The following is a 288,358-nucleotide window of genomic DNA, read 5'->3' on the forward strand; positions in this document are numbered from 1 at the left end:
TTTCGTCAAGAGACCATACCACTTGCTAATGTGGGCTCTCTGGAGCTGCTAAAAGGAAATGTCTGGTATTACTTCTAATCATTTATGCCCTGTTGATGGAAATGGATCCAAGTACACAGGAAAGTGATATAAGAATATATATATGTATACGCACACATATGTACATGCATACGTATATACCTGTATACATATATGGTCTGAGCATACCTATATATACTGTTATTATTAAATGCAAATGTGCAATTGTATACACAAATTAGTTATACAAATTACAATTATTATATAATTCCTCAAGTTTTTCTGGATTTGGAAATAATAACAATATATGTAAAAATGTTTGAAACAGTGCCTGATGCATAAAAAAACAAAATGATTTTAGTGATCAGAACCACGTGTAGATAATCTTTGAAGCATTTTCAAGGTGGTCAGTTTTGAAGTTTGGCAAGGACCCAGGTAGTTGCCTGGGATGGGGTGGAAAGAAATAGAGGTGGAAAGAAAAGAAAGCAGAAAGAAACAAGCTATGCATTTATACAATGAAAGTTTGATTTCCTGTATAGAGTTTAGCACTCTGTGAAGTGAGAGATCACATTGCTTGGTGTATGATGGAGGCTTTGAAAGTTTAGCTATGATAGCAGTGACTGTGGAATCCCCCTGCAAGTTTACCATTCAAACAATGCTGTCCTGAATTTTTTTAACTTATTTATTTTATTTATGATTATGATTATGATTTTGAGAGAGAGAGCGCATAAGTGAGCGAGGGGCAGAGAGACATGGGGAGAGAGAGAGAGAGAGAGAGAATAAAGCGGGGCTCACCTGAAGTGGGGCTCAAGCTCACAAACCGTGAGATCATGACTTGAGCCAAAGTCATATGCTTAAGACTTAGCCACCCAGGTGCTCCTGATATACTGAATTTTGCTTGATTTTATCCCATTGATAACTTCCTGGGAAACGTAAGAGCCTGATAGATGTAGATAGGTATTGAGATGTCCCCTTTGAAAGCTACACCCCTAACATAGTATATCTGTCACCTTTTTGTTCTCCAGGATTAAAAGTTTTGGGGCAGAGTCTCATGGGGAGGTGAAATGGACATAATGATCATTATACCTTTTCTATGGTTCTTAGACTTTAGGCCTGAAAACTCAGAATACCTTTGCGTTCCCAGATATTGAGGAAAAAAGTGAGCTCAAATTACAACCAATCTGGGTTAAATAATTAACATAGAACATCTGCTAGTCATTTTAGAATTCAACATGTTTGGACATTTTATTAGAGCAATGCTTTTCCCAAATATTCTATTTTGATGGCTCAGAATGTTTTCTCCTGTATTTTTGCATCCTTGCCACCAGATGGCAGTAACAACCCATTTATTAATTTCTCCCCCTTTTCTTCTCCCTTGCTTTTCCTCCCTCTCCTACTCTTTCCTCCACCACCTCCTTTCTACTGATCACCATTCTTCTGACTAATGTTATTCGAGAAGTGAATCAATCAATGGCTCTAAGTTAAAAGTGATGGCTAAAATTTCCACTGTATTTCCTATGACAAATAAGCATGCTAGACTCATAGTTCCCTAGTGCCAAAAAGGTGGGAAGGGACACCTGGGTGGCTTGCTCGGTTAAGCATCTGACTCTTGGTTTTTAGCTCAGGACATGATCTCACAGTTCCTGAGTTTCAGCCCCGTGTCAGACTCTGCACTAATTGTGTGGGGCCTGATTGGGATTCTCTCTCTCCCTGCCCTGCACACATACTCTCTCTCAAAATAAATAAATTAAAAAAAAAGGGGGGGTGGGAAAATGTCCATTTGGCAAGCAATGGTAAATAACATGATCTTGTGTGGAAGTTGAAATGCCCTTAAATAATAAGTGCCTCTAGTAAGTAATAAAACACTACCTTGGATTGTATGTATGAGAAGTATATATAAAACTATGTGTGTGTGTGTGTGTGTGTGTGTGTGTGTGTGTATGTGTGTGTGAGTGAGCAAGTTCTTAAAGCGTGTGTGTGAGAGCATGAGCAAGTTCTTTTGGGGTTGCGGTGTAGGTTGTATATAAATGACTTCGAGAATCACTTGTCATAACAACCCTGTCACATCCTAGGCATGACTCCATTAAAGATGAGAAAGTGAGGTTATCCAGAGGTGAAGTGAGACCTTACATGACCCTGGTCTCTATTCCACTTAATCATCACTTCCCTTATTCAGTTTGCTTAAATATGACATATTTTCTCTCTCAGATATTTTCTCCAGGAAGAAGTTTCTTGTTCAACTATCTTGGTTTCATAAGTACATGTTTCAGTTTGGGAAGAAAAATTGTTGTGTGACTCTTTTTTTTTCCACTTCTTAAAAATAGCTATAAAAACCTTCTAAAGCTTGGAAGAAAGTAAAAAAAAAAAAAAACAACTAATAATTGTGCTGAACCAAAGGCTGCTTGGACATAGTTCTTTAGATTTGTCTTGAAGAGACTGTTTTTAATTCTTTGTTTTTTAAAGTTTATTTTATATATTTTGAGAGAGAGTGAGTGAGCAGGGGAGAAGCATAGAGACAGAAGGAGAGAGAAAATTCCAAGCAGGCTCCACACTGTCAGTGCAGAGCCCAACTCAGGGCTCTATCTCACAAACTGAGTTCATGACCTGAGCAGAAATCAAGAATTGGATGCTTAACTGACTGAGTCACCCAGGTGCCCCTTGATGAGACTGCTTTTAAACCAAACATGCACACTCAAAATTTAAAGGGAAATAGCTTGAAATGGATGTTTTTTTTTATCCATTGTATTTTTAGTTAGTGAGGTTTATCTGGACCCTTTTCAATAGCTTAAAATGATTAGCTGATATGATTTTAGCTGAAGCACAGAAAAGTAATTCTCAGGGTGTCTTTAGTGATTAAGGATGACAGATTATGGAACATAGGTTTTATTAGTGAGATACAATTATCTTTAACATTATAATCTATAGGTCTAGCTTTGATATGTGTATGTTCACATACCATATTCATAGATGTGGGCATGTTTTTTACCCTCATATATAAAATGAGGATAATAATGCCCATATGGGGATTCAGTGTGATAAAGCCCATGAAGTGTGGCTATGCATACAATATTCAACCAAGAAGTGTGCTCTCTCTTTCTCAATCTACCCCCAGGATAACTGTATACAGATTCTAGTTTACATTGTAAAGAGGCAAAGCTTTTACACATTTGTTGCTCCCAGAAGTTCACTCGGTAAACATTCACTTCCATGTCTCCCTTTGGTTTGGGAATTTTTTTAAGTTTATTTATTTATTTTGAGAGAGACAGAGACAGCACAAGTAGGGGGGTGGGCAGAGAGAGAAACTGAGAGACAGAGAATCCCAAGCAGCCTCGTGCTGCCAGCACAGAGATTGACTTGGGGCTTGAAGTCACAAAACTGAGAGATCATGACCTGAGGCGAAACCGAGAGCCAGAGGCTTAACCAACTGAGCCACACAGGTGTCCCTGGAATTTTTCTAATGGCAATCTAATGAGGAAAATAATTTTTTGTTCTTTTTTATTTTAGATTTTTAAAAAAGTGTTTTATTTATTTTTCAGAGAGAGAGAGAGAGAGAGAGAGAGAGAGAGGGGAGGGGCAGAGAGAGAGAATGAGACACAGAATCCTAAGCAGGCTCCAGGCTCTGAGCTGTCAGCACAGAGCCTGATGGGGGGCTTGAACTCACGGACCAAGAGACCATGACCTGACCCGAAGTTGGACACTTAACTGGCTGAAGCACCCAGGTGCCCCAAGAATGTTTTATTATTATGCCAATCACAGCACTTAAAGCATCCCTCGGCGTCTACCTCCTGAGCCCACCCTCAGCACTGGACTACATTTATGGAGGAAGGAAGAATAGAAGCAGATGGGACTAAAGAAATTAATTTTCTTTTCTTAACTAAACAAGGAACAATGCTACTAGTTAGAGTAAATTAGTGAAGATTAAATAAGGTAATTAACAGGTGCTTTGAAATGCTCTGTGTTGCTAGAACGTCAGAGGCACTTAAGAGTATACTTTAATACAGAAAGTTTTCTAAATGCCTATGTCTTAGAGGGGCCTACAATAGTTGTCTCTGCTGAAGAGCTTCAAACTCTATCACATATTTCCGTGAGCTGTGAATCTGGTTTCATAGCCCTTAGCTTCTGGAATGGCACAGACTTCTAAAGGCAGGCAAAGGCCTCAGTTCCTCCTACAGTTTCAGCACTGACTGATTGATATTTTATTTCTGAATAGCTTTAAACTTTATTTTTGAAATAGAAGATAATGTTCCCATGGAATCTTGGCATTTTAAAGAAATAATTTCTGTTTTAAAACCTTGCTCAGGGACATTTGAGGTATTAGGAACTCAAAAACCACATGGCAGTTTGGCAAACCTACATGACCAAATTGTATTTGTTTAATGAAAGCCTTGGGTTGCCTTATTCTAAAATGTTGAGTGCTTAATGCTTCTGGACCTTAACATGGTGAAGTTGGAAAACTTTCCATTTGGGGAGGAGTGATTATTCCTGATACAGGAATTTGCCTTTGTAGCAGGTCTTCCCTTTCACCCAGGAGTTTTCAATGTGAAGATAGAATGAATGATAACCTCCCATCGTTCTTAGAGAAGTGCTGAAATCCAGTGACGGAACCAAAGGGCAGTACCTTCGGATTGATGCATAAGCATTTTGTTTTACAATATAAATTGTATGTACTGGTTGAACTTTTGTCTTTGCAGAGCCAGAGATTTTTCCCCTCTAAATTTTATTTATTTATTTATTTGTTTGTTTGTTTGTTTAATAATCTCTACTCCCAGAGTGGGGCTTGAACTCATGACCTCAAGATCAAGAGTCACATGCTCTACCAACTGAGTCAGCCAGGCACCCGTTTTCTCCCTAAATTTAGATTTAGACTGCCTAAAGCCTGAAAAATACTGTTTCAGAGAGATGTACAGATGCTTCCTCTCCTCCATTTCCACACCCCCTCCACAAGAATTTCCTCCCAGAGATGGGAAGTTGAGACTGTGTTTTCATTGAGCAATGCAAAGCCTAAGTGTCACTTCGTTTGAGGAGGTAACTGGGCTCAGTGGAAAGGACCTGAATACACAAGACTGATATCAAGGAGCTTTACCACCTATGTTTTCTTCTAGTTTTATGCTTTCAGGTCTTATGTTCAAGTCTTTAATCCATTTTGAGTTGATATTTGTGTATGGTGTAAGCCAGTGATCTAGTCTGCCTTCCCTGCTGGCTGGTTTTTTTTTTTTTTTTTTTTTTTTTGCAAGTAGCTGTCTGGTTTTACCAAGACCATTTATTGAAGAGACTGCCTTTTCTCCATTGTGTATTCTTGGCTCCTTTGTTATAAATTAATTGACCAAAGAGGCATGCGCTATGTTTGTTTGTTTATACTTAAACTGCAACCACTTTCTCCTACTTTAAGAATCCTGGTTCTCATGAACACAGTAGATAAATAAATTAAAATTTTCCATAATTGCACTATTATTTTATTCCGTGTTACAAACATTAGTCTTGAAATAACCATACTAAAATCACTATGATTTAAAATAACGGAGAACTGTTGAAGTGTTTTTTTTTGAATATGTTCTACACATTATACCCAATTTTTTTTTATAACTTACTGCCTAGCTTAAATATAGAAGAATTATGCAGTACACTCTCTTCCCTCATTCCTCTCTTAGTGTCAGTTCTACAATTAATTAAGTATATGTTCAGTACTCATCATCAGTCTTCATGTTGATAATTCGTTACTCGTTTGGGTTGTATAAAATACATTTTGTATTTAAAAAAAATTTTTTTAAGTAGGCTTACATCCAGTGTGGAGCCCAACACAGGGCTTAAACTCATGACCTTAAGATCAAGGGGTGCCTGGGTGGCTCAGTTGGTTAGGTGTTCAACTTCTGCTCAGGTCATGATCTCACAGCTCATGAGTTCAAGCCCCACCTTGGGCTCTGCGCTGACAGCTCAGAGCCTGGAGACTGCTTTGGATTCTGGGTCTCCCTCTCTCTCTCTGTCCCTCCCGTACTTGTGCTCTCTCTCAAAAATAAATACTTTTTAAAAATTACACACACAAAAAAAGATCAAGACCTGAGCTGAGATCAAGAGTGGGATGCTCAGGGCACCTGGGTGGCTCAGTCAATTAAGTGTCTGACTTAACTGAGCTTCTGACTCTTGATTTTGGCTCAGTTCATGATCCCTGGGATGTGGGATCAGGTCCTGTGTTGGGCTCCTTGCTGAGTGTGGACCCTGCATGAGATTTTCTATCTCTCTCTCTCCCTCTGCCCCTCTCCCCAACTTGCACATACATGGGCTCTCTCTCTCTCTCTCTCTCTCTCTCTCAAATTAAAAAAAAAACTGATGATAATCTAATTTTCTTTCCCTTAGTCATTCCCTCTATCTCTCTTTTACATTGGTGGTTTCTGTTGACATAAAATAAACTATACACATTTAAAAGGTATATGCTAAGCAGAACTATTCTAGCTCCAAGATTCCCTCCCCTTATTGGTGTACATACCCTATAATCCCCTCTATGGATTGAATGTGTCCCCACAAAATTCATATGCTGATGTTCTAATCGCTCATGTGATATTTGAAGATGGGGCCTTCGGGAGTAATTAGGGTAGATTAGATCATAAGGATGAGGACCTCATGATGGGATTAGTAGTCTTGTAAGAAGAGGAAAAGAGAGAGACAAAAGACCAATGAGGACATAGCAAAAGACAGCCATCTGCAAGCCAGGAGAGAGCTCTCACCAAGAACCAAATCAGTCTATATCTTTTTCTGGAAATACTAAGCCTCCAGAAGTGTGAGAAAATAAATATTTGTTGTTTAAGCTTAGTCTATGGTATTTTATTATGAGAGCTAGTATACTTTCCTTTGAGTAAGGGCGGGATCTGTAAATACAATGGGACCATCACTCCTGTGATTAGGTTATCTTGAGTAAGATTCTGTCAGAGCACGCTGGAGAGAGGTTCTCCTGTTTGCTTTAATAACGTAAGTATGAAGTAAGCTTCCATGTTGTGAAAGGGCAACATAGCTGGAACCTGAGAGCAGCTTCTAGGAGCTGAGAGAACCCCTAGTTAACAGTCAGAAACAAAATGTAGACATTAGTTCTGCAACCACAAGACGAGAGTCCTGAGACTTGGAGTCTCGTATGAGAGACATCACGACCTTGGCAGACACCTTGATCTCAGCCTGGTGAGATACTGACCCAGTTAACCATACTTGGACTCCTGACCTACAGAAATGGTGAGATAATGAATTTGTATTGTTGTAGCTACTAGATTTGTGATAATTTATTATGCAGCAATAGAAAACTAATATAGAGTAAAATATAATAAATTTCAACATATACAAATGTGAGAAACCATAAGTAAAATAAAGATAATGAACATATTCATCACTCTCTTAAATTCCCTATGCACTTTTGTAACCCATCCTTCCAACCCTGTCCCAGACTGTCCTATTCCCAGGCAAGCACTGATCTGCTTTCTGTGACTGTAAATTAGTTTGTATTTTCTAAGCTTTTTAATAAATGGAATCATACAATATGTACTCCTTTTTCTTGGGACTGTTTCACTCAGTGTAATCACTAAAAATTTTTTTAATATTTATTTATTTATTTATTTATATTTTATTTTTAATTTTTTAAATGTTTATTTATTTTTGAGAGAAAGAGACAGAGCATGAGCAGGGGAGGAGCAGAGAGAGAGGGAGTCACAGTATCTGAAATAGGCTCTGAGCTGTCAGCACAGAGCCCGACGCAGGACTCGAACTCACAAACCGTGAGATCATGACCTGAGCTGAAGCTGGACTCTCAACCGACTGAGCCACACACGTGGCCCTAAAAAATTTTTTTTAATGTTTATTTATTTTTGAGAGAGACAGAGACAGAGTGTGAGCAGGGAAGGGGCAGAGAGAGAGGGAGACACAGAATCCGAAGCAGGCTCTGGGCTCTGAACTGTCAGCACAGAGCCGGACGTGGAGTTTTAACTCACAAGTTGTGAGATCATGTCCTGAGCTGAAGTTGGATACTTAACCGACTGAGCCACCCAGGCACCCCATCAGTGTAATCATTTTAAGATTTATACATGTCATGTAGTATAACAACAGTTCATACCATTTTATGGCCAAGTGGTATTCAGTCGTATAGTATTTACCACAATTTATTCATCCATTCAACTGCTAATGCACATTTAGGTTGTTAGTAGTTCTTCACTATTACACATAAAGTTGCTGTGAATATTTATGTATATGCTTTTGCTTGGATATATGCTTTTATTTCTTTTGGGTAAATACCTGGGAGTGGAATGCCTTGATTATATGAAAGATGTATGTTTAACTGAAAACGATTGTTAAACTTATTTTCCAAGGTAGATGTGCCACTTTACCTCCATAGCAGCAGTATATGAACATTCTAGTTGCTCCACATCCTTGCCAACATGTAACATGGTCAGTTTAACAACTTTTAGATAGTTTAATAGATGCGTATTAAGTATACACATCTCAAAAATAAGATGTGAGATGCATTGCATCTCATTGCAGTTTTAATATCCATGTCCCTAATGGACAGTAACGTTGAAAATCCTTTTATGTGCATCTGTATATCTTATTCGGTAAAGTCTGTTTAAATACTTTGTCCATATTTGAATTGGTTTTTTTATATTCTTATTATGGAGCTTTGAGAGTTGTTAATATCTGGATACAAATCTTTTATGTAATTTGCAAATATTTTCTTCTAGTCTGTGGCTTATCTTTTCATTCCATCAAGAGGATCTTTCAAAGAACGGAAGTTTTTAATTTTGATAAAGTACAATTTATTAATTTGTTCTGTGTAGTGTGCATTTGGTGTCAAATATTAATAAACTGTTGGCTAAGTTAAAGTCGCAAAAGTTTTTTTTTTTAATTTTTTTAACCTTTATTTATTTTTGAGACAGAGAGAGACAGAGCATGAATGGGGGAGGGTCAGAGAGAGGGAGACACAGAATCTGAAACAGGCTCCAGGCTCTGAGCTGTCAGTAGAGAGCTCGACGCGGGGCTCGAACTCACGGACCGTGAGATCATGACCTGAGCCGAAGTCGGGTGCTTAACCGACTGAGCCACCCAGGCTCCCCAAGTCACAAAAGTTTCTAAGAAATTTTTTTTAATGTTTATTTATTTTTGAGAGAGAGAGAGAGAGAGACAGAGTGCCAATAAGGGAGGAGCAGAGAGAGGGAGACACAGAACCTGAAGCAGGCTCCAGGCTCTGTGCCCTAAGGACAGAGCCTGATGTAGGGCTTGAACCCATGAACCGCGAGATCATGATGTGGTCTGAAGTTGGACGCCCAACCAACTGAGCCACCCAGGAGCCCCAAAGTCACAAAAGTTTTATCCTGCAATTTGTTTTATAAAAGATTTATAGTTTTAGGTTTTATATTTAGGTCTGTGATCCATTTTGAGTTAATTTTTGTATATAATGCAAAAATATGAATTGAAGTTTATTTCTTTTTTTGCATATGGATATCCAATTATTCTGTATCCTTTGTGTAAAAGACTGTTCTTTCTCTACCAAATTGCCTTTTCAGCTTTGTCAAAAATCAATTGACCATATTTGTGTGTGCATCTATTTCTGGACTCTGTTTTGTTCCATTGATCTATTTGTCTATCTCAATACCAATATAATGTATGGATATATACATATATACATATATATTTAATGTTTATTTATTTTTGAGACAGAGGGAGACAGAGTGTGAGTGGGGGAGGGGCAGAGAGAGAGGAAGACACAGAATCTGAAGCAGGCTCCAGGCTCTGAGCTGTCAGCACAGAGCCCGATGCGGGGCTCAAACCCACGAACCATGAGATCATGACCTGGGCAGAAGTCAGACACTCAGCCGACTGAGCCACTCAGGTGCCCCTCTAATGCTTTATTGTAGCTTTACGTAAGACTTGCAGCCTAATAGTGTAAGTCTTCTAACTTCACTTCTTTTACAGAGTAGTTTTGTCTATTCTAGGTCTTTTGGCTGTCATGAGTATTAATGATCCAAACTTATTGCCCTTTCCCCATTTGTTGAATATCTACCCTTTCTCCTCTGATACACAATCCCATTTTCTTTCTTTCTTTTTTTAAATGTTCATTTATTTTGAGAGAGAGGAAGAGAGAGTTGAGAGAGAGAGAGAGAGAGAGAGAGAGAGAGGTAGGCATGAATGGGGGAGTGGCAGAGAGAGAGACAGGGAGAGAGATAATCCCAAGCAGGCCCTATGCTGTCAGTGCAGAGCCCAATGCAGGGATTGAACCCATGAACCATGAGATCATGACCTGAGACAAAATCAAGAATCAGATACTCAACCAACTGAGCCACTCAGGTGCCCCCAATCCCATTTTCTGATAATTCATTTATATATGTGAGGTTTGTTTGGGACTTACTATATTATTCCATTGGACTATTTGTTTAGCAAGGCACCAATATTCAGTCTTAGTTACCATAGCTTTATAATATGTTTTATTTTCAGGTAGAATGGATCTATTTACCACGTTCATCTTATTCAAAAGTGAGTTGGCTATTTTTGGCCCATTTCTCTGCCATATAAATTTTAGAATCATTTTGTCAAGCAATTAAAGAAACCCCAAACTACTGGTATTTTTATTAAAAAGGTATCAATTCTTCAGATCAGTTTGGTGACATCTACCATTTTTATCATACTGAGTCTTCTGAATCATGTAGTATGTCTTTTTTTTTTAAATTTGTTTAATGTTTACTTACTTTTGAGAGAAAGAGACAGAGTGTGAGCAGGGGAGGGGCAGAGAGAGGGAAGGAGACACAGAATCTGAAGCAGGCTCCAGGCTCTGAGGGGTCAGCACAGAGCCTAATGCGGGGCTCAAACTCATAAACCTTGAGATCATGAGCTGAGTGGAAGTCAGACACTTAACTGAGCCACCCAGATGCCCCTAGTATAACTTTCCATTAATTTAGATATTCTCTGTCTTTCAAAAAAGATTTATTTTTTTTTCTCTAATGGGCTGGCTTCTTTTTTGTTATATTTATTTCAAGGCACTTGATATCTTTGTTGAAATTAGTAAGATTTTTTTTCCATTTTAATTTTTTAATTTATATACAGTAAATTTGAATTTTCTTTAGTGCATAGTTATATGAGTTTTTAACATATGCAGATTTGTGTAACTATCACCACAGTCATGACACAGAACCATATCCATTACCCAAAAAACTTCCTTCATGCTGCCCTTTGTAGTCAAACTGTCCCTGTATTCCTGACTCCTAATCAATCTATTCTCCATCCCTATAATTTTGCCTTCTCCAAAATGTCATATAAATGCAGTTGTAGTAAGTAACCTTTTGAGACTGGCTTTTTTTTCACCTAGCATAATGCATTTGAAGTTTATCTGTGTTGTGTGTTTGTTCCTTTTTATTACTGAAGAGTATTCCATTGCATATATATACCACAGTGTGTTTGTGCATTCACCCCTTGAGGTTGCTTCCAGTTTGGGGTGATTATGAATAATGATATAAGCATTTGTGTACAGGTTTTCATCTAAACATAAGTTTTTATTTCCTTAGCATATATACTCAGGGTTGGGATTGTTGGGTCATAATATGCATATGACTTTATAAGAAATTGTCTAACTATACTATTTTGTTTTCCCAGATGCAATGAATAACTTTCAGGTGCTTCACATCCTCATGTATGGTATGAGGTCATGATATGGTCATTTTTTAAATTAGCCTATCTAATAGAAGTGAATAATATCTTTTTAAAATCATATTTTCTGGGGCGCCTGGGTGGCGCAGTCGGTTAAGCGTCCGACTTCAGCCAGGTCACGATCTCGCGGTCCGTGAGTTCGAGCCCCGCGTCGGGCTCTGGGCTGATGGCTCAGAGCCTGGAGCCTGTTTCCGATTCTGTGTCTCCCTCTCTCTCTGATCCTCCCCCCATTCATGCTCTGTCTCTCTCTGTCCCAAAAATAAATAAAAAAAAACGTTGAAAAAAAATTAAAAAAAAATCATATTTTCTGATATTGCTGGGGCATAAGAATATAATTTTTTTAAGTTTATTTATTTACTTTGAGAGAGGGAGAGAGAGTGTGTGTGTGTGGGAAGGGCAGAGAGAGAGGGAGAGAGAAAGAATCCTAAGCAGGCTCCACACTGTCAGTGCAGAGCCTGACATGGGGCTCAAACTCACAAACTGTGAGATCATGACTTGAGCCGAAATCAAGAGTTGGGGACTTAACCGACTAAGCCACCCAGGTGACTCTAGAATCTAATGTGTTAATTTTTTTTTTTTAAATTAGGGGCACCTGGGTGGCTCAGTTGGTTGAGCATCCAACTCTTGATATCAGCTCAGGTCGTGATCTCTCGGTCATGGGATCAAGCCCTGCATCCAGCTCCATGCTAAACATGGAGCCTGTTTGGGATTCTCTCTTTCCCTCTCTCTCTGTCTCTCCCCTGCCCATGCATGCTCTCTCTCTCAAAATAAATAAATAAACGTTAAAAAATAAAAACTTTAAAATTAAAGTATAGCGTATATACCAAATATGTATTTATTATGACAATTTGGTTAATTAAACACACACAGTAATCAACAACCAGATCAAGAAAAAGAATATTATGAGAACCCTAGAAGCCTCTTCTATTCCCCCTTCCATTTTTTGCCATCCTTCTAAGCCAGATTCTGACTTCTAACAGTGCAGATTAATGTTGCATTTTTGTATGTCATGTAAATGGAATCACACTGTATGTGATTTTGAGCCCTCTGGTACCCTTACCCTCTTTGGAATGTCAGACAGAAGGAAATAATCCAGGAGAGTGAAAGCCTTATGACAAATCATAATTGGTACCATTTTTAAAAATATTTATTAGTAGTAATTGAAACACACACTGTTTGCATATTTTGCACATTCATTAAGATAATGATAGATGTTGTACTACTGAAATATCAAGAAAGAAAGCAGATTATTTGGACTTAGTATTGCTAAGGTTTTCTTTTTTATATTAATTTCTTTAATCATAAATTTTGTAGTTACGAACAGAGACCATGATCTATGTTTCATAGTTTATTTGGTTGATTGTGTGATTTTTATGTATTTTTCCCAGTATAAATGTTTTTCCCCTTTTGGAAATGGTGGAATGGAGACACATAACCCCTGTCATCACCAACTGAATTTTCATTAGTTCTGTCATTCATGGTCTCCATTCATCAGCAGCAGAATCATGACCCCCCACGGAGGTGGTGAAGAGAAATTAGCCAGCCCTTTAATTTTCTTGTGGAGTTTCCCCTCAAGGAAATATCATCATTCTTGTTCTTTCATATCACTGTGATGCTTTGTCATAATGGCAGAAGCCCATGTTGGCTGCTACATAGTAAGTTCACCACATGTTTTGACTTAATCTAAATTAGATCTTATGAACTTGCCTTATTACGTACATACAAGCTTATCAACATACATAGATACCTAAAACCTTACTGATTTATGTTTTTCCTTCTGGAATTGTTGAAAATAGGTCACAAGTTTATCTGAATTCTACTATCTTTAGTAATTCATATTTATGTACACCCATACACATACACAAGCATATAATACTTAAAGGCATACCTAACTTACCACTTGCACAAATTTTTCCTTCATCTATTACATATTTTATGATAGTCTTAGAACAATTGGTAATTACATTTTAAGAAACCAATACTTATATTTTTAACAACTGAATCTGCTAATGGTGTCTTCATAGATTTGGGATAGTTATATAGTGTTCATTTCTACATGTCTTAACACAAAGAAGAAAACACTGATATATCATAATTTTATTTATTTATTTATTTATTTATTTGTTTATTTATTTACAGATTTTATTTCTGGGATTCCTGGGTGACTCAGGTGGTTAAGCATCTGACTCTTGATTTTGGCTCAGGCCATGATCTCATGGTTTGTGAGACTGAGCCCTGAGGTGGGCTCTACACTGACGGTGTAGAGCCTGCTTGGGATTCTCTCTCTCTGCCCCTCCCCCTGCTCATGCACTCTCTCTCTCTCTCTCTCTCTCTCTCTCAAAATAAATACATAAACATTAAAAAAAAAGATTTTATTTTTAAATAATTTCTACACACAACATGGTGGCATGAACCTACAACCCCAATGTCAAGAGTTGCATGCTCTACTGATTGAGCCAGCCAGGCGCCCCATCAGAAGTACTTTTAAATGCCAGCAATCAGACCAGGTAATTTAAAAAACTAGAGAATACTAAAAAGGTAAGAGGAGTTAGGGGATATGTACATAATTCTCTTTTAGGGGGTGAGGGTCAATTTTAACTTTCAAAATACTAAAAACGTATTTGTAAGAAGACATGATATTCTGCACTAATAGAATCATTACCACCTGCTATGATGGCCAGTGATGGAGGCTTTCCCTTCTGGATCAGGACAAATATTTTGAAATCTGCACCAGCAGAATTTCAAAGTGCTTCAACACATGGGGTCTGAGCCTCATGGGCTGGGTTTGAATCCCAGGTACATTGCTTGCCCACTGACTTTGTGTTCACTGTGCTTTTGTTTTATCATTTATGAAATTGGAATAATAATGGTATTTTTGTCTCATGGGGATATTGGAAAGATTAAAAGTGTTTATGTATACATAAAGTGTTAGAAAAGTTCTTGACTCAATAAATACTGACCATTATTATTGAATAAATGAACTAAAAGTATAGCACAGTTCATCTTATATACCTCATTTTTGTTATTAACCTGATAATTCATAGTGTTTTACAGCTAAAAAGGGCTTTAGGAATTAACTATTCCAACAGCCTCAGTTAAACATGAGGAGAGTAAAATGGAGGAAGGTAAAATCATTTGTGCTAAATCATCTAGCTCATAGTAATAAAGCTAGGATATTAATCAAAGTTTCTTAGTCTGTATTGTTTAAGAGGAATTGAATAGTCTAATTATAACTGGGTTTACAATGAAAAGAAAATACAAATTTAAAGTAGGAAGTCAAAAGCCTTAAGGGTAATTCATGTTCCATGATATAGAACTTTCTGTTTCCTGTCTTCCGTATCTATGATCCCTACGGCATCATATTTGTTATGCATTTTGGTGGCTTTAGGTGCTTTGAAATATTTAGTAGCTTCTTGTATGATTTTTAATTTTTATTGAATGCTGTCATACTCATAAGAGCGGATATCAAAGCCCATTTAAGGAGCTTTGTGTTTCTTAGGTCATCTGAGATACCATCTAAATAGCTCCTCAACTTCTTTTGCTTCTTTTAGAAAAATACTAGCCAAAGACATTCTGATCAGACAGGTCCAAAGGGCACAAAGTGGACTGAAATATTTTATCTTTTGTGATCAAAGTAGACAAACTGGCTATTTTAGACTTCAAAATATGAATTCCTTATTTGTGCCCATTGAACCTATGGTTAAACTATTCACAACATATCTTTAATATTGTAGTTCTACAAATGTCACCATCCAAGGTTAAGTAGCTATTCTCAAAAATGAGCAAGAAAGAGAAAGAAAAAACAAACAAACCAGAAATGGTATGCTGCACTGTCTTCTAAAAAAAGTCTTTTTAAAAGAGTTTATTTTTTTGAGAGAGAGAAAGTGTGAGTGGGGGAGGAGCAGGGAGAGGGAGAGAGAGAATCCCAAGCAGGCCCCACGCTGTCAGTGCAGGGCCCAACCTATGCAGGGCTTGGACCCATGCGGGGCTCGTACCCATGAACCGTGAGATCACGACCTGAGCTGAAGTTGGATGCTTAACTGACGGAGCCACCCAGACACCCCCTAAAAAAAGTCTTGCTTGTGTCTACAGAAGTGTGTACCTATGTGTGTGTGTATGACAGAGAGAGAGACCAAGTCCCCATTTTCTGGAAAAATGAATTAAATGCTAAAAATTAAATAAACTTTTATTACCAGTTTATTAAGTGTGTCAGGCCCTTTGCTAGGCATTCACCATATAGCAGTGACTAAGACAACATATCACACAGGCAGTAAGTCACAGGACCAAGATTTAGCTCAGCCCAGCTAAGACCATCATGTGCTCTCTTAATCACTATTTCTTAAAAATCTTTGCTTATAAAAAACTATGATTTATTGTTTTCTTGTGAATGGTGAGTGAAAAAAACATGTCATTGCTTCCACACCAACATTTAGCATGAAAGTGACTCATGTTGATACCTTGAGGTTACATCTTCCATTCTACAAAACATCTCAGTGAAATTTTAAAATAATATTAAAATGTGGATTTTTCTAGTAAGTTGCTATTTAGTTAGTTTTAGTTTCTATACTGTATTTCCAATAGGCAATTCAGTATACTTATTTTTTTATTTTTTTGATTTTATATCTTTCTTAACACTTATTTGGGAGGTACTTAGACATTCTTAGCCCCAGCTGGGTCCCAGCTCCTCCGTCTTGGAGAAGGTAGAGCAAACTGCTTAAGAGTATGGCGTTGCCCAGTTCACACCCAGTTGTATGATAGAAATACTTGATACAGGTTTCCTCCCTGTGTGTGAAGTAATGAATCGTTGATTATGTGACTTTTTAGGTATTCTATTAAACACTAAAGAATAAAACATTCACTCCTTTACAAAAAAATAAGAGCATGGTCTGGAATGGTCAGCCCTACGTTCAACTCCTAGCTCTGCCACTTAGCTGTCTCATCTCTGACAAGGGACTTAATTTCTCTTGCACCTCAAGTTTTTTCATCTGTCGATCATTTCATATCTTATACATAGATCATTTACCTGTAATTATTATTTACCTTATAAATAAAGTACTGTTTACCTCAAGCCTGTCATTAGATTGCGTTCATCAATGAAGTATTGTTTCAGTAAAATGAAGGGGTCAGGCCTAGAGGTTTCTAGCTCTAATGTAGAATTTATGGCCTTGGGGATCCTAAGGCTTCTCCCTGGTGGTCTAGAGGGTGTTCTGCTTTTTTTAGACTTTCCTGAATTCAGCTGGAGTCTTCCGGTTGAATATTCTGACTAGCGCTACAGAACAGCAGCCATCTTCCCAGCCAAATTAGGACGTTTGTTAATTCACTTTCAGACATGATCTTCACATTGCAGATAGTGAAAGTGAAAATCCTGTGAAGTTAGGTTTGAGATGCCATTTCCCCAAGATGATGATCAAGGTATTCAGAGTTCTGATTACTAAGCATTTACTCAGTACTCTTTCTGGCACACTGCATTGCTTCTTTATAAAAAGGTCCAGTGAGAACAAACCATTTTGTTAGTACACTAAAAACATTTATGGGAGAGGCTCCCATAAATCTCTTTAGTGCTTAACATTGGGATAATAAAACTCAGGGATTTGGAACTCACTTTGGTTCTCATCTTCTCTCCGGACCTTTGTGATTTAGAAAGTCCATATGTTAAAATCTCAGAAAGGCTGATTCAGAGAGACCTTCTTTAATTTGGAGGCTGCTGGGGACCTCTTATTTATTTGTTTCCTCTTATTTTTTTTCCAAACTAAGATTTTTTTCACAGGACTTCATATAATTTTTCCAGCTTTTCTGGTATAAACCATCTGTGGTCATTTTGCAGAGTCTCTTTAGGTCATGGGAAAGTTCTGTCTTTCCTGCATAGCACATATATGAGTCCTGCTTACCACAGCCACTTTTTAGTAGTGGATAGTTGCATTTGTCTCCAAGGAATTTAGATGTAGTCACAATGCCAAACTTGTTGCCGATCTATAATTGTGAAGAAATTTGAGAATTCTCTTACATTTAAATAATTCATTCATCAGTTTATTTTAATGTTTACTTTTATTTTTGAGAGAGAGAAAGAGAGAGAGGGAGAGAGAGAGAGAGACAGAATCTGAAGTAGGCTCCAGGCTCTGAGCTGTTCGCGCAGAGCAGGGCTCAAACTCACGAACCATGAGATCATGACCTGAGCTGAAGTTGGACACTCAACCAACTGTGCCACTCAGGCACCGTCCTTTGTCAGTTTTTGAGATGCGTTTTGCCTCTTCCTCAAAGATATAGGTTATTACAGAAGATCTGTTAGAAAATGAAAGTTGTTAAATGCTGTATTTAGTATGTTAGTGGTATATTTATGTTGGTTTTCCAGATACCTTACAACTGTAAAATAACCATTGAGTGGATAGAAAATATGAGATGTATTGTCAGAGCCAGTTCTGACTGTTTCTTTTCAAGTCTTTATCACTTATCTTTTCTAATTACACAAATTTCTATCTTCCTTCAGGGCCCACCTCAGGTACCCTTCCTAGACTTTGTACTCCCCAGTGCCTCTGAATTTCAGAAGACAAATTATTGCCTATTTTGATATTTGAATATACCCTGTCCTATGTATTTGAATTTTTTTTATGTATGAGGCTATATGGAGTGAAACTATAAGCTTCTTGAGGACACAGACTACCTCATTTAATTATAGTCAAGTCCAGACATCATCTGCCTGGTGGCTGCAAATATGTTACTTTAAATAATATAATTTATAAAAACTACAATACATACCTCCCATGGATATTCTGGGAAAAGCCAAGATAGCAAAGCAAACCTGAAATCGTCAAAAAATTGCAACAAATACATTCTTCTATTTTTTGGGGATCTTATCCTTTGAAAATGTGTGTGTGTGTGTGTACAACCTGTGATCTGTGATCATATTAGATATGGTTTTGATGCTTTTTTTTAAATAGCTCATAATAATCTTTTTGCTATGAAATATTATCCAAATGCATAATCTTGCCAGCCATCATTTATTCAACTATTTACTTATTGTTGGACATTTAAATTGTTTCACTTTTCATTTTATTTTTAAGAATATTTTTAAAGATTTTTATTTAAAATAAAAACCTTTACCAATTTATCATTTCAACAGTCCATTATAGTGCCCTTTCCCTCCATTTTTGCAGCTGTCAGTATTATTGTTGAATATATATATGTTTTTAATTTTAGAAACACATTTTTATTATTTTAAATTACATTCTTTGCTTATTAAAGACATTATCTATTTCCTATTTATTATCTATTTCCATTTAAATTTTTTTCTTTTGTGAACTGTCCATTTGTCATTCTTTCTCAATTTAATTTGTTATGTCATGTGTTATTCTCAGGTTCATAAGAACTAATTGTATATTAAGGACAGTATCTGAGCCCATATTTGTTAGATTCATATTTATTTTTCCTTTAGTGTTTACCTTTAATTTTGATACAGCATTTCTTAATAGTTCTTGCAAAAAATTAAATTTAACAATTTTTTTCTTTGTGAGTTTTTGCATATAAAGCATTGAAAATATTTATTTACATTTTTCCTCACTTAGATTTTTCTGCTCTGAAGTTTTAATATTTAACTTTATAATGTACTTAGAATTACTTGTTTTTTCCCTCAATTAATTGATCAATTTCTTAGATCCATTTATTGAATTTTTTTTCCTACTCATTATATGTTTTCTTATTTATTGCATATTTTAATGCATACTACATAATTTCTTACTGGTAACACATGTATCATATGCCAGTTTCATGTGCATTTTTGGGCTCTCTATTCTATTTCATTGACCTGTTCATGCTTGTTCTAGCTCCACAGTGTTGATTATTATAGCTTTATAGTAAATTTTACTGTAAATTATACCATTAAATACAGTAAATTTTAACATCTGGAAAGAAATTCCTCATGTCACTATTTTTAGCCTTACAAAAATTCATTGGTTTTCTTGCCCATTTGATCTCCTTACAGAAATTTAAGATTATTTATTTGCCAAGTTAAAAGTATCTATTTGGGATTTTGCATAGCATTACACTAAGCCTTAATATTCCTTGAGATACACTGACAGAAAATATTATAGCACTCAGTATGTTCTTTCTTTCAAGTCAGACTACTACTCTTTTCATGCTGGAAGAGAAATAATTGCCAGCCTGCACCATAGTCCAAGTGCATAAGAAGCAGGGTGTTAACTGATGATAACTTACATCTGCAAAGAACGTTTCCTGAAGAGACTTTCCGAAGTAGCTCTCACAGCTGTTTTACTTATCTGATACTTTTCCTTAGAACACAGACGTGAATTTTCTCCATCAATAAATCTCAAGCAAAAATGTTAATCCTGAGAATTTTTAATGCATTGGTGTTTCCTATCGAAGCCAATGTTTATTAAAATATTGAAGTAAATACCTTGAACAACTTTCATACTCGAATGGAATTTAAAAAGTTATCACTGGAAAATTGCCCTAAAATCTAGTTGTAACACTGTAATACAAACAACAAAAAATAGTTTTCACTCATCTAAGCCTCCTTATCTGTCTATTGTTTTTGGGTTTCATTCAGTTTTTCATGGTCTCAAATGCATGTGTTCTTGTTTCTGGTGGGAATTCTTGCTAAGTGATATGTGTCTTTCTCTTCCTTTGGGATTTGAACTATCCCAGAACCATCTTTTCTCTTTTTTTTCCCATAAATTCTGCTCCTGGGATGACGGTGTTCGTGTTTGGTTTCACAAACATCTGAATAAAATGTGTTTATTTTCCTTTAGAAATCTGCATTGTAAACCAAGTGTACTTTCGTTTTTAGAAAAGTACAAGGTGGTAACTCAAGGCCTAGATAGACAGAGGATTTTTATATTCAGAGTAAGTCCAAGAAGAGTAGACTTATTTTCCAAAGATTTCTGTGCTGAACAGCATCTTGAGATGAGAAATAAATTTAATTAGTTTGGATAATTTTATCTGTCTAGCTATTTGGCTTTTGATCAACAATTTTGAAGCAAAGATTGCCTTTTATTACAGAAGATTTTTCTTAATTCTTATTTTATGTTCTTATCAGAACAGTAATCTAATAGCAGATCAAAAATCTCTAACTGATGGTGGCAGCAGAGTTGTTCTTGGGAGGTGTTGAGTGCAAAGCATTTGTGTTTGGGGAACTCATTACAGTCTCAAAACTTTCTTCATTTTCTAAGACAATTAGGAAAATAAGAAATCTTGACATCTTAGTACAACTTCTATTAGATACACCAGGAGGAAGCTTTTAAAGACATAATTTAGGAGCACACAAGAGATCAAGTAACTTCAGAAAAGAAACTTGCACTTTAGTTTCAGGACAAGCTATAAAGTTGAAAATTTTATGATAGTAAAATACTAAACTTGAGTAAATTATAGGCACTGATACTTTAGTCTGAGCATATGTTTAGAAGCAATCACCACCATCAGTGACTGTAGACACGTGCCAGTAGGTTGGATTGCTGAGAATCATATGTTTTCATTTATTTTTGAGCTAACAACTTGAGAGTTTCATGGCAGTGGGATTCTGATAGTATTTGGAGCAATCTGCCGCTATAACGTCTATATAAAGATTCATGTGGATTCCTAGGCCTGACATATATTTGAGAGCCTGAGCTCATGCGCATCTTCCATGATTTGTGAAACTGGAAGTAATGACCATTTTCTTTTTTTTTTTTTTTCTTTTTCAACGTTTTTTTTTTTTTTTTTTTTTTTTTTTTTTATTTTGGGACAGAGAGAGACAGAGCATGAACGGGGGAGGGGCAGAGAGAGAGGGAGACACAGAATCGGAAACAGGCTCCAGGCTCCGAGCCATCAGCCCAGAGCCCAATGCGGGGCTCGAACTCACGGACCGCGAGATCGTGACCTGGCTGAAGTCAGACGCTTAACCGACTGTGCCACCCAGGCGCCCCTATGACCATTTTCTTTATTTAGAGAGAAATATTTTTAAAAGGGTCATTAAAATATTTAATTTTAATTTTACCTTATTTTAAAACATCAAACATAGTTTAGATTATTATCCAATTTGATTCAGATTCAATTCAATTTTTGTTTTTTAAGAAAACATAATTTCGGGCACCTGGGTAGCTCAGTCGGTTAAGCATCCGACTCTTGATTTTGGCTCAAGTGATGATCTCATCCCACATTGGGTTCTGCGCTGATAGCGTGGAGCCTGCTTGGGATTCTCTCTCCCCCTTTCTCTGCCTCTACTCCACTCACACACTCTCTTACAAAACAAATAAATAATCATTAAAAATTTTTATTAAAAAAAAAGAAAATGCAATTCAAAGATGCCAAATAGCAAGAATAATGCCCATAACCACAAAACATGCAAAGGATTGATTTTATATTTTTTATGAAGAAACTCTACCAGTGACCACTAGATTTTCCTTTTTTCAACAATATAATTCTGTGGTAGAAACTGCTGAAATTTCTACCCAAACATGGACAACTACTTCTTGAAAATTATTGTCATCTAGTGCTGATCAACCTATGACAGAATAGAAACAGAAGCAACAATTATACAAAGAGAAATAGATTTATGTAATATTCCATATTTACTAAAAACTGTTAATTGACCATCTACTAAAATGAAACATTAAACATTAAACAGAAACGTCTTTGTCAATAGGAGTTTCTGTTCTAGGGGCACCTGGTGGCTCAGTTGGTTAAACATCCAACTCTTGGTTTCTGCTCAGGTCATGATTTCACAGTTGGTGGTTTCAAGCCTCGCATTGGGCTCCATGCTGACAGTGCAGAGCCTGCTTGGGATTCTTTCTCCCTCTCAAAATAAATAAAGAAATATATATATTTTAAAAAGGAGTTTCCATTCTAGAGGGTGAGTTTAGGAAAGTAACAGGTACTATATAATGCAGATATTGAGAAACTATCACTCAAAGACCAAATATGGCCCACCACATATTTGTGTAAATGTTATTTTATTAAAACACAGCCATGCCCATCCCTTTGCATGTTAACCAGTGGCTGCTTTTGCACTACAACAGTGGAGTTAAGTAGTCATGACTGAGACTTTGGCTCCCAAAGCCTAAAATATTCACTATCTGGCCCTTCACATCAAAATTTGGTTGACTTCTGGGAATAATGTGTTGATGGCAATAAAAGGTTTTAAAAGGCAGGGTGAATATTTGTGTAGAGTGATCAGGGAAGTGCTTTCTGAGAAGGTAACATGTGAGCAAACCCGAAGAAAGTGAGGAAGAAAGCAAGAAAGCTCTGCAGATTTGACAGAAAAGAATCCCGAGGAAGAGAACAGGAAGTACAAATGAAGTGGGAGTGAGCTTGTCATGTTTGAGTAACTGCAAGGAGGCCGATGAAGCTAGAGTGTATTGAGCAGGGGGACCATGATAAGAGGGCTGTCAGAGATAGCAGAAGGGCAGATAATGGAGGACCTTGTAATCCAAATAATGAACTTGTTTCTACTCTGAGACAGTAAATCACTGGGAGCTACAGAGTGTAAGAGGGACATGATATGCCTTATATTTTAAAAGGAAACCTCCAGCAATAGCTAGAGGGAAAACTGTAGGGGAATAGTGGTGGAAATAGTAAGCTCATTTGGAGTGCTAATTGCAACAGTCCAGGTGAGTGACCATGGTGGCTTGGACTAGGGTGGTGGTGGTCAAAATGGTAATAAGTACTTGGATTTAAGACACATATTGAGAATAACCAACAAGATTTGCTGACTGACTGGATGTGATGTGTGAGAGAAAGACAGCCACAAATGACTCTAAGGTTTTTTTTCCAAGCAATTGAGAGAAATAGGGTGAAATTTATGAGATGGGATCCACTAGAGGAATAGCAGGTTATTTTGGAAGCAATAAAAAATGAGTTCCCTTCCCTTCCCTTCCCTTTCCTTCCCTTCCCTTCCCTTCCCTCCCCTCCCCTCCCCTTCCACTCCCCCTCCCTCCTCTCCCCCTCCCTCCTCTCCCCTCCCCTCCCCTCCCCTCCCCTCTCCTCCTCTCCCCTCCCCTCCCTCTTGCTTTCTTGCTTTCTTTCTATCATATTTTCAGACCTTTTATTTTTAGGTCAACAAAATCAGATTGAGACTTGCAAAAAAGAAGGAAAGAAAACAAACTTCTTTAATAGACAATGTAAAGACATTGGAAGCACTTTCTAGAGCAGCAGGTGATGATTAACTCATAGCTCACTCTATGGGTTCTAATCAGCTTTAAGGCACTTTACTTGGACCCCTGCCTCATCTCCCTTCTCTTTCATTTCAGCCTAATGCATCTTCTTCTTCTCCCCTTCTCTTCATGAGTCCAGCTGCAGCAAGTAGGCCTCATGGACACATGCCCACAGCTGCTAAAGTCTGCTTTTGAACTTATAAATTTTGATATGACCATTAGCATCCAAGTGATCATGTTGAGTAGGTAAGTAGATACCTGAGATGAGTTCAGGGAAGCAGTCTTGGCTGAAGAAAAAAATTGGGGAATCATTTGGGCATAGAGATCATAGATCATGGCACTGTTGGAGACAACCTGGGAGTAAGTATATGAAGAGGAAAAAAAAAGTGTAAAAATACAAAGACTCCCAAGAACCATGTTTAGGATGATGAGGAAGAACCAATAAAGAGAATGAGAAATGTAGATGGGCAGGTAGAAAGGGAACCAAAAAAATTGGTGTCTTGGAAGCCAAGTGAAGAAGTTGATTGAAGATGGAAGGAATGGTGCGTTGTCTCCAAGGCTGCTGAGGTCCAGATGAGGAGTAGGAATTGACCTTCTGATGTGGAAGTGTGGCGGTCATATAGGACCATGTAAAAAGCTATTTCAGTAGAGGGACAATAGCCCAGTTAGAGTGGCCTCAAGAGAAAAAGGGGATATTCAGGGAAATAATGTATCTGTGGAGCAAATGGAGAGAATGAGAACAGGTAATCTTGTGAAAAGATTTTCAGTAAATTCAATCAGGGAAAGGAAGCAGTTGCTAGAGGGAGTTAATGGGTCAAGAGAGGATTTTTTTTTCCTTCAAACAGGAACTATTATAGTAAGTTTTTATATTAACAACGAGTTATAAAAAAATAGAACGTGGCCTGAATGAGGTCCTTAAGTAAGCGAGAGCAATAGAATTCAGTGTGCAAGTAGAAGAGATGGATTTACACAAGAGCCCAGGAGGTTCATCCCCAGAACGGGAGGAAAAATCAAGTGCAGAAGCATCCAGAAAAGACTGTGTGATAGGTTTTATAGTAGACCCATGTGGATTTTCTCTTGTAATTTGATTCATATTTTTCAGTAAGAATCTAGGTCATCAACTCAGAGTGCAGAGCTAGGAAAATGGGTAAGTGAATGAATTAGGGGAATGAGTAGAATTGTCTGGCAGCATTAAGGGTCTATTTTAAGTTAATAATCATCATTTTTTAAATTTTTTTAATGTTTATTTATTTTTGAGACAGAGAGAGACAGAGCATTGAATGGGGGAGGGTCAGAGAGAGAGGGAGACACAGAATCCGAAACAGGCTCCAGGCTCCGAGCTGTCAGCACAGAGCCCGACACGGGGCTTGAACTCACGGACTGTGAGATCATGACATGAGCCGAAGTCGGCTGCTCAACCGACTGAGCCACCCAGGCGCCCCAATAATCATCATTTTAAAGTGAGACCAGTCAACATGGTTGAATGCATTTTTTTTCCCAATTCTGTTCTCCTCCTTTGGTGCATAAGAAAACTAGACACAGGGTTGTATTTAACCAGGTGTGGAGTTTTGGCAGAGGACTACTATGGAGAGGAAAAAAGGTGAGAGGGCATGTGTATGGGAGTAATTGTACTGATAAATTGTAGAATCTAAGCTGGATAAGAAGGAAGTGAGAACATGAGATGGATAAGGGACAGTGAAGAGGTTGTAGAAAAATTGGAGGTCCAAAGACAGGTGGAAATAAAGTTGAGTACCTAATTGTTAGAGTCAGGGAGAAAAGTACACAATCTTAAAAGGTAGGATGTGGGGCTGGAGAGAGGTACATTTGAAACTGAACTTGGGGAATGGTGTAGTTATTGGTAAAGCATATGGAAGATATCATTGTGCCAAGGTGAGTTAGGCAGAATTAAGGACAGGCACAATTCAAGAAAAGAGGCATGAATCTGAAAGGACAAGATAAAGGAGGGCTTGTCTACCTGGATAGGAAAACCACCAAGAATTATGGCAGAAGTCCTTTTGGACTGACCATTGCTGACCTCCCAGGGGGGTGGTCCTGGATATCCACAAATGACTGGAATAAAGAGAGATAGTGAATGATAATTGTCTGATGGCATGAACTGAGAGTTTTAGATATCAGCCCAAGAAAAGACTAAAAAATGCATAGGCCAAGGTTCCCAAATTTTGCTGCATCCTGGAATCACCTGGGGAACTTTAAAATACCTGGATCCCCACATCACAGCCCATACTAATTAAATCAGAATATCTAGGAATAGGAACATAGCATGAGTATGTCTTTCCAGATTCCGAGGTGATTTTGGTGTCAGCATAGTTTGACGACCACCACCAGCGTCAACCCTACATTATATCATTTGGTGAGAATTAAAGTAGAACAAATTGATCTTGGCTGAAAGGCTGATTTTTTTTCTGAAAATATCTCTATGTAAATGGAGAGCAGGAAATGAAAATAACATCGAGAACAATAACAAAAACAGCTGTTGGAAATCAGCCGGAAATGGTGAGGTTGTTATGATAAGAAAGTTGACAGTTTGAGAATTGGAAGGAGTGTTTTAGTGTAGATAATTAGCCTTAATATCCATGTGGCCATGTGCCAGGTACTTAACTTTATCCTCAGGTTCCTCATTTATAAAATGGAATCAAAATATATACCTTTCAACTATTGACAGAATATGAATATCTTGGCAGAATTCCCTTACTGAATTCTTCCATTGAACATTTTTGTATCTTCTGCATAAATGCCTATGTACTATTTCTTTGCTACAGATATTTTTGTGTTTTATATATGTATATATAATTTATATATGTTATATGTAATTTGCAGTGTATGTGTATGTATGTATGCATCTGCCAAATAAAATCACGACAGCAAGCCCTATGTGTAAGAATTTCATCAGGCTGAAGCCAGGTTCAATTCTTTTCTCTCAAAGTCATTGTCTGATAAAATATGAGTGTACCAAGCTCCTCATCTTCTCTTGCTTTGTGAAAGGATTGTAAATAACATTTCTGGAAGTGAGAAAGGGGAAAGAGCTCATCATTTGCCTTCTAGCTTCACTCAGACCATGTTGTATGGTCAAGGGTTACAATCACAGTGTAAAGTCAGGCATGGGACTAAGTTTTAGTTGTATAGTTTTTAACTTAACCTTTCTGAATATTATTTTAGAGCTGTTGAGATAATATATGTGCCAATTGAATAAGTTAGTAATTGGCCCATAGTAAAGAGGAGTATATGTTTAATAAATGATCACTATTACTATTCACCATTTTTAGCCACTTTATTTACTAAATAATTTTTTTTAAATTTTAAAAGATATTTATTTTAGAGAGAGAGTGAGAGAGAGTACACAAGCAGGGGAGAGGACCAGAGGGAGACAGAGAGAGAGAGAGAGAGAGAGAGAGAGAGAGAGAGAGAATCCCAAGCAGCCTCTGTGCTGTCAGCATGGAGACCAATGCTGGGCTTGATCTCATGACCCTGGGATCATGACCTGAGCCAATATCGAGAGTAGAATGCTCAACTGACTGAGCCACCCAGGCAACCCTAGCCACTTTAATCAAGGCCATTTACAGTTTTAAAGTCAATGTTACCATTAGAAGAATTCAAAGCAATGTGTGAAAAATACAAAAATTCCTAGTGTTAGAAAAATTGGCATTTCGTGGGTTTTGAGAATTTTTCTGACACTTTGTTTACACAGGACATAAAGATTGCAAGGACAGGTATTTAATTTCCTCTGACACAGAGGCTGGCAGGAAGTTGAAAAAAATCAAGATGGATTGTTCCATAAGGGCTTGATGTTACTTAAGACATGAACGCCACCGGGATAGAGACCTATCTAGGGAAATGGTACTTTTTTTTTTTTTTTTTTTTTTTTTGTGAGCCAGTGACCTATTGTCCCTTCTTACAATTTGCTGAATGTGATCTTTGCTCAAGTTAATCACAGAGAGCCAGTTTTGCAGGATTCCAACAGCAGCCTTCCAGTGGTGAAGGGCCAATGGCAACATACTGCAATACTCGCAGGAAATCCACTGCTTTATGGGTGAAATAGGCTCTCCAAAAGAATCTTTAATAGCATGGTGTTGTTTCACATGAAGCTATTAAACTGTCTACATGAGAAAGAGACCTGCACTCCAAAGCTCTCTCTGGTCCCTTTCACTTTGATTTTTCTGGCTCTTATAAACATATATAAATTCAGTTTGAAATTTTCAAATCCTGTAAACGGCTCAGAAAATTTCAGATCAGTTAACAAAAACCCAGTTAAGCAGTCTCTTGGCACAATTCTGTAATACTTAACAGGTTTCTTTGGGCCGTAAATTAAACAGCCCCTCACAGGAGTTTAAATAGCTTATGGGGAGGTGGGGTGGGCTGGTGGTCTTTGACAAAAATAGCCAAGGAAGAGATATATTGATCTAAAAAAAGGTATGATTTAATGTCTTCTATTATTTTCTTCTTAGATTACCAAAACCTTGTATTCCACAAAATTACTTTATATGTACCAATAGTAGCAGTTCTTGGTAGATAACGTGTTGCCATCTTCAGAAAGTGATAATGTTTGATTGCAAAGGTCTTGTTCTGTTGACTGTATAAATCCTAAAGAGCGAGAAGGGATTGTTTTTCTCTGCAACTAACTGAGAGTTGGTAGGAGCTTCCAACATGGCTTTGAAAGGCAAACTTGGCAACAGTGGTTTCCATTTTAATCAGAGAGTATAAATCTTTTTAAAATCTGTATTAAAGAGTCATGCAAAAGAGAGGAACTTAAGTTAAATTTCTGCCTCTATTTTTAAGAGCTAAAAACTTATATCCACGTATCCTTCACAGAGGTCCAAGTCCTATTGTTTCTAACTAACTTATTAATGGTGTCATGTTTGGCAAACTACCTTAACTCTCTGGGTGTGTTGGCCTTTTTGGAGTAACCGTAAAGAGTGAATGAAATAATGTGTATAAAATGTCTAGAACTTAATAGTTGCTCAATAAATGTTTACCCCTCCGTACCAAATTTGGGCTTTATAGGATTTACCATGACTAGAAAAGTACAGGCACCTTGCTGAATCAGTTTGCTCTGCTTATTTAACATATGCTTTCTGCATCTCATTTCTTTTTCCAAAAAGCTAAAACAAAAGTGGGACCTGAGATCTTGTCTGCTGTAGGTGGGCTCTCTGTCTATATTCCTACTCCTTTAGTGGTGGGTACATTTTCTAATTCATTATGTGTGTTGCGGGTTGATGTCCCTGAGAAACAAACTCTAAGATGGACATCAGCATGCAGGAGGGATTTTACAGGGTGTCCTTAGGATCAATGCTTACGAAGAGAAGGTGAGATAGAGGAAAAAGTCTAGCTTCAAGGCACTCTCAACGACAGACTCAGTAAACTCTATGGGAAGTTCTGAAGGACATGCCACCTCCCTTAGTGGAGATGAAAGAGAGGGGCCTTTCTAGTCCCATGCCAAACACTGTTAGGGTTTGGGACAGCCTTGAAAAAAAACTTGACTTGGACAAGTTGACTCTCTGCAGTTGAGGAAATATTTGAAGGAAGCTGGTACTACGAACCATCTGGAGGCCGTACTCCCAGCAGCAGGGGGAATAAGTCTTTCATCATAGCAAGAGATCTAAGCATATACCACAGTGTTCACTAGTTCTTGGGCCCATGCCAGGAGCATTCTGAAAGCCTGTAATGCCTTCAAAAGCAAGCTCATGCCATGACTATGCTAAGGTGAGCAGATGTGCTTCCTTGTTCATAGAGGTTTATGCTGATGCAAGCAAACACAAGCAGATACTTATCCCTTGGAATAATGAATGGTTATGAAATAGACAAGATTAAATACTCATGTGTGAAAGGATAAAAGCGTTTATCGATAATGTATAGGGTACTACCACTGAATGTTTGTTGAATGAATAAGTACAAGTAAAGAAGATGTTGCTGAGGTCATACCATCTTTGAAGGTGCCATCAAGGAGTGAATGTAACCCAGGGAAGCTGTGTGGAGGAAACAGTAGTCACAGAAAAGGGCTGAACTTGGGTATGTTTTTGGATATACATTTGGCATAGAAGTCCAAAATAAGAAATGTGAAGTTGTTCAAGAGGACTGAGATTGAAAGGCTAGAGGATGATTTTCTGTGAATCTAAATCACAAAAGAAGGGAAGCAATGTACAGTCACTTGGTGAACACTTTGGTCATACAGTTTTAAGGAGTGTACCTGGGCATCATAGACCCAGTAAGGCACTAGAAGGTGGTGTGGACAGTTGCGTTCGTTTTACACACAGGGCATGAAGCAAGAAGTGCTGGAGATTGAGATTTGGAGAAGGGGGTGTTTCAGTAATTGCATGAACTGATTAAATTAGCTGGGGTAATAATGGTGAATGAAGCAGAAGTTATAGGCAGGAATAATTTAGAGAATTTGTCTGGAGGCAAGTTGAATTTTTCTTACTTGGAAAATAATGTACACAGGGCTTCAAATCATTTGGGGTTATATTCAGTTTGTATGTAGCTATGAAGACTGAGTTGTGAAAAGTCATGTACTATATTCCTTTTTTTTTTTTTCCTAATGACACCAGGATAAAAAACTGAAGATTTGGAAAGAGCTCTAGAGATTATTTATTTCAGCTCTTTCATTTTACAAGTGAGAATAGCAAGGTGGAGCAAAATTAATGACTCGTCCCTTGCAGTGGTGGAGTAGTACAAGTGGGGCCCTCTGTTGCCTGGGGTATTTTCTTACCTACAATTCCAGACTGTGGTACTACATTTACAAAACATTATTAAAAAATCTAACAGGTAAAAATATCTCGTACTAACCCTGTGCCATTATAATATATACTGGGCTCCCCTCCAGGTTCCAATCACAACCATCTGATGGGCTTTTTTTTTTCTTTTTTTTTCAACATATGAAGTTTATTGTCAAATTGGTTTCCATACAACACCCAGTGCTCATCCCAAAAGATGCCCTCCTCAATACCCATCACCCACCCTCCCCTCCCTCCCACCCCCCATCAACCCTCAGTTTGTTCTCAGTTTTTAAGAGTTGATGGGCTTTTAAAATTATGTATATTTCAAAGTATATATTTTGAAGTTCTATAAGTGGTTTTGTTTCTGAAAAGAAAGGTTTAAAATGTTAATATCCTAACAAACCAAAAAGCAAAAGTAATAAATCAAAGATATTACACCCACAGGAAAAATTGTATTATGCATGTGAAAACCAAATGGAATATGTTTTATATGTATATTTGTGCATTCTCTGAAATCTTTTGCTTGCATGAAGTTATTGGCAGGAATCCTGGCTCTTCTAGAGCATTTTACAGACAGACACAGATTGGCTCAGTGCCCTCTGCACTGTGTCTTCAGGAGACTAGGGAGGGTGTAAATTTTATGACTCCTCCAATGTAAAATATTATACTTATGAAATACTTAAAATAGCATATTTATGCAAAAACACCATATACTGAGAACAACCCGGTTGTTGGTGCATATTTAAAGATATGTAAGGTTTTCCAATATTTTTCTGTCTGGCAGTTACATGAATCAGTGTCCCAGAGTTGGGCAAATGGCACATTCAGATAAGAATCATTTGAGGATGGTTTAAAAATGGGTCTATTTACATGGGTGTGGGCAGGGTGTAGTGGAACTACAAAGGAAAATGCATCAACCTGGCTAGGGTCAGCAGAAACTTTACTAGTCTTTAATCCGAAGGAATGAGGGGAAGAAGAAGTTACTAGAAGGGTAGAAGAACATGGAGTGACCTTAAGCGAGTGACCTTAAGTCAGGGGACACAACCGATTCAAGGTGACTTTACAGGGAAGGAGGGAGTGGGGGATTATGTGCACTGGCTTCAGTGTCCTCTCTCCTTCCAGTCTCCTGTCACCGCTGTCCACTGGCCAAACCAGCAAGAAGTTGGAGTGCAAGGGAGTGGAGGTAGCGGAGAGTGGATTTGGGGAACAAAAGGAAGGTATCTAGCACAGGAGTTGAGGGGGAGCAGTGAGGCCTTGGAAAGGTTAGTATCTATTGATGACATCATCAACTTTGTTAACTTGTTCACCACACATGTACGGAGTATTCACTATGTGGTGGGCACTGTTACTTGTCACTGGGACACAAAGGTAAATAGTACCAAGTTCCTGTCATGAAGGAGCTCAACTCCTTCATGGAGAGAACCGCAAATCAATGCAAGAGTGAAAATACCTGTAAGTGCAAGGTTAAAATCCCATTTTGAAGAAGAATGGCAGCAACTGCTTTTGAAAGGATATTTTCCTCCCAAGATTCCTTAAAGATAACAGGAAATCCACTTCCAGGAAGAACCTGGAATCTCACGGGTGATCCAAGAGAAGAAACAATATCAGGATGTTACATCAAGACCTGATAGCAAGGAGTGACGTTGATAAAAGTCCAATTAGAGAAGTTCTGAAGAAATACGATATTCTTCTAAATCCGGGAAGGTTTGCGTGTGTCTGTGTATAGGGTGGCAGTGCACTTATACACGGGGTGTTAGGATGGAAAGACAGGAAGCAGATAAGTGTTTACAAGAACCTTAGATTCTGTGTCAAATGTCATCATGGAGAACTAATTTAGGGAGATTCCTTGTGTAATTCAGACACCAGTGGAGCCTTCCATGTTCCCTCCGTTTGCACAATTTCTCTTTCCCTCCTGTGTTAACCTGTACCCATGAACTCAGCCCCTTCACCAGTTTCTATATACGCACAGAACTTTGTCATGGTAGGGTGCGGGATATTTATGAAAAGTGTGCCACAGTCGACCATAATACTTGCCTTCTTTTCCCTTCTTCTCCTTCATTCCTTCTCTCTTTCTTCTTTCAGATTCTGCCCAGGCACTCAATTGTTTCCTTCTATCATTGTTAACCTAGTAAAAAGCAGGGGTTCCCAAACTAGCATTATCACAATCCCCTCAAGGGTTTGTTAAAACACAGATGTCTGGGGTTCTAGAATTTTAATTTCTAGCAGGTCCCCAGATGATGCTGATGCTGTTGATCTGGGGACCACACTGAGTACCATGGCCTTAAGTTCTAACACCACACATCTCTGGTAGCCATTTTAATCTTCAGGTGATTTCGTTTCTCTGCTGATGTCACAAGGATAGGTGTAGATAGAAGCCTTCAGAAAGACACCTCCGGTAACTTTGGGAAATGATGTCTCTTTTCACTAGACTGAACTGAGTCCTCTACCCTAGCCATCCTGAGCGTAATGTGTCAGGTCATGGTCCTTCTTCAGCTGGGACTTACCCAAAAGCCAAATTATAACACATTCCTTGATTTCGTTAGTTGCATGAGACTCAGAGGAAGACAGAGATAGACTGGAGATCATTACGTGATTTTTCCTATTAGTCTGCCACTCAATAGTACCAATATTTGATATAACTGTGTTTGTACTTTTATTGTTTAAAAAAATAGACCATCAGCCTGAAAGCAAGTGTTGAACACAAACGAGAGCTAAATCTACCTGAAACATGTCTCAGTGTTCAAGTTACCCTTTGATTTATTGTATCTTATTAAACCAGTATTTATCAATTCCTGGTATATGCATAGTGCTTCCCTGTCTTGGAATGAATATGAAATTTGGTGGAGAAAACAAACATACACACAGAAAAGGGAGCAAATAATGATAGAAAGGAAAAACATTGCATTATGTAAAGAGAGGAAATGGCTGACATCAAAGTACCTAGCCAAACCTTGGTTCTGTAACTTGTGAACATTTAAATCTTTGATTGATGGTGTTTGGGACACAAGAATAGATCACTGTCTCAGGATTAAGCTGGGCTCCAATGACCAGTGTCTATTGGCAATAGCATAAATAAATAAGGATTTATTTTCCTTTCATAAGTAGTTGTCTGGAAGTAGGTAGTTTGATGTGGGTTCAGGAGTTCAATTTCATTGCCGAGATTTGTTTTGCTTTGTTTTGCTTTGTTTTGATTTAGATTTCCCCTTATGGCTTTAAAGTGGCAGCTGCAAGTTCCACTATCCTCTTGGTCACATTTGGGGCAGGAAGAAAGGAGGAAGGAAGATTTGGGTCAGTCTTGTCCCTCGTTTCCTTCTGGGAAAGGTTAGAAACACAACCTTTCCCAGAACCGCCCTGCAGAATTTAATTTACATATTATTGGCCATGTGTCATGTGGCCAGCTGTGGCAGCAAAGAAAGATGAAAAAAGTTTTTAGGTAGGTATATTCCAACCCCAAACAAAATCTGGCTTCCATTGCGAGGGGAAAGGGAGACAAATAATGTCTATCCCAGCGAGGTATCTTGGGAAGCTGTTTGTAACTGTCAGGCTGACAGTACCTGCCATCTGCCTGATCTTGCTGTCCTATCAGGATTTACACTTGGGGACGTAGAGAATGTAGTTAAAATCTCCAGCTCTAGCATCCCATAGCTCTGTGGTTTAATCCAGGGTTAGACACAAATAAGCTGGGTGACCTTGAGAAAGTTACTTGCCTTATCTGAGTTTAAATTTTCATAGCTGTAAAACAGGGATAATAATATTAGTATCTTCATCCCCAGGGTAGAGGTGATTTTAAATGAGGCACTGTATGTAGCACCCTTCCTTCAGGGCCTGGCTTATAGTGGGTACTCAATAAATTAAAGACTTAGAGTTTTAGTTGCTGAGATCCTTCTCAGGGAAATGAAAGCATGGATGTCCCAGGACGGCTGTAGCAGAGGATCATGTTGGGATGCGAGAATAAATGATAGGCTAACCCATAGCTCATTACAGTCTCTCAAATTATTATAGTTGTCTACATAAGCAAATTCTTTCCAGTCTACTTTTAGCCTGGCACTGTTCACACTACTAACTTTTACAGACTTGAGTGTTTATGTGAGCCAATGAAAATGAACTGTAACTCAGGAAATGTAACTAGAAGAAGTTCAGTGCGCTATTGTAGTGTGCATGCAATAATCTGTCGGATTTTCTCTGAATTGTGTTCTCATCCTTGTGAAGCATAGAAGGTGAGTTCTTCGGTAGTTGTAAACAACTTCCTCCTCCTGATTCAGTTCACTTACTTGACTCTAGAATCTGCTTTATAGTTTTGCTTGGTATGATGAAAAAATGAGTGCCATATTTTTCCTGGTAGTATAGGAGACTGCTTCATGCCAATCACCATTATAAAACAACAGTTCCATTCTTGGGGACTTTGTAGAATGGTCATGTGAAGTAAGTAAGCTGAGGTCCCCACGGCTGAGATTGGAACGAAGCAGGAATGTGCCACATCAGAGCCCAGGGCCTCTTAGAGCTGTTGGGATGAGGGGAGGAATGGAGTTTCTCGTGGAGGCCAAGAATTTGGTACTGAAGAGGACAAAGTTAAAGCCATCCTGAGGGGGCAGGACAGGACCAAGTGCTCAGGGGGTCCATCTCAAGTAATGGCACAGCAGCCCCTGGTGCTGCAGAGTCATATAACCTCTACCGTAGAGGCATCAGCTCTTCTGCCCTTTGTTGCAGGACCCCCTTCCAGAAGGAAAACCAAATGGCTCTCCTTCCCATGTCACCTCCTAAAACTCATCTTGATCAGTCCAACCCACTTTTCCTTTTTATTGAATACATAGTGTTGAGCCCTTGCTGTGTGCCAGACCCTGCTCTGGGCAATTTGAACTTGCCGTTCCCACTTCCTGAAATTCTTGTTCCTCAGATATCCACATAGCTTGCTACTTTAAATCTTTCCTCCTTCAAGTATTTTATTCAAGTATCACATTCACAGTGAGGCCTTTCCTGGCCTAGATCTTTAAAATCATGCCCTCCCCTCTCCCCTTCCCTATTATATATTTCATGGCGCATAGCAAATGTGCTATGAGATTTACTGATTTGTGATGTGTGTGTGTGTGTGTGTGTGTGTGTGTGTGCTCTCTGAAGAGAAGGTAAGCATCACAAAGGTTTTTGCCTGCCCTGTTTGTTTTAAAATATGTTCCATCACTGTTGCAATTCATTGCCTAAAAAAATGCCCACCACATAGTAACCTCCCAAGGAGAATTTGTTAAATGAAATAATGAAATACACTCCAGACAAATCCCTTGGTAATCCAGTGTTAAACAGTCTATGTAGACATTATTTTGTATATTTGGACTGTGTACACTCTACTTCAACCTTGGTGTTGATATTGGGTTTTGGTGGTAAGCAGCACCTTTTATAGAATATGATCTTAACAGGATCTTACTCTAATAGTGTGTATGTATCCATGTTACATTCTCTGAACGTATAGATGGGGCTTCTTAGTTGCTGCAGTTTCCAAGGTAAATGAAATTTTATGTTAATTGACTTCCATAACTACTTTTCTTTTATTTTCTCCTCCTCCTCCTCCTCTTTCTTCTTCTTCTTCTTCTTCTTCTTCTCTTCTTCTTCTTCTTCTTTTTGAGACAGGGAGGGCTCAAGTGAGTGAGGGGCAGAGGGGCGGAGGGGAGAGAAGTGGGGCTTACCCGGGGCTCCTGTATTTTACCCAAAGAGGGCCTCTGGCTCACCCGACATGGTTCCTGAACTCAAACTGAGATCATGACCTGAACCGAAGTCAGATGCTTAACGACTGAGCCACCAAGGTGCCCTCCACAACTCCTTTTCAAAGTGCTAACACTAACCCTTATTTCTTATTTCTACCCTCCACTATTGGAAGGATATGAACCTCACCTTATCTCACTAGCAGGGACAGATCCACCATGAAGCTAATGAAGTTTAAGTTTCTGTGATCCTTATGTATATGGATCCCATCTATATCACAGTATTTAATTGTGTATTAAGTGTAATTTATATATTATATTATTATAATAATGTATATATAATAATTATGTATATTATCTTAAAGAGAACCTCAAGTTGTTATCAGCTTCAAGATGCACCAACCTATACCCACTCCTATTCAACAGCTATGGTCTTTTTATTGAATGGGTCCTATGTGAAAGAATTGTATCTCATGGAGTTCCCTCTAATTCTCATGCTCTATTTCCCTAAAACATAAAACAAATGCTTTCATTTCCTTGAGATTTCATTGTAGATAATTTAAAAATATATCTGTCCGCTCTCTTTTTCATTATTTTTTCTAGCATGATAAACTTGGACAGTGTGTAAACTTGAAGATTACATTATTTAAATAAATATGCTATTAGATTATATTATTTAATAAATATGGTATTCAATAATAACACTCACTGTTATTGAGTGTGTACTAAAGATCCCCTGTTGTTTTTGCATTTTACATACATTAACTAATTTAATTCTCATGAGAACTGTGCATTATCCCCATTTAACAGATGAGGAAACAAAGGTTCCAGAGGTGTTTGTTATATGTTAGTCAAAGCCTAAATACCACGTAATTTCCATACCAGGGTAAAGACTGAAAATTTGTGAATTGTATGATAGTGTAGGTGTCTAATCACAAAGCTGATTATTTGTCAAACTTTTAGCACCTTTTGGAAAAGTGACAAGAATAGTATTTGAGGTTTTTGGTTTTTCTGGTTTATTGAGACAGGGTGACATTTATATCCATATGATTGCATATACCATTTACTCTAAAAGGAAAAAGAAAAGGAAAAAATAATCTTACTGGCTCACTATCCTATGCATCAAATAAAGCCAGTGATCATGAAGGCAAGAAGAAATGGAAAGTGGAAATTAGGAAGTGAATGCACACAAAGAATTATGCTTAGGAATTAAGCTAAGCATCATTTGCTTTTCCTAATACCATGCAATAAAATGTTTTATATATACTGCTGCTAAAAAATGCATCCCCATGATTGCTAAATGTAAAAAATCGGCTTTCAAAATTCAGTCAGGTGGCTAATTCTGAAACTGGATAATATGCATTGATATTAATAATATGCATTGATAATCTTTATGATGGTTATTTCTGGTATCTCTTAGCCTTTTTATTGCTTAGAAAGTAAATCAACATCAAAATTCACACCTGTGAAACGTATATCATGTTCTTAGCTGTTGTGACTTATGATTCATGATTGGGTTGTTTGTGTGTCTGGCTAAAATTGTGAGTTCAATGGCTGAATCCTATTCTCTGGATGTCTTGCCTAATGCTTAGCATTAGGCAAATTATTTAAGTCATAACCCCTAACATTCTTGTCTAGACAGTCTTCCATGTGGTGTACTTGTTCTTATTTCCATGTTTTCATCAATAATAGCAGAATGAGTTTGAGGTTAGATGCAGATTTTTTAGAACAAATTTTTAATGTTTATTAATTTATTTTTGAGAGAGAGAGAGAGGCAGAGAGAAAGGGAGACAGATAATATCAAGCAAGTTCTGTTAGCGCAGAACCCGATGCAGGGTTTGAACTCATGAACTGTGAGATCATGACCTGAGCTGAAATCAAGAGTTGGACACTTAACTGACTGAGCCACCCGGGTGCCCCTAGATGCAGATTTAAAAAAAAAAAACCACAGCTTCTCCAAATAACAGAGTGTGAACCATTCTGGGAACCATATTTTATAACAAAGAACATTTCAGAAAAATTCTATTTAATTTTTATTACAATTATATATATTATATATAACTATATATATACAATTTTCAAGTTAGTAGTCTTGGCTTTAGGAGTAGAATCCAGTGATTCATCACTTACATATAACACCCAGTGCTCATCCCAACAAGTGCCCTCTTTTTTTTTTTTTTTTTTTATTTATTTATTTATTTTTTTAAATTTTTTTTTTCAACGTTTATTTATTTTTGGGACAGAGAGAGACAGAGCATGAACGGGGGAGGGGCAGAGAGAGAGGGAGACACAGAATCAGAAACAGGCTCCAGGCTCTGAGCCATCAGCCCAGAGCCCGACGCGGGGCTCGAACTCACGGACCGCGAGATCGTGACCTGGCTGAAGTCGGACGCTTAACCGACTGCGCCACCCAGGCGCCCCAACAAGTGCCCTCTTTAATGCCCATTATCCATTTCCTCCCACCCCCATCAATCCTCAGTTTGTTCTCTGTATTTGTCTCTCATGGTTTGCCTCCTTCTCTGTGTATATCTTATTTTTCCTTCCCTTCTATGATCATCTGTTAAGTTACTTGTATTTCACATATGAGTGAAATCATGTGATATCTGCCAATCTGTCAAGAAAAACTCTATTTAGTTTGGAGAGTTTCTTTCTTTTTTTAATGCTTTATTTTTGAGAGAGAGGTAGAGAGAGAGAGACAGACAGACAGACAGAGGGAGAGAGAGAAGGGTGGGGGGGAGAGTGCGAGTAGGGGAGGGGCAGAGAGAGAGAGGGAGACACAGAATCCGAGGCAGGCTCCAGGCTCTGAGCTGTCAGTACAGAGCTTATGTCAGGCTCAAACTCAAGAACCATGAGATTATGACCTGAGCCGAAGTCGGATGCTTAATCGACTGAGCCACCCAGGTGCCCCTAGTTTGGGGAGTTTCAAGAGTCATTTTCATATCAACTGGGTTTTAACAAATAAAGTCTTTATGGTATAGAAATCTGAGGCTAGGATAAGCAGTTGCTATCTTTTCCAATTGATTCTGTGTAATGATTAATGTCTGGGCCTCCTCCACATAATGAAACTTCTGTTGTTTAAACAAGAACTCAGTTTCGTTAAAGGTCAGACCAATTAGTTACACACAGTCTTTAGAATTCAGAATTATTGATTTCTATTTCCAAAGGCACAAAACTCTGCTACTAATAGCTTCTTTATTTTTCCTATATGTTGAAGTATATTTAAGAACAGTGAAATGTAAAGATGTCATTCATTAAAACACAGCTATCATTTATATCTATGACTGTCAAACAAGACATGACAACTTTAAGAGCAACAGGATTATGTTGCCAATCACTTAAAGATCCCAGAAAAACATCCCAGAAGATAACTAAGATGTTTGTGGTGTTCCCTTGGTTGTTTGGCTCTGGAAGCCAGCTCCTTTAATTTGCTTAGTAAATTATCCTCCTATTTGAACATGAAAGTCTTGATCTGAACTTCAGCAGAGGGCAAAAAAGATAAACAGCCAAGATAGGTCATGTGAGGATAGTAAACTTGGCTGAATACTCTCTCCTCTTCTGGAGTTTGATCAATATCTGTAGGTGAAAATAGTTCTTATTAGGTCACTAAAATGTTTATGAGCTAGCTAGTTTCAAGTTTTCTGCTTTCTCAACTTCCTGGCATTGTACACGTTCAGTAATTATCTAATAGTGACTTTTTTTTTGAAAATCAGATACGAATTAAAAAAAAAAAGACTTATTTGGGAATCACATAAACCCTGGAACTTTCATGATCTTTATCCTCAAAAGCATATAAACAAATATTGATCCCATACCACAGTCATTTAAAGAGTATTGAATTTCAGTCATACGTTTGGCCTGCTGGTTTCCTTCTACATTCCTTTCTTGATGCCAAAAACCCCACTTGGCTCCAGTAATTCCAAATTATTCCAGCAACTTCTTATTTGATAAATATTATACTCAAAAACTATAAAGGCTAAGAAGGAGAATAATTAAGAAATTATAACTCATTATTAAGGGTGTTTGCTATTTGACTCAAATGTATTAGTTATATGGAGGTTTTTTTTTTTTAACCTAACATTTCGAAGACTTATTGTGGCATAAAATAAAGGCTTTTTCAGAATATTTAGCTCCTAGTGAAAAAAAGAAGTTAGAATTATCACTAAAATACTTGAGATCACAGTTAATTTCTAGATGGTGTCCATACATGTTACCACATTTGATCTTACAACAATCTTGTCAAGTGATATTATTTCAATTCTGCAGATAATATATATATACATGTTATCTGTAAAATTTAAATTTTTTTACAGGAAATATTTTTATTTTTATTTTTTTAATGTTTATTTTAAGAAGAGGGAAAGCATGAAGCGGGGAGGAGCAGAGAGAGAGAGGGAGAGAGAAAATCCCAAGCAGGCTCTGCACTGACAGTGTGGATGTGCTGGGCTTGATTTCATGAACTGTGAGATCATGACCTGAGCAGAAACCAAGAGTCCAATGTTCAATCGACTGAACCACCCAGGCGCCCCACAGATATTTTTAAAAGTATGTTTACATTTCACAAACTTGTCTTTAGAAAGTTGGCTAAATAAGTCTCTGGTTGAATTTTTAAGGGATTCTACAATCTGGTTTTATTAGTTTTAAGATGCTTTCATCCATCTCTCTTCAAATATTGTTTTTGACCTTTCCTTTCTCTTTCTTTCTGGGACTCCAAATATAAGTATGGCTATTGTTAGTCTCTCACTCTATCCTCTATGTCTTTTACTTTCTCTTTTAGATTTTCTACCTATTTGTCTCTTCATGTTTCATTATGGATTTATGGTTTTAGTTTCTGATCTCTCTTTCAGTTCGGTAATTCTCTCCTCACTCTTTCTTACCTGCTGCCGTACCCTTTAATTGTGTTACCTATTGAGTTCTAATCTGCTGTTAGATATGTCTATTTCCAATTCACTGTTAAAATTTTTAATCTTGTCATTTCCTTGAACCTAATGAGTACTGTTGTTTTAAAGTACTTCTCTGATAACTCCAATATCTAGAGCTCTTTTGGGTCTATTTCTACTGTCTGTTATTTCTGCTAGTTTATTCACATCATTTTGTCTCCTTATGTATCACCATTTTGTCTTCACCTGCATAGAATTGGTGAATTCTTCTAGGTAGAAAGTAGCCTTAAATTCTAGCTCATCTTCCTAAGCCTCCCTCTTTCCATGGATTTCATCTCATAATTCTTTACTATTTTATTAGCTCTCGGATGCTTTCAGCAGAATTAAAAAAATACTTCACCAATTTTTTATTGTCTTCAGCAAAAGAGTAGTTTATTTAATCTGTGATTGCTCAGAAGCAGAATTTTTTAATGCATTTTTCTATTAACAGCATATATGCTAATTAGGTTTGGAGGCCCATTCATAAAAAAAATCTATTGTCCCTATGTTTTGGGTGTAGTTCCTAGAAGCAGAGTCAGATCTTGGGATTCTTTTGCAGGTCATTGAGGTAGTTCTCTCAGAGGAAACACCTGTAAAAAACTGAGGGAAGTAGGGTAGGGCATGGGGAAAAGTCAAGCAAAGATATTCAACTACAGTATGAGCTCACCAATCCCATGCAGAGTTCTAGAATTTAAAATGTGCCACTGTATTGTGCCAACTTGAGGTAAGGGGCTAGGCTTTTATACCCCTAAATTAGTCATTCATTGGCCTCAGGCTAACCCTAAAGAGGGAAGTTATAATTTTCCAGGCATTTCCATACAAAGTAGTTCCTGTCAGACCATGGTAATTCTGGGAAAAAGGTGTAGTGCTGAGCTCTTAGTAGCCAGCTCAAAATAGATGAGGGATGGGTGCCCTCTTCCTAGGATCTGGGCAGGACATCAACAGCAATCTTTTACATCTCATAAGCCACCTGAAGTATAAGGGAGTATTTTCAATTTCTAAGAATAAATGCATTTGTTTGAGAATATGTATTTAGATTTTATACTTTGAATACCTGCCAGACTTTTCTCTCTCTGCTGGGACTTGAGCAACTTTTTCCACACTTTTCAACTGCCAGACAGAGAAATAAGGATTCCTTAAACTACAAGCCATGATGGTAGCTCCAGTATCCTGGCACAGAGTGTCCTGGAAGGAAAATAATAGAAAGGTGAGAGTCTTTAGGGGGGCAGATAATGAGTTCTGGGTGCTAGTGAGGAGCTAGAGAATGAGGACTATTCTTAGACTTTCTTTTCTTTTTTTTTAGATTTGTTTTTAATGTCTACATATTTACTTTTGAGAGAGAGAGAGAGAGCTCACAAGGGAAGGAGAGACAGAGAGAGAGAGGCACACACACAGAATCAGAAGCAGACTTCAGGCTCTGAGCTGTCAGCACAGAACTTGATGCAGGGCTCAAATTCATGAACCGTGAGATCATGACCTGAACCGAAGTTGGATGCTTAACTGACTGAGCCAGCCAGGCACCCCTTTAGACTTTCTAGTTTCCTGGTTACCTTCTGTTATCCGCATCCCCCCCAACCCTCTCTTGATTTTATTTCTTCTCTCATCTCTACCTGTTGTTTCCTCACAGGGCTTTTTTGTATGCCTCTTAATCTTTTGCTGAGATTTGGGCATTTGAAAAAACCACCTCTCCTAGTCTTTGCCTATTGTCTTTCTGCAGAAGAAGACCTTCACCAACCCTGGCTAGGGGTTCCAGGACCTTTCCAACATTTTTTGAGCTCTTGCTTCCCTGGAAAGTTGCATGTGAAACTGTACTCTGATATGCCTGGGTACAAGCCTGTTTCTAGTAGCTTCCATACTATGCCACCAGTCCAGTCAGCATTTGGCATCAGAAGAGACAAAAATCAGTCTAATTAGGCAGATCCCCGACAAGCCAGAACATTGGATGCACGGTCTACTCCTTTGTTTTGTCCAGAAGGAAAAGCCCTGTTATGGAGAACCCCTTCCCAGTTGTGCTGCACTAGCATTATAGCCCATGGGGAGGGTGGTGTGGACTGATACTCAAAACTTGCAAAACGATTTCCACCCATTTTCCTGGAATCCCTTCTTGGTTTTACATTGGCCTGGGTGCTGTGCCTTCTCAACAGGTCCCTAGAGGTCACAGAATTATTCTTGTCTGTATATATTTGTTAACTCAGTTTCTCTTTGAAGGAAGGAGGGCTTGGTGCTTCCTCGTCTGCCATTTTGCTGATGTCACTGTGTGGGATTGTGTTTTGTAACATGAGTGACCACCCCAAACTCATTTGTTTTATAAATCCTTATTTTTATAAGTTAATTTTTCTTAAAATTGAGTATATCACCATGGGAGTCATTGCATCTTGGTCTTTGTCTCTCTCTGAGGAAGCTGCTTCTGTACTAATAGTGGTATCTTAGCAGAGTACCTCCCCAGGACAGTTATGTGCTCTCTTTCTATATTACAAACTACAGGTGAAGCTGCTGGCCAATATCTTCTACGTCAAGCTACACATTCTAGCTATTTGGAAGAGCCTCTCTTGTGTTAAAGTCACAACTGCAAAATATGTTTTAAAATAATTGCTTAAGTGCAAACTTCTATTATTGAGCTTCTAGTTTTCAAGGTTTATGAAATTTGAAATAAAGACAGTCTGTTGTCTTCTTCTATTACTTTATAAGTAGATACAGTCATGGCTTACATGATAGATTTCTGGTTAGGTCCTTGCCAAAACTTATTTGATAGCTCACTATCAGTTAGTAAATCATAAGGCATTAAGTGCCTTGCCCAGACCTTAAAAGAATTTGGGTAGCTCAGTGAAGAAGCTATTTTTTAAAATAAAATATTACTTATTTGTGTCTTAACACGAATAAACACTGAATGCCATGAATATAGAACATGAAGTAGGACAACACTTACTTTTGGAAATCTGTTTTACCATGAAAATTCCACCTGCCTTTCAGCCTACCTGATGTAGCTGGAAATGTGCTGTACTTTTTGCATGGGTAAATCACTCCGTTTTTCTTTTTGATCATTAGGAGGTGGGACATACTGATTTTTCCCCCCAATTATTCTTCCAGTCAGAGTGTCTTGAATAAATTTTCCAAGAGAATGGAGCATTAAAGGATCTCTTTCCTATTTAGGCCTGGAGAATCTATTTTGAGTTTGTGTTCTGAGATGTCCGAAGAGTGATTAGGGAGGCTTGTCTAGGACTCTGGGTGTGCAGCTTTAGGTGGTTGCCTCTCATCCTCCATTCTCCCTTTTCCACCTCTGCCCTGTAGTGACGCCAGCAGAAGCAGCAGGCTGGCCTGTCTTCCCTGAAAGATTCTCCCTTGCACAGGGTGCCATCCTCCAGCCTAAGCTGCTTCACCTGATACCCATGTTGAGTCATCTTGGGGTTTTCACCATGGTGCCTGTTCTCATGGTCCTAGACAAGCTGTTGCAGTCTTCATGTATCTTTGGTAAGTGTGCTGGTCAGCATGATTTTTGCATGATCTCAGATGGCAGACAGGACTGTATTTGCAGGAACCAGCAGTGGAAGGCTTGCTCCAGAAGCAGAGTGACAATTTACAGTGTGTAAACTCAATGGCCTGGTGGGTGTGCCCTAGGTAAGACAGTGACCTACTCTAATTTTGTTTTCACTCTTTTCTTATGTACCTTTGTCCCTTTTTTCTCATCTTGTCTTTCCTTCCCCCTTCCCCACTCTCTAGACATGAGGATTTCTGGAGATGGTGAGATCATGGCTTACATCCATGTTTTTATAACTCTCCTCCAAAGCCTTTTAAGAAGGTGAAGTCAGATGCTCCAAAATTTTCCCTCTGATGTTTCCTTTCTAGCTACAAAGCTCTTTTACTGCAGTTTTCTTTCCTCAGCAAAGTGTCTAAGAAAAAGTAAAAAAATTAACTAACTCAGAGATTTTTGTCAATGACTAAAATAACATAAGATGTTATCACCCAAGGTGTATTTACAAATTAGAAGTGTGTGTAAGAGAGGCCTATTTTCCTAACCATAGGCATGCATAGCAAATACCTGCTTAATTGTTAGTGTGCTGAGGAGAGTTAAGAAGGGTGTCCTAGAGTGACAACAGGTTCCACATTACAGAAGATCAATCCAAATTTGCTTTCTGCCTATCCCAGATGTTCGTGTTGTCTGCAGAAGGCTTACCTCTCGCATTGCTTCACACCCACTTAGGACCCACAGAATCACCTGAGTTTCCTTTCATTTCAAGGGGGTTGTGACCTCTATCATCTATGATGCACTGGAAGGAAAAGGGAATGCAGTAATGTAGGTCAGCAGTTCTCAACTGGGATTTCAGACTGGTGGTGGGGGTAGGAAGAGAGGAAGGGTTAAAATTTTTCGATCTTCCTAATTTTATTTTTTTAAAAAAACCTCTACTGCAGTGAATGGTGCTAGCTGAGTATAGGCTGAAATTTTGTCTTTCCAGACATGTTCTAGAATAAGATTCCACAGTGTAAGAAGCTTCCCTTGGGCCTGAGATGAAAACAAGGTCATTTTCCCAGGGGAGTAACCCATCGAGCAAGCGTTTAAAGTAAACAAACTGCCTGGCTCTGGCTTGAAATGAGCTGTAGTTATCAAGATTTATTGCAACTGACTTTGGACCTCTTCCAAATGCTGAATTAATACAACCTTCTTATTAACTAAAATGGAGTCTCCCTTTTGGCAGATGCAATAGAAAAGTTCCTTTTCCCATATTCTGGAAGATTCAGTTGCCTTCTCACTCCCAACATGGGTCACTAAGCATCCTAAGTGGAGAAGCAAGTACTTTCGGTAAGCATTGTATACGTGGTCTGATTTCAATGCTCATAAAACAAAATAGCACAATTCATTTATAATATGCAAAATTAGGACCTCTTTTCACGTTAGTTGAAAAAATGTAGCAATTCAGTTAAAATAACGTCGTATATATGGTGTAGTTTAAATAGTGTAATACATGTGATACCTATAATTTTGATAAGTATGGTATGGTTTTGATATTTCTGCCCAACTATTTTGATATTTTCCCCCAACTATATCATTATACAGTGGAGAAGGCAGAATACTAAAAGCCAGGCGAATTGGTTTGACCTCTCCCAAATGACTTGACCTTTAGGATGCTTGTCGATAGAGCAGAGAGTTGCCTTACATAACCTCAGAGCTTCCTTTTAATCTTAACTTTCAAAGAATCTATAATTTCCTCATCCTTCTCTGTAAGATGAGAAATAACTTGACATTTCTAAGGAACCCTCCTGTGCCTGCCCTGCTAACAGGCACTAAAATATAAGGATGCACAAATAGAGATACAATCCAGGCACAGATTCTAGTGTCTTCAAATAATTGAGGTTTTGGAAGTAAGTGAAGTTGCTTTATTTTAGGGAAATAGAGAGAGAATGACTGAGAGTACAAATCCTAAACTAAAACAATAGGCAAAGTGACCACTTTGAAAAAAAAAGTTGTGGTGTCTGGGTGGTTCAGTTCGTTAAGCGTCCGACTTCAGCTCAGGTCATGATCTCAAGGTTCATCAGTTTGAGCCCCACCTCGGGCTCTGTGCTGACAGCTCAGTGCCTGAAGCCTGCTTCGAATTCTGTGTCTCCCTCTCTTTCTGCCCCTCCCCCACTCATGCTCTGTCGCTCTCTCTTTCTCAAGAATAAATAAACATTAAAAAAAAAAAAGAAAAAAAATGAATTAAAGATGTGGTGTGGTAGGATGCACATGAAATGGAACCAGTACTTAGATCAGCTAAAAGGGTTCTGGGTTCTAGGCGGATGGTGTGGGGAAGGCTTTAGAAAATGCCCACCTAAAGTTTTTGTCAGTCTTGCATGTGTAAGATGATGATTAGAGGGACTTTCTCTTTTCCCAGAATTGGCAACTGGTGCTTAACAGTGAGGTCAAAGAATATTACATACCCCATGTCCTTATTGAATTGTGGGAACCCCATAGCCTCTTCACCCCCTACCCCTAGCATTTATAAGAGATGACAGAACCCAACTCCCATCGCCAGCCACAGTCTCCAACCTGTCTGCACTTTCTGTGCCTATGTAACACGATTGTGAGAAGAGGAAAAATGGCTAATGTCACATGTTAGTGGGGGTTCTGTGGCTTTTCCTCCCATTCTTTATGAGACAGGGCTCCAAGAGAGCCCTCATAAAGTCTAGGGTTGCCTGCAAAGTGTGAAGACTGCCACCTCATTCTCTGGATGGATGTTTGCTAAATTGTGATCCTCTCAGCATGGAGCGCATAGGTGACTTTCTGGCAGTTTTATTCATGCTCTCTGGAGTTTTCAAAGCCTTTATGAATACTTGGTCTCATTGTTTAGAGAAGTCTGAAGGTATAAGGCTTGTTAGACTTGATTGTGACAATGGAGTGAAGATATTGTGGTATAATGTCCCTGGGAAAATGAGAGCAACTTCACCCAGACAGAGTCTCTGTGGCCTTTGCAGGATGCAAGAGTGGAACTCAGTTCTTTCTGAGGCTCCAAGTGAAGGAGTTAGGGATAGAGGGTGGGGCAGGAGGAAGAGGGTTGTCCAAATGTCTATGGCAGGTTGACTTTAAAATGTCCTCTAATGATTTCAGTCTCCTAATATTCACACCCTGTGACTTCTAACTAATAGAATATGGCAAAGATGATAGAATGTCACTTTTGGGATTTTATTACTAGGGTTGTAATTTACATCTTGCTAGCTGACTCTCTCCATTGCCTTCTTGGCTTGCATGCTTTGGTGAAGTATGCAACCATGTTAGGAAGCCCATGAACTGAGAGTGACTACTGGCCAGCATTCAGCCAGGAACTGAGGCTCTCAATCCAATAGGTTGTAAGGATCTAAATCCTACCCACATCCACATGAGCTCAGAAGCAAATTCCTTTCCAGACAAGTGTTCAGATGAAAGTTGTTTGGGCCTCATTAGAAACTTTGAAGTAGAGGGACATAACTAAGCCATTCCTGGATTTCTGAACCTCAGAAACTTTGAGATATTAAATGTATGCTGTTTTAAGCTATTAAGTTATATAGCAAAAGATAACTAATACAGAGGCAGTGAAGGCATGGCCACTGGCAAAGGATGAATGAAGAGTGGTAAACCCCTCACTGAAGGGGGTACTCAGTAATATAATGGTGAAGCTATAATCACCCCAAGAAAAATACACACACATCATGTTGATAGAGACCACGACACTGGCGGAGGCTACTAGCAACACATGGAAACATACTGGGCACCAGTTATATATTTTTCTACTATATCGCTTACTCACTCTTATCTCCCCAATACCCATGATGCCAAAAAGGAAGAGAGAGGAGGTGTCCTAATGATAGGACTTTTCTCCAATGTAGGGAGGAAGATAAAAAAGAGCAGGCCACATCCACTCATTTATTTCCAGTCCCCTGGGCTACAAGCCTTTCTAGGGACAGGAGAATAGAAGTTATTAATCTGATATGTGATTGGAATTTTTAAGTGGAGAATGTTTTTGGAAATTGTGCAAAAATTTGTTACGACATTTTCTTCCCCATCAGAAAGGGAAATTTGACATGTTATACATAAGACAGTGCTTGGAGAAAGCATAATCTGTTCCATGTATATATTCCCACCACGTTTAGACTCCATGAGATGGGTAACACATTAGTATAGGCAAGAAAGCATCTGAAACTCTGAAAAGTGGAGGTTGCCTTGGGAAAGGGGTTTTAAGCTCTGAACTGTGAGAAAATGCTTCAACATCTGAGAAACACCAAGATATCTTTGGCTGCTAATATGGAACCAATTGGCTTCATGTGGAAATTCCCAAGTGTTTGATAGTAGTGGGTCAATACTTGCATATAGCCTCTGATGAACCTCTTGAGTCATATGTATCTGGGTCAAATCAGGATATTGAATCACCTTAAAATATGATTTGAAAATGACCATAGTGACTCAAAGAGATGTATTTTCCTAACTTTCTCTGTCACTTCGACACTATTGTTCATTCCCATCCTTTGGGGAGTTCTGTTTTAGGGCTTTTGTGACACATTTCCCAGGTTTTTCTCTTGCCTTTCTTATACTTCTCTATCTTCTTTACAGACTTTCCCTTCTTCCTATCTCTCTGAACTTTGGCAAGTTTTCTTCCTGGCTCTACTTAGCATTTTCCCTCTTCTTTTCCCTGTCAGGAATATCCACTTCTGTGGTGTCATCTGAGTTGTCTATGCACATGCCTTCCAAATATACACATAAACACACATGTGTGCCTGCACATACACACACACACACACACACACACACACACACGTGCTGCTTTCCATCCTGGATCTTTGAATGATGAAAAAAAACGACATAGATTATACTTACTCTTCTTTGACCCCTGTTGCCCCCTTGTCTTCTCAATAAATCAGCTTCAAAATTTCATAGTTTTCCTCTCTCACAATGTCCTGTGCATCTAAAAAGAGTCAGGTGCCCCCATAGCTTTGTTGGCTTTAATGGTAACTACTCTAATCCTAGTTGAAGCCCTCATTACCTGTTGCCTCGGCTACTACAATTACTTTCAATCTGGTCTTCATGCCTCTCCTTTCTCTGCACCATCTAACAAATTGTTAATGACATAGTTTTGATAAAGTAGAACCACTGTTATGTCCTTTGTTTAAAAAAGCTTAAAGACTTTCTCTTACCTTCAAATGTAAATTCACACTCCTCATCCCAACACTCAAAGCCTTCTATAAACTCCTAATCTACCTTCTGAATTCATCCTTCTTCCTCTCATTATTTTTCCCATAAGACTTCGTCTTGTCCCCTCTTGCTATACTTGAGCAAGCCCCTTTGTCTACCACTTTGCTCACAGCCACCAGAATAAACTGTAAACATATATGTATATATATACATATCTATTAGGCTATGATAATCCCTGCTTAAATCCTTTCAATGCTTCCCCATTGCTTCGAGAATAAAAATGGAGGCCTTTTGTGCTGACCCTCCAAAGGCTCTTTCACTCAGGCACAAGGCCTTTGTTCTATTCCTCTGAATAAGACTTGTCTTGGGCTTTTACACTTCTCATTGCCATTCCCCTGGCAACTTCTTGTCCAGACCTCAATAGAAATGGTGCCTTTTTTACAGTCTTTCCAGCATGATCCCACCCAAAGGGTTGCCCTTGCCCCACCCAGTCAGGTACATAACCCTGTTTGTTTCCTTCATCACTTTTTTTTTTTTTAATTTTTTTTTCAACGTTTATTTATTTTTGGGACAGAGAGAGACAGAGCATGAACGGGGGAGGGGCAGAGAGAGAGGGAGACACAGAATCGGAAACAGGCTCCAGGCTCTGAGCCATCAGCCCAGAGCCCGACGCGGGGCTCGAACTCACGGACCGCGAGATCGTGACCTGGCTGAAGTCGGACGCTTAACCGACTGCGCCACCCAGGCGCCCCTCCTTCATCACTTTTTATATCCAGCAGAAATCATCTTGTGGTTTAAATATATATATTATAATATTTATATTATATCTATTATATAATATATTTATTATCGTATATATTCGATTATAATATAATATAAAATTATAATATAATACATATATACACATATATACATGTATATACACATATATACATGTATATATGTGTGTGTGTGTATATATATTTACCTTTTTGTTGTTTGTCCTCCTTCACAACATGATAAACTCCATGATGCCAGGGATTTTTTTTAAGTTTATTTATTTATTTTTGAGAGAGAGAGAGACAGAGCACAAGTGGGGTAGGGGCAGAGAGAGAGGGAGACACAGAATCTGAAGCAGGCTCCAAACTCTGAGCTGTCAGTGCAGAGCCCTGTGCTGGGCTTGAACTCACGAACCATGAGATCAGACCTGAGCCGACTGAGCCACCCAGGCGCCCCCTTCAGGCCAGGGATTTTGTCGTCTTGCTCATGGCTGTGTTCCCACCTCGCTTAACATAGTGCCATTCCTTATTTAACAAATATATGTTGAATGAATGAATGAATGAATGAATGATTCAGTGTCATTTATTCTGAATTGATATACTCCTCACTCTCTCTACCTGTTGAAAATAGTGGTCTTGCCAGGTTCTGCTTGTTATTTTAAACCTTCTACCATCTGTTCATTAGACTATAATTTTCTTTAGCAATGCAGTTTTATTATATTCATCTTTACATCCAGTTACTGTGCCAAACAATTATAATTACATACATAGCTGATATATTGAATTAAAAGGCAAGAAATACCACAAGAAATAATGGGAACTTTTCACAAATGATTTCATAGTTCTGTTGGTTTTATTTATTTATTTATTTATTTATAATTTTTAAAATTTTTAAGTAATCTCTATACCCAACGTGGAGCTCGAACTTACAACCTCCAGATCAAGAGGTGCATGCTTTCTGACTGAGCCAACCAGGTGTCCCCATAGCTTTGTTGGCTTTAATGGTATTTTTGTCTCTGGCGCTAATTATTGATACAGGAACTGATAATGTCCACTGGTACCAATTAATAGTTGTAAAAGGCAGAAAATGTAGATCACATTATTTTAAAGAAAAAAATCAATGATAAAGAATTTTCCTAGGGGCGCCTGGGTGGCGCAGTCGGTTAAGCGTCCGACTTCAGCTCAGGTCACGATCTCGCGGTCCGTGAGTTCGAGCCCCGCGTCAGGCTCGGGGCTGATGGCTCGGAGCCTGGAGCCTGTTTCCGATTCTGTGTCTCCCTCTCTCTCTCTCTGCCCCTCCCCCGTTCATGCTCTGTCTCTCTCTGTCCCAAAAATAAATAAACGTTGAAAAAAAAAATTAAAAAAAAAAAAAAGAATTTTCCTTTTTGTTTTTGGAGTCAAATAAATGGTTCCATGCATGTGAGTATCTAATAGGTCTACAAGGACCATAGTGTGAACGTGACTTGAATTTAAAAAGTAGAAAGTGGTAAATAGTATCTATTTAAAATTAGCAAAATATCAAATTATATTCAAGTATAATTTGTGAAAATCCCATTAGTGCCTGTTTCCAGAAGCATCTCTTTTACATTGATATAATTCATCTTATTTCTGCCATTTCCCACTCTCTGTTTTATGTATTGGTTTATTTTTTGTATTCTTGACTTTAATTGGATTTGTTTAGTCTTTTTTATGTTTATTTATTCATTTTGAGACAGAGACAGAACATGTGAGTAGGGGGAGAGGCAGAGAGAGAGGAGAGAGAGAGCATCCGAGGCCCTGTACTGTCAGCATGCTGTCCAATGTGGGGCTCCATCTCACAAACCACAAAGATCATGACTGAGCTGAAGTCAAGAGTCAGATACTTTACCGACTGAGCTACCCAGGTGCCCCTCCTTCGCTAGTCTCTACCACTTATGGTCTCTTGATGGGCTAGATATTCTATACCCTGCCTAATAATTCTAATCTTGTTGCTACCTTGTAGTGTTATCGAATATATATAAACTTTTCTGTCAGTTTTTCTTTTTTTTTTTAATTTTTTAACGTTTATTTATTTTTAAGACAGAGAGAGACAGAGCATGAACAGGGGAGGGGCAGAGAGAGAGGGAGACACAGAATCTGAAACAGGCTCCAGGCTCTGAGCTGTCGGCACAGAGCCCGACGCGGGGCTCGAACCCACGGACCATGAGATCATGACCTGAGCCGAAGTCGGACGCTTAACCGACCAAGCCACCCAGGCGCCCCTGTCAGTTTTTATTTCTAATTGCCACTGAAGATAAGCATTACCCTGGCTGTGGCAATACTAATTTTGGAGCATGCTGATGACATGAAGACATTGTTGTTAGTTTTGTTCTGGGTGTGATAATTGCTTGTACAGATTCCATATCTTTTTAAAGTTTGTTTATTTGTTTTTGAGAGAGAGAGAGAGAGAGAGAGAGAGAGAGAGAGAGAATCTCAAACAGACTACGTGCTGTCAGTGAGGAATTCATGAACAGTGAGATCATGACTTGACCCAAAATTGAGTCGGACTACTTAACCTACTGAGCCACCAAGTAGCCCTCCATATCTTTTTAGATATGTAGTAAAATATTTATAGATAAAAGTATATGATGCTGGGAGTCCTTCAAACAATGAGAGAAGGAAAGAAGGAAGCATAGGAAGGTAAAAGAGGAAAAATGATTGGTCCGTTAGTCATTACTGAGGTGACTGATGAATAAGTGTAGTTCATTATATTATTCTCTCCACTTCCACATATGTTTGAAATTTTCTCTAGTAAGTTAAAAAGAAAAAAGAGTCACAATTTCCCCCAATGAAGTATAATTGACTTTACTGGTAATTTGCAAAAGGAAATCGGAGACAAAATAATTTTATTTTGAATGAGCACACAGAAAATCTTTGATTCAAATGCCAGAAATTTTATTTAAATTTGATAAATTCTGTGTGTTAACTGAACAGTTGTTCTTTGTTGTATTTATGATATTTGCCATTCCAGCATTCCAGATTAAGCTCTCTATATGTGTTTCTCCATAACGTTGCTTCTATCATGATGCACATTTCCATGGCTACTGCAGTGTCCTGCACAGCCTAGTTTTAGTCTTGAAATCATCTTGCGATTTCTCCAAAATGCAGGGTAATACCATTCAACTGCAAAAGAGCAAAGTTACCCCAGAAATCCTTTCTGCCTAATGTAGATCTACCTAAAATGGAAATATAGTAACTTGAGTTATGTTCGTGGGTAATTGTTTAAAAAGGTTTAATGTCTGTACCAAATGTAGTTTCTTTAGAAAATGCCAAAATTGTGATCTGTCAAAAAGTGTATCAACATACATAATCTTTAAACATAAATTGTGACCAAATGTTAGGAAACTTCAAAGGGCATTGAATAAAACTTTTAATCCTTGGATTAAAAAGATCCTCTTTCTCTCTGTATCACTTGCGATGGCCCAGGTTATCTGCAGGCTGAAAGCCCCTGTGGCCTCACTAGAAATTAACCTGAGGGTAACGGATGCCTAGTTACTTACAGGACCAATCAATCATCACTGTCTGTCTGCAGAGCATCACGCATCTGCACAGCCCCGCACTGTCCCCACATCATTGTCTGCTCCTGCTTCTGCTCCCAGCCCTACGGTCTATGAACTTTGGATATTTCCTGACCTTCGTGAAAAACTACTTGTCTAGAGACTCTCTACTTTTTGGTGAATCTGGGTAATATGACTCAGCTCTGACTGACTTTCGCAGCAACTCCGTTTCATCTTCTTTACATTTTCCAGGGATTCCTCGGGGTTTCTCTCCCACTGATAAAAAGATCTCTTATTTATGGGACTTCAATAAATTAATTATGATTTAAAAAATTTTTTGGTTTTCTTATGTCAGTGACAAGAGGACAAGCTTTAGGCATAGCTTATTGTTTTTCCCTAAACATCCTACTCGTACGCACTCAGTGTTTTCATGCTTCTCTGATCCTAAGCCACTTAACCTCTGTATGTGCCTGTTACCTATGACATAAAGATGGAGATTAATATGAGAAGAGAGTTTTGATAGCCTCTCTCTTTCCTTTCTCTGCCTTTAAACACTCATGTCTAAGATATGTCTGTTTGTGAAATTAGACACACAACTTGGGGAGGAGGAGGGACTTTAGGAGTTGATGGCCTGGTAGCAATTTTCAGTGTCTTTGGTCGAAGATGGGATTTACCCTTCATCGTATTCCTGTGCAGTCACAGTGGATATTCTAAGAGCTTGGGGGATGATCTAGAATAAATCTACTGGTCTTCCCTTTTCATGGTTTCTTATTGCCTTTTCTGCTAGGTATTCTTTTTTCATTTCTGCCTTTTGGTTAACACTACTGTGGGAGCATCACACCATTCCAGTTGCTGCCAAAATAATAGTAATTATAATGATATGCTTAAGATTTACTGAGGGTTGGGGCATCTGGGTGGCTTAGTCAATTAAGTGTTTGACTCTTGATCTCAGCTCAGGTCATGACCTCATGGCTGTGAGATGGAGTCTTGTGTCGAGCCCCATGTTGACCGTGGAGCCCGGTTAAGATTCTCTTTCCCTCTCCCTCTGCCCTTGCCCTGCTCATGCACCTGCACACATGTGCACTCTCTCTCTCTAAGTAAATAAACAAGAAAATAAATGATTCATTGAGGACATAAACTGTGTTGAACACAGTTGAGTGTTCTAACTCCTCAAAATATGAAATATGTTATATAAAATAAATAATTGCTATATTGTAACTATATATAATGGTATATATGATATAATTACTACGTATAACTATATATACTATGCAGCATTATAATACATATGCATTATGTGTCTTATATGTTATATGTATTCTATATGTGAAATATGTTATATAAAATTATATATAAGATATACATAATGTATGTGTTATATGTGTATTATATACACAATAACATAGAAATAATATAATTAAATGTAATCCGTTAGACTGTAGGCATCTTGCGATGACTTCGTTATCATTTGTGTTCCCATAGTTTAACACAGTGTCTGACACTGAGTAGTTGATAAATAAATAATAAATGAATGATTGTATTCAGGCTTTAGCATGAGCTGTAAATCTAATAGATTGTGATACCAATGGAGTTAAGTGAATTTTAAATAACATTAATTTTATAGGATCTTTTTATAGTCAATTTAGAAAAATTCAGTGCATTTATCACATAATTAGAAAAGTAGAATTCTATCAGTGTTGATTAGTTTTAAGAGATTTGTTTTTTGCCTCTCATTCTTTTTCTCTTTAATGTATTTTGTGTGCTGAAATTCTTTTAAATTTCATTGAATGGAACTGTGGTTATAAAAAAGTGCACAAGTGATGATGTACAGCTCAATGAATTTTCCCAAGGTAAATATACCTAAGTAATTAGCACACTGTTCAAGAAACAAAACCTTAACAGAACCATGGAAGCCCCCCCATGCTGTCTTCCAGGTACGATCCTTTGCCCTTTGCCTTCTGAAGGTAAATGACATCCTGACTTGTAAACACCGTGGAGTTGTGTTGGCTGTTTTTAACTCTTTTGATTTGCTCAACAGTATTTATAAGATATCTTCCAATGTGAGTAGTTGTAAGTTTTTTATTCTCATTGTGCTATAGAATTTTATCATATAACTGTACTGCAATTTATATATCCATCTTATAGATAAACATTTGCGTTGTTTTCCTGTTTGGGGCTGTAATAATGATACTATAAACATTCGTACACAAGCCTTATGAGAATATACCCAAAGTGGAATTGCTGAATCGTAAAGTTTGTTGTATTTAGTTTTAGAAGATCCTATGAAACAGTCCTTTAAGGCGCTAATGGCATAATCGTGTTCGACTAGTAGTATATGAAAATTCCTCATCTTCCCCAACACTTGTTTTTTGTTTTGATATATATTTACTAGTTTTTATATAATAAAGTCTCCAATAAAGGATACAGATGAGTGGCTAGATGAAGGGTTGGATTATATAGGGTAAGGACTTAAAGGGTCCTCAGGAGCTTCTGTCCCTGTGAAGTTGGGATACATACCTTTCCAGCACATGGATGTATTCACCATCCTGGAAACTCTTCTAGCACTGAGCCCCATACTAACAGAATTTTGGGGGCAATTTGCATATCACTCATTTAAAAATTTTTTTTAAAGTTTTATTTATTTATTTTTTTGAGAGAGAGAGAGAGAGAGAGAGAGCATAAGTGGGGGAGGGGCAGAGAGAGGGGGAAGAGGATCCAAAGCAGGCTCTGCGCTGACAGCAGCAAGCCTGATGTTGGGCTTGAACTCATGAACTGCGAGATCATGACTCGAGCTAAAGTTGGACACTCAACCGACTGAACCACCCAGGTGCCCCGCAGAGCACACATTTTTAAAAACATTTCTTCCAGTTTTATTGAGAAATAATTGACAGAGACTACTGTATATGTTTAAGGCATATAGCATGATGGTTTGATTTACATATATTGTTAAATGATTACCACAATAGGTTTAGCTAACATCATCTTTGCATCTAGATAATGAAAAGAAAGAAAAAAAAAAACAAAGAAAGAAACTCTCAACTTGTGATAAGAACTCTTAGGACTTACTCTCTTAATAACTTTCCTATATATCATACAACAGTATTAACTATATGTTATACATGACAACCCTAGTATTTATCTTATAACTGGAAGTTTGTACCTTTTGACTACCTCCCTTCACCCCTGCCTCTGATAACCACAAGTCTGACCTCTTTTTCTGTGAATTTGCTTTTTTGTTTTTTAAAGATTCCATATATAAATAAGATCATACAGTGTCTGTCTTTCTCGGTCTGACTTATTCACTGAGTGTGATGCCTTCAAGGTCCATCAATGTTGTCACAAACAGTAGCATTTCCTCATTTTCTATGGCTGAATACCATTCTATTGAATGTATTTACCATAACTTCTTTACCCATTCATCCATCATTGGACATTTAGATTGTTTCTGTGTCTTGTCTATTATAAATAATGCTCTTTGATCATGGAGATGCAGATATCTTTTCAAATTACTATTTTCATCACCTTTGGATATATTTCCAGAAGTGGAATTGCTGGATCACATGGTAGTTCTATTTTTAATTTTTTGAGGCTCCTCCTACTGTTTTCCATAGTGGCTGCACCAGTTTACAATCCTACCAACAGTGCACGAGAGTTTCCTTTTCTCTACATCTACTCCAGCATTTATTATCTCTTGTCTTTTTGATGATGGCTGTTCTAAAAGGTGTGAGGTGAAATCTCATTGTGATTTCAATTTGCATTTCTCTAATAACTAGTGATGTTGAGCATCTTTTCATGTACCTGTTGATTTTTTGTATTTCTTTGGAGAAATGTCTACTCAGGTACTTTTCCCATTTTTTAAATTGGGTTATTTGTTTGTTTTCTACCGAGCTGTACGAGGTCTTATCCAAAATAATCACTACAAAGACCCATGTCAAGAAACTTTCTTCCTATGTTTTCTTCTATGAGTTTCATAGTTTCAGCTCTTATACTTAAGTATTTAATCCATTTTGAGTTAATTTTTGTGAGTGGTATAAGATATGGATCCAGTTTCATTCTTTTACATGTGACTATACAATTATCTCAGAACCATTTATTGAAAAGACTGTCTTTGCTCCATTGAGTATTCTTGGGTCCTTTTCAAATATTAGTTGACTGGGTTTATAGTGGGTTTATTTCTGGGTTCTTGATTCTGTTCCATTTGTCTATTTTTCTGTTTTTGTGCTGGTGTGATATTGTTTTGATGACTAGAACTTTATAGTAAAGCTTGATATCAGGAAGTATGATACCTCCTGCATTGTTCCTTTTTTTCCCCAGGATTTCTTTGGCTATGCAGGAACCTTTTGTGGTTCCATATTGATTTTAGGAATTTTTTTTTTCTTCTGTAAAAATTGCCATTGGAATCGTGATGGGGAATGCATTGAATCTACATATGACTTTCTGTAGTATTGACATTTTTATAATATTAATTCTTCCAATCCATGAACACAGGATACCATTCCCTTTATTTGTGACTTCTTCGATTTCTTTCATCAATGTCTTATAGTTTTCAGCATATTTTTTGCCTCCTTAGTTAAATTTATTCCTAAGTATTTGATTGTTTTTGATGCTATTGTAAATTGATTCAATTTGTTTATTTCTTTTTCAGAAATTTTGTTGTTAGTATATAGAAATACCACTGAGTTTTGTATGTTGATTTTGTATCTTGCAACTTTATGTAAGTCATGGCTACATCTACCAGGTTTTTTTGGGGGGTGGGTGAGACTTAAGATTTTGTATACATAAAGATATTCTTTATATATGGATTTTTTTATAATTTATTGTCAAATTGGTTTCCATACAACACCCAGTGCTCATCCCAACAGGTACCTCCTCAATGCCCATCACCCACTTTCCCCTCTCCCCCACCCCCCATCAACCCTCAGTTTGTTCTCAGTATTTAAGAGTCTCTTATGGTATGCCTCCTTCCCACTCTGTAACCTTTTTCCCCATATGGATTTTTTATATATAAAAAGATTTTAAAGATTTTCTGTATATAAAATCATTTTGTCTTCTAATAGTGACAGTTTTACTTCTTCCTCTTTGATTCTGATACATTTTATTTATTTTTATTTACTGATTGTCCTAGCTAGGACTTCCAGTACTGTGTTGACTAGGAGTGGTAAGAGTGAGCACCTTGTTTTCTCCCTGATCTTAGAAGAAAAACTTTCAAACTTTCACTATTGAGTATGATGTTAGCTGTTGACTTGTCATATATGGCCTTTATTATGTTGAGATATGTTCCTTCTATGCCTAATTTGTTGAGTTTTTATCATGAATGAATGTTGAATTTTTTCAAATGCTTTTCTCTGTTTATTGCTTATTGAGATAATCATGATTCTTTTCTTTCTTTCTGTTATTAATTTGATGTATCACATTGATTGACTTGTGTATGTTGAACCATTCTTGCATCCCAGGGAGAAATCCTACTTGATCATGGTGAATGATCCTTATAACGTGCTGCTGAATTCAGTTTGCTGTATTTTATTGATAGCTTTTGAATCTACATTCATCAAGGGTGTTGGCTTATAGTTTTCTTCTCTAGTAGAGTCCTTTTTTTGGTTTTGGTATCAGAATAATGCTGGCCTTGGAAAATGAATTTTAATTTTTTTAAGTTTATTTATTTATTTTGAGACAGACAGAGACAGCATGAGAGGGCAAGAGGCAGGGAGAGAGGGAGAGAGAGAGAGAATCCGAAGCAGGCTCCTTACTATCAGCACAGAGCCTGATGTAGGGCTTGAAATCATGAAACTGTGAGATCATGACCTGAGCTGAAACCGAGAGTCTGACGCTTAACCGACTGAGCCACCCAGGTGCCCCAGAAAATGAATTTTAGAGTGTTCTCTCTTCTTTGATTCTTTGGAAGAGTTTGATAAGGAGTGGTGTTAATTTTTTTTTAATATGTGCTAAAATTCGCCAGTGAAGCCATTTGGTGCTGGGTTTTTCTTTGTTGAGAGATTTTTGATTACTGATTCAATCTCTTTACTAGTAATTTGTATTTAGATTTTTAATTTCTTCCTCATTCAGTATTGATAAGTCTGCATATATATATATATATATATATATATATATCATACGTATATATATATCATATATATATGTGTATTGTATATGTATATATATTGATATATATATACAAGCACAAGTGGGGGAGAGTGGCAAAGGGAGAGAGAGAGAATCTTAAGCAGACTCCAGTCTCAGTGTGGAGCCCAATGCAGGGCTCAGTCCCACAATCCTGGGATCATGATCTGAGCTGAAATCAAGAGGCAGACACTCAATCAACTGAGCTACCCAGGTGCCCTTATAAGTTATATATTCCTAAAAATTTTTCCATTACTTCCAAGTTGTCCAGTTTGTTGGCATATAGTTGTTCATAGTGGCCTCTTCTGATCCTTTGATTTTATGTGGTATAAGTTGTAATGTCTTCTCTTGCATTTACAATTTTATTAATTGGGGTCCTTTGTCTTTTTTTCCTTGGTTAGTGTGGCTAAGGGTTTGTCAATTTTGTTCATCTTTTCCAAGAACCAACTCTTAGTTTGGTTAACCTTTTCTATTGCTTTTCTTTTCTCTATTTTTATTTATTTTGCCTCTAATCTTTATTATTTATTTCCTTCTGCCTACTTTGGACTCAGTTTGTTTTTCTTTTTCTAGGTCCTTAAGGGGTAGAATTAAGTTGTTTATTTGAAACTTTTTTGTTTCTTAATATAGATGTTTGTTGCTATGAACTTCCCTCTTACAACTGCTTTTGCTGTATCCTATAATTTCTTCTATGTTGTGTTTCCATTTTCATTTGTATCAAGAAACTTTTATTTCTGGGGCACCTGGGTGGCTCAGTCGGTTGTGTCACTTTGGCTCAGGTCGTGATCTCATGGCTAGTGAGTTTGAACCCCGTGTCAGGCTCTGTGCTGACAGCTCAGAGCCTGGAGCTGCTTCAGATTCTTGTCTCCCTCTCTCTCTGCCCCTCCCCTACCTCATGCTCTGTCTCTCTCAAAAATAAACAGTAAATTTTTTTTAATTAAAAAATTTTTACTTCATTTTTAATTTCTTCTTTGATCCATTAGTTTAGGATATTGTTGTTTAATTTATATGTGTTTGTGAATTTTCCAGTTTTCCTCTTGTTATTTCTATTTTCATGCCATTGTGATAAGAAAAGTCTGCATCAGTTTGCATTCCCATCAGCAGTGCAAGAGGGTTTCCCTGTCCCCACATGCTTACCAACTTGGTATGATTTCAGTCTTCTTAAACTTGCTAAGAGTTGTTTTGTGACCTAACATGTAGATTATCCTCGAAAATGTTCAATGTATGCTTGAGAAGAATGTGTATTGCTGTTGTTGGATAGAATGTTTTGTATATGTCTTAGGACTGTGATGTTCAAATGCTGTTTCCTTATTGGTTCTTTACCTGTATGATCTATCCATTGTTGAGAGTGGGGTATTAAAGTTTCCAACCATTATTACATTACTGTTTGCTTCTCCTTTTAGCTCTGTCTGTTGTTGCTTTATATTATATATTTATATTACATTTATATATTATAAACTTATATACCCAATGTTGGGCACATAAATATTTACAGTTGTTTTACTTCTTGATATACTGACCCTTTTATTGTTATATAATAATGACTTTGGTGTCTAACACTTGCTTTTAGGTTTTTAAGATTAAATTTTCTGTTGATATAAAATGGTATTGAATTGTGGTTATTTGCATTTTTTAGTTACTAGTGAAATTGCACATGTTTTGATATATATGTTGGCACTTTAGATTCTCTCTTTTGTGATATGCTTTTTCATGTTGCTTGCCAATTATTTCTATTTAGCTGTTTTTACTTTTTATTGTACTTTTTTATTGATTTATGAGAGTTCTATATAAATGACAGATATGAGCCTTTTGTAGCATATGAAGATGACAAATGTCTTTTGCTATTCTGTGGGTTGTGAGTCCATTTGATCTAATTTAGCATTGTATTTAGGATAAAATTTAAGCTTGAGTGTAGTAGTAAAATATACAAACAAGCAAATTTTGAAAAACTAAAAATACCCCACTAAAATTATATATATATTGGGGCACCTGGGTGGCTCAGTCGGTTGAGCGTCCGACTTTGGCTCAGGGCATGATTTTGAAGTTTGTGAGCTCGAGCCCTGCGTTGGGCTCTGTGCTATCAGCTTGGAGCCTGGAGCCTGCTTTGGATTCTGTGTCTCCCTCTCTTTACCCTTCCCCACTCATGCTCTGTCTCTCTCTATTTCTCAAAGATGAATAAATGTTAAAAAATTTAATATTACATATATAATTTTAACATATATTTTTATATATTAAAATATATATAATATTATATATATGTAATATATATATATATATTTCTTCATTTCTCATGTAACTAACTGTCTAAAGGTAGATAGTCCAGGTTAGTGTGACTCTATTCCACAAAGTCATTTAGCGTCACAGGTTTTTTCCATCTTTTTGCTCCTTGGGTTTTGTTATCATTAGCCTGGTGAAAGCAGACCTCCACCACATACGTGTCTGGTCCATGGGAGGGAAAAAGAAGGTGCAGAAATATAAGCTCAGGACATTTTCTTATTATTTATTTAGCTATTCATTTGAACATTAAAAATATTTACATTTCAATTAGTTAATGTGCAGTACAATATTGGTTTCAGGAGTAGAATTCAGTGATTCATCACTTACACACAGCACTCAGTACTCCTCATGACAAGTGCCCTCCTTAATACCCATTACTCATCTAGCCCACCGCCATCTACCTCCATCCTTCAACCTTCAATTTTTTCTCATCTTGAAGAGTTTCTTGTGTTTTTCTTCTCTCTATTCTCTTTTTCCACCTTCCCATATGTTCATCTGTTGTGTTTCTTAAATTCCACATGTGAGTGAAATCATATGGTATTTGTCTTTCTCTGACTGACTTATTTTGCTTAGCATAATATATTCTAGCTCCATCCAGATTGTTGCAAATGGCAAGATTTCATTCTTTTTGATGGCTGAGTAGTATTCCATTGTATATATATATATATATATATATATACAACCTCTTCTTTATCCGTTCATTGATTGATGGACATTAGGGCTCTCTCCATAGTTTGGCAATTTTTGACAATGCTGCTATAAACTTTGGGATGCATATATTCCTTTGAATCTGTATTTTTGTATCCTTTGGGTAAGTACCTAATAGTGAAATTGCTGGATTATAGAGTAGTTCTATTTAGTGTTTTTTTTTTAATTTTTTTTCAATGTTTATTTATTTTTGGGACAGAGAGACACAGAGCATGAATGGGGGAGGGGCAGAGAGAGAGGGAGACACAGAATCGGAAGCAGGCTCCAGGCTCTGAGCCATCAGCCCAGAGCCTGAAGCGGGGCTCGAACTCACGGACCGCGAGATCGTGACCTGGCTGAAGTCGGACGCTTAACCGACTACGCCACCCAGGCGCCCCTCTATTTAGTGTTTTGAAGAACCTCCATACTGTTCTCCAGATTGGCTGCATCAGTTGCATTCCCATCAGCAGTGCAAGAGGGTTTCCCTGTCCCCACATGCTTACCAACACCTGTTGTTTCTTGTGTTGTTAATTTTATAAGCTCAGAATTTTTAAAAGATTTATTTATTTTTGAGAGAGAAAGAGAGAAAGAGCAAGTGGGGAAGGGTCAGAGAGAGAGAGGAGGACAGAAGATCCAAAGCAGGCTCTGTGCTTACAGCAGCAGTAAGCTTGATGCGGGGCTGGAACTCATGAACCGTGAGATCATGACCTGAACCAAAGTCGGACGCTTAATCTACCGAGCCACCCAGGTGCCCCTAAGCTCAGAAATTTTAAAGTCAGGAAAGGGAAGACATCCATTGACCTCTGTCCATAGGCTGTTGACCCCAATTAAGCATGTGACCACAACTAACAGCAACAGAGTCTGGGGAAGGTAGTATCACTGGCTAAACAAATTTGTTGCTGTGAAAGGAAGAATAGATTTGGGGGAAGGTAACTATCAATTTGCTGTTACCATTTATTTGTGGTAAGTAGTTTGGGAACAGACAGACTTTTAATCTAGTTAGGAATATGAAAATATGATATCAAAACATTATATAGTACCAGTTATTATGAAATGACCAATAAACAGGTACACATTATGGGAATGAAGAAGTACTTAAGGTGGAGGATTTGAAAAGGCTTTGTAAAAGCTATAGTTATGGTGGATAGAAAAAGCACAGATTTCAACCTCAGAGACTTGCAGAATTGTGTGAGAGACTGAATGGAGCATTCTATAAACTTGAAGCAGTATAAGGTATTGAGGAGAGGGGTAGGATTGCAGACGGAAGCTGGGAGGTGAGGCTGGAAAGATGTGTTGGAATCAGACCACAAAGAGCCTTGAGTATCATGCTTAAAGAATGTGGGCTTTTATCAACAGTCAATGAGAAATAATTGAAGCCTTTTTTTCATGAAAAGGCTATTTTAACTTCAGTTTTACAGATAGCTATTTTATCTTCTACATTTTCAATATTTATGTAATGCAAACCAAAGTAATCCAATAGTATATAGAAATCCAGCCTTAATATTTTTGTTTTATCAAGTGATTAAAATAAACATTGTGCAAAGTAATAGTTTCATTTAAATTACCCCAGAGAGTATTAGAGTTGGGGGGAAGGGTGTCATACTGTACTGCCAAGAAAATCTTCATGAGAACTGGGGCAACAATCAAAAAAGAGTACTAATGAAGATGTGAATAATCTGACATGAAATTTGGCTCCGATTTGATATTTTGATCTGAAGTTAAAGACTGATTAAGATTTTCATGAACTTAAACTTGAATCTGTGCAGTAAATTATCAAGGGGTGTAATTAGAGTCACTTCCTTCCTAGGTCTACGGGGAAATTCCCATCACCATTGATGAGAATTGTGCGTAAAGATCATGGGAAGAGCATGGCCCTTGGGTTTCCTCTTAAACAGCCTGTAGGATTTGTTATGGTTATTTTAATGCACTGGTCCTTAGAGACACTAATTTCAGATCTGCCTCTACCTTCGACATGCTGAAAATGACAAAAGTTGGGAGTGGGAACCCCAAGAGACATAGATAACTTGTCATTCTTCTTCATCTATAATTAATTTACTTGTAAAGAGGAAACTTCTTGTTTCTTAAATGCCAAATTATTAAACAACAACAACAAAAATGATTCATATCAATGGAGGGGAAAGAATACTGCCTCGTGTTGACTAAGTGGCTAGCAACTTCTCTGGGAGTTAGACTCTGGGAACTGAGGTTATTTCTTTAAGTCACTGCTGGTTCTGAGACACTTATGTGCCAAAACACTTGGCCAGGGGTATTTAGAAATGTTTGTGGCTTGGGAAACAGGATTTTTACTCAGGAAAAGTCTTGAGACAAATGGCAAATGATGAGAAATTATAGAATAAAACTGATATTGGGATAAGGTAAAGCAGGAAAACAATGGTAGTTCTAAGGATTAACAATGTTCTGGTTTCTCATGCAGCTCTCAGCAAAGCCATATGTGCAATGGCCCTGGATCTTCTGTTGTCTTCCCATGCCCTCTTAATAACTAAGGGTAGGTCTTAACTTTGATTTTGAGATGGAAGTGTCTTTTTGGTAATTCTTTTTTTTAATGTTTATTTATTTATTTTGAGAAAGAGAGAGCAAGCGTGAGGGGGAGAGAGGCAAAGAGAGAGAGAGAGAGAGAGAGAGAGAGAGAGAGAGAGAGAGAAGGAGAGACAGAATCCTAACCAGGCACCCAACCAGGACAGAGGCCAGTGTGGGACTCGGTCTTATAACTAACTGTGAGATCATGACCCGAGCTGAAACCAAGAGTCAGACACTTAACTGACTGAGCCACCCAGGTACCCCTCTTTTCTGTAATTCTGATACACAAGCCAGTGTTTCCTCATACTTTCCATCTTAGATTACTTAAGAGCAGAATCAACACCTACCTTGCCTATAAATTTCTGGTCCTTTTTCATAAAACGAAACACACCTAGCTATTTTTTGCCAGATGGTAAATGTCAGACATTGAAAATATGTTACCAGATGAATAAATGAATGATAGATATGTAAAACCAGAAATATCCTCTGTATATAAAATGTTTCCTTTTATACATTATGGTGTTTTATACATTATACTAGTTGATGATAGGCAAGTGGCAGGTATCAAAGAATCAAGAAACTAAATAACTGGAAGTGGGCAGATATAAGGTCTCTGCTGCAGATTTGAGAGATTAGATTTACACTGCAAAGATCTTTTGTCTCTGTCTTAGAGAACAAATGTAATGCATTGAGTTACTCATTTACTAAGAGTGCAACTAATTTCAAGGCAGTCCTTCATTTCAAGCTTTTGTTCTGGGCAAAGAAATTAAAAGTCTTCTGAGCCCTTTATACATGTTAACTCACTCTTTACAAAATCTTATGAGGTAGGTACCATAATCATTCTGCTTTTATGCATGGGGAAAATGAGGTGCAAAAATTAATTTGTCAAGACCTCACAGATGCTAAGTACGGCTGCAGTCTATTTCCTTAACCATAATATTGTATTGTCTTATGAGACGGCACTCCAGTCACTAAATAATGACAGGAGAGGCCTGTGAGGCTTTCTGGGGATAATGCTCCAGGTACAAGCAAATCCATGATATAAGAAAGTATGTATGGTTCCTTTTCAAAGAACACCAAGGCCAGTGTGGTAGAGAAGGGAAAGAGTGATGAGACGTAGTGGCTTACAGTCTTTGGGAAAGATTTTGGTTTTCATTGTTAGAAAACCGGAAAGCCACGGGAGGGTGTTAAGCAGAGGTGCGACATAGTATTACTTAAAACAATATTGAGGCTCAGGGTGTCTGGGTGGCTCAGCTGGATAAGCATCTGACTTTGACTCAGGTCACTGTGATCTCACGGTTCGTGGGTTCAAGCCCCTCATCGGACTCTGCTGAGAGCTCAGAGCCTGGATCCTGCTTCCGATTCTGTGTCTCCCTCTCTCCCTCTCTCTATGCCCCCTCTCCCACTCGTACTCCGTCTCTCTCTCAAAAATAAACATTAAAAAAATAAAAAAAAAGAATATTGTGGCTGCTGTATGAAGATTAGGGTGGGAGTAGAGACTAAATATTTAATATAAAATAATACTTAAATTCAATACATAAGTCAAAATTACCCCCCCCCCCCACACACATACACACAGAGTCTTCCTGTTTTCTAAAACTAAATAGTTGGGGCGCCTGGGTGGCGCAGTCGGTTAAGCATCCGACTTCAGCCAGGTCACAGTCTTGCGGTCCGTGAGTTCGAGCCCCGCGTCAGGCTCTGGGCTGATGGCTCAGAGCCTGGAGCCTGCTTCCGATTCTGTGTCTCCCTCTCTCTCTGCCCCTCCCCCATTCATGCTCTGTCTCTCTCTGTCCCAAAAATAAATAAACGTTGAAAAAAAAAATAAAACTAAATAGTTCCTGAAACTTTTTAGCCAGTTAAATATATTTTAAAAAAAACATAGGTTCTCAAATTCTTGTAGTATTCTAAAACGTTTGTATATTTTTAGGAATTATTACTGTGATCTTTTCTTTAATGTGGCCGTCACCAGCTAAATGATGTCCCTGCCTGAGCCATGACTTGACATAGGAGGCCCCATCGAACTTCTTGATTGACTTCCCCATTGAACTGATGGTCGTTAGGTGTTTGGTATTTAGTATTTTGTTGCAGCTGGAAGGGGGATGGAGGAATTGCTCACGCTCCATAGCTAAATTTGCCCCAGTGCCAGGGAATTCTGTATCACTTGGACTCAAAAATCCTGCATTTCACTCCCACTGACTGTACCCAACACTACCTACCCTGTAGCCTGTGTCACCTCGGCTAACATTGGCTTGTTATGGGGCAGCAGGCAGGCATTATACACAGTCTTACTGTTGGTGTGGCAGCTGCCTTTCTGGGTCTGCTCAGCTGCCCCGGGGTGAGAGTGGGGGACCTGCACCTGTGCCAGAACTGCTACGAAGTCTGATACCAACCTCTGAAACCTCCGTTGGGTGAAGTCTTATTAAGATCTATTTTTTTCTTTGGCATCCTTTTCCAAAAATGGTTTAATATTCTAACAATTGGTAGAGCTGCATCTATATATTCTGGGTAATGAGCACCCAGCTTGAACTATGGAGGGAGAGGTAGAGAGAATTGGTCATACTCTGGATGTATTTCCACCGCAGACCTAACAGGTTTTGCTAATGCATGGCATGTGAGGTGTGAAAGAGAGGTGTCAAGTATGATTCCCAGGTTTTGGCCTGATTGGAAGAAAGAGTGGGGATAGGGGGTAGGTTTTGTTAGTGAAAATGGAGTGTTTGGTTTTAGGCACGTTTTAAATGCATATGGGGTAACCAGGTGCAGCTTCAAGTACCTGCTTGCTACATGAGTCTGGAGTTCAAAGGAGTGGTTAGAACTGTTCAGAAATGATTAACTCAGTAGCTCAACAAACAATTTCCATTCATCGATTAGAATCATGATTTTTTTGTTTAATTTAGGATTTTAATATATTTGTGGTTATCTGCCTATTTCAAATGTTCATAAATGAAGTAAAATAAAATCTCCAAATCTGGGTAAAAGGCTGTACAAGAGCTCAGCTTTCTGATGTTTCTGATGTGAAACAGAGCAAACCCAGAGCCTCTCAACTAAGTGCTTGTCTTTGTGCCCTCATCCCTTCCTTGAAGAAACAGGAGCTCAGGATGATTAACTCAAACTTTGATAGAAAATGTCACTTTAGCAGGTGAAATAAAGCTAAACTTATGTATGGTAGGCCTGAATTCAGGAAGGAAGTATAGTTTTAAGACGGAAGGTTGGAGATTCAAAGAAAAAAGGTTGTAAGATTTCCATGATACATCAGGCTCAGAAAGAAGAGCTAAGAAAACATCTCAAATCTTGGAAGGAAATAAAACCAAAATGAAAGAAAAAGATGTAGTGCCCCTGGAATAACCAATTGCAAAGGCAAGAAGATCTGAGAGGTATTATCACTGTATATCTCTTTCACATGCCTCTAAAAATGTTTTTTTTTTTTCCCCTTGAGCTTTGACTAGGGATAATATTGTGAAAGAGAAATCACAAAACTACAGTGAATACAAAGAAAATATTTTAATAAAATATTCAATACAGTATTTCCCTATGGGGGCTTGTAAGAAGTGAGAAGCCAAAAAAGTAACTGTCACTTTTGGCAATCCAGTCCTAAATGAGACAGGAATGCTCTTACTTTTCTCTAAAGCTCCTTGCCCAGTTCCACCAATAGGCTGCCATCAGGAGGATGAGGAAACCTGCAAAGGTCATTATGAAGAAGTGACTGAACAGAACCTGTTTAGAAGCAACTAGAGACCAGCAGGTTTTGCCTCAGGCCTCTCACCAGGTACAGTATCTGGGAAAAAAAAAAACAAAAAGAAGGCAACATAACATACTGGTTGATATACAAAAGGTGTTAACAACAAAATTTTGGGTTTCTGCCCTTCATCCTATTTGCATTTCCAGAGTGACCAACAGAAACAGAGAAATCTGTTTTAACCTCTTTTAGTGGTTTTAACCTCTAAGCATTTTGAACAAATCATTCCTTGGCCAACTTTTATATTCAAGGTCTATTATGCAATTCTTGGGTTTCAAATGGAGAAAAATGAGAACATACTGTTTCCTATACATAATATAACTGCAAATACTGCATGTATGAAACAAGTGTCAGCCATGAATCCTCCACCTTGTGTGTTACTGTTTATTGACACAGAAAGTGCTGTTGCTTGAATATGAGTATTATCTAGTGCATGAAGATATAGAAGGACAAATTACTGTGTTTCCATTCTGGAATAGTCTGACAGTGCTTTGCACAAACTATCAAAACTTGATAAAAGACTTTCTTGAGGTTGTCTTGCTGTCATGATTCCGATGTGTTTTGATTTCCTTCAGGAGTCATAAATTGCACCTTTGGCACAATGAGGGATGAGTTGTTCCTTCGGATAGAGTTGTTTCTCCTCATAGAATTGTTTCTTCTCATGGAATTGCGCTTCCTCAGAGAATTTTGATGGGATAGTTCACTCTTTTGGAGAGTCTGAATAAGGATGGAAGGCTTCTCATCCAGCTCTCGGGCACTGCACCTTGGAGCAGCTACTTTAACAGTGTTGCCAAATTTGGAGTAATCCACAGAATACACTCCTTCCTCCTCAGTAACAATGGACACAAAGCGATGGCCCCATTGTATCTCCTCGGCGATATAGGAGGTTCTTGCTTGTGTGGTAATGCCAGTAGTCTCGACCACTCCTTCGAGAATCACTATGACCTCTAGGTCTTGGTTGGCAAGGTCAGTTGCTGAGATATCATACAAGGGGCTGCGCTTGTCAATCACATGGCAGATGATCAAAGGGGCTACCAGAAAAATGTTATTGCTCTCAATTGGGTTATCAACAGGAATGTCCAGCTGGTGAATAGGCACCACCTCCCCTTCAGGTGTGGTTGTTTTCTTGACCACCTGGATGCGCACTGAGGCACTAATGATCATACTTTTCCTTAGGTCACCCACTCGGAACATGAAGCACAGCTTGCCATTTCTAACGGCAATCACAGCATGGCGGCTGAAAATCAAAGTTTCCGCCCTTCTGTGAGCCTGAGCTGTTTTCATGAAAATGCAACCCAACATGACTGCGTTGATTATCAAACCCACAATGTTCTGAAGAATCAAAACTGTGATGGCCAGGGGACATTCCTCTGTCATCATTCTCCCTCCAAATCCAATTGTCACTTGAACTTCAATGGAGAAGAGGAAAGCAGAGGTGAAAGACCTGTAAGGAGTGATATCAGAAAACGGTGCCATCAGATCAAATTTTGAATAATGAAATAACATGCTAAGCTGAATTTTCCATTTTCTTCCTCCAAAAGCTATTCAATATTTTGGAAACACCTGGCAACTTAACTTGTCAAATGTCTGATTCTAAACACAAGCACTTTCTCTCTCCCCCTCTCTCATCATAATGCCTCCACTTTCAGACTTCTGGGATACAATTCTGTTATTTTCTACATCACATAATGATGGGCCTACTTATATGAAAGCATTAAAAGAATAAGTTAAAATAATAAATACATATTTGTATCTACAGGCATATTTTACTTTGTGAAATACTTTCACAAAGGCATAGTTTACTTGGTGAAACTTTCTGTTTATTATTTATTGCATATCTGTGTTTAAGTGACTTGAGTCATATGGGAAGGTATTGAGTAATAAATGAACATTTTATTATTTACAACCCTTAAAATCATATTCATTGGCTAACATTTATTGTATACCTTATACAGACAAAGCATGGTGCTTAAAGGTGGTACAAAACACATGACTCAAAAATATTAGTATTTTTAATAAAAAAAGAATGTTTTGCCATTCAGAAAGAAAACTTTTTTTAAATTGATTGTCCCATTTTGTTCTCTAATTCTAGTGAATACTGAAGCCATTAAAGGAAAAATTTGAGAAAGAGATTTGTAAGTGGCTATGTCAAGATCACATAATTAATGAGAACTTGAATTCTGTCATTTCTAGCTTAGTGATCTTTTGAAAGAAGCAAAAGGAAAGAGTGGACAAGTGTCAGTATTTTCTTGGGAAATTTTTTCAAATTGTACCTCTCTTCCATATCTAGTGCAAACACTGATTTGGTAAGTTCAAAGTTGACTGGGCAAAACTTACAAAAAGCTCTCAGGTAAGTCTGATTTGTTCCCCTGGTTAAGATACACCACATTTGGTTATTCTTAAGGTTAATTTATTCACTTACCCACATAACCTATATTGCCATGGCTTCTTTACATAAACAAGGTTAGTCCTATGTTTGCCCCCAATGCCAATTCCAAAGTCCTCTAATTTTATAGATTAACCATGCGTAGGCTATCTGCCAGAGTATTATCTATCTATAAATGCCATGCACAATGAGTGGGCAAAATGCTTAAACATTTGAATACTGAGTATACACACTGCCCTTTGGTGCAACACCATGAGGGGTAAGCATATATGATGCTGTTGATTAGCTTTCCAGTGGAACGTGAAAAATTGCCCTTTTACCCCTTTTGCTGCTAAAAAGATTCATGGAAACCACAATAATTGCTTAGTGCACTAGCTACACAGAAGATGTGTTGTATGATACAAAAACTCGTAAAGATTAAGAATGGACCCCAGGGGAGGAACTTGGATACAGCACTGATTTCTAATAATGTATATGTACTTCATGGAGCAGACTGACGGTGAATATTCCCACGTTTCATTTTAATGGCTTGGGAGATTATTCATATGCTGTATTTTATGTATTGTTTATTTTATGAAAGAATTTAATTCTAAATATTACGTGGTACAAGACCCAGCCTTTTATGGACACCTGTCATGCTAAACACCTTCAGAAGATGAAAGTGTTCAGTTGTTCATTTGTTCTGGTACAGAGGGAGTTAGGCTGAATGAAAGAAAACATGTTGGTTTATTTTCTGACTCATGTTGGAAAGTCATCCACATGAAAGAGAAAGTGAGCCATCCTAAAATGAGAATGGTAGAATGTTATTTGGACATACTGGTGAGTAACCATCACTCTAAGTTGTTTCTAATTTTGATGACATGGTGGGACATTTAACTTACGAAAGGTAAGGAAATGTAAAGAATAAGAAATATTATCAGACATCTTTTAATCCCCTTTGGGAGAGAATGGAGATTTTCTGGTTCTATATTTTTGGTGAAAAAATTTTTATTATGTGCGGTTGGTTATGATTAAACTAAATGTTGAGATGAAGTATAAACAGTAGGAAAACGTTAAAAATAAAATTAGTAAGATTTTAACCTTAAAAGATTTCAAGTTATTTTTTTAGGTAAGAAGCAAAACTAAAAATCAAAAATTGTCATGCTGAGGAGATCAACTTTGTCTCACTGTATTTGAGACGTCATTTCTCACAGTAAATGGAATATTCATACCAGCAGGAATACATCAGGGTAATGAAAATGCTTCAGAACACATCTTGTGAAAAATAAAAGCTAGCAGTAAAACAGCTTTTAGCAACCAGTGCACTCTATAAGGTTCTTTTTAAAAAATCATCAAAAGGATGTTAGTTTTGATGCTATATCTTTCTAAATTTTTTTTAACATTTATTTATTATTAAGAGGCAAAGATAGAGCATGAGCATGGGAGGGGCAGAGAGAGGGGGAGACACAGAATCCGAAGCAGGCTCCAGGCTCTGAGCTGCTAGCACAGAGCCAGACGCGGGGCTCAAACTCACAAACCGCTAGATTATTGACCTGAGCCGAAGTCGGGCGCTCAACCAACTGACCCACCCAGGCGCCCCAATGCTATATCTCTAATAAACTGCTTCATGACTTCTTTTTCACAGGAAAAGCCAAAATATTTGTTTTGTAAATAAAGTCTGCCATTTATTTTTGAGGTTTATTGTTTTTTAATCTCTTTTTATGAGTATCTACTGCACGTTTGTTAAAAATTTATCTTGATATGAAATTGGTTCACCACTATCAGTGTCCATAAATTTCTTAAAGAGAAATATTATAGAAAATGATACTTGGCCTACAAATACCTGTTAAACACAATGTTTTGTTTCTTTTATATCCGGTACGCTGATGATCACCAACATTTTTCATCTATATTTTCTTTCAGAGAAAAGTTTGTGAAAAGTTCAAGACACAATAATATCTACTTGATGATAAAGGCAATGGATCAATTCAGTATATTTTTCTCTTCTCAAAATCTGAGCTGAAATCTGTGATGTGTGATCTCTGCACACAAATGTTGCATCTCTTCCTGATACGCGGGCATTGAAGTTACTTAGGAAATGGAAGGACGGACAAGGACAAGTTCAAAGTCTGGGTTTCCGCTTCTGGCAATGGTATGCTAAGTTCAGAAGATTTCAGGGTCAGTAAAGGTCTCATTCTTTACAGCTGCCTGGCAGAATGGTGCTTGTTCAAGTTGCTTTGCTTTGTACACTACGCAAATTTGTAATATTACTCAGAAAATGTCCTGGCAAAGTTTCCAGTATTATTGCCATTGTTTCGCTTCAGAGTGACTATTTTTGCAATTGATATACATGATCTCTTTGCACCTTCCAACAAAAATTAAAGGACAGATCACCCCATCTAAATGTTCTTAGGCCATGTGAAAATATGTTCTTAGGCCAAGTGAAATCAAATTCACTTTACTTACCATTGAAACACTTACAAGAGAAAGAAGCAAAAGCTAGGCAGTCTGAGGACGGTCTTGTTTTTACTCTATTAAAACTTGTAAAGAAAATCACAACATTAAGGTACTTCTGTATAATCCCTTCCATGAAAAACTTGGATCAATTTCCATTAAAAGTTAATTTTTTTCTAGTTCTGCATCTTAGCATAACCAATGCTAGCAACCAGCTATTATATAAGATACTCTTGATAAAGAAGGGCTTGTAGCTACTTATTTCAATTTTAGTGGATTTTTAACCTAGGACACCTCTCCGCCAGTGTTTTCCCATTTCCCTCACGATTACTGGAAATGTCATGGGCAAGAGAAATATTGGAACAATATTGCTAGCATTGACACAATATTTTTTGTTGTTCAGAGATATTTACCCGTGGACACTAGAACTATGGCCAACAGCTTTTTCATACTGAAAACTAAATATGTGCTTTTTCTGAGTGAGGCATTCTGGAATCCTCTGAATCATAACCATTTTTATAATAACCAGTGCAGTATTTTTAAAGCTAGCCAGAGGGATTGAAGCTCCACGTTTGCAGAGACTCCTCATCCATAAAGCTTCCTTTAAAACGATTTTAATGTGTCAGATTAGTTTTGTTTTGTTTTGTTTTGTTTTGTTTTTTACTTCTTTGTGCCCGAAGGTACTAAAGGAATGCTTTATTTCACTTTCCACAAAAATAACTGTAAGAGGAGAGCAAGGGCAGTGTCCTATTTTTTCCCACACCGTTTTCAATCCCTGCCTCATCCCACTGCATTCTTACCTGACGTTAGTCACACAAACAGTGGACTCCAAACCACTTTTCTCCATTCCGCTTTTCTCCATGTAAGCGTAGATGTCCCCATGGGCAAAGGCCACGAGCCACCACATGATGGCGAAGAGCAGCCAACTGCAGAGGAACGACATGGTAAAGATGACCAGCGTGTGGCGCCATTTCAGGTCCACCAAGGTAGTGAAGATGTCCTGAAGGAATCGCCCTTGCTCGCGGATGTTCTTGTGCGCCAGGTTGCATGCCCCGCTCTTGGCGATGAAGCGGGCTTTGGGGAGGCGGTCTCGGACGCGCGGCTTGCGCAGATTCTCCGCGGCGATGCGCGCCAGCACATACTCCTCGGGGATGATGCTCTTTCTGGCCAACATCGTCCTGTCACCATAGCCAGCTTATTCACCTGTCTCTGACCTGACTCCTCTTCCCTCGGGACGTCCTCCTGCATAAGGCAAACGACGATTTTAAAACTCCCCCCTCCCCCATTTTCTCACCTCTTCAGTTCTTGCATTCAGGGATATGTGTATACGTTCCAGGTGACCTGCAAAGCTAAGGTATGATTTTATGAATCCCAACACGATTCTAGTTTTTGCGCTTGAGTTCTGGAGTCGCGGAGAAATTATTTGGTACGAATCGGAAGTGTTTCAATTTTCCGTATCGTTATGAACACGGGCAGAGCCTTAGTGAAACAAAACCAGGAGCCGTCCTGTAAACAGCAGGCTCAATGATAATTCCGAGATTAACCGCGTCTGTAGATTAGTGCAAAGATACAAACACGCGGCGTCTATGGTGGAAATTAAAACCAGCTGGGTATTACGATCCACTTATTATTTAGACGATATAGCAATATGAAAAGTACAGAGAGGAAATTCTTCCTCCGTTATTTTTAGAAGTAGGCAGAGAAAAGGCCGTGGCCTCTTGCGCAGTATAAATAACATGTTGAGTGAAATTTGACAAAATAATAATAAGCGATGTGCTATGTAACTTGAAAACGATGAAGAAGTATTTTAAATTTTAAAGAAGTATGAACTGCATTAAAAAAAGAGAAAAAGTCCCATTGGAATTCATAATATTGTAAATTGAAAACTTTACAGCGAAGGCTTCAAACAAACATACAAGCCGCAGGAAAAACCCGGACAATAACCTGCGGATTGCAAGATAGAGTTAGAAGAGTGTGCCCCGAAAAGTCCCTCTAATACTGTAAAACTTCTGCTGTGTTTGGCATTTTAAATCATTTGCGGGGGTGCGAGCAGCCTCCCCCTCCCCTCCCCGGGAGGAGCGTTGAAACTTACAGACTCTGGGCAGCGGGTGCGGCAGCTGCACCTCCCTACACAGGCCGGCCGACCGCGGGCAGGTCCCTCGCTCTCCCATCCCAGCGCGCGGGTGCAGGGACCGCGAATGCCGGAGGGACAAATCCGGGACCGCGTGTCCTAAGGAGAAGAGTTAAAATAATAAAAGGTGCAATTGAGTCTGAACGCGGTAAGGCTAGAGGAAGGGGGATGGGTGTAGATCTTCCCCTCCCCCGGTTCAGCGCTACTCCCCTGGCCGTTGCAGTGCAAGGAGGAGGGGCTGGGGGAAGAGAACCTTGGGGGTGATGCTCTACAAATCAGCCTCCGGGTTCAGGCTTTGACGCGCGCCAGATCTATGAGGCCGCCGGAGTTGGCGAGATAGAGAAGGGAGGGGAGTGGGGGAAGGCGCAACCCGCGGAGGTAGGGAGCTGGCCAGGGGAGGGGCAACCGGGAGGGGGGTAGGGAGGGCGGGACCTGTAGGGCCAGTTCTCTTCCAGTAGCGGCGACCCCCCGGGCCTCCAGTTTGACACGCAAGTCTTTAAAAGGCTCCCTGCTCAGGAGGGAGAACTTGCCGAGTCCAAGTTCACTGACGTAAGGAGAATTTATTTTTTATTTTGTAATCTGGTAGATAACCGGGCTACTTAAGATTGAATAAAACCAGGTATAGAAATCAGAAAACAGTTTTCCGAGGTGTTCACGCTGTGTACACACATATTTATATACATTAAGTTTCGAACTAGTGGGGATGATACAGGTGGAACATGTTCTGAAACCCAGTAAACTGTTTCTTCACCAGCCAAAGCTAGTTCTCAGGAAATTAAACGCGCACGTGCACACAGGCACACTAAGACACCCGCCCCCACCCCCCAACCTACGAAAACAAAAACAAAAAAACATTTGGGGTCCCTTCCAGTGAGAAAGTTTACCCCCAACAAAAAATCGCGGTCAACACTTAGAACTCAAATGGCCATTTTTCAGTAATTGGTTGCTTTCTGAAATGTTGCAGCTTCTCTATCTTGTCTAGATGGTCTGAAAGATAAAACAGAGCAATTGCGCACAAGAAAGATTATACAGTGAATATCTTTCTATAGCTTTTTGAATAGGAGCCAGCAAAGACAAATGTGCTTTGTCCCATAGATCAGGCCTCCTGATTTGGCACTTGTGTTAATGGAAACTTTAATTCTTGGAAATTTTACGTATTTTCCAAGACTCAGGACAGAAAGTGTATGGAGAATAAACAGTATGTTCACTTAATTTCCAAAAGACCTAAAATTAGTGTTTAATAATGGCAGTGAAGAACTTTTTCCCATTGTGGATAGATCTTAGTGCCTTTCAGCCTGGGGATGCTGGTCTGTTAGTGGTAGCTCTCCTCTCTACTGATGTTAATTTTTCCAGTAATTTATGTCATAGATTTACTACAAGTGTGTGGGGATCTATTTGTATAGTTAATCCCCTCATTGTTCTATTTTACAATTGAGTTTGGTGTACAACTTTTTCCCTATTATGATTTTAGCTCAGGGAATATTCATTGAACACCTATTTTGTAAAGATTTTTTGTTTTTTGTAGATATATATATATATATATACACACACACAATCATAGTTGCTGTCTGAAGAGGCAAATGGTTGTAGTGATAGAAATGGGAGTTTGATAATAAATTCCAATACAAGCAAGGATGTGAACCAAATGAGAAAAAGAAATACAACCAAATTGCTATAGGAATTCAAATGAGAGATAGTAAGACAAAGACAATAAGGAAAGCTTCATGGATGAATTGACGTCTGATCCAGTCTTTAGACAATGTATATTTGGGGTATGCAGAAAGGCAAAGATAAGACATTCCACAGAGAGGAAACATCATGAACAAAATTATGAAGTACTGGCAGGGGTGGGCTATGATTTAGTAACAGAAACTAAATGAATTACCATCGATGAAGCAAGGTCAACAAGATGGCAGGATTAGACACTTGGCGTTCAGTGTTGCCTGGGCAGCCGTGGTCACCACTCTTCTCAACACATGGGTTATTCGTGTACTTGTCTCCATGCCACTCACCCCCCCATGAAATGAGAGTTACTAGAGGGCAGGGCTGGGAGTCCTTTACCTCTGGGTCCTAACTAAGCCTCTAGCTTACCACAGCTCAAATGACAGAGGTGCTAACAAAATACTTTGGAATCAATATGTGGAAAAGGTAAGGCTGAAAACCGTATTGGGGACTTGAAAATAAATGCATTGATGGCCTTAAATGCTCAACAAAGGAGTCTGGGCAGTTTTCAATGCATAAGGGTAAGCCATGGAAAGATTTTGATTAGAAAAAACACAGTAAGAGTCTGATTTAGTAGGGTTGATCAGGAAGCAGGGGCTATGATGGCTTTGGGAGGTGCATTTCTGAGTAGAGTCCCTTGGGCTCCAAAACTCTGTGATTGGCAGAGGGAGATACTGGAAACTATTATATTAATTAAAAAAGGAATTGCAGTCTGGGGCTGCTAAGCAAATATATACAAAAAGAATGTTACATAGAATCAGTAGTGGGAGAGGAAAAAGTCAGAGCTGACTGTGATATTTACTGTGGTGACAGAAAAATACAATTGACACTTGAACTGCATGGATTTGAACCACACAGGTCCACTTCTAGGCAGTTTTTTCCCAATAAATACAATACAGTACTGTAAATGTATTTTTCTTAATAACATTATTATTATTTTCTTAATAACAATTTATTTTCTCTAGTTTACTTTATTGTAAGAATACAGTATATAATGCATATAATATACAAAATACACGCTGTTTGTTATCGGTGAGGCTTCTAGTCAAAGTAAGTGATTAGTAAAGTTTTTGGGGGTGTCAGAAGTTATATGTGAATTTTCAACTGTACATGGGGCCGGCACTTCTAACCCCTAAGTTGTTCAAGAGTCAGCTGTATTTATTATTGATCAATATCTAGTTTCTCTCCTTTTTGATCTTCCTATTCTCATATTATGGCCCAAATAGTGAACATTTAAATTTACCTTTGAGAAGCTTGTTAAAGAAATCAATGTTTTAAGAACACATTTACTACTTAAGGCTTATTTTATTGGTCTACTTGTTTAATCACTATTTTGCTGTCATCCACTAATAGTTACACGTGTTTTCTTTACTCTTCAATAATTTTCCTATTTGTTCTTTGATTAGTGAAGACTAATTTGTGCTCCACTCTTGAGGAGACCAGTAATAAGTTTAGAACAGAGCTAACTTTTAAAATCTTGTGATTTTCTTGACTTTAAGATGTTAAAAATTCTGTTAGAATCTGCTCATGTTGCATACCAGAGGAATTTATGTGACTGGGAAGCAATTCAAGGATATCTGTTCACTTTTAAGTAAACATCTGTTAGGTTCCTTTTAGACCCTATGAGCATTTTATTTGTGAATAAAGAAGTTTCTGCAATTCCTAATTTTTCTGAAAACAAAGTTTGTCAGGTGCCTTCAAACAAGTAGAGAAAGTATTAGGCTGATGCTTTTCCCAGTTGTCTATGGCTTTGATTATCAAATATAAATCGGTGAAATCCTTGAAAGTACTCTCTAGATAAAGGGTGAAGTCCTTGCATTTAATGTGCTTGCCTTTGACTAGACTTGTGAATATCAAACTCTTGGATTTCCTGAGCCATATTAGACGTAAGAATTTGGAGAGTCTTCAACATGACAATGGAAAGGATTCATGTTAGCAGCCCAAGTAACAGTTGGTCTATTTGCTTGGTATGCTGCCTTATTAGTGTCCTCATATAAACCACTTTGGAACACATTGCTTGGGAATCAGCTTAATAAAACTCTTACATAAACTAGTAATCAAAACAGCATGTTATAAACTCACTTTTTTTGAGTTATCATGAAATGGCAATGACAGTATAACTCTTCTTACTTATCTGTTCCAATGAGTTTAGAGACCATTTCTTTTTGAGATGTGTATCGATTTATGTACAAAAAAGTCTCCCTGTCCTTGAAATTAGGTCACCCCATTTCTTCAAGGATATCCATCAGCACCATTCATGAAAAACAATCCACCCAGCTTGCATGCTCAGCTCCTCAAACTTATGGCAGCTCAAGGTGTGGATCCACAAGTCAGGAAGGGAGGCATTCGTAGTAATCACTACCTTTTAGTACACATATAGGTGAACAAAACAAAGCCTCTGTGCCAAGGCGTTCTCGGGGAGGAAGCTGTTAGCAAACAAGTAACTGAGTAATACATTGTGTAGTTATCAATGGTGTCAAAATTTATAAGGAGGATAAAACAGAAAAGTATTGAAAGTAACTGGAGCCAGGAATGGACAATTTTACATATGGCTCAGAAGAAGCCACTTTAAGAAGGAGGAATTTGAAGGAAGGATTAGCCAGCTGATCAACAGGGGGAAAGAGTGCTTCAGGCAGCTCAAGAGCAAGTATAAAGGAAATGGTTTGGTATATTCAAAGAACAGGAACAAGATCAAATATAGAAAGGAGAAGAGGAAAAACAGACAAGTGGGGGGAAAGTGGCAAGAATATTCACTTATCTATCCACCCCTCCATTTACCCAAAGAATAGAGAATCTGCATATACTAGGCTCTGAAAAACATTGACCTAATCCTTTATACAGCTATGCTGGGTTGTTTTCTTCCTTTCACACACGACTCTATTAAAGTGTGGCTAAATAACTTACCCCATATCAAATACCTAGTAGATGAAAAGCTGCAACAAACTCAAAACATCTGAACCCAAATCCTGTGCTTTTCTCACTGGACAGTATCTCAAAGGGATGGTTGTTATTCCATCATCCAGCTACATGAGAAATACCTGGTAACATTATTTTATGCCCCTCTAGGCTTTTATTGAGCAAGAATAGAATAAGATATAAAATCTTAGGCCCCCACATGAAAATATCTTTAATGAGAATGCTTAAATACTCTAATGAAATAGAGCCTATTTAAAGGTTCCCCTGGAGATTCTCTTGCCCACTCAGGTATAAGAAGCTCACAGAATTGTTATGAGGGCAAGATGACACAATCCATATCAAGCACTCAGATAGTGACTAGCCTGTTAAAAGTACATATTAAATGTCAGTTCTTATTAATGTAGCAATGCTGATTTTGGTTTGGTGATGGTCGAAAGATCTCAGAGCTGGGTGTGGAGGTGGGAAGGGGGGAAGGTATAGACCCACAGATTCCTAATAGTTAACTACTAGTTAACTATCTTCCCTAACCTAAGACTGAGAAAAAAAGACATGACCCATGTCATTTTATAGACTTGAGTATTATTTTTGAGAACTCACTGACCTTCGGAGTGTTCACTAACCAACACCTGCAATAGTGTCTCCTCAACTCTTGAATTTAATCAAGACACCAGGAACTGAAAAGAAGCCAGCCAAGACACTAATAAAATAAGGACCCAGGAAATCAACATGTCTGCTTTACTATAATAGTGTTTCCAAGAGAAAAATAGTTCCTTCAGTCAAGTGGAGAGTACCTGTGGTAATTATTTTCTGCTGGTAGGGCACAAAATGCTAGTACTAAATAAAACGGGTAGGGTCTTTTCCAAGAGAAGATGAAGAATAGTGGCCTTGAAATTATGCTTTGATATTCTTGTGCCAAGAAAGACAAGTTTGCATGAGCCTGGGATCTGTCTTGCTATAGGAACTCTTTGCAGGCTTCTCTGAAGCTCTTAGGGAAAGAGCAATTCCCAACAATGTCCTGATCTGTTGCTAAGCTTTCACGTCACAATGTTTTGAAAAATCAGTGACTCATATGGTGCTTGGAAAGGGAAAGCTGACATTTTCCAGAACTCTCAGTAGGGTGACTCCTTATTGCCACCTTTCATAAATGCCAGTTGCAGAAGGGATTATAGAAGTTGAAAGTTTTAAAATGATATTTAGACTCCACGATTATTTGCCATGATTTTTTTCCCTGCTACTAAATGATCTGGATTTTCCTTTAGGTAAAAATTATCTGTGCCAGAAAAGCTTTCACAAAGTCATTTTTCTAAACAGGTTCATATCAGAATTAAATAGTTGGTATTTGTTACTAATTTAAAATGCCAAGTTACCTCATTTATTGTTAGAATAAATGGGGTAAGGGGTGCCTGGGTCAGTCGGTTAAGTGTCTGACTCTTGGTTTCAGCTCAGGTCATGATCTCATGGTTTGTGGGTTTGAACCCCGCATCTGGCTCTGTGCTGACAGCACAGACCCTGTTTGAGATTCTCTGTCTCTCCCTCTCTTTCTGCCCCTCCTATGTTAGCTTTGTCTGTCTCTCTTTCAAAATGAATAAGTAAGCTTAAAAAAATAAAAATAAAATAAATGGGGTAATGATATAATCTTTCTGTAAACCTACAGAAATTTATTATGCAGTTGGGTAAATCTTTTTTTTTTAATAAATTTTTAATGTTTATCTATTTTTGAGAGAGAGAGCATGAGGAAGGGAGGGGAAGGGGGGGGGAGAGAGAGAATCCCAAGCAGGCCCTGCACTGTCAGTGCAGAGCCTGATGTGAGGCTTGAACCCATGAACCGTGAGAACGTGACCCCAGTTGAAATCAAGAGTCAGATGCTTAACTGAGCCACCAAGGCGCCTCTGGGTCAATCTTTTTTTTAAAAAAGTGAAGAACTGGGGAAGATGCATGAAATATACTGTAACCTTTTGTTTAAGTTCACATAGTTTTACAGTCAGAAAGATGTGGGATCAGTTGTCAGTTTTGCCTCTTCCTTAGTTGGTGGCTTTGAGCAACATACTCTATCACTCTGAACCTCATTTCCTCTTCTGTAAAATGGAGACACTAACGTCTGCCTCTCAGAGTTGTAGAGCTGAAATTAGGTGAGGATGTAAGGGATTTAGCACACACCAATATACTTAAAATGTAATGTGTTCTAAAAAAATCATAACTTTGAGACAGCTTCCTTAATTAGTATTTAATTAACTTATCACTATAACTATTTTAATATTTTCTTAACCTGCATTTGTTAATATTTTTGGATCAATAGTGGGTAATAATGGTGGTAACAGGCACGGTCTTCTCCTTAGTGATTTTGAGACAATGCTTCCAGAATATGTAATTTACATAGTTATCATTTCAAGGTAGATAGGTGTTCTTTCTACTTTTCTAGGTTTTTAAAAATTAATAATGGCTGGTGAATTACATAAAATGCCTTTTTGCAAATATCAAAGTTATTTTTTTTTTCTTCCTTGGCCAATTAACTTGGCAAATTAAGTCACTAGATTAAAAAATGTTGAATTATTTTTACATTCCTGAGATAAACTGCACGTGGTCATGGTGAATTATTATTTTAATATAATGCTAAATTGCATATACTTATTTAGGATTTTTGCATAAATATTTATAAGTGAGACTGGTCTGTATTATTCTCTTTGTGTTCTCTCTGCCTGGTTTTGGATGAATGTTATGAGCCTTTGTAAAATTAACTGATGCATTTTCCTTCTCTCTGGATCAGAATAGTTTAAATAGAATAGGGATTAGTTCCTCCTTGAAAGTGCAATAATTTTGAAATCATCTGAGTCTGATTTTTTTTAGGAATAGTTCTTGGCTCTTTAAATTCTCTTCATTCTTTGTTTGTTTGTTTCCCCTCTGAGACACCTGTTTCAGAACTTCTAATACGTTCTCCATATTTTCTTATTATGCTTCATATTTTTTATCTGCTTGTTCTGTGCTGCATTCTGGGTACCTTCTAGATCTGTGTCCAATGGAAAAAAAGTCCCTCATCATCTAAGCTTAATTACTATTTAATTTGTCCATTGAGTTTTTAATTTAATTCAATTTTATTAAAAAATTTATTTAATGTTTATTCATTTTTGAGAGACAGAAAGAGAGCGTGAGCGGGGGAGGGGCAGAGAGAGAGGGACACACAGAATCTGAAGCAGGCTCCAGGCTCTAAGCTGTCAGCACAGAGCCCAGCGTGGGGCTCAAACTCATGAACTGTGAGATCATGACCTGAGCCAAAGTCAGACACTTAACCGACTGAGCCACCCAGGCACCCTGAGTTTTTAATTTTAATGGCTCTTTTTTCTTTGCTTGTTCTATTTGGCTATTCTAATCTACTTTCTCTCACCTTTTAAAAACCTGTGCATACCACCATTTAACCACTGCATGGATCACAGATCAAGACATAAAATATACCTATCACTCTAGAAGATGTCCTGCTGCTCCTTTCCAGACTGTCATTGCTCCCTACCAGAGCTAGCACTATTATGACTTATTTCATCATTAGTTTGTTTTATTTGCTGTTGAGCTTTGTATATGTGGACTCATAGAGTAGGTACTCTTCAGTACCTGCCTTCCTTTACTTAATTTTGTGCGAGATTTGGCTGTGTTGTTTTACATGTATTTCAAAGTGCTACTAAACCACCATTTACCCATAAATAAATTTTTTGGTTTTTTTTTTGTTTTTGTTTTTTGTTTTGGGTTTTGGTTTTTTTTTTGACTATTATGAATAAAGTTGCTATGAACGTTTCTGTACAAGTCTTTTTGTAGACATAAGCACTGATTTCTCTTGGATATATGCCCAGGAGTGGAACTGTAAGTCCTGGTATAGGCACATATTTAGCCTTAGTAGAAAAAGCCCATTTTCCATACAAGTTGTGCCATTTATACTTCCTTAAACGGTGTAGGAAAGTTGTAACTTCACCAACACCTGCTACGGTTTGTAGTTTTAGTCTTTTTATTGCTAGTCTTTGTAGTTTTAGCTGTCTTTATTTGCATTCCTGATGAAGAATGATGTTGAGTACCTTTTCACATCCTCATTGGCAAACATACATATTTTTAAATCTCTTATAGATTGTTTTAATATTTTTAGTTCTTAGGGCCCCTGGGTGGCTCAGTTAGTTAAGCATCTGACTCTTGATTTCGGCTCAGGTCATGATCTCACGGTTTGTTGGTTGAAGCCCTGCATCAGACTCTGCACTGAAGGTGTGAAGCCTGCTTGGGATTCTCTCTGCTCTTCCCCTGCTTGTGCTCTCTCTCGAAAGAAATAAATTTAAAAAAAATAGTTTAAAAAGTATTTCTAGTTCTTGTGCTAATATTTCTATTTGTTGTGTCTCTTGCTTCTCCTCATGGTGGTTCATTTTCTCATGTGGTTTTAATTTTGAGTGTGAATTAATTTTATTGTTTGTTTTTCATTTCCAGGAGATCTAGGTTATACCCCAACAGACTGATTTTGCATTTGCTCTTTCCAGAACCCCATGGCTATCAATATTCTAGAGACATTTTTATATAATATCTCAGCTTGACTATATCATCTCACCATTGTAAAGTTGGAAGCATATCAATTTTTTAAGAGGGAAAAAGCTTATTTTGTGACTTAAAAAATAATCCCAAATCATACTATTAAGATATGGTATATGTAGTGGATTTTCAAGACTAATATCATATCAGAATGTGCTTTTCAAATCATAAAATCCTTTTACCACCATTTAATCAGAGATTCACAAAAACTTGATGAAGCCGACAGAGCAGTTATCATGCCTTTTTGTGTTTTGTTTTTGTTTGTTTTTGTTTTGTTTTGTTTTGTTTTTTTGTGAATGAATACTTGGAAACTCAGGCTTAAAATGATTAATCCAAGGCCACACATCCAATATGTGATAGACCCAAGACTAGAACTCAGGTTTTCTAATTCCCGATCCAATTCTTTTCAATATATTCTCCATAGGCTAACATATTATTCTTTATTATATATCATAGATCATATAAATCATTTATTTCCAAGAGAAGTTCATAGATTCGCTAAATGAATCCTCAGTCTAGTATAGTGCATGGCCAGGAGTGTGGGCCTTGAGGTCAGATTGCCTGAATCTCTGTTCCACTAAACCTTGGGCAGATCAGCCAATCTGAACCTCAATTATAAAATAGTGATAATGTTTACCTTGTAGAATTGTTGTCAAGATTAAATGAGATGATACTAAAAGGCTCACGTCATATCTGCTCAACCTGTTCATTGTAATTATCCTTTCATCAAATTTTTAATGAAATGGTTTATGCGATACGCATTCTACTGATACCCTAATTGGTTTTACATTGCTCGTTTTCTTCTTTCCTCCAGGGATTTTGCTTCTCTCGTGTTGTTTGATACAAGATGGTACTAGACATTACAGAGATATGATGTTTAAATCATAAGTCATTATGTCATCTCTCTGCTTTATTGGCACACATAGCTAAGCTTTATTAAAATATTCTTTAAGCCAAGAATTTCTCATGAAATATTAGGCTTGCTAATTTTTTCCCTACATTTCTGGCCAAAAGCCTAGATGCCTTGTGTTTCCAATATAATATTTTACTGAATTTAATATATGCTAGAAGTCCAGTGAAGTGGGAACAAAGAAAAGGAGCTCCTATTTTCAGGTGAAATCTTGTCCCAAGTCATAGTCTTTTGCTACCTCTCTTTTCCAGTTTGCCAATGACACAGCAAATTCAGTGCCTGGGCCAAGTGCTTGGCATTTGTAAGTGTCTGAGAGTGACAGGTCACTGGGAGGGCTTGGTGCCTCTATCTAAAATATGCTAGTAATTGTCCTATGTGTTGAGGATCCTAAAATGGATGAGAGAGTGCAATTCTAGGTGGGTGTTACTGCTTGTTTTGAATGGGTGGTTGTGAGAAAGCGTCTCACAGGCTGTGAGCTATGCAGTCATTCCCACAGGGAAATAAAACTTGGGCTTAAAAAGTCAATGTTTGGAGGTGATTACTTATGGCAGGAGATTTTGTTTTGTTTTCTTGGTTAAAAGAAAATTACATTCTTTTTTGGACTTTCCCTCTCTCTCTGGAGCAAAGGTAGGGTGTGGGACCATGTAAAGAATGTCCAAAGGGTTTAGTCAACCAGCTCACTCTGCTGCTCATGTGATAGAAGAATGGGTCTCCCTCCCTTCAGTTTTTTCTTTTATTCCAAAGGAAAATAATCAGTAGCCAGCTTGGTATCATCACTCTTTTTCTGAAACTACTGGTTGTGATTTTGGTTTGTATTCTTGCTTTCATGTCACTCTCCAGCCTGTGTGCCTGTGTTAAATTTTCTCAGCATAAGATATTACTTCCAATTGGCATATACTGCCTGGCCACAAGCTTTTTAGGTCAGAGGTCAATCCCTGACCCAAAGTGAAGTAGTACAAAGTGGGCTGGTCATGTGTAAGATAGAAAGATGAGCTGGACAAAGGAGATTCCTTGCTTGATACTTTGAAACTGACAATCTGAGAAGTGGAGATAGTTGTGGGCCCCGGTGCTAGAAGCCTTCATCTGAGATAGGAGTGGTTGGTAAAGGCTACATGCAAAGTGAGAAAGAAGTGGACAGAAGGATAGAATGCACAGAAGGGTAGAAGGAAGCTGAGAAGCTTGAGACAGAGAGATGGAATTAAGGGAGTGGACTGTCTTTAGACAGGCCATTAGACCTGGCCTAGTCGTCACTTCTGAGATCTGACAATTCTGCTTTCCTTAGATTCCAATGCAGAAGTGTGTTTTCAACACATCCCTGTCTCCCACTCCCATCCCCTGGTGCTTGAAGTGCCATCTCTGGAGATAGATCAGTGATTTGGGGGTGATACACTTAAAATTTAACCTCAGATCCTTACCTGTAAAATAAGTAAAATAAAGATAGTTATTTCAGAAGATTTTATACTATTTTTAGGGGCACCTTGGTTAAGCATCTAACTTCAGCTCAGGTCATGATCTCACAGTTTGTGGGTTCCAACCCTGCATTGGGCTCTGTGCTGACACCTAGGAGCCTGGGGCCTGCTTTGGATTCTGGGTCTCCCTCTCTCTCTGGCCCTCCCCTGCTCACTCTCTGTCTCTGTCTCTTTGTCTTTCTCAAAAATAAACATTAAAAAATTAAAAAAAAGATTTTATACTATTTTAATATACAGTAAAGCTTTGTGTTACCCTGAAAAATAATCTCCTTGAATCATACTTTTTTTACTCAAAGGTGAATACATAGCAGATATTCATAACAGTATTACTCAAGATGAAAAACCAAAGTTTGTTTTCAGGTAGCATCCCTTAATAAGGAGATAGCCACCTTTCTTTCATAGATGCCCTGCTCAGTTCATTACCCTTATGACAACCATTATCATCTCTTTATTGAACTAAAAAAAGCCCGCTCAACATAACCCAACAATATGTTGCCATTGTTATTTTTTAAAATAATAGAAAAAAAAGTTGAATTTCATATCAATGGAAACACATTTTATGATCTATCCATAAGTGAAATGTCCTCCTAAGGTGGCCTTAGGGCTAGAAGATACACTTATAGATTATTGTGATTATAAGAATTTCTCTTTATGCTAGCCATTGTACGCTTATCTATGCATTTGCATTAATATGTGATGCAAAGGTTAACTCAACTTTATTCTTCTTTAGGACAGCAAGATAAAATGTGAACATATATGTGCATGTGGAGGGTGGCATGCACATGTACTGAGGAGTTGGAGGATAGGATGTAACCTTTGAAAGAGGGTTAACAGTACACCTTAAGAATTTAAACAGTTGAGAATTCTATTTATGTCTACATTCAGACTTGATAAACATTTTGGGTGTCTGAAAGATTAATTTGTTTTAATTGCTCCTTAAACTAGTGTTGGAACAAAGCCCCAATTACTATGGGTCAAAGAGCAAATACCTAGATATGGAAGAGCTGGTCTAAATCCACTTGACTCTGATAATATTAAAGGTCAATAGTCTTTCACTTAACAATAACTGATAATGTGTATAAATAGTGCATAATGTGGCTCTAAGAGAAAAATGGGAATGGAGTGGCATTAAGTAGCGTTGTACTATTGCTGCATATAAACACATTACTTATTTTATGCAATGGGCAGATTAGGTAGGTGATAAAAAAAATGATCGGAAAACAAAGCTCTTTGTCATTAGTGTGTAGTGTATAATTGGACATGATCTGTGATGGTTGGTGGCACGAAGTTCACAGCATTCTTCTTAGAGTCAGCTAACTTATTTAGCCAGGTATGACTCCTTTGACTTTTTGTCAATTTAGGAAGAGGGCACTGGTGACCATGGTGTGAACGGCAAGGGAAATTTGCTACTGCCTGTAGAAAAAGAAATAATTTAAATCCTATGTAGTAGATATATAGAATGAATATATCAACATTTATGTATCAGTGATGATGACAAACACCTGTAGAAAAAAATGTGAAGATGGAAAGGTGAATAATCATCGCAGATAACTCACCTTCATTCCACAGTGTGAGGTATCGATAGTGAAACTTACCCAAACCCCTCACATTTATGGACTGTGAACATTTGGAAATATGATTCCAAATTCATCAGAATAACATACAAATGATTCAACACCTAACTCAGATGTGGGCAGGGGAAGCTTTGTATTTTTGTGAAGACATTTTCCCCTTAGATTCCATATTGCTGATTAAACCACAAAACAAAAGAAAATACATTCAGAACCCATCTTCTTGGGTAATATTCAGTTCATTTAACTATATGTTTCAATGATGGAACTAAGGGGTTCGCTCAATGACACTGAGAGGCTTGTTTTAGACATCTGGAGTAAGGTAATGTCAGGAAAGAGAGGAAACATGTGAAAATCACCTTCACTATTCTCTGACTTCACATTATGCATAACAAAAGGAAACTACAGTGATGAGTGAGGTGGGTCAGTGATTCCCAAACTTGCCTAGTTATGAATCTCATCTGGAGACACTTGCCAGAACAGAAGCCCTTTCACTGAAAAGTTGACCCAGGTGATCCTTACTAGTGCTTGAGAAAAACCATTGTGAATGTGTAATTACTAAAGAAGAAATCAAACTTAAGTTACAGGATCCATCCTCTTGACTACTGTTTCTTATGCTAAAATGCTAAGGTTAGAAGATTGCCTTTAACTTTAGATAAATCAATAGGGATTTATCATAGTACTATAAATCACAGAACTCCAAAGAATGTAGTACAAAATAAGTGATAAAAGATACATTGGAAGACAGCTATAAAAATTGATTAATAAACCTTAGGGAAAAGTCCAGACATCTAGCCATTTCATTAGAGATGTCATAAAATTTATCCATATAGCTGTTTCAGTTAATGGAAACTTCCACATAGGACGTATATATAAAACTAATGAAGTGCATGACTGTGGCAAATGTGAAACAAAATTGTCAAAGCAGGGTATCATCTCAACAATTGGTGTTAATTTACATCTATTGATCACCTTGGTTGATACCCAATGATATTATAAGTGAACGAATAATAACCCTATTTAATCAAGCAAAGAAAAAGAGTAATTTATGATATAATACCAAGTCAGTATAATTTCACAGTAGAATAAACATAACACAGAAGGTGAAAGGAATAATCCATAATACTAGGCGCATGGCTAGTGGTAAGATAATCAGTGGATCAATAATCTACACTTATTAGGGCCTACTGCAAGCTAGACACCATTAAATGCAAAGGCAGAAAGACAAAACAGACATGGTCCCAGATCTCAAATATCAGTTACTTGAACTCAAATACCAGTCTTCTGGTATCTAATCTAGAGCCAAGTTGACTTTTAAATGGATGGTGAGTAGTAGCATAAAAATAGAGGATGCACAATCCTTTAAGAGAATTTTTTTTTTTTAATCTCTCAGTGACATTAGTTACCTTGTTAGTTTTCACATAAATTTTTATGCATTAATTGATTTTATCAAATATTAAGGAATTAAAATTTATAAAATTAAGTTTGGTTAATTAAATGTAAAATTTGTGAGTGTAAAATTTGATTTGGTTAAGTCTCATCTTTTATAGATAGGCACCTATTTAGTAAAGAATTATTTCAAGATGAGTCATTTCTATATTCAATAGATCAAACATGTGATATAATAAATGATTAAACAATTAAAAAATCATCCCTGACTTTATTCAGTCAGTTTAGTTTTGTAAACAAACACTCAACTTAAGTGACTAAAAGTTATGAGGGAACCAGTGACCACTCGGGTGTTAGAATGATAAACGTGATTCTAGGTTTAGTGTAATTAGCTGTGGATCTGTTGACATTGCTGGTACAGAAGTATAACTTACAAATATTGTGAGGAATCACTCTTATGGGTAGGTCCCCATTTCTCTGTGAGAATGAGCTATAAGTTGATAACAAGCGTCATATAAATGCAGCCTTATAAAACATTCCCATGCCAGAAATACTTGGAGGAGATTGGTAGAAATTTTAGAAAATATTTTCAAGATTGATTTAATAGTTATTGATTCCATTTTTTTTAGCTTTCGGGGAACAGTAAGAGGATTTTTCTCCCAATGAAGTTCTTTATATGCAACAAAGAGTGACAATTCAAGCAAAATAACATAGGACATTGTGTCCGTCCTCGTGGAACTTACTAGGTAAACATCAGGACTCTATATTCAGGTAAAGGCCCAGTCATATATTTTGGATAAATAAGTATTACATATTTCCCAAGAGTGAGTACATAATATAATAAACGGAACACAAGAACTATATGGAGGAAGCATAAATTCTCTTTTTCCATCAGTCATAATTCTTCAAAATCTAACAATGCATATGGATCTTCATATGAGAATCAATGGTATTTATACAAGGTGGGCACAGAATTATAGTAGAATGCTTTGGCTGCTAGTATGACAAGTGCAGATAAATTTGGTATTTTAAAATTTGTTAATTTATATTTAAGCAAAACAGCATTAATATTCCATACATTTTTGATGCACTCCTAACACACATACTAATATTAAAATAACATTTTGATTCCTTTTTACATGTACGTTAAAATTAGAGCAAAATGGATACGTGTGTGACACCACTGTGCATAAAAAGAGGTATACTCTTCCATCTTGAAATAGACACTTGTTATATATATACTTATATAGGCAAATATAAATTTGAATCTTGAATAATGTGGAATTTTAGGGCTCAAAATCATAAACACATCTAATGATGAGTTAAATCACAGAGAGCATTACCTGGTCTGCCACTGAAGGATTGATTGAATCTATTTATTCTTTGAACTTTAGTCTGGAAAAAACACATTATGCCTGATACCTTAAGAACTCTCTCCTTACTAGACAGGGAAAAACAGAAGCTTGAGTATACTTTTTCAAATATCCAAACTCTTTTTATGATCTTTCCAGTTAAGGCTTTGGCTTTACAAAGCTACTATAAATGTGGTGACTTCTTGGTAACAGAAAACAATTTAGATGAGGGAAAAAAAAACTGGTTAAGGATGCATCAGTATTACTAATATTAATGAACACAGAACATTCACATTCAGTAGATAATGAATTTGAGTGTTTTATTTTCTCACTGATTAGAAACCTGTTCTTTTAATCCTCTTCCAATAACAACTGAAGACACCAACAAAAAGGAAAATATATTCTTACAAATAAGAGTACAACAATACTGAATACTCATGATAACCTCTATACCTGAGAGCTATTTAACAGACTTAAAATTATGAGAAAATATAGCTGTTGACTTACCACTTAAAGTAGCTTACATGTTTTAATGCAACCTGCTATTCTTAAAGGTAAAGTGGCTTAATCATTAGAAAAACATCAGTAATGAACCTATTTAAGCAGTAGAGTCTAGGAAAGAAAAACAAAAAGGAAGTATCCATATAGGAAATACAGTAAAGTGTCATTGGTAAAGTGACATTGTTACTAAGTACAAAGTCCCACAACACAACAAATAAGCTTTACGAAAGAGTAAAAATTTAAGAAGCCACTTTATGAAGGTCAAGCTGATGATCCATTAAGTAGGTTATGACTGCATTATTTTAAATCCATGTATTGTTTCAAGACATCCCTTCACATGTCTGCACGGACAAAAGAAGCAAAAACTCCATCTTCTCTAGCCAAGAGGCTTTCTGGAGTGTCATATTCTAAAATATTTCCTCGCTTCATCACAATAACTAGGTCTGCCGTCAGAATAGTGTGAACCCGATGCTGTGAGTGAAAAAAAACAACATGTATTTGTTACAGATTTCAAGGTACAGGCAAAGCTATGGAATATGCATATTTCATCGATTATTCAGGGACAATTCTTTATCTCGGGGCACTAGGAGGTGCACGAAACACAGCCTCTTTTTCTTCTTTAACATATCATTATTTACATACTTTTAAATGCTGGCCAGTGTAACTGGGTTTGGGATGGGCTGTATTAAATTGAGTGTAGCTAATATAGTAGTTTCAGTACTGTCATGGATGTGTAAGGAGGCTAATTTTGTTTGTCAAATAATTAAATGATAAGAAGAACCATCATGGACCATTTGGGTTATCATTTAGTCTAGACTAAAACGATCTCTTGTGTGGAGTCAACTAATTTGTGGGCTAACACACATCTGAAGAACCTTGGAAGGTGGTTCAATTCTGGGAACACAATATGAGGAAATCCATTCTGGCATGCAGTATTAGAATGAATTATCCGGGACTTTAGACACGCCATGCTTTAGTCTTTAGACATCACTGCCACACACTTGTTCTCTCTTTCCACCTAGTACCCTTTGGAGAGAAGCTTTGGGATTAGTAACTAATAATAAAAACTATCACTTACTGAGCATATGCTATACATTAAGTGCTCCACACACATACTTGTTAATCATCAAAACATTCCTCAAATGTGGGTGTTATCTCTCTCTGCTTTGTTTGCAAGACCACTGTGGCTCACAGAGATAAAGCAAAATCAGGAGATCACATAGATAATAAGTAGCAGAACCAGGATTAAAACCAGACTTATTAACTTCAAAGCATGAGATATTTCCAGCCTGCTATCAAACTGTTTCGTAGGGAGTATCTGGTACCTTAGAGGATTGTTTGCCTACCATTATTAGTGTTACGGTTAAGAGCATGAACTTTGAGGTTAGACTGGACTTGTATTTTGGTTTCATCATGTTTGGTTGTGCGATCCTGATCAACAAACTAAATTTTTGTATGTCTCAAGTTCCACATCTGTAAAATGATGGTAATAATATAGTACCTGCCTCACAGAATGGTGGTGAGGATCAAATGAGATTATCCATGTAAAAAAAAATCAGCACCTTGTCTGACACATACAAGCAAATACTAAATGTCAGACACTATTATTTTTTTTTATTTTTAAAATTTACAAGGGAAAAGTCTGTGCTGTGGGCTTTTCACTTCTCTTGGTAAGACAAGTGCTGAGAAATAGAAATATAATGTGAACCACAAATGTGAGACACATGTAATTTTAAATTTCTTAAAAGCCACATTTTAAACCATAAGTACACAGGTGAGATCTATTTGAAGTTATATTAAATCCAGTTGATTTTTTTAAGTAAGCTCTACACCCAGTGTGGGGCTTGAACTCATAACCTTGACGTCAAGAGTTGCATGCTCTACAGATTGAGCCAGCAAGGCATCCCATGAAATCCATTCTAATGATATATTTTAGCCAATATATTTAAAATGTTTCAATATATAATCAACTTAAAAATTATTAATGATATCTTTTACATTTTTCTATAAGTACTAAGTTCTTGAAATCCTGTGTGTTTCACACTTACAGTATCTCTTAATTTGGACTACTCACATTTTGAATGTTCAATAGCCACGTATGGTTCAGGGCTACCATACTGGATGTGGACTATTCAGGTCAAAACATCAGAATGCTGATGGGAGTGACAGACCCAGAAAAACCATCTGTTTATCTGATACACAATTTTCCAAAGTTCCTTCTCCTTACAACCCAGCATCCAACCTAAAACCATCCCCAGGACAAAGGCCTATCTTCTTCCCCAGGCCATGTAGATGGAGTAGTCTCAATGCTTATGCTCTCAGAAAAGCAAAGAGACATAGGTGGACAGCTAAAGGTGAAAAGAAAGACATATACGGAGTGTAATAAAGATGCCAGCTTAGAACATGTACCAGTATTTCACATATCCGTAACAAACCTATCATTTACTGACTAGCAATGAATGATACAGGGGCACCTGGGTGGTTTAGTCTGTTAGCGTCTGACTTCAGCTCAGGTCATGATCTCGCAGTTTGTGCGTTTGAGCCACGTGTCTGGCTCTGTGCTGACAGCTCAGAGGCTGGAGCCTGCTTCAGATTCTGTGTCACCTCTGCTCTCTGCCCCTCCCCCGCTCATGCTCTGTTTCTGTCTCTCAATAATAAATAAATGTTGAATGATATATATTTAGGAATTACCAAAATTTGTAGGATACTGCTTATTTATTTTTGAGAGAAGATCAGAATCACTTGTATACCCATGCATTTAGAAAAAAAAAAAAAAACTTAAGGTTAATGAATTGTTTAATATCTGCTGTGTATTTTCCCTCCAAAAAAGATTATTCTTCAATCATCATATCATAGATGCTAAAAAAGGAATTTGGCCTTTAAATCCATGAAAAGAATATTATAAACATTGCCTTGTTTTACTAAAATAACATATACTTAAAAAATAAAAATAAAAACATGGAAAAATCTTGGCCAATGAAATATGTATGTGGTGTCTATTCAATTAATCAAAAATATTTTTTTCTTGAGAAACTGTGGTGTCAATTATAATAGCATTGATGCAATTTTTGAAATGCTCTAGAGAAATTAAGAGTGAAGAATAAATCACTTTCATAAATAAATGCCATGCACTATTTTCGTGCATGAAGGCTTACTTTCAGAACCCAAAGACATTTGTCTTTTGAAGTTCTTTCACTGTTTTCAGTCGCAGTCAACAAAATTAACAGAACAGCTTTTAGCAGGGAAGAAAGAATAGTAACTGTTAACATAGCTGAGAATCATTCTACAAGGGTTCTGTCACAAGTTGGTGGTTTTCTCTTTCTGTTAAGAGCCTGTTAAGAGAAGTTGGTCTCACGGTAATTCATCCTACCCATGGCTTTCTGGGTTCCAATGGGGAGGTATCCTAGTGACTACATTAGTGGTCTTGAAATGAAGAATGGGTGAAAGATACAGAAGTCTATGAAAAGTATTCAGTGAATGTAGGCAGATAAGAAAGAGTACATAATTTTTTGGTTAAAAATAGAAATTTTGCTGTGGGGTGCCTGGGTGGCTAGTAGGTTGAGTGTCCGACTTTGACTCAGATCATGATATCGTGCTTTGTGAGTTCCAGCCCCATGTTGGGCTCTGTGCTGACAGCTCAGAGCCTGGAGCCTGCTTCAGATTCTGTCTCCCTCTCCCTCTGCCCCACCCCCACTCACACTCTCTCTCTCTCTCTCTCTCTCAAAAATAAATAAAGATTAAAAACAAATTTAAAGACATACAAATTATGCTCAAGTAATCTAGGTGTGAGCTAAATGGGGCTACTCAGCAATACCATGCTTCATGCAGAAGACAGAAAACTAGTCTTTTGAGTAGGCAAGGGTCTGCTTCCCCCGCCCCTTTATCTGCTCATTTAGGGGCAACAGGAAGTTCTTTCTCCCCCCAAATATCTCCCTACCTTCTCCAGGGAGAAAATTCTTGAAAATATTAGAGAACTGTTTTTCAAGTTAGCTAATTCTCTCACCCATTAAATCCTTCACACTCCAGTGTGAATGACTTAATCAGGTAACTCTCCTCCAGGACAGAGTTCATTGGGAAAGTGAGAAAAAAGTGGCCTTTTCTTTACCTAGGCCCAGTGTATAAAAGGTGGGCCCTGATGGGAGTCATTTCCTACCACTTTAAGAAAAGCTGCACTTCAAAAGGTTCTCTTTCCCCATGTATCAGTCACAAAAATGGAAGCATACAAGCACTTCATACATACCTCCCAGTACTCAACGGTTAAACATAAATAATTCTGTAAATTAAATAATGCAATCTTCAGGGCACATAAGGAACATGTACAGTGTTTTTAAGGACACTTACAATATATCCTCAAAGAACAGTGAAATTGGTCCATAGGACAGAGGTAAATCTGATTCTCGGGTTTTCGTAAATACTACCTCCTGCATATATACATACTTAAAATTATGCATGTGCTTCATTAAGTATTGAGCATAACTGAAGCAGCAGGTTGAGCTGATTTGCATGAGAATACCCCATAGGCATTTCCTTCACCATATCCCCATCCCCTTTAATCCCTGCATTAGTCCTGCCTGACTGAGGGGATGCCACTAGATAACTACCAGAGAATGGGCTAGTTGGCAGAGGAGCTGATGACGGTCTACTTGTTGGTCATCACCAAAGTGGAAAAGAGGCCATTCTTGTGGGCGAGCAAGTTTGGAACATTATCACACTCCACTAAAATACCCTCAGAGAAGACTAAAACAAGACCTGCATCCAAAATAGAAGAGACACGGTGCTGGAGAGAAAAGAGAAATGGAAAGACAAGAGTCAGCAAGACGGAAAATGTCCAGGTGATTCATTTAAAAAAGTTACTGTTAAACATTAAGCCTAAATGCGAGCAAGAAACCATCCATCTGCAGACAGGAAGAAGAAAACCATGGCCTACATTAAGTAAGCTATGACAAATACAAAGATGTGAGCAATCCTTCAATTTGGTGCTCAGAGAAAGTATCTGCCTCAGCTGTATCTCATTGCTTTCCTTCTTGTTTAAACAGTTAAATGAATAGAAACATAGAAATTAAGTGTAAGTAGTAGCAGAATTGGTAGTCATTTTGAAGAATTTTGCTTCTGAAACTGCTCATCAGATGATTAGATTATCAAAAAGGAATTACCCCATGTGAATTACCATCTGTGTCTGGTGAAAAAACACAGGCATTCCTGCTGGAATCCTTAGATTTAGGATATCACATCATTAGGGGAGGTAGGCAGAACAGACAGTTTGGGGAAAAACAATATAAAGACTTTTAGAGCATAGCTGTGTGTATGTGTGTGTGTGTTTCACACATACAGAAGCATTGGCAGAGAAATATATCATTCAACGTACATATACTTGAATTGCCCAAAAGTTAAGATTATTGAATCTTGGAACAAAACCCAAAGAGGAATAAATAACCCTGTCTCCAATACTTACAGCTATTGTAACAACAGTGCGGTCTGCAAAAGCCGTCATTACCACTTTCTGCAAAATGTTTTCCTGTCAAAAAATAAATAAATTAAGTCTGAATTTTCTCTGGACTTCTTTTTCTTGCCATACTATTCCTCCCTAAGACCAAAGACCCTCAGGCTTCTGAGAATTCCCGGCTCTTGTCTTCTGAGGAAGGTATGACAGGGGGCAGTGCCAGCAGCAAGCTTATGCTGGGTTCTGTATGTGTCTTCAAAAGGCCAATAAAACTCAGTGATCAACCCAGAATGACTGATAGACTTGTTAACCAGGGAACTGGAAGGGGAAAATGAAATTAAATGGGCATGGAAATGCTCACTTGAGTTATACCAAACAGTATGTATTCAAAACTAATAAAACCCTAAAATGGTGTTAATCTTTGGGTTAGAAAAGGGAAAAAGTAAAAATACATGCCCCAATTCAGATTTTGACCCATAAAACAAGAACCATCTAGGCAAAAACCATTTTTATCCTTACCACAAACTCTTACCATTATACCCTGAAAGATGTTTTGGGTAATGATTCTCTCTCTCCTAGGGGAAAACTTGATTCCTAAGTCTTCTTAAGTTTATTTATTTATTTTGAGAGAGGGAGAGAGCGAGCGATCAGGAAAGGGCAGAGAAAGAATCCCAAGCAGGCTCCATGCTGTCAGTGCAGAGCCTCATGAGGCTCGATCCCACAAATCATGAGATCATGACCTGAGCCCAAATCAAGAGTCAGACGCTTAACTGACTGAGCCACCCAGGCAACCTGATTCCTAAGACTCCTAAGTCTTAATATGAAGACTTCCTTCCAGTTAAGGTGGCCTATTGCCCATTAATTCATTCTCTCTTTCTCTCTCATCTCTTTTAAGGCTATATTATACTTATGATAATCCCCAATATTATAAATCATTAGTAATTAATACTAATTTTGATGTAGTTATGTTTATTTAGTGAATTGGCTTAATTAGAAACTATTTTATATGCTTCAAATTATGTTAACTTTGAGAAGGAGATACAACTTTCTGTAATTGGTTAGAATTACTAGAAAGAAATGATGTCAAATTAGCATCTCCATGTATAATTGACTCTTAATAATCTTGAAACTGTTTCATATGTCTGGATATTTTTTACCCAACCTAAAGTGTGCAGCAAGAGAATAGCATACGTTTGTGGATGTTTTTTATTTTTGTCCTTTCTGATGCCAAACGTCTAATATCAAGTTAACTTGTAAAAGAACAACATTAATTGCTAGCTCATACAGTTTGTGGTTTAATGTGACATTTTCTCCACTCCATCACATTCTTCTAGACAGATCCTTCTTGGGTGTATTTAACAGTTTTAAATAATTTCTTTCAAAAGCTAAAGTTTCTGGCTTGTTCCTGTGATCACACTGAGAAGACCACTGTCAGTTCCAGTGAATCCTTCTTCTTCAAATTGCTTTAGAAAATGATGATTGATTTTGTTTATCAATTTCTATTAAATAGAAATTTGCATATGTCATTTTACAACTTCCATGGCATAAGACTTGAACACTTGAGTACAGTACAGTACTGTTGTCAACTGAGCATTGGAATTTTACTGCTTTAAGAATTTATCAAAAACTGGGGTGTCTGGGTGGCTCAGGTGGTGAAGTGTCCGACTTCAGTTCAAGTCATGATCTCATGGTTTGTGAGTTTGAGCCCCACAACAGTGTTGATAGCAGAGAGCCACTTCAGATCCTCTGTCCCCTTCTCTCTCTGCCCCTTCTCTGCTCTCTATTTCTCAAAAATAATTTTTTTTAAAAAAAGAATTTATCAAAAAGTGATGGCAAGTTTATTTTATGTTTACTGGTGGTAGGAATTGCTTTAAAAGTGTCATGTCTCCTTTATCACAATTTTCAACGTGCTATCATCTGTTGATTAAAGAAATGAATGAGAAGACACTCAAAACAACAGTACTGAGGATTCTGAACCCAGTTGGGGAAAAATAAGTTGTAATTTTTACGTGTGTCTCTCCAACTCTTCAATTTAAAAAGCGGAGATAATGTACTCACTGTGGCCATGTCAATGGAAGCTGTTGCTTCGTCCATGATGAGAATGCTGCTTTTGCGGACAAAGGCCCTGGCAAGGCAAAACAGCTGTCTCTGTCCAACGCTAAAGTTCTCCCCACCTTCAGTGACAACTGCATCTACATCAGAGAGAGAAGCAAGGATTTCACTAAAGAAATGCTACTAACATTTTCCTTGAGCAAAGTAGGGGAAAACAGTTATGTCCTACAAGAGCATGCTGGACCTCACTGTACTGCTGCGAAGATTTCATAGTGGGAGGGCAAAGAGGAATTTTACTTTGGGAAAATGAAGATGATCCTGGGCCATCCTATCTTTGACAACAGATTGTAAATTACCTCCTTATACTAGGATATAAAATACATTCGGCACCTTGAAGACTGGAAGACCTTAGAGGTCATTTAATTATTGAACATAATTATCAAGGGGGATTATTTATTATAATTATCTGAGGCCCAGAGAAATGAAGTGGCTTGCCCGTAATCACATAGCTAATTTGTAGTAGAGCTTGATGAGAAACAGAACATTCTTGACTCTAATATCCATTCTTTTTTCATTATACCATCCCACTGGACTGTAAGGTCCATGTGGTTAAGGACTGGGTTTGTTTTTGTCCATCAGTGTGTCCATCTGACATAGTGGCTGAATAAAACATTGTATGGATAGATGAATGTTACATCCTCATTATCATTTTTGTTTGCTTTCATCCATATGTCATAAACTGTCCTACTATGAAGTTAAGATAAATGCTGTTTCCAAAACATCTCTTTTATTAGGTTTCAAACACTTCTTCTTAGGGTCCTGGAGGTAAATTTCTATTGATCATATTCTCATTGCATCAAATTTTTATAATTTTTCACGCTTGGGGGCTATGCCTTTATCCTCCAAATTTTAATTTACATAATAAATAAGGAGGGTGATGGAGGTGATGAATATTCTTCATCAGAGTTGGCCTGAACCAGATCTCTATCAAGCAGTTGATATAATCTTTATGGGGACAATGAGCATAAACAACACTCGATTACATTGTGTAAATACAATCCCCTGTTGCTTACACTGTACCATAACCCTTGAACATCATGCCCATGATTCAAAACAGGTGCATGCATCTTTCATGTGAGTGAAGAGGACTATAAAGTTTTCATTGCCTGTATTCCAACTACTAACGGTGTGAGTGTCTGTACCACGAGAAGGGTATATACGCATTATCAATTTCTCAAGTAGACTTACTGGGCTTACCATGAGAGACGTCAAAAATTATGATAGGAAAGTTCTTCCAGACCTCTGGAATTGCTCCCACGGTCTAACACTGGCAAGGTCAATAAAACTACCCTTAAAGACATGCTATCTCAATTTCTCTTTGTGGGATGCCTTCGCCTTGGAACCTAATTAAAATAATATTGTTTTTGAGTAGGTCCTCCTAACCAAATAAACTAATAATAAACATGGTTTTATTTTGGAGGCTGATTTTCTTTCTAGATGCCAATACAACACAACCAATATGGGAACTACATGTTATTTATTAAAATTAAAATTTATTAAAACAATTTTTATTAAAATTAAAATAAAATAAAATTTATTTATTATTCATTAAAATAATTAAAATAATTTATTAAAATATAATTTAATAAATGTTTGATTTATTAATATTTAATAATTAAATTAAATTAATATTTAATTTATTACTATTTAATTTAATCAACCAGCTCTGATCTTTCTGATTACTTTCTTAAATTAGTTCAGATTTTTTTTAATGTTTATTTATTCTTGAGACAGAGACAGAGCATGAACAGGGGAGGGACAGAGACAGAGGGAGAAACAGAATTTGAAATAGGCTCCAGGCTCTGAGCTGTCAGCACAGAGCCTGACGCGGCCCTCGAACCCACGAACTGTGAGATCGTGACCTGAGCTGAAGTCGGATGCTTAACCGACTGAGCCACCCAGGCACCCCATAAATGAGTTCAGATTTTAAGTCCAAAACAATAAATATTCATTTTTATGAGTTGAACACTGCATTGTACACTTTGTTGTTTTGGTTTGTTAATCACTTTCTTTCATTATTCAAGTTGTTGTTTTATTCTGTCATCATTTGCCAGAAGTTGTCTACCTTACTCTTGAGCTAAATTTATATCAGTGATTGTTTGAGTACGTGTTTTATCCCTTACACAGGTGGCTAAAACTGATACTGCAGCAAGGTCATAGAAAATGATGTCTTCACAAAATTATGTTACATAAATATAAGAAACAGTCCCTCCTGGGAACAAAGAAAATGGTTGCCAATGTGGAGAAACTGCCTGCTACTAAATGGTACCTCCTACTTTGAACTTAGTAGCCACTTCAATCCTTTTACTCATTTACTGAGGGTTAGAGGTCATGTAGATCATGTGAGTAGAATGATCACAAGGAAATATTCTGATTAAAATGACCTGTACCACTAAAGGTGAAAAGACTGAAGAGTTAAGTGTATTAAGAGGAATATTTTAGAGTGTTCATATAGAACAGAATTTGTTATAAGGTTCATCCTTTTGCATCCCATGCAAATCATTAGATTTTAAGTGTCCTAATGACCTTTTGGAAATTATTTTAAATATAAGGGGATTTAATATGAATTATGTAATTCTAGCATAAAATATAGATAGAGATATATAGAATTAATTGCATATGTTAAAATAAATGTATTCTTTAGAAAACATACCTAGACCTCCTGGCAGGGATTTGACCATATTCTTCAGCTGAGCAATTTCTAGAGCTTCCCAGAGTCTGTCATCTGTGCATTTACACTCTGGATCTAAATTAAATCTGTAGGGGAAGAAATAAGTTATTTAGTCAATAAATAAAAATAAAGGAATTTTTACATATGCTTGCTTATTGCTATTCTTTCCTGAAAATGTAAATCCTGGGGTACCTGGGTGGCTCAGTTGGTTAAGCATCCAACTCTTGAAATCAGCTTAGGTCATGATCTCAGGGTCGTGAGATGGAGTCCCTTGTTGGCTCTGTGCTGGGCATGGAGCCTGCTTAATATTCTCTCTCTCTCTCTCTCTCTCTCTCTCTCTCTCTCTCTTTCATTCTACCCCCGGCCCCCTGCACTCACACACGTGTGGTTTCTCTTTTTCTAAAAAAAATGTTAAGTCCTGTTTGTTTTGGTTATTATTATATCCCTGGTACCTAGAACAGTGCTCAGGATAGAGCAGGCATTCAATTCATGTTTGATGAATAAATGAATGACCTCAATGTTATGAACAATGTTTTCCGATGATACAGTTAGTATATTTATACGTGAGACATGACATGGTAAAATTCATTATGTGGATTTATCCAGTTTCATATTATGTTTATGTAACTTGAATAATGTCTAGCAAAGTGTTTCCACAGAACTGATGATTATATGGGAACATATAATGATATCTACATGAGCTGTGCTGCACCAACCACAATAGTAGTATTCATCATAAATATATTCAGAGATAGAAATTCACTATGGTATCACTAAATAACTTGATACATCCACAACTTTTTTTTTTTTTTTAATTTTTTCAACGTTTATTTATTTTTGGGACAGAGAGAGACAGAGCATGAACGGGGGAGGGGCAGAGAGAGAGAAGGAGACACAGAATCGGAAACAGGCTCCAGGCTCCGAGCCATCAGCCCAGAGCCTGACGCGGGGCTCGAACTCACGGACCGCGAGATCGTGACCTGGCTGAAGTCGGACGCTTAACCGACTGCGCCACCCAGGCGCCCCACACAACTTTTATTTATTTTCTTAAAATTCTTTTTTTTGAGAGAGCGTGAGTGGGGGAGGGGCAGAGAGAGAGGGAGACACAGAATCTGAAGCAGGCTCCAGGCTCTGAGCTGTCAGCACAGAGCCCAACGTGGAGTTCTAACTCACAAACCATGAGATCATGACCTGAGCCAAAGTTGGACTCTTAACCCACTGAGCCACCAAGGTACCCCTACACAACTTTTAATTAAAATGATTTTACAGCTGAATATTGAGCAACCTTACATACATTTTCTCTTCAAGACAAAAAGAAGTGGCAAATACTTCTTTGTAATTAAGGTAGAGGAGGGGAGCCAGAGAGAACAAAGGATGTATGGAATGAGAGACATGACCCGGCAGATAATGCCATGGTGGGCTTTGGAGTCAGACGAACATTATTTGGAATTGGAGTTATAACACTTACTAAGTGTATAAACATGGACAAATTAGAGCTTCTCTGAGGTTTAAAATTTTCGTATGTAAAATAAGGATAATAATATGTATACTAGAGCAATGCTTTGAAGATTTAATGAGACAATATATTCAAAGCACTTAGAAGATAGTAGATACCTAGATACTGCCATTCTTTCTTTCTTTCGTTTTCTTTTTTTACTGTGGGAAACCATAAACCAGGTATCGAGAAGATTGTAGCGGCTTCTTAAAAGCAATTTTGGCTGAAAGAGTAATTGTGAGGGATAGGGGAGCCAAGGGATTCAATGAACTTAATATCTGCTGAGCCCAGGCCAGACGCATAAGCAATAGGCAGGATATCTGTAAAGGCAGAACACCTTAGAAATGTCTGTCAACAATCGCTGCTCCAAGTACAGAAGAAAAAGTAGCTTTTGTGGAGTCAAACTTAAAGAGCAGAGCTCCTAGAAATATATAAGGGACTGGCTTCTATAGGTTAATTCAGCAACTCTAGGGTTTCCCAATCCAAACTGTTGGTCAGAATATTTGATCTTATCATCCTTATTTTGTTTGTTTAATTGCTTTTTTATTTTTAATTAAAAAGTAAAAATTTTTAATTATTTTGTATTTTATAATACATGTGTAATGTATTTTAAGTAGGGTCACACCCAATGTGGGGCTTGAATTCACAGCCCTGAGATCAAGTGGCTTGCTCTATCCACTGAGCCAGCCAGGTACCTCTCTGATCTTATCATCCTGATAACATTATTCACACCTACCTGAAAAATAGTTCTGAGTAAAACCCTCCCATGAGCCAAAAGGTAAATCCTGAAGCATACAGATTTCTGTTGAATACATCACCTACCTAATAGAACCACTGAATAGTATTGGATCCTGCAAAATGATTGAAAGTCTAGAACGTAGTGTGTGCAGTGGTAGTTTTGAAATGTCTATCCCATCAATGACAATCTTTCCTGTTAAAGAGAAACAAAAATTATAAGCACGTAGTAAAATCAAAAGAAAAACAATATTGTTTACAAACGGAAAGTACTTGCCGGGTTCAGGGTTGAAACTCAGAAGATAAAGCTTTCCATTTAAGTATTAAAAACATCATTATGCATCTCTAAGAAAAATATACATTTTGGTGATACTTTATCCTATGTATTTTCCCTTAAGGAGATTCTCAGTTTCTATTCAATTTCTGTGGTTCATACAAACCAAAAGTACTTTTTCTCCTTAATGGGTCTTCTTTCTTCCGATATTCCTTTACCCTCCTTCCTTGTTTATTTTCCTTCACAAGATATTCTATATACATTTACCTATCTGTTTTAATTGTCTTTTTCTCCTAACCACAATAATAACTCCTTGAAGACAGTGATTTTTATCTAAATTATTTACTCTTGTATTGATTGAACAGAACATTGCTTTGCAAATAAGAAAGGAAATTCTATGACATACAAATCAAATTTTAATGAATTTCTCCATACTGTGTTTAGACTTATCAGAGACTTGTGCAATCTTGATGTTTTTTTCCTCAAATTGATAAGCTATTTTATCATATCACTTTGTGTAAAGACAGTATTGCCCTATGAAATGAGTGGCCAGGTGAAAAATGGCAGGTGGGAGTCCCTTTTCCAGCTAGAGTTAGATTCAAGAAGAAGCAAAGTGATCAACTTAAACTTCTTTCGGGAGTACCACATTATCTATTAAAATCTTAATAGCTTAATGCTAAATAAGAGAATCAGTCATTGATAGTTCACATGGAGCCTAAAATCATGTTTCTGGATTCGTGAGGAAGGAAAAGGCTAATCTAATATGTACAGTTACAGCCACAGGTTTTTTGTTTTTGTTTTTTGAATGAAAAGTGTCAATCAATTGTCTTTGGATTATGTCATTGACTTACAATGCAAAACCACTGAAAGTCCTCAAAGTACCTGTGTATTATTACTCACCATGGAAGGGCAGGCTGCTAACCCAGTGGCTGATGCCTACTCTGCTTCTGAGTCTAAACCCTGAAGAGACTTCAATTCCTGTTCATCTGCGCTGTTCATAAACTGACCTCTTTATCTCACAAAGCTGTTGTGTAGATTACATTAAGTAATATAAACTGTCAAGTATAATAAAAATGTGAAGTACTATAATTGTCAGCATAATCATTTCAGATAATAATAGGAAGCACTTCCTTGAGCTCATGATCAAGCACATTGCTGGATCCCCTTTTATTCAAGATTGCTTATGTGCTGGGCTATTTATAGGCCACTTGATAGACTAAATAATGTGACATATTTTTTCTAAAGCAAAGATTAAATTATTTTCACGTATCATATTAGTAATTTTGTGGATGCATAAATATTTTTGTATGTTTTCAACATGTGCTTGGCAGTTTGCAGCTTTGCTGCCTCACAAAATGTTCAACATCATTAAACCATGTTACTAAGATGATAGTAAGAGTCATGCAGCAAAATTAATAATGTAGATTACTTATCTCCTTGCATTTTTTTCCTTTGATGGGAATGGATATATTTTTAGTTTCCCCTATTCCTTTCTCTTAAAATGCCACCTGAATCTACTGCTGTTCAAAATGGATGGTACTGTTTTCGTTTTACCAGTTTATTAGAATTCTTCAACAACAGTCTCTAGAGTTGAGTTCAAGGCTAATAATTTTATTAGCAATTCTATGTTCATTCTTTACTTCTAGAGTGTTTATCTGGGACACCTACCTCAAGCCATGGGTTGCAGGACACAAAGTCCTTATAAATATTCGTTTGTTATTTCTGCAGGATTAGGTAAGTTGATGTTGCATTTTTTTAAGGAAAATCACCACATAGTCATGAAAAAAAAACTGAGTTAGTAACTTACCATCAAATATGTCAACCATTCTGAAGAAAGCCAGAGATAATGATGATTTCCCACTGCCAGTTCGGCCACATATGCCCACCTAAAAAAGCAAATGTCACCCAAAGAGAAGAGGACACAGAAAACGGGCAAAAGTAGTTTTAATTTAGACAAGATACCATGGTGAAACTGCATTTCTATTTAAATAGTTATAATAAATCATTATTCTTTTCTTAGGGCTCCTTTATGTATTATCATTAAGATGAAAACATAGAATCCTCACCAATCTTCAATGACTTCATTCTAGCTCTTTTGATGTGTATGTGGTTGTGTTGTTTTTCCTTTATGGCTTAATTTTTGTGTTTAGTGTATTGTTGGTCTAATAAGTAAGTATTCAACTTTATCTTAGAAGTGATGATATTATAACAAACAAGACTGATTCAATTTTTTTCTGCACATTTTCTCTTTTTAAAGTAACTAAAACAAACCATTTTGGGACTAGAGCTAGTACAAATGCAAAATTTCTCAAGGGGATGTCCAATATGGCTTTGAGCCAGAAGCCAAAAATTTGGAAAAACACATGTATTGTTGATTTCCCTGATCTTCGTGGGAGACTAATGAATGGCAATATAACTTAGAGAACATGTATTTTATCCTGATCCTATCTCCCCTCTCTTTTATGTAGATAATTTGATCTGTAAAGTACCAGGAGTGTTACATGAGCCCAGTGAGAATGTACTTGGCTGGATGTCTGAAGAGCTTAGGTAGTGATAAAATGGCTCCATCAAAGGTTTTGTATGAAACAAATGGCAATGAATTCCATACCTTTTGCCCAGGTTTGATGTAAGCCTTGACGTGTTTAAGAACAGGTTTCAGATTATTTTCGTATCTGACACACAGATCATGAATCTTGATCTCCCCTTCCTGTGGCCAATGTTCTGGAACTTGAGAAGGGTCTGGGGGGTGAGGGTGGAGTAGGGGAAGTCAGAGAGAGAGGAAGAGAGAGTGGAATGGAGGGAGGGAGAAAGGGACAGAGAGAGAGAGAGAGAAAAGGAAGGAGAGAGTGACAGAAAGAAACATACGCATACTGATATACATTTATACATACAAACATATACTTTTTTGGTAAATTTAAAGTAATACTGAACCAAATGCTATGTCTTTTTAAAATTAAAATTACATTCAGAGTAAAGGCCTATTGATTAAGAACTTTCAAAATAGTTATTTTGTGTTTGTTTTGGAGCATGAACTATCTCATGTCTTTTCTGCATTCCATAACTTGATTCTCTTTAAGATAGTTATTCATTCCTTTGTTCAGTCAGTCAGTCATGAAACATCTGAGTACTTAAAATGTGAGAGGTATTGTGCAATGTGTTGGAAATATGGAGATGAAAGACACACCTCATGGTGCTCACTGTGTCCTGGGGGAAGCATACAAGTAAGTTGGTGTCTGCAACACTGCAAGGAGAGTCAGTGATGGAGGCCAACCCAAGGTGCTCTGGGAGCACAGATGGTGGTAACCTGAGAGTTCCGGGAGGGTTTCCAGAGGAGATGGTGGCTGAGATGAGTCTTACAAGGATAAGGGGTGGTGAAATTTGTTTCAAATATATATAAAGAGAAAAAAAGATAAAAAGAAAACCATAGAAAGAAACCATAGTATGTTGGTATGGCCAGAGTAAAAGGTGTGTAGATAGATGATGAGAGATGAGACTAGGGTAGGTGGGTAAGGATCGACTAATGAGGAGTCTAGTGATCTTAGCTTAACTTATCTGGGTTCTGTCCTTGAAGATCTGGATAGCTATTGAAGTATTTAGGCAGAAGAATGCATTTTAAGCATGAAATTAAGAAAGATCATTCCGTCTTCAGTATTGAATTTCCTGCCAATTTTATTCTAGCAAAGCTGAGAATCTCAGTGAGTAGTTTTAAGATCCAAGTTTCTTGACATCTAAGTTAAATTGATCTTGAGAAAGAAAACACAATAGTTCATAGTTTAGGCTGGTAACTAATGTAATAAAGTCCAAATACTTTTTATAATTCTCTTTAAATATTACTAGATAATATCTATTTGGATTCTGGTTGTATCCAAAACTTTTCAGGCCTACGTAGTCATATTATTTCAGGTATACCTTATAAAGCAAAGTCAAGATGAGAAGGGATTCTCTGGATATTAAAGTGGAAAACAAAAGCAAAAAAGACAGTGTCTGACACACAACTATCATTTATATAAAATAAACACTTAAGTGAAACAAAATAATATTCAGAACAATACCCATGGTGCCTTCATAGTTCTCAGACTCCATAGTTAAGAAACTGTTCACTTTCTTCACTGCCCCCATTTGGACCTCCAGGTCAGCCAAGTTCCTCACAACCCAATTCAAATAATTGGTTATCTGTGTCAGGTGACAAAAAAGTTAACACGTTTAAAATAAAGTAGCAATCTTTGTAATCACTGGATATTTTAGGATAGGATGACTTGGACAGTTAGTGTACATCATGTGCTATGACTTATAAGTGCTGCAAGATATCAGAGACCAGGGAGGGTATCATGGGATAAAGCAGGCAAAGAAAGCGTCCACTCTTCTTCAAGTGTCCTCAAATGTCAGTGTTGTGTAAACTGTCCCCTGCTTCCCTGCACAAGTTGTATTACCTGTTTGTACTTCTCTCACTTATATTCATATTCATTTTAGTTTCTCAGAACGGGTTGTCAATGACTTAGGACAAGGATTTCACACCTCGGGAGTGCTCTCACCATAGAGTTTGAGCAGTTTCTAAAAACTGACTCACAGTATAAGAACTGAATCCACACTGTCCTAAAATGCTGAGCTTGTGCCCCATCCTACCATTATTTGCAAGATGTCATTTCATTATGAATTTCAAACTGCTCCTCTAAATCCATGAATAAGAACTGACGATGACTATAGAAAGCACCTCCAACACCACATGAAAAGAGACATTTTCATCCATACCTACCGTAAGTGCATACAGAAGACCCAAGCCCACCAATCCAGAATTGGAAGACCCGCTGATGGATGCAATGGAAGCAGTGAGGACAATGCAAGCTCCCAAATAATCCTAAAAAGGAGCAAGTAAAAAAAAATGCTAAAAGATTTTCGTCGAGTTCTCATACAAAAGGTACCAATCAATTTAGAGAGGTGGGTACTAAGACAGTACACATAAATTTCAGGGGAAGGTTACCTAAGATGCGGATGAATGACAACTCACAATATTAGGGCTGGTGTGGGAGTAATTCAGCACTCTCATTGCATCTGTGCAGAAATGGATTCATACAAGTTAAATAACTTGCCAGAAATTAAGCTGCAGTTGGTGGCACCACCAGGATCAGATGTAGGGTTTCTTTTTCTCCTCCCCCACCCTTGCTATAGCATTGTGTTGCCGGACAAGTAATTATTTCGAAACTTGATTTACTACCTTCAATTTCATGTGTGCTTATGTCAGAGTTGTGATCTAGCTCCCTTGTGCTATATAGTAAGGGCTTGGCAGAAATTTGCATCTGGTTAACTTTAGATTCTTGTCTAAACTGTTTGTCAAATATCTAGGCTTAGAGTTTGGGACATTAAGTCTCCAGATTCCATGTAAATAAGGATAAGGGTTTATATTTGTTCTTAAATGGGAAGTGTGGGCCTGTCTTAGAGCATCTGGATGAGCTATGACTCAATGGTAAACTCTTTTGTGAAATTTTTAAAAGTTCACTGAGACCAGTCTTTATCTCAAATAAGAAACAGGGCACAACCATCCATTTTCAAACACCTTGTTCCTTCCCATTTCCCAGCAGTCTTAGTCATTGTTATGTCTTATCATTTGTAAAAGAAATCTTTCAAACTTTTCATGCTGATGAGTCACATGTTCCAGAAGCAGGTAGCATTTCGGGCATGAGCACTTCTACAGTTATTTTAAGTCTCATCTCACTTGTGACCTTTCAAGTCTAGATATGTCTCTGATCCCTCAAAAAAAAAAACAAAAAAAACAAATAACTAGATGCTAAGACATTAATGACAGTAAAAAAAAAAAAAGACTTTAATGACAGTAATGGACTGCTTAACATACTGGAGTAACAAGTGAAGTTACTCAAATCATCTCCCATGTGAGCTTTCCGAACTCTTTTTAAAACAGCTCCAAAGACCTAGTTCTTGAGGAGCAATCAGTAATCCCAGCCTTGAAATCAGAGATCTGGGCTCAGACCCTGACTTTGCCAATTACCAGACAAATAATTTAAACCCCTTTGAAACTCAGTTTCTTTGGAAAATAGAAATGATACCTAATTCAAAGACTTTGAAAGGACTAAAAAAGATTAAATGCCCGTTAGATTTCACCACCTCCATGTATCAGGATGTCTTTTTTCCTCTGGATGATTTTCAAACGTTTGAAGCAAGCTTAAAAGTTTATGTGCATCATAAAACATCAAAGGTTAAAAGAGGCACTAAAATTTAATTCCATAATGATTCCCATGATCTTTATAAAGAATAAAGAAAGAAATCATGCAGAGTTACTCTCTTGAGGCAGTAAATTCCAAAGAGGTAGTAAATGCTCCTTGGATTGCTTCTTCCAATGGGACCATGTGTTAACAACTTGTCACATCCCAATTAGACAGTTCTTCTTCATTTTCCCTTTATTTGAAGCAACAACTACATGGATGCATAATCTAACCAGTCTGGGCCACTCTTACATCTTACAAATGCCAACATGCTCCCAAAATACTTCTAAAATATTTACAGCAATGTGAATTTTTCCTTCCAGCCCTCTGTCTAAAGTTAGTACTTTTGAAGTTATGCTGTAAATTTGTAATTTCTATATTATCTTTTTAAAAAGGACTTATACAAAGTTTCTGTGATAAGTACCAGAAAGCAAGTTAGTATCAGGGGATACTTTGAGCAAGGTCCTCCTTCTCAGTTTGATATAAATAAATACACCATTCAGCTTCTGAGAAATTTCTGTGGGTAATGTACACATTAAGGCTTTGAAACAAGGCACATTTTTATTAATTTATATTCTCTACTTTCTCCCAGCTGGCCTTATTGGGAAGAAGAGCCTCATTCATTCATCTATCTATTGATTTATTCATACATTCATTCATTTATTTTCAAGTCTTTACTTAAATTCCATTTAGTTAACATATAGTATAATATTAGTTTCGAGAATAGAATTTAGTCATTCATCACTTACATACAACACCCAGTGCTCATTACAAGTGTCCTCCTTAATACCCATCACCCATTTAACCCATCCCCCCCCACCTTCTTTCCAGCCATCCTGTTTGTTCTTTATAGTTTACAGTCTGTACAGATATGTGTGAAATCATATATGGTATGTGTCTTTCTCTGATTCACTTAATTCAGTTAGCATGATACACTCTAGCTTCATCCATGTTGTTGCAAATGGCAAGATTTCATTCTTTTTTATGGCTGAATAATATTCCATTATATATGTCTACTACAACTTCTTTATCCATTCATCAGTTAATGGAAATTTGGGCTTTTTCCATAGTTTGGCTCTTGTTGATAATGCTGCTAAAAACATCTGGATGCATTTGTCCCTTCGAATCAGTATTTTTGTATCTTTTAGGTAAATATCTAGTAGTATAATTGCTGGATCATAGGGTGGTTCTATTTTTAACTTTTTGAGGAACCTCCATATTGTTTCCCAGGATGGTTGCACCAGTTTGTATTGCCACCAGCAGTGTAAGGGGGCTCCCTTTTCTCCACATCTTCGCCAACATCTGTTGTTTCTTGTGTTGCTAATTTTAGCCATTCTGAAGGTATGAGATGGTATCTCGTTGTGGTTTTGATTTGTATTTCCCTGATGATGAATGAAACTGAGCATCTTTTCATGTGTCTTTAGCCATCTGGATGTCTTCTTTGGAAAAGTGTCTATTCATGTCTTCTGCCCATGCCTTAACTGGATTATTTGGTTTTTAGGTGTTGAGTTCGATAAGTTCTTTATAGATTTTGGATACTAACCCTTTATCTTTCTGCTGTGCAGAAGCCTTTTATCTTAATGAGGTCCCAATATTCATGTTTGCTTTTGTTTCCCTTGCATCCCAGACATATCTAGTAAGAAGTTGCTATGGCTGATGTCAAAGAGGTTGCTGCCTCTGTTCTCCTCAAGGATTTTGATAGTTTCCTGTCTTATATTTATGTGTTTCATCCATTTTGAATATATTCTTGTGTGTGATGTAAGAAAGTGGTCCAGTTTCATTCTTCTGCATGTTGCTGTCCAGTTTTTCCAATACCTTTGTGGAAGAGACTTTTTCCATTGGATATTTTTTCTTGCTTTGTCAAAGATGAGTTGACCATATAGTTGTGGGTCCATTTCTGGGTTTTCTATTCTGTTCCATTGATCTGTGTGTCTGTTTTTATACCAGTACCATACTGTCTTGATCACTACAGCTTTATCCAGAATTGTGATGCCTCCAGCTTTGCTTTTCTTTTTCAAAATTGCATACATTCTTTTAAAAATATAACAACAAAATAATCCCTGAGTCTCAACAATGGAAATTAGACAGTAGCCCTAATATAAACATTATAAAGGAAATGCAAAACATTATGTACTCAATCTCTCTGTCTCCTTCTGACTCTTTTTCTCTTTCTCTCACCCCTCTCCCCTTCCATTAAAATGACTATGGAATCGTTATATTTTATATTGGGGCTTAGATTCACTTGTTATAGAACTAAATAGTAAATGCAATTAGATGATTATTTAAATTATTTTCTATTACATTAAAATGGTAATTCTGGTAATAGATAGTTTACCCTGGCAATAAAGCCAGCATGAGAAGTAAAAACAGATGAAGGAGGGAAAGGAAAAGGCTGATCAATAAGTTTGAGTTAATATATATTTTCTGGCTCTCTTTCATATGGCTAATGTTTTTAAAACTGCTTGTAAGGTTTCCATTATGATAATTAGACACTATTATTTTAATTATTATCACAGTAAATAAAATATGCCAAAATTTACTTATAAGAGATAATGTTTTTGGTTTTTTGGTTTTAAGAGATAATGTTTTTGACATCTCAGTGATAAGGCATAGCTTCTTAAAGTACATTTATAGCACATTTTCAGTGGATGAACCCATTTTCAAAATCTACAGTCCACTAAATTCGAATAGATATGAGGGCTTAAAAGCCAGGATGTCTGTACCTATATCAAAGCTATATCAAAGTTATTTTATTTATTATAAAAATATTCTTTATCTTTTTTTTTTTTTTTAGAAAGTACTATCCATGTTGTCTTCTGGTTAGACCAAACTAGATATTTTCAGTTCACTCCTAGATTATTTCCACTGCTCAAAGAAATTTTTTTGTAATGAATTTGGAATTTTTTGGAGGCATTTGATCATAATTTTACCTTGATCTGCATAAGAAAGGAAGCTCTTTTGTGCACAATGTTTATCATGAGAACTCATAGCAAAAATACTAAATTCTATTAACTTCCCTTCAAATAGGACAAGAGTATAGGTGTGTGAAATTGGTGGATAATGTAAGAGTTTATGCTAGCTCCCTACTTTTTGTTTCTTTACCATTAAACTTAAGCAATGTAATGAATTACAAAGTGATTGTACAGTTATACCTTCTTTCCTTTCTTCGCAAATATGTGAACAACAAAATGGCTTCAAGGCAATTAATTAAGAAAGGAGAAGCAGCTGGTCTGAATAACTCACACAGGAGATCAAATACTTAGCACTTAGTGGTCACTAGGCAGCATTTATTCTACTGCTAAGTCCTTACACATACTAATCAATCAATTCACTGAATAAAAGCACCTGTGGTCAAAACGATACAATGGAATGACAAATTCAGTTTAGGAAATAGAAGCTACTGCTTATGTGAACTGCCAGTTCTCAAAGAGGTCCCCACCAGAGGACCTTTTATCTGTCTAGTGATAAATTATAACTTCCATCGAGTTTGTGAATTCAACACTTCCCTCCAGAAGAGAAGCCTTTGATTTTCAAAGCTAAAAGAGAGGCCTCTTCTTGGATTTCCAGTGATTCAATGGCATCTATCTATCTTTTCTATAGTGAAAACTATAATTCTATAAAGCAGACTTGCAAATAGTTAATAGAGATTCAATCTCTTTCCTTTTGTAGCCCTCAGAAGTACTGGTCTATGGCACCACTGAGTATCTGGGGAAATATATCAGGGCCTCCAAAGTATAAGATCAGTGCACACCTGTCTGTTGTGGAGTTATGAACACACAAAAAAGCTCTGTGTTGCTTCATAAAACAGGCTCTCGTGCAAGCTCACCCTGAATACTATTTTCACTTCAGTCTGTTGATTCTAAAGACTTTCTTTTTTGGCTTCCTAATGTGAATTTTCTTTTATCCTTTCACCACACAGCAAGACAAAGCCTTGGAAAGACAGCCTTTAGATAGAGTTACACAATTTTCACAAATGGAAACACTGGTGCCAAAGAACTGGAAGTGTTTAGTGCAGAGGGCTGAAGAGAAAATGCCATGTCGAACCAGAGAACGTAAGCAGCATTCAAAGGTTAGGCTGTAGTGACACTCTGCACGTGATTGTGGCCCCCTCCACTTGGCACCCACAGGAAAAATGCTCCCCTCTCTGCCAAAGCAACCTGGGTGGTCACGGTCTTGCTAGTTTTCCTCCAGCCAATTAGTTTGCTCTTTTAGACTCTTGTCCTTTTTCGATGTGAGTGTATGGTGACCTTTATCTTTTTTTGCTAATTCAGAAGGAGTATGAAATGAATACAGTGGTCAGGGCTACCTCTTCCATAGGGAAAGCTGTTCACTCAGAGAAGGGGAATAACTTGTGATTGTCTTAACTCTCACTTAAGTTGATTAGGGAAAGAAATGAGAGCCATATATTTAAAATAAATTAGAGAATGAACAAAAATTGGATGGGGCTCATGGATCTTCCCGAATCCCACAAAAGGTGTTTTTCTCTGGTTTCCCTTCCTTTCTTCTTGAGATTTTCTGTCCAGGGAATCCAGTGACATTGCTTTTGAAAGCTCAAATTGAGAATGAAGAGAAAGGGAGGCAAAAAATAGCCACAGAAAACCACAATAAATTTTCTCCCCTTTCTCTTCATTAAGGTGATGAGTGAATTAGAGTTGGTGAAATCCCTAGATCTGCATCAGGATCTCCCCTCACACAGGAGAGCAAACACTTGCTTCTTCTGATTCATGCCCAATGCCCCAACCTTCCTTGTACCACTTTAGTTGTGTTTCTGCTCTGAGAACTCCAAGAATATTTGCTATAAGCAAATATTTTTCCTAATTTGCTGAGTAATATGGCAAAGAATAGAGAAAGGAGGAGTTATGTCAATACTGTGGGTTAAGTAAGATCAATGCAGATTCACTGCAGCAAATAGAAGTTTTCATTACTTATTTTTTAAATGACTTACAAGACTATGTCCACAGCTGTCGGAGTCAGAGAACAGTTCACACCCTAGTCTCCAAGGTCCTATATCTCAACATTCATGTTTCTGACAAAAGGTCCATTTATTTCAAGTTGAAATTGTGTCTCCGGTGATGTGGACATGTCCACAGGAGGACAGTAGTAATGAGTTCTTTATATGTATACAATTAGGAGAAAGGTTATTTCCTAATAGGAGTTATCTAGTTAATTTATTCAATACTCCTACTGTAGCACATGTTTTTGGATTACAGCATTTATATTCAAATAAATATTCTGATATTTACATACTCTAAATAACAGCCTGGTTCTAACGAACACTCTCAATGTACTCAGAAAAAAAAAAAAAACAGAAAGAGAGTGAATCTGACTAGTTTTAAGTTGGATCACTGAGGGCTGTCTAGAGGGGTGTGTGTGTGTGTGTGTGTGCGCGTGCACACCTATATAAACCTATATACACCTATATAAACTTATTGACACACACAATTAGGCAAAAGAGACAAATCATATACAAAAGACTGTGGAACTTGATTTCTGTCTGCAGATATGCCTGGAAGTTTGCAATGAATCAACAAGTTCCTTACAAAATTTACTTTTATCCATAAGAAATAGAAGCCAAAGATTCCTGATTTATTTTTGTATTGGTTTTTAAGGGAGAGCTCTGGTAATGAGATTAGACAGCAAATGTTGGAAGGATTAAAATACACAGAAAACAAAGACAAGACATACTAACAAATGTATTATAAAGGAACAAAATAGATAGCAAAGTCTGCCCTTCCTGTTTCAAATACCAGTATTTTCTTTCAGTTTCTACAGTTGGAACTAGAATTCTTTTACATTCAGGTTGGTCTGCTGCCTTTTCACTTGGGGGTTAAAGTAACGGGCCATGAGTCAAACTGAACTAAGCCATTCTGAATCTGGCCACTCTTCCTCTCTAATTTTTCCTGACTTCCCCTTTTTTGGCAGTCTGAAGGCTCTAATATCTTGTCTTCTGGCTATGAGAGTAGAACATACGGTTTGCTTGAAGATTCTTGTTAAACACTTGTCCATTAACCTGACAGTAGGAAGTGCGAAAGAGCAGAAACAGGAGTCTGGTCACACATTCACCTCAAGTCCAAAGCAAACACACTTGCCCCTTAAAAAACATGCTTGATCTCCAAGTTAAGAAAAATCAGATAACAAAGGTAACTACTGATATTTTCCCTTGTGGTTTGGGGACATTTTTTCATTAAGCTATTTCACGATTAATTCTGTTATTCAGATATGATTGGGTTTTTTTCTTCCTTAGAGAAAACAAATTTAAACAAACAAATAGAAGCTTAAAACGAGGACTTAGGGTCTGGATAGGATCTAGAAATAAGGTCTTAGTCTGGTTATAAATCCTAAGCAATACTTCATCTGCTTTCATGCTATCTATATATAGGTAATTCAGGAGACATTTTGTCCTGCCCCAGAGCTACCTGGAAGGAATTTCTTAACAACAACCAATCTAAAATTTGTAAAATATAATTGTCTTATGTCACTGAATAATTTCTATATTATTACTAATACAGTGGAAAACAATCTCTAAACCAGTGGAAAATCATGACAACTAAAGCTCACAGGGGGCTCTAAGAATCTATATCAATTTGTATCCGTCTATCAACAACTCAAGATTATAACCTAGCCTCCTTCATTTTAACCTCATCAAATTCCTTTCACTATCTGCCCTCTCTGGTCTGTTGAGTTTTGAAAGCCTGCATACAGTAGGGATGTTTAATTAGTAGACTCGATGTCCTTACAATAGTACAGATAAACTTACTTTTCCTTTTGACAAATGGACAGGTAATTATTTTTTAAAAAGTTTACAGACAACTCATCATTACCACAAAAATAGCTTATTTATAGTGCTGATTATGCAGACTAGTCTGCAAACTACATTTCCTTCCTTTCTGGAATTTGTATCTCATTCGTCTCCTGGTTCATACTCCAGCCGGTTGGCTTATGAACCACTTACCAGGGTAGGTGCTGTTTCCACTCATTTATTTATTCATCCATTCATTCAAAAGTCATTTGTCGAGTGCATTTGCTAATCAGTGAACTAGAGGACTTATATTATTATTTTTCATCGCAACACCCCCATGTTCTTGTTTCTATTTTACAGATGGGAAACAGGACTCAAATAAATTAATTAACTTGCTAGATTCAAGTCTGCATGATGCCAAAGCATGTGCCTGTTCTCCTACTTCATAAAGGAAAGAAGAAGGCAACAGATGATTAATTGCAGTTTTTTATGTTTTGTGCTAACGTGATCCTCCACTGGCTTAAAACATAGAAAGTCACCATCTCTTCTAGGCTTGTCCTGCTCAATGAAGGAAAATGAGTACATCTGTTCACTTGTCAAATTTGCTTTTTTGAAAAAAAAAAAACGAAGTTATACAAACATTTGCCATTCCATTAACTTATGTAATCTAGAGACTAAAGAACACAAAATGAATTTTTGCTTTTTGGGCTATTTGTCTTGCCATTAGCTAAAACATTATGACAAATTTCATCTGTAACATAAACAAACCTGAGCTATTTTAATGTCTGGAAAAGTGAAGTTAGTGCTGAATCTCAGTGCAAGACTAATTTTTACAACTGTCTCCCTCTTTGCATCAGCCCCCTTTTTTTGTTTGGTTTCCATTTCGAAATCATGAAATGAACGTACCGTTCTGACCTCTAGCCATCTGTTGGCTGCTGAGAGAAATAAGTAGGCAATGTTGTTTGTGTCCGTCAGTTCCAGCATACGTTGCTTAAATCTGGTTTCGTGCCTGTAGAAAACAAAATTATTATCATGCTAGCCACACAACAGGAGAAATAATAAGAAACAGTCACACTTACTACTACACTATTTACTCGACAGTGACAAACTGATGGGATGGAATGACTAGTAAATGGACTCCGACTTCAAAATAAAGGCCAGCTGCTACTGCTTTGCTGTATGCTTGCTGGAGAGGGTGTGGTTCGGTGTTTCCTCCTTTCTCAGACCTCCGCTATGAAAAAGAAGCTTTTGGATGACAAATTCCTATTAAAGATCATTTCATAAATTTCCACATAATTTTGTAGCCACAAAGACAAGGCATGGCCTATGTTGCAAGGGCCTTACAAAAACCAGAGTAAGTTGTACAGAAATGCAGTATGCCTACTTTTTATTGCATATTTTACTTTTCCCAATGACACAGAGTTGGGTGGGAGGTGCTGGATGAGGACCAGGAAAGACAGGAAACTATGCACGTGTAACAGGAAAATATATACTTTTAAATATCTACTGCTGCCCAGTGTTTCTGGGAACCAAAGAAGGAAACTGGGTGGCAAGAGGTGGAGGATGGGGGTCCTTGGAGGTGGCAAATGTTCTTGCTAGATGTGGTATCTTACGCTCAAGATTCTAAAATATTTGTAAGGATGGTCATTGCATGGAAGGAACTCTTAGTCTATGGTACCTACAGGGTTTTATGACATATACAGTTTAGATATTGATTCCTGACCAAATTAAGTTCATTCTTGGCAACCAATGCCATCAGACCAAATTCTGTGTAATCCATGTTATAAATGAAACTTCTAAGAAAAATCTTATCCATTTCAACATGTGAGCTACTCTCTCACAGAACTCATGCTACATGGTGATAAATCTAAATAACAGAAATAGTCTCTTTTCATTTTCAATTATTTTTCCCTGAATAACCAAAACAATGGAAAGCTGGATAATATAATCAAAATAACTGGTTTGAAGGTTGGAGGAAATGCCATATCAAAATGTGGTCTATCCACCCTCTGTTCTTATATGGACTGCTTGACTACATGTTGCATTTATGAGGAATAGCCAAATTTCATTTGACAGCCCAGCAATGATTCCTGTTTGATAACAGATTGCCCAAAGTTTCCCCAAATCTGCAAATCAATTTGCAAAACTTTATATTAAACCATCACTATATCAAAGAATGAAAAAGTCCTGGATGGGGTGTTCCCTTGGCCCATGAAGCCATCTATACAGGCCAATATAAAGCAGATACTTGATATCTGTCCAATTGATCTGATCATTCCAATATGCCAAACCAGATAAATCAGATAACTGAGTCAAACAGCAACATCTGATCTACAGTAATCAAAGGATTTGGCAATCAGAGCCAAATAATTACCTCACTTTGAGTTATGAGTTTGCAGCCTTGATCTAAATGCCATGTACAGGGGGACCTGCCCTGAACAGCAACACATTTGAAGGGGACTGAGCAGTCAGAGAAACATGGCTACCTTGTCCTGTGATGACCCTTTTAGAGATGAATAGAGTGAATAATGAAAAGGTAGAATGGCTCACAGGATTATAGGATTTACTGAGATAGTGGATATGAATTGTAAAGAGATCTATCCATGTAAGAGCCAATCTTTCTGTTTGCAGTGTTATGTCGATTTTCATCCACTCATTCAGAAGCACTTAGGAAGCACCAACTCTAAATGAAACATTAGAATACCTACATGAATGAGACATAACCTCTCCCTCGAGGAGCCCGTTCTTTAGTGAAGGCGGTAAACATGGTATTAACAAGCAAGGATGGCACAGCACAGAATCTAGTCATAATGACTCCGTGCACAAAATGCTACTTGAACATTAAGGAAGGGGGTGATTTGTATTGACCAAAGGGTCGGGATGGCAGGGAATGAGGTGAGGAACGGGGGGGAGAAGGAGGATTAAGCAAAGTTTCAAAGAGCACTGTGGGGATGGTCCGAGTGAAGTTTTAAAGGATGAGCTGAATTCTTCAGGTGAACAAGGGAGGACAAAGCACTGGAAGCAGTAGGAACAACATGAGCAAAGGAGCAGAAATGAGAAAACTCATGTTCTGGGGCTCAAGACAGGGTTCTCTCCGTAGAGGACAGTGGTAGTGGAGAGATTGGAGGTGGGGCCCATTGGACCAAAGCCACTGGGCTACATTTGAGATAAACATCAAACACTTTATTCTGACAAAGTGCTTTGTCTGGGACTCTTCTTACTCCTCATTTAGTTTTGGGATATTGTTTCAGATACACTCTTAAAGAGTTTGTAAATGGAATTGGCAATGGTCTGAAGCAGCAGCGAGAGGGGAGGGGTGGAAATGCAGTGAACATTCTTTCTGTGTGTTTCTATTTGGCAAGAAACCTTCTGTTTTCCTAATGGAAACTTTGACACACTCAGTCTGTATCTTTTCATCCACATCCAGCTCATCTTCTGAACATTCTTAGACCTTTATTCTGTTGGACAAAAAAAAAAAAAAAAAAAGGAAAGGTCCCTGAAATCTCAGTCTAATTTAACTGTGATGCTTTCGTGGTAAACTACTTGAGGGAGTACACTGCTGTGTGTGAGTACACCATGATCCCTGAATGCAGGGGAGGAAAAGCAGCCTAATCAGTAAATAATAACTTTCCAAAAGAGCTGGAGACTCTGGGGATCCAGGGAGCCTGAAAGGAAGGAAGAAATGGAGGGAAAAGAACACGTTTGATTCTTGACCACAAGCACCAAATGTAAAGACTCTAGAATTTTATTCATGGCAGCAGGACTAGCCCCACATTTTGAAACTCCCTTTGGCTTAAAAATGCTGATACTTGTGGTATTTAATATTTACTTTAGAAAGGAACCCTGGAAGATGTAAATCTGGATGATTATGATGCAGATACTTCTACCCAAAAGTTGTCTTTTGTTTCTTTCAATCATAATTCAAGCGTGAAGGTTTAACACGTGATATTTGGTTCTTTTTACAACTACCTAGACTTCTCCTCATGTAAAATTAGGAATAGTCATGCTAAATTCTGTCCTTGTGTCTAGTGACAAACGTAAATGGAAAGCCTAAACCTTGACTCTTGGTCAAGTTTCTCTCATTTTGAACTGTCATTTCCTTCATGACAATTTACCTGATTCTAGTCCTCTCTCTCTTAGAAAATAACCTCAACTTGTTCAGAGAGAAAACAGAGCAGGCGCTATTATATGTTGAACCCATCAGTATTCTGTTGTCCCATTGACCAGCTTGACTGAATCCAGTAACTTCTTGCCCCTCACTTGCCATGCTATCTTGTTTTCTTTGTGGTTTTTATCTGGGATGGAAGTGGAAGGCCATGTCTTTTTCATCATTAAATATCCACATCAAGAGCAGTACCTAGCATATATTCAATACTCAAATAAATTAACTTGAAAGGACTTATTTGGTGAAAAATGTAATCTTTAATATGATGCACTTATGAGTACCAGTGGTCATTGCCGGCTACAATGTCAATAAATAATTTTGCCATCTCCAATAAGAGGCACTCTGATGGGAAAACACACCACTGCAGAAAATGTGAATGTTTCATGATGAAGTCTATGTAGATTTTATGTAGAAATTCTGTGATACACGTTGTGGATGGTTATATCTCTATATCTCTATATTCTACTTTTTTTAAGTTTATTTATTTTGAGAAAGACAGAGAGAGAGAAAGAGAGAGAGAGAGAGTGTGTGTGTGTGTGTGTGTGTGTCTGTGTGTCTGTGTGAGCGAAGGGAGGGGCAGAGAGAGAGGTAGAGAATCCCAAGTAGGTTCCACACCATCAGCACAGAGCCTGATGCGGGACTCAAACTCACGAACCATGAGATCACAACCTGAGCCAAAGTCAGACACTTAACCAACTGAGCCACCCAGGTGCCCCTCTATATTCGTTTTAATTCAAGTTTATATATGTAAAATAATATAAATATGTCTTAGGTTAGAAAAATCTCTAATTGAAATAATTACATATTTGCATTTAGGGTTGCGAGAAGACATAATACTTTAATATGTCAATTTCCAAGATTAAATGAAATATTCAGTGGTACCACCTTCTTTAGTGAGTTTACTTAAACAGGGTAAATAGGGCAGATAATTTTTTAAGTGTTAAGCAAACACTCTTGATCAAAAGCTTGGATTATCACTATTTACCAACATTGAAGAAAATGGATTAAATCCTGAAATAACCTTGATTTAATATTTCTTTTATTATTATCAATAATACATTCATTTTAACTTGTTTATTGGGTGCTTCTTCACTAATCACTGTGGTTAATACTTTACATGCATTTTTCAATTAGCCCAAGGGCCTAAGAAGCACAGTTGATTTCTCCATTTCACAGATGAGTAAACCGAGGCTCGGGTTTGCAAAGCATGGTCTACATTATACAGCTAGTGTCTTCTCAATATGGTGTTTCATTCTTTCTTTATTTTTGTTAAAATTTTAGGTAATTAACTCTGAATATTTATTGCCATATTTTTCATTCTTGTAGTTTAAAACATTGCCATGCACACAGTGGGCATCCAAAAAATGGTAGCAGTTATCAGTTATTTGTAGATAAATATTTGTTGATGATGTAATGGCTTAATCCACAAAATGAAAACATGTTTACTCGCCTAAATGCCCGAATGGTGGTGAGTCCTTCAGCTGTTTCTGAGAAGTGGCAAAGCAGAGGGAGCTGGGTACTGTCATCAAGTTCCTGGAGGTCCCTAGAGCAGAGAGAAGTGCAAAATTAACTTCTTATGCATTCATGCTCAGAGACTACTGTATTCATCCTCAGGTAGGTTTTTATTTGTCGTTGCAACTTATTTCTTCTAGAACCCAGTTAACAAAAACTTTAACAGCTTATAATCTAAAGAAGAAGAGAAATATGGGTACATAATGAATTTTTTGTCTAGGCCAAATATATGTGTTGTTAAAAAAAAAAACTACTTGTGGGGCACCTGGGTGGCTTAGTCGGTTAAGCATCCGACTCTTGATTTAGGCTTTGGTCGATCTCAGGGTTGTGAGATGGAGACCAGCATTGAGTTCCATGCTGGGCACGGAGCCTGCTTAAGATTCTCTCTCTCCCTCTTCTTTTGCCCTTCCTTGCCTGCACATCCATGTGTTCTCTCTCTCTCTCTCAAAAAACAAACAAACAAACAAACAAACATTTGCTTGATAAAACAACTAAAAGTGCTGTGGGGACACAGAGGAATGGATGATTATTTCATACCTAGAAGATGGGTAATATTTTTTTTTGAGGAGGTAGAATTTAGGCCAAATCTCATCAAGCTTTGAGGAGGGTTTCAACCAGTCAAGAAGAAGTACATTTCAGCTAATGGGAACAAGAGCAAACACAGGAGACTAAAGAACCTAGCAAGTTCAGTCTGGCTGGGGTCCAGAGTCCTTTGTGAGTGCTAAGGAGGAGAAAGTTTGTATAAAGGAGAGGTGGGACTAGACAGTAGAAGATCTTGGGTGGACTGGACAAAGTCACTGAAGACTAGAAATCATCAGGCTGTGCTTAAGCAACATAACTTGAGAGGCTATAATGGATGAAAGAGAAAAGTGAGTTTGGAGAGTCTATCTCAGAGATTTTTAAAAGTTCTGAATTACTGTGATACTAGTGGGGTTTAAAATAGGGGGAGAATTGTGAGATAGTCTTCCAGAAGTAGGCTTCTAAACTATAACAATCAGCGAGTTGTAGCAGGGTGAGTAAAAGAAAAGAGTCAAATATGGCTTAGCAGACTTGACAGATGACAGTGTTATTTGTCAGGGTGAGGGACACGGAACAAAGCAATTTGAGGAAAAAGACAATGAGTTTGCCTTTGGCCACAATGAGTTTGAATCTCTGCCTTCATGGAACTTTTATTCATAGGTTCTCCAAGGACCTATATAATATCCAATGTATGTTTGGTAGACAAACGCCTGATCATCCCTTTCATAAAGATGCACACTACTCATGAAAACATTTCCTTAAACCATGTAAGCTAGCATTTCTCGAAAATAGGCTAAGAGTTATACTATATGTTTCAAAACATCCTTCTTTTTTCTTTCAGTCTTTTTTTCTACTTTTTTTTTGTTTGTTTTTAGGTTTGGGGGATTGAGGATTTAGAGTTGTGGCATCAACTCTCACCTTCCGGAGTCAACTGAATTATACTGTTACTTTAATCTTCAACAATTAACTTGGGCCATACTGGGCAGCCTGTATCGTTCCAAACAAATGCAAATTTATTTCGAGTTTCTACAATGGATTTATTCACTTTAGAAAATGCAGAGGAGGGAAGAAAAAGAAAGAGGGAAGGAGGAAAATGAATATGAAGGAATGTGAGTCGTTTGCTACTTTTTAAACATAAAACTAAGTGGCTATTTGTAAATTTGACACAACAACAGGTGGCCACTACATTTGAGGTTTGTTGTGAAGGGAAAAAATTAGGAAGGAGAAATCTTTGTTTATAGGACTACATTTTGTGAAACCAAACAGGTGACGATATAACTTGACCTTGTATTCTTGTAAGAAACACTTCCTTACAGAGCTAACCACACATTAGATCTTTGATTTCAGATATTCTAAATTCCATGACATTTCCTGTCTCCCACTTTAATTCCTTGTGGTGTTTAGAAAGCAGTCTGTTAAGCTGCTTGAGCTTTTCAACATGAGTGAGTCCGGTGGAGCCTCAACATCTAGAAGGGATTTTTTTTTTGTCTGTGAAATTGAATGTCATGTGGCCATATTTACTCACTTTCAAAGAATTTCAAATAAGAATGGTTCATAATCCATTATTAGTGTTAATTCTTTAAAAGTGATCATCTCCTCTATATTTTGGTCACTTACTACCAATGCTAATAACAGATTATTCCTTCTTAAAATAAACAGAATTCACAATTCCAATTTATAAATGACTAGGAATATTTGCCTGGCCTTTGCACTCAATTTGTATTGTGAAGGGGCAATAATAAGGCCAAATGAATATGTGACTGAAGTAAGACATGACTGTAATATTTAATTTAATAGTGAGAAGATAAGGACAGATTTGGAAATAGTCAGCAGAAATGCAGTAACTAAACTTTTTGCCCCTCTAGGAAGCAGAATCCGCAATAGTACTGTAAGAAATGAAAGAGTGAACTGATGACTAACTTCTCCCTTTCGGTCTAAATTTGCTACAGGAAAATAGGATGAGGCTGGTAATGAAAAAATACTTAATACAGATCTATAACATTTGAAGAACCCTAACTCATAACCTCTAGGGAGAAATAACTATATTTTTTAAATTAAAAAATGTTATATGATATATTGAGAGCCAACTATAATCTTGGCTTTCTTGTTACCTTCCCCAAATTTTCATCATCATCCTTGCACTCAAGTCTTATTAAATATTTTCATTTTACTGAATAAACTCAATATCTACCTTCTTATTCCAGCACTTAATCCACATACAAGGATTACTATATATATATATATATATATATATATATATATATGCTTCATTTTCTCCAGATTCTAAGTTTCTCAAGAACAGGTTCTTGTCAGGTGGATCTCTTCATCTGCCACATGGCTTACACAATTATTTTTCAACACAAAAATGCTTGATAAGTGTTTGTTGAAATAAAGTGATTATTGCAATGATATAAAATTTACTATTTATAGCAAGACTTCAAAACTAAACTGGAAATTTTAAAACAACTGGTACTACATTTCACTTAACTATGATGCATCTCAGCAAGTGATAAATCTTACATTAATAGAAGAATTTAAGATTTGGGGCGCCTGGGTGGCGCAGTCGGTTAAGCGTCCGACTTCAGCCAGGTCACGATCTCGCGGTCCGTGAGTTCGAGCCCCGCGTCGGGCTCTGGGCTGATGGCTCAGAGCCTGGAGCCTGTTTCCGATTCTGTGTCTCCCTCTCTCTCTGCCCCTCCCCCGTTCATGCTCTGTCTCTCTCTGTCCCAAAAATAAATAAATGTTGAAAAAAAAAATTAAAAAAAAAAAAAGATTCATGGCTACTTTTATTTATATTCAGCTGGGTCCTCAAGTACGTGTTAAATGATCCAATTTGAAAAGTTCCAATCTCTTAAAGTTACAGCCCTTCTATCAGACACTCAGGGTTATCTACTTTTCTGGTCATCACTCTGACTTATCACTTTAACCTTTTTAAATTCTTCTAGTTTTTTACAGAATGCATTTTAGCATTTTACAATATTTTATCCCTTTTTTCCCACTTGTGGAATAGAACAATATTAAATCACTTACCCTTGATCTTACAGGTTTTCTGTCAATGCTATGTTAAGCAAAAGGACCATATAATGAAAAATTTGGCGTAGTTTGTGGATTCAAAACTCAACAGGTCAAATCCACATGTTAATATATATCCAGAGCTATGGAAGGTTTACACAACCAATTATAGAAACAATTGTAATAGATCTCCAAATGAAGCATAATATAGGTTTCATCATGTTAAAAATAGGTTGCATTTCCAAATTCCATACCTAATCTTGAAAAACACTACAGCAAATCTGGATCACAGTAAATCAAATATATAGGTTTTTGAAAATGAACAGAACTTTGTTTTACTTACTTGGAGGCCACTCGAAAGTATTTCTGGATAAAATAAAAGGCGACCCCAAGAGGCACAAGAGCAACCAGGAACACAGGGGTAGCATAAGAAATCATGCCAATGGCAGACAGGCAGAGCAGTGTTGAGCGAGTTAGAGATTCCAAAGTTGGAGGGATGTGCTATTAAGAAGGTAGTTTGAAAGGAAAATGTTTAAGCTCAAAGAAAATTTTGGTTACAATGCAATAAAATATTCATCTTATATTAATGTTATGTAACTAGTTACAAAAGTAGTATATGAATCTTTTCATTGTAAGCAAGTCTTCACTCCAACTTCACTAATTTCCCATAGTTTAGTATCCATTTATCTACCTATCTACTTATCATCAGTCAGTGTATCAGTCTATTTATCTTGGGAATTTCATGTAAATGGCACTATACTATAAATCTTATTTGTCCATGTGTTCTTGTTTTATTTTACTGGACAAGATTGATTATAAATCTTCCCACATAACCATATACAAATCTCTTTCTTTAGAATGGCTGATACTTTTAAAAAAACAGCTATTTCTCTCCAGTAAGACATTTACATTAATTTTCTGTAACTGCTTGTTCATATCCTTTGCATGTTTTTGATTGGATTATTTACCTTCCTTTTGATTTTTAGATACTCTTTATAGATTATGGATGTTTTCCTCTTGCTTTATATATGTTACCAGCTTTTCTCCCACTTAATCTATTATATTTTAAATTTGTCTTTGATGCTTTTAGCTCAATAGAAAGTTAAAATTTTATATAGTCATTTCTGTTGGCCTTTTTCCTTATTCAGAGTTTTGTGTCTTACTTAAAAAGCCCTTTTGTACCGCAAAACTCTAAAACTACTCTCCCACATTTTATTTATAGCTTTATGTTTTTATATGGCTATCTTTATTCCACATGTCTTTGCTTTGTATTTTATGGATAGCTAATTGTCCCAACATCCTTTATTGAAAAAAAAAATCCTTTCTTACTGATTCCAGATACCACACTTATCCTATGTTAAATCTCTCCATATGCTGGTATTTCTGAGTTCTCCATTTTGTTCTTTTGATCTACTTGTTTTCTGTGATCACCAGAGTATTTTATTTTTATACTGTTTTCTGGGTATCTGAAATGGAAATTCTCTTTCTCTATATAGGATTTTTAGGATTTCTGGGATTGTTGGATCTCTTTTCTTCATTTAAGGTTTCTAATTTTGTTTTTGTCATTAGTATGAATAGAATTTATTTTTCACTTAATTTTTCACTTAGTGTAGAGAAAGTTACTGAATTTTATTATACACCTTATGTAGACACTCTTCTGAACTTTCAAATTGGGTTTTCATTGTACCCATTGTCTTGGACTCTCCAAGTGGCGATCATGTCCAAATAAGGACTGTTTTATCTCTTCTTTCCCCATATTCATTCCTTATGAAGAGTTTTAGATGCATTGTGACTGACACCAATGAAACATGAAACATTTTCAACATACATATAGTCAGCTGCATGCATCAAGCATTCTTTTTCTAAATTGAGGATAATTTAGTTATTCCTAAAGCAACTCTGAAAAATCAGAAAAGACAAGTGCTAGATTTGATGGATTCTTTTGTCCAGTTAACCTAAGAGGTCTCTTCTTGGAGTGATCCAGTTTTAGAGATTGAGGACTTTAATTTCAGGACCAACTTCTAGAGGCATAAGGATCTAAAACTAAACTGGGTATCTCTGTAATATTTTCTAAAATATCACACCATTGCCTCATGCAAGAGCCCATCTAATTGAAATAAAGGACCTCTAGGACGCCTTGGCATTCTATCCTTTGCTTATGGAAGACACTCTGCATCAATATTAAACTCTTAAGAACTTTACTATGAATGGAGATACAACACTGACAAAATTATTCCTTTTTTAATAAAAAATTATATGTTAGTTTATTCTTTGCTATTTTTCTTTATTTCATTCTGATCCCCTAAGTATCCTCTTCCCACATAAATTATTTTGAATTAAGGTTTCCTTTAAGTTTTGATTCTAGAAATCATTTATGCACATAATATTGATATAGATATATATAGGCTTTCATTTAAGTTTTAGATGTTCTCTATGGCTAACAAGAAACATGGTTTATCTTAAATGTTACTTTGCTTATACTGAAAAAATTATTTTTGAACTTGGAAGTAACTCAGGCACTTACCTGATCGATGATATTTGTATCAGCTGAGAAGCGATTGAGAATCAGTCCCAGGGGGGTGGTATCAAAGAATCTAGGCAATAAACAACACACTGGAATGTATAATACACATACATTGGGATGTATAATAATACTAAGCTATCTGGAACCTAAGCAACTAATGGACATCTTGGAGTCAAGTAAATGAGAAGGTCCCTATTCATTTATTTAAAGACTGAACAAACGCACTAAAATTTCACATTTCACTTAAAGATGCATGTTTTTATGATTTTATGTGGGGAAGTAAGAAATTAGTTACTTTTTTACCTTATTGGTCCAAGAATTATCTTATTGAGGAGATTGTGGTGAAGATTTTTGGCAGCTGTGAGACCCATCCATTCTACAGTGAGAGATGTCACAAGGCAGAGGAAAATACCTGCTCCGCAAAGTATGCTAAATCCGGCCACATAGTAGGTCTAAAAACAACCAACACACAAAAAGACACAGCTTTTTCTTACTAGAACACCAAATATCGAAGTCAGACAATATCTGTAACTTCATTATCTTGAGTCAATTTAAGCAGTTTAAGGAGAGCGGTTTTTGGAGAACTAAAGATAGTACTGCAACCATAGCCCTAAAGCCAAGTCCCCCACCTATTTCCTTCACTCTCTTCCAAGGGCAGATGAGACATTAGAATCTGTTTTCAGGTTTGAAATATTCTTGGCTTTCTACACTGTAGAGCTCCTCCTTCCTATCCCTAATCTCAGAATGACCAGCTAATATATTGGCATAGGTAGTTAAAATCAATACCATCAAAACAACAACAAAAGTGCTGTGTATAAGTTACAAACACACACACACACACACACACACACACACACACACATCGAGTGCATATACCTCCCCTAATCCAAAACCAAACATTATCATTAAATGTTTCTTACAATAAACTTTGAAACACAAAAGTTATCATAATAAATTCCGTTTTGACAGTTCATTCTATTTCAGGTCCTGTTCTAATTAACTTACTGAGTCATTATAAAAATCTTATGGCATTTGGGATTCTAATATCAAACTAAATAAAAGGGTATCACTGTTAATCTCAGCATTATTTCCTTGATGATTTAAAAACAGAATTCATTATACCTGATCAGCTTTTCCAGTATTATTTATACTGTACTCTGAAGTCCATGTGGCCAGCCAGTAGTCTATAGCCACAATGACTGAATGTTTCAAAAGCTTAGAAAAAATCATCAGGAAGAGCAAGAAGAATCCTCCAGAAGTAAGGTACCGCCAGCAGGTTTTCCACGGCATTTTAGTCCTGAGCCTCATTACAGTGGACATATTATCATCCTCATCTTCCTCCTCTTCTTCCTCTGCAAATAAAGTATTAGTTTAAGCTTTATTCAGTCAACAGTAGATAGAATTTGTATCATCCTACAAAAAAAGCATACAAAAATATCCCTCAAAATTCTAGAAATGCCAATGTTAGTCTTAGAAATTGTGAATGCTTGGATTCTGGGAAGATGGCGGCGTAGGAGGACGCTGGGCTCACCGCGTGTCCTGCTGATCACTTAGATTCCACCTACACCTGCCTAAATAACCCAGAAAACCGCCAGAGGAATAGCAGAACGGAGTCACCAGACCCAAGTGCAGACGAGAGGCCCACGGAAGAGGGTAGGAAGGGTGGCGAGGCGGTGCGCGCTCCACGGACTGGCGGGAGGGAGCCGGGGCGGCGGGGCGGCTCGCCAGCCAAGCAGAGCCCCCGAGTCCAGCTTGCAAAAGCGGAGGGGCCTGACGGACTGTGTTCTGACAGCAAGCGCGACTTAGCGTCTGGGAGGTCATAAGTTAACAGCTCTGCTCGGAAAGCGGGAAGGCCAGAGGACAAAGGGAGGGTGAGCTGCGGAGCCCCCGGACGACAGAGCTCAGTTTGGCGGGGAACAAAGGCGCTCGCCAGCGCCATCTCCCCCGCCCATCCCCCAGCCAAAATCCCAAAGGGAACCGGTTCCGGCCAGGGAAATTGCTCGCTCTGCGCAAACACCCAACTCTGTGCTTCTGCGGAGCCAAACCTCCGGCAGCGGATCTGACTCCCTCCGGCTGCCACAGGGCCCCTCCTGAAGTGGATCACCTAAGGAGAAGCGAGCTAAGCCTGCCCCCCCTGCCGCCGTGCACCTTGCCTTCCCACCCCAGCTAATACGCCAGATCCCCAGCATCACAAGCCTGGCAGTGTGCAAGTAGCCCAGACGGGCCACACCACCCCACAGTGAATCCCGCCCCTAGGAGAGGGGAAGAGAAGGCACACACCAGTCTGACTGTGGCCCCAGCGGTGGGCTGGGGGCAGACATCAGGTCTGACTGCGGCCCCGCCCACCAACTCCAGTTATACACCACAGCACAGGGGAAGTGCCCTGCAGGTCCTCACCACACCAGGGACTATCCAAAATGACCAAGCGGAAGAATTCCCCTCAGAAGAATCTCCAGGAAATAACAACAGCTAATGAGCTGATCAAAAAGGATTTAAATAATATAACAGAAAGTGAATTTAGAATAATAGTCATAAAATTAATCGCTGGGCTGGAAAACAGCATACAGGACAGCAGAGAATCTCTTGCTACAGAGATCAAGGGACTAAGGAACAGTCACGAGGAGCTGAAAAACGCTTTAAATGAAATGCAAAACAAAATGCAAACCACCACGGCTCGGATGGAAGAGGCAGAGGAGAGAATAGGTGAACTAGAAGATAAAGTTATGGAAAAAGAGGAAGCTGAGAAAAAGAGAGATAAAAAAATCCAGGAGTATGAGGGGAAAATTAGAGAACTAAGTGATACACTAAAAAGAAATAATATACGCATAATTGGTATCCCAGAGGAGGAAGAGAGAGGGAAAGGTGCTGAAGGGGTACTTGAAGAAATAATAGCTGAGAACTTCCCTGAACTGGGGAAGGAAAAAGGCATTGAAATCCAAGAGGCACAGAGAACTCCCTTCAGACGTAACTTGAATCGATCTTCTGCACGACATATCATAGTGAAACTGGCAAAATACAAGGATAAAGAGAAAATTCTGAAAGCAGCAAGGGGTAAACGTGCCCTCACATATAAAGGGAGACCTATAAGACTCGTGACTGATCTCTCTTTTGAAACTTGGCAGGCCAGAAAGAATTGGCACGAGATTTTCAGTGTGCTAGACAGAAAAAATATGCAGCCGAGAATCCTTTATCCAGCAAGTCTGTCATTTAGAATAGAAGGAGAGATAAAGGTCTTCCCAAACAAACAAAAACTGAAGGAATTTGTCACCACTAAACCAGCCCTACAAGAGATCCTAAGGGGGACCCTGTGAGACAAAGTACCAGAGACATCACTACAAGCATAAAACATACAGACATCTAATGACTCTAAACCCGTATCTTTCTATAATAACACTGAATGTAAATGGATTAAATGCGCCAACCAAAAGACATAGGGTATCAGAATGGATAAAAAACCAAGACCCATCTATTTGCTGTCTACAAGAGACTCATTTTAGACCTGAGGACACCTTTAGATTGAGAGTGAGGGGATGGAGAACTATTTATCATGCTACTGGAAGCCAAAAGAAAGCTGGAGTAGCCATACTTATATCAGACAAACTAGACTTTAAATTAAAGGCTGTAACAAGAGATGAAGAAGGACATTATATAATAGTTACAGGGTCTATCCATCAGGAAGAGCTAACAATTATAAATGTCTATGCGCCGAATACCGGAGCCCCCAAATATATAAAACAATTACTCATAAACATAAGCAACCTTATTGATAAGAATGTGGTAATTGCTGGGGACTTTAACACCCCACTTACAGAAATGGATAGATCATCTAGACATACGGTCAATAAAGAAACAAGGGCCCTGAATGAGACACTGGATCAGATGGACTTGACAGATATATTTAGAACTCTGCATCCCAAAGCAACAGAATATACTTTCTTCTCGAGTGCACATGGAACATTCTCCAAGGTAGATCATATACTGGGTCACAAAACAGCCCTTCATAAGTTTACAAGAATTGAAATTATACCATGCATACTTTCAGACCACAATGCTATGAAGCTTGAAATCAACCACAGGAAAAAGTCTGGAAAACCTCCAAAAGCATGGAGGTTAAAGAACACCCTACTAACGAATGAGTGGGTCAACCAGGCAATTAGAGAAGAAATCAAAAAATATATGGAAACAAACGAAAATGAAAATACAACAATCCAAACGCTTTGGGACGCAGCGAAGGCAGTCCTGAGAGGAAAATACATTGCAATCCAGGCCTATCTCAAGAAACAAGAAAAATCCCAAATACAAAATCTAACAGCACACCTAAAGGAAATAGAAGCAGAACAGCAAAGGCAGCCTAAACCCAGCAGAAGAAGAGAAATAATAAAGATCAGAGCAGAAATAAACAATATAGAATCTAAAAAAACTGTAGAGCAGATCAACGAAACCAAGAGTTGGTTTTTTGAAAAAATAAACAAAATTGACAAACCGCTAGCCAGGCTTCTCAAAAAGAAAAGGGAGATGACCCAAATAGATAAAATCATGAATGAAAATGGAATTATTACAACCAATCCCTCAGAGATACAAACAATTATCAGGGAATACTATGAAAAATTATATGCCAACAAATTGGACAACCTGGAAGAAATGGACAAATTCCTGAACACCCACACTCTTCCAAAACTCAATCAGGAGGAAATAGAAAGCTTGAACAGACCCATAACCAGCGAAGAAATTGAATCGGTTATCAAAAATCTCCCAACAAATAAGAGTCCAGGACCAGATGACTTCCCAGGGGAGTTCTACCAGACGTTTAAAGCAGAGATAATACCTATCCTTCTCAAGCTATTCCAAGAAATAGAAAGGGAAGGAAAACTTCCAGACTCCTTCTATGAAGCCAGTATTACTTTGATTCCTAAACCAGACAGAGACCCAGTAAAAAAAGAGAACTACAGGCCAATATCCCTGATGAATATGGATGCAAAAATTCTCAATAAGATACTAGCAAATCGAATTCAACAGCATATAAAAAGAATTATTCACCATGATCAAGTGGGATTCATTCCTGGGATGCAGGGCTGGTTCAACATTCGCAAATCAATCAACGTGATACATCACATTAACAAAAAAAAAGAGAAGAACCATATGATCCTGTCAATCGATGCAGAAAAGGCCTTTGACAAAATCCAGCACCCTTTCTTAATAAAAACCCTTGAGAAAGTCGGGATAGAAGGAACATACTTAAAGATCATAAAAGCCATTTATGAAAAGCCCACAGCTAACATCATCCTCAACGGGGAAAAACTGAGAGCTTTTTCCCTGAGATCAGGAACACGACAGGGATGCCCACTCTCACCGTTGTTGTTTAACATAGTGCTGGAAGTTCTAGCATCAGCAATCAGACAACAAAAGGAAATCAAAGGCATCCAAATTGGCAAAGATGAAGTCAAGCTTTCGCTGTTTGCAGATGACATGATATTATACATGGAAAATCCAATAGACTCCACCAAAAGTCTGCTAGAACTGATACATGAATTCAGCAAAGTTGCAGGATACAAAATCAATGTACAGAAATCAGGTGCATTCTTATACACTAACAATGAAGCAACAGAAAGACAAATAAAGAAACTGATCCCATTCACAATGGCACCAAGAAGCATAAAATACCTAGGAATAAATCTAACCAAAGATGTAAAGGATCTGTATGCTGAAAACTATAGAAAGCTTATGAAGGTAATTGAAGAAGATTTAAAGAAATGGAAAGACATTCCCTGCTCATGGATTGGAAAAATAAATATTGTCAAAATGTCAATACTACCCAAAGCTATCTACACATTCAATGCAATCCCAATCAAAATTGCACCAGCATTCTTCTCGAAACTAGAACAAGCAATCCTAAAATTCATATGGAACCACAAAAGGCCCCGAATAGCCAAAGGAATTTTGAAGAAGAAGACCAAAGCAGGAGGCATCACAATCCCAGACTTTAGCCTCTACTACAAAGCTGTAATCATCAAGACAGCATGGTATTGGCACAAAAACAGACACACAGACCAATGGAATAGAATAGAAACCCCAGAACTAGACCCACAAACGTATGGCCAACTCATCTTTGACAAAGCAGGAAAGAACATCCAATGGAAATAAGACAGCCTCTTTAACAAATGGTGCTGGGAGAACTGGACAGCAACATACAGAAGGTTGAAACTAGACCACTTTCTCACACCATTTACAAAAATAAACTCAAAATGGATAAAGGACCTGAATGTGAGACAGGAAACCATCAAAACCTTAGAGGAGAAAGCAGGAAAAGACCTCTCTGACCTCAGCCGTAGCAATCTCTTACTCGACACATCCCCAAAGGCAAGGGAATTAAAAGCAAAAGTGAATTACTGGGACCTGATGAAGATAAAAAGCTTCTGCACAGCAAAGGAAACAACCAACAAAACTAAAAGGCAACCAATGGAATGGGAAAAGATATTTGCAAATGACATATCAGACAAAGGGCTAGTATCTAAAATCTATAAAGAGCTCACCAAACTCCACACCCGAAAAACAAATAACCCAGTGAAGAAATGGGCAGAAAACATGAATAGACACTTCTCTAAAGAAGACATCCAGATGGCCAACAGGCACATGAAAAGATGTTCAGCGTCGCTCCTTATCAGGGAAATACAAATCAAAACCACACTCAGGTATCACCTCACGCCAGTCAGAGTGGCCAAAATGAACAAATCAGGAGACTATAGATGCTGGAGAGGATGTGGAGAAACGGGAACCCTCTTGCACTGTTGGTGGGAATGCAAATTGGTGCAGCCGCTCTGGAAAGCAGTGTGGAGGTTCCTCAGAAAATTAAAAATAGACCTACCCTATGACCCAGCAATAGCCCTGCTAGGAATTTACCCAAGGGATACAGGAGTACTGATGCATAGGGGCACTTGTACCCCAATGTTCATAGCAGCACTCTCAACAATAGCCAAATTATGGAAAGAGCCTAAATGTCCATTAACTGATGAATGGATAAAGAAATTGTGGTTTATATACACAATGGAATACTACGTGGCAATGAGAAAAAATGAAATATGGCCTTTTGTAGCAACGTGGATGGAACTGGAGAGTGTGATGCTAAGTGAAATAAGCCATACAGAGAAAGACAGATACCATATGGTTTCACTCTTATGTGGATCCTGAGAAACTTAACAGGAACCCATGGGGGAGGGGAAGGAAAAAAAAAAAAAAAAAAAAAAGGACGTTAGAGTGGGAGAGAGCCAAAGCATAAGAGACTGTTAAAAACTGAGAACAAACTGAGGGTTGATGGGGGGTGGGAGGGAGAGGAGGGTGGGTGATGGGTATTGAGGAGGGCACCTTTTGGGATGAGCACTGGGTGTTGTATGGAAACCAATTTGTCAATAAATTTCATATATAAAAAAAATTAAAAAAAAAAAGAAATTGTGAATGCTTTTAGCAGGGAAAAACTTCATTTAAAAATGGTGAAGAATGAATGAATGGGCAAGGCAATAAACAACATCTATATCCAGATGAGATAATTTGCCAATTTATTATACACCAAATTGACAGAAGTGTAGACTAGAAATTTACAAGGTTACTGAAACAATTGTGTTACCAATAAAACTGCAGCCCTGTTATGCAAACACAATTTTTTGTCCTCTAAATTTCTGGATTCATAAAACTTCACCAGAAGGAAATAGACTCTGAAATTTGTAGATACCCAAAAGGGCATAATCTATAGTCTCTATGGCCCATTTTAGATGCGGTCATGGAGGAGCATGAGCAGAAGAAACCTTCCAGAGGGCAGAGGACAGTAGGCAGGGAGTTCCTCTCAGATGTTTAAACCACCTGGCAACTCCAAGATGGCTGTCCTAAGAACACACTTCATTATGAAGACAGGGAATTTTGACATTTCCTGATTGGCAAAATGTGATTATTTCTGTGGTCCAGGGTCTGTTGTGCATTGCCCATCATTTCCTTTTCCAGAGATAGTTTTCATTGCAGTTGTCTGTTTGTATATATTCCACTACTGTATATTGAGCAGGTTGTGGGTAGGAAAGATGGATAACCTGTCTTTGGTTTATAGCTTCAGACCACACAGATCTAAAAACGGACACTATGGGAAGACTGAGCATCACCAAAGATCCTAATATTTTGAGCTGGATGCAGTAAATGAACAGATCTCAGATAATCTGTCCTTTGGTAGAGGTAGATTCAATGTGTGGTGGCTGGAATGGACATACTGACAAGGACCTGGAACAGCAACCTAGTGGGAAATATGTACCATACTGGGCTTTTGAATATTCATTACCTCATTTTATTCTGTAAGAAAGTAGTACTGTCTTCTTTTATCCTTGAGAGAATGGATTAACACAAGAAGCCCAGGGTACAGTACCCAGCCATATACCCACCCCTGGAACACTGGAGAGAGTAACATGGCATGACTCCACATTTAGAGTGCATTAGAAATAACTGGTTTAAAATTCTAGAGGCTGATGTCTGTTTACAGCACCAGACATTCTTCTTTAAAAATATTTTTAAATCTAAGGAATTGAAGTGCAAAATCAATTCATTCATTGTTCATTCATTCATTCTCTCCATGAGTATTTGCTGAAATACTAAATAGTTCTCATCTGAAATGTAAAGGTAGCACATTTTGGTGTTCTTTGGCCTGAAATTACAATTTTCTCTGTTTCTTAATTGGCTTGTAACAATGCAGTCTTAAGCAAAAACTGTATAGGAAACATGAAGTATAGTGTATTTACCTTAAGGACTTAAGTGCAATTTATCTTATAAACTTCTTGGCAACAAATGTCAAGGCAATGTAATTATTTCATCTCATTCCTCAATTTTCCAGGAACTCATTTTTTTTCTCTACTGTACATTAATAGATCCAGACAACTGAAACATAACAAACGGCTTTTGTGGAATTCTCTTATTCTTCATTGTTGTATTGTCATGAAAACTCCACAAAGACTTACTGAATGATTCAAATATAAGGATTTCAAAATGGTACTTTCTTCCTATTCCCTATTTATTGTTAATTTCTTAAGAACTGACATTTTATGGGGCGCCTGGGTGGCGCAGTCGGTTAAGCGTCCGACTTCAGCCAGGTCACGATCTCGCGGTCCGTGAGTTCGAGCCCCGCGTCAGGCTCTGGGCTGATGGCTCAGAGCCTGGAGCCTGTTTCCGATTCTGTGTCTCCCTCTCTCTCTGCCCCTCCCCCGTTCATGCTCTGTCTCTCTCTGTCCCAAAAATAAATAAACGTTGAAAAAAAAATTTTAAAAAAAAGAACTGACATTTTATTAATAGCTTGATTTGGTCATTCTTCTAGACCTTTCCAACTTCTACGAACAAGGGCCTAGATCTACTTACAAATACTGCCTTTTCCTTTCTGCTCTCTCTCACACAGCACAAACACCCTGAGACACACTTAGAAACCGCTCATGATGCCTGTTGATGGATTATGTACACCTGTCCTTTGCTCCTTTTCTTTTCATTTCATTTTCAGTATTATGTATTTGGTTTAGGTCTTTCCCCCCTGGAAAGTGGCTCGTTATTCTTCACAGCCACACTCGTGCTTCAGTTGCCAAGGTAGAACACTCACATCCCCCTTAAATGTTTCAGATACAAAAGAAAGATCTACCTTCATCTTCATCCTCCATTTGGGCTTTGGCCTCTCTCGAATACATGGCTCTTCGGAGGGTTTTCCTCTCCAAAGTTGTTTGGTCCGCTTCCATATCCTACAGCAAACATTGTACTATCATTCAAGAAGCCCATTCAAGAATATCATTCCTGAAGCTCATAAATTCAGGAAGATTTTGACGTACCAGTCAGTGACCCACAGGTACCAGTCGTTCGTTACCTTTGTCAGTCTCGGGCTCTCTGTAGAAGAGCCACAACTCCTACCACAGGAGTACTTGTGAGTACTTTGTAAAGCTTCAGAGCTTAGAGGTGTTGGGCAGTAAGAAGCCAGGAAAAGTAGCAACAACACAATGGAGCTGACCCCAGAAAGAGGGACACCTCCTCCCACCTTAAAGTGCAATTCCACCAGTGCTACTTCTTCTATCTCTACATCCGTTTCAGATACTCCCTGTAATTCTCTAACTAAAGATTTATTCATGGTAAAAAATATCTTCCTTTAAAAATGCATGCAGTTCTAGACTGGTTCAAGTACTATCACTCATCCCCTCTTATTATAAATTATTAAATCAGAGTGAGTTTCTTTAGCATCTCACTAAGGTAGCTGCACAAAAGAAAAGGACTTCAATAGGTATTGAAGGAAGGTAGGTAATTTTGAAGCAAATGAAAAATGAGGGTACTTAGGTGCCTAGAAGTTTAGGAGGAAGCCCCAGGAGGAGAAAATACACAGAAAGAGAAAGGAAATGTGCCCTTAACAGACTTTGTGAATTTTTCAGGGTTGCTCAGACTTGTTCTGTGTTCAAGAAAGCGATGAGAATTTCATTTTCTCCACTCCTCTGCCTCGAACACCCTCGTCCCTGTGGCTTTGGAACTGGACTAGTGGTATCTTTCTGATACACTGTGGGTTAAGTCAGCTGCTGCTGGACAGTTTGGGAAACTAACCATATCCTTGTTTCTACGGGAAAATGCATTCTGAGTTCCAAAAAACTGACCCACAGACTTTTGGAATCTGGTAAATTGAGGGCTTTCTGTATATGTGCTTCCTCCCCCTCTCTGACACCCAAACACACCCACACACACAAATTGCAGTTTGACTGTTACATCAATAAACTAATAAACCCTTATTGGTCAGTCTCTAGGTAGTGATCATGGTTGTTGTTGTTGTTTTGGCCTCTTACACAACATGTGTGATACAGGATACTTGCTAGAAGGCTCTATTGCCTCCAGATTCTTGGTTAAAAAAGAATGAAAACTAAAGTGTCTCTTGAATAGTGTTTCTTTTTTCGGAGACAATTTCATATCAGCTTTAATTCTGCCTAATGATATGAAAACTAATGCTTGCAAATGTGATTAAACACAAAAATAAAGATGACTTGTTCCTTCATGTGTAACGTGATCAAATTGGGAAACAGAAGATGTGGTTCTTGTTCAACTCTCCATGCTGTGTGAGTAAAAGATTTAACATCTAAGATGCTTTAAAAAAATCTTTACTCATTTCTCTTATAAGTAAATGCATGTATTAAGCTCATTACAAGTTAAATATTTTAAATTATGTTGATATTTGGCTTAAGTATATGTGAATTTAGTTTAATTTATCTAATAAATATTTATTGCATACTTGTTAAGGATCGGATCAGGGGGAGGGCTGGAGACTGGGGGAGGAAACATCAAATGATGCTGGTTTATTTTGCTTAATATTATGATGAAGATAATGGTTGTCATCCAAGCTAGAATTTTTGATAACATTTAAGTTAGCTAAAAGTGTTAACTCCTTCTCTTCGTTGTAGTTTTCATTGCTATCCTTTTAACATATTCTTTTGTTTCCCCCTTACCCCTTATTAAACTGACAGTTCTGTCCAAAGCTCAGTGACAGGATACTTTGTTTTGCCATCCTTCTCTGCTTGGTTGATCTGCTTTGGCTCTAGTTTTGTCTTTCTCAACCGTGGCACTATTTACATTTTGACCAGACAACTCTTTGTTGTGGGGGCTGCACTGCAGGATGCTAAGCAGTATCCTTGTCTTCTACCCACTAGATGCCAGAGGCACCTGCCCCTCCACTGTGACAACCAAAAACATTTTTAAATGTTGCCAAATGTCCCCCAGAAAGCAAACTGGGCCCTGGTTGAGAACTGGTGCTCTAGGCAAACACTCGATCCTGCCACACAACAAAGTGAACAAGAGACTGTTTTCCCCACAGTGTGATTCTCCCTGCTTTTGGATGAATTTCAGGTGCCTGCCCTTCCTTAGGTGGCGGTAACCACCCTCTATCACCAGGTGAGGATTCTGGACAGGTGCATGGTTCATACTGGCTTTTACTGGCCACTGTTCAACCTCACAACTGCATTTGCTCTGTCCACACTCTAACTTGCTCCATATCTCCACCAGCTGATTTATAACCCTGTAATGTGTCTTTAATTATAGAGCTATGCTATCTCAAGTGATCTCTTCATTTCTAAATACAACTTAATGGACTTTCTTCCTGGCTTGTTTAATAGTCAGTATTACTATAAAATCAAGCCAACAACTTTCTCCGTCTTTTTTTTTCCAGATCTTTTTTCCAAAGTAAACCATAAGTGGCCCCACTCCTTAAGTTTACGTCATATCCTTTTGTCCCTGGCATCTAGGTCACCATAAAAAAAAATGTCATTTGGAGCCATCCCAATAAGTTTATAATCAAGTTTTTCACAGTATAATTCCTAAGTGGGCTCTTGCTGATTGTACCTTATATATATTTTTTGATGAATATCTTCATTGGAATGGTTCTGTGATTTTTCCTATTCTACTTAAAGATTTTTACTTACATCTTTTCTTCCTTAGGTAATTTGTTTTTGAGATCTTTGGCAAATCTGGAGAAGACAGACAAATGCTAGGGTCTGTCTGACTTTTTATCTTCGTCTCTCTATGGAAACATAGATCCTTTTATTCTTTTATAAAATAAGTCATTTTAATTTCTGGATATTCTCAGAAATTTGCTGATGTAAAAATTTCATTTTATAATGCTCATTCCATGCCAGGAGTAACAAATTCTGGACATTTCCTAGGCTCGACTCAAAAAACACTTCAAAAATTTACTAACGTAATTTATAATTTAACCTTTCAACTACAAGTTGTTCTTTCATTGTACTCAGTCTGGTTTCTGACTCTGTTATCACCTCATTCAATGTAATATAACATAATACATAACACTATATTGGAATTACATTGACTACAGACTTGGGTTTAAATCCAACTAGTACTACTTATATGTACTACACAACTTATAAGTTATGTAACCTTTCCGGGCTTCAGTTTTCTCACCTCTAAAAGTGAGATCATATTTTCTTTACTTATTTCCCATATTGTATTTACTTTTTTTCTGGGGATTTGTGAAAATTAAATGAGATTGTGGACTTGAAAAACTACATCCATGTAAAAGTTAATTGTTATTTCCTCCTGATCACCTTCCTTCACTTCCCAGCCCTATTCCAGACATGCTTGGCAATTTCACCTACAGCTCACAGTTCTTCCTTCTTTCAAAATCATCTTAGATTTTGTTTTGATCACTGCCCTCCATTTGTAGGTGGTGAGTGAAAATTTCCTCATATTACAGATGAAGAAAATGAGATACACAGAAGGAAAAATAAGATAAAATAATGATATGCCATGCTTTAGAAAATTGTTTTTTTAGACACAATTGTAATATCATTCAAATTCAAATCAAAATTCTCTAAAAACCTGAGACTACTTCATCCAAAAATATCATTAGAATTTTATAGTTTCAAAGTAACCTATTTATTAACTATATTATTAATTATATACATATACATATACACATACAATTACTTTGGGTTTCAAATGAGGACCATTATATCATCAATATTAAATAATAATACTTCTTTAGAAGAATTTTTGATAATTATACAGTATATTTATGACTCTTCTGGAGTGGATTCTCAACTCTTCTGAACTATGAGCAATTACCTTTTCTAATTCTTGATCTTGCCGATTCATAAGTGTTTTCCAGTGTTCATAAAGCTCAACATCTTTGGTTTGAATGTCCTTCAAAGTCCCTTCTCTTAGTACACTTCCATCCTTCATGGCTATGATCTAAGCAAAGCACATATTAGCAGAACTGTGACAAAAAGCCCTAATTGGCCAAATGAATTACTTTTACCTCAGACAGGATTTCTTAATGTGCCTATTTACTTATATGACTATAATATTAAAATTAATGGTTTTTCTTTTCTTTTCTTTATTTAAATTTATTTATTTTTAATTTACATCCAAGTTAGCGTATAGTGCAACAATGATTTCAACAGTAGATTCCTTAATGCCCTTTACCCATTTAGCCCATGTCCCCTCTTGCAACCCCTCCAGCAACCCTCTGTTTGTTCTCTGTATTTAAGAATATGACACTTCTTTTAAATTCTTACCCAGTCAGCATGTGTTAGATACTGTAATTTGTGAGTTACAAGAACAAGTGTCCTTTTGTCATCTTGGAGAAATTTCAAAATCCCTTCCTGCATTAGGTGATCACTCAAGTGAATGTCCAGGGCAGAGAATGGATCATCCTACAACCAGTAAAATGGAGAGAATATGAAACATTTTCTATATTCTGGATGTAATTCAATTTCTCTAGAAAGTAGAAATACAAATAACTAAGAGCAAATTATCCTTAATATATTTATAAAAAACCAGACTGTATATGTTTAAATTGTTGGAAAAAAGTATTAAATTAAAAATGAAGCTTTTGGGGCGCCTGGGTGGTGCAGTCGGTTAAGCGTCCGACTTCAGCCAGGTCACGATCTCGCGGTCCGTGAGTTCGAGCCCTGCGTCAGGCTCTGGGCTGATGGCTCAGAGCCTGGAGCCTGTTTCTGATTCTGTGTCTCCCTCTCTCTCTGCCCCTCCCCCGTTCATGCTCTGTCTCTCTCTGTCCCAAAAATAAATAAATGTTGAAAAAAAAATTTTTAAAAATGAAGCTTTTATTTTCTCTTTTACCTTAAAAATTATTCAAAAAGTGAATAATAATATCCAAAGTGGTTTACATTATTATATCTAGAATCTTCAAGCTCAAAAAACAACACTTCATGACAGCCTTTAGCAATAGACTAAACAGGGGTGCCTAGGTGGCTCAGTTGGTTGAGTGTCTGACTCTTGATTTCAGCCCAGGTCATATATCACAGTTTGTGGGATCAAGCTCCACATAAGACTCTATGCTGACAGCATGGAGCCTGCTTGGGATTCTCTCCCTCTCTTTCTCTGTCCTTCCCCCACTCACATACACTCTCTTTCTCTCAAAATAAATAAATAAACTTAAAAAAAAATAAAAACCCCACAACAGACTTAACAAAAAATAAAATAATTCTAGAGTTGAAATTTAGATAATAAAAATAGGCATAGACTCCACATCAAGATGGTGACATAGGAGGCTCCTAAATTTCCCTCCTCCCATGGATGCTTTGACTGTGAAGCTACACACAGAACAATTCCTTCTGAGAGAAATCCAGAAACTAGTTGAGTGACTTCTACACATTGGAAAACTGAGAAAATACCCCATTTAAAAGACAGTAAAGGCTGAGACAACTCTCACCACAAACCTTACCCTCTGCGCAGCACCATACAATTGGAGAAAATCCCCAACTCCCAACTTCTCTTTGAGGAGTGAAGGGTTGGGACCACACAGCTAGTGCCTCAAATTTTATGGCTGCTATCCAAGGGGCAGGCCCCCAAGTGACTTAGCTTTGAAAGCCAGTGGGGCTTGCATTGATAAGTCCCACAGAAATACAGGAAGCAAAAAAAGCAGTTGTTAACACACATGTGAGCACTTACTACATCTATCCTTCCAGGGCTCAGAGCCAAAGGGGCAGGCAAAAAACAAACAAACAAACAAACAAAAAACAAAAAACAAACCCTCTTCCCAGTCTTTTCCTGAGCAGAGTTTGCATACTTTACAAGCTACTACCTGAGGGCACAGCTTCTAATTAGCATGAATGTGGGTGCTGATTGTGATCCTCCCTGTAGACTGAAAGAGCTATTGGAAGATGGCTCAGGTCATGATGTCATGGTTCCTAAATTCAAGCCCCCCACATCAGGCTCACTGCTGTCAGCACCAAAGCTATCAAGGCAGAGCCCTCTTTGGAGGTTCTGACCCCTCTCTCTCTGCCCCTCTCCTGCTTGTGCTGTCTCTCTCAAAAATAAATAAACATTAAAAAAAAGAGAATGAACTATAGAAAGGTAAATTAAGAAAAAAAATCCCATTTACAATCACTCAAAAAAAATTAAAATACCCAGAGTGAATTTAACCAAAGAGGTGAATATCCATCCATATACTGAGGATGTTGGTGGAAAAATTAAAGAGATGAACAAATGGAAAGATACTCTGTGTTTATGAACTGGAAGAATTAATATTAATAATAAAATGTCCAGCTAGTGAAATCCTTAGCAAAATTCCAATAATATTTTTCTAAGAAATAGAAAAAAAATCTTAAAATTTATATGGAACTACAAAAGACCCCAAATAGCCAAAAAAAAAAAAAAAAAAAAGAAAGAAAGAAAGGAAGAAAAGGAAAAAATCTTGAGGAAGAACAAGGGTAAAGACATCACATTTCTTGATTGCAAACTATGTTACAAAGCTATAACAATCAAAAGTATGATATTCGCATAAAAAGTGACACATAATTAATGGAACAGAATAAAGAGCTTAGAAATAAACCCATGTGTATATGGCCAATTAAATTTTGACAAAGGAGCCAAGAATATACAATGACGAAAAGATAGTTTCTTCAATAAGCTGTATTGGGAAAATCACAAAAGACTTGACGAAACTGGACAACCTACACAGCACACAAAAATCAACTTAAAATAGATTAAAGACTTAAATAAAAATCTGAAATTAGTCTTAGAAGAAATTATAGGAGGCAAGCTCTCTGACATTGGTCTTGGCAATGATTTTTTTGGATTTGACACCAAAAGCAAAGGCAACAAAAGCAAAAATAAACAAGTGAGATTACATCAAATTTAAAAGCTCTGCACAGCAATGGAAGCCATCAACAAAATGAAAAGACCACCTATAGAATGAGATAAAATATTTGCAAACTACATATTCAGTAAGGGGTTAATATTCAAAACATATAAGGAACTCATACAACTCAATAGCAAAAAAGCCCAAATAACCCAATTTAAAAATAGACAAAGGACCTGAACTGACGTTTTCCAAAGACATACAAATGGCCAACAGGTATATGCAAATGTGCTCAACATCACTAGTCATCAAGAAAGTGCAAATCAAAACCACAATAAGGTATCACCTCACACCTCTTAGGACATCTATTATCAAAAAGACAAGAGATGACAAAAGCTGGTGAGGATATGAAGCAAAAGGGAACTTTTGATGGGAATATAACTGGTGTAGCCACTATGGAAACAGTATGTAGATTCCTCAAACATTTTAAAATACAACTACAATACCATCCCACGTCTTCATATATGTCCAAAGGAAATGAAATCATTCTCTCAAAGAGATATCTGTTCTCCATGTTCTTAGCAGCATTATTCACAATAGCCAAGGTATGGGAGCAACCTAAGTTTCTGTCAAAGATGGATAAGATGTATGAATAAAGAAAATGTTTCTCTCTCTCTCTCTCTCTCTCTCTCTCTCTCTCTCTCACACACACACACACACACGCACACACACACAGATACACACTTGAGTATTATTCAGCCATGAGAAAGAATACCCTGACAGGTGCAATAACATGTATAAACCTGTAGAGTATTATGCTAAGAGAAATAAGACAGACAGAGAAAGATAAATACTGCATGCTATCACTTCTATGTGGAATCTAAATTAAACAAAAAAAGAGTCAAACTCACAGAATCAGGGTAGAATGGTGGTTGTCAGGGGCTGGGCCTGGGAGTAATAGGTAAAGTTGGTAAAAGAATATAAACTTTCAGTTATGAGATGAAAAAGGTCTGAGGATCTAATGTATAACATGGTGACTATAGTTCATAACACTGTATTATAAAATTGAAATTTTCTAAGAGAGCAGAACTTAAGTGCTTTCATCCTGCCTTGTCCAAAAATGTAAAGATGTGAGGTAATGGATGTGTTGACTAACTCAATGATAGGAATCCTCTCACAATGTATACATATAACAAATGATCATGCTGTACATTTTAAATATGTTACAAATTATTTGTCAAATATACTTCGATTAAAAAAGAAATTTCAGGTGGCATCTGACTCTAGCTAAGTTAACTTCCTTTGCTAGAATAAATCAACACTCATCATAGGAAACTACTAAGAATGTAGAGGCTCTACAATATACCACTTACAATATCCAGGATACAGAAAACAATGAACACATATATAAAGTAACAGGAAAGTTTGAACCAGAGTAAAGAGAAAAAGCAGTCAGTAGAAATGGACTCTGGCTCAATATGGCTCAGATGTAAGAATTAGTGGCCTTTTGAACAGTTATTACAGATATATTCAAGGACTTAAAAATATATGGTAAGGGGTGTCTGGGTGGCTCAGTCAGTTGAGCGTCCGACTTCAGCTCAGATCATGATCTCACAGTTTGTGAGTTTGAGACCCGCATCAGGCTCTCTGCTGTCATTGCAGAGCCTGCTTTGGATCCTCTGTCCCCCTCTCTATCTGCCTCTCCAGTGCTTACTCTCCCTCTTTCTCTCTCAAAAATAAAATAAACATAAAAAAAGAAAAAAAATATGGTAAAACAGGCATAAAAATATTAATTGGATTAAATGAGATAATACAAATAATGTACTTAGTATATTACCAGCTAAATAATAGACACTAGGTAAATGATAGCTTTATTATATTATTGGTAGTAATAGTAGTAATGACCAGAATACCATACCTACCACTGACCTGACAATTGTCTTGGGAAGAAAGGAAGCTTTCATGTACCAAGTGATTAAGTCACTTAGAAAATGATTTAGGGAATTATATTAATTGACTGGTGATGACATTCCTATTATTTATTTTAACATACATTTTATTTCTATAATGTTACATACAGCATCAAAGTAGATGCTTGACATTTTGGAATTCTTAAAAGAAGAAAACTAGAAACTATTAGAGAAAACTGGAATCTTTCCAGAAAATAATGAATTATAAAGCAAAGTTACCTGCAGAGAGCATGGTGAGCAGATAATGTAATTACCAGCCGGAAGTGCTACTCATGGCAGGGGACTGAGAGAAACTCAGGGAGTGCTAAAGGGACAAGCAGTAGAAAACAGTAGAGGTTTCTGGTAAAGAATTGGGAAGAGCGATTGGAACAGGGAAAAAGGAATTCATAAATGTCTTCTTCATCACACTTATTTCTTTGCTGTTCTTGCATATTGAACTTGCATGCAATATGAAACAAATTTGTACTTTGTCTTTTAGGACCAAAAAAGAAGTCTACTCATTCTACTACACATATGCTACATAGCAAAATAGTTAAAAACTGTAACTGGGGAAAATTTTCTAAACAATTGAGTAAGCATGGTTATAGTATATATACAGATAAATTGCACTGGATAATTATCTGGACAGTGAAAAGTAAAAGCAATTTCTATTGAGATAGAAATTGTTATCTGGAAGTTAGAATAAATGCATGTATGTGATCATTATACCAGTGATATGATTACTCAATAATTTCACAAAAGTCTCCATCAATCTCTGCCCGCATCAACAGAAGCTATAAGCAAGATGGCTTTATTATAGTATTTAGGAGTAGCCTGTATGAAAAGTAAATATTAACAAGGCATTTAGATAGCTAAAGGGTGATTTAAAATCATAACAGCTTATAAAAAATCAGTTTACTGATTTCATAATTACAAATAAAGAGGTGATGTAATTAATGTCCTCAAACAGCTTTTATAGGAATACATTTAACAGTGGAGACATGCTTACTGTAATCTCATTTGTTTAGATCATTTATATAATGCAACATTTTGGACAATGTAATAAGTTGACAAAGTGATATCAACACACACGTATATACACATATACATACATATATTAATGTGAGTATATATATTTTAAACACGGTAACTAAACACAATGCACTTAATGACACAATTATCTTGACTGTCCTGAAATTTCTTTGGATAACATGGGAGATATTTCAAAATCTTTCAGAACCTATGGATCATCCTAATGAACGTTAATTATTTCTGAAATGTTCCAAGATGTATGCATAGGAGATTGAATTAGCTTTCTACTACTGTCCAGTGAGTTTCTTTTTTGAATCATCACAGACATCAGCTTTTTGTCACTTAGCTTCTTTTAGTAACAAGAAGAAAATCTCTTATTTGAATTTTCTAATTGTTAGATTTTGGATAAGTGATAGAAAGATAAATTACTATTATATGGAATTTCTTTTAACATAGAGAAGTTCTGATGGCACTTAAGAATTACTTTAAAAAGGAGAGTTCAGGGGCACCTGGGTGGCTCAGTCGGTTAAGCGTCCGACTTCGGCTCAGGTCATGATCTCGCAGTCTGTGAGTTTGAGCCCCGCGTCAGGCTCTGTGCTGACAGCTCAGAGCCTGGAGCCTGTTTCAGATTCGGTGTCTCCCTCTCTCTGACCCTCCCCCGTTCATGCTCTGTCTCTCTCTGTCTCAAAAATAAATAAACGTTAAAAAAAAAATTTAAAAAAAAAAAAAAAAAAGGAGAGTTCAGGTATCAGTGTAAAGTGATGTAGAATAGGGGCACCTGGGTGGCTCAGTTAGTTAAGCGTCTGACTTTGGCTCAGGTCATGATCTCATGGTGTGTGAGTTTAAGCCTGCATTGAGCTCTGTGCTGACAGTTCCGAACCTGGACCCTGTTTCAGATTCTGTGTCTCCTTTTCTCTCTGTCCCTCCCCCACTTGTGCTCTGTCTCTCTCTGTTTCTCAGAAATATATAAATGTAAAAAAAAAATTAAGTGATGTGGGATAAAGTAATGTTTCCACAGCAGTGGAAAAAATACCATTAGTATCAGGGTTATACTGGTGAAGTTTTCTCTATCTCCATTTCCAATAAGGTAGCAAGGATATAATACCAAGACTTAGCTACCAGCATATCACTGATTTTCCAAAATCAGATAATGATTCCAATAAGAACCATAAGACTCCCTCTGATTCCAATAAGAACCATAAGACTCCCTTGCGATACAAACTATTCCAAATGATTCTGAGAAGTTTTCATGTAGAAATAGCACATGAACTGGAAACGAGTCCTTAATAATAATTCAGCTTGGTTTTCTATAAAATTCTGACTTTAAATGTATAAGATAGTAAGGCATAATGCAAAGTCCATTATCTCTAAATTAAGAACCTCAAATTTTAGTCATGACTCCACCTCTCTGACGCTGGGTAATTTTCCAAACTCAATTATTTCATTTGCAAAATGGGGATAATAAAGAGACTTTTCAGACAGCACATAACTTTTTGCAAAGATCAAATAAAGTAGCACGGGAAAAGTTTCTGTGGAGTGTTGTAGAAGTGTTATTTTATTATTACTTTCTTATAAATAGATTATAAATACTTTCTTATAAATAGATTCTATACTTTCTTATAAATAGATTAATACTTTGCTAATCCCTTTCAAGCATCACAATGAGAGTTTATTGACTTCTAAGAATCTCTTAATAAGGAAGGTGGTTAAGAACATAGGCTATGAAATCAGGTTATCTGGGTTTGTAACCTTGCTTCACTATTACTATCTATATGACCTTAGATAAATTATCCCCCAAAGCCTCAGTATCCTCAACCATAAATAGCAGTAGTAAAACAATAACGATAATAATAATAATAATAATCGTAATAATGCTAAACCTAATAGGGTTATTCTGAGAATTAAGTGAGCTAATATGTATAAAGTACTTAGAATCATGCCTACATCACAGAGATCCCTTAAGAATGGTTGCTATCATTTATATGCCATAGCTTCATTAAGGAGCATCTTGGTGTTACAGTCAAATGTAACCTTTTATACAACTTAATAAAAATCTAGGTTATATGGGTTGGGAATCATTTCTCAAGATTCAGTTTGTATATTAACATTTTGGATTTAGGGGAGATACTTTTTAAAAAAAATATTTATTTATTTTTGAGTGGGGTGGGGAAGAGCAGAGAGAGGGAGACAGAGAATCCTAAGCAGGCTCCACATTGTTAGCGCAGAACCCAATGAAGGGCTCGATCTCACGAACCTGAGATCATGACCTGAGCCGAAATCAAGAGTCTGACACTTAACTGACTGAGCCACCCAGGCGCCCCAAGGGAGATACTTCTTTTAAATAAAGTAAAACAATTTGTCAAAAGCCAATTCAATGAATAAACGATTCTTCCTTTTTTCAAGAGCATATTATTATTTTTTATATACGTGCATACAGTTCTCACTAGTGTATTCTTCTTATATTCAAAGAATATCTATAAATAGTATGTGTTTTTTGTATGGATATATTTTTGGAAATAACTTGTAAGTATATTCACTGATACAGCACATTTGTATATGCCATAAAGCTTCAAAAATAACTAGTATACTTCATACACCATTAAGAAGTTTCCATTTGGCTTTGATATTATGTAAAGGCTAATGTGATAAAGTTTAATTAGAGTAAAACAAAACATCATCCAAGTAATTATTTGTACAAGATCCTGAAAGATAGGGGAAAAGCCTTTTTCTCCTTTGTTTCTTCTGTCTAACACAGAAGTTGGCACTGAGGACATTCACTAAATATTAATGGATGGGAAGATGGAAGGAAGAAAGGGTGGAAGGGAGGAAGGGGAAGGGTTTGGGAAAGGGAAGAGAGGGATGGGAAAAGGAAAAGAGGAAGGTAGGAAGGTAGGGAGATAATGGGAAAAGGCAAAAGGAAGGGGAAAAAAGGACAATACAGGTGCTAACTTGACAGTAATAATTTTTTTTAATACTAGAGATTCTTAGCTGATCAGAAAACAATACTCAAAAGGCATGCAGCTCTAGCCCAGACATTGCCACTCACTAGTCATTAGTCCTTGGGTAAGGCACTCTATGCATATGTTTCTTCATCTAACATGAAGATACCATCTACACTCACAGCAGTCATAAGATCAAATGGGATAACACTGTGGTTCAGAGTACTTTGTGAATTTTTCTACAAAGAAATTATAGGATATAATTCTGAGGTAATTATTAAAACACATCAATAATATTTTTTGCTGCTAAAATATTCAATTTCAGGTTGCAATGAAGTAAATATTTAGATCATAAGATCCAATAGTTGTAAGGTTATCTAAGCTGATCAGAGTGCATCTAGAACACACTTTTTCAAAGGGACTCTGACAAATACTATTATACCCAGGATTAAGAGAAGTTATCAAAATTATATTATTGTGGAAGAATTAAAAATACTAAACTTGCTTAGCTTAAAGTAAATTAAGACAAGTTATGAAAATAATATTAAAATGTTGAATATGACTGCATAAAAGAAATATATTTGCTGCTGTAGAAGCAGAAGGAAAACCAATTAATGAAAAATCCAAGGAAGTAGATTTTAATCACTTAATAACTTCCCGATAAGAGCCATCTGTGGTAGGCAGAATAAAGGCCCCCAAACATGTCCACGTCCTAATTCCCAGAACCTGTAAATGTTACCTTATATGGCAAGTGGGACTTTGCACATATGATTAAGATTAAAAACCTCTAGATTGGAAGATTGTCCTGAATAATCCAAATAGGTTCAAACTAATCACATGGATCTTTGAGAGAAGAGAACTTTCCTAGCTGTGAAGAGAGGAAGATGTGACTAGTAAAAATGGTCAGAGATAGAAAGTTACTGGCTTTGAAGATGAAGGAAGGCAGCCATGAGCCAAGGAATGTGGGCAGCCTCTACAAGTTGGAAAAGGCAAGGAAATGGATTGTCCCCTAGAGCCTCCAGAAGGGAACACAGCCCTAACGACACTGATTTTAGTTCAGTGAGATTCATTTTAGACTTCTAACCTACAGAACCATCAGATTATTTAAACCATAAAATATAGCAATTTGGTATGGCAGCAATAGGCAACGTATACAGTGACCAAAAAGGCCACCTGAAAGTGAAGCAATCTATCTTAAGAGTCATCAAAAAGCTGTTAACAGACAATATGAAAAGTAATCCTATAATGAATGGATGGGAATCTGCAATAAGTTAACCCTATGAATTCTTTGAATAAGTTAACCAGACACCAATCTGGATATCCCAACTCTCAACACCCCAACTCTCAACAACTGTCAACTAATTCTACAATTGTAATAAGTAACAGTCACTAAATTGAAGGCAGTGGAATGAACAGGGATAGAATACTAGACCCAGAAGATCTTGGTCTCTTTCAGATTTCCAAGTCACTTCGTCTTCAGGCGGTTCAGCTATTAACTGATCCTAAAATTCGAGAAGTCATTTCCAGTTGTAGGTCCATCCACTATGGAAGGGATTTACAAGTACATAAGTTACTGCTAGATCTTGCTATGGTTTTGTGGTGTAGTTTTTCTGGAGAATTTTGGTGACAGGTACTCTTAGGGAGATTAACCTAAAGTGAATTTCCAGTGTGTCCAAATTCTACTCCTATCCCCAGCAATAGATCCACATTTCGTGAGAGACTTCAAAACCAACCTACTTTTTGAAGAGCTTATAGATTTTAGATGGAATGAAAATTATAAAGAAGTCTGGAAACCGGAATTACAGATGGTTAATAATTGCACAGAAGGAGAAGGCAGGGGAAGGATGCATTTACATACTCTGCTGGTGTCTAATATACTACTTAAAAGTTCAGTTATTTTGGCTACCTCCTGCTAGAGGAACCAAACTAGGGCAAAATTCATAATCAATATAATCATCAAAATCTGTTTGTGGATCCATAGGTAGAACAAGATTTTTTACCCAGTATATACAGGAGGGTCATCCATGTAGCTTTTTTTAAGACCCAGGCTCTAGACTCTGCCCTTATAAATTATGATTCAGTAGGTCAAGGGTGGTACCAAAATTTCTATAGTTTTAGAAAGCTTCTCAGTCAAAGCTTATGCACAGTCTGAGCTGCACACCACTGTAATGGAGTACTATGCTTACTTCCCCCTATATCCACCAAGAGTGCATTTTCTAGCCTTTCTTTCTTTGTCATCCAACATAAATGAGAAGGCATATGATCTTGTCCAGTTGATCCAACACTATACAGACTTTTCCATTAATGATACTCATGGTTAAGAAACTCACATAAGCAACAATTTAGGGCACCTAAGTCACTTGGACACCAATCTGGATAATCCAACTCTCAGCCTTATGGGTTGATCTGATTTGTACTGTGAGGTTTTGTTTCCTTTATGTTCTTTATTATTTCAGAAGTTAACCCATCTTTCCTTGAGTAACCTGACTTGAATCTTTAAAGTCTCATTTGTCCAGAGGGAAACATGAAGTAGAAACAAAGATCATATTCTCACCAAAAAGACAATGTTGGTATTTTGATAGAGAGCTCGTGCCACACAGATTCTTTGCCTCTGACCCCCACTCAGGTTGATGCCCTAGAGAAGAATAACCATAAGTATCCAACCTTTCCAAAAGCAAATGATCTGATGGTGAAGAATTCTCTTTAAAATACAAACTTGTTAAAAAAAATAAAATAAAATAAAATACAAACTTGTTTTTCAAAAATTTTAAAGTAATGGTAATTTATTGATTAAATTGTGATAGCATTAGTAAGATAAAATCAAAATTGTCTATTAGTCAATACTTGAATCATAGTTAAGAGAATTTTTGAGTGGTAACATGAATTCTTCTTTCACTCTGATAGACAGCTCTGCTGTACAAAAGCTTTAATAACCAAACACATGGTTAACGCTAAACACTGCCAGCAATTCCAAAATTTTTACTAGTTTTGCAAATTGTATCTCTAGTTTACTTAACATATGCCTCTTAAAATTTATATTGCCAATTATGTTCAACAGTCTATACAGCAATATGTTTTTATAAACAAGTACCAATTATAACAATTTTTAAACTAGTATTTATTGACCACTTAGTATGTGCAGACTTGTGTAAATGCTTTTACATTCCTTATTTCTTTTATTCCTTATAGCAATTCCAATGTCTAGCATTATTCCCTTTACTTTACACACAAGGAAACTAAGGCTCAGAGAAGTCCATGCTCTTAAACAGTATATTATGCTGCAATCAAGAACAGCCATTAAGAACAATGACTATAGGGGCGCCTGGGTGGCTTAGTCAGTTAAATTTCAGACTCCTGATTTCAGTTCAGGTCATGATCTCATGACCATGAGTGCTCTCTCTCTGTCTCAAAATAAATAAACTTAAAAAATTTAGCCAAAATTGTTTTAAAGATTGTATGCAGGCATAAATATTTTTTCGCTGCTCAGAACAGTATGACATCACCATTAAACATGTTTACACAAAGAAAAAAGGATACTTTAACAAGAATAAATAGAAGTTGACAAGAATGGAAGAAGTCGGAAGCAATCTCAATTTCAACTCCAAGTATGTAAAAATACATTTGATCAAAGGCAGGAACTGCTTTATTTTCCTTGAGGACTCTCTAGTAGCTAGCACAATGTTAAGTATATGGTGGTTACCCAATAGATACTGAAGACTGGCATTAAAGCTCCTGTGATCCTATTTCCGGAACCTGCCACTAAGACAACGCACAGCCCCTAAGCTCTCAGATTTCATTATGCTCCATTAAAGGTTAAAGACAACCAGAAGACTTTTTTAGATGTTTGTTTTATTTAATTAAGCTATACATAGCTCACCCTCTCTCCAATTTCAGTTTGGTCTCCAAAAGGTAGTAAGTCAATATCTGGCTGAAGAGAACAGGCATCCGTAACTGCTTTGTACCTTTGGGAGAAATTGTTTTGAATTTTTAGATCACTATTAATATACTACCCATAAAGTAAGTCCCAAGTTCAATATCTTGGAAGCCAAAATACAACATTTGTTGAACAATTTGGTATCTATTCGCCTCTACATTGGGTTTGTGGAAACCAAGATAAATAGATTTTGGTTTCCACTCTTATAAAACTAGTAAATTGGAGAAGGCTGATAAAGAAACATATAATAAAATGGATCTTATTAGGTGCTACAGCTGATGTAGGTGGAAAATGCTTCTAACATACATAGAAAGAAATGGTTGACCACTCTAAGAAGTCTTTGCAAAGGAGGCAACATGTAAGCTGTATCTGGAAGATGGGTTGTAACTTGTTAGGAAGAAAATGATGGAAAGGAGGGAGACTTCAGGAGCTGCATGAAGGTGAAAAGGCCATGGTGCATCTCAGGGACAACAGGAGGCTCACAAGAGCTAAAACACAGGTTGTGGGTGGGTGTCTGTGCATATTATCATGCATGCTGAAGGGAAGAGAAATGGAAGGTGTTGAGGATTGATGATACTCAAACAGATTTAACGCCTGGACTGGAAATGATAAATTGCAAGTATAGGAGATAGGGAGCACTAGGGAAAATATGAATAATTTCATTTTCTCAATCACCTAGTCTTAAAATATTAAAAAGTCATTGTTGATTCTTCCCTCTTCTTCTCCCTGCTCTTATTTTTCCATTCTTTTTCAAGAATTGTTTTTTTGTCAGCCATCTCCTCTTTTCTATTTCTGCAGTCACCCCCAAGGGCAGGCAATGAACACTGCATGCCTGGATAATTATTCCAACAAATGTCTAAATGTCTCCTTGCTCCTAGTGCAGATTCATCCTTATGTATCTATCATTATTACACTTTCAGATTAATCATCACAGTTACTTCATTATTCCCCTTTCTAAAACTTGCTGTGCCTCCCCAGAATGCATAGAATTATATCAAATTGGCTTTTAAGGCATCCGCTACCTCAACTCAGCTTTCATTTAAATCCATTTTGCCACTGTGAATATACATAAATCCTTTTCTGTCTGGTTTGTTCCCAGGGTCCCAAATGATCCCATGTAACTTAAGTTCTTCCTCCCACACTATGATTTCCTCTTCCCTCCCTTCCCTGTGCCTCCCACTTGAACTAATTCTCCTTAACTTTCAAGGTTTGGCTGAGGGTTTTAAGACCCAGCCTTCTGAGGCTGGCTTAAGGGTCATGCCTTTGTACACTCTGGTGGTATTTAAAGACGGTTGAGAGATGGCGTATTCTGGCTGCTGTTTGTAACTAGAACCTCTCAGATCCCACATTCTTCCTTTTCTTTCCACGGGTAACTTTCTTTCTTCCTTGGATTTTTCCTTCTATTTATCAATAACCTCACCACCCTCCCAACCACCAGCCCCTCCACCCCTCCACACTCCACCCTCCATGATTCCATTTCAGCAGCTTAGTTTTGGTGTACAATAAGTATACAGGATGGGCTGAAACGTCCAGTCAGACTTCTATTTAAAAAGTTGACTCAAAAGACCTGGTGATGAAGATGGAAACAGGGCATGCAGGGAAGAAAGGAAGGCATGGCTCTGCAGGTTCCAGAAACCATGGACCAAACATAAGCATTAGAAATAGTTGCTCATTTTAGTTCTAAATTTTACATTCAAAATTACCTCTGTTTGTTGAAAGGACTTCCAAAAGTAATATTTTCTTCTACTGTAGCATTTAATAGCCAAGGTTTTTGAGCTGCGTAAGCCACAGAATACCTGTTCCTACTGGAAAATGGAAAAGATAAACAAAACACCGAAGGTATAAAAGGATGTTGTGCTGTATGTGTATTTTAGTAAAACTAAGAAGAACAAAAGTTGATGAAATATCTTAAACACAGAAATGGAAAGCTTCTAAGAAAGAATATTTTAATAACCACCAAACTTACTATTTATGGTTAAGTATTTCACCTGAATTAGAAAGATTAGAATTTAATCAAAATGTTCCTCAATGTGCAAAATTTGATTTTGCTATGCTAAAGAAGTGTTTAGAGGTATAAACTATAGGTTGAAAATTTATTTTGTAAAATAACTACAATTTTTAAAATAATTAAAAGGTCAATAGCAATACACTCTCTCCAATAGCCACTGATATTTTACTTTATACTAAAAGCACCTTACATAACTCTGAATTTTATATGCAGACCTTAGAAAAAGACATTAATTGGTACTGTGTCTGTGGCTTATTCATGTTAACAATGTTTTAATGTAGTAGATAATATATAATTATTTCAAAGCAATAATACATTGAGGAATCCATTTCAATGTTGAAATAACTACACATTTAAAAGCTACATATTTCAAAACATATTGAAACAGCTTATTTCCTAAAAATTATAGCCTCTTCCTCCTCCCCATTTTTTTTTTTTTTTTTGGTTTACACATTCTACCAGATGTCTATACATCAGACTTTAATTTGCAATCACCAGGAAAATACATGTGAGTTGAAGATAAAGAAGATGATGGAATTGGGGTAGGAAAGGGGTCAGCTTAAAAGTCACACTTCCACAGTTAGTTCATGGTCTGTAAGTACTAATTAAGGAATCACGGTTAAAAGATAGTAAGGTTAAGAAAAAGAGTAATTAGAAATATTCAGTGATCATCCCGAAACATGTCTTAGGAGTTTAAAAGATATGATGATATAGAGTATGCTAGTAGTCTCTGAGATCATTGTATGTGCAGTGGTTCCCAACTTCTGACATGTCTTCTTCTTCTCCCCCTGGTCTTTCCATCTCTAGCTTATGGACAGATCCCATCACTGTTTAACTCATAAACAATATACATATTCTTGTACTTTTATTTTATGAAATCCCAAAAACAATTTACTAAGAACAGTTTGAGTTTCGGCCAAAGTTGAGACATTTGTGACTCATGGAGAGGAAAACCGTTGACACAATGGGCCATTTTGTTCGGCAAATTAATTTTTTTAGCAGACTGTAAATGTTGGGAACCACTGCTATTGGAAATATGTTGGTACATTTTAATAAATAAATTGGTACATCATCAGAATGAATAAAATGACTAGGAGTAAGAGTCTGAGTATTAGGTAAAGTCTGAGGAAGAAAGTTATTCTTATTAAATGCAGATTAAAATAGAAATAATACCTTCTGGTTGCTTCAAAAGAAGGTTCAGATTCATTTACACTGCAAGTATGGCAAACAATGTTCATTAATTATGAAATATAAATATAAGAATGAATGTGTGCATATATCAGATAAAAATAAAACAAACATTGGACATATTAATAGCTATGTTTCCCAAACGGTTTTTGATATTAATTTCAAAGACAAACCAGACAAATAATAATTTTCTCTTATGTCTTCATCAGTGAGGAAATAATTGCTTAGTAAGCTTCCAAAAGATAGCACTGTTCTGTTTCATTACAACATCTGGGTTCATACAGTGACCTGGGTTCTACACCACCTCTGTTCTATCTAGCTGTATAAATTTAGGTAATCTTCCTACAATAGTTTCCTAGTCTGTATAAGGATTTGGTAGTTCCAAAGTCTCCCTACCTTTAAAATTGAAATCTAATCTGTTTAGATTCCTAATTAGCCATCCTATGGCATGAAAAAAAGAACTACTTTTGGGGCTCTAAACTTGAAAGGTTTAGACACAGCTTGGTCCTTAAGGAATCCTAAGAAAGATAGACATGCACAATAGGTCAAACCACAACATTTGGGTATGGTTATTGTTTGATATGATTTATGTACAAAGAGATGTTTTCCTAATAACATTTAGTTATATCTATATTATGGGGGAAAAAACACCTATTCATTTTATTGTTCTAAATTTGAATAATGTATTTGAATTCAAGACCTGAATTCAAAAACTACACACAAAATTAAAGTCCAGTGGAACTCTAAAAGTAGATCTCATTTGGCTCTGGAAAGCACCATATGCTTTTATGGAGAAAATATACCTAAGTATGTTGTCTAGTAATACTTAGCTTAGAGCTACTAATGATAAGATTTTCATGCTTGCATACTGCTAATGACATCCTGGTAAGGTTAACTAAGGCAGGAAAAAACAATTTCAGACTAAAAATCTCCTCTCAATAATGATTATTCTCTGACCCAAGTTGCTCACATACCAAAAATAATGAAATCTACATTTTCCCAAGTGATATTTGCTTATAATATGCTTTAGTATCAGGAAATTTGGATTTTCAAAACCACACTGAGATACCACCTCACACTGGTCAGAATGGCTAAAATGAACAAATCAGGAGACTATAGATGCTGGCGAGGATGTGGAGAAATGGGAATCCTCCTGCACTGTTGGTGGGAATGCAAACTGGTGTAGCCGCTCTGAAAAACAGTGTGGAGTTTCCTCAAAAAATTAAAACTAGAGGGGCGCCTGGGTGGCGCAGTCGGTTAAGCGTCCGACTTCAGCCAGGTCACGATCTCGCGGTCCGTGAGTTCGAGCCCCGCGTCAGGCTCTGGGCGGATGGCTCGGAGCCTGGAGCCTGTTTTCGATTCTGTGTCTCCCTCTCTCTCTGCCCCTCCCCCGTTCATGCTCTGTCTCTCTCTGTCCCAAAAATAAATAAATGTTGAAAAAAAAAATTAAAACTAGAACTACCCTATGACCTAGCAGTGGTACTGCTAGGAATTTACCCAAGGGATACAGGAGTGCTGATGCATAGGGGCACATGTACCCCAATGTTTATAGCAGCACTTTTAACAATAGCCAAATTATGGAAAGAGCCTAAATGTCCATCAACTGACAAATGGATAAAGAAGACGTGGTTTATATATACAATGGAATACTACTTGGCAATGAGAAAGAATGAAATCTGGCCATTTGCAGCAATGTGGATGGAATTGGAGGGTATTAGGCTAAGTGAAATAAGTCAGGCAGAGAAAGACAGATAGACTATGTTTTCACTCATATGTGGATCTTGAGAAACTTAAGAGAAGACCATGGGGGAAGGGAAGGGACAAAAAAAAAGTTACAGAGAGGGAGGGAGGCAAACCATAAGAGACTTTTAAGGACTGAGAACAAACTGAGGGTTGATGGGGGATGGGGGTGAGGGGAAAGTGGGTGATGGGCATGGAGGAGGGCACTTGTTGGGATGAGCACTGGGTGTTGTATGGAAACCAATTTGACAATAAATTATATTAAAAAAAGAAATTTGTAGTTTTTAAATGTTTATTTATTTACTTTTAGAGAGAAGGAGATAGAGAGCAAGCAGGGGAGGGGCAGGGAGAAAGGGAGAGCAGGGAATCCCAAGCACGCTCCGTACTGCCAGTGCAGAGCCTGACACAGGGCTTGAACCCACGAAACATGAGATCATGATCTGAGCCAAAACCAAGAGATGGATGCTCAACTGACTGAGCCATCCAGGTGCCCCAAGTAATTTGGCTTTTTTTTTAAATGGTAAAAAGTTAATGAATGACTTCAACGGTTTTAGTTAATTTGAGGAAGACAGAAAACAGATGAAAAGAAGCAGGTGTAGAAATTAATGGATTACTCTGTAGCTTGTTTCATAATAGAAGAAAGGAATGGGACCAAATACAGAAAACTAAATTCATCAGAAGTTATCTGCTTGCCTGGAGAGTATACATAGAGGCAGAAAAAAAGGGGACAAAGTTAGAACCTGAAAGATATCACTATTTAATGAATGACTAAGGAAGAGAAACCTGAAGAAAGGACCAAGAGGAGCAGGCAAATGCTTTGAGGTAAACTCACCTGTGAGTCAAAATTAAGCAAGGAGGCATTTTGAAGCAAAACTTATGGGCAACAATACCAAGGGACCAGGAGGTCAATTAACACAATGATCAAAAAGTACACAGTGGGGGCGCCTGGGTGGCGCAGTCGGTTAAGCGTCCGACTTCAGCCAGGTCACGATCTCGCGGTCCGTGGGTTCGAGCCCCGCGTCGGGCTCTGGGCTGATGGCTCAGAGCCTGGAGCCTGTTTCCGATTCTGTGTCTCCCTCTCTCTCTGCCCCTCCCCCGTTCATGCTCTGTCTCTCTCTGTCCCAAAAATAAATAAACGTTGAAAAAAAAAATTAAAAAAAAAAAAGTACACAGTGAATTTAAAAATTAGGATGCCACTATGGACTTAATAAGAATAGTCTCAGTGGAGTGGCAGAGGTAGAAACCAGAGTGCAGTGGACTGAGACAAGAGGAGAATAAGAGGAACTGGAAAGGACTTGTGAAGATTTTTCTCATCTACAAAAGGAAGGGGCCAGGGTGGTACCTGGGGGTGGGGGTTGAAATTAGAAAGATAGACAGAAACACGATAGAGACAGAGACAGAGATGGGAGAGTGCTGTTTTTCCACTAATAAAAGTAGAAAAGAGCCAGGGCCTGGACTAGATGTAAAGCAGATAAAGAGAAAAAGAACATGCTTTGGATATAGGGTGTATCAGTCTACTAAGGAGACCAATAACACACTAGTTACTTAAACATAGTTCAGGGGGATCAGAAGAGACAGTACATTTCAATCTGCCTAGGAGAATGAGACAAGGCTCTGTCAAAGAGATAATATCTGATTTGACACTAGAAAAAAAGTGAGACTAACTAAGGAAGGGAGTTACACAGGAGTGTGTGCATTTGAGAAACAACTTGCTGTTCAGGGTTACTGGAACACAGTGCTAAGGGTGGGGGCATTAGACAGGGACCAGATGATGAGAGGTCCTGATATAGTATGCAAAGGTCTTTGGAATATTTCTTGGCCAGTCAATTGCAAAAATTATAAGCAAGAGGTAAGTAATTAGATTTTCATATCAGAAAGGTACATCTCATAACAGTATGAAGAAAGGTGAGGGAATTATTACTATGAATAGTTCACATATGCAATTCTCCTGAACTAGGACAATTAATATAGGCATAAAAGTGTTAAGGACAGACATAAGAAAAGTGACTGGTTGGACTGTGTGGGCAATGGAGAGAGAGAAGAATTCAGGTTGGATCTTTGAGCTTTGACTTGGGCATCCACGAACAGATTTCAGTGGGTGGGGACACATTCCTGCCAAGATACAGGAGAAGTAGGTATTGGAGATAATGAGGGATATGAGCTCAGTTTAGATGTGTTCAATATTCAGTTTATATATAAAGACTTTTTGGAGGAGCTATTAGATCTTCAGAAGAAAGATGTTGGCCAGAAATGTACACTGGTGTGTTGTTAATACTTAGGGAGAAACTGAAGTCAAAGATATAAATTAAAGGCCAAGTAAAGGAAGAGTGTCCTACAGTAGACCACAGAAAGACTGAAGGAGAATCAGAATATTCTTCTTCACCTTCTATCTCCATTTGTATTACGGCTCTTTACTTTTTGACTCATTAATTTTGGTTTATCCTTAAAATATAAGTTCAAGTATCATTCATTCATGCATCTCCCTAAAAAAGGCTTGTTGACCCCACAGACTCAGCTCAGTAAGGTTACCTATTATTTGCTCTTATAAAACTCTGTCCTTCTTCCTAGCACTTTTAAAAATTTGACCAAATAATTACTTATGAAATTATTTTCTTACTTCCTTGTGGCCTTCCCTGCTAAGCAGTAAGCTTCATGAGAACAGTGTGTTCAATTATTTCCTCCCCAACAACTACCACAGTGATTTGTATGTCAAAGATATACTAGTCTCAGAGTAAGGAAGATATGGTAGATATTGGTCCGTTTGTAGGTAGTCATCCTCCATGAACAAACAAAAAGAAACCCTATTCTTTCATTTTTAATGAGTAATATTAGAGTCCTTAACTTCTAGAGATCACCTCTATAATCTCACACAATAGCAATATGTTTAATCTAATTCAAAGGATTTCTTTTTCTCTTACAAAACAAATACACTTATTTCTGAATTTCAACATCAGATCTTAACGATTACATGAAAATCACTGGGTCCATGTCCAGACCCATCCTCCACCATTCACTGTGGTAGTGAATAGCACTGAAAGCAGCAAGAGAAAACAAAGAGGCCAGATGGAAAATCCCCTTGTGGAAAATAGATTTCCATTCTGTATGCAGGACTTGTGTGTATTTTCCTTCAAGAATAAAAATTAAACTTAGTAGCTAGCAGCTTTCAGGTATCATGGCTGATACCTTGTGGAATGGGAAAGAGTGAAGCTTTGCAAGCTTACATCAGAAATAATATTTAGAAGAATGGGAGCTAGATGTGGGCCCAAACACACTACACTGCATCTAATCCAGGAAAGCTGATTCAGTGTGTTATTATTCCTTCATATCACGTAAAGTCACATGAAAAGGAGTAACTCCTCAATTCACCGGTCTTAGAATAACTGAACCACTGTTATAAAGCTGATTACACGAAGATGTTAGAAGATAGAACATCAGCACATATGAGGCCTGACAGGAGGATGGTTGACAGCCTGGGCAAGAGAGAAAGAAAAGAAAAGGAAAACAAAAATAAATGATGGCTGTGTCTCACATGATTATCAAAATTATTACACAGTGTAGACTCTATCACTGGAACCACTTGTCAGATAGAGCATTTTAGTTCTAGCTCCTAAGATGTCAGTAGGAATTATTGTTTATCAAGACAACTTCATTGTTGTATTGTTTATCAAGACAAATTCATTCAGGTAGAGCATTTGCTTTTCAACAAATATAGAGCACACCCAGATGCAGAAATAAAAACCCTGGCATTCTAACAATTTTGGAGAATTTTTTAGTCCCTTCCTCCTTTCTCTGACCTTTCTCTTCTGAGGTTACAACATGGCTGACTAGGTCAAAGGTAGCAATTTCCAAAGAAATGTCTTTAGAGGTCTTTGTACACTTGGTTCTACTCATGCAGGTGTGCCTTGGGTGAGCAGCAATACCTTCTTTCCTGCCTAAAGTAAATATTTATCACCACAAGAGGACCAAGTACTTATTGGACTTTGCTCATGCCAGTCTAGGAGGGCACATTTAAAAATAAAATTCATGCAGCCAGAGATACATGCAGTGGTGAAATAATGGCAGCAAGGCACTTGACACCTTATGCTAACATTTAGTTTACTGGGGTTTTTTTTTTTTTGAGCTTCCAAAAAACATCAAACAATTCAGTGTATTGAAGTAAAGCACTTCTTAGGTTTTGTATTTCATCAACCAATCAATATTGGTAACTTCTAAATTAGCTTTGCTCTAATAACATTTCTCTGCCTTTCCTTATTGGGTGAGGCACAACAGCCTTTTATGGAATGAAGAGTAATTATAAATAACTCTTTAAAAGAAGATCAGTATCTTCTGAATATTACCAATAGGAAAATATGTTTTATCAGATATTAAGGATGCCATAGAAGAAAAAAAAGTAATTCTTGTAATAAAGGAAAATAGAATTTGTGTTAGCTTATCCAATCTCTTAGAGGCTTAGTTTTTTAAGCCATGTGTGCCTAAGCCAACACAAACATTTTTTGAAGAAAATCTTAGTCCTTCTGCCGTTAAGAGATGGGAGTATAGTGAATGAAGGCAATGTTCATAAAAAAGATGATTCTTAAGTTATGAGGATTTTATAAATACTTAGAATTATCTAAAATCCTTTTACACACCTTCATCCCTTTGGCTCCATCTCTAAGACATAATCTTTTATTAGCCTTATTGTTGGGATCCATGAGATTTCTTTCTTTCTTTCTTTTCATGAGAGAGACTTCTTAACCTCTGTTGAGTAAGTGTATGTTTTTATCTCTAGTTTCCTCTTTGCTTAGCTTCAGTGAAGCTCAGAGTGGAATCTGTGGTCCATATTTTATCAATACACAGGACTCCAGAGCATGTATTTCTACCTATTTACTTCTCAGATTATTATTTAAATCTTAATTTTTCTTGATATCTTTATTTTTCAAGCTTTATTACACTATGTAACTTTAAATAAAATAATTTCCTACCTTTGTGAAATGAGGTAGGAATGCAAAAGAAAAAATACTAGATTATGTAAAATACTTCCCTAATTCTCATATCATTTATTTATCAGTTAGCAAAATGATGAAGATTATTAATGATAATATTGGAAGTTGATCTGGCCTAAGTGGAATCCTAAATAACACAAGGGAAGACTATATTAGAAGAACATCCTAGAGGTCTGAAAATAAATCTCAAGCTTCTTGAGCTTCTCAAGCTGTCACTGATTCCCATTCTTTCTCTCTGTTTTAATGACAAACAAAGGTGAAAATAAAACCCAAGTAACTTGATGATGGCTGTACATGTCACAAAATAGAATTTAATCCAGTAAAATCTGTTTCTCAAAACCTCTAGTCATCCAAGATGGAAGGAGATAGTGGCAGGGCAAATTGCCTGGTGCCTGATCTTAATGATCAACAAGAACTTGTCATGAAGCAAACTGCAGGTGGCAATTATTTACCAAGCTCTCTTCTGGATATTCACTAAACAGTTTCATGTCTACTGTCTTTTTTAGATTGGCCCAGTAGGAATAAAATGTACACTCAACATTTCCCAACCTCCTCCTTTCACTCATGATACTTAAAATAGGATGTTTCCCCTTCAAATTTCACATCCAAGCATTTCCATCTCTTACCTGGAGTTTAACATAGACTCTATTCTAAAAATGCTCTTAAATAGTCTTTACTCATTCTTGAGACATACCTGTGTATGTAAACAGCAGAGTAAGCAACAATAGAGTTCACAGTGGTAGGGGCAAAATATTAACAAACGTCTATAGATCTAGAGCAAGGTTTCCCAACCTTGACACAACTGACATTTGGGGTCAGATGATTCTTTGTTGCCGGGGCAGTGGGGAGGGGGTCCTGTGCATTGTAGGATGTTTAGCAGCATCCCTGGCTTATACCAACCAGATCAGGAAAACCTGTTTCCCCAGTGTGACAACCAAAGATATCTCCCCTGGGAGAAAAATCATACTTGGTTGAGAAACACTGGTCTATAATCCAATTTCTTAGATAAGCTATAGCAAATTTCTTCATAAACTGCTTATGGGGAATCTACTAGGTAAGCCGAACTGAGTAAATTGGTTTAACACTTTTTTGCACGATTATATGATATTATGGTTCTGAGTCACTTCATTACCACAATGTTTTCCAAAGACCACCATTCAAATATTCAGGAGAAGCACCATGCTAGATACCTCCTTTTTCATGTCTTTACAGTGGCATAACACACCACTTTGACCTATCCATGTACCACTTACTAGATATTTCTAGCGCCTACTTTAAGTTGGGTGTGAAAAGAAATGGCTGATTTCTCAGCCCCTTATGAAGATTTTTTAAATTTTTTTTTCAATGTTTATTTATTTTTGGGACAGAGAGAGACAGAGCATGAACGGGGGAGGGGCAGAGAGAGAGGGAGACACAGAATCGGAAACAGGCTCCAGGCTCTGAGCCATCAGCACAGAGCCCGACGCGGGGCTCGAACTCACGGACCGCGAGATCGTGACCTGGCTGAAGTCGGACGCTCAACCGACTGCGCCACCCAGGCGCCCCCCTTATGAAGATTTTTTAAAAGATTGTTTGGTAGTTCTTCACTGAACAGTGAACCATTACAGCTCTTTTGCATTTAAGCTTTATGAATAATGTAAGTTTTCCATAACTTCTTTTAATATAGAATAAGTTTTTAAATTATTTCTTTGAATGTTATTCCTTTTAACTTTGAAAATCTATCTTTACAAAATCCCAATCATACTAGTTTATACCATGATAACCCTCTGTAAGAAACTGTTTTCTAATTTTTAATTTATGACATTTAAGGTTTCTACTAATTTAATTTTTTAGAAAGCTGCACTTATTTCTGAGGGGATCCTCAGATTCCTAATGTAGGAATCTATTGCTCTCATTTCTTCCCTTTGTAAGATCATCGGATGGATGATAGAGCAATAGAAACCAATTAAAAATACACATACTTGCTCCAGTGAACTTTGCCTTCCAGTGTCTGCATCTCACCAAGGATAGCAAGGAGAAGAGAAGACTTCCCACAGCCCACTTGGCCCACAATCATGGTCAACTGACCTAGAGAAATTAGATAAAGGATAACAGCAAGAGGACATGGAATTCTAGTAAAATAAAACCAAAATACATTTAGAAAAGGCTGAGGCTTCAAAATCAATAGCCCACACTTGGTCTCCAGCAATAAGGTATTCTAAATAGCTCCTTTTTCTGATACACGAGTTTTTTTTGACAAAGGAGAGAAAAATTAAAAGATATAGGTCTTGATTTACTGTTTCCAACTATAAGAATAGCTGACATTAGTGAATAGAGCAACGAAATAATTGCCTAAATAATCTCAATTAGTTTTAACTTTTTTATTCAATTCATTCAGGTGAAGAAGGCAGCTTTGACTCAACTTGATAATTGAGATGAAAGGGATTGGGCTGGTATTAAGACGACTTCTCCAATTTCTTACTTTGATACGCATGTAAAATAGAAAAATCTCAATCTATTGACCATCAGGCCAGATCAAAACATTTTTTCTATTCGGATATCTAGGCATCTTAACCAAAAATTATTGGGTATTTGAGCCTAAAATAACTTGAACACTTTAGTTGTCTCAGGGATAGAAAATAATTTTCTTATATAGTCTTTATTTAAATCCTTTTTCAAACAACATGAAAAATCAACTACCCCATTATTTAAATGGACAAATCAGCAACAAGCTGTTATCAGCTTATTTGGACAGTAAATAACTTGTCCAAATGTCTACACATTTTGTAGTGAAAGGCAAGTCTTATTTCCAATCACTTCCATGATGATACAGTGGCTTATGAGCTACATGATGCAAATAAACAACTATAAATAACATTAATAATGTTTAAACAATCTTTTTTTTTGTTAAGATCAATTACCTTGGCAATCCATACTTGTCATAATTAAAAATAAAAAATAATAACAAATGTCTCTCACCTGTTGGAATTCGAATATCTATATTGGATAATGTAGCTAAACCACTGCCCCATGAAAAGTAGCCATTTGTGACCTAGAAAAGAAGAATACATAAGTTAAAATATAAAATTATGTATGTATTTTGTTTTAGAGAATAATTCCAATAAAATACATTTTGTCTTTAAGACACTGGAAGACTTTCAATATAAGGTAGAACACATAGTGGTGAAATTCTAATTTAGAGTTAGCTAGAATTGTAACTATTGAGAGGTATATATAAAAAAAAAGAATGGAAATGAAAGGAGGGTCTTTGAAGAATTAGTGATACTATGAAAAGGCTAAAAATTACAATTTTCTCTGAAAATTTGGGATTACTAGATCATTTACGTGTGAGCATTCCTAAAAAGTAATCATCCCAAATATTTTCCAATGTAACACCAGCATTGATTATTTTCTCACGGCTAGGCAATTTCCAGAATCCTAATGATGCAAAGTATAGAGTGGAAATCATGTCAAATTATTCCAACAAAATGCCTCTGTTAGCCAAGGAGGAAGGTTTTGTAATAAGGTTTTGAAGTGTGTGGATTTAGTGCCATTTAATGAAGTTCAAGGAATGAGTAAAAGGAAGAGAGGAATAAAGCACAGAAATGAGGTAATATATCTTAGTGGGATAAACCTCAACAAGCAGCAAAGATCATTGGACCTATAGTCACCCAAAGCAATCTATTTGTATTAAGAAGTGTGAAGTGGACTTGATAGTTTTTTGTTTTTAGTTTTTATATAAAGTTTATTTATTTTGAGAGAGTGTGTGCACTTCACCATCAGTGTGGAGTCCGATGCAGGGCTCGAACTCACAAACCTCGAGATCATGACCTGAGCTGAAGTCAGACACTTAACTGACTGAGCCACCCAGGAGCTCCTGGACTTGATAGGTTTAATCGTTAAAAAATGGGAAATGAGAGGTACAACAAAACCCCTGGATTGAAGTTGCTTGAAAAGTCTAAATTGTAATTTTCCATGTAGGTTTTCTTTAGCTCGTAAGATGTGTGACATTTAGTACTGTCTATCACATAGATGTGCAAGAAATTAGCCCTGGAAGGAGGGTGGCACGGAAGGGTTGAATTACTGATTGCTTTACAAATATTTGCTGAGCATCCATTCTGCGTGAGGTGCTGTGTTAGTATCTATGTAGACTACAAAAAAGGTATAATGCATCCTCCCCGCTTGCTTGGAGCTTGCAACCAGTTGAGTAAATAAACCATGGACAGAAGCAAATACAACACGACAGACACAGATAGAGGTGAGAAGACAGAGCTACTGGAGACTGAGGAAACTAATGCTGATGGGCGGCATGTAAAGGATCACCAGGAACTACTGAGGGGCAGTAGAATGGGGAGGTCATAAATATGTGTGGCTCTGCCAACTGGTACATTGTGTCATTTCCTCCATAGAGTTCAGCAGCCTGTTCTAGGAGCATCAAAGGCACAAAGTTGGATTGCTTACAGAAAGCGCTGAAGGACTGAGACAAAAGGAAGGGGCTCAAGTTGCTGGAGGTCTCAATAAGGTTAAAAAAGCAGTGTCAGCAAAGGTGAAGCCCGAGAGAGTTGGAGGTAGGGTTGTGGTGTCAGTGACTGACTGACATAAAGGAGTTTATGATTTTGGAGGAGCAGCAGTTTCAGGTGGTGGCCAGGTGTGACCATAGGCAAGGTTGTGGAAATGGAGTGAAAGCAGAGCAAGAAATTTCTGGGCTGGGATACTAGATAGCTGGGCCCTTGGAAGTTTAAACCACATCCATGCATGGCACCAAGTAAGCTAGAGAGATGAACAAGGAAACGGGCGCCCAAATCTTCAGCAATGGTGTGGGGGTGCTGATGAGGTCCTCTGATAATAGATGTGATAAAGATAGACAATGCCAAAGCTTCACAAGGATGCAGGAGAAGAAAATATATGGTCTGAAAGCAGCAGAGAAGAGCTAGAAGAATGCAGTGTCGCCTCTTGATTTGGTGCTGCACAGAAGTAAAAGAGAACAAGCTTCCTTCAAGAGGGATAGAGGAGGAGGGTCAACATTAGTCTCTCTTGCTGCAATCTGCACTTCCACTCCCTCCTGCCTTTTACAAAATAGTCTCATGTGTCCACCAGGGTTAAAATCCTGGTTCCCCTAACTAGTTGTTTGACCTTGGAAAATCAGGTAACATATAAATCTTTGCAAAGGTTCAGGGGAGCCTGGGTGGCTCAGTTGGTTAAGCGTGCAACTCTTGATTTGGGCTCAGGTCGTGATCTCACAGTTTGTGGGACTGAGCCCCGCATTGGGCTCTGCGCTGACAGCAAAAGCCTGCTTGGCTCTCTCCCTCCCTCTCTTTGCCCCTCCCCTGCTCACAGGTTCATGCTTTCTTTCTCTCTCTAAAAATAAATTAAAAAAATAAATAAATCTTCGCAAAGGTTCATAAAAGGTTAAGTACAAAAATGATCATCTTAGCATGGTTTGTGATAGAAGGAAGATGGAGGCAAATCCAGTGTCCATCACTAGGGGATAAGGAAAATGCAGTGATTCATACTATAGAACACAGTAGTGCTGTGAGAAGTAGCAAACCATCATAAAAACATTTCAGGACACCGAAAGCACATGGATGCTTATCACATATTTTACAAGGATATGAGAGTATATTTAGGCATAAACATTGAGCACATTACAACTGGTACCATAATGGCAGGGGAACGGTACAGAATAGGAGTGAGGATCAGGGACAAGGGGAAAATGTATTAAGAGTAAAGGAAGGGGAAAAAAAGGAAGGAACGAGATAGATATGAGTTACCTATTACATGACCCATTTATATAAAATACCCAGAACAGACAAATTCATAGAGACAGAAAGCAGATTGGCCATTGATAGTGGCAAGAGAGCAGGGTAAATGGAGAGTGACTGCTTAACATGTATGGGGTTTTCATTTGGAGTGACAAAAATATTTTGCAAGGGAAGAGAGGTGGTGGTTACACAAGATTGTGAATGTTCTAAATGCCACTGAATTGTTCACTTTAAAGTAGTTAATTTTATGTTATGTGAATTTTATCTCAATTAAAACAATTTTTAAGAATTTAAAGGCAGGGTCTTACACAGACCATTGTTCATTTCCTCCTGCTGAAAATAAGTAAAAATAAGTAAAAATGCTGAATAAAATGTAGTGTATAAAAAAGCTCATTAAAGCAAGGAGTAAGGAAATACCAAGTCAAAGTATAAATAAAAGGACAAATTCAGAGCTGTAAGCCCTGAAACATGTAAGACGTTTTCCCACAAAAGGGATAAGAGAAGGTATTTTAGAAGAGAAACAGTAACATGTAAGAACACATCCTAAAAGATGCCAATGTTTATTAGAAAGTTGTAGTGATCATAGCAGTGGAATTTGGGACAAAGAAACAAATGAAAGAAAAATAAATAAAGGCCAGCAATCAATCCAGACATATAAGATCCCTGATGTGTGTATAAGACTACACGGACTGTTGGTGGGGACGGTGACCAATATGTGGGATGAGGGCAGCCAGATATCATATAAAAATTAAATCAGACCTTTCTTACTACTAAATGTAGTAAAATTACCACCACTGAATTTACTACTGCTAAATTTACAACCCAAATTACTTGTTACTGATTTCCCTACACATCACATCACTTCTTTTTACCAAACACAAAAATGTATCCTAGGTTGATTAAAGAACTAAAAGTGAAAGGTGTAGCTTCAAAGATTTTAGGAGCTACTATAAATCATCTCTATGACCTCTGGAAGGAAAACTTGTCTTGAATGAGACAAAAAACAAAGCATAAGCCATAAAGGAAAACACTGAAATGCTACACAGTAATGAGAAAGAATGAAGTACGACTTCACAGGACAATCTGGATGAATTATACATACATCATGAGCAAAAGAAACAAAACACACACAAATACACACACATAGTTAAACTTAAAACAACTACAGTGTGTTTTTAAGGAGGTGTGCATAGCAAGGGTAATCAAGGAAATGATGACTATAGAAGTCAGCATGGTGGGGCGCCTGGGTGGCTCAGTCGGTTAAGCGGCCGACTTCGGCTCAGGTCATGATCTCACGGTCCGTGAGTTCGAGCCCCACGTCGGGCTCTGTGCTGACAGCTCAGAGCCTGGAGCCTGTTTCAGATTCTGTGTCTCCCTCTCTCTGACCCTTCCCCGTTCATGCTCTGTTTCTCTCTGTCTCAAAAATAAATAAACGTTAAAAAAAAAAAAGAAGTCAGCATGGTGACTGTTTCTTGGAAATGTGAGAGAGAACAACAAATGTGTGTGTTGGGAGGCCCTTCGGAGGAAAATGGCAATGTTCTTTTCCTGGTGTGGGTTCCATAGGTGTTCTCTTTTTTACTTAAAGGTGTGTATGTATATATACATATATATATATATATATATATATATATATATACACACATTTATATATTTTATGCACTTTTCTGAAGGCATGTTTTATTTTTATGTAATAAAAAAATGATTCAAAGCAAATGAGTTATTACCAACTTGAGAATTTCCAACAGGAATAAAAACGGAAAGGCTTGCTGGTGGGCCTGAAACTGTAGTATCCATTGCTAAGCAGTTTTTCTGGGTATTTTTGTGTTTTTTTGGCAGAGTTGTTTTTTTTGGGTTTTTTTTTTTTGTTTTGGGGTTTTTTTTTTGGTTTTTTTTGTGCGTGAAAGGTCAACTTTAGAAAAAAATAATAGCCTCTATTTTTTTTTACATTCGAAATAAAAACAAATTTAGCAAGGCACATGGAAAAGATGTATTTTTAGATTCTTACTATATTGAACAGAAAATGTTAATAGAAAAAAACTGACCCTGTTCCTTTAGTCATGCATGCATTACTTGCTATCTGGGCGTAACTGGAAGTAGAAGCACAGAGGACCCTTCCTAGTCTCTCATTCCATACTTTGTCATGGCCTAGTACTTCACACCCCATCACACATTCTAATTGTCTAGGGAACTACTAGAACTATTTTTTTAAATGGTGCCTGGGATATATATATATATATATATATATATATATATATACACACATGTATATGTATACATACGTATACGTATACACATATACGTATACATACGTATACGTATACACATATATGTATATATATGTATACACACACACACACACACAGCTTTCTAAGAGATTCTAATGTATAGCCAGGGTTAAGAATCACTAAAGCTCTTTTAAGATTCCCATGTGACATATTTTAACCTTGAAACAACCATACTAAAATGGCATCTCTACTTCAAGATGGTCAAACCATAGCTCAGGGAGGCAAAGTAATTTACCCAAAAGGCACACATCAAATCGAAGGCAGAGGTTGGGCTAGCTAGCATTAGCTTATTCCATCCAGTAACACGTTTGCTCCAATTGCTAAGTGCCTATTGTGGGACAAGCATTGTGTCAGACAATACAGAGAGAGATATTTAAATGTAGCCTTTGGCTCTGTTATACTCCCCAGTGAGGCTCCCCCACTCTCTGACTGGCCTGGGCAGTACAGGGAGTTGGATAGCCCCACAGTCAACACAGCTAGTTTTCTAAAAGGGCTAATTTCCAGAACTCTGGCTGCACTAATGTCCCAAAGCCCTTGACTGCTCAGGCATCTGTTCCTGAACAGCACTGAGCCCTCCTTGGACCTTATCCCCACTATCAATCCTCAGCCGCTGATTCCCTGGTGGCCTGTTCTACCTAAGCACACTTGCTTGGGAGAGTACAAAAGGCTGTTTGAAATTAGATCAAAGACACTGGGAAACTGGGTGAATGCATGCAACACTGGTCTAAGCCTCTCCTAGTTGAAGGAAATTACTATCTATTTCCTTAAAAATTGGATTTATAATATTGGTGTTCTCTATAAATCAATTTATTAGGTAGAGGAACATAAGAGTATGAAAGGAAATAACGTTGGATGCTAGCTTCTAACACAGATTCAGAAGAAAGGCTCACCCTCCAGTTATTAAAACATACTGCTGGAGTAAGAAATGTGGTTTTGAGGTGACGAAGAACTGAGAAGTGAACTCATCAGAACACTTTGAAAATGTTATGAGGATTAGTGATCACTGTAAAGAGACTTTAAGGGCACAATTTAGGACACTTATACAGAACTTCACCATAAAATAGTACCATAGATGTTTCTATTCGTGCAAGAATCCAGGAAATAAAATAACCTTTATTGCAATGTCCTCTGTCTCTACAGGACGTAGACGCCTTGTTGATTGCTCATAGCTGTCCAGGTGATATCTTCCAGGCTGCTTCCTGTTTATAGTTTTCGGCTGCTGCATTCCAAGTGGGAAAAAACACAAATTGAAGTTTTATGCAAAAAAAAAAGAGGTTTTACTAAACATTAAGGCATATTGCTACTTCTCCACTTGAATTTCAAGAAAAAGAAATAAAGAAAGTGAGCATGATATTTTAATTATTTCAATAGCTTCTCCAAATAAAAAAGCAAATAATAACAAAAAGTGTTAAACTATAATTTTAACGTTTATTTATTTATTTATTTATTTATTTATTTTTGGGACAGAGAGAGACAGAGCATGAACGGGGGAGGGGCAGAGAGAGAGGGAGACACAGAATCGGGAACAGGCTCCAGGCTCTGAGCCATCAGCCCAGAGCCCGACGCGGGGCTCGAACTCACGGACCGTGAGATCGTGACCTGGCTGAAGTCGGACGCTTAACCGACTGCGCCACCCAGGCGCCCCTTAAACTATAATTTTAAACCTAATTCACAAGCCTTTTAAGAAAAATTAAAAATACAAAAATGTGATACTTGCAACAGATGGAATTTAAAGTGTGGAACCCCAAACTAGGTTTTGGATACTCTTTCTCCAGCTCTCTGGGTAAATATGCCTGGGCAGTAAAAAAACTGCATGCATGTCAAAGCCAAACAGACTAACTCAGGTTAAACTAGAATCTACTTGTAAGACCATTTGGCTTGTACATGCTCCAACAGTACATTTTTGGTCACCCTCTGAATCAAGAGGATTTTGAATCTCCTACACTCATGTAACTCAGATCACCCAGGGATCCACTACGGAGTGAGAAAAAGCATAACAATCTAGGATTTTTTTGGTCCAAACATGCATGGATATTGTTTCATAAGTATATAAACATTATATAATGCTGATGTAAGCATAACAAAATGATCCAGTCTTTCCCAAATGTTATAGCATTGTTCTTGGTCAAAGGACTAAAGCATTTCATTATACAGAGGATGCCAGCCGAGGTTGGACAGTCTTCACATACTTAAAATGAACTTGAATTAGGTCATAGAAGTTTGTTATTCTCTTAACTCGACTTCAATTCTGTGTATATTGAGACACATGGCTAAAGAGAAGGTAGAAAATTCAGTTCTGTAAACTTCTAATTTAGAAAAATTTGTAAGCTCAAAGTTTGATCTAGTGAACAAGTATTTCAAAAAAAATTATCCGTCTTACTTAACTACCTTATAGATTTTATGAAGGCTAAATAATAATACACTTTAAAACTGTTAAATTACTGGGGTGCCTGGGTGGCTCAGTCAGTTGAGTGTCTGACTTCAGCTCAGGTCATGATCTCATGGTTCGTGAGTTTGAGCCCTGCATCGGGCTCTGTGCTGACAGCTCAGATCCTGGAGCCTGCTTCCAATTCTGTGTCTCCCTCTCTCTCTGTCCCTCTCCCCCTCATATTCTGTCTCTTTCTCTCAAAAATAAGTAAATGTTAAAAAAATTTTTAAACTGTTAAATTACCTATAAGAGCAAAGTATTCTAGAATTGTGAAACTTTTTTTTTTTTTTGGCCTGGAATTGCAGGTTTAGTTTTTTGAAAAATCCACTGAATTCTACTATGGGAATTAAAAATGTCCTTAAATAATCAGTAATTTAATCCAAACAAGATACTGCTCTTCCAATTTCCATCAATTGTTATATCAACAGAACATCAAATTATCAAGTAGTACATTGCTAGGCTACATGCAAATAAATACACAGATTAAAAAGGTATTGAGCAGAGCGAGCAGTGATTCTGTCCCACAGAAAATACTGAATGCATTTCACTTAAAAAAATAGAGATTATTCCTGAAATTTAATTTTAGTTTTGTTTTTCTTTTCACAATCTCACAGATGACCCTGGAAGTATGTCACATGAGATACATAAAGTCACTATCCTTTAAGCTAAGTGTATCTTCCTCACGAGACAGGTCTATGCCTTTACATAAATCCACTGTCTTCTAGAGTCTTTAATTCTATAGTAGTATTGCCCCAGAGGTCCAAAAGGAATGACGTCATGTTCTTCACAAAACCAAGGAGAGGGTGGGAGGAGGAGATGTGTTGACAGAGATTTGAGTCGGAGTTCCACAGATGTAATTTGAAGAGACTTTGGCTCTAGAATGTCACTAATTCTCCATGGAGATTCTACAGCCAAAACCACTTAACTCTAAGCTTTTACAGAATACATAGCATCTTAAGCTCTCAAGAAGAAGTTTCCATTAGTGTTATTTTCAAACACACAGCTTTTTTCACTCCATTTAAAAAAGTTTGTCGTTTGTGGTTTGGCCCATCAGCAGTGATGAATGACCCCGAAAGACATCAGAAGTCCAGTCTGGTTTCAATAATCCTGAAGATATTGAATGCACTTGAAGGGGATTCTTTTTTCCTTCCAGCAACCTTTACTCCGTTCAATTTTTCTTCTATCCCTCATCTCATGCAAAAAGGTTCTTCAGATTTCCCTAACTCCACAAACCTGACCTACCACATCCCCGTTCCTGGGGTCATCGACTCTGCTCATCCTCACATCTCTGAGAGATGATCTAATAAGTTCTGTGGTTATCTCCTACCATCTCAAAGGATGACAACACCGGTTCTAATCAAATACTTGACTTTCCTGCTGCCTCAAAGGAAACCTTTTTCCTACACTTTTTCCTCCACTCTATAATGTGTTCTTGTTTTTGTGTCCATGGCCACACAATAGCAAACAAGCATTTTGAAGCATTGTTACTCCAGTGTATACAGGCATGGGTGGTAGTTCCTTCTCAGACAAAATCACACTCACTCAATAAAATAACTTAATGGAGAGTAAAGAATAACTCCAGAAAAGCAGAAGAAAACAGCAAGTCTAAATATAGTTGAGTGCTCATCTCAACTATTTTTAGTAGTTTTAAACATGATTTAAAGAAAAATTTAATATAGCTTGACTTCCTGGTAAGAGGACTTTCCAAGCCTCAGTTAATTCCTGTCAAGAGATGGCATGTGCAATTTTGTTTGCTTATACAAGTAGTAAATATATTCATATTTTGTCTCATAGTAACATGAATAACTAATATTAATTATAAGATGACTCTCTCTAGAATATAACATCTTTCTATATTTTATTGTTATGAAATATATACATATAATTACAAAGAATTTCTTCAGAATTATTCCGACATACCTTTCAAGAAAGTGGTTTGATCAAGTCTCATTGATTTAAATATTAATTAATGGCTAATGATTCTAAAGTTTACATCTCCAAAGCTGACTTGTCTTTTTAGATGTCAATCAGTATCTCAAAATTACCATGTGCAAATATGCCTTTCGATTCTACCTCAATTTCGACCTGCTCACTTCTCAGCCTCCTTATCCAGTTGATCAGCAAGTCTTATCAGCTCAACCCCAAAAAAGGTACACTGAATTTGATCACTTTCTCACAATGTCCACTGCAAGTGCCACAAAAACTAACTCTAACCATCATCTCTTGTTGCCTATGTGATTATAACAATCTCCTCACTGATCACTGATCTAGCTGTTCTACTCTTGTTCCCACTGATTACTGTCAACCTAGTAGCCTAGTAGCCAAAGTGATCTTTTAAAAATATAACCAAAATTATATTAGTGCCTACTTTAAACCCTCCAATGGTTTCCTATTGCATGTCAATACAGTCCAGACCCTCAATCCTTGTTCTTACGTTGTCTTGTCTCTGCATTCTTCACCAGGCTTCAACAATAGTGTCCCTCTGTTCCTTGAGCACACCGAATTCATTCTCACCTTAGGGTCTTTGCAACTACTAGTTCTCTGCCTGAAATGCTTTTTTCCCCCAGATCTTTGTTGAGAAGGTCTCAGCCCAAATGCCAGCTCTTCAGAGGGGGCCTTCTGGGAAATGACCACTCTACTTCCAGTATACCAGTCACTCTCTCATCCGTTATTTAATTTTCTTCAAAGTGAAATTATCTCATTTTTTAAACTTATCATCTCACTCTTGCCTTCAGAAAGCAAACTATGACTTGCCTTCAGAAAAGGATGAGGTTGTCTGCCTTGTTCATAGCTACATCCCTTGTTCATATCTATATCCCTGAAATCTATAAACACAGGCAAATACATGGTACATGTCACATTACATGTAACAAATACAGAACAAAATAATATTGACCATGTTTCCAGGCTGTGTAGATATTGAGTAAATATTTGTGTAGTGGATAAATAAACTGGTTTAAGGGTTACAAGACTCAGGTTTTAATCCTTGCTCTGCTGCTTACTAATATGGCCATATTCAAGCCACACAATACACACACTCAATATATTCAGTTGAAAAATAAAAATAGGTAATATAATGTTATATTAAGTGAGTCAAAGATATAATACATAAAAAAGCACTTCTTAAACTAAAAAGTGTAGCTCAAAGGTATTGGAAGAATATGATATGGGAGTTGTTACACTCATTTTGTATTGTTTTTATATAAAGTTTCAGGTAGACAGCCTTATTATAATGTTTATTTATTTTTGAGAGAGAGAGAGAGAGAAAGAGAGAGAGAGAGCATGTGCACCTGCAAGCAGGGGAGGGGAAAGAGAAAGAGGGAGAGAGAATCCCAAGCAGGCTCCACGCTGTTAGTGCAGAGCCCAATGTGGGCTCGATCCCACGAACTGTGAGATCATGACCTGAGCTGAAATCAAGAGCCAGATGCTCAACCCTGAGGTTAAGGTGCCCTGGGGTAGACAACCTTTTAATTTTTTTTTTTCATTGAACATGTTCTTTCCCTCTTGGGATAATTCTTTGATGATTTCTAATATCAAGCCTTATACATATGTTTATAAATTTTAGACTTTTGAAGTTTGTTGTAGAAGCAGGTGGCAATTTTTCTTCATTTAAAAGTAAAGCTTACAATTTCTTCTAACTGCACTCACTGAAAATCATCCAATATTGGGACTGTTACATATTCACAGCTTCAGTAAGAAGAAAAAGCACCTACCACTGCAGTGTGTTTCTTACAGGACTCAAAAGGGAGAGAACCTTCACCAGTTCGCCAGCTATCCTCACCAATCTCATCACTCAAGAGAAACTCATTCAGCTTTTGAACACTGCAAAAACCAAACAAACACACAAACAAAAAAAAAGGGGTTAAAAATAAAAGTGCCAATGATGAAGTTCTACCAAAATAAACAAGCATCTCCTTTACCAATTATCATGTTGAGCAAGCCACCTCTGAGAGTCATTTCTCAACACCAAATGGGAATTTAGCTCAGAGGAACAAACATCCTAACTAAAATGCCCAAGAATGATGGGCTCCCAGGACTGGGGACTTTCAGTGCTAAAACTAGAAAATTATCAGAAAAATTAGAAACAATTTGTCACCCCCTTGAATTCAGTTAACTTTTTCGCACTTTTTTTTTGCAATTCTGTTTCTTGTCAAAGCCAGTAGAGTTGAGGAGGAACTTGAAACAGAGAGGTTAAAAATAATAATGCCAATGAGGTAAGGACCCATTATTCTAATTATACAAATGAGGGGAAATAAGTTATAGAGAAGTTAAGTAGCCTGCTTAAAAGCATTTAGCATATAACACACAGATCTGAGGTCCATGACCATTCTGCCATCTTGCTTCATTACACATATTTTTTGAACCTGGCAATAAGAGGGGCCTCTAGACAGTTGTTGCTCAGTATTGGCAAAGGACCAGAAGCATCAGCATCACCTAGAGCTTACCAGAGATTCTCTGGCCCCACCCGAAACCTACTGAATCAAAATACTCATTTTCACAAAGTCCTAAAGTGCTTCATAAGCACATTACGGCTCTAGAAGAGTGGTTTGCAAACATTCTTTATGATGGTCTTCTTGGGTAGGGCACGAGGATCCTTGGCCTGCCTAGGAGGCATTTTTTAAAACCACTGTTACAGAATCAGGAGCAAAAAGAAAGAACCAAATAAAACAATAACATGATTTGAAAGCATCCACCTATAAATAAAATAATATGCTAAAGAAAATTCTGTGAAGCTGCAGAGGAAAAGAAATGTTCCTTTTAGCATGCTAGGATGCTAAAAGTAGATACACTGGCTTGGCACATGCAGCATCAGCCACAGGGGAAATATTGCCTTTGGTAGGAAACTAAGAAATAAAGATTTGAATCAAAAATTAATATTTTTTTCATTTAAGCTTGTAGTCAAGTGCCTCCAAATAGGTCTGCAAAGCTTGTGGTGTGTGTGTGTGTGTGTGTGTGTGTGTGTGTGTGTGTGTGTGTGTCAGACTAATAAAATGAAGAAAAGTAAATTTATCTCAGTCTGTTGCCTATCATATTTAAGCCCGGTGGCATTGAATGCCAAAAAAAAAAACTGCTTCTTTTCATTGGAAACATAAAGGTAAATAAAATCCATTGTGCTGGTCTGTTAGCTTCCAAAATGCATTTACAGAGAACTAAGAAGGATAATTGTTGAAGAAGAATTTTGGCTGAATAATACTCCATTGTCTGTATATACCACATTTTATTTATTTATTCATCCATTGATGGATATTTGGGTTGTTTCCAATTTATGGCTACTGTGAATAACGCTGTTGTGAACATGGGTGTGCAAATATGTATTCAAGTTCTTGCTGCTTTGAATTTTGGGGGGCATATACCCAAAGGTGGAATTGATGCATTGTATGGTGATTCTATATTTAATTTTTTGAGGCACCATCATACTGTTTTCAATAGCACCTGCACCAGGGTTCTGGAATTCCTGACTCAATGTATTAGAGTTATGATAACAGGGATGAACCTTGAAGACATTATGCTAAGTAAAATAAGCCAGGCACAAAAAAGCCCTCACAAATACTGTATGATTCCATCTATATAAGGGACCTAGAATAGTCAAATTCATAGAGACTGAAACTCAGTTGTGGTTTCCAGGGCTTGGGAGGAGAGGCAAACAGGGAGTTATTTTTTGATGAGTAGAGATTCAAATGTAAGGAGCTGAAGAAATTCTGGAATGGACTGTGGTGATGGATGCACGGCAATGTGAACATACTTAATACGATAGAACTATACACATAAAATGGTTTAACTGGTAAATTTTATGTTATGTATACTTTACTGCTATTAAAAAATTAATTTCAGATGCCTCAGAAAGAAAAAAAGAAAAAGGAAGAAAGGAAGGAAGAACGAGAAAAGAAGAGCTTTAGTTTGTGTACTTTCTTTAAGTCTTTGTCAGCAAATACCACATAGAACTTATAGAAAGATGCCTTAGAAATGCCTTATGAAAATGGTAGCTTATAAATCTTAAATGTCAGCCTTTTCTTCTGTACTTTTTAAATTGAGGTATCATTGACATGTAACGTTTATATTAGTTTCAGGTATACAACATAATGATTCGATACTTACATATATAGCCATCTGATCATCACAATGTCTAGTTAACATCGTCGCCATACATAGTTAGGATTTTTTTTCTTGTGATAGGAACTTCTAAGATCTACCTTAGAAGTAGTAGTAAAAGATCTTCTTTACCTTAATAGATTTTAGTTGTCATTCTGTTCTTATATTTTGAAGAGTGGATTTTAGGGAGAACAGCTTTGCCGTTCAAAAAAATACCTTTTAGGGGCACCTGGGTGGTTCAGTTGGTTGAGCATCTGACTCTTGGTTTGGGCTCAGGTCATGATCTCATAGGTTTGTGAGATCCAGCCTTGAGTCAAGCTCCAAGCTGACAGCCTGGAGCCTGCTTGAGATTCTCTCTCTTCCTCTCTCTCTCTCTGCCCCTCCTCTACATACACACACACATACACGCGCGCGCGCACACACACACACACACACACACGTGCTTGTGCTCTCTCTCAAAATAAATAAATAAATAAGCCTTTTTTTTTTTAAGAATACCTTTTAGGGGCGCCTGGGTGGCGCAGTCGGTTAAGCGTCCGACTTCAGCCAGGTCACGATCTCACGGTCTGTGAGTTCGAGCCCCGCATCAGGCTCTGGGCTGATGGCTCAGAGCCTGGAGCCTGTTTCCAATTCTGTGTCTCCCTCTCTCTCTGCCCCTTCCCCGTTCATGCTCTGTCTCTCTCTGTCCCAAAAATAAATAATAAACGTTGAAAAAAAAAAAAAAGAATACCTTTTAACAATCAGACATTGTGTCTTTGCACACTAAGGAAGTCCAGAGACCAGGCTCATTTGCCTTTGTAATTATGTCTAGCTGTTCCTGGCATATATTGCTCAATGAATGCTCAATAAATCAAAGAAGGAATAAACCAATAATTCAGACATTTAAGTCAAGTCAGTTGATTCAATTCTCCATTTCACTTTTCTAGTAGACACACAAATCTTACTGAAGCTTTCATGGAATTAATGAGCCCCATTCTTGCTAAACATCAGAAAGCAGTGGTCTCTGAGTGTAATTGAGGCATGGAGAGAACCTTCTTTCCTCTCTGTAACACTTCACTTCGGAACTCCAATTACAATGAATATCAGAGGATCCCAAGATGAACACTTCTCTGAACCTCTCCTTCCTTTCCCCGCCCCCTGGCCCCATCATTCTAGGCTGAGGGTCCCTGGCAGTGCTGTTTTATAATTTTTTGTTATCGTCTATCTCTCCCATCACACCGTGAACTCCTTAAGAGCAAAGATTTTCATCTTCAGAATCTAGCCCAATGCCAAAAATACAGCATAGTAATTTCTCAAGAAATGTCTGGTGAATGAATAAATGGGCAATACAAAAAGCATTTCTTATTCATATGAGGTCTTTTCAGAAATCACTGAGGCAAAGCAATTATGGAAAATGCAGGAATCCTGACCAAGGGTGAAGTAATTCCCACCATGCTGCCAGAGTTATATATTAAAAATCCATTTCTCTCCTTAAAATAACAAATGGCACCCCTTTGCCTTCAGTGTCCTTAGATCATTTACAGGCTGATCAGGATCTCACTCTCCAGCTTCATCCCCTGCCACTTTGCATATCAGAAAGTTTCACCAATTACACTCAACTAAATTTAGTCCTCTGAATGTACCAAGATTTCTCACCTACTTACTCACCCCTTCACCGTTAATATGTTGTTCTCTCAGATTGAACATGTTTTCCCTTTTTCTTCAACTGATGGAGTCCTACCTATTCTTTAAGATCTTACTAAGGAACCACTAACTCTTTTAAATCTTCACTGACCAGACTGTCTGCCTTCTCTCTCAATGAGCTTTAGTGAGCCTTACATATGGGCCCATGGCATTCTGTGTAGAGCTCTGTAATAGCATAACACACCATATTGTACTTAGTTTCCCTTCTTGGTCTCTCCAACTGGACTGTGGGTTCCCTGCAGATTTCATTCTACATTTCATCTTTGCAATTCCTAATACCTAGCAATGTACCTGAAGTATTAACGAATGCATGTGGACCCACAGAAGATATCTCTCTGAAGCACAAAGTGGGGATTAATAAAATGGGCGTAAATTAGTAAAACAGAAATGGGTAGAGTACCTAAAATATTTAGGCAATGTGCTGGGCACTCTTCATATACTATCTCATTTAATTATCTCAATTACCATAAGTATAAGCTATTGTGCTCATTTGATAAGTGAGGATGTTGAGCTACAAAGACACTAAATAACATGCTTGAAGTTGAACATTGTGTATTCTATGGCAGTACTAGGATTTGACAGCAGGTGTATTTGATACCAACCAATTTCCTAGCTTTCCTCCACCATTTTTATAGTTCAGTGTTTACTAATTTTTCATGTGTTTGGATAATTCATACAAGTATTTAAGGTTTTAGTTACACATGTCACTTTTTCACTTTTCAAGCTTCATTTTGGGTTTATAGATAAAGCTTGAGTACCTTGGACAGGTGCTATTAAGTTCACTGGGAATAAATTATTTTATACTGGCAATAGTGCGCTTTTCCTGTAGGAACTATGAAACTTTTGTAAACAGGGACAAGGTATGCATGCTCCATGATATGCATGATGGTATGCATGTATGCATGCTCTATGATCAATATCAGTAACAATTTATTTGATCAAATGTAACTGTAGTGGACTAGCCAAGCTTACATTCCTTTCTGAGGTACATGAAAGAAAAGATACAGAGTTATTTTCCGACACAGCAAGGGATTGGTTTTACACATTTTTCTCTTAGCCAGTAATATTTTTGGACATAGATATTGCATGATACATCAAATACCAGAAACCTAAACTGAAATTATTTATAAAGGATACAACATATCAACTTATGTTCTCCTCCAGAAAAGCAAAAACACACAAATTATGTCCTTACAAATAAAGCAAAGTGGAAAAGTGAGGCAAGCATCCTGGAAAATCACTGTTACTCAAGTATTTTAATACTTTGTTTTATTTTATTATTATTTTTTAAATGTTTATTTATTTTTGATAGAGAAAGAAAGAGGGAGACAAAGGATCTGAAGCAGGCTCTGCACTGAGAACTGAGAGCCTGATGAAGGGCTCGAACTCACGAACCGTGAGATCACGACCTGAGCCAAAGTCAGATGCTTACCTGGCTGACCCAGACACTCCAAACTAAACATTTTTATTTTTATTTTTTAATGTTTATCTATTTTTCAGAGAGAGAGAGCGTGCATGAGCAGGGGAGGCGTGATGGGGGGGAAGGGAACAGAGGATCTGAAATGGGCTTTGGGCTGACAGTAGCGAGCCCTGTGTGGGGCTCAAACTCACAAACCACGAGATCTCTACCTGTGCTGAAGCCCTAAGCTCAATCGACTGAGCCATCCAGGCACCTCCCAAACTAAACATTTTAAAAAGAAAGTGTAGAATTTTCATGTAGGAATGAATTTTACGTGGCATGGAATTTTCCTACAATAAAGAAGTATGTAAGTCTCTTACAGGCATGTATAACACGAGTTTGGGAGTATGCTGTGCTCCATTCTAACCCGCTGAATTTCAGAATGTATTTAAGAATGCAGCAGAGAACTTATGACTTCCACGGTCCTGAACAGGAGGTTTCAAAATCAGCTCACCAAAGTCTCCAATTATAAACAGGCTGCTCAGCTCGTTGTGGGCCAACTGGCATCAAAGACAGGTCACGGGCTCCCAGGCACAGAAGAAAATGCCAAACCCAGTCAAAACTGGGAAAAAGCTCATTGGGGTTCCCAGAACCAGCACACAGGGGGGAAAAGGCCTGGCCTCCCCTGTTGGTCGGTCATCTCTGTAGGACCCACAAATCAACCACTGAGACTCATTTTAGAGAAGCAAGTGTTGATAAGCTGATTTTATTCAGCCTATGGCTTGGGAAATCTGGAGCTGAGCCTTGAAAACAGACTGGTCTTTATCAAACTGGCAAATGCCTTTCCCTGAGACATAACGAAGAAAGAGTGCTATGCAGAAATATATAGCGAATATTATCCACTCTCAACTTTACCGGGATTTACTACTGCAGGATTGTATACTATGAAGTGGGAAGGAACTCCTAGCTTTTTTTCTGTTTTTTTTTTTCTGGTTTTTTTTTTTTTTTTCAAATACACTCTTAAAGTCCTTTTGATGCTTGGTAACCTCCTGACTTCATAGAAGTTATCTGTTATAAGTTACCAACTAACTGTTTTCTAACCCCACTTGTGGTACAAAGTCAAATTCCAATTAAAAATGAAACCATGAGAGGGACAGCAATTAAATGGAGAAAATGAAAATAAGGACCAAAATAGCAGACTTTGGCCATTTATCAATTTTATTGTTTGAAGTAGCTTCCCTTCCAGAGCACTGCCTAATTTGGAAGTGGTGCTACAAAAATCAGTCAGTGTTCGGTACAACTGTTTCAGAGTCAGAACAGAAAGAAAAGAAAATGAGGCAGATGAGGCCAGAGGGAGTGATCTTTAAACTCTAACAGTTCCAGAATTGGTTACTAATGACACATCTTACAGAAGAGGATTATACTACTGTAACCAATCAGAACTTGAGTTTATAATAAGATAATGCATATGCATTTGAATGTTGTTTGGTATTAAGCCATTGTTAAACCAATATAAACTATTGCCTAAAACTGAAGATTCTGATATTTTAAGTATCAGATACCAGTTTTCTTAGTAATACATAGCCATTGGGAAAATTATCTCATTTAAAAGACCTTACAAGAAATGTTCAACATTTATATCAATGACAACACCAGGCGTCATATATTTAAGGCCTCCATTTTCCAATTTTTCTCAGTATTGCAATATCTTGACATTTCTTTCAAAAGCAAGACATGATATGACTGTTTATGAAACATGCTGAAGTTTATAAGATCTTATACAATAAGCAAAATACTACTTTAAGACTTTCTTGCTTGTAATGCAGCATCAGATGCAGTAGATTGTGGCACAAACAGCATTATATGATATAGTTTGGTAGCATACTTATTTATACAATACAAGAAAAATTCTGGGAAATGGTCATTATCTTATCACATTTATTTTCATTGCTGTGCATTGTGGGGAACTGTAAATCTGAGACAAACTATACACTGGTTAAAAACACTGGAGAGCACATTTAAAATGAGAAAAATGTGGAGTGGTTTTGCAGAGTCTTTCCATTTGCAGAAGCCATGAGCCTTACTTAAATTTTTTTCCAGATTAAATTAAAATTAAAACAGTAACTATGGATTGATGGGAACACTGTCCATCACTGCTAGTGCAAATATAAACTGACACAGCTTCACTGAGAAATATTATGGCCATTTTCATTAAAAAATCTTAAAAATGTGTACACCTTTTGACCTATCACTCTGTAAATGGAAAACAACATAGCAATATTCATTAAGGACCTTAAAAATATTCTTACTGTTTATACAATTGAACATCCCCCCCCAAAAAAAACTCCAAATAATCTAATGAAAAAAATGGGCAGAAGACATGAATAGACAGTTCACCAAAAAAGACCTACAGATGGCCAACAGACACATGAAAAGATGCTCAACACCATTCATCATCAGGGAAATGCAAATCAAAATCACAATGGTATTATTATCTCAAAGTGTCAGAATGCCTGAAATCAAAAACACAATAAACAACAAGCGTTGGCGAGGATGTGGAGAAAAAGGAATCCTCTTCACTACTGGTGAGGATGCAAACTGGTGTAGCCACTGTGGAAGACAGTATGGAGGTTCCTCAAAAATTTAAAAATAGAACTACCCTACAAATCCAGTAATCCCACTACTGGGTATTTTCCCAAAGAATACAAAAACATTAATTCAAAGGGATATGTGCACCCCTATGTTTACTGACGCATTATTTACAATAGATAAATGATGGAAGTATCCATCGATAGATGAATGGTTAAAGAAGATAGATAGATAGATATAAAGAGATATATACATACATATGCACACATACACAATGGAATATTATTCAGCCACAGAAAAGAATGAAATCTTGCCATTTGCAACAATGTGGATGGAGCTAGAAAGTATTATGCTAAGCAAAATAAGTAAGAGAAAGACAAAAATACCATATGACTTCACTCATACGTGGAATTTAAGAAACAAAACAAATGAACAAAGAAAAAAGAGACAAACTAAGAAACCGATTCTTAACTATATGGAACAAACTGATGGTGGGGAGGGGGAGGGGTGAAACAGGTGAAGGGAGTTAAGAGTACACTTATCTTGATGGGCATTGAGTAATATATGGAATTATTGAATCACTATATTATATGCCTAAAACTAATATAACACCATATGATGACTATACCGGAATTAAAATAAAAACCTTAATAAAAATTTTAAAATTATGCATACTGTTTAAACTAGTATCCCCACTTCTAGAAATCTGTCTTAAGAAAATAATCAGAGAAAAGTTTAAAGACAAAAACAGACATTTATCTCAGTGTTAGTTATATTATTTATGTTAGGTATAAAGTAGAAACATTCCAAATGCCCAATAAGGAAGTAATTGTTAAATAAATTAGAGTACAGGACTTCAAAACAATAGACTATCGCAGAGCCAATAAACATCATGATCTTAATGAAGAGAAAAAATAAAACCAGTAAGTGAAATAATGAATCAAAAGCTACATAAATTCAAAATGTTTACTTTAAAATCATAATTCTTTTCATCTAAAAATAGTTGTAAAAGACTGAAAAGTAGCATATTAAAATTTTAACAATGGGCAGTGATTTGAATGTTGTTCTTTATACTTTTTCAAATTTACTACCATGAGCATATATTATTTCCATAATCAGGCAAAGAACTTCAGACATTCCAGTGCATACCTTATGATGGCTTTGACTGCAAATCTGACCACTGTAGAGAGCAGGAACAGTGGGGTGACCAGGATATGAAAGAGAGACAGTGAAGCAAAGGCCTCTGCAGGTTTTAGATTGTTCCCGCTAGCATACGCGTGGGTAACAAACGTCTGTGCAAAGAAAGAAGTTTTTTAGAGAAAGTTGGAGAAAGTTTCACAAATGCTTACATTCAATTTTAGAAACGTAACATATTCTGCTACCCCAATATGTCCATTGCAAATATGAAAACAATTGCTTTATCCTAATTACTCCTGAGGAAAAATAATACTTGTTATTGGTAGAGTACATAATGGTTTACATGCCATCTTAGCAAAAAACTTGTGAGAAAGGCAGAATAGATTCTATTTATAGATTAGGAAACTGACTTCTGTCAAATTACTGAGTAGGGGGAGTAACTGTGAAATGAACCTAGGGTTCTTAACAACCAGTCAGGTTCTTTCCAAGCAATACTAAATTTTCTAAGAGCAAACTAAGATATTCCATTGCTTTAGGGTCCCTATTGTGTATCTTTACTAAAATTGCCAACATTAGTGTTTGATGCAGATGTATTTACATTTCTAAATGAAATACGAGTTCCCAGGTTTGTCCTTTTAGTCTGAAATATAATGTAATCTTCTGGTTGTTGATCTAGCATGATTCTGATGTAAGAATGTCTGGGAACCAGGTTGTGGAGATTAGAACAGTTTAGGTCTCAACTACTGTTAATTTTGCTCCCCAGGGCACATTTGGCAATGTCTAGGGAGTGTTAATGGTCTCTAACTGGTAGAAGCCAGGGATGCTGCTACCCATCCTCAGGCAGAGGAAAGGCCCTAACAACAAAGACTTATCTGGGCCAAAAAGTTCATAGTGTCACAGTTGAGAAACCCTGGATTAGAACTATTACGATGGGGACTGTAAAGAGAAAACTGGCAGAGGTGAAGTAATATATATTACCACCCACACATTCCTGCTCATGAATCATTTCTAAACACTGACTCTGTTCCATGTTCAAAAGCAAGAGAAAGTTTCTTACAGCAAGAACAGCTGCTATGGGGATTGCTGCGTTCATGAAGACTGTGGAGAGAAATCGAATATATTAGGTTCGTTCAACTATGAAACATTTTCAGTAACTTTAATGCATCATCTATTATTACTTTAACTTCCCTTGAAGACAGAGAGGACCAAGTGCTTTTTGTCTGGAGTCCACAAACGTTTCCCTGTTGGTATTTCCTTGTTTGCAGGTGTATGAGCTCCCCCCACATGAGTCTTAATCAGAAAATATTTTCTATTACTGAAAAGCTGTTTTTAATAAATTGTTATAAGCCGCAAAATTCAGATAAAATGCTCCTTTAGTGGTGCAAATTATTAGACTTTAACAAATGTGCATTCTTGAAGTATTCTCTGTCCGTATTTCACGTGGTCCACTAAACTAACTTAAATGTATGAAAATTAAGCTATTACACTGATAAAAAAAAGAATTTGACACCACTTCACATTCTGCCTCCAAAAGTGGTATTTATTTTCACGTATAGACCTTTTGCTTAACCAAACAACTCCATATCCTGAGCCCTCCGCTAGTTTAAATGTCTCTCCAGAAACATATTGCACTAATACTTGATACACAGGATATGCATAACTGAAACAAAAACTCATAATTTAGGCTAAAATACTAGTATTTGGAGGTCACAGTAAAATTACAAAGTCAAATTGATAATTTGTAGTTATATTTTTTATAAACCATAGAAGTTTAGGGGCTGGGGGCTAAAAGATTAAGTGAATTACTAACAGAGTGAGAGCTAGAACCTAGTTTTCTTGACATGAAGGACAGAATCTACCCACAAATAAATCATCATCAGTCCTCATGATCCACTCTCATGAACTACCCTGACCGCTGAACACAGAATCAGATTGTGATTTTGCAGGTCCAGATGTGGCTTGGTTATCAAATCCAAATTCTTGTATAATACTGGGAATCCAAACACTGCTCTGAGTTTTATAACAGCACAGATGACGAGCCACATTTCTGCCTCCATCTTGTTTCTCAGGCTACTGTCACCCTGTTCTCTAAGTGTATTTCTTTCTTTTCCCCTCATCATTGTTTATAATTCATTTTACAGTCCGCATCTTTGAATAAGTAATCCCCCCTTAATGAGGAAGAGCAAGAACAACTGCTATTTGATTGAAAAAAACATTTATACAGCAATCTGCACCGGGTACATGTAGCAGGTACCCTTCCTATGCCATTACAAAGATGAGAATGAGAAGCTCCAGGTCACACAGTAGGGATTCAAACCAATGAAGACTGCTTGCCACCACCTTGCTCTGCTGCTGACAAGTCACCATCCTTGAGGTATGATAAAAGAGTGCTTTACATAGTTCTCATATTTAATGATTACAACTACCACACACAATAATAAGAAAGCAGCTTAGGTGCTTAGGGTATTACTTAGGTGAGTAACATGCAAGATTCCAAACTAGGAGGTGATAGAGCTTGGATTTAAACTCAGATCTATTAAAGAGAAAAAAATTTAATACTGTCTTTTCGTCTTTTACCAATGGATTAAATCCATAAATAGCACATGACCATTTGGCAATGGAGACTGGGAAATTAATAGAATTTCTCTTCCCTTCAGATATTATCTCGACTGGCAAGAACACTGATTCACAAAAGCTGGATCTTCTGTTCTACTAGTGAGTGTTCTGTTTAACTGCTTTTCAATATTTTCAGATACCACTGATTGAGCACTTTTATGTTTCAGGTACTGTTCTAAACACTTTATCCACATTATCTTATTTAATTCCCCAAGATCCTCTTAATACTTCCCAGCTTCTTGATGAGAAAACTGAGATTTTACCAAAGACTGACCAAGGCTGTAGAGCTGCCAACTTGCTGAGGCAGTCTTTCATTTCAGGTCAGTTTGCCCTGTAAGACCCAACAGTAACCACTTTGTTAGACAGTTGACTTCCTTCTTTCATTATTTTTGTCTTCTTACGATGCTCTACAAATACTATTTATAAAATGTTTTTAACAGTTACTGAACAGTGTCACATTCACTGCCTCATTTGATTCTCACAATATACCTGTGATAAGGATTTATTATTATTACACCATTTAAAAAAATTTTTAATGTTTATTTTTAAGAAAGAGAGAGAGAGACAGACAGACAGAGTGCGAGTGGGGGTAGGGCAAAGACAGAGGGAAACACAGAATCTAAAGCAGGCTCTGAGCTGTCAGCACAGAACCCAATGTGGGGCTCAAACCCACTAATCAGTGAGATCATGACCTGAGCTGAAGTCGGACACTTAACAGACTGAGACACCCAGGCGCTCCTACACCAATTTTTAGATGAGGAAACTGAGGGATGGAGGTTGGTGAGCACCAGACCATTTGCCAGGTGATTGGTATGAGGTAATGAGTATGAAGCACTTGACCTCGTGCCTGGAATAGAATCAACAACTCAGTCAACATGTACAGCATTCATTATTTTAATCTTTACTACAGTCCTACATGGTACGTATTATTATCATCTCACTGTCCAGATGAAAAATATTGAGGCTTTGAAGACATAACTAACTTGGTCAAAGTCATACTGCTATGAAACGGCAGAGTTGAGATATATAGCCAGTTCTATGCATCAACCATAGTTCAAGCTCCTAATCACCAAGAACACTGTATTTAACCATATCATAAAACTTGGGGGTGCCTGCGTAGCTCAGTCGGTTAAGCACCTGTCTCTTGGTTTCAGCTCAGGTCATGATCTCACAGTTTGTGAGTTTGAGCCCCATGTCGGGCTCTGGTTAACAGCATGGAATCTGCTTGGAATATTCTCTCTCTCTGCCCCCTCCCACTTGTGCTCTCTCTGTCTCTCTCAAAATAAATAAACTTAAAAAAAAACTTAAAAATGGTTCAACTGGAATTTTACACCATTGACTCAAGAATTCCTGCTGCCTATAATATACACATGCTTCTGCATTTTTACTTTCATGATCTGTTGTTTTTCTCCCCTGTGATGGCCTCTTCCGTCCTCTCCTTTTGTATCTGACATTCAAAAAACAACCCAAATCTCATGTCTGGAGACAGGCAAACTGGATTAACAACCCAACTCTGTTATTTAGTAGGTACATGATGTAAGAGAATTTCAGGTTACTTAAACTCTCTCCACTTCCATCTTTTAATATATAAAACAGAGTTAACAGTGGAATCTAAATTATTGGAATGTTGGGAGGATTAAATGGGATGATATGTATAAAGCCACTTATGCCAATAATTGGCTGGCTATCTCAATGTATTTTTATTATTGTCATTATTTTTGGCTGCAGCCATCCTTCTCATGAGTATTTCAGTCTATTGCAACAAGGAATGTATTGTCAGGGTCAGCAGCTTTGAGTACTATTATATAAACAAGTGGATATCAATCATTTCATCTTCTAGTATTTTGACACCATATTAGCAGTGGTGCAGAGCTGGAAGATAAATCTCCTTCCCATTTCATTTCTAATGCATCAGGCATTAGGGCTAGAATAAATGAGCTATATAAACCAAATATTTTCTCTAAATTTATTTCACAAAAGAAGTATTTGTAATGTCTAAGAACTAAGTTAGTTTAGAATTTGAGAGGAAACAATGTATAAATCTCCAAAACTTTAATTTGTTCAAGGTCTTGGGAACAATAGAGATAAGCAAAACTGACACATAAACCAAATCAAATGTTGGTGGTAGTAGTTCAGCTAAATTTGTAAGAAATGTACTAACATAAACGTAATTATTCTTGAGAGCACTCAGTGTCACTCTGGGGGAAAAAAAAACAATTTTTTAATTGATTGCTTTATAAAAATTAGAGTTGAAGATAAAAATGCTCCATGTTTAAAAGTTCTTGAAAATGTATTGGAAAAGAGGGTTTTATATGAATGTAATTTGGCTTCTTTTACTTGGAAGCATTGACATTTTTTTTCGTCAATTTTCAAAAATAGCATTCTAAGTATAATTTTCAAGAAAATATAATATCATAAGCTTCCAGAGATATAGGTAAGACAACTGCAGATAATTTTTGAGGATCTTTGGGGATAAGAAGGTCAATAATAATACAGTCAAATCAACTTAAATAAATAAATTTTTACTGGAAACCTATTCATCCCAACTGTAAATGGTGATGATTTCAATAACAGGTACTGTACTCATCCCATCCCATTTTACAGATGAAAAAAAAACAAGAATTTCAGATGTAAAGTAATATGACAAAAACACACATCTTATAATGAATCAAATTTAGGTCTACCTGACTCTAAGCCTATGCTAACTCTGTTCTTTAAATTTAAATAGACTCATGTGGCTAGTGGCCTACTGAACAGCACACATGTGGAAAATAAATGGGCTTCTTCTGATGAGTAGAATGTCTCAGTGATCACCACCTAAGCTGAATAGACCACATGTTTTTTGGTGGTCCTTCTCGCCATGGCAACTTACTGGAGAGTGACGTATAAAGTGCAAAGGTTTTGAGACTGGATAGTTCTTTCATTCTTGTTTCTTCTACACTTTTACAAAAGATGTGCTCCCAGGCATACAACTTTAGAAGTTTGATGCCTTTCAATATTTCGTTTGTTTTCTTCAGTCTCTCAGTAGAATAATCCTATAAAACAAAGAAATAGAAAATAATGCACGCTGCATCCAAGTGACTCAAACAGGCAGGACCATATATATAACAGACAGGGATGGACCAGATCTTGATTTCTGCCTGGCTCTGCCACTGATTATGGCTTTGAGATCCCCTGGAGAAGGGGTCAAATCCTCTGTGCTTCCACCTCCGGGTGTAAAATGAAGAGCTGAATGAAATGGCTTCCAATTTCTTTCCACCTAAAACCTCTCACGCTCCTGTTACTTTGAGTTAAATAAAAGCAGTTTCTTAAGTCTCACGTGATTTCCTTGAATAATGTCTGCAGATAGTAATTATAAACATTTATGGAAATGATACAGAGACTTCCAATGCTTCCTTCTAACATCAAACTTGTTTTATTTTCTTTTCAGCACTATCACTCATACTTAGAAGAAGAGAAAACAATGAATGTAAGAAAAGTTAGTTTGCTTCTTATTTGGGAATGTCAGGGTTGTGTATGCTCACACTGTGTGTGTTCACATTGTGTCTTCATAATACACTTTGTGAAACCAAGGCTATTCCCTTTAACTTTGAGAGATTTCCACATACTTCTTCATAAGCTCTTGTTTAAGGCCAAAATTAGATTTACTGATTACTAACAGTTTGGGTTGAGTGTAAAGAGATTTTTAGCAGTTACAAGAGCCACAATTTACTCAACCATTGCAATTTCCACCACCACCAAATACTAGAATTTCTAGTAAGGTACATTATGACCTATGAACTATCAAAAGGAGCAGTGCAAGTGGCCAAAAGGCAGATAGGAGGGAGCAAAAGTAGCAAATGGCTTGGTTTTTATTCACCTTCTGGTCTCTACAGGGTCTTAGATGCCTATGACATGATTGTTACATGAGTAAATGAGTACAGTATGACCAGCTAAATGAAAGACGGATGTTTGAGGAAAGTCCTGTCTTCACTTTGTGCTCCTCTTCCTCACCTCTCTGTATTCATGTCCTAAAGTAAAGACGGGTAGATGGCTCAGACGGAAATAATGAGTAACGTCACCAGAAGCAGCAGAAAAATGGTGATGAAAACCACCTGCATGACATGCAACTTGCTTGTCACAGTAGAAACCAACTTGGGCAACAATTCCATCAGTGGCAGCATTCCTATATTTTACGTCTGATTTATAGGCAGCCTTGCTCATATTTAATCAAACTTTACTTCTGAACATGCTGTCAACAATTTTATTATTTACAAATATTTCTTTAAAAGAAGCCAATTCTTGCTCAAATGAAATGATTTCATGGAAAACTGAAGCCAGAAGGGGTCAATAATTGGGCTTTTTCTTGCTTGCCAAGTTGACCATGAGCATACTCGGCCAGAGCAGCTGCCTGAAATACTTTAGTGTAACTCTGTAGATCATCACGTGATTTGCTTCAATTCTAGGGATATTTCACTTCAGAAGCAATAAACCTGATGCTTTATTTATTCTTTGATCCAATTCTCCCATGTCAATAATTAACATGCAGGGGGTTCAAAATGGATGTAGATACATTCTCTAGACCAATGATCTAGAAGAAGTTCAAAGCCTCATCACCTCATGGCACTTAAAACCATCAAGAATTGTGATTCTGGCATTTTGAGTTTAAGATCATCAAGTCATACATTTCAAATCCACTTTTAAAAAGTGCACTTGCGGGGCACCGGGGTGGCTCAGCTGGGTAAGTGTCTGCTCAGTTCATGATCTCATGGTTCGTGGGTTTGAGCCCTGCCCCTGATTTTGCACTGACAGTATGGAGCTTGCTTCAGATTCTGTCTCCCTGTCTCTCTATTCCCCTCCCCCACTCGTGCTCTCCCTCTCTCTCTCTCTCAAATAAATATAAACATTTAAAAGAAAAGTGTTTTAAACATAAATACTTAAAATAAAAATATAATACACATTTGCTGCCTAAGAATTGAAATGAAACATAATAATTTCCAAATTATTCTGAGTGGCATGTATTAATTTCCTATTATTTTGAAAATGAGACAGCTTACTAGATTTTCCTAGTAAAGTTTCCAAAAGATGTTAACTTACAAGAGTGCTCTTCTGAGCCTCTGCCAATTTTGTTGCAATGAAGTACTGAATGGGTGCCAGAAGCACAATGACAGCTGCCCCAACCAATGCGCTTGATCCAAGTAAATTATAGAGCAGAATCACTCCCATTATGATCTAGAAAGGAAAACATATGGAAAAGGGAAAATGAACAGGGGCATGGCCACTGCAGCATGAAAGGCAATACATTTTGGTGAAAGCATAGGATTTCTTAATTCTTAATTAATTAACTAATACATATACGTGGAAGTCAACTCAACTATGAACAGCTAGGTTTTACTATGATTTATTTGGGGAAAGCTAAGGAGTCAGAATTTGTTGTTAGGATGATGTTCTGTGCAACTGGTGTCAAACCAATTTGCTGCATGAAGTTACAGACTGGTCCTGTGATGCTTCCGACCTTTGAAGGCAGTCTTCACATTTTTAAAAGGACAAGAAATGTTTCTTGAAAATGTTACCACCCACCGTAACTTTGATATTCCACGTTTTCATGGAATTGTACCAACTTTTCCAGGTGAGAAGGATGGAAAGCAGGAGGTGACATCATAATGTGAGTACTGGATGGTTGTTTGCAGACTAAAGGAATAATCTGAACTCCTCACATCCTCAATGATCCCAGAAGTCACTTGATGACATGAAACCTAGGCTCAACTAAAACTGTGGAGAAGCTAAAGGTGGCACCCCATCATACCTCACTTCCCTTTTAAAATTTATTTCCCTTGGGCGCCGGGGTGGCTCAGTTGCGTAAGCGACAGACTCTTGGTTTCAGCTAAGGTCATGATCTCAGGGTTTCGTGGGTTTGAGCCCCACATTGGGCTCTGAGCTGGCAGTGCAGAGTCTGCTTGGGATTCTCTCTCTCCTTCTCTCCCTGCCCCTCCCCTGCATGCACTGTCTCTGTCTCTCTCAAAATAAATAAGTAAACTTTAAAAAAATTAAAAAAAAATATTTCCGAAAAGCCAGGGCTGACCCACGTAAGCCAACCCTCTCAGGTTTGTTACTTTCTTCTTCTTCTTCCTTTAAAATTTAGGATTTGACCCTTCAGTCTTCTCTCTTTGCTTTTCCCCCACAATAGCTCAGATTATCATGGCTAAAAATGTCAACTAATGAACTATATTCATGCAGTTAAAGCATTTAACTTTTGAGTGTATGCCAATGGTAACAGCTTAATAGTGGCCGTTTGGAGGCAAGCGCACATATTTACTGCCTAACCAATTAGGCTTTTTATGAATTCCAATCAAAATGAAAGTTTCCTTAACGTCACTCATGATGCAATCATTCAGAGGCAGCCTTTAAATTGTACCACATAGGAGGCTACTTACTTGACTTGTATATAAGTACATTTTGATAAAATGAGACCGAGCAGACTTTATATCCTACTTTGTGTCAAGCACTGCACATGATACACACTTTTGTTTGACTTGGATTTCCATTTAGAACTAAAAAGGTGGGGCGCTTGTGTGGCTCAGTCACTTTAGTGGCCAACTCTTGATTTCGGCTCAGGTCATGATCTCAGGGTTCATGGGTTTGAGCCCCACATGGAGCTCTGTGCTCACAGTGCAGAGCCTGTTTTGTATCCTCTGTCTCCCTCTCCCTGCCCCTCCCCTGCTCATGCTTGTTCTCTCTCAAAAATAAATAAGCATTCACAAAAAACAATTTTTTAAAGATAAAACTAAAAAGGCAAACAATACATTTAAAAACTAGCATATCTTCTTTATTATTGCATGCATTTTAATAAACATGGTACACAGGGACATAAGTGACAGACTGGATCAAATAAGATCTACAGTTGGGGCACCTGGGTGGCTCAGTCGGTTAAGCATCTGATTCTTGATTTTGGCCCAGGTCATGATCTCATGGTTTGTGATTTTTAGCCCTGCATTGAACTCGGCACTGACAACACAGAGCCTGCTTTGGATTCTCTCTCTCTCCCTCTCTCTCCGCCCCTCCCCTGCTCTCTCTCTTTCAAAATAAATAAACTTAAAAAAATAAGACCTACAGTTTAAGCTCCATCTACAGGATGCAAAACTCAAGGTAAACATATTCAGCATCACACAGAGGAAAGAGCTAAAAACATATCTTTTGCTATTTTGACCCAATTAGGGGGAAAATGCATCTTTCCTAAAATACTATTTTCCATTAAAAAAATAGCTAAATAGCCCTCCAGCTTGTTAGTGTTCCTACCACCTTATAAAATTTGGCATTGTATAATACATCAGCTATTGAAACAATGGGATGGATTACAACTGTTTTACTTTAGAAATGCTATAAGAGAGTCTGTCAAAATAAAAGGGGTCAAGACTTGGCTCCATGACTTGCATGGATTTGGTCAACAATGATAACAACTAACAATTACTAAATGTCCATGAAGTACTAGGCACTGTGCTAAATGTGCTACACATACTAACTTATTTAGTCTTGATGATGCCAACAATTCTACAAGGCAGATACAGTTATCATTCCAATTTTAAAGCTAAGGAAACTAATATTTTGAGGATTTAAACACTTGTGCAAACAGGGTAGAGCAGACATTTGAACCTAAGCAGGAGAATTTCAAACCCCACTTTCTTAACATGTCAGAGCGTTTCTGAGTCTCAGTTTTCTTCTCTACAAAAAGGGTATAGGGGGCACCTGGTTGACTCAGTCGGTTAAACATCTGACTTTTTAATAATTTTTTTAATGTTTATTTTTGAGAGAGATACAGAGTGTGAGTGGGGGAGGGGCAGAGAGAGAGACAGAGACAGAGAGAGAGAGAGAGAGAGAGAGAGAGAGAGACAGAATCCGAAGGAGGCTCCAGGATCTGAGCTGTCAACACAGAGCCCAATGTGGGACTCAAACTCATGAACGGCGAGATCATGACCTGAGCTGGAGCTGGACGCTTAACCAACCGAGCCACCCAGGTGCCCCTAAACATTTGACTCTTGATTTCAACTCAGGTCATGATCTCACGGTCGTGAGATAAGGCCCCATGTCAGGTGCCATGTGGGTGTGGAACCTGCTTAAGATTCTCTCTCTTCCTCTCCCCTCTCTCTCTCTCCAAAAAAAAAAGCATAATAACATTAGCAAGTTCAAAAAGTTACCTTTTACTGAGCTAAATATTTCATACTCCTTTTGTTTTGTTTCCTCTGCAAATGAGAATATTACTTATATTGATTTACCTGAACAGGCATTGCCCATAGATTGGGACACAGGAACAAGAACCACATGAGTTGATTGGTTTCAATGGCAACCAAGTTATTGATCTGTCCCAGGGTCATCTCACCCATGGATAAATTAGATGTAGACAGCCTAAGAATTTTATTGTATATCATGGCCTGCAAAAAAAAAGTGTATTTGAAGCTCTAAACTTAATCAACATTATGTTTATTTACCACTGAAAATATTACATTTTAAAAAAATTTTTGGAAAAAAAATCCCTGTAATGATATCTTCTTCAGTCAACCACTATTTTCATTTTAGCATAGTTACTTTCAGTCTTTAGCTAAACACAAACCTAACTGGCCATATGATCAAAACATATATTTGACTTTAAACATACTGAAACAGAGATCATCAAATGAAAGATTTCAAAAGCTTTCTTAATATATTACAACAAAACTTTTTAAAATTCTGTGGGTCTACTAATTAGTTCTGTTTCTTTTATCAAGTAGCTCCTAGAAGTGTTGAAGTTGCAGTGTCAAAGTCAAACAGAAAGAGAAACAAAACTGAGACCCCTACCCTTCCTGTCATTGAATGGCATATGGCATTTTCAAGAAACAAAGATCATTCAAAGCTTGTACATACCAGCAGAGCTCCACGGAGGTTAATGCCAGTCTCTATGGTTACATAGTAGGAAGCCTGCAAAAATGTCCTTTGCAGAATAAGGGCCAAGAAAAGAAGAACTGCTAGTACATACGCATTTTCAAGAAATTCCTTTGATGAAAGGGTTTCTGAAATCTTGTCCCAAAAGAAAAAGACATAAATTAGAACTGGTCTTTTCATATACCAGGTGTACAGATCACATTTATCAAACAATACATAATTCTTAAATATAAAAACTCAATGTCTTTATAATGCAGCAGTGGAATGAGCCAAGGTAATTTTGGTTTTTCTTCATCATGTCCACAGATACAAATTCAAACTAGTTCAATGCATAAAATCCCAAATTGATCATTAAGATTGCTGGAAATGCCTGGGGCGCCTGGGTGGCGCAGTCGGTTAAGTGTCCGACTTCAGCCAGGTCACGATCTCGCGGTCCGTGAGTTCGAGCCCCGCGTCAGGCTCTGGGCTGATGGCTCAGAGCCTGGAGCCTGTTTCCAATTCTGTGTCTCCCTCTCTCTCTGCCCCTCCCCCGTTCATGCTCTGTCTCTCTCTGTCCCAAAAATAAATAAAAAACGTTGAAAAAAAAATTTAAAAAAAAAAAAAAAAGATTGCTGGAAATGCCTGATTGTAGTAAAAAGGTAAATTTTGATTTAAAAATGTACGTACATTTTCGGAAAAGATATATTTCGTCTTGAGAAGTAGTAATTGAAGATCAAAGTTAATTTAGACTGTAATTTATTTGACTTAGTCTAATATTCACATAATTTATATTAAATGATAAATGATAAATGTAATTTGGGTATTGATTTCACCCATGTTGACACTTCCAATGACAAAACACAATTTATAAAATTGTTTCAGTAGGAATATGACTGAAGTCATCATAAGGATATACAAAACTGATTGCTTTTTGTTTGGAACAATACTATGTGGTAACTTGGTTAGAAGTGAGAGAAAGGTAACACTCAAATAAGGACATCATGTCAGTTTGGGCAATACTTTTGTGGGTTAGATCCATTAAATTCTACTTCTGGTCCCTTCCTTTTCTTTCATGGGTATACATACAAATGTGTAAGTTCTTCCTTCTCAGAAAAATGTGTGATTAATATGTGTAAGGGAGAGGGATGATAGAAAAATTCTATGTGGAACTTATGGAATGCAATGAGGCTAGTAGAGACAAAACATCACAAAAGTGCATTCAATGGTGAAAATATCTGGTTCATTTTAAAATAACTGAACACTACTATATGCAAGCAAATGGGCTACACATTGTGAACACAGATATGAACAGTTCACAGTCATTCTGTTTAAAGAGCTTACCACCCAGAGAGATAAGCGTATCCATAAATAACATGCTTCCTTATAAATAGCATTTACAGCAAGTGCCAAGGTGAAATCAACAATGTGTTGGAGAGTATGAACGAGAGTCAAATTCCAACCAGAACAATCAGAAAAGCTTCACTGAAGAGATGGCATTTAATGTAGGCTTTGAAAAATGCATGAAATTTTAATAGGTGAAGAAAAAAGGGCAGGAAATCAGATTGAGAGAATAGAAAAGGAAAATTGATTCATCTAGACTAGATTTTTCTATCTGTGAAACTAGGGAAATCAATTCTTATCTTAGAAAGAAACTAGGAAGTTCATGATGAGATTTTCTTAAGAACAGAAAATAAAAGTATATTTACAACAGCAAATATATAGTATCTTATACCATATAGCCCCCCAAATATTAGCATAATATCTAATGAAAATATCATAATGCGACTTGCCCTTATCATTGTGAATCAAGGTGATGGTGTTTATAAGAAAAGAAATATGTATATAGTACAAATCGCATTGCTAACATGATTGGTCACAGGCCTCTAAAAAAATGACTCAGCCATCCCTCATGTACTCATGCATGAAAATTCTTCTAAGGGTTGCTAAAAAGATCAAAGAAAATAATCAACGTGAAATTCCTGAGCATGGCTTCTGGCACACAGTAGATACTTATCAAATGCCTGTAGGCTCTGAATCTGAGAAATAATTTTGTTGAACAGATCCATTCAATGAATACATAAATACATGATTTTCTCTACAAGGAAAATTGTTTTCTTTGTTTTAAATGCATTCAATTCTCTGTAAATAAGACTGTAAGAACTGTTCATAGAACTGCATTAATAAAAAGTAACAATTACAATAAAATCTGCCAATAATATGTTCCCCTTCAAAAGCACCACAGACTTACTCCTGTTGTGTTATTTGTCCCATTCTGGGTTTCATTCACACGCTGAACTATTCCAGAAATACAGAGAGGTCCAGCAAAACCCAGTAAATCTGCAAGATAACGGAATGTGCTACTAAGCAGAATTGGTCGCCCAAATGCTCTGTACATTGCTAGCCATATAGATGGAGTCCGGTTTGGATGATCTGCTACTTTTTTCTGAAAGAAAAAAACAGATGAACCAAAGATAAAATGACTGGAGCGGCATTTAACCTCACCAACTATGGGCAATTCCTTCTGATATTTCTGATGATATGTTAAGTTTATAAGTAAATGTTAAGGAGTCCCTTTAGTATAGTATGCATAACCCATATCCTTGCACTCTATGCAAACAGTAGCCACTGAGTATGGAATAGAATGAGGAGTAAAAAGGCCATTTTCAAAGACTTTGCCTTATTTTTAGTTGTCAAAGGATAACCCAAAATTCTTAAGGCCAAATTAATTTTTTAATTCTCTTTGGTTTGGAAAATGTATTTCTGTCATGACTATTACCAAATACGATTGTATGGAAAAGAAGATAGTAAAATACTAAGATCAAGATTATTGAAAGATTAGTCAAGATTTCTGGAGTTATTAGATCACAAGAGATCTACTACAAGCTAAAGATATTTTACTCCAGATATTTTACTACAAGCTAAACAAAACAGATCATCCTAACTTCAAGTTGTTTCTCTTTCAGGTATTTCCTGTCTCCATGAATAGTAGTCAGTACTTTTTAAAGTTGTGTTAGACTTGTGTTTCCTAGTTATTCAACAAAGAAATGCAAAATTGAAGAATGGCATATATGCTTAAGCCAACTCATGGCTTCACACATATGTTGTTGTTTGTTGAAAGGATTTTATGACCTTAATAATCATAATTAAGTCTTAGAGAGGAAGTAGATAAAGTTTTTTCACTGTGGCAAAGAAACCAAGTCAATGGAAGATAATTCAGTTGTGTCTCATATTCAATTCCTTGTTAGACGAACAATACAATTATTTTTAAAAGTTTATTAATACAAGACATTAACACACCAAGTTCAAGCTGATCTTTGTAATAAAGAGTACTAGGAACACTTAAAATATGTTTAGGCTATACTCTTAATCTTTACTTTAGCAGAGAAGTTTAAAAAATATTATGCAATACTTTTCCCAGAGGTGAAACCAAAGAGATGACTCAAGTTCATTTGTAGTAACCATTTCCTGCAATATTAATTTCATAACACACATTTTTGACACAAAACAGAGGTCATTTTCATCATTTACCATAAATGCTTTGTTGTCTTGATTTAGAACAGACAAAACTCACACCGATTCACCATACCCTACTCCTTTCCAATGTTGTTGTGAATACCAATAATTTAAATTATGATAATATTTATAGATGACTGCAATATAAAATACATCTACCACCATGTATGGTATACATGACTGTATACAATGATTATAAGACAAACTGAAAATATCTAAAAACTCTATTTAAGGTGTTTAAAGTAATTATAAATGCTCAAAGTACCAGAAGAGACCAGTTTTGACAAACATATAGGAATGGTAGACAACTTTATTTAATTCAGTTTCACAAGTTTGGAATACAGACTCCAAAATATAGTCAATAATTAATTTAAGGACTTTGGTTTCTTAAATGCGGTTATTAATGATATGATCTATTTTTACTGTTATATAACAAAATTATTGACAAGATACTTGGAAAAGCTTCATAACAACAATTCCATGAATTATTAACATTATATGGGAATAATGATCATATATACATGACCATTAAGCTTAATTCTAACTTTCCAGTTGGTTTCAGAAAAAAGACAGTGTTCCCTCTATCCCTCCTCAGGTATGAACTGGGCAACTACCACAATATAACTTTATTTCATTGGCCCTTCTGGTATATTCTCATTGGCCCAATTCACATGACTCAAAACTACTGGGAAAGACAGATGAAGAAAATCTGCTCTTCCTTAACCATAGATAGTTAAGCTTAGTGACTTTATATTTAATAGATCTATTTTCTACAATTATGGGCATGAAAAACAGATACTAAATTACCTTTTGTTCTTCATATGCATCTTTCAGGCAAACATAATTTGTTACTGCCCTCATTGCTATTGGCAATTTTCCAATTGCCTTCAGATCAATAGGCTTTTTATGAGCAGATATGATAAGCGTGTTCATCCACCAGTATGTTGCTTTTGACAATAAATTCACAAACGGTTGAAGAAATCTCACACCCAGATCTTGGAGGTCTTCAGGAGGCTTTACTTTCTGAGGATTCATGAAGAATACATATCTCTGTGGCAAGAAAAATTCCACAGAATGATAATTAACCCAATTCTTTTCCCACATATTAAAATAAAATTTTAACCTTTTCTACATTTTCATTTCAACAGGCAAAAATATTTATTTTACTAAACATTTTCATTCCTTTGGAAATATTCTTTGAAATACTTTCCTTTCACTGTGACTAGATTAATTAGTTAAATACCAGAATTTCACATTTAATCCCGCTTAGAGACAATTCTAAAATTATAGATTATCCCTTTAAAATATAGCTATTGCTAAGAATCAGTCTTTCATGATATACTGTGATAGGGTCAATTAAATAAAGATTTTTACATTATTTAGATTTTTTTAAATGTGTTGACACCATTATTGAGTCACTCTTTGATAATTCATCGTTTGGTTGATGTTCACTAACTATACTCCACTATTCCTTGCAGCTTGTATCTTGACATTCAGAGCAAACTCAAAGTGCTCTGGTAGAAATGAATATTAAAAAATCATTCACAACTATGTCACACAACATAACAGCATTATGTGATGCAAACTACAACAGGTTTGTAATAACAGACCAGGCATGACTCTTGGCTATGCGACTTTGGATATAGCTAGAGTTATCACTGTAGAAGTTTCTTCATCAGTGGAATGAGTAAACATATTATCTTCTTTTCATTTTGAAATTTCTAGGAATACAATAGTTTGCTTAATATAGGTGTGCTTGGGACACATCATGGATGATGTAGTTTTCTGATGAAGATTGGGATACATCATGGATGATGTAATTTTCTGATGCAAACAGTTTCATCTATAATATGAACTGAGATTAATGTTTGGCACACAATCATTCAATCAATATTTACAAATGAATAAATAGATGCTAGGATTCTGGAATACCAATGATCTGAAACTTAGTGATTAGTTCAACTTTTATACACATAGATGATACACATTTGTTTGTCTTCTTAAATACAAATGATTTCTGGCTGACTGTAATCTCTAATATTCAAGTCTTGAATTCTGGCAATTAAACAAAAATGATTAGATACTTACTCTGACCCGAATTACATTGATCTCCACAGCCATCAGGAGTCCATTCAAGATGACCATCATGCCAGTGATGCAGAAACGCAAGTCTGATACTCCCCAACCAGACTGCCAGTACTTGACTAATTTTATGGTTTTTGTAATAAAGGCCATTACCCAATACAGAAATAGGGCTGGAAAAATAAAAAGGAAAAGGAAAAAGATGCATTTTTCCCTGATTTTAAAAAAACTTCATTGAAATTTCAATATAAATATCATACTCTTTAAGAACAAATATAATTTTAAATATTCTATTTCCACATAATTTTATTTTTTAAGAAAACAATTGGAGTTTTGAACTAAAGGTATGGTGATGACTTTAAAATGCTAGTGCTTCTGGACGCCTGGGTGGCTCAGTCAGTCCAACTTCAGCTCAGGTCATGATCTCAGGTTGGTGAGTTTGAGTCCCACATCGGGCTCTGTGCTGATGGTGTGGGGTCTGCTTGGGATTCTGTCTCCCTCTTTCTCTTCCCCTCCCCTTCTCCCTCTCTCTCTCTCTCTCTCTCAAAATAAGTAAATAAAACTTTTTAAAAAATGCTAGTTCTTCCACTCTGATTATATGTAATAGATGGACAGATGGAAAGAGACATGTAAATAGGAATAACCTACACTCTGGAACTTGTGTAATTCTGTAGACTTTAAAATTGCTTTGATCTCCTGGTCTTGTTTTTTGTGTTTTTTTCTTATGAAGCCTCAATTATATTACATGAAGAATTCACAAGTTGTTATCTGTGTAACCTATCCAATAGGTAATCTAATGGTATTATGCTGGAATTATTATGGAATGCATATAGCTTTATAATGGCGTTTCTGCTTTCCAGATAGCATTCAAGTAGTAACTCATCTCACCCAAATGGTTTAAAATACCACATGCCTCCACAAAGAGAAGAGAAGAACAATGATCCTACAGAACAAACTCAGACCTTAAGTAGTGGGATGAGAAACATAGGCATCTATACCATCTCATACCCACAGCCGGCCTTTTATAGCAAATATGAGATGCGCACAGAGACTTTCCTAGAAATAAAAGGTTCAGTATACTTCACACTTTAAATAAAGGTCAGTACAAATAAACATGGGATGAGAAAGAAGAAATCCAAAACACATATGAGACGATCCATTGTACAGCACTTATCAGAATTATTAAAGTTTAAAGGTGGTCACAACTTCCTTAGAAAAAGAATTGAACACTGGCATATAAGCTCATCATCTATCTTGTTTTAGCATAAAATGAAAAGTGCCAGAATAGATTTAGAAAGAAAAAAAAAGACTACATGCTAACTAAAGATATTCATCTTAAATATAAAGAAACAGATAGTAAGTAGATGGAAAAAGACATACAATGAAAACAGTAAACATAAGAAATCTGAGTGGCTATATTAATATCAGATAAAGTAGACTTAAAGACCAAGAGTATTATCATAAAAAGTACTAACCTAAAGGGATACATGCACCCCAATGTTTATAGCAGCATTATCTACAATAACCAAATTATGGAAACAGCCCAAGTTTCCAATAGTGGATGAACGGATAAAGAAGATGTGGTATATATATTCAATGGAATGTTAGTTAGCCACAAAAAAGAATGAAATTTTGTCATCTGCAACAACATAGATGGAGCTAGAGAGTACTAATCTATGTGATATAGCTCAGTCAGAGAAAGACAAATACCATATGATTTCACTCATATGTAGAATTTAAGAAACAAAACAAACAAGCAAAGGGAAAAATAAAGAGAGAGAGAGGCAAACCAAGAAACAGACTCTTAACTACAGAGAGCAAACTAATAGTTACCAGAAGGGAAGCGGACAGGGGAAGGGGTTAAACAGGTGATGGGTATTAAGGAGGGCACTTGTGATGAGCACCGGGTGTTGTATGTAAGTGTTAAATTACTAAATTGTACACCTGAAATTAATATTACACTGTATATTAACTAACTGGAATTCAAATAAACACTTGAAAAAAAGACAAAGAGTATTACCAGAAATTTTGAAAACTTTTAATAATGACAAAGCGTCAGTCGATTTTTCAGAGAGACACAACAATAAAAAAATACACATATGCCTAATAAAGATTTAGAAGATCTGGTAGCTATCAACCACTTTGAACTGTTTGATATTTATAAAGCTATATAATACTTAGTATTATAAAAATACACCCAAACACCTGCAGCATATACATTCTTGTTAAGTGCACGGTCCTGGCATAGGCTACATACTTAGAAAACAAGAAAAAATAAACTTAAAATGACAGAAATCATATAACATATGTTCTCTGATCACAATAAAAATAAATTAAAAATCAAGAACAATAAGCATATTGATTTTCTATTGCTGCTAAGCAAATTATGACAGGTTTAGTTAGCAGCTTATACCAACACACAATTATTTTCTCACAGTTTCCATGGGTCAAGAGCCTGGGCATGGGTCAAGTGGGTTCTCTGCTTCAGGGTCTCACCAGACTGCAATCCAGGCCTTGACTAGGGCTGCAGTCTTTCAACAGAAGCTCAACTGATTTGATGTCTTCATCTTTGCCATACTCTATTGGCTAGAAGCAGGTCACAGGTCCCACTCACACTCAAAGGTAGAGAATTATACAGGGTATGAACACCAACGAAAGAGATTATGAAGGTAAACTTCAAGTCTTTCCACACAATAGGATATCTATAAGTCTCCAGATATTTGGAAGTTAAACATAGTTGTAATTGACCCCATGTTACAACATAGTTGTAATTGACCACATGTTAAAGAAAAAATCGCTAGGGAAATTAGTATTATAGCTAAATTATAATAAAAATACTACATATTAAAAATTTAAGGATTGCAGCTAAAACAACACTTAAAGGAAAATTTATGGCTTTAAATATTTATTTTAGAAAAAAAAAGACAGATCCAAAATCAATGATCTAAGCTTCCATCTTAAAAACTAGGGAAAGAAGAAGAATGAACAAAATAAAAGGATGAAAATGATAGAGATAAGAGTAGAAAGCAATGAAATAGAAAAAAAAATAATTGAGAAAATTAACAAACCCAACCAAGCCAAGCAGGTTGATTTTTTTTTAAAGATCAAGAAAATTGCTAATTCAGCTAATTCCCCAGCTAGACTGATTAAGAAAAAAAGGAAAGGGGCGCCTGGGTGGCGCAGTCGGTTGAGCGTCCGACTTCAGCCAGGTCACGATCTCGCGGTCTGTGAGTTCGAGCCCCGCGTCGGGCTCTGGGCTGATGGCTCAGAGCCTGGAGCCTGTTTCCGATTCTGTGTCTCCCTCTCTCTCTGCCCCTCCCCCGTTCATGCTCTGTCTCTCTCTGTCCCAAAAATAAATAAACGTTAAAAAAAAAAAAAATTAAAAAAAAAAAAAAAAAAAAGAAAAAAAGGAAATCATAAATTGCCAGTATTAGGAAAGAAAGAAGAATTATCTCTACATATCCTGTATACTTAAAAAGGATAATCAGGGAATATCTTGAACAACTTCATGACAAATAAAAAAACTTAGATGAAAGGGAAAATTTCTTGAAACCTGTAACTTACCGAAACTGACATGAGAAGAAATACTCTGAAAAGTCTATGTCTAATAGAACAGTAAGTTTATAATTTAAAATCCTCATTTAGATGACTAGGCAGGCAAGAAGCACATATGCCCATAATAGAGAGTGTGTACTCTGAATAAAAGAATCAAGATTAAAAAGAAAAAAGAAAAGGATTTCTAAACCCTGGAAAGACTGAATCTAGCAGAATGAAATTTACTGTGCATAAATGCAAAGCTTTATGTTTAAATTAAATATTGTATGTGTGTTAATAAATAAACACATAAATAAATAAATAAATAAATAAATAAATAAATAAATAATAAAAATAAATAAAATCCTCACTTAGTTAAAACTCCAGGCCCAGGGGCACTTGGGTGGTTCAGTTCATTGAGCGACCGACTGTGGTTCAGGTCATGACCTCATGACCTCATGGTTTGTGAGTTAGAGCCCTGAATCTCAAATCTCCTTGCTGTCAGCCTATCAGTGCAGAGCCCTCTTCAGATCCTCTGTCCCCTTCTCTCTGCCTCTGCCCTGCTTGCACTCTCTCAAAAATAAACAAACATTTAAAAAAAAATCTCCAGGCCCAAATGATTTCACTGATGAATTATTTTGAACATTTAAGGAAGAAATAAAATTAATCATACACAATGTCTTTCAGAAAATAGAAAAATAGAAAAAACTTTTCAATTCATTTTCAGAAGCCAGTATAACCCAGCATATGAAAACCTGACAGACATTACAAGAAAATAGACCAATATGCATCACAACATGGATCTAAAAAAACTTAGCAAACAAAATCTAGCAATATATAGCATGGATAATATATCATGACCATGTGTAACATAGCCCAGGAATTCATGGTTACTTTATCATTTGAAAATTCAAGCAATTAATTTAGTACATTAACAGAAATATAATTGTCCCAATGGATGCAGAATAAAATCTTTAATAGAATTCAACATCTATTCATGATTTAAAAGTACAAAAACAAAAACAACTCTGAGAAAGCTCTGAATAGAAGAAAACTTACTCACCTGATAAAGGTCATTTACAAAAAGCCTATAAATAACTTTATAATTAATTATGAAATGTTGATGTTGTTCCCCCTAAAACTGGACACTAGACAAAGATTTCACTCTCCCCATGTCTATTTTGCATTTTACTGGAGGTCCTACCTAGTACAATACGATGAAAAAAGCATAAAGTTTGAAAAGAAATAAATATAACTGTATTATCAGATGATATGTTTGTATATATAGAAAATCCTAAGAAACCTATAAGGCAATATTTAGAAGAAATAAGAGATTTTCCAAGGTTTCAAAACATAAGGTCAATATACAAAATCAACTGTATTTCATAAACATGACAAACAACTGGGAAATGAAATTTAAAATACAAGTCTATTTATAATAGCAATGGGAAAACAAAAAAAGCTAATAATAAATTTAGTAAGACATGGAAGACCTCCACCCTGAAAAATAGAAAACATTGCTAAGAGAAAAAAAAAAGAAGACTTAAATAAATGAAGAACTGGTTGTGAAATTCAATATTGTTAAAATGTCAATTCTCCTTCAAACTGTTGTAAACATTCAGTGCAATCCCTATCATAATCCTACTGAAATTTTTTGGGGAGAGAGTAGAAATTGACAACCTGATTCTAACCATATATGACAATACAATAGAACTGGAATATCCAAGGCAATCTTGGGAGAAAAGCAAAGACAACAAGTTGTATGGTATACTATATGATTTCAAGACCTCCAAAGCAGTAGTAATCAAAACAGAATAGTAATCTTATAAAACTCACAAATACATGAGGAGGGCACCTTTTGGGATGAGCACTGGGTGTTGTATGGAAACCAATTTGTCAATAAATTTCATATATAAAAAAAAATATATGAATAAATGTATAATATGTACAAGACATTTGCGCAAGAAAAATCAATAAAACATTGAAAGGAATTAAAAAAAAAACAAATACATCAAAGGAACAAACTATAGAGCCAAGAAACAGATCATACTTAAATAGTAATTTGACTCAGTATTTTACAAAGGTCCCAAAGCAATATAATGAGAAACGGAAAGTCTACCTCACAAATTATGCTGGAATACATGGATATCCGCTCGGGAAAAACAAAAAAGAACCTTGGCACCAACCTTACACCACAATTAATTTTTAAATGGATCATAGTCCTAAAAATAAAAACTAAAACTATAAAGCTTCTTTTAAAAAAACACACACACAAGAGAATGAGGGAAACATATTTAGAGCAGAGGCAAAAATTTCTTAGGACCCAGAAAGCAATAATTAGATGTGAAAAAATGATAAATTATGCTACAGCAAAATTAAAATCTGCTCACCAAAAGACCCAGTTAAGTAAATGAATGTGCATGCCACAGACTGGGAGCAAAATATTCTCAAAACATAGATCCAATGACATACTAGTATCTAATATGTACAAAATACTCCTGCAACTCAATAAAAAATGGGCAAAATATATCAAAGAGACACTTTACAAAAATCACAAATGACTAATAAACTTATCAAAAAGTGCTCAACATCATTAGCCATCAGGGAAATGCAAACTAAAACCACAATGAATTATCGGTACATACCCACCAGCATGGCTAAATTAGAAAAATTAAATCATCAAATGTTGGTGAGCATGTGGAAAAACTGGAACTCCTACACATTATTAGTGAGTATATAAATTAAACCACTTTGGGAAAAGAACTTGTGGGTTCTTAACAAAACATAAACATTTACCTACATACCCTATGACCCAGCAATTCCACTCTTAGGTATTTACTCAAGAGAAATAAAAACATATATCCAGGGGTGCCTGGGTGGCTCAGTTGGTTAACTTCTGACTCTTGATTTCAGCTCAGGCCATGATCTCATGGTTTGTGGGATGGAGCCCACATTGGACTCTGTGCTGACAGCAAAGAGCCTGCTTGGGATTCTCTCTCTCTTCCTCTCTTTCTGCCCCTGCCCCACTCATTCTCTCTCTCTCTCCCTGTCTCAAAATAAATAAATCGCACGTGAATGTTTATACCAGCTTTTCTTCCATGATAGCCAAAACCTGGAAACAGTCCAGATACTTACTGTTAAGAGAACGGAAAACTGTGGTATATTTATACAATGGAATAATACCCAACAATTATAAGAAAAAAAATATTGATCTGTAGTACGTTAGGAATGAACCTTAAAAAATCATGCTGAGGGGTGCCTAGGTGGCTCAGTTGGTTAAGTGTCTGACTTCAGCTCAGGTCATGATCTCATGGTTCATGAGTCTGAGTCCTGCGTCAGGCTCTGTGACAGCTTGGAGCCTGGAACCTGCTTCGGATTCTGTTGTCTCCCTCTCTCTCTGCCCCTCCCCCACTTGTGCTCTGTGTGTGTCTCTCTCTCTCAAAAATAAGGAAACATAAAAAAAAAAAAAAAGAAAAGAAAAAAAATGCTGAGAGAAAGAAGTGGTTACACAAAAGAATTTATACTGTATGATTCAATTTATGTGAAGTTCTAGAACAGGCAAATCTAATCTTTGGTGGAAAAAAATCAGATTAGATTTTGCCTCTGTGGAGATGAAAATGAGAATTGACTGGTAAAGGGACACAGGAAAACTTTCATGGATGATGGCACTGTTCTGTATCATGATATGGTTACACAGGTGTGTGTATTTAGCAAATTAAAATTTCTATACTTAAGTATGCAAATTTTATCTCCCAAAAAGAACTGTAGAAAAATTTTAACTCTAGTTAATGATATGCATGCTGAAATAATTAGGAGGTGAAGCCTATTAATGTCTGTAATGTACTTTAAAATGTATCCAAAAATAAGATGGCTGGATATAGGGATGGAAAGATGTAGACATGTGATAAAATAAACAGAATAAATTGTAAATTGAAGAATCTAACTACATGAGTATTCTCTTGTTTTTGTTTTTTTTTTCAACTTTCTGTATATTTGGTGATGTTCATAATATAATGTTGGGACAAAATCAGTAGTTTTGTGATCTGAAAATAAGTGTAATTTTTCTGGGCCCAAATATTTCTCTCCTAAAATAATGAGAAACTTAGACTTTTATCTCTGTAAGTCCATCCAACAATATGAGCAAATTGTGCCCTCTGTCTTGTATCTGCTCTGATCTCCAAGCCAGACTCTGATCACATCTCCTTCAAAATATTATTAAGATGCATATTTCCCTTCTAATTATATCTTACAACTCTTATATCTTATTCATCATCAGTTTTTCAAAAACTTAAATGTCTAGCATATTGGATATCCAATGGTATGTGTATATATTTTTGCTATTGCTGTTAAAAATTTCACTCTTTTTCTTGGCATCCTCATAAAAAGATTTCTGTGATAGCATCTGCTTATCATGTTGTACTAGACGGCCTTCTATTAAGATAATTCAGACTTTGACAAGCCTTTTAAATTAATATTTAACCCAGTCTACTTATTTGTGTTAGACTGCCTTTGCCCAATCATCTGATGTGGTGCAACACAATTAAATAATCAGTATTTCCCACTAATACATTTAAAATTTTAATGTCCTCTGGACAGGCAAATAAAATATTTGTGCGGTTTAATTATTATTTTCACAAATTTCTATATTCATCATTGAGCAATCAGGTGAACTCTCTGAAACTTATAAAATTGTAAGCATTCATTCACACACAGATAGGTCTGCCTGCTATTTTAGGATATTCACAGGTCCTTGAAGCCGAACCATGATCCATGTTCTACACCTTCATCTTAGCTCTCTTTATGCAAATGTACCCTGAGCTTCTGGGTGGCTCAGTCGGTTAAGTGTCCAACTTCCTCTCAGATCATGATCTCACTGCTCGTGGGTTCGAGCCCCACATCGTGCTCAGTGCTGACAAGCTAGGAGCCTGGAGCCTACTTCAGATTCTGTCTCCATGACTCTGCCCCTCCCTTACTCACTCATTCTCTCTCTCTCAAATATAAAAAATAAAACATAAAAAATAAATTAAAAAAAAAGAAAATGTACACCGAGGAATGCAAGGATTGGTCAAAGTATTAAATACCACTAATTGGATAAGTGACATTATTTCAATGTGAGGCAAAAATAAAATTAGAACACCTTAGAGAGGCTCTTATTTCCATAGGACAAGGAAGCAAGAGAGGCTAAAAAAGAAAAGGTTAGGCATGAAGCAGATCTGAGGGGCCATGCTTTGGGGACAGTACAGTTTTCAGCATGCTGTGAAGCATACTCTGCTGCACGAAGTCCCCTGATACCTCGGCAGCAATGCTATGAAGAGTGTGACATTGCCCCCGCCTCAGTGAAGGCTGAGACCTTCCGAAAATGCCTCAGGACTCCAAGCCAGGGGCAGAAACACACAACCAGACACACCAACTTGCTGCTGGGGCAGGATGGTGCATGGGTTCAGATTCTTAGAGTACAGCCTCTACTAGCCAGAAGGCTAGCACACCTGTCCACTTTGCTCCTGCCTCACACTAACACATCACAAGGGGCATCTGTGAACGGATGTCCTGGGGGTCGAGAGTTTTCACAGCCTAGAGCACTCAGTGTATCTTCATCTCCCCATTCACCAGGAGACTAGAGAAGAATAAACTACAGTGTTTTTCCCATGCTTCCCAGTCCCAACCCCCCACAGACAGAGTGTACTAGGAGGAAAAAAATAGTTCTGGGGTTGAGGGGGACACTTGATCATACTTACCTAAAAGCAATTTAGGAAAATTTGATGTTTCAATATTATGATAATATACTATTGATGTTGTAGTGGCGACAAATCCCATCACAGCTGGCATGAAGAGGTGGAGATGCCGTGATTCCCGCCGTCTACGGAGAGCGGTACAGTATCAGTGTCTAGAGCTGATGGTTCCAGATTCTCATTTTGTTTCCATTTGTTCTCTAAAACTTTCTCTTAATAACAAGATATTTAATATACAGAATGCAGTAGCAGTGGCTACGAGAACATGCAAAGGTAGACTCCATTGGGAGACATAATTCTGCTCAAAGGGTTTATCCCAACACAGAGGAGCAGGTACCACAGCTCAACAAGACCTTAAATACTCACAACAAAAGTAAGTATGTAACTACTCCTATTCTGAAGGGCAGAACTGCTGAAATAATTTAACACCTAAAGCAAGTAAAAACTACCGGATGAATGTGAACTCTAATGTATGTGAGAAGTACACTTATTCTTTTGATGGCTTTCCTAAACTATATGGCTGTTAGTGATTTCTCCATTTCTATTAATTCGTTCAACACAAATGTGTGTGCTGTGTCCAGGCATGATTAGTTGTTGAGATGCAATAGTGAATGTGACAAGATATAGTGTCCATAGTCATAAAGCCCAGTGTCTGTTGGTGATACCAAGAGTAAGTAGGAAATTATCGCCCAGGTGAAGGGACTATAAGTGCATGCAGGGTTAGTGTCTAAGGAAGAGAAAGCTGTGTGAAGGAACCTACTTCTGAACTGAGGCCCTAAGAATGAGGAACTGCTGTTCAGAGAAGGAAGAGAAGACTGTTCCAGGCAGAGGATCCAGACATGTCTAACACAAGCAACTCAATATGATTGAAAAGAGACCAGATTTCATTCTGAGGGTAGTAGAGAGCTTCACTCGGATTAGAAATATGACAGAACCGGATTTACGTGGTGGACAGCCCTCAACTCCATTTACATTAATAATGTAAGCTGGTAAAACATTTAACTGTTCTCAAATTACTTAAATACATTCAGACATAAACGGTATAGGGAGTGATTAGTTTGAGAGTGGGGGAAAAAGGAGCATTTGGGAAAGTCGCTTCAGAAGAAGTACAGTTGACAGTGGAAATGGAAATATGAAAAGGAATCCACTAATCAGGAATGTGGAAGAAGAGCATTTTAAAAAGAGAGAACAGAATATGTAAATACATAGAAGGAGGAAACTGTGTAACATGTTCAAAATTCCAAGTAGTTTAATATTCTCAGAGAGTTTGAAACAGGATATGTGGTGAAAGGCTCTGTATGCCATGGTAAGGAGCCGGAATCTAATCTTTTGGAAAATCTAAATAATTTAACAGGTAAGTGGCATGGTCAGATTTTAGGGGGTTTTAGACAAATCAATCTTGTAATAATGTGGATGATGCAGTAGGTAGGTAGTGTGTGCATCTGAGGAGAGGGGACAGACATACAAGGAAGAAAAGCAGTTAGCAAACTGTGGGTATAGACCAGGCAAGAGATGACAGAAGCCTGAATTAAGTTTCAGCAGCAAAAACATGAAAGAAATACAACATCTGGAAAATATTCATTGTTAAAATGGACAGGACTTTAATAGTGTTAGGGTATGAGGGTGAGGGTGATGGAGACGTAGAGAATAATTACCAAGGAGCCTGGATGGGGGGTGGGTAACCAAATAAGACTTCAAGAGGATGAGCAGATTGGAGAAAGGAAGCCAATAAGTTCTAGCAAGGCCACGCGGGCTGTGAAGGTGTCTAATAAACATGCAAAGGGAGTTGTCTAATAAGCCAAGTGTATGCAGAGATTTGGAACATGACCACTGATATTCCTGGAATCATTAATATAGACAATTTTAAAATACCATGATAGCGTAAAAGCTGGTTTAAAAACCACCTACCATCCCCAGAAATACTTCAAAACAGTCAAAAAGTAGGAAATAAATATTTAATCACTACAGAAATTAAGAAATGCTTCCAGCATTCTTTTACTACTGAATCAAAGAAAGAATTAAAAAATCACTTACATAATATTTAGGAAATTTAAAAATGAGCATACTACATATCAAGGCCTGTAAATAATGTTGTCAAAACCATATTCAGAAGAAAGTTTATAACCTTAAACATATTCAATAAGAAAACATTGTAATAAATAAATAAATTATGTAGTCAAGAGGAAAAAGAATGACAAAACATCATTAAGGAAGGCAATGGTAAAGGATGAATAAAGACAGCAACAGCCACAGTAAAGTTTTATATTTATATTGTGGCATTTCTTTATTAGGGATTTGATGTGTGTTTTAAACATGCTAGTATCTGTATTAGGATTGCTATTATATTGTTAGTTGTTTACTTACAAACTTGTACAAGTTTCGAGTAGTATCCCAACCCTATTCTTTCCTTATGCTCTGTTATTTTTAGAGTATGACTCACAGACTTCAAGGTTCTGGTAGATGCACATATATCACATTATAGCAGAAAATCTTTACTCAGAAAGTAAGGAAGAAAATCAAAATGCATTGATTTTGTCCTCATCATGGAGGAGAAAAAATGATTTCAAAAAAAAATATGAAAAAAATAAAAGCTTAAATGAAAAAAATAATAGTGAATATTTTAATACACACTTTTAGAATTTGAAGAATTAAATAATACAAAAATAATCACCACACAGGACTTGAGTAATCTAATCAGTAAACTCAATAAAATTTTATCTCCAACAAGGAAAATAGAAAATTATTTTCTAATTCCCATTAAAAACATATGAAATAATCAAATATTTAACTATAATGAAAATGTTAATAAGTCCCAAAATGTATTTAACAAATTACATGCTTTAATAATCTATCAACCATATTAGACTAAAAAGCAAACCAAAAATGATTCCTAGACCAAGGAGAGTAAATAAACCAAGGAGAGTAAATAGAACTACAAGCTATTTAGATAGAAACATAAAAAATGACATTTCTTATAAAAATCCATGCAAAACAGATAAGGATGTTTGTTTCAAAAGAAAAAATGAGTAACTTCAATATTTGTATTACTAAAAAAGAAAACCAAAAATACAATTTGGAAAGTCTTTGCATTGTTTCACTAATTATAATGAGCATTTGTTATATTTTAAGAAAAGAACTGCTCACAAATATTTTCTTAAATAAGAAGGAATGAAGGATCAGCGGTGTCAAACGTAGTTAAGTATGATAAGGAAGAAAAGGTGTACATCAAGGTGTCATTAATGTTCACTAGGATTCTTGTGGAAGCAGTTTCCAGAATAGGACAAGGCAGACAAGAAAAGAAACTAAATTTTGGAGGTCAGGAATCATTGGAAAATGACTTTTTGAGAAGCTTGGATGAAAATGGTAAGGGAAAGCAGTCTGCAGCTAAAGAATGGGAGGAGGTAACACAAAATCAAGAGTGTATTTCTGCTTGGTTTCAGGACGGGCCTCTAATATCACCACGTCAATAAAACAAGTTACTTCCATTAGCATACATCTTCATCATTGTTAGCTCAGCCTCTGTTCTAAGTCTCTGACTGAATCTACCCACCAATCATGAGGCTGGAAAGAAGGAGGCATCCTTGCCTACATGGTGTCAAGTTTTTAGGAAATATTGGACTAATCTATCTTTCACTTTATACACACACATAGAAAGTTAGCTTGTATGTTAAGGGAATAAAAATGAAGACTAGAATTGGCTATGTTAATAGGCTTGTATGAGTTAGTTTGTATGTTAAGGGAATAAAAAATGAAGACTAGAATTGGCGGGGCGCCTGGGTGGCGCAGTCGGTTAAGCGTCCGACTTCAGCCAGGTCACGATCTCGCGGTCCGCGAGTTCGAGCCCCGCGTCAGGCTCTGGGCTGATGGCTCAGAGCCTGGAGCCTGTTTCTGATTCTGTGTCTCCCTCTCTCTCTGCCCTTCCCCCGTTCATGCTCCGTCTCTCTCTGTCCCAAAAAAATAAATAAACTTTGAAAAAAAAAATTAAAAAAAAAAAAAGACTAGAATTGGCTATGTTAATACAATATAATACAAATACACTGAAGGGTTTTAAACAGTAATCAATAATAGTCAACTAAGCTTCTTTTTAAAAAATATTTATTTATTTGTTTATTTATTTATTGAGGGGGGCAGAAAGAGAAGGAAAAAGAGAGAGAGAATCTGATGCAGGGCTTGATCCCACAAACCATGAGATCAGGACCTGAGCTGAAATCAAGAGACGTGTAACCAACTGAGCAACCCAGGCACCCTGCCAATTAAGCTTCTAAATGCTTGGAGGCATGCGGTATCTTCAGAGTCCCTGATTTTTCTTTTTATCAGAAACTAAGATGTGCATATCTATGAAAAGAACTGTCATAAAACATTACAAAATAGTTGGCTCTGTGACGAAAGTTTAGAAGTTTCATCCCTCATTAATTGCAACAGAAAAACATAAACAGATGTCAGGGAAGGTCCTGATTAGATAAAAGGAAAATGATTTCAGGGCTTTCTTTAAAAAAAAAAAAAAACACTTTCATATCAATTCTTTAATTAAAGGTGTACCATTTAGGGGCGCCTGGGTGGCTCAGTCAGTTAAGCACAGACTGCTGATTTCTGCTCTGGTCATGATCTCACTGTCATGAATTAGAGCCCAAAGCCTTGCCTCAGGCTCTGCTCTGGGTGTGGAGCCTGCTTAAGATTCTCTGTCTCCCTCTGCCCCTTCCCCATACACTAACTTGCTCGCCTGTGCTCTCTTTCTCTCTCTCTAAAAAAAAAAAAAAAGGTGTACCATTTAGCATAATTTCAAAATTCTATTTGATACTGCCTATCAAAATTATTTCCTATTTTTTTGTTAGTATGTGATAAAAATATCCTCCCCACATTATGTTTAAATTTATAAGTAGAATTCACTATATTCTAACTGCCAAATGCAAACTGTTTTTTTTCATTCTTATACATGACAAAATTCCAGGGCACCTAGGTGGCTCAGTTGGTTAATTTGCACACTTTGGCTCAGGTCATGATCTTGTGGTTCATGGGTTCCAGCTCCACGTCAGGCTCTGTACTGACAGCTCAGAGCCTGGAGCTTGCTCTGGATTGTGTCTCCCTCTCTCTCTGCCCCTCCCCCTCCTAGGCTCTGACTCTCTCTCTCTCTCTCTCAAAAATAAATAAACATTTAAAAAATAAAAAAATAAATGGCAAAATTCCTTCAAAAACATGAGCTTTATGAGAAATCCTGATTTTAAGACAGTTTTGTGTTTTGCCTCAATTTGTGGCTATATTCTCACTGGTTCTCAGACATCTTTAATGCCTGCCTCATCTACCTTTGCTTCTTTATAAAATAAACTGAAACACTTGAGAACTGGTTATATATTTATATGTAAATATATAACTCTTAGAGCTATATGTCAATATAGACAATCTTTCTATGTATATCTATGTTGGTAATATAAACATCAAACTGTTTAAAAGGAGAGAACTTTCTGCAAGGGCTACATAAGTGAAGGAACAAAGAAATAGAAAACACATGAATAAGCGCAAGCCACAGTGATCTGAATTTTTGTTATCAGAGAAATTATGTATCAACATAAAAACACAGACAAAACACATAATTATCAAAGGCAGCAGTGCCCCCTTATCTGTGGGGAATATGTTCCAAGATCTCAGTGCATGCCTGAACTCACAGATAGTACAGAATCCTATATATACTATGTTTTTTCTTATACATACATACCTATGATAAAGTTTAATACATAGATTAGGCACAATAAGAGATTAACAACTAATAATAATAAAATAGAATAATTATAATAATATACTGCAATAAAAGTTATGTGAATGTGATTTCTCTCCCTCTCTGTCAAAATAATTTATTGTACTGTATTCACCTTTCTTCTTGCGATGATGTGAGATGATAAAATGCCTACATGATGAGGTGAAAGACACAGACACTGTGATGTAATGGTAGGCTACTACTGACCTTATTGACCTTGTGCCAGTACATCAGAAGGAGGATCATCTGCTTCCAGACTTTGGTTGATCATGGGTAAATGAAATCATAAATAAACAGGACTACTATGAAATGAGTGACAGCTGTTGTTCTTAATAAGTCATAACTAAAAAAGTTAAGCCTGACCTGGTGTTCTCTTAACTCCCATCCATATCAACATACTCACTAGTATAGTGTAATGATAGTAACTATGTTGAATCACTTACGAATCAGAAACAATGCCTTCTGCTATTTCACAAACATGCACAAAGAGAAGAGCAAATGTAAGAATCCATCTCAGGTTATGTCCAGGAAAATGAAGCCATGTGTTGTGATGAATTTGTACTTTCGAACTTTGACTTCCCCACCCTGGAAAAAAAGAGAAGAAATAGAAAGATGAAAGTATTAATTATAATCATGGAAATAATTCACATTGTGATATCATTTGGGGGATGGGTGGTTCCTCAAACAGGAACGAGATGTGCTTTCTAGGGTAGCAATGAAAATCCTGGTCTATTTTCATTATGTTAAAAAAACTAACAATTTCAATTGTTATGAGACTGCCTCGGTTAACACATTGACATTTGCTGCACTGCTCAAGAATAACACCAACTCTGGGTGGTAACATGGTTAACTCATGCTAATCAGAGCTCTTACTGACAGGTCCCTGATTCATTCAAAAGGAAACTGAGTTGATGATGTTAATAAAAGCAATTTGGTGTCTAAACTCTTTCAAAACATGGGATCTGCAGGGGGACTAATGAAAAAAGCCATATTTGGTAATGAAATGTAGAACTCATTACTTGAATCAACTCAATTATATGCATATCATGTGAGAAAAATTATAACCTATGAGTGGGCCAGCACTATTCATCAGAGGTAGTAGTTTTTCTCAAAGAAATTTTTTGTCTGTGGAGAAGCCTCACATACTTCAAGAATGAATCGGGGTTTGCACTCAAAATATTGCAGGAAGCAATTTCTACAAAAACAAATGGGACCCCTGAAGCATTCTTTGAAAAGCAAATTTATTCATGTCTTAGTTGTTCCCAAATGAACTTCATTATTGAAATATTAGTTACATTTAAAATATTGAACTGGAATTTATGCTGTAAACTCTTGCAGGCAAGCTTTCCTTATACCTGATACTTCTTTAGGATTTATTTATGATCTCTCACTAGCTCAAGGAGCCAATATTATAGATGAACAGTCTGTATTTTTCCCCACCTCTTTGACAATGTTCACTCTGATTCTACTTGAGTCAAATACTCTTTCGCCAGCCTGTGTTTGAGGCTCGAGATGCAAACAGACAAGACTGTCACAGTAATTGCCCTGAAGAAGTTGGATGAATGTCAAAAATGAATAATTAACTGTTGTATTGCAATAAAAAAATATATAGGCTACTTTTGGCCAAAGGGCATTGTCCTACCAGCAACACCATGTAAACAACAATTTGTATTTTTATATATGGCCATCATAGTCCAAATATTTAGTGTCTATATCAAGAGTTGCACCGGCCTCTGCATGATAAGATATATAACAGAAATTCTTTGATCACTGTGACAATGCCAGGTACATAGTAGTCTCTCAATTAACATTTGTTAAATTAAGAAATAAAATCATACAAATTATTTTTAAACCTCCTTTTAAAGCAGATTGTTAAACTATGCTAATTTTCTTTAAAAAATCAGTCTGGTAGCTTTTTCATTTATTTTTATAAGCAACATTGTGCATGGGAGTATCAAACACTAAAATCAGATAGTGGTTACCTCTTGAAGGGATAGGAACATAGGATGTGGGAAGAGTAACAGGCTCAGGAAATAGTACACAGAGGGATTCACTTATATTCTCACCATTAGATTCCTTAAGATGAGTGATGATAGACTCAATAGATGTTTATTATATTAGTCTTTGTCATTTTTGTACATGAAATGTATTTAAAAAAAATTTAAGTTAAAGGTCTATTTTGGTTGTTTTGGGGAAGTGATGCAAATTATATATAATTGCTCTAAATAACTGGGTTTTTGTTATATGTAAGCTGAAAAATAGTAGGGAAAACTGTATTTTTAAGTCCTTTCCAAATAGTTCACATAAGTATTCTTTCTACCTGGAATGCACCCTTATCACTCCTACTCAAATTTGCAAGTTCTGTGTCCTCAGGTCCCCAAACATGTCACTTCCCATGCAATCTTTCCCACTAGTCCCAAGAATTAGTTGTTCTAGCAAGTTAATGCCCAGGAAAATGTATTTCTATATCTGCACATAAGCTTACAATGTGGGATAGACATCTTTCTCTTGACTTTGATGCATCTGTTTCACTGGACAAACCCAGTGAATATTCCAGGTCAAGTACTATTCCAGGCCACTTCTGAATAGTGCTGGCCCACTCATAAGCATTTTACCCATTTTCCATTCTCTTCAACCAGCACAAAACAAGTGCTCAACAAAGGATTTAGATCTATCGCATATAATTCTCTTTCCCCCTTCTTAAAAAAACTGCTGCTACTACTTCAAGTCCATTTCTAAGAAGGCATCTGACTTCTATTTTATCTACAGAATATCCTATGCCACAAATATAAATAATTGGGAAGCACAAGATACTTGTTTGTTCTTTTCCCACAGATTTATGCATAAGTTTTCATGTCGGAAAAATTAAATAAACATTATACCAAATCTCAGCCACTAATAAGCCTTTTAAAATAAATATTAGGTGACGAAATATAGGACAGTAGATTACTTACCAATAAACAATATTGGAAAAGTGATAAACAACAGGAAGACATGAGGGACCAGGTTGAGGGCATCCACAAAGCAGGGATTTTGTAATACACCATGAGAGATATTATATGAAGAAATGTTGTTACCACAGAATGAAAGGCTCATTTCTTCTTATATGGTTTACTCTAAAAGGAAGAGAAAAGAGAAAGAGCCTCTTATTATTAAATTCCCTTTTATAAAATCATAGCCCTAAGGAAGAGGTTTTATTATAAAATTAACCCCCTTTATTTTTGCAGTTGTGGAAATAGGAAACTGTATGCCAAAATCATTTGAGAGTTTCTTAGAAAGGCCTGTGCATTCTATAGATCATTCTCTTTCAATCTTTTTTTTTTTTCAGAGAAAGATATTTTATTTTAACTTGGGAGATATGTCATTATTAATATCTACCAATGATGGTAGCTTAAAGAAGCGTGTGTTTGACTAAAATGATTTCAAAGAACAAAAATGGTCATATCTCAAGAAAAAGAAAGAAAAAATGAAACTATCCACCGATATTACAAAATAGTGTAATATCAAATCCTTTTTCATCTTCTCTCGTTGAAAATGCATTAGCAAACAACTTAAGTTTGGTAAAATTTACCGTCACTTTTCACTGCAGGAAATACGAATACACAGAGACCAATGTGGCTGCAAACAGCAATCAGCCTTTCTCTGAAGGATATTAAAACCAAGTGCTTCAGACAAATTAAATATAACTCAAGTGACAACTTAGTGAAATTACTCAGGTCCCACAGTCAGAGAATATTCTTACATGAAATGCACCCTATTCAAGTTTTAAAACAAAAAAACATGTCTTTTAATTAGAAATCAATATTACATTAGAGTAGAAGTAGACAGATTTAGAAAGGAAACAAGATAAACCAGAGGTTTTTCTAGCTATTGTTGAGACTTTGGCTTCTACTCAGTGAAATGGAGCCACTGGGGGTTTTGATCAGAGGACTGACTTACTCTGACTCACATTTAAAAAAAAAAATTAAGTTTATTTATTTTGAGAGAGAGAGAGAGAGAGAGAGAGAGAGAGAGGGCACACTTGCGAGCCAGTGGGGGAGGGGCAGAGAGAGAGGGAGAGACAGAGAATCCCAAGCAGTGCAGAGCTTGATGTGGGGCTAGAACTCAGGAACCTCCAAGATCATGCCCTGAGCCAAAGTCGTACGCTTAACTGACTGAGCCACGTAGATGCCCTCTGACTCAAATTTTAAATTAATTCCTCTCATTGCTGTGCTGAAACAGATGGTATAGGAGCAAGGGTTTGCTTCATCAAAATACTACTATGAAATTCTGAAAAGTTTTAGCCTTCTGAAAAAATCTTTTATAATGCCTCCTATTTACTCAGTCTCTGCCAAATTCTGGGCACTTTGCATACACTATCCTTATAACAACCGTGCGATGTTAATTATTTGTATTTTACATAAGGGCATCGTGAGGTTCAGTAACTTGCCAACCAGTAGAGAAGTGGTGATCCATATCCATGTGTCTGACTTAAACTATTTTTCTCCCACTGCATCATGCAGCCTCCAACCTATTTTTTTAAACATCTTCTCTACTGTCATTAAAAGAGTAGAGTTTAAGATTTTAACCTCACTGGACTTTGGAAAGAATCTACACATATATGTCACACTGGATTCTGAGTTAGATTATCAAAGGTTGGCGAAAGTTTAAATGAGTTTATAAGTACCTTTTCTCTCTTCCCATTCATTGAGAAATGATTTAGCAATGGTCACAAACAATATTTTTTCCTAGGAAAAAAATAAAGAGTGTTACACAGAAAATACTGGCAACAGTAGGTAATCGGAGAAACCAAATTTCAAGCACAAGTTTTATAAGCTTTATATTACTAGAACTAACTAAAATGCCTGTGCTTACAGTCTGTAGATACTTATATGGAATTCCTCTCACATATTGTTTCTGTTAAGCCCTTTCATTGAACATCATTGATATATATGATCTCTAGTTGAGACCTTTTCTCATTGAAAAAATTATATTAAAAACAACTCAAGATGAGGGTATATACTTGGCAAATTCTTAGCAACTATTAAGGCTCTAAGCCTCATAGAATAATTAAAAGCGGTGTGAGGTTTTTTAAATAACAGTAAAATGGAATTTGTAGCTATATGAGGTGACGGATTTTAACTACACCTACTGTGGTAATCATTTCTCAGTACATCTGAATTAAACATCATGCTGTACACCTTAAACTTATACAGTGATGTATGTCTGTAAACCTAGAAAAAACAAACACCTAAACAATAATAGCTACTAATGGAACTTCTAAGACTATTTCTTTTATTAAGTAGAAATGATAAAAAGAAACTTGATCTCACTCTTACTGAAAGACATGTATAAACTGTTTCCTAGAACGAACGGGAAATAATTTTTACTTTTGCTAATTTTATAATTTTATTCAAAATTATGCTATTCCAATTGGTCACATTTATAAATCTTGACATTTAATCATTATCATTGCACCAGACACTAAAGTATAATTTGAATTTGCAAAACATATATTTCATTGGCTATAGTAAGTCTGCCTGCTATGTTTAATCAATCCTCAAACCTACCAATCAAGTAACCTCTGGATAAATGTGTAACGGTGGAATGAAACTATCAGAGCACTACTGCAAGTTGAAAAAGTCAAAGAATGTTTCCAGTCGTGTACCTGATGTCTGAAATTCTGGGCCATTAATTAACTATAAAAATACTTACTGATGCTAAACATGTGCTAGGCACTGGGAAACCAAGAGTGCATATGACAGAAACAGTACCTGTGGTCTTAGACTGTATAAATCAGACTACACTAATCCCAATAGTTCTTGGTATAATGTAAAGGTTATGATCTACCAGACAGGGAGCTATACAATGATATGATCATACTAAAGCATACACTTCAGATTAATAAAGTGAAAGCTTTAGAATGATTTCTTCCTTCTACCATAATCTCTAACCTCACATTCCCTGGGGCTCCCAACCTGTTCTCTACCTCTCACCACATCTCTCCTTTTGTTTTTGTTTCTGTCTTTTCCTCCTCCATCCATTTCCCTTTGACCCTTAGCTTCTTTCTCCAACATACAGTGCACATGTGGCACATCCTAACAGTCAGCCCATATTATTACAACTCAACATGGGCAAAAAGAGGAAAGGAGTAAACTTATAGATATGTTGATAATTACTGTGTTTACCAAAGGCATTTTATTCAATCAGGACTTTTAATTAATTTTTAAATCTCTGATTGTCATTCAGGGTTTTCCCTCCCAGAACCCTGATTAAGTCAGGGACGCTTTGGGAACAGTGTAACGTGCTGCTGCTCTTGCTGGCTGAACTCTGTCACGTGACCCCCCTGAGTCCTGCCCTTTCTGGAGCTGTCTAGTTCAACTAAGCACAGACAGAGGCCCAAGCATCCAGGAGGAGGGAGAGGAAAAAGAGGCCAGATGGGAAGACATGACACTTTTCTCCCCACGAGCACACATCTACTGAAAGATGTTCAAGTGTTTATGACAGCAGACAGGGTCGAAGAACTTGACTGAATGAATCTTAAAGACAAATGTCAAAAGTGAAACTCTGATTACAGGGATGGTCTGCAAAACAGAAAACACAGAAAGAAAATACTCCTTGAGGACCAAACTTATGATTTCATCGCAAGAATCCCTCAGTATTCTTTGAAATGCATTATATGAAGTTCCACACCCTCAGGAGTTATAAAATTGGGATTTAGTTGATGACTATAAAGTAAAGTAAGTAAAAACTAACACTCTTTCCTGTTCACCCAGAAGAAAGTGTCAGTTTTAACGGAGCAACAGCCACAGGGAACTTAAACATGCTGGAAACACCTGAAGAAAACATGCTAAAAGCAATATAAAAACTTAATTCTTATATACAACATAACTGGTTCTTTAGTTATTCAGAGATTAACTATACACTATGAGAGAGAAACATGGCATTGTAAAGAATGTAGGGCATGTAATCTAATAACCTCTGAAATTTCTCTTTCAGTCAGTGGTTCACAAAATATGACTAAAAGATGTCTATCTATCTATCTACAAATGACAGATCCAAGTAGGAAAATCACTAGCAAAAATGACCACTGATTCCTGATTTAGTGCCTGATCTCAATGCACCCGTTGGAGTTCTATCGCACACTAAAGGAAATGGTACTCAGAAGATAAGATTCACACATGCCAGTGGGATATATATATTTTTTAATTCCAAATTTAACAAAAAGGAAAAAGTAAATACCTTGGGCGGTCGCTTGATGCTGCTTCAAACCCCTACTCGTGCACTTGCACTACCTTCAAAACACCGGCTTCCTACACTGTTTTAAGTGTAAATTTCAAACCCAGACGCAGAACTCCTAAAAAGTAAAGAGTAACAAAAATTAAGCAGATAGAAAGCAACTTCATGAACAATACAGGAGAATGTCTCAGAGAAAAAAAAAAATTAGTAATAACTCTCTGCACTATTCCTGGCTGGTTTTAAGTAGGAGTCGGCAAAGTTTTGTAAGTAAAGCTGGAAACCTGATCCCCACGCCCTCTCTTCCCCGGCTGGGGCCGGGTGCCTTAATCCTAGAAATAGCTACCCTGAAGTCAGAGCGCCATGTGAGCGCGCGGGAGCCTTTTGATTGCCAAAATCGACAGTTTACAGTTACTCTTAAATTTTTTAAATCATGTTTATGTAAAAAATACAGACTCACTTACTCCGAAGGCAGTTTTCCTCCCCTAGGCGAAGCACGCAGGGCGACGGAGCGGATTATTTTTAGGGTGGTGGGAGATCAGCTGCTGCCTCCTATCGGGTTTCTAAATTGCACAAACTGCTCTGAGCTGGGGCGGACACGACAACTCCGAGGCAGGAAACTGGGCAAAGCCCCGAGTGCAGCCGCGCCTGGGACTGGAGACCCTCCCCACCCCCGCTCGGCCCTGCTTTCCGTACGGGAGCGACAAACTTGGGGTGCGCGATGCGGCGATCTCACAAACACAAGTAATATGTGTGCCCCAAACTTCATTAAGCACGGAAACTTGCAATGTATGAGTCAATGATTCTCTGGAGTCAGGTTTTCAAACGTCAAAACATGCAAGGTACTCAACTTGCACTTGTAATTTCCCTCCAGGTTCTATATGCCTTTTATTAGCCACAAAAGGAAGCGGATCTGGGGAGTTCACCTTTTTCCCCCCGAGCGGACCTGGGAAACGAGGGGCTCATTCAAGGCAGAAGACCCCGCTGCCAGGCTGTGTGGGCGCGTGCAAGGGTCTCACAGCAGCCAGGAGGGCTCAAATCTAATATTTGCCCCAGCGACCGGGAAAACTTGGTTCCTCCTCCGGACCGGCCGCGGCGCTTTTCCGAAGGGCGACCGTCACCCTAGCTCCCCGAAAGTAGGACTTCGGCTTCCACATCTGCACAAACAGTTCCCCCCACTCTTGCTCCCTGCGTGCGAGAGAATTAATTCTCAAGGAGATAACGTGTTTAAAATACACTCACCCCACAGTAAATAACTGCCCCCAGGGCGCAAGCTGTAAATTTTGTCCCCGGGCAACCCTCTTTAATTAACACGCGATTTTCTGCGGGGCCAGCCTTCGATCAGCTTGAAGTCATCATTGTTCTCAACCATTGTCCTAATATGACACAGGATGGTAAGCAGGCGGGCTGGTGCCCCCCAGGCTCCGTGCGCGACCGCCCAGGGGCACCGCTCCAGGAGCGCGGGCACCCGGAGCGGGTCCTCGGACCTGCGCCCTAGCCCGGGCGGCCACCCCACCTCCACGCTTGGCGGACAGAGACTGACCTCCGCCCTGCGAGCCCCGGGGATTTCCCGCGGGCGCCTCACTCTCGGGAAGGTCGCTGCGTTCCCTCGTGAGAGCCGGGCCTCCGCCAGCGACTGAAGCTTGTACTCGCGGCCGCTAGAGGTCTGCGGGGCCTCGCGGGGCGACATCTGGAAGGGTCCCGAAGACCGTGGTCCTACGGCCCCTGGAAGTTTGCCAACTGCACCCCGGAGCGGTCTGCCACGGCGCAAGCGCACAGAGAAAGCGTGCTTCAAGCATGGGGATCCGGATACTGTGGGTGGATCCCGGGGAGACCCGGTGAACTAGCTGGAAGGGGGGCCTAGGGCTCCCCAGGCGGCTGGGGAGAGACACCTGGAAATAGTGGGTGCAAATCCCCAGATGTAGACTCTGAGTGTCACTACAGATAATCAGGTTGACTCTGAGACTTTATATCTATATCGATATATCACTATTATTAAGACGATTTTTAAAGATTAAAAGTCATGCTTATTGTAGAAACTGGAAATTATGGAAGAGTATAAGGGAGCCCAAGGAGCCCCCAAACCTATAAAACTGATAACATTTTGTTACATTTTAATGGTGAGTTAAAGCACGGACCTGAGGGTGAAGCTGCTATCAAACCCTGCTACCTGACTCAGGTGAAACACTTTGGGCAAAATACTTAATCTTTCCTTGTATCCGTTTCCTCACCGGTTCAATGGGGAAAACTGAAAAATATATATGGCTTCATAGTCTTGAAGGGTAAATGGGTACATGAGATAATCCCTTTAAAGTGGTGAGAGTGTCTGCCCTTTCAGTAAAAGCTACTATGTATGCCAACGTTATTATTTTTTCTATCATATTTTATGTTGTTCCAATCACAAAATAATTTGTCTCCTCACAGTACCTTTTAAAACAATTATTTTCTGATAGAATTTTAAAATCTTTATAGAAATCATTTAAATGGCTGCATAATGCCTTGTCTGGCTATACCATAATTTAAAATCCATATTCCTGGATTATTGGACATACAGTTGCCGATTTTCCACTACCATATTATATTTTGATGAGCTTTTAAAATAAAGTTTCTTCTTTCTTTGCAACAGATAATTTCTTTAAGGTACATTTTTGGAAAAGTAAGTGCAGGGTCAAAAGTAGTATTTTTAGGGCTGTGATATAGAATGTGAAATTACCTTTCTAAAAAGTTTGTGTTAACTACCCCCAAACTGTATGAAATGACCTATTACACTTATGCCGAAACCAACATTGAATATTCTTATTTTTAAAAAGCCTGTAATTTGGGGTGCCTGGTGGGCTCAGTCAATTGAGAGTCTAACTCTTGATCTCTGCTCAAGTCATGATCTCAAGGTTGGTGGGATCAAGCCCAGTACCAGGCTCTGAGATGACAGCACGGAGCCTGCTTGGGATTCTGTCTCTCCCTCTCTCTCTGCCTCTTGCTTAATGCTCGCTCTCTCTCTTTCTCTCTGAAAATAAATAAACTAAAAAAAATCCTGTAATTTGACAGATAATATGCAATTCTTTGTTAACATTAACTTTTTTTCAAATGTTCGCTAATCTTTGTTGTATTCCCCCTGTTGTTGAATAGCTTGTTCATATACTTGTCCATCTAATGGTCTTAAAGTTTTTTATTATTTGCATGAACTTTTTACAAGAGTATATTAATCTTCACATCTACATGACAAATATGTTTCCCAGTTTGTTGTTTAAGAAAACGATTGTGGTGCTGCTTTTACAAAAAATAAAAACAGTTGTTTTTATACATTCTATAAAGATTTATTAGAGCACATACACTGGCTAGATCTCCTGGAGGTCACAGAGGTTAGTGATGAGTCAGACCTCCAGGGTCTCTGCATTCATGATGCTTTTTTTTTTTTCTAAGGGAAAGTTTACTTAAGCAAATTTGGTGCCTTTACTATTGCATTGTATTCCAATGCTTTAGTTAATAAATACTAACTTTTTATTTATATCTGTTTAAAAGGTTTTTTTTCCAACTTTTTAATGTTTATTTATTTTTGGAGAGAGAGTGCGAGTGAGGGAGGGGCCGAGAGAGAGGGAGACAGAATCCAAAGCAGGATCCAGGCTCTGAGCTATCAGCACAGAGCCCGACACAGGGCTTGAACCCACGGACCACAAGATCATGACCTGAGCTGAAGTCGGATGCTTAACCAACTAAGCCACTCAGGCACCCCTTAAAGGTGTTTGTTTGTTTTTTTTAATTCTGTTCTAGAATTTATTTTGGCATATGCTATGGGATGAGAACTTAAGTTAATATTTTGTTACACAATCACCATTTAATCTCTTTCCTCTGCTCTGTTGTGTAATACCATCTTTGATCTTTGTCACTTACTTATCATTATTTTATAGTAAGATCTGTTTATGGGCCACCTATTCTGTTTAATGAATCATTTTTTTTCATATTTTTTAAAACTATATTACGATGATCTGATGAATTTGATTATTATAGCTTTAAAGTATATTTTAACTCTGCGAGTTCCAGTCTACTTTCCACTCCTTTCAAAATTATCTGTTGACATTTACCCGAGAGAAATGAAACAGCTATTCTCTGTTGGGCATTTTGTTGGAATTTTATTAAATTAAGAAAATAATTTACAAAAAAATCATATTTCTAGTGTTCTTTCTATCTGAAAACATGGTTTCCCATTTACTTAAGTCTTTTTATCTTTCTATCAAATTTATATAGGTTTGTACATTTCTTGTAATGATCAATCATGCAAATTTCATATTTTTATTTCACATTTTGTACTCCCATTAAGAATGCATTATTTGTTTATATTTTCTGATTATATATTTACCTTATATTGAGCAATTTTGCTAAGCTTTCTCAATAATCTCAGTGTTGTTTTACCATGTTACCTTGACTTTGCAGAAAATATTTTATCTGCAAATAGTGTTACACTTGTATTATGGAGTATATGTTTGCGTTCCCCCCCAAACTTCACATGTTAAAATAACCTCCAATGGGATAATATTAGGAAGTCAGTCCTCAATAATTATATTTAGATGAGGTCATGAGTCCCATGATGGGATTAGTGTTCTTATAAGAAGAGAAAGAGACTAGCATTTGCTCTCTCTGCTCTCCCCTATGTGAGGACAGAGTGAGAAGATAGATATCTGCAAACCAGGATGAAGGCCCTCACTAAGAAACAAATTTGTTGGTACTTTGATATTAGACTTCCCAGCCTCCAGAACTGTGACAGATAAATGTTTGTTGTTTAAACCATCCAGTCAACAAATTACTACCCCAGTAATTTGTTACAGCAACCCAAACTAAGACAACTTACTTACCACTTTCAAATACTTATAGTTTATTTATATTCTATCTCTAATTTTAATCAACTCTCTTTTCCCATCACTAGCTGGATGTCTTGCTCCCACCTTCAGACATTCCGATTTAATTTATACAGGGTACAGCCTTGGCATCAGGTTGGTTAAGCGTCCGACTTCGGCTGAGGTCATGATCTCACAGTTCGTGGGTTCGAGCCCCATGTCAGGCTCTGTGCTGACAGCTTGGAGCCTGGAGCCTGCCTCAGATTCTGTCTCTCTCTCTCCCTCCTCCTCTTCCATTCATGCTCTGTCTCTTTCTCTCTCAAAAATAAAACAAATGTTAAAAAAAATTTAGAAAATGGATTTGGTAGTGGTATTAGGTCCATCGGGTAAAGTGCAAAATTCGTATGTATTTTTAAGTTGAAGCATAAGACCACAAGAAATTTTGATCTTGAAGTGGATTCCTTCGGATTGAACCATCATGTCCATGAAGGTATTATTCACTCTTCTCAAGTGCTCAGGGTGACTCTTGGGAAGAGCTGGGGAGGTAAACATGGAAAGCTGTAGAAGTGTGAGAGCAACGTGCCCTGAGGTACTTCATGGGGCAGGCACAACAGTCTAACATTCCTGCTCTGTCTCTGAGTGGCCATATTTGTGAAAGTTCCACAACGTCTGGGAAGTAGATATTGTCTTCATTGAAACTAAATTCAGTTTCTGGCCCAAAGAAACTTCTTGTGGCCCCTGAACACTAGTGGTGCAAGAATGATTTTTCTCTTTGTTTTGAGTTTAAATAGAGAGTTGAAAAGGGCTGGAAATATCTTTTTACCTTTCTGCGCGCTTACCCTGAATTGAATGCCTTGTTAGATATACAGAAGAATACTAATAGTTTTTAAATATGCTTTATTAGATTTTGGAAACTGCATGTAACATATATGGTATAGATAGGCACATGCACACAAGATACACATCTGGAGGGGTGCCTGGGTGGCTCAGTCAGTTAAGTGTCTGACTTCAGCCTAGGTCATGATCTTGCTGTTTCCGAGTTTGAGACCTGCATCTGGCTCTGTGCTGACAGCTCAGAGCCTGGAGCCTGTTTCAGATTCTGTGTCTCCCTCTCTCTCTCTGCTTCTCCCCCACTCATGCTCTGTCTGTCTCTCAAAAATAAACATTAAAAATTTTAAGAAAAAATAACAAAACAAAATGCACATCTTGAGTTTTATGTATACCTAGATTAATTCAGAAAAGTATTAAAATTAGACATACTTAAATATGCTCTGTAAGATTTAGTTAATCAGACATACTATATGGCACAATAAGAAATTACTTCTAGAATTCTGCCTGCTAAATTCTTAAAAAAATTAAACATATTAAAGAGGTCAGTTTTAATAAAAATAACTAATTACAGAATTCACAAAGGGAAAGCAATTACATGACCTTTAATGTGATTTAATTTAATATAACATCTCTGAATGTCTGTTTAAAGGATTATATAGAAAATACATAGAACTAGCATATCATATTAACAGGTTTCTTTTAAAATATGTATATCAGGTTACTTTTTTGAATCATGTAATTAATACCCTTGAAATGTTTACAATACTAATCTGATGAGCTATTGTCAAAAATACTCCAAATGTAAATCATGTCATCAAAATTGTTATAATACTCAAATTAGCAAGGTCTAAATTTATTTATTTTTATTATTGTTAGAAGCAAAAAGTTTTATTATTTTCAGTTTGAGTAAATAGAAATAGTTTCCTTAAGCATTCCATTTAACTAATGACAAAAGTATGAATTACTAATTGTGGAGATAATTAGGTTTGCTAGCAATCCTGTCTTAACTAAATTTGAACAATGTTGAGGCCAGCCCAGTCCCTTTACTTTGACAAATAAAGATGAAGTCTCTGTCCCATTTCTGAATCTACATTATTTTTAATCCTTGGTATCATTTACATAATTTTTGTTTATTTGTGTCATCAAGTCAATGTCAAAATTGCACCAAGATATAAGCAGAATATTTAGATTTGCTTGGCAAAATTAAAAAAAAAATCACTCATGAAGTTAATGTTACTGAGATTTACTACCAAGCCAATGAAAAGACAGTGTAATAGATATGCTCTAGAAAAGAATCTTAGCGGGAAAGTGGGTGTTATTGCTTCCTGATGTGTCTCTGATTGTTTATAGACATGCACCTAAACTTTGGGGGTCACTGTGGCCTATCTAGAATGAGGAATCCTCCAGTTTGGAGGAGACTTAGATTTAAGGTTTACATGCTATTCAGCCCAGCAATGCAGTTCTTTGTTGTCCCTCAGGGACATACTTTTGCATTCTATTCCTTTCTGCTTCACTTGGCCTAAAGTAGCACATAGAAAAATAAAGAGTAAAAAAATTCACTTTTCATTCAACACATATTCATTGATTGTTTGCTGGGTAATGCAATAGATATTGAAGCTACAGAGTTGAAAACGACATGGTCCAAGCTTCCAAAAATTTTAAAATCGCATTGGAAGAGAGACACATAAATAAGTATAATGCAAATGTAGCTCACTAAAAGATATAGACACCAGCAATTATAGAGCCTAAAGACTATAATTAACAAGCCATGTTCAATAGCTGGACAAAGAAGGGAAGAACGTTTAAGACAAGTGGAGCAAAAGCATGCACTGTGAGTAACTTGTCCTGTGAGTATTCTGCAAGAACAGTTAAAGTATCTAATCAATTTTAATTTGGTAAATGAGTGATGTGTTACAATAGGAGTAGTATGTGACACTGAATGTCACATGACCACAACTAAGCCAATGGTTCTTCTCACACACGTGCGTGCATACTGCAGGATTGTGGGTGATAATCTCCCATGCTTGGCTACTTGGTCTCAGGCCATGGTGTTTGGCAGAAATCAGTGATTTTTCAGAACATTAGAAATGCCCACAACTGGCACTAGTGTATGTTTTGTCACTTCAAAGCACCTATGGACAGTCCTCTGCTTTTTCATGTAAGAGTAAGCTTAGGAATGTTTTCCTTCATTCTAGCTCAGACTGCCTGCAGATATAGACCCTTTCCTCTGCTGCCTTATTGCCAGTTACATTAAATATAGCATATGACAAGAGTTTGTTAATACTGTACTGTAGTCAACATCTGTGTGAGTGTATACAATGACCCTCATGCAGAAAAAGATTCCATTGAAGCAATAGATAGCAGTTTTTCCACTAGTGATAGTGAAAGTCATCCTACACAATAACCCTCCTCTCTCTGGTCTCCCTCACATCAGCCCCGAAGGTTTTCTAAGGTAAGTGCAGGTTAATTTGTTTATTTTTCCTCATATTTTGTATTTTCTTTATTATTTTGTATTATGTTACAGTGTTGTAATCATTTTTATATGAATATTTTTGGGTTGTGGAATGGATCCTCTGAGTTTCCATCATTTCTTATAGGGAAATTCGCTTTGAAATACAAGTGCTTTGGATTATAAGCATGCTTACAGAACGAATTATGCCAAACAAAGGTTTTACTGTATTAGCAAATTAAATCTAGGAATATATAAAAGGGAGATGATAACATAACCAGGAGGAATTTATCACTGGAATCCAAGGTTGGTTTAATACTAAAAAATCCATTCATTTTGGCATATTAACAGAATAACATAACATTTACAGAAAACATAACATTAACAGAAAGAGCATACAATCAGCACAATAGATGTATAAAAAACATTTGACAAATTTCAACATCTATTTATGATAAACTCTTTCAACAAACTGAACAGCAGGAAATGTCCCTGATCTGACAAAAGGGATATACAGAAAACCTACAGATGACATCACACTTAATAGTGAAAAATTGAATCCTTTTTCAGATTAAGAACAAGCCAATTATACCCACTCTCATTATTTCTATTCAACATCATACAGGAGATACTAGCTAGTGCAATAAGGTACGAAAAAGGAAACAGGAGACTGACCGGAAAAAAGTAAAACTTTCTTTATTGGTAGATGACATGATCATGAATGTAGAATGTTTTTAAGGAATCTGCAAAAACACTAGAAGTCATAAGTGAATTTAGCAATATTTCAGGATACAAAGTCACTTCCATATTCTAGTAGTGAACAATTAAAAAATGGTATTCAAAGAATGCCATTTATAGTAGCATTAAAATGATAAATTATTGTAGGGTAGATTCAATGAACTATGTGTAAGACATACACACTGAAAAGTTGAAAATACAGCTGAGAGATAAAAGAAGACCTGGATAGAAAGATGTATTGTGTTCATGGATTGGAAGACTCAATATTGTTAAGATGTACATTCTCCCCAAACTTATTTATGGATTCAAGACAATTTAAAATCAAATTCTTATCAGAATTTTGTAGGAATTCTCAAGCTAACTTTAACTTTTATATAGAAATGAAAATTGCATTGAAAAGTCCAAATAATCTTGAAAATGAAGAACAAATTTAGAGAACTAATCATACCTGATTTCAAGATGTACTATAAGGCTATAGTACAAAAACAGAGTGGTAAAAGTAAAAGGATACATATGGGTCAATGGAACAGAACAGAAAGTCTAAGAAGAAATGTATATTTGTTCAAGTGATTTTTGACAAAGGTGCCAACATGATTCAGTGGGAGAACAGAACTATTTTTTTTAACAATTTATGCATGAAAAAATGAACTTCAACTTCCATCTCATACCATACACAAAAATAAACCCCAAATAGACCATAAACCCAACATAAAAGCTATGAATATATTTTATGTTTCTAGAGAAACATATTCATAACTTTAAAGTAGACAAAGATCTCTTAAAGAAGAAAGTCAAAGCAATAGTGAACAAACAAAAAGCAATAATTGGACTTGATCAAAATTAAAACATTTAAAAAACACCATTAAGAAAGTGAAAAAGCAATCCAAAAAATATTGACACGTATAGCTGACAAATGACATATCCAGAATATACAGATAGTCCCTGACTTAAAATGGTTCAACTTGTGATTTTGTAACTTTATGATGATACAAAAGGGATATGAATTCATTAGAAGCTTAACTTTGAATTTTAAAGTTTGATCTCCTGGGCTAGCAATATGCTATATGGTGCTTGGTTGTGATGCTGGGCAGTGGGAATAAGCCGTAGGTCTCAGTCAGCCACACCCATGAGCAAAAACAAACAGTGTAGTTACAACCATTCTGTACCCATTCAACCATTCTGTTTTTCACTTTCAGTACAATGTTCAATAAATTACATGAGATATTCAACACTTCATTATAAAATATATTTTGTGTTAGATGATTTTGCTCATCTGTAGGCTAATGTAAGTGTTCTGATCATGTTTAAGGCAGGCTAGGTTAAGCTATGATGTTTGGTAAGTTAGGTGTAATAAATGCACTTTTTTATTTATGATATTTTCAGTTTACAAAGGGCTTATCAGGCCATAACCCCACTGTAAGCTAAGGCAGATCTATAGATGAAAAGTTGCAATGCAATAAGAAAATAACCAAATTAAAAGTTTGAATAGACACTTCATAGAAGAATTGTATCAGTTTTCTATTGTGGGATAACATATTTCCACAAACCTAAGTGACTTATAACAATACCCATTTATTGTCTTATATTTCTATAGGGCAGAAGTTCAGGTGAGCTGAACTGGGAGCTTTGCTTAGGTTCTCCCAAATACAAAATAAAAGGTGTTGGCCTGACTGGGCTCTATTTGGAGGCTCTGAGGAAGAATCCACTTCTGAGTTCATTCAGTTGTCTTAGTTGGTCACCCAGATGTCCCCAAATCCATTTTCTAAATCAATACTTCCCAGAATCTGATATTCTGCCTGAATGCAATAAGTATTTATTGAATGGCCAAATAATATATGCAAGTTGACCTCAGTGAAAAAAAAAAAAGCATATCTTCTCAAATCTTCCAGTAAAATCAACACACTAGGAATATGCTCCATGATTAGTCTGTTGTGTCAAGGGACCAATGCCTATATCCCAGTTTGAGAAACACCGTGGTAGAGTGGCTTCACAACTGATTGTTTACCAGGAAAACTTCCAGAAATATTTTTGCATACAGGTAATGATGCTGAATCATGGTGCCAAATACAGCTCTTGGTCTAAAGTGATTAGAATTTAACTGTATATCCTTATTCAGTTAACAATGGGCTAATGAAATCACTATTTAAATAGTCAAACCCAAATTTTCTGTTGCTCAGGTGGTTAGGGCCTCTCTTCTTTTATGTCAGCTCTTTCTTTGTCCAAACTGTGAAGTAGGAAGCTGAGTAGCCATCCTCATAACTTAGGTAATAGCAAAGTAGTGGGAAATAGCGAAATTACAAGATTATTTGGGAATATAATAAGGAATATACTGGGAATATAATAAGGATTTTCCCGGCCTCCCTGAAGACTGTAGAGAACACTGCAGAATAAAGATAAGTCAACAAGCAATTGCAATAAGGATTAGACATAATTTTGGAGGTCAGTAGAGAAAACCCAGAACATCAGTGTTGGTCAGGAAAAATTTCTCCATCTCTTTAGGACTTGGTAAAATATAAACTCTCTTTTCTGAAATAAAGTGTATATTTTTAGAGCTTTGTAGTCATAATAAAAATGTAAATATCTATAGTATATTAGTATACTGTATTATCATTATATAGTATACTCCTCTTTCTCTGTGTCTCTTTCCCCACTCCTAAACTAGCCACACCTCCCAATTCTTTATTTAATTGCACTGGTAATCAGATTTAAAGCCTTGGAGTAAGCTTGAATTCATCGCCCACTTTCTTTTACTCTTCCTCCTCCATCCTCACAGCTACTAAATCATTTATGTTACACTTAGCAATGACTTCCATCCACCTCTTTTCTCTCTCTGCCTCCCTTCTCTCTTCGAGTCTCATTATTTATTGTATCAACTTCTTAATTGATCTCTCTCTGCCTAAACCATTTTACACATACATATTACATTCATCTTCCTTATTATCGTGATTCTAAATTCTGGTTCAGACATCGTGCTTGTATCTGTGTTGGTTATGTCCCTGGCTGTCGTTTCTTCCTGCTCTTTCTTTGGGGGTGAATTCCTTCATTTCATCATTTTGAAGGGAGAAAAGGAATTAATGAAGTAGAAAAAAATTAAATTAAAAAAATTAAAATTAAAAAAATATTAAAATTAAAAAATAAAAAACAAACACACACACACAAAATAGAATAAATTATGCTAGATCCTAGGTGTGTTTTGGTCTGGGTGTTGAAAGTGGCTTGATATATTAGAGAAAAAAGGGGAAAAAAGAAAAAAAAAGGAAATGGCTTGAAAATTTGAAAAAATGAATACACTGAAGTAGACTGCTGAATTCCGTGGTTCAGGTTGTGCAGATTGTTGTGTAAATCCTCAGATCAGTTTTCTAGGTGTGCAGGATGGTTTAGTGTTGGTCTGGCTGTATTTCATGGACACAAGACACACAAAAAACTTCCATGCTGTTCCTCCATCTTGGCTCCTCCTCACATTCATCTTCCTAAAACTCATCTCCCAACACTTCACCGCCACACTCACACATCTTTCATGACTCCTCTGTCATTTAAGGTCCTCCCAATGACCCCTTCTCATCCTCAGTGACCCCTTCTATACCAACCAAACTCTATGACTTACAGCTCTGATACACCTCCTGTACTAACCACATCAATATCCTTGCTTTTGCTCATCCAACTGCCCAAATGATCTCTTTTATGCTTTTCCCTCTCCGAATCCTTTCCTGCTCCGATACTCTCCCCAAACAACTCATTTCCTGTATCACCCAACTGTGGATCTAGCACAGCATTTGCCACATTGAGGATATAAAACTGATTGCTGCAGAGGGTTTTTTTTGGTAATTGCAGTCACAGTGCCCCCTCCATGGTGGCATTTGCAGTGTTTCCCCCATGAGGCACAGACTCCAGTTCCAGCCAGCACACTCGTCCCTAAGTCAAGGTAACCTAGAGGGCAGAGGTCTCAGTGGCTGCTACTCCTTCTTTTCTCCCTTCAAGTGCAAAACATAGATTACCCAGAGGACAAATGAGAAAAGGCTGGTGGACTCTAGCCAAACAAATAGTCTTCTATCATCTCTTAAATCATGCCTTTGCTCACTAGCTCATAGCAACCTTCATGGACAGCTGGGTATTTTCCTACCTTAAGCCTTTTGAAAATGAGAGCAGAAAGAGCTCTGGAGAGTTCTGGAGAGAACTGCAGAAGGTAAGAGCAATGAGCTGTGTTCTTGGAGGGATATCAGGGAGGACGCTTGTAGGTGTGAGCCCAATAGGATTTTGAGTCAAGTATATTGTCTTTAAAGCAATGAACTTTTTCCCAAATCATTCTATTGTTACATGAGTCTAGCAATAGAAACCAGAGAGCAGCTCCTCCAAAGATGGTTTGTAGGAATGAAGGATACTCATAATGTTTATACAAAACAAAAGCATAAGTAAGATCTATATCTCCATTACTATGTGTCCTATAATCTGGAAATACAGACTTATACACATGCATTTAATACTGAATATTCAATGGCCCTTACTGAGGATGTGAATGTAGACAAACTTCCTTAGGAAATGCTATAAAAGGACATAAGGTTACAGTCAAAATTAGAAAAACACACACACACACACACAAAAACCCCAACAACATGATGTTGTTCCTGGAACAGCAGATCACAGAGGCTAATATGGGAAACGGATCCTGAGGGCATTTAATAAACTTAGATAAGCCCTAACGATTACATTGGCTGAGTCACGTAATAACATTTTTTTTTTATTCTGCAAATGTGAGCCTTTTAAAGAGGGCATTTCCTTTTTTAATGATTCACTTGGGAAAAAAGATATCCGTGTTAAGACAGAGAAAGTACAATTCATTGGTCCTTGGTGAAAATAATGTCTTGAAAACCAACAGGTTGATCTTGCTTCCACCAGCTCCAATGAGCTATTATTTCTTGTAACGAAAAGTACTGCGACTTGGATTAATTTATTCTTTCAACAAATACTTACTGACCATCTACTATGTGTCTCATATGTGGTTGGAGAAAATAGCACTACAGAAAGTAGACATACCTCCTGCTTTTCTAGGACTTTAAGTCTAGCAAGGAAGGAAACTGTTAAATAAATAAGAATCATTATTAAAATAAAATGGTGGTCTTACAAGGAAAAAGTATACAGCATATAATTGCCAGACCAAACCTAGACCAGGAAGTTTCCCTATGTAAATTAAATTTAAGCTGTGGCTTGGCGGGTGAGAAAGAGTATACCAGGTGAAAAGTAAGAAAAGTTAGGGAAGATAATTATGTTTTTTGTTTTGTTTTTTTAAAGGCTTATTTTTTAATTTTTATTTATTTTTTAGTGTTTATTTTTGAGAGAGAAGCATGAGCGGGGGGGGGGGAGGCAAAGAGAGAGGGAGACAAAGATCTGAAGTGAGCTCTGCACTGAGAGCAGAGGGCCTAATGAGGGGCTTGAACTCACGAACCATGGGATCTTGACATGAGCCAAAGTCAGACGCTCAACTGACTGAGTCACCCAGGTGCTCCTTATGTTTTTATTTTTGAGAGACAGAGAATGAGCAGGGGAGGGGCAGAGAGAGAAGGGAGCATAGGGTCCTAAGCAGTTTCTGAGCTGACAGCTGTGACCTGGATGAGGGGCTTGAACTCACCAACCATGAGATCATGACCTGAGCTGAAGTCTGGATGCTCAACTGAGTGAGCCACCCAGGTGCCCCAGGAAAGATAATTATGCTTGAAGACAAGAAAGCATGTGCAAAGGTCCTGAAGTATAAGAGGCTGTGTGCCTATTGAGGCACCAATAGAAGATCACCCACTGAAGGATGGTAAGTGCAAGGAAGAGCAAGGTAAGATGACACAAACACGCCCGGTCTTGGAAACTCATGGTGATGAGCTTAAATTTTATTCTAATATCAATAGGACACCAGGCAGCAGGCAAACATTTTTTTTTTTTTTACTTCAGCCTATGTAGAAGTTTTTTATACTCATCTCATTTCTTGTGTTGAATTATTTTTTCATATAATACTAAATCAACTTACTGATTACGTGGTAGAAATATCTTCATTTCTCATATTATATATTAATATCATATGTACTTATAATATATCTTTGGAAAAGCAATACCTGTGAGCAAACTACTATCACTGCAACCTTCAGCATTATGATTTTTCTTTTACACATTTTGCTAAATTATTAAGTATGTTAACCAAGGTAATGCTAAGCTGCTCTGTCAAAGAGACCCAACAACCTTATTCCTTATTTATATTACAGTTCAAACCTTATGTTCCTGATGAACAGATAGTTTTCCTCCATGTGGTGACTCAAGACCTCAGCTTCTTCCAACTGCTTGCTGTGCTATCCCTTGGGATAGAGATTCCCAAGCTTTGCTGGAAGAAGGTGATTAGAATCACCTGAGAGCTTTTAAAAATCCTGATGCCAAGGCTGTACCCTGTATAAATTAAATCGGAATGTCTGAAGGTGGGAGCAAGACATCCAGCTAGTGATGGGAAAAGAGAGTGGGGAAAAGGCATACATGCTTCCTAAAAGTCTCGTGTCAGAAGTGACACATATTCCACTGATTGAAGCCATGCACACAGTCATGCATTATCTGTAAATAAAGCTGGGAAAAACAATCCAGCTATGTGCCCAAGAAAGCAACAGTCAATAGATTTTGTTATAGAAAGTATAGAAACCATCTCATTGTGAAGGCTGCTTTTAGGCAATGGGCTTCAGCAATGGAAACTTGAGCAAGGCAAAAGGGCCCATGGTGCCCTCTGAGCTGAAAGCAAACAGCCTTAAAATAGCCAGAAGCCCTAACTGACCAATGACAACAAGGTACAGTTCCTAGGATTACCAAAAAAAGGAAAACTCCATATGTTCCCATACTTCCTCACTCTGCCTCGTAACTGTGGTCCTCCACCACCGTCTTTTGGCCGTCTCTCCTTTGCTGTCCTGTCCCGCTGCTCCCTTGCAGTGTATTCAATAAACTTCCAACTCTTTTGTTCTTCTTTGGGTGAATTCTTTCACTGCCTGTGCTGCCAGCCCCCACCCAACTGGGACACCCAACATTTTGTGCCCCCCCCATCCGATTGTAGAGCCCCACACTCATGTGTTGCTATTATGTTAAGTCCCATTTTTTAAATTACAGTTGAATTTGATTTTTCTTTTTCTACCCCTACATATCTGAAATTATTTCAAACACCTTTGTTTCTTTAATTTTTTTCTGGGTTTGGCATCTAGAAAGCCATAAGTGAATATTTGCTGAATTTTATTGCGTTCATAAATATTTAAGTAGACATGGAAAAATCTTGAGTGACGATATCATAACATGTGAGCCCATTTGTTTAGTATCAGGGATGAATTCTGAAGTCAGAGTCACTGGTTTTGGTAGAGAATCAGCTCTCATGGCACACATTTATCTATGCAAGCTGTGCACGTGTGTTACTGTTTTTCAAAATTTTATTTGTACTTGGCTTTCAAAATAGAATTTTGGGCTAAGACCAGCAGATTTCAGATACCAAAATGTGGAAGAACACCTTGTAGCACTTGGAAAAATTAGCTAGCCAAAACCAATCATGTAACTCTTAATGGTTCCTTGACCACAGGAGTCAGGAGTTAGAGCATAGAAGGGGATTTCTGAAGGGGACTTTGGGAACAGTCTTTTAAAAGAGCCCCCCTAAAGAGGAAGAGTATGAGGAGTTTCCTCCTAAACCCAAGTCGTGGGAGAGGCGATTTAAAGAAACCAATTGCAGAACTCCATGTGTGCCTCCTGTAGTTTGAGGGACAGAGTGAACAGACATCACATCACCCGTGGTAATTCTACAAGGCGAGAGGCTGGATGGAAAGGTGAAGTGTGAGATATAGTAGAACTCCACTCCCAGCAGTTGTACTTGCTGGGCTGTGATTTGTGACTGCTCTCAAGTCTCTGAGCTCCCCAGAAAGTGGGGGAGGACTGTCCTGTACATGTTTGGAATCTCTGGGCTCTGTTGTCTTAAGGTCTCAAGCAAGACTTCCATTTTCACACTCTATTACACATCATTTTAATCTTCTTAATACCATATAAACAGGATTCTGAAAAGTCCAAAAGGAGCAGTTCAGCTTTTGGGGTATTTTTAGACAAGATTAAAAGAAGATAAAGTGAAAGCCCTTCACAAACTGTAAAACACCATAAAACAGTAAGATGTTAGTGTTATTTGGTGCTCATTTAGTATAAATACTTATTACACTGAAAAGATCCCTTATCAAAATATAACATAGGGATATGTAACCATACTTGAACCAGGTTTAGTTTGTTTGGGGCTTTTCTGTACTTAGTATTTAGTCAAGACTTCATAGGTTTAAACTTGGCAAGGAAAATGAAAAGAAGAAAAAAAAAGAAAGCTAACTTAAAACATTTTCCGTAATTCCCCTTGTCTTTTCGTCCTTCTCCCAATTTTTTGTTTCTCTGGAAAAACACCAGGGAAAATATTTCAAGTAGTTATTTTAAAAGACAAAGAGGAAGTTAAATGGAGTGAAACCTTTCTTTCAAAACACAGTAAACAACACAACGGATGTAATTCTCATCCAAAAGCTGAACTAGTAATTATAAAAACCAAGAGTTAATACCACTTGTCATAGGAAAATGGCAACAAAACTTAGTCAATAGATAGGAAAATATACCAAACTTTAAGGAGAGAAGATTTACTCCAAAGAGAGGCAGAAGATGAGATATGATTAAAACTAGAAATTCTGAGGAGAAAGGGAAAATGTGCAAGCAAATTTTATAGTGCTGGGGATTTCTTTTTAATAGGAGGAAGAAAAAATAACGTGTCATCCATTTTACACATGTTACTGGTAAATTCTTCTTATAAAGGAACATAAAATCTTGACATAAATGTAATTAAATCCATGCTGTCCACAGTGAGCATGAAATGCGATCTCTGACTCTGGAACTGTTGGGAGGATGTCTAATTGTTTCGCACATAAGTTATATATATCCAGGTTTCCATCCAGTGAGGGATCTGTTGCTAGCTCAGTCCCATACTGGAAGGATGAAAAGATAGGGGCTCATAGAAATTTATAACTTGATCAAGTTCTTATTGTTAAGCATAAGGCAAGGTTGGGATTCAAACCCAGACCTAGTCTGAATCCAAAATCGGGTCTCTTGTAACAGTACCCAATTCACTGGCTGCATAAGAAATAATTAAGAAGGAAGGTCCTGGAAGAGAAGGATTCTGTGTTGCACAAAATATCATAACACAGAACTGTATGGAATGACACAGTGTGGGATCCCTTTCCTTTTGGACTCTAGAAAACAGGTACCGAGATGAGTCAGGTGTGCAAACTGTTGATTGGGAAGTATAACACCTTAAAAGAAAGAGGACGAAGTAGGATTGGACAAGGGGAACTGTCAGACCATGACACAGACCTGACAAAAGCTCTGCCAGCCTTGTGACAGGAATCTCCAGAGCAAAGCCATGCCCCTGTAGCCCCATGTTGCACCACTTTGCTCAGTCATGGGCTGGGGAGCACACTGAGAAGAATCTTGATCTTTGTTCAAAAACCTATGCAGATCATAAGGAAACCAATTGCTGGAGAATTGTCAGCTCCCACCCCCATCTCCTTGTGGTGGGGTAGCAGGCCCTTTGAAGGGGATCTGAACAGCTCACCTCAGCATCTGCCACAGATACACAGAAGAGGAGCAGAGTTTGGATGAGTCAGGAAAAGAAAGCAGAACAGAGATTATTCTTCTGACCATACATATGTCCCCTACGTTTCCTGAGTCATAAGAGTTTGAATTTAAGAACAAGATGATAAAAACAACTATTAAAAAAGAAAAAGCCAATTGCTTGGGTGGCTCAGTCGGCTAAGCATCCAACTTTGGCTCAGGTCACGATCTCACAGTTCATGAGTTTGAGCCCTGCATCGGGTTCCTGCTCTCAGCACAAAGCCTGCTTCAGATACTGTATCCCCCTCTCTCTCTACCCCTCCCCAGCTTGCTCTGTCTCCCTTAAAAATCACTAAACATGAAATAAAGGAAAGAGAGAAAGAGAGAAAGAGAGAAAGAAAGAAAGAAAGAAAGAAAGAAAGAAAGAAAGACTATCTATAATCCTACTTACTCCTCAAGAAATACAGCATCCAGAAGACCTTTCCAAATAAATTTGAGAATATCCAGTGGGTTTCTCACACAAGTTTTGTTTTTTAATGTTTTATTTTACTTTTGAGAGAAAGAGAGAGAGACAGAGCACGAGCAGGGGAGGGGCAGAGAAAGAGGAAGACACAGAATCTGAAGCAGGCTCCAGGCTCTGAACTGTCAACACAGAGTTCAACACTGGGCTCAAACCCACGATCCGTGAGATCATGACCCAAGCCAAAGTCAGATGCTTAACCGACCAAGCCACGCAGGTGCCCCTCACATGAGTTTTAATAACATTCTGTTGACTACCTTGGGGAAACCTACTACTTTTCTTAGATCCTGGTCCAGATCATTGAGATAATGTGTCTAATTGTGACTAAGTTAAGAATAGCAGCTATGCCATTGTTACCCATTGATAGTATCACTGCCCAGACACTGCCCCACTGATGATGCCAAGTAGCCCAAGACTTGATATCTAGTCAGGGCTCCTATTCCAGAGAATAGAAGGTGTTGAAACCACCTCTTTCTTATTATCCACACCACTAGTGCAGCTAACATTCTGTCGATGTGTCCAGATTCCACCATTTCCAGAAGACTCATTGTCTCATGGAGGTTGTAGAGAAACAGCTTTCTGAGATTTTGCTTACTTTTTTACTGTAGCTCCCATGCTGTCAGGCTGGGGATGGCTGGGCCAATTCATAATCTAAGTGACAAATGCAAATACACTCCCTTCTAACAATAATATATTGGATTTGACCAAACTTCTGTATTTCTATTTTCTCTTGCCTGGGGAGTTCTTTCTTGGTTGGAAAACAGGCCCTTGTTGTGTTTCCCATTCCCAGTTTTCCAGACTTATGCAGATATTTTTATATCTGAGGATGCAATCTGAGATAACTACAATATTTGCTTAAGAGTTTTCTCCAGTTCCTAGGGAATGGGAAACTAATATTAGAAAGGAATGGAGTAGCTGATAATTTTTACAGCATGATTTCTGTAAGAAACTGAATACAATTATCATCTACAGTGTAAGTCAGTTATTCTCAGCAAACCCTTTTTATGTCTTTATAAAGAGTTAAAGAACTCTTCCTGACAGAATAGCAGGCCTCACATGAGCATAATTTACAGGTCTGCTGGCCAAATTGGGCAGAATCAAATCTCCTCACAAATAGTCTTGGATATTATATTTGATTTTTCCATGTGTTACACAAATACCAGCTTAGAATGTTTTCAGTCCAGCTATTTGCATGTGAGGAAATCAAGATAATGCTTAATACTTTGGAACTAACCTTGAAGTTCAGCATCAATCCTACAATCTACATTGGAATCATTTGTTAAAAGTGTTCCTCGCTGGAAGCCTAAATGCCCTAAAATGCACACCTTTATCTGAGTTGCTACCTTATAAGACAATGTTAGGAGGGGCAGTATTGGGTCAGCACTTTCAGGAAAGTACTGAAGAAAACCATTAGCATTCAAGACTTTAAGCTCATTTCTTGTCATTCATTCAGCATATGACAGTTTTTCAGTTTCCTTGGGATAGAAGAGAAACTGAGGCAAGTAGCATTTTAGTTTTTCACCAGCTCTCTCAGAAACCTCCAATTATTTTCTAAGAAAAAGACAATAAAAGAGAGGATTCCTTACCAATCCTTTTCATGCTACAGAAATCAAACACATCTGTAGTCCAGAGAGCACACAACTATGTTCACCTCCTCTTCTGGTTACAGTGGTGACATGTTCTTCCTGTCTATCCTTCTTGAGGATATCAGGTTTTCCACACTTCTGTCTCTGGAGCTCTTTGATCTCACAGCTTTGGCTACACTCTCTCTCCAATTTTTTTCTGTCACTGATCTTAACAATTAAGGACAATTTAGGACCCTGCTGAGCACCTAAGACTACAGGGTTCTTAACCAAGACTGGAAGGATAAGAATCTTGCTTACAGTTTGAATTTGAAGTTCTTTCCACATAAAACTCATCTGCAAGAGAAAAGAGACAGAAGATCCACACTGAAAGATTAAGAAAAAAAATTTAAAAATTAAAAAACAAGGGAACAAAAGAAGAGTAAGAGCCATTTCATAGACACAGCCCCAAGTCTCTAACCAGACTAGTGTGCAAACATGTTTGCAGCCCTCAGAAGTGGTAGGAGAGGGGTGTGGAAGGCTCATGAGACCAGCTAATACCTGGATCAGATTTTAATCCTTACATAGAACACGATTAAGGTATAGAACTGAATGAAACCTTGCTGAAAGGCCTTTCCTGGAGAAGCTGTCCCTAACGTAGATCTAGGAAGGGGAAAAAGTGGCTCAGCAGCCAGGGCACTGACACGCAAGCTCATCGTGGCTTGCACTTTGGGAGAAAACACATCTTAAATGAGAAATCTATTCCTTTGGCCTGCACTTTTCAGAATAGAAACCTGCATGGTATCAGAGAATCCTCTAACTGAGAAGCAAACATAAATATTGGTCCTCAGCCAGTTGTACTCTTAAGTGCTAAATCGGATGTAAAATCACCCTGCAGAGACATCTTGGTGGATAATTTCAGTGTCTGGGCTTCACCCAGATCCCCCAGATCCATTTTTACTGTTTCTTGAGGCAGGGACTCCCAGCCAGCACCACTGGACCTCCTGTTTCAGAGCACTGCCCTCCAAGACATATTCTCCCATCCGATTTTCATAGCTCTCTAGTCTCAGTTGCAACAACTTGGCAACATAAATTAAACTCCAGAATCAGGCTGAGATCTTTTTCTATGGGACTTTGCCTGAGGTCACACCCTTGCTCAGACTCCTCCTCTTCTCTCTCCTATTTTCCTCCACTCCCTCACCAGCTTGCCTAGAATACTCCTTTAATACACACTACCAGTGAACCCTCATCTCAAATGTCTGGTTCTAAGGAACGTGACCCAACAAACTCCCATGAGATTCTCTCAGGAAAATAAACAAGCACCTCTAAAGACACACTCTCTAGAAAAAAATTACAAAACATACAAGGGAAAAAAATCTGTCTGAGACAGAGTGTGCAGAAACAACAACAGAAGTATTTAGTGCTACTAAGGACTTCATGTAACAGAAAAACAATTTGACAGAATATATAAATTATCCAGGAGAGAGATGGAGAGAACTAAAAATGGAAAGTATGACAGAGAGTTTAAGAGAGACAGGAAAACAATGAAAAGCTTTGCCATACTTCTCATAATTCCCAAGAAGAGAATAGAAAGAATGGTGGAGAGGAAACATCTGAAACAATAATGTCTCAATAGTTTACAGAAGTCATGAAAGAGAGGAAACAACACAATTCCAAATAAAAAAAAAAAAAAAAAAAAAGAAAAAGAAAAGGAAAAAGTAGATACATCTGAAATAGACATTGCAAAACACAAAAGCAGAGAGAACATTTTAAAAGTAACCAGATAGGAAAGACAGATTAACCATGAAGAAAGAATCATTAGACTACCAGGACAGCAATGACAGAGGCCAGAAGAGAGCAAAATTGTGTTTTCAAAGCGTAAAATGACCATCAGTATAAACTAAACCAAATTAAAATATCACTAAAGAAGGAGAAAACAAAAACATTTTCAGACAGTGACTGTGAGATTTTATAAGGTAGTTAATAGATTTTCGCTAAAGAAAGAGATTGACCCCAGGAGGAAGGTCTGAGATGTAAGAAACAGTGCAGAACAGAAAAAGAAAGTGGGTAAACAGATATGGTTCAACTAAATTAGCATAGACACTGAAAACTACCATCCCTGCAACAAAAATGCTCACTGTGGGGAGGGGAGGGCTTAACAGCAAGATGAATTTCAGTAACAATAACACACATAGATCACTGAGGAGATTAGAGTTAATTCATTCCACCAATTTTATATAATCTGAGAGGAGAGTAGAATGCTGGTGATCTTTACACTTTCTATGCCATATATGAACACTGTGAACTTATCCACTTAAAGGATAGAAAGTGAATACATTTTTACCATATGATAATATAAGAAGAACAACAGGATATTTTGAAAAAAACATGATTTGTGCAGTAGGAAAAGAGAAGAAAAGATACAAAGTGAAATATGGGAAGTAGAAAACTGGAATGAGATGGCAGTGCCGGTGAATGTGGCCATATCGGTATCAGATGAAAGACATTTGGGTGGGAGGACAGCACTGTTATATTTTGAAAGGGTTGTATAAAAGGAGCAATTCATTAGGAAGATGTATCACTGTTGAACTTGTACATGCCCCTAACAACATATATGAATTACGATTATGACAGGATGAAAAGATGGAGATTTACTAAAAATATAGGTGATTTGAACAACACAATTAACATACATGATATAATACACATATAGAGAGACTTGTATCTAATAATTAGAAAGAAATTATTTTGAAGCACACATGGATATTTACAAAATTTGACCTCATATTAGGCTACAAAGCAAGTCTCAACAAATACCATGTGACTCATGTCTATATAGACCCATGTTTTCTTACCATAAAAAATTAAAAACAAAATAACAAACAGCCCATATATTTGGGAATTTAAGAACACATTTCTTAATAATTAAATTGTCAAAGAAATACAAATTGGGATAAAACAGTTATGTATTATAAAAACACTGCTTATCAAAACTTATGGAATAAAGTCAAAGCAGCACTTAGAGAAATTTTATAGTGTCATATTCATGTATTAGTGAAACTAGTAAAATTAGGAAAAAATAATGAGCAAACTGTCAAAATCAAGAAGTGAAAAAAAACCCAAAGTAGAATAAAAGGAATAATAAAGATAGGAGAAGAAAACAATAGCAAAGTTTCCACCTGCTTTTAATGGCTTCCTACTGTACCCTAGACCAGAATCTATAAAGTCCTATCTTCCTGTCTGACTGCACTTCCTACTGCTCTTCCTCTGGCTCCCTGGCCTACTTTGTGCTCCTCAAGCATGCCAAGCTCCTTCCTTCTGTAAGACCTTTGCACTTGCTTTTTCCTCTGCCCGGAACACTCTGCCTTTGAATTCCAAAAGTATCCATTGCATTCATGGCTGTATCAAAAAATGTTTATTGAGGATCAGTTATGTTCCTGACACTGTCCTTGGCCCTGGGAATACAGCCATGAAAACAGACAAAAGACTCTGTTACTATAGAGTATATGCCCTGGCAGTTTTATGATTCAGAAGGTCTTTCCTCATCAGTGACCTAAATGTCAATGCTATTCATTTTTTTTGTCTTCCTATTTATCTGTCTCTTCCTAGCAGTGTGCCACTTCTTTGAGATGAGGGACCTTGTCTAACTTTGCTCATCACTGTACTCCAACGGCATGGAATGATGCCTGACACAATTATGTTTTTGGGAAATATTTGTTCAAAGAATGAATGTTAAAATGAATGTTGAAAATTAATGAAAATCAGGGGCGCCTGGGTGGCGCAGTCGGTTAAGCGTCCGACTTCAGCCAGGTCACGATCTCGCGGTCCGTGAGTTCGAGCCCCGCGTCAGGCTCTGGGCTGATGGCTCAGAGCCTGGAGCCTGTTTCCGATTCTGTGTCTCCCTCTCTCTCTGCCCCTCTCCCGTTCATGCTCTGTCTCTTTCTGTCCCAAAAAATAAATAAACGTTGAAAAAAAATTAAAAAAAAAAAAGAAAATTAATTAAAATCAATGTTGAAAGAAAGAATTCATGGAAGGTTTTTCAGAGGAGGAAAGTGTTATAAATACAATTGAGCAAAACTGAAGAAACTGCCTATAGCAAAGAGATCGTCTGTGTGTGTGTTTGTGTGTGTGTGTGTGTGTGTGTGTGTGTCTACAAGCAGAAAAAAGACTCTGTAAAGGCAAGAGAATGGACATCATGACTGAAGAATAAGAGGTTGGATGAGCAGACAGTTACCAGATCTGAAATCTCTATGCACCACAAAGGAATTAACATTTAATCTTACAAAAAGCCGTGTGTATGATGGCCATCTATTTCAACAAAAGATGGGAATTTTAAATCCATGTTTTAAGATTTGATTTAAAAAGTAAAGAATGTTTTTATTTTGTTTGAGTAAAATAACCACTTTAATGGTTATAATTGTTTATTTATTTTTATGGACTCAATTTTAACTGCATAACTATATAATTGGTAAAAGGATATTTAATTAATAATTAACTTTATATTGTGCTTCATATAAACGTAAACATTGAAAGAGGTGTAAATCAAGCACTGGAACTCAGTTATGTGCAAAATTAGGATGTATTTTCCCTAACTGGTACCAAATTTACGAGCCTACTTGTATCTGGGTGGTGACTTTGTCATCATCACCATCATTATTATATCTAACATGTATTAATTGTTTCTTATGTCCAAGATACTATTCTAATTCATTTAGTTTTTTCAAAAAACTTTGGTGCAGGGACAATTAATTGCTTTAGGTCAGATAACTAGTGAACAGAGTAGCCAGGATTCAAACATAGTAGTTTGGCTTAAAGACTGAACCACTACTCATGCTGATTCGGTCCTTCCTGATGAATTCAATCCTGCCCACTGAAATGTGTCCCTTAATCTTTTCATGGAAATGTATACTGTCCAGCTTTAAGTCATATTCTCATGGCATCCTTCTCCACCTCCCTGATTTTCTCTGCCCACATCTTATCTGTTCCTCTTCAGAGGCATCTGCCACCAATGTTACCCTCTGGTTTGACCACTGGAATTGGCCAAAGACAAAGTCACAGTTAGGTGCTTTCAGAGGGATGAGATGAGGTCCCTGTCCTCCATCAGATTCAGTGTGATGTCATTGGTTCCAGTGACTTGGGAGTCTCCATGTAGACGGCATCTGGGGTTTTCTTAGCCAATGTACATCTCTCCAAACCCTCATCTGTGGTATATATATGTGTGTGTGTGTGTATATATATATATGTATATACATATATATACACATATATACACGTATATATGTATATACGTATATATATATACGTGTATATATATATATACATATATATATACACACACACACACACACATATATATATATATACACACTCAGAAGGGTGTATACTGAGTATACATTCTGAGTATACATTCTACTGAACAATAATCTAAGGGGCTCCTGTCTCTCTGCTCAACTTTGGGCTCTCTCAGGTGGAATCTTGAATACTAACTTCTGTGCCCCCTAGGAATAAGGGTATGGTGGCCCTTAATGTCATCTCTTTATAGGCACTCTATGCTACTTTCATGCCCTGCTGGCCTTCTGCTTCTGTGAACCCACTTACAAGGGGGCTTTCTGTCTTCATAAATCTCCAGATGAAAAATCAATGGTATTCCTCAATTTTTAGAACCCAAATTTAGGAACATGCAAGTCTAGTGCCTCCTCCAATTTGGGGACTAGGGGCTGGTTAAATATTTCAGTAACTATACTCTCAAGAAGGTGACTATTTTTCTCTTTCCCCTCAGGGTTCTGTGGGAACCCACCACTTTGTAAATTGAACAATAGGGTGCCCCATTAACTTAGGAGTAAGAGAGAAGGGACATTCTTTGTGCTTAAAAGGTGAATTCAGTGTCTTTTGTTCTCAGTTGTGAGTTTAGTATGTCCTACTCACCAGTCACTAACACCAGGGGACACTGGAAAGGATCTGAGTTGGTACATCATATCCTCATGTCCACATCAACACATTAGTGTTATGAAACCACTGAAAGACAGGGACATCAACACCCTCTGAATCAGCATAAGGAATTAGAGAGAGTTTATAGGGTATTAGTGACTTTTGATAATAAACACATCCTCTTGATATATTCAGCTCAAATAAGTTAAGATTAAAACCACCACTTTTAAAAGTTAAGAACCATATGGGCTGAGCTTCCTCTTTTGGTAATAAAATATATGGTTTACTTTTGAAGAATTTATTTTTCTGTGAAATATCAAATACCAAATACTACAAGTTTTTCTCAGATAATATGCACTTTCAGTGTTTGCATTCAACTTTAAAATAAAGTTAACCATGTCTTTCTACTGTATTTTAATAAAGTCTTCATCTTCTAAAGCTATTTGTCAGGGTAAAAATAAAATTAAATTAAAATTAAATTAAATATAAAATAAAGTTAACCATGTTTTGTATAGATTCTGATCATATTTATTATGTAAATATAGTGACAGAAACAAATAATTAAGTATTAGTGTAATGCTTAGCTCATACAGAGCCTGTGTTCTAATTTGAAAAATATGGTTGGCATAACCAGTCTCATTATCATCCGAGGGAAGCCTAAATGACAACATATATAAAGCATAAGAATAGGCACTTGGTCCAAGTTTGCTATTTTTCCGTCCTCAGTATTGCAATCTATTTTTCCCATAATTCTTTGTTTTCGACTCAAAATTTCTTGAATTAAAAAAAAGTTCTAGGAAATACCATAGTATGTTCTTTGCATTATAAAATTATCATTCATTCTAAAAGTCCTTCGTTTTAGGGACTTAGTTTTAGTTTTTGGCCAAGACCAGGTCATAACTGTATTGCTCTTGGCCAAAAACTGTTCTACCTACTTATCCTTGCCTTATCCCTGCTGATTAGCAAAACTTGGCAGCACAGTCCTTGAAAGTGATATGTTCTAGTTTCCTGGAGACTGTTTAATGTATGGACTCAAAAAGTTCCAGTCTTGGAAAAACTTCCCTTAAAAAGATTTCAGTAACCCAAAGCAGCATAGTCAACTTCCACCATCTAACCTCACTTAGAAAGTATTTTCCTGACTGGTTATGGAAGTTGCTCACCATCACAAATCTGTGATTAGACATCCTACCATTTCTCAGCCATTCACTTCTGAAATTTTGTAATTTTCGATATTCCTATAATGGTTGTGAAACTCAAATTTTGTTTTTCTTCTGCAGTGTTGCTCCCCCTAGTGCTGAGTCAAAACACTGAATATTTGTGAAACAACCTAAGCATTTTGCTAAATGAACTAATAGAAAAGATAACTGCAGAAAGAATTCTAGCATTTACACACTAAAAGTATTTTATATGCAAATCAGGGATAGGGTCCTTGTCATCACCATATCTCCATCTGGGAGTGCAGCATTGACTCCTAACAAATGTCCTTTCAACCAAACTGCGGAGAGAATACATAGAATGGGGAAAAAATTAAAACCGTTTCTACCTTAAATTTTTAAATTTAAAATATGCTTTGTATAATGGCACCTAAATTTTTAGAAACATCTTATCATACAACAGCATTATTTTACTAGCTATGAAAACATTGAATAACTAATTCTTAAAAAATTTTTCCACATTTTTCAAAGAATGAAGTACATGATTAAAATACACTCAGAAAGAAGCAACTTAGCACTTTCCAACTTAGCAGTGAAGTGACTCTGATGGTTGGACATTGTGTCCATAGACTTATGAGGAATTTGTCTGCATGTCACAGGCTAGAACTACTGGATAGCCATGAATCCCATGATCCTTTAGGGCTAGTGATAGTTTCTCGCAAAACTTATTTTACCCAGTCAGATTTACCCAGTGAGAGTTCTCTTGCACTCTCTCAACAGCCTGCCATTTGCTCCCAGTCTTTTCTTTACTTTTCACCTTTCCTACCCAACTCCCCTAAATCTATGTTCCTCCACCCTCTGGTTGACCAAACTTTTTGACTTGCATATTGTTGACTGGGATCATTGTAACTGCCACTTCAGATTGGATCAAGGACTTTCCATTTGAAGTAACAGTGTTCGTAAAGGATACACAATTGGCCTATGAACTACTCGGGGGCTAGGAGAGCCGACCTCCCCCAGGCGAAAACCAGTGTAGAACATTTAACCTCCCAAAACATAACTACTAATAGCCTACTGTTGACCAGGGTCTTACTGATAGCACATACAGTTGATTAACACATATTTTGTAAATTTATTACGTTGTGTATTCTTACAATAAAGTAAGCTAGAGAAAAGACAATGGTACTAAGAAATTGTAAGGAAGAGAAAACACATTTGCAGTACTGTAATGTATTTATTTATTAAAAAATCCGCATATAAGTGGAAACCCATGTTATTCAAAGGTCAACTGTATTTCTTATGTTAAATAACACATTTCAAAAATATTATTGAGGTGCAAACATTTAGGAATGGCATACTTCTCCATGTCTGGATATCATATACATAGCTTACACTTCAACAAACATGCTTTCTGTACTGAAACTATCATATTAATCAATCCCAGAAAATTTTGGTTCACTAATGCTCCATTTCATATTTCTAAATACAATTTTTTATGTAGTGTTAGTGTAAGGAGCGCTTACATTTTTTCAGGATGAAGGAGCTGCTTTGGAAGAGGTAGTTTTCCTACTTGTAAGATACAACAGTAAAATATAATGAATGTGCATATGAAAGAATCTTCCAATGCACAGCAGAAAGAATCTTCTGCACCACTATCATCAAGATCCTGCTTCAGAATGTGGGTTCTGCCTAGCAGTCTGCTGCTGGTTTCCTGTGCCTTCTGATTCTTAAAATAGTTTGGCGTATAACCAAGAGAAAGAAAGTGTGTCAGTTAGGACTGGAGTCAGTGCATATAACAGAGACCCTACTTACTAGAGAAGCTAAAAAGCATAAGTTTGTGCTAATTTATGTTTAATAAAGATCAGAGAGTGCAGCCCAGGCCTGAAACAGTGCCTCCATGGAGTCACAGGGATTCCAGAGAAGCACTGAGTTCTCCCATCCATCATGCTCCCAAATGCGTTACCTCTGCCTCATAGGCAGCAGGAAGGAAGAAATGGCAGAAAGGCGAAAGGGTGCACACCATCTGTCTTTTAAGAAAATTTTCTGGTAGTTACACACTTCCATGTTCACATTATTGATGGTTATGAATAAGATTGAAGTAGAAAGAGAGGGAATAAATATTGGAATAGGTAACCAGTAGTCTCTGCAGCAGAAGGTGGTAATGACACAGCATAAAAAGGCACCTTGAAACCTGTAGATGAGTCATGGGAAAATATAGTAGTATAAGCACAGCAATAATCATCTTTCTTTAGTGTAGGAGGATGAACAACGAATTCCTTTCCATTACTCTCAATAAAATATGCGAAGGATGTCACCATGAATCAATAGCAGCATGGTTTAATGACTAGGATCTGGTTCCTCCTTCTCAGAGGCAAAGTGCTTAATTAGAATGATGTGTCAGGAATTTTAGAAATCTGACAGTGCACATTTTTTTCTTTATTCTCCTCCCCTCCCAGTTTTCTTTCTTTCTTTCTTTCTTTCTTTCTTTCTTTCTTTCTTTCTTTCTTTCTTTCTTGGCTTTATCACCCATTTATACTTCCATTTTTTAGTTTAAAAAGTAGGATTTCAAAATTGCACTTTCTTTTTTGAAATAGATTAATAAAAAATCTTGGCTCATGACACACTCCTACTATTTGTTTGTGAATGGTCTGCTCCTATGCATTCAGTTAACTATTAATTTTTAACAATTAAATAAGCACTTGCAAACTACCACGCAAAACAAAAGCTAGCATCTTGACAACAATCTATTCTGTCCTTGGGTTTCTCCCACCCAAAGCCACCATTGTACTTCTAATTACATTCAAAGATATTTTTCAACTTCAGTAAATTTTAATTTGTTCAAATCTTATTTTATATCCCCAAGAACAAATCCTCAGTAGTGCTCAATATTATGTAATTCTAAATGCTACTTATGGCAATGATTACTACTTGCCAACACTAATATTCATTGTCCTTTTCTTAACATTGATTTGATTCAAGATGGCAAAGTGCTCTGTTAAAAGACTATATTTCCTTGCCTTCCTTATAGCTAGGTGTGGCCTGTGGCTAATTTCTGGCCAGTGGGACAAAGTGAAAGTTGTTAGATGACACTCTTGAAAATTTCTATTAAAGTGGAGACATACAGATAGGATGCATGCACCACGTGACCTTCACTTTCCTGCTTTTTTGGTACTATGAGTGTGATGATTGGAGCTCCAGCAGCTATTTGAAACATGGAATAAACTTGATATTGAAAAGCTGCTCTGTAAGAATGACAGACAGAAAGAGATAAGCCTAACAATTGTAGAGCCATAGCAACTCTGGGCTACCTATCTCTAGGCCTCTTTTTAGTGAAAGATAAAGAGACTCTTGTCTTATTTATTCAACTTCTATTTTCAGTCTCTGTTACTAGCAGCAAAATGCATCTCATAACTGATACAATATTGTAAATGTAAGGCTTTAAAGTTGTATTTTACAGGTTGTGATGGTTCTATAGGAAAATTATTATTTAAAAATTAGACATTTTAACAAACTGTTGTTAGCAACAAAATGCGATACCTAACCCTTATACTGGAATGAATAGAACATCTTGAAGTTGTATTTTATAACTTCTGATTTTTATTTTTTTAACATTTTTTAAAATGTTTTATTTATTTTTGAGACACAGAGAGGCAGAGCATGAGTAGGGGAGGGGCAGAGAGAGAGGGAGACACAGAATCGGAAGCCGGCTCCAGGCTCTGAGCTGTCAGCACAGAGCCCAGTGCAGGACTCGAACTCACAAACTGTGAGATCATGACCTGAGCCGAAGTCGGCCGCTCAACCAACTGAGCCACCCAGGAGCCCCTATAAATTCTGATTTTTAAATTTAGGAAATTAATGGCTTTGTTTATTTGTAATGAAACTGGAGAACTTACTGAGCTTTTGCTGTTGTTGTTCTAGTAGTTTCACTGTTGGATCCTTGAACTTTTTTAAGTTGGTCATCTTATCATTTGTACGGGAATGAATGAGATCCTGACACAGAGATGGGATCATCTGAAATTCTTTAATCCCCAAATTCCCCTGCCACGTGAGCCTCAGAAATAGCTTACTCCTCCCCACGAAGGGGGGATCTACCCTCACTTGCCCTCCCAGCTTTTAGGATAGCAGTCACTCAGCCAAGATATATTAGACCTGATAAAGAAGAAAAGGCACTCTACCCTAAAGGAGCTGTAGAATCTACATGGAGCTGAATTCAGAGGGTGGATCAAAAGGGGTGGGACATAAATTTGAATTCTCTAGAGAACACTTCCCTGAGACACAGGATTTAAAACCCTGGCAAAGAGTGAAGAAGATGGTGCAAACATATTAGGATGGTTCCTTAGAAGCATATGAAAAGTGATGGCCCACACTACCTGAGGCCCACACTATATGATGGCCCACACTACTAAATAGATTTAGGAGAATTTTCTCATAGCACTATAAAAATATGATGACTACCTATAAAAGTAATAAATTCTGTGCAACTGGAAAAATTGAAATTTATAAATTGGTATTATATAGTCATTTGCATGAATTTGGTTTTGCCTCTTGTAGTAGACTTAAAACTCCATGAGGTCAGAGAATATGTGTTTTTGTCAACAGTCTATAGACCCAATGCCTAGCAGATAGTAATAGGCTCCCAATAAATACCTCTCAAACAGATAAAAGAAGGAATGTAATTAAGGAGAATTGTACATCAAACAAGAATAGACCAGAGAGAGAGACACACAAGATAGCTTTGAGAATTTTTTCTAGCTAATCTTTTAAATTTTTCAACGTTTTTATTTATTTTTGGGACAGAGAGAGACAGAGCATGAACGGGGGAGGGGCAGAGAGAGAGGGAGACACAGAATCGGAAACAGGCTCCAGGCTCTGAGCAGTCAGCACAGAGCCCGACGTGGGGCTCGAACTCACGGACCGCGAGATCGTGACCCGGCTGAAGTCGGACGCTTAACCGACTGCGCCACCCAGGCGCCCCTAATCTTTTAAATTTTTAATTACGCAAAGAACTTTCTAGAATGTTAGTGAACATCTCGAGACACTTACATAGAATGCTTTTGCTAGGCCAACTGTCCCTTTGCCTTTTGTGAAGCATACTTATTTTGGGTACAATACCACAATGTGGTGTTTAAAAGGATCCACAAGACTTACATGAGTTTTGAGCAGTTTGAGGAGAGCTCTTGTTCATGAAAGTAATCAAGAACCTTTCTAAAAAGAACATATGGACAAAGTTAGTTCTGTGGTGCTTGCCCTCTTTCATTACTTCTCTTCATGAAGGAAATGAGTAAAAATTTATATCAGTAGGAATGGGAAATATCAGCAGTTTTAGCCCTTGAATGGCTGTAATAGTGAAGATAAATGCTTTCTCTGGTTACATACAATAGCTTTCAGCACCTAGGTTTATTCTGTACTAGAGCTATTAAGGAAAAGTTTTTGTCTTGCCACATTGCAAAGACCCATTAATGACAATAAAGACTGAATCTGAAAGGCTCCTTCCATCTTGAGAGAGCCCCCAGAAAGGGCAGGAAGATGGAGAAGAGTTAGTTGAGTCTTGTCTCAGAATAACTGATGTGCTGCTATGGGTTGGTTCTTCTCTAAGGTTTTCAGTAAAGAAGAATCTACTGTACCCTTCTCACATTCCTCCCCACAAAATAAGATTTATATTAATTAATCAAAGTTTTTTTTCTTGAATCCAAAGATTTTACAAGTTGTTGTTTGTTTCCCTCAATTCATGTGTTTCCATTACATTCTTCATATGAAAAAATCATCAGTTTTGCTACCGTGGGAATGTCTTGCTGCTTAAAACAGATGTTAATGACAATTTTATTATAAGGGAACATCAGAAGAGTCAAAATAACTGTGGGAAAGAGTGTTAATACTCTTTGGGGTTAGAAAAATATAGCTATGTTGTATTGACACACTTGGAGGACTAATGTCAAAATTCTTCCTTTAGTTGTCTATGTGAAACAGGCTTGTGAAGCAATTCAGAAGCTTTCTATGCCCACAGACATTTTCCTAAATGATTGGTTTTGAACTTTTTCTGGGGAGGGATAGTAAAAATATTCTCTCCAGTTACCCTGGGCTATTCTCTCCCACCCCGTTATATTCTACACTTGTAGTATCAGAGGCTGTACACCGGTGATAGTCTGGGGTATGGAGAAAGGATGGGAGAAAACCCAGATGGGGCTGAATGAAATATTTGCTAAGGACCTAGATTCTGCTTGATCTTCCAAGATTCCCTTAATTATCCTACATCAGAGACTCTTCTATCTAGTCAAGGTGTGACCTCTCTGGGTTGTGATTCATTTTCTCTACCTCAGCTCAGTGCCATGGAACCTCTACTGAGGTCTTCTGACGGGATGCAGGGATTTCCACTCTCGAGAAATTTTGCTTGACCTATACATAGATTCTTTTCTTGTACTTTCTTCTCTTTCCTTAGCTGGCTTCTCACCAAGCTGAAGGCTGTAAGTGGTGTTTCTCAGGGTCTTATCAGTCCCCCCTTTGCTTCTTGGATGAGGCTGCTGAGAAAGAAGCTCAACCACCTCACTCTTTGGCTTCCACTATCGACAGATAAAATTTCTGACATTTTGAAATGTATGCCCCAATCTGTTCTGTGATTGGTTTGTTTTGGTGAATCGTTAGCTTTGCCTATCATTATCATATGTGACTAGTCTTATTTGGGTATTAAGGGAGTGAGATTCGAGACCACTACATCACTATGCTATCTTAACATACAAATGTTCTCGCTTTACTCTTCACATGCAGGAAACCTCCGTGGAGAATTCTGGCTTTGTGGGGAAAGTTTAAATAGGGGATACAGGAGAGAACCTTGAACCAGTGATAATCTGCCTGGACCATAGTTCTTCTGGAATAAGATGATAAATTGAGGTTTCTATCTAATTTAGTCTTCTTACATGGAAGGGAAGAGTAAGAGCAAATTTGAGTGTCAAAATGTCTTGGACTTTCTTTGTCAGCAATATATTTTGGTACAGTGGGGTCAAATTTATATTATGTAAACAAAGAAAAACAGTTATGAGCAATTATCAGTTGAATTTAGGCAATGAACAAACTATCTGCTAATTATCAGCCTTAGCTATTTCCTTTGACTAAATTCTTTGGAAGATTGCCCAACACACTCCTACATTTAACTTGCCATGGATTTCCAAATAATTAGAGTCCAATTTCAATTTTAAAGGTCTGATGTTATACACACATTCACAGAGAGAGAGAGAGAGAGATTGGATGGGAAAGACAGGGGAAAAAGAGAGAGAGAGACTTTGAAACTAGGAAGAAAAGTGAAACTATATAGTCCTTTTACTTCTTTAGAAGATAAATTTTATCCTAATTCCTTGCTTAATGACATGCATTTTATAATAAAAATAACTTAATCCATAAAACTATTAAATTAGGAAAATATTAGCATATTAAAAGCTTTGTTTAATTTCTAAAAAAGTTCTAAAGATCCTTTCAGCATGTAATTTTTTATTTGCAGGTCGATGAAAGGATAGGATTGACAGAAGAAAACACAAAGAACTACCATTACATTTTGAAGACCTGTTAGAAAGAAGATTTTTACCTAATTCTTACAGGAAAATCTAGTAAACTGAAATATAGTCATGGGGTGCCTGGGTGGCTCAGTCAGTTGAGCATCTGACTCTTGATTTCAGCTCAGGTCATGATCTCACAGTTTGGTTCACAAGCTTGAGCTCCATGTCAGTCTCTGCGCTGACAGCATGGAGCCTGCTTGGGATTCTCCCTCTCCCTCTCTCTCTGCCCCTCCTCCACTCAAAATAAATAAAATAAAAATAAAAACATTAACAATAAATAAATAAATGGAAATATAGTCATAACTATGGGCAAAGTGACACCCAAGCAGCCCCTGAAATAGTAGCTCTGCATAGAAAAGGGGTTCCTAAATTTAACCAGGAGTTCAGCCAACATCTGTTTTTCATTGTTTAAAATTGCCAGGAGCCATTTGCAAAATAATCTGTATCAGCAAAAAGAACTGTTGCAATTATATTTAGGACCCTCTTAGTGAAATCTCTAAATGTGCAGGTATTAATTACTTTTAGATGGTCCTGCACAAGTTGATGAAAGGACTGACAACATTTAAAATTGCTAATTAGAGTGCAGCAGCCCTTGAAAGATATTCAACATCCATCTAGTAACCCATGGAAATCCTGTCCTATTTGGCTCACAAGTATTTATTAAACAACTGTTATACAGAAGGAACTTAAGGTTTCGTCTTCCTATAATATGCCTATAATAATATCGGTATTATTTTACCTATATTTATTTCTCTCACATGAATGTTCTATTCTTACTTGTCAACAAATAAATCATTCACAAAAAATATATATTTTTGGGGCCTAATATATTTTCTCTTTCCAAGATGCATGACCAAACTTGGAAACTGAAAACATGAAACAATTAATAAAAGTTACTGATTTAAATGAGTTATTTATAATAAATACACACGTTACAGCTTACTTTATAAAATGGTTGTCTTTGGGCACATTCTTCTAAAAATAACAACTCAATTTTCAAGTAGATGCTGATTCTCCTTCAGTAGATCATGTCTCTTGGTTGTCATACAGTTAGTTATGATAAATGTCAACAAACATTTTCTGTAAATTACATATCCTTCATGTGTTATTTGATAATTGGAAATTAAGTATTTGACTTTTCAGTGAATATGGACTCTCGTGGTGACAGCTTGGAGCCTTGAACCTGCTTTGGATTCTGTGTCTTCCTCTCTCTCTCTCTCTCTCTCTCTTTGCCCCTCCCCTACTTGTGCACAGTCTCTCTCTCTCTCTCTCAAAAATAAATAAAACGTAAAAAAAAAAAAAAAAAACAAAACCTTCTGAGACAGGCGCTAAGCAGACCAGAGAACATGACCATGGGTGTAAATTGGGACTTTTCAGGTAAACCAGAATTTAAAACTATTACCATGGAGTCTTCCAGGCTTTTTGATGTTTAGCCCCTGAAAACTATTTCATAGGCTGGGCCAATACCCTGTGTAATCCTTTGCTTCTTGGTCACAGAACAGCTGGAGTTCAGCACTTGGGATGATAATGTTCTTATATGCATAAAAGCTTCTGGTTGCAGGGGACAGAAACTTGACCTGAGCAAGCTTAAGCAAAAATCACAACACACCAGCAGCAACAACAGCAAATGGAAAGCCATACAGGAGACCCTACTAGAAAGCCGCTGGTGTAGCTTGCAGAATTAAAGATGGGAAGCCAGGCTGCAGGAAACCAGGAGCCAGAGCAGCTTGAGGAGCCCCAGGGATTAGAATCAGGAATTCGAGGCCATCAGTTCTCTCTCAATCTCTCTCTGTTTCCCTGTCTCTCTCTCTCTCTCTCACTTTTGTGTCTTCCTGTGTGTTGGATTTATTTCCCCCATTGTGAACCAGCATCTTCCACATGGCTGAGTCATGACCTGTGGTAGCTACATGTGTTACATCCTCCCAGGTTCACTACCAAAGCAAAGAACCTTCTTCTCTTAAACATCACAGGTAAATCGTTAGAGATAAAGTAGCCAATTATATTAAAAAATTGTTATCATTATCATTAAAATGATAATAAATATATATTTTCTCTATATCTTGCAATCCCATATGTGTTCATAGCTTTATGATCTCAAAGGGAATTGTTTTATTTCTTCTAAGTGTTACAGAAGCTATAAAATGAGATAATGAACTAACTGAAGAGCAGATAAATAGATCTCCAGAACCAGAGTTCAGAGACTAAGCTTATTTTCAGCTATTCTCATCCCAACTTTAGGAGAGATTAAAAACAGAAAAGAGGGGCACCTGGGTGGCTCAGTGGGTGAGTGTCTAACTCTGGATTGTGGCTCAGGTCATGATCTCACGGTTGTGAGATAGAGCCCCTTGTTGGGGCTCCACACTCAGTGCAGGACTTGCTTAGGATTCTTTCTCTCTCTCAATAAATAAATAAGCTTAAAAATAAAACAGAAAAGAAAGTGACTATTCAGGACAGGCAGGAAGCTGATTTGTTTTTGATATTCTGTCTTTTTAAGGATTGTTTATATCTGTATGTGTTTTTAAATAAATTTTATGCTCTGTAAGATTTTATCACTGTATTAAAAATTAATTCTTACCTACACTTTTACTAACCAAATACTTTCTACACTGTGGAAAAAAGAATAAAAAAGAATATTAAGGCATAACAAAAGAAAAGCATGTTTAGGCTTTGAGGCTAATTGAATCACATTATCTAACACTATTTTGAAGCCTGATTTCCTGTTTCCCATTCAAACACCACCACTAGAGTATCCCCCTTCTCTGGCTACTCTATAGAGCATATATATTCTAGATATATGGTACTTTTCAATGTCTTGGCAGAAATTATATCAACAAGACAGCATTGGTTGATTTCCCAGAAAAGGAAGGATTAAAAAAAAAAAAACAACACAGATTTTTCTTAACATTCCAGCCTTCTCCAAATCATTCTTTTATTTGAGAAAAGTATTTGACCTTAATTAGTACATTGATACAACCCTGTTCTTTCAAGTGGAATTAAAGCTTTGTTAAATTCAAAGCCACTCTGGCAAACGCAAAGATATTTTCATTTAGCAATTACACGTAAAGCAAAAATGCTTGTTATTAACAAATTATATCTTATCATTTTTGGTCACTGTTTATACCTTGGCTCAGAATCCCAATATAACCACTTAATTGATGAGTAACCTTGGGCAAGTTGGTTAATCTCAAATAATTTCTTCCTCTGAATAACAAGAATAATATCAGCTTCTTTAGAGAGCTGTTACCAAGAGTCGATAAAATGATATATGGACAGGCATTTGATATAGAACCTGGCATAAAGTAATATTCAATGCATTTCTCTGTAGGCTTTGTTGTAGACTGAATTTTATCAGAATCTTATGTGAAGTAGAGTGAATCCCCATAGCATAAAAAGAATGAGGTCTTCTTGAGTCCTTGAGATATGAGGGCTGCAGGACACTATGGGGGCTCTGATAGTATAATGACTAAAATAACAACAACATTTATCAAAGAAACAGAATGCCTCCATGAACCCTTCCAATTTCACTCATACTCCATTTTTTTTCTGTTTAGAAAATGTCATAATTTGAGTTTCATAGGAGTATAATGCAGTTGCATGACAATATAAATTATGTCCTGGAGATAGGTAAACTATTTCTGTATTTCAATTTGCTTTGGATGGCTCATTAGTCTAGCCAGTTCATTAGCTAAAATTGCTAATGCATTTGATCCCTGTGATTGAGAGTGGCCCACAGGGATAGCATCATTGTGTTGAAAGTGATTGTAAGGTAATCGATCATAACTACTTGTTGTAGGTATTATCCTTGCTTTTGGTTTGTGAGGTACCATGTTTAAATTCTAGCCCATTTTTTTCTGTTTAGATGGCAAAGCTCATGGCAAGGACTGAATGTAACTCACCTTTGAATCTCCCACAACTAGCTTAGTTCCTAGAATATGGATCTTAACATGTGGCAGTTGACCTGAGTTACGCCATAGTATATCTCAGTATATCTTGTATGAATGCCTATACCTATGTAATTATATCTCCTTACCTTTTCTTTTGTATCACCAGGCAAATATGGCATGAAGATAATGCCAAGCCAAATACCACACAGAATAATCTTTTCTCAACTCATAGAGATTTGCATTTATCGTTCATTTCCTTCCCTTCCCCCACATACTGGCATAAGAGGACTTCTAGGGTTAAATTACTTAGACTTAAATTGGCCCCTCAGCTGCCAGAAAATTGAATTGAATCTCTTATAAGCAAGGAAGCTGTTCGTGTGGGAAGTGTCATTCCCATGGGATCTTCTGTACAACTGTGCAAATTTTAAACAATATATCTAGGGAAAAGAAAGAATGTGGGAAAAATATAGTAAGTTTTCTTGTGTGTTTGTATAATTTTGACTTTTTGGCCAAAAGGAGTAATATGTAATCAATGGTTACACATTTTTCAGTACTTGGTCCCAAGCCAAATTGAAAAATAGCTCCTCTCCCACTGAGGATCGTCCCAAGGCTTTAGTGTCTCCTTTGTGTTGTGAGAACTACTTCCCAGGATGTTTCCCTTGTTCTGAAATGGGAAGAGTGGACGTGCAGACCTGAGCACTGGGGCCTGGTCATTAACACTCACCAGCTGTCTCAAGACGTGAAATCCCAAAATAAAAGGGACATGAAACATCCCCAGGCCTAAAAAGTCACTTTACTAACACTGGGGCATGAGAGAGGAAAGAACTTTCTGTGACTCTGAGTTATAGTTTAAGTGCCAGGAGAACACTTTTCCTGATGGTGTGGCTATAGAATGGGTGTGGAGACAACATGGGTTCTGTCTGATCAGCAGCAGCCTCCAGAGGTCTGGGGGTGGAGAGCCAATGTGTGAGCTGGGCAACCTCATTTCACTTCAAAACAGCATATGATCTTTGCATGTACTTTGCTTGTGATTTGCCCTTGGAGTCATTATGAGCCAGAGTAGGTACCCAAAGAATGTACTTCAGAGAAAAGTATTTTGTCCTATTATTATTTTCCCATCCAAATTTAGGTCAGGTAATAGGTTAATTGGGGGAGGGGAGTCAAAAAAATCTATAGTGGCTGTTAAAGTGTAATCAGGCTGATTGTACCCTTCTCAGGATAATTTTACTATACAGATTAAACCGCTTTGTTCTTTATAAAAGGACTAAAGGGTTCAATGTATAACATGACTTGAAATAGTCTCCCTCCACTTATCCAGATCTAGGGTATATACATAGAAACCTAACACCAGTGTTTCATTTTCAATTATTTTTTTCTCAATTAAAATAAAATAAAATAAAATTCATCCTGGAACTAGGTGGGAACTAGAGGTAAATCCAGAAGCTGAGGTAACTCTTGGCTATAAATATTCAAGAATCACTGGACAATGTGATTTTTTTCACATACCTGGTCTTGGTATAATACATATGTAAACATATTTGCCTTTAAAAATATTAAAGAGGCAAGGTAGCTGGTGTCCTAAAAGACTGTGAGCTTGGGGAGCAAAGCTGGGTTTGAATCCCAGCTGTGCTACCAGCTACTATGTAATGTTGGTCAAGTAATTTTAAGTCATTTTATCTTCCTGAGCAGAAACCTCCATGTCAGAAAAATTAAGGCAGCATGTTCCTCACAGAAATGCAAAAAATAAATGACAATATATAAGTGAAAAGCCTATGCTGTCATATGTATGTTGACAACCCAGTTAATGTCCACATCCTTCCTTACTAGACAACCTAGATATTAAACTTCCCTTACATATTAGGCACCTACTTATGAAACCTTAAGTTGTGCAAGTTATATTTTTAACTAGGACATTGCCAATTATTTTGGAATTTCATTCTAGTGAGTCCACCATTGTTTCAACCAGCATTAAAAGAAAAAACAAACTATCATAACAATGAGTCATTCTTTAAAATGAGTGGTAGTTGCTATGTGAAAACCAAGTGATATTTAGAGATCCCAATACTGAAAGGATTGTGGTGTACTACCTTCTTCACCACTTATTCATGTGTTCATTCATCATTTACCAAATATTTATTGGTTATCTACAATATGCCAGGCATTGTTCTAGGCACTGATAGAAAAGCGATTCAAAAAGATAATAATGTCTGCTCATATGAAGCTTATATTTTAGTGCAGCAAATAAATAATACAATAAATATTTTATCAAAGGTGACAGGAACTTTGGAAAAAAATAATACAGTAAGAGAGATGGGATTCTGGGGGAGGGATAAAGTTTGAAATTGTAAACAGGACATTCAATGTACTCCTTGGTGTGAGAGGTGAAGAAAGCAAGGAGGTAAAAGAGTAAGACATGTAAATACTAAGAGGAGGGACTTTCAGGAAAAGGGAATGGCCAGTGCAAAGGCCCTGAGGTAAGATTGCAACTGTTGTGTTTGAAGAAAAGCAAGGAAAAGGCCAGTAGGACTGGAATGGACTCACAGAGAGGAAAAGGAGTAAAAGAAGAACTCAAAGTTGTATTGAGGGCCAGATCTTATCTAACCTTGTAGTTCGTTATAAGCACTTTGATTCTATTCTGAATGAAGTGTGGAGCCACTGCAGAGTTTTGAGAAGCAGAGTAACATAAACTGACTTATATTTTGATAAGACCACTCTGGCTGCTCTGCTGGATATAGAATGGCAGGCAGTCAGAGTGGAGGCTGAGATACTGGTTGGAAGGCTACTGCAATAATTCACATGAGAGACGATGATTGATTGGACAAGTGTGTTAACGGTGGAAGTGGTGAGAGATGGGTCGAAGTTAAAGGAGCCAACAGGACTTCACGACAGATTGGAAATAGAGGAGTCAAGAAAACTTTCAGTGTTTTTTGCTTCATCAACTGAGAGGATACAGAGTTGATGTCAACTGAGATAAATAAGATCATGGTGTAGGAGTCTTGGAGATGGGAAGAAAATTTGGGCATATTTGAGATTTTTAGTAGATATCGATAAAACTGGCAGAGGAACAGTTGACTATATGTCTGGAATTCAGAGAGTAGGTCTAGGCTCGAAATACAAATTTGAACATTGTCACCACGGAGGTGGTCACTGCACTCAGATGACACACAAACTCACAGCAACACATCCCATCATTTTTTAGAATGTAAATATCACTCAATTAGTAATCACTCCTCTTCTTTTGCATCACGCTAACCTTAAAATAATGCAGCAATTCCTTTTATACAATTGAATCTTTTGGACTCCACCTAAATGTGGACATTTTACTTGCATTTAAAGTGGCACACCTGGATAATATCAGTTAGGAAGTGAATGTAGACAGGAAAAAGAAGTTAAACCAATATTGGGGCCCTCCAACATTAAAGATTAGAAAATGAGAGCGAAGACACAGCTAAGACAGAGAAGCAGCAGCCAGTGGGGTAAAAGGAAAACCAGGAGAATGTGGTGACCCGAAAGCCAAGAAAAATATGTTCTCAGAAACAAAAAGTGATCAGCAGTGTGAAATGTTGCGAAAGGTCAAACAAAATGAGGCCAGAGAAAAAATATCTTAGCAACGTAAAGGTCTTTGGCAACTTTTCAAAAACACCATAAAAATTCAAAGTGAAAGAAAAATATCATAGCATAAGTTGAGAGAGACCAACAAAATTCTGATTTTGATGTTGAGACTTCTTTGAAAATTTTTTAAGTATCAAAATCTTTTTAACATGGGGGATGGGTAGTCTATTCATTGGTAGTTAAGGAATATTACAGTCTGTGTTTTTGATAGTCTACAACTGAAATGATTAACCTATCAAAATTACTCACCGTGCTGAATTAAAATGTGGAAGTGTAGACTTTGTATCCATAACATCATCTTTATCGACATAAAAACCTTTAGTAATGACAACTAAAAGTATTTCAAATAAAATTGAATAGAAATTCTGAATATACCAGAAATATATTTCTAGACAATGGTCCATTCCTCTTTGAACAGCATTAGGCACAAAAACTTCAAATATTAAATAATATAAATTACATGTTGGAGTTTATTAGAAATTAATTTGGCTTTTAATGAGTGTATACTTATAGTGCCATCTACTGTTTGGTAGTAAAATCATAACGTGCTGGCAACTAGGAAAGAGAAATAAAATACAGGTATCTTCTTATTATCAGTAATCTCTTTCTGGAAATCAGGTATTCTGTGTAATAACACTAACCTGGAGAATGCATCGCATTATTTGAACAAAGAAGAATTATAACTAACATGCTCCACATCAACCCAAAAGTCAATTTTATAAAATGAGTGAGTTTTGTTAAAACTCACTGAAGCATTTGTGTGTATGCACGTATGCATATATCATACATATGTATGTACCAAACTATAGCTTAAAACATTACTTTCTGATTACCAAACAATTATCAATATGGTTGTTTAACAAACAACTGTTTTGCACGCAGTAACATTTGTTGACCACAGATATATTTTTCAAAAAGTTTATAAGTGATTTCAATTTTATTTGGAATGCAAGGCCAAATCTTTTTCCTAATCATCCTGTTTAATATATTATATTTCCTTTAGAACTGTCTCTGGGATATATTGTTAAATGAAAACAGTAAGATAGAGAAAATTGTGTATAATTTATCATTTATCTAGGAAAAGAGAGAGAGGATATTATGTATTATCATATTATGTATTGTCGTGTTATAATTTTGAAAATGGACAAATAAAAAAATGAAAAGTAATACCTTGCAGAAGAAAGAAGAGATTAGATCACAGGAAACAAGGATAGAAGCAAGACTTCCTTAAATATACCTTGCTGAGTAGACTCAAGTACATAATTATAAACCACAATTAAGTATTAAAAGGAATTCTAATAAATAAAGTGAAAAGAATAAAGTTATATTGCGTTTTAGTAGTATGAATAAAAAGTTTATACTTACAGAAACATTGTAATGAGAGATGAATATATTCTATGAAGTTAAGGTGTGAAAAACCAGAAGTCATTTTTGATAGGAAAATATTAAACAGGGAGAGTTCTGTGGGGGGGTGGCCTGTAAGCTTTGGCCTACTGAGGAGACTGAGGACCAAATTCTGTAACTAATGTGTGTTATACACACTCTTCTCCTCCTCTTTGATAGACAATGACCAGACCTGAATTAAAATATTATCATTAAATTTCAAATATTCATAGACCTCAACCAAATTTGATATTCAACATCTTTTCTTTTTATTCTCTCCTTATTTTTACTTCCTTTGGAATCAACACAAAATATTATATTCATTTCATAAGATTAACTTATAGACTCTAGCAGGACATAGGTCTTTGTGTTTTCATAATAACAGAATGTCATTGTTTTACTGTTTTGTTTTCTTCCCTCTGTGCTTTAAACACTCAGCATCTGTTAGGAAATCAAAGATCATCTCATCTGTCAATACTTCAATTATTCTGTAAGTCATTTATAGAATGGTAAATGGTGAACTTTAAAGATGAGGTTAATAAGTAAAATGAAGAAATTATAAATGCAATTATCTTGATGCTTTCCTCCCTCCCTTCCTTCCTCTCCCCTATGCTTCCCTTGTTCAGTCACTCAGCAAGTATTTATTGGATTTCTGCTGTGTGCAAGCTCTGGGTGTGCAATGCTGAGCAAACTTTGGCCTCATGGAGCTAAGTGTGTACTATAGCAATAGGAATGGCCAGGAGGAAGCCAAGATAAACTACAGAAGCTGATGGTCCTACTAACTATAATATACAGTAATATGTACATACGTAATATATACATGCTATTTATAAAATGGTAAGATAAATCATTAAAAAATTAAAAATTAAATTAAATCACCAAAAAATTAAAACATTTGGAGTGTCTGATAGGTAGTGTCCTGTCAGGTCCAGTCCCTCTGTAGGGCTCATTTCAAAAGGCCAGGTACTCCTTGAAATTTTTCCTTATACTCTGAACTGAAAGTAATTTGTTTTTCCTTTAAAGACCCAAACTCTAAGGGTATCAGGGTGGTTCAGTCAGTTGAATGTATGACTTTGGCTCAGGTCATGATCTCACAGGTTTGTGGATTTTAGCCCCTCATTGGGCTCTCTGCTGCCAGCATGGAGCCCGCTTTGGATCCTCTGTCTCCCCTCTCAGCCACTCCCCCACTCGTTCTTTCTCTTTCTCTCAAAAATAAATAAAACATTTAAAAAAAAGACCCAAACTCTATTACTTGTCCTTTGGTACTCACATTCCTCCACCCACTTTCTGTTAACTCTACTCATATAACATCCTTCAGTAAATCTTTGAGGACAAAACTTGTCTCTTACTCATTCTAGCATCTTCTACATAATAAGAGTTTAAAAAATACTGACCAGACTGCACCTTAAAAAATCGTAATTTGTCTGCCTACAACTAAATGTTACACAAATCAAGTGACTTATTTATCTGTTGTCTTTTAAAGGTGTGGAAAAAATATACTCAATTCAAAAGCAAGTGTGCGTGTATATGTGTGTGTGTGTTTGTACATACACTCATACATCATATAATCATTTGTGTTTTGTACAACTATATATTTCATCTGACAAAATGTTCCAGTCAATATTACTCACAGTTTATAAATGGATCCCTTTAAATTTACAAAGTCACTTCTTGAGCACCCTCAAACAGATCCCACTTGAATGAAAAAAAATCCTTTTTCAAGTTACTGAGCCAATTTGTCATCTTCAATTTATAACATTTTATGAGGAAAAATTAAGTTGTGATAAAAAATTCTTTGGTTATCTGAAACCTAGCAGAAGGTTGTATGGCCAAAGAGTGTGAGGTATACAAAAGAGTGATGTGTTTGAAAGACTGAATCAAAAGACAAAAAAGATAAAAGATTTGCACAATTTTGTTTACTTGGCAAACTAAACAGTATTAGAAAATCTGTCACACCATCTAGAAGTTGAAAATATGCAATAATCACCTTTTGTAGTCCTCTCTGCAAACTGCTTATTCACAAATTTTCTGCAAGAAATGTCTGTGAAGTAAGGTTAATAAAAACCAAGGAAAGTGGCAGGTTGTGAAGAACAAGGTGAGAGAAATAGTCCAGACTATTTTTGTTTTTATGAAATTTATTGTCAAACTGGTTTCCATACAACACCCAGTGCTCATCCCAACGGTGCCCTCCTTAATGCCCGACACCCAATTTACCGCCCCCCCCTCAACCCTCAGTTTATTGTCAGTATTTAAGAGTCTCTTATGGTTTGCCTCTTTCCCTCTCTGTCACTTTTTTTTTCCCCATTCTCCTCCCCCTTGGTCTTCTGTTGAGTTTCTCAGGATCCACATATGAGTGAAACATAATGTATCTGTCTTTCTCTGTCTGACTTACTTCACTTAGCATAAAACTCTCCAGTTCCATTCACGTTGCTACAAAAGGCCAGATTTCATTCTTTCTCATTGCCAAGTAGTATTCCATTCTGTATATAAACCACAATTTCTTTATCCATTCATCAGTTGATGGACATTTAGGCTCTTTCCAAAATTTGGCTATTGTTGAAAGTGCTGCTATAAACATTGGGGTACAAGTGCCTCTATGCATCAGCACTCCTGTATCCCTTGGGTAAATTCATAGCAGTGCTATTGCTGGGTCATAGGGTAGATCTATTTTTAATTTTTTGAGGAACCTCTACACTGTTTTCCAGAGCGGTTGCACCAGTTTGCATTCCCACCAACACTGCAAGAGGGTTGCCGTTTCTCCACATCCTCGCCAGCATCTATAGTCTCCTGATTTGTTCATTTTAGCCACTCTGATTGATGTGAGGTGGTATCTCAGTGTGGTTTTGATTTATATTTTCCTGATGAGGAGTGACGTTGAGCATCTTTTCATGTGCCTGTTGGCCATCTGGATGTCTTCTTTAGGGAAGTGTCTATTCATGTCTTCTGCCCATTTCTTCACTGGATTATTTGTTTTTCACGTGTGGAGTTGGTGAGTTCTTTATAGATTTTGGATACTAGCCCTTTATCCGACATGTCATTTGCAAATATCTTTTCCCATTCCATCGGTTACCTTGTAGTTTTGTTGATTGTTTCCCTTGCAGTGTGAAGCTTTTTATCTTGATGAGGTCCCAATAGTTCATTTTTGCTTTTAATTCCCTTGCTTTTGGAGATGTGTCAAGTAAGAAATTGCTGCGGCTGAGGTCAGAGAGGTTTTCTCCTGCTTTCTCCTCTAGGGTTTTGATGGTATCCTGTCTCACATTCAGGTCCTTCATCCATTTTGAGTTTATTTTTGTGAATGGTGTAAGAGAGTGGTCTGATTTCAGTCTTTTGCATGTTGATGTCCAGTTCTCCCAGCACCATTTATTAAAGAGATTATCTTTTTTCCATTGGATATTCTTTCCTGCTTTGTCAAGGATTAGTTGGCCATACATTTGTGGGTCCAGTTCTGGAATCTCTATTCTGTTCCATTGGTCTATGTGTTTGTTTTTGTGCCAATACCATGCTGTCTTGATGATTACAGCTTTGTAGTAGAGGCTAAAGTCTGGGATTGTGATGCCTCCCACTTTGGTCTTCTTCTTCAATATTACTTTGGCTATTCGGGGTCTTTTGTGGTTCCATACACATTTTAGGATTGCTTGTTCTAGCTTCAAGAAGAATGATGGTGCAATTTTGATTGGGATTGCATTGAATGTGTAGATAGCTTTGGGTAGTATTGACATTTTAACAATATTTATTCTTCCAATCAGAAGAATGGAATGTTTTTCCATTTCTTTGTTTCTTCTTCAATTTCCTTCATAAGCTTTCTATAGTTTTCAGCATACAGATCTTTTGCATCTTTGGTTAGGTTTATTCCTAGGTATTTTATGATTCTTGGTGCAATTGTGAATGGGATCAGTTTCTTTATTTGTCTTTCTGTTGCTGCATTATTAGTGTATAAGAATGCAACTGATTTCTGTACATTAATTTTGTATCCTGCGACTTTGCTGAATTCATGTATCAGTTCTAGCAGACTTCTGGTGGAGTCTATCGGGTTTTCCATGTACAGTATCATGTCATCTGCAAAAAGTGAAAGCTTGACTTCATCTTTGCCAATTTTGATGCCTTTGATTTCCTTTTGTTGTCTGATTGCTGATGCTAGCTCTTCCAACACTATGTTAAACAACAGCGGTGAGGGTGGACATCCCTGTCATGTTCCTGACCTCAGGGGGAAAGCTCTCACTTTTTCCCCATTGAGGATGATATTAGCTGTGGGCTTTTCATAAGTGGCTTTTATGATGTTTAAGTACGTTCTTTATATCCCGACTTTCTCAAGGGTTCTTATTAAGGAAGAATGCTGAATTTTGTCAAGTGCTTTTTCTGCATCAATTGACAGGATCATATGGTTCTTATCTTTTCTTTTATTAATGTGATGTACCACGTTGATTGATTTGCGAATGTTGAACCAGCCCTGCAGCCCAGGAATGAATCCCACTTGATCATCGTGAATAATTCTTTTTATATGCTGTTGAATTTGATTTGCTAGTATCTTGTTGAAAATTTTTGCATCCATATTCATCAGGGATATTGGCCTGTAGTTCTCTTTTTTTGCTGGGTATCTGCCTGGTTTGGGAATCAAAGTAATGCTGGCTTCATACAATGAGTCTGAAGTTTTCCTTACCTTTCTATTTTTTGGAACAGCTTGAGAAGGATAGGTATTATCTCTGCTTTAAATGTCTGGTAGAATTCCCCAGAGAAGCCGTCTGGTCCTGGACTCTTATTTGTTGGGAGATTTTTGATAACTGATTCAATTTCTTCACTGTTTATGGGTCTGTTCAAATTTTCTATTTCTATCTGTTTGAGTTTTGGAAGTGTGTGGTTGCTTAGGAATTTGTCCATTTCTTCCAGGTTGTCCAGTTTGTTGGCATATAATTTTTCATAGTATTCCCTTATAATTGCTTGCATTTCTGAGGGATTTGGTTGTAATAATTCCATTTTAATTCATGATTTTATCTATTTGGGTCCTCTCCCTTTTCTTTTTGAGAGGCCTGGCTAGAGGTTTATCAATTTTGTTTATTTTTTCAAAAAACCAACTCTTGGTTTCATTGATCTGTTCTACTGTTGTTTTAGATTCTATATTGTTTATTTCTGCTCTGCTTTTTATTATTTCTCTTCTTCTGCTGGGTTTGGGGTGTCTTTTCTGTTCTTCTTCTAGTTCCTTTAGGTGTTCTGTTAGATTTTGTATTTGGGATTTTTCTTGTTTCTTGAGATAGGCCGGGATTGCAATGTATTATTCTCAGGACTGCCTTCACTGTATCCTAAAGTGTTTGGATTGTTGTATTTTCATTTTCATTTGTTTCCATATATTTTTTTAATTTCTTCTCTAATTGCCTGGTTGACCCATTCATTCTTTAGTAGGATATTCTTTAACCTCCATGCTTTTGGAGGTTTTCCAGACTTTTTCCTGTGGTTGATTTCAAGTTTCATAACATTGTGGTCTGAAAGTGTGCATGGTATTATCTCAATTCTTGTATACTTATGAAGGGCTGTTTTGTGACCCAGTATGTGATCTATCTTGGAGAATGTTCCATGTGCACTCGAGAAGAAAGTCTATTCTGTTGCTTTGGGATACAGAGTTCTAAATATATGTGTTATGTCCATCTGATCCAATGTATCATTCAGGGCCCTTGTTTCTTTATTGATCCTGTGTCTAGATGATCTATCCATTATTGTAAGTGGAGTATTAAAGTCTCCTGCAATTAGCAGATTCTTATCAATAAGGTTGCTTATGTTTATGATTGTTTTATATATTTGGGGGCTCTCGAATTTGGTGCATAGACATTTATAATTGTTAGCTCTTCCTGATGGATAGACCCTGTAATTATTCTATAATGCCCTTCTTCATCTCTTGTTACAGCCTTTAATTTAAAGCCTAGTTTGTCTGATATAAGTATGGCTACTCCAGCTTTCTTTTGACTTCCATAGCATGATAGATAGTTTTCCATCCCCTCACTTTCAATCTGAAGGTGTCCTCAGGTATAAAATGAGTCTCTTGTAGACAGCAAACAGACAGGTCTTGTTTTTTTATCCATTCTGATACCCTATGTCTTTTGGTTGGAGCATTTAGTCCACTTACATTCAGTGTTATTATTGAAAGATATGGGTTTAGAGTCATTGTGATGTCTGTAGGTTTCATGCTTGTAGTGGTGTCTCTGGTACTTTGTGGTCCTTACAACATTTCACTCATAGAGTCCCCTTAGGATCTCTTGTAGGGCTGGTTTAGTGGTGATGAATTCCTTCAGTTTTTGTTTGGGAAAACCTTTATATGTCCTATTCTGGTGAAGGATTCTCAGCTGCATATTTTTTCTGTTCATCACATTGAAGATTTCCTGCCATTCCTTTCTGGCCTGCCAAGTTTCAGTAGTTAGGTCTGCTGCTACCCTTATGTGCCTACCTTTGTATGTTAAGGCCCGTTTATCCCTAGCTGCTTTCAGAATTCTCTCTTTATCCTTGTATTTTGCCAGTTTCACTATGATATGTCATGCAGAAGATTGATTCAAGTTACATCTGAAGGGAGATCTCTGTGCCTCTTGGATTTCAATGCCTGTTTTCTTCCCCAGATCAGGGAAGTTCTCAGCTATGATTTGTTCAAGTACACCTTCAGCCCCTTTCTCTCTCTTCTTCTTCTTCTTCTGGAATTCCTATGGTACGGATATTATTCTGTTTGATTGCATCACTTAGTTCTCTAATTCTCCCCTTGTACTCCTGGATTTTTTTAACTCTTTTTTTCTCAGACTCCTCTTTTTGTGTAATTTTATCTTCTAATTCACCTATTCTCTCCTCTGCCTCTTCAATCTGCACTGTGGCCGCCTCCATTTTATTTTGCACCTCGTTTACAGCATTTTTTAACTCATTATGACTATTTTTTAGTGCCTTGATCTCTGTAGCAATAGATTCTCTGCTGTCCTCTATGCTTTTTTCAAGCCTAGCAATTAATTTTATGACTATTATTCTAAATTCTTGTTCTGTTATATTGCTTAAATCAGTTTTAATCAATTCGTTAGCTGTCACTACTTCCCGGAATTTCTTTTGAGGAGAATTCTTTTATTTCATCATTTTGGCTAGTTTTCTGTCCCTTATGCATTTTAAAAGCTTGTTGTGTGCTCTGCACCTGTGACCCCTGCTATATTAAAGGAGGGTCATACACTGTCCAGGGCCTGGCTCTTCAGGAGGTGTTTTTCAGGGATTGTTACTTGATCTCTGTTGTTGTGACTTTGGTTATATTGTTACCCTACTCTTAGTAATAGTTTGGACCCTCCACCAGGTGTGCTTTGATTTGTTCCTTGGAGTAGCCCCTTCACACCTGCATGCCTCTGTCTTCTTTAGCTCAGCCCCAGCCTCCCTAGCATCCCGAATGGCTTGCACATTTTATCTCTTCCAGTACAAGTTCAGAAGTCCGGATCTCTTGTCTCCATCTTGCACAGGCCCTCCCTGCAGGTCTCAGAGGCCGACATTAATTTATTTTAGAACTCTTAAGTTGAGGGGTCAGAAAGCGCAAAAGGATGTCCAGCTAAAATGAAACTGGAAGCTGTGAACTGGTAAACCTCACACATGCGTGCTAGTCCAGACTATTAGAACAACCATAAGGTGGTTAGTGCTAGAACCCAAAGGGCTTAATGTGAATTTAGAACTGTAATCACAGGGACTACGATATTGGCTATGTAAAAATCTGACCCAAAATAAGTGCTTTCTAAAAGCTGAAGAGAGTAACGTCTAGTGAGGCAGCAATTCTGGTTAGGATTTTTCATTTTCATTAAAAGCCACAAATAGCTTATAGTAGTAGTTTAGGATTTAGTTAATAAATTAAGACAGAGTAGGAATTTATTACATTCAGGGAGAAGGAAGGATGAAGACGTCTAAGAGTGTTTGAGATGACATTTGTAATATTTTCTGAACACTGGGTTCAGGTTTGCAGGACATTGTTCTTAGTTAAACTAATAGACTTTTCTTTCTCATTTCACTCAATTCTGATTTTTTAATTCAAAAATGTGGGTTATTGTTGCCTCTTAGGAATTCAAAGCACTCTATTGAAGAGTTTTTAAATGTAGGATCCTTAGTTATGTTTGTATCATTGGAGTTTCTTCTGTTGTGATCAGGGCTTCCAACAGCAAATCAAAATTAGTTGATAGCAGATCATGTTGGTGATAGGATCTGACATAATGAAATATAAAGTCTCTATATAAAAAGATCTATATATAATTTATAAATATAAGTAATACTAATAAGTTTATAATTTGATTTAGGTAACATAAATTAAAATGCTTTTTTGTATCAGCTTGTTAATTAAACTCTAAGTACTTTATCATCTTTATATTGCTTACATATCTTGTATACATTCTCAGTAAGTGCACATTGAATTGAATTGGTTTCTACTTAAACCTTAAGCAAACAAGACTCCTAATTTGGTTGTCTTTTCTTACATATGATAATCAAATAATTCACACATATTTTTGGCAGGATTTGTGAGAAAAGTATAATCTGGCTATGGGATTACATTTTACATTCCTCCAGATTTGTATTATCTCATGAATACTAATTTTTTTTCAGTTTACTTTTTATTTTGTATCCCTTAAAATTGAAATAGCCAATGACATTTATGACATTCAAGGTCTTGAGATTATGTATTATAAAAGAAAAAATATATACAGACATGGTCATTAAACCCCAGTCTTTGGAATTTTGACCTTTATGCCACCTGATATATTATCAAGACAACATAAAATATCTTTTGAAAACACTAATGTGATACTAAAATATATTGACATTGAAAAATAGACATTTGATGCATCTTTTTGATATAGTGATAAGCAAATGTTAAAGTTATTAGCTGTATTCATTATTTGTACATTCAAAGAGGATATTTATCATGGATTTAAGTAGTCAAGATTATATAAACCAGGCAGAATAAATTTCTTGAAGTAATCCAGTGGTTTTCTATGCCTCATCACTACTAGGTTAAGAGCCAAGGCAAAGTGTTAATTGATGTTAAGGCAATGAAGCCAAAAACCCAATACTCCATTGACACTAGTTCTCTTTCTGATTCTTACAACAAGAAAGAGGAAATTTACCTGAAGAAAAGGAGACAATTTTAGGGGCTTCTGGGAGGCTCAGTCAGTTGGGAGTCTAACTCTTGACTTTGGCTTAGGTGCTGATCTCAAGGTAGGGAGATTGACCCCTTTGTCAAACTCTGTGCTGACAGCATGGAGCCTGCCTGGGATTCTCTCTCACCCTCTCTCTCTGCCCCTCCCTTACTCACTGTCTCTCTCACTCTCTCAAAATAAATAAATAAACTTTAAAAAGGGGGGGGCACATGGGTCGCTCAGCCAGTTAAGTGCCCAAATTGGGCTCAGGTCATGATCTCACAGTTCATGAGTTCAAGCCCCGCATCGGGCTCCCTGCTGTCAGCAAACAGCCCACTTTGGATTCTGTCTCCCTCTCTCTTTGCCCCTCCCCAGCTCATGTGCCCATACATGCATGCTCTCTCTCTCTTTCTCTCTCTCCCTCTCTCAAAAATAAATAAACACTTATAAATAAATAAATAAATAAATAAATAAATAAATCGAGTAATTTTAAAGACCTAGATATGCTCTCACTAAGACCTTGCAAAATTGAAGACAAATTAAAAATTAAAAAATCATAAGATGGAAAAAACATGTTGTGTAATAGCTAATTGCTGCAGGTTGAGCTGATGAGCCCAAGAAAGCAGAATTCCTCACAAAACAAAATAAGCAAACAAAAAAACTTCACTTCTCTTTAGAGAAGATACCTCACTATATTGGTATGATTATAAAGATGAGTTTCCCCCATCGATCTTTTTAGGCAGAAAAAATTTAAAGAAGAACAGAAAGTATTAAATTGTGATGCATAATGAAGTATGCAAGCACTATTGGTTGCCTATACAAAATTAATTCCCTACTTCTTCCATGCTTACGATATTTTGAGAATTTGAATTCCTATGCAAAAGTGGGCATATCCCTAACTCAGAAGTAAATCTTGCCTATCTAAGTCAGTGATGCATGAGGGCTGGGGCTTCCTATAGGTATGTGAGGGAGTTCTGAGTGGAGGCTTCTGGGAAAGATTTCTCTTCCCTTAAGAATAAGAAACTGGAGGAGACAATCTCTCTGTACTTCTCAATGTTGTGTTTAATTATGATGCTGAGAACTGCTGCAGATATTTTGTAAAGAGAGGTAGCCTGGGAAAGAAAGCAATACACTAAGGATTGTAGATAAGAAAAACAAACTCTAAAGAACCAGGGTACTTTATGGTGTCATTGAACCTTTAACTCCAGCTAGAACCTCCCTACCTCTGGACTTCATGTATGAGGTAATAAACATTTTAGTGACTTAAGCTATTTTGCATAGGGTTTTCTGTACCTACTAAAAGCATCTTGATATATAAAGCAACAAGAATTTTGAATCTTTTCCTGGAAGGTAAAATAGATAACTACTTTGGGAGTTACGGAATTATGGAGAAGTATCTTGCAAAATAGTTGAGGATTGGGAGGAATAGATGAGCAAGAAATCAGCAAGGAGAATCCTAAGAAGGTTGTGCAGTGATAACTTCCATATGGCAGAGGTGGCTGGGAAGTTTTTGTGCTGAGCACTCTAACAATGTTCTATAACCCCAAACTGTCAGTAAAACTCAGGAAAACTACAACAACCTTGTGTTATTGGTGCTTTGAGAAATAAATGGAAAGAATACCTAACAATTAGTAATATGTTGCAGAGGAAGGACAGTAAACACCATAACAAGTTAAAAAGTGTTACATCTCCTGATAACCAGGATACATACACCTCACCATGCAAATTTTTCAAACCATTGGAAAGGTAGATGCAGGGGCTTTTAAAAAATATATACTGGAAAATAAAAATTAAAGGAATACTAAAAGATATTGTATTAGTACATAAAAATTCAAACAAATTTTAAGTGTATGTTACATAACACAATAAATAATATTGATAATTTTATTATATATCATAATATATTATTTATTTATAAATATCCAAGGGCAAGGATCTCCTTTCCTACACTCTCCTCAAAGGCTTTGCCCTCCTACCCTGATTCTCCATTTCCCACCATTGACTTCCTTATCATGGGAAACCTTTCCCTAAACCAGCTGCCCCAGAGGCCACAGTCCACTTCTTTTGGAAATGAGGATTTCCTAAAACTGAAACCAGTTCACTGGAGACCTGGATGTGAGCTGACAGTGAAATGTTTTTTCCCTTTAATTTTTACCAGTTCCACATGATTCCAACCATCACCTTGGACCACCAAGCCTTGAGTGGTGTTGCCAATTGTCTTCCTTCCAGGCAGGGATTTTGTAGCTTTTTGAAAGAAAGAAAATTGTGTGTGTGTGTGTGTGTGTGTGTGTGTGTGTGTGTCTGTATGCCTGTCTATCTCTCACATTCATGCTTTGTCTTCTATTATCTTTGTTGAAACTAGAGGATGGGCAGGTTGTGGGTAGAGGAAAAGAGGAGCAAGAAGATTTTGTTGTCTCAAAATGAGAGCTCCCTTTTACTCTCTTTTATTTCTTCTGAGAGCTTTGGATTTGGAGGCCTGACTACTAGGCCACGGATTGCCTGAGTATAAAACCTGGAGATAGTTTTATATTGCTTGGGTGATGCCCAAGCAACAGCTTTTTGTCTCTGGTCAACTGCCTTCCTCAGAGAGAAGTGAATTGGTTGTTAGCTTCTGAGTTTTACCAAATAAAGTAGAATCCAAGAAGAAAGAAAGAAAAAAAATACATATATATAATACATATTATTATATATAATATACTATATTAGCAATATATATATAATTATATATAAGAATATAATTATTGTATATAAAAATAAATTTATGTATGTTTATTCACTAGGATATACTACAAATATCTGTTAGCATAACTTATTTAAATTCAAATCAAGAAATGACATTCATTATGCAAGTACTATATATTATGTGATATGGATAATATAAGTTGAAAAAGGCACTGTTCCTGTGTTTCAGGAATTGATAGGAATGGGGAAGGCAAACACATGCACAACATGCAACAATGTGTGCAAAAAATAAGTATAAAAAAAAGAATTTTAAGAGTGTAGAGAAAGGAGCAAATAACTACAAATGGATATTTTGAAAGGGCCTCATTAAGCAGAACCTTGAATATCAGCAAATGAGGATGAAGAAATAGACCTACCAGGTAAAGAACAAAAGATAAAGTTATGTAATAAAGGAATGAAAAGTATTCTTAGGAAACAATTTTATGTTGGTAGACAGTCCAGATGTCAATTTAAGGAAGGTCAAAGAGATTTTTATGTGTATGTTGGTAAGCCATGGAGGTTTTTGAGGAAAAGAATAACACAATGAGATGCATTTAAGGAAGTTAACTCTGACACAGTGAATGGTTGAATTGGCATTGGATAAGGCATACAAGAATAATAGTTTGCAGTATCTACGTGTGGGGTCCAGTTTAGAATGATAACAGTGGAAATAAAAAGAAAAAGATGATGTAGGAAAAATTTTGAATATAGAATGGACAAAAAGAGGCACACAAATTTAATTCTAGGATTTTCAGCTAGATGACCTGAGAGAACTGTGATGCCATTGACTAAGATCAGGAACATAAAAGTATAGAGAAGGACAGTAATATAAGGGATTTCTTAGAAATATCCATGTGAAGATGACAATAGGCAAAGGAGAGAATAATCAAAAGAAGAGAAGCTAGGGATAAAGATGACAATTTAATAGTAATTCATTCAGATGAGACTATGAACTCAGATAAATTACAAAGAGGAAGAATGTAAATGGGGGGAGGAGAGCAAGGATGAGGAATGTCTAAATTTAAGATAGAAATATCCTGTTTGAAAATAGTGGCATAAAATTGGCATTTCTGCCTTCCTTTCCTGGAAATCATCCAAAACCAATGAAGAAAAAGAGAAACAAAACACTAAAGTTGTTTTTGGCAAAACTAGAAGACAGTTAAAACTCCAAATCATAAAATAGGTTAAAGAGCTTTCAAAATCAATGAGGATCAAGCAGGCAAATGCTCACAAAGAAACAGAGGGGGTTGGGGCAAATGTTGCAACTGTATAGCTCAAAAGATCCAAAATAAAAGTACATTTCCTGGAACAGAGGCACACACACAAAGGTACAAAAACTTATATCCCAGGTCTACAATAATAGTTAGAAGGAACATGCATTAACTGCAGAAATTCAGTTTGGTTCCAAATATTGGTGAAGGCAAAGCCAAATGAGAAGTCATACAAAGGGGCCATTTTTAATGAAGCAATCTGTCTCTATAGCAGTGGAAGAGAGATTTTATATTGTTAAACAAATAAACAAACAAAACTTATGGTTACCTATCCAGCTATTCTGCCACAAAGTGTTGGTCCTCTCTCACTCCCTAAAACTCCTGCAAATAACTGGGGAAATGATCTGTTTCACTGATAAATTTTAAAAAATAAATTTGTTCAGGAGTTACATAAAGTACTAGATGGAGAAGGAGAAGAAGCAGAAGAAGAAGGGAAAAGGAAAATCAACTAACAAGTTAAGAACACTCACTAGAATAATGTTACCAAGGAGCAAACAAAAATTACCACCAGATATTTAACATACATGAGCAAATCTTAACTAAGCAATTACCTCTATAATACAAGAACATGGAGCAGAGATAGGAATAGTCTGAGCAATAATATCTATTGGCTTTCTAGGTTTCACTGTATGAGCTCACCACATGTTCACCTTGGGAATAGACATTGATACATGAGCATACTTCACATCAGCTACCATAATCATTGCTATTTCCATAGGAACAAAAGTATTTAGCTGACTCACCACCCTTCATGGAGTCAACATTGAATGATCCCCTGCTATACTATGAGCCTTAGGCTTTATTTTCCTATTTACCATAGGAGGCTTACCAGGCACTGTATTAGCAAACTCTTCACTAGACATTGCTCTTCATGACACATACTAGTAACTCACTTCTACTACATACTATCAATAAGAGCAGAATTAGCTATTATAAGAAGGTTCATCCATTGATTGCCCCTATTTTCAGGATACACTCTTTGATAACACCTGAGCAAAAATCCACTATACAATTATATTTGTAGGTGGTAACACAACCTTCTTTCCTCAACATTTCCTCATATTGTCTGGAATACCTTGACGTTACTCTGACTACCCAGACACATATGCAACTTGAAACACAATTTCTTTTATAGGCTCATTTATTTAACTAACAGCAGTAATATTAATAATTCTTTGAGTTTGAGAAGTTGGGTGAAGAAATAGAAAGTGATAGAATATAAGCTGGGAGAAATCAGAAAAGAGAAAATATAAAATCATTCACAGAACAAAATGAGTTGAAAGGAGCACAAGGGAAAATAGGTACTGCTAAAAATACAGTTGAAGACATAGAAGATAAAAATAAAGTGTGTCAGGGCACCAGGATAGCTCAGTCAGTTGAACTTCCAACTTCAGCTCAGGTCATGATCTTGCAGTTTGTGAGTTGGGGCTCCACATTAGGCTTGCCTCTCTCAGACAGTCAGCGCAAAGCCTGCTTCAGATCCTATGTCTCCCACTCTCTACCCTTACCCCACTTGTGTTCTCTCAAAGATAAATAAACAAAAAAATGTTTAATTCTTTTTACTATGTTTATTTTTTGTAAATTTGAAAATTCTATTTCATTTTATTCTATTTTATCATATACATTTTTTTTAATTTTTAAACTTTTTCTTACATTTTTTCTTTTCTTTCCTTTTTTTCTCTATTATATCAAGCTTTTCTCAACAACCAGACCAAAACACCTAGGATCTTGTTTCCTTTACTTGATTTTTTGTGTTGTTTTTAAGTTTTTAATTTTAATTTTGTATTTTATTAATTCTTTTTTCTTCCTCCAAAATGACAAAAAGAAGAATTCACCCAAAAAGAAAGAATAGGAAAAAATGATACCCAGGGGCTTAATCAACACAGATATAAGTAGGATGTCTGAACTATAATTTAGAACTACAATAATAATAATACTAGCTGGGGTTGAAAAAAAGCATAAAATACCTTTGTATAGAGATAAAAGAAGTAAAATGTAGTCAGGACAAAACTAAAAATGCTATAAC

At 37.1% G+C, this 288,358-nt stretch overlaps 2 protein-coding genes and 1 pseudogene across 8 annotated transcripts; 1 reads left to right on the forward strand and 2 right to left on the reverse strand.

The window, feature by feature from the left end:
* Nucleotides 1-69,160: 69,160 nt before the first annotated feature.
* On the reverse strand, nt 69,161-76,664 carry KCNJ8 (potassium inwardly rectifying channel subfamily J member 8). 2 transcript variants are annotated; one of them, XM_030322776.1, is made up of 3 exons: nt 76,322-76,664; nt 75,030-75,471; nt 69,161-70,854 (listed from the first exon to the last, which is right to left on the reverse strand). In XM_030322776.1, the coding sequence occupies exons 2-3, from the start codon at nt 75,401-75,403 to the stop codon at nt 69,954-69,956; spliced, it is 1,275 nt and encodes a 424-aa protein (XP_030178636.1). In that variant the 5' UTR covers nt 75,404-75,471; nt 76,322-76,664; the 3' UTR covers nt 69,161-69,953. The 2 variants fall into 2 exon arrangements, with proteins under 2 accessions (XP_030178636.1, XP_030178637.1); XM_030322777.1 differs by lacking the exon at nt 76,322-76,664 and having other exon boundaries at nt 75,030-76,200.
* A 15,085-nt stretch (nt 76,665-91,749) lies between these two features.
* On the reverse strand, nt 91,750-230,528 carry ABCC9 (ATP binding cassette subfamily C member 9). Of its 6 annotated transcripts, none has more exons than XM_030321917.1 (42): nt 230,415-230,528; nt 229,179-229,293; nt 226,624-226,684; nt 224,912-225,073; nt 222,401-222,542; nt 216,215-216,336; nt 206,952-207,118; nt 205,671-205,913; nt 203,599-203,793; nt 201,354-201,506; nt 200,729-200,884; nt 197,556-197,690; nt 195,352-195,514; nt 190,921-190,961; nt 189,876-190,018; nt 180,679-180,787; nt 175,649-175,756; nt 169,470-169,542; nt 168,473-168,578; nt 159,775-159,813; nt 158,297-158,398; nt 156,537-156,621; nt 155,214-155,294; nt 144,212-144,349; nt 143,760-143,885; nt 139,804-139,900; nt 131,277-131,506; nt 130,458-130,606; nt 130,155-130,224; nt 127,974-128,131; nt 124,038-124,130; nt 119,329-119,431; nt 110,222-110,323; nt 109,521-109,641; nt 108,077-108,207; nt 107,276-107,354; nt 105,282-105,390; nt 102,947-103,050; nt 100,240-100,373; nt 98,194-98,256; nt 97,343-97,518; nt 93,149-93,212 (listed from the first exon to the last, which is right to left on the reverse strand). In XM_030321917.1, the coding sequence occupies exons 4-41, from the start codon at nt 225,051-225,053 to the stop codon at nt 97,381-97,383; spliced, it is 4,650 nt and encodes a 1,549-aa protein (XP_030177777.1). In that variant the 5' UTR covers nt 225,054-225,073; nt 226,624-226,684; nt 229,179-229,293; nt 230,415-230,528; the 3' UTR covers nt 93,149-93,212; nt 97,343-97,380. The 6 variants fall into 6 exon arrangements, with proteins under 6 accessions (XP_030177780.1, XP_030177781.1, XP_030177777.1 ...); XM_030321915.1 differs by lacking the exon at nt 230,415-230,528 and adding an exon at nt 229,637-229,743; XM_030321918.1 differs by lacking the exon at nt 230,415-230,528 and adding an exon at nt 229,633-229,743.
* A 53,824-nt stretch (nt 230,529-284,352) lies between these two features.
* On the forward strand, nt 284,353-287,511 carry LOC116738171 (annotated as a pseudogene).
* The last annotated feature ends 847 nt before the right edge of the window (nt 287,512-288,358 follow it).

This window comes from Lynx canadensis, chromosome B4, assembly GCF_007474595.2.
Source record: "Lynx canadensis isolate LIC74 chromosome B4, mLynCan4.pri.v2, whole genome shotgun sequence".
In the NCBI taxonomy this organism is placed as follows: Eukaryota; Metazoa; Chordata; class Mammalia; order Carnivora; family Felidae; genus Lynx; species Lynx canadensis.

Bases quoted from the DNA above. Each gene is read 5' to 3' on its own strand.
- KCNJ8 (XM_030322776.1), bottom strand. From the start codon at position 75,403: ATGTTGGCCAGAAAGAGCATCATCCCCGAGGAGTATGTGCTGGCGCGC. The intron at 70,855-75,029 runs GTAAGAATGCAG...CACTCCTTACAG, and splicing joins GTTTGTGTGACTAACGTCAG to GTCTTTCACCTCTGCTTTCC.
- ABCC9 (XM_030321920.2), bottom strand. From the start codon at position 225,053: ATGAGCCTTTCATTCTGTGGTAACAACATTTCTTCATATAATATCTCT. The intron at 168,579-169,469 runs GTGAGAGACATT...TAATTTCTCTAG, and splicing joins AGATATTCGAATTCCAACAG to GTCAGTTGACCATGATTGTG. The intron at 98,257-100,239 runs GTGAGTACATTA...ATTTTTTGACAG, and splicing joins CTTCCATTGACATGGCCACA to GAAAACATTTTGCAGAAAGT.